This window comes from Vombatus ursinus, unplaced genomic scaffold, assembly GCF_900497805.2.
Source record: "Vombatus ursinus unplaced genomic scaffold, bare-nosed wombat genome assembly UNPS02005659.1, whole genome shotgun sequence".
Lineage (NCBI taxonomy): Eukaryota > Metazoa > Chordata > Mammalia > Diprotodontia > Vombatidae > Vombatus > Vombatus ursinus.
Genome location: NW_020945437.1, coordinates 1520811 through 1809168, shown reverse-complemented (window position 1 = coordinate 1809168; position 288358 = coordinate 1520811). Strand labels below are relative to the sequence as shown.

Genomic DNA, 288358 nt, shown 5'->3' with positions numbered 1-288358 from the left:
GTAAAATCCAAAAGACTTTAATCATCTCTCTTACCCACATAGGTATTCAAAAACGTGAAGCTGACAATTGCATCAAGATCCGGCACTTTGAAAACAGTTTTGCTGTGGAGACACGCATTTGTGCATGAACATAAAATGAAAAACACAATTCTGGTGAAAAATTTTAATACAGCAGTATAATCCCATCCTTTGTATTTTGTGCAGTGATTCTTTTTAAAAAAAATTTTTTTTCATGTAAGTAGTAAGCAGGGTTCTGTTGTCTTTTCATCTCATAATACAATTAAAGGCAGTAAATTTGAAGAATGATTCTTTCCTTTTTTTCCCCCCAGTTGTGGTTTCTTTTATATTTGACTTAGTAATTGTATAAAGTCATAGATATTAGGACATTTCATGTGACAGGCCTTAAATGTTAAGGAGAATAAAATTTCTTTGAGACATTTGTCAGGATTTTTATGTTTTTACTTTGCTCTTTTGAGGGAAGGGTTATTGAGGGGGACTGGGAAATCTAACTCTGCATACATGCAAAGTGAGCTGTAGTAGCCATTCATCATTGTTACTTACCCTGCTGCCTAGTTTGTTACAGCATTTAAACATGCATTTGAATTTTACTCCAATTACAACGTGCGGTATTTTCAGTGTCATATCTAACTCTTTAGGTTCTGATTTCCAACTTGATGTTTTAATATACTAAGCACCTGCTGTAACAGTAATTCAGAAAATGTAATGGAATTTAAGCAGTAACTTGTGTTACTAATTTGTATATAACCCATGTATGTGCAATGGAAGGAATATAAATCTTACAAAATTGTTTGTGTAAAGGACTTGTGGTTTTTTTGTCCCTCCACACTAAAAAATAATTAGGAACATTGGCTCTTTATGACAGAAGCCATCCATAGAAAGGGATAAACATAGTTTGAAAACAAAATCTGTACTTTGTGATGTACAGTGGATACGACCATAGCAAATACAAGGTGTTTCAGTATCTAAGGCAGTTTTTTCATTGCATAATTAGAAAACTACCCAGACCTTGACTTTGACCATAAAAGATGTTCTGAAATGGGAGCTTTGGCATCAACAATAAGAATTTTGAAAGGAATACTTCTTTGTTTAACCAAAGTACTGTTACTTTATTAAAATACAAAAGGTAGGTCAAAGTAATCCCTGAGAATTACTCCCTCACTGATGGAAGATTTTTAAAGATAGGACCATTATGATTCTTTAATATTTTTATGCTGCTTCCCTTCAGGACACATTTAGAGCCCATCACCTTGTAATGTGCCCATGGGTGACTTTTTGTAATTCTCCAAATCTGAAAACAATTGCTTTGGAAAGTGTTTAGAGGCCCTAAAGGATGATAGAGTATATAAATCATAGCTGCAGAATCCCTAGCTTGAACCAAATACAGCCAGAAAGGCTATTTTATCTGACTTCTGACCCTTGCTTGGCTCAGTCTGTGCAATGTAGGATTAGTATTAAGCCGGCTAATCATTTTGGTATTGGGTATTTTTTTTTTCAAGACAGACTATGCTCTCCTAACATGTAGAGCATGCTGACCCCTTCTTACTCTTGTGCCTTTCCCAACCTATCTTCTAATTCTAAAATTCTGTGATTTCACAGGCACGCTCAAAAAATGAGCAAACCCCATGCCTCAGAAGATGTTGCAATATTAATGGGAGAAAAGAGTATTGTATTAATGATCTACATTGCTACTTTAACCAGGCAAGCTACAGTTTGAGTTTGCCTTCCTTTTCAGAACTTCTCTTAGTTTACAGGGGCAGGAAGTCATGAATTCCTAATTTAAGAAACACTGTTCTAGTTCAGTGTTCCAGTCAGGCAGAATCACGTTCGCACCACTCTGTACATACCCACTCCCTGTCTGGACGGTAGGATAACCACAGCAAACTAGTAGTCATTTCTCTGAGAAGCAATTAGGTGTAATGAATACTAAGCTGGACTTGGAGTTAGGAAAACTTGGTTTTAAGTACTCCTGACACATATTGGCTGTGTGACTATGGACAGAATCATTTAACTACTCATCGTCCCCTAGGAACTTTCTAAGATTGGGTGGTGGAAGGAGTTTCCACACCAGAAATTCTCTACATTGATTGAAATTGTAGGTCTGATCCAAAAGAAAACGAAAAAACCTGTGTGCTACAAGACATGAATCAGCCTGAAATGACAACAGTTCCATGTTGTTCAGTCATGGCCTACTCTTTGTGACCCCATTTGGGGCTTTCTTGGCAAAAATACTGGAGTGGTTTGCTATTTCCTTCTGTGACTCATTTTACAGATGAGGAAACTGAGGCAAACAGGGTTAAGTGACTTGCCCAGGGTCACACAGCTAGTAAGTATCTGAAGCCAGATTTGAACTCGGAAAGACGAGCCTTACTTCAGTCCCAGCACTCTATCTACTGTACCACCTAGCTACCAATTCAACTCTCAGGAGTTAGCCTCAAAGTATTAGGATCATTCCTTACCAGTCTCAACTTCCCCTTTTAGAGAGTACATGGCTAGCTTGTTTCTATTCATCAAAATGAAACCATTGAACAAGACCACCATTTGCCATGGACCTTTAGGGAAGTAATGGTCTTAGAGAAAAGCTCATCAGCATCTCTTCATTTAATACGCTAAATTCCACAAAACAGTCATTAAATTTTTCTTTAGCTTGGATGACTTTAGCTCCTTCAGTTTTTCTCAGCAGTTCCTTTTTAGTCTCATTTATTCTTTTGTACTTTTTTAACCTGGCCCATATTCCTTTCAGGCCATCTTTGTAGTGTCCTGCATAGAGAAAGGACTTTACCGGGTTCTAGCATAACTCAAAACTTCTTTTCCTTTTTGCCACATAATGTCTCTGGCAGCCCAACCTGTCTCCTGTGAGGTGCCCCCATTCCTTTCCTGAAGCATGAAAATAAATGAGTCGGTGAAGAAGGAGCACACGATTTGTGGATGTTATTAAAGGAAAGAGCACGTCAGCCGAGTTCTCGTGGTACTTTGGTTCCATAGCATTGTGGTGGTGTTCAGGATGACACAGCAGTTTCCCTTCCACCACTGGGGAAAGAATTCCAGGGAGGTCGTCCTGTTAGTCATAGCATCATGTGAGTTAAATTAACCCCGCAATCTTCGGAGGAACCCCATCAGTTATAATTCTGTCTGTAGCTATCTTTCATCCGGACTCATTATTATATCCTCGAGATAAATACTTGGGTTACAGTGACCCTAATCTCTAAATGAATGGTTGCTTAGAGATAATAACTTAGTCATAAGATTCTTTAAGATGACAAAAGTACATTATCACATTTGAGCTTCACAACCTCCCTGTGAGCTACATGGTATTTGTTGTTTCATCATTTCAGTCGTATGGGGTTTTCTTGTCAAAGATACTGGAGTGGTTTGCTGTTTCCTTCTCCAGCTCATTTTACAGATGAGAAAACTGAGCCAAACAGGATTAAGTGACTTGCTCAGGGTCACACAGTAAGTGTCTGAGGCCGGATTTGAACTTATGAAGATTAGTTTGACTTCAGGCCCACCACTCTATGCACTGCACCAACTAGCTGCTCTAATTTTGGGAAGTCCATTGAGCTGTAAGCAAGGTGGCAAAGTAGATAGGAGCCTCAGGCCTTGAGTCAGGAAGACTCAAGTTCAAACTTAACCTCAGACACCAGCTTTGTGACACTGGACAAGTTACTTAACCCCTTTGGACTCAGTTTCTTCATCTGTAAAATGAGCTGGAAAAGGAAATGGCAAACCACTCCAGTATCTTTGACAAGAAAACTCCAAATGGGATTATTACTACCCCTTGTTTGATTGATAGATGAAGAAACTAGGCCAGAGGGCTAAGTGATTTGGTCACTCACACAGTAAGTGTAAGTGGTGGAGCCTCGGAATCCAACCATGGTGGTCTGACTCCAATCCCAGTGTTCTTTCCATTAAGCCATGAGCATTATGGGAACGTGGATACTTTATACCAAAATTACTCTGTTTGTCCTTTCACAGAGACATCTTCCCGAGGTGATCGGCTCACAGCCTGGAAGCAGGTTCTCATTGCTTTCCCCTTCCTATAATATGGGAGCCCTCAAACAAGAGGTTGCCAGAACTCTCCACCCATTCTGCAGGTGCTGAGGATCCAGATAGCATTTACATAGCGATTCTATGTGTTTCCAAAGATCTTTGCCAGGTCAGGCCTGCCTGATATTCCTTGAGGCTTTTGTAATATGAGCCACTACTTCCCCTTCTATCATTACCCTTTATAAGTTTTCACCTTTTCCTGTCCTTGTGATTCTTTTACATCACCACAAAATTATTCAGTCTACAAGCCAGTTTCCTTACTTTGCTTTGCAGCTCCTAGAATAGTGCCATGTGTGTGTAATAGGTACTCAATATAAATTTGCTCCAAATATAAACATTAATTGCATTTCATTCCAAGTACTGCACAATCATTAACTTATATAAAACCTTTTCTTTTGAGACTCAAATAATATGATTCTCAAGATATTTTGTTTGAAATGTGAAGGTTAATATTGCTAAGTTCCCTGTGGGAAATAAACAGTTCTGACATCTTCTTTTAAGATGTTGATATTATGAAGTTATGTTCAACAATGTATATGGGTTTTGAAATGCACACAACCTCTTTGGGCATCCAAATAATCCTGATTGATAGTGATTGTCTCTGTTTATTTTCCAAAGTAGGAGAGATTAACACACACAAAAAAATCTAATAGACTCCAAATTTGAACATTAAGAAAGGTTATTTCTTACCAGTCTTCTTCCCTCTTTCCCTCCCTCCCTTCTCCTTCCTTCCTCACTTCCCAATTTGCCCAGGCAGCAGTCTCTCACAAGTCCAATTTCGTTACTAATTGTCACTAGAACTTTGACCTCCATTTTTCTGACGTGGGCCAGTCAGATACCCAATTGGCTTGTTCTGCTCAAATCTCTCTAGCTCAAGCATCAGCCTTCTGACAGTAGGGTTTATAGATTTGTGGCACTGACCTCAGTCATACCAAGTTCAGCGGCTGTTTCTGTGGATAGAATTTAATGACCTGCGGTCTGATAAATGATTTTATTTTCAATATTTCCCTGAAATGACTTCTCCTGCACAGAAGTCCTTTAACTGATGGTTTTTTTAAAAAAAAATTATAAATTTAGCTATCGATAGAAGCATTCAAATAAACAGGAGTAAAAGATGGGGACTGGCACGAGGAAACTTTTTTATCAATGTAGCTCAGCACTTCCTCGCAACTTAAGAGTCTTAGAGACTTGGCCAGAGCGCTAAGAGGGTAAGTTACTTGCCTCGGGTCGGTCACACGATAAAAATGTATCTGAGAGGGGACTTGAACCTAATTTTTCCAGCCTCCAAAACTGGTACTTAAACAATTCTGCCACCTGTGAGAAACGAGTATTTCTCTCTTGTACTTAGTAACTAATTATATTAGGACCAAGGTTTTTTCCCTTTTGTATTTCCTCAGCCAGAAACCAACCAGTGTGGGAGATCTCTTAGAGATTTACCCAGGCTGAGATCTAATCAGACAGTGAAAGAAATTCTAATTTTAGGCTAATGGGTGCATTCTCTGCTCATTGTGTTTGCCCAGACTGGTCTAGGAAAATGTGGATCCTTCCTTTTGTCAGACAGGTGATACGGAAATTGATGTCTCTTTGATCAAGATTTGGGTGACACAGGACACATACCCCAAGACCCTCATTTTAATATAGCCCACCTCCTATTGTGTTAATCAATCAAAGTTGATTACCTCCCCTCAGGAATACCTACTCTTTGAAAGGGCATGTAAATTATAAGCCCACTGCCATTAGGTGTCTTTAGTCTAAGAGAGAGGGCTAAATGACTATCCTTTTATTAACAATGTGCTAGCCTTATTAATAAAATTATTAAATTACCCAGAAACTATGTCTCAGAATTTTTTAATTGTCACACACCATACAAATCACTATCAAGTCCGGACTCTTTACACCTTATTAAAAGAAAGAAGGATTGCAGTAATATTTGCCTCTTTATAACTAGATCGTGTAGATATACATAGCAGTATATAGTTCACTACTAAAATTACGTATGTTACTGCATGGTTTGCATTAGAGCTAGTTCAATGCTGTTAGCAATAAACTGAACACATTTTAATTTGGTTATTGTGATATAATTTGGCCATTGAGAATGAGTCAATAATAATGATCACATAAGGGGTGCCATATAGGAAAACCAAGAAAGTGCAATGAACAGAAAACAGCTGCTGTCATAGTTGGCTGGCAGAACAATTGAAGCTTTGCTCTTTGAACAGATTGAATATAAATCTGAGAACAGAGTAAGTGAGGCGAGAATAGGCCATAGTCATAATTAGTCCTCCATCAAATTGTCATAGGAACCTGGGATTTAGAGCTGGATGAGATTTTAGAGATCATGCACCCATCTCTCTTATTGTCATAGATAAATGTGATACAGAAGGAATTTCAAGACGTCTTTAAGTCCTTTTAACTTTGCTCAAGGAAAGCCTTTACAGTACTTAAATGGCCCAAAACACCAGTTGTCCATCTTAGTCCCTGACTACTTATTAAATGTCACACTGTGTCAAGTGCTGTAAGGATTGCAAAGACATGGATAGTATGGCCCTCCTCTAGGAACTTACTGTTCAGGGGTTCTTCCTCTGGGCCCCGTGAACTTTATTTTTCCTTTTTATATTTTGATGACTGTATTTCGATATAATTGGTTTCCTTTGAAATCCCATGTCTTTTATGCATTTAGAAACATTCTGAGGAGTCCATAGGTTTCATGAGAAAGGGGTCCATGAAACAAAAAAAGGCTAAGAACCCTAGTCTAGATAAACCATACATGCAAATAATGACACTTATACCTCCCCAAATATAACAGAGCTCCCTTAGTACTGTTTGAGCCCCCTTCCCTACCCTTTCCCCTATCAGAGCCCCCGGGAAAGAGAAAATTTCCCTCTGGAATGAGCAGGCAGCAGGAGGTGGCAGGAACAAGGGACACCTGTTTTGAGGCCAGTGTGCTTGTGAAGGCAAGATCTCCTATGATTTGAGGGTACCACTGACAACGTGCCCAGCAACCATTTTTTTCCCCGCTTTTTTGGTGAGGCAATTGGGGTTAAGTGACTTCCCAGGGTCACACACTAGTAAGTGTCAAGTGTCTGAGGTTGAATTTGAACTCAGGTCCTCCAGACTCCAAGGCCAGAGCTCTTTCTACTCCAGCAACCATTTTCTGATTGGCCAAGTATTAAAGCTTGGGTGAGCAGCCATCCATCACTCAGAGGTTAGAAGGGATTTGCATCCCTGTTGTCTGTATCAGACTTTTAATGAAAAGGTGGTTTTTATTTTTAATTATTTATTTCTAGTTTTCAACATTCACTTCCATAAGATTTTGAGTTTTAAATTTTCTCCCTCTTCCTTCTCTTCCCCTCTCCCCAAGACAGCATGCAATCTGATATAGGCTTTACTTAACACATTCATATTAAACAGTTTCACATTAGTCATGATGTAAAGAAGAATTAGTACTAATGGGAGGAACCACGAGAAAGAAGAAACAAAACAACAAAAGAAAAGGAGAGCAAATAGTATGCTTCCATCTGCATTCAGACTCCAAACTTCTTTCTCTGGATGTGGATAGTATTTTCCATCATAATCCTTTGGAGTTGTCTTAGATCCTTGCATTGCCTTGGAAGAGCTAAGTCTATCAAAGTCAGTCATCACACAACATGGCTGTTACTGTTGTATAATGTTCTCCTGGTTCTCCCTCAGCATCAGTTCATGTAAGTCTATCCAGGTTTTTTTGAAGTCTGCCTACTCATCATTTCTTATAGCACAATAGTATTCCATTACATTCATATACCACAACTTGTTCATCCATTTCCCAATTGATGGGCATCTCCTCAATTTCTAATTCTTTGCCAAACAAAGAGGTTTTGCTAGGTTGTGGTAAGGCTCTACTATAATACACTTAGTGACATAATAATGGAGGAACAATGTAAGTTGGGTCTACTTTAGACAGGGTATTTCCTGTACGGTGTAAGGCATTACAAAAATGCCAAAGGAGTGGAGGGGTAAGTACTGTAGTATAGTAGAGAGGTAGAAAAGTGAAGGAGAGGAAGTCTAGGGTGGTAAGAATACAGGAAGTGTGATCTGCTCAGTCTCCAGGAGTAGACATTTAAAATTCTGAGTAAATTGTTCAGGGTTGAAAAAAATCCTTAATACTCAGGAACTTTCTTCCTCTCTATCCTTGTCATGTCTGGTGGAAATTAATCCCATTTCTTCCCATCTTCAGCCAAGTAATATAAAACCAGATGCCTCTATAAGATTTTGCCAAGAACATATTTAACAGTTCAGTAATATTTAGGATAGGCATCCGTAACTTGCATACTTACTTCAGAAGAAATGAAGAGCACTCAGTAAGAACCCATCTTAAAAATAACCCTTAATACTATTTCATATTCTTTAGACTTCTCTTATCCAAGGGAAGTAAACCCAATTCTGTCAAACTTGCCTCATTGCTGCTATTTTGCACTTTTCACCCAACTATGCAACCAATCTATTGAACTACTTTTGGTGGTGGTGATTGTGGTAATTGTGAGGATCAAATGAGATAATAGTGGTGGTATTGGTAGTGGTAGTAGGAAATGGAATATCTTCTCCATCTATCCATTCAATAAACATTTATTTAGCACCTACTACATGAAAGGCATTCACTCTGTCCATTCACTCATCTGTCTGACTATCCATCCATCTATACATCCCATTCATCCAAGTCCAATTGTTATCCTGGACTGGAAGAAGAAGAGTGGCATCACTAAAGTAGGGTTGATAAGTGGAATCTGGCTCTTCCTATTCCAACTCACATAGCCAGATTTGTTCATTTTCCTACCATTAAGCTACAACGTTGGAAATTAATAATAATAACTAACAATTATATAGTGCTTACTTTGTGCTAGGCACTGTGCTAAATGCTTTACAATTATCTCATTTGATCCTCACAATTACCCTGGGAGGAAGGTGCTATTATTATTTTTACATAAATATTATTATATTACAGATGAATGAGACAGAGGTGACTTTCCCAGGGTCACATAGCTAGTAAGTATCTGAGGTCAGATTTGAATAAGAGTGGCATCACTAAAACAGGCATATTCATTTGTCTTATTTCCTATTCTGTTTAGTTTCCACCAGTAAGTTCCCACCTACTGAATAGGTGAGTGAAAAAATGAGTGTTGATCCAGGTTACATTTGTGTTTAAATGCTTGCATTATAATTATTTCCTTTTGCAAGTTTAGGTTTATTTACATTTTAAATCCTTGCATGTTAACTTTTTCCTTTTATAAATTTAAATTTATTTATATCTAACTTGGTATATGGAATATAAACATTGGACTCAGAATTCCAGTATGTTATAACAAATGATAGCATATCATGAGCATATCTGGTTCATCAAATACCTATATGTGTGTATATATGTGTGTCTGTATATATATATATACAGACACACATATATATGTATATGTGTGTGTCTATATATATGTGTGTGTGTATGTGTGTATGTGTATATATATATATATTATATATATACACACATATGTATTGAATAGAGGTAGCGAAGTGATGCAGTAGATAGAGCTCTGGGCCTGGACTCAGGAAGACCCGAGTTCAAATCTGACCTCAGATACTTACTAGCTATGTGACCCTGGGAAAGTCACCTCTGTCTCATTCATCTGTAATATAATAATATTTATGTAAAAATAATAATAGCACCTTCCTCCTAGGGTAATTGTGAGGATCAAATGAGATAATTGTAAAGCATTTAGCACAGTGCCTAGCACAAAGTAAGCACTATATAATTGTTAGTTATTATTATTAATTTCCAACGTTGAAGCTTAATGGTAGGAAAATGAACAAATCTGGCTACGTGAGTTGGAATAGGAAGAGCCAGATTCCACTTATCAACCCTGCTTTGAGTTTCTAAAAAACTGGTTGCTGCTACAAGATTCTGCCAAGAACACATTTGACAGTTCAAAAGTATTTTAGAATTTTTATCCATATCTGGCACACTAAACCCATCTCCTAAATGATGATCCTAATTACATTCAGATTCCAGGCCAAATCTAAACTCTTGAAGTTGGGGCAGCTGCTTATTTAAATCCCCTCCAAAATGTAGATGCAAAATGTAGATGGTACCCATTCATATCCCTATTCAATTAAGTATGGCTAATCCATTCACATCCTATTTCTGTCGTGAGCTGAATAGGGGCCCATGGAGATATCTCCTTTTTGTTCTCTTCCTCCTTCCTCTCCCTCTCCTGCTCCCTATCCCCACTTTCCCTTCTCCTTTCTTATTTAATTGACATAAGTTTACTAGAAGATAAGTCTCCACAAAATGCCTACTCAGATGCCCATCTTGCCCTGGCTGTGATCCTGGCAATAACCCTTAAAGGCTCTGTCAGGGGAGTGAAAATTCTGACAGTTTGTACCAATCTGGAAAGGCTTCAAGTATGATCCTGGTGACAGACTCGGCTATCTTGGGATCAGCCTTGTAGAATGCAAACGGGATTCTCATTAGTAGGTTGACCATCAGGTAATGACCTATTTGGCCTTGGAAACCTATGAACCAAAGAAAACTAAAAAGTCTTCCTCAGTCCTACGTGGCTGCTCTAGACTTGCATAGTAGCGGGGATGGATTGGCAGCAGAGAGTGCTAAGGATCATAACATTTTTAGATCATCTTTAAGCATTCGTTTCACTGGCAGGATTTTAAATGTGGAATCTTCATATCCTAGAGGGACTGGTCTACACGGATATTGACATTTTCACAAATCAGAAGACATAAGGAAGCTGCAGTTCAATGGAAAGATGATTTGCTGTTAATGGAGTTCGGTGCTCTAAATGTGGCGTCTTTGTCCAATGACCAATGAATTGCTGGAAGAACTGAATCACATTGACTTTGACATTCTTGCTATCAATGAAACCAGAAGAAAGAAGCAAGTTGAAGCTCAATAGAGGGGAGCAGTTCACAGATATTCCTTGGAGAAATAAAGAAAAGAGTTGACAGAAGGGATTTTCCATACCTTCAGAAGCCACAAGAAACACTGTTCATGGGACGTTTGGTCATGTATTGCAGTATTAATGATAAATATTTGCAAAAAGACCACTTCAGAAATGTTGTAGCCTATGCTCCAATATTGGTTGCTGATGACAAAGTGGAAGATGAATTCCACAAAGGATTTGATAAGGCTCTCCCAATCAAACCAACATAAATTCTGATACTTAAATGCAAAGGTGGGGAAAGGTGAGGATGAGGAGAAATATGTGGGAAAGTAGGGTTCAGGAAAAAAAAATGAGAGGTCTAAGACTCACTGATTACGCAAAAGACTTATGACTCTATATACTTTCTTTAAATAAAAAGAATTGGTAGGCACTGGTGAGCACCAAATAATACCATAAAACATGAAACAGATTTTATTTGAGTGGACTAAAAAAATGTTATTGATGTGGGAGTTATTACTGACAGCTATCTATATAAACAGACAGATCATTGACTCATCAGAGCTAATATAAAAATTTATCAAAATTGGGGCAGCTAGGTGGCACAGTGGATAGAGCACTGGTCCTGGAGTCAGGAGGACCTGAGTTCAAATCCGGTCTCAGACACTTGACACTTCCTAGCTGTGTGACCCTGGGCAAGTCACTTAACCCCATTGCTTAGGCCCCCCCCTTAAAAATTATGAATAATAATAAAATGAATAATGATATAATGAATAAATGAATAATAATAAAATGACATGGAGTATAATTAAGTTAATTATATTTAAGTATAATTAATTAAACCTTGAATTATTTAAACAAGTAATTGAAACTCTAAAAACGGAAATGGACACCAGAATTGATATCAATGTCAACTACAATAATTTCGTGCAAAAGTTTAAACAATTAAAATTAATCACTATGACCAGGAAACCAAAAGAGCCCAGAAAGTTCCTTAGTCAGCAAATCTCCAGCCTATTTGCCAAAGGGAGAGAGATGGCTGACAGAGGTAATACAAGGTTTGAACATAAACTCTTCTGTAAAATCTTATGAAGAAGGATGATTAACTATTATAAGTAGCATTACCTCATAAAGCAGAGAGGAACAGTAACTGCTAAGACTAGTTTAAAGAAAGTATAGCAAGACTTCCAACAATGTAAAATTATCCCACAGGGGTTCAGGGATGAAAAAAGAAGAATTGTAAACAAGAAAAATAGAAAATATTTACGAAAGTTATTTTGCTATTATTGTCAGTAACAATAGCTAGCATTCATATAGTGCTTTAAGGTTTGCATAGTGTTTTGCAAATATTATCTTATTTTATCCTCACAGTAACCCTAGGAAGTAGGTGCTATTATCATCCCGATTTTACATATAAGAAAACTGAGGGAGATAGAAGTTAACTTAGCCTGGATCACATAGTTAGTGAGTATCTAAGGCTGGATTTAAATCCAGGTCTTCCTGACTTCAGGTCTGGCACTTTATCCATCATGAAACTAACACATTTGAACCCCAACAAAAGTCACCGAGGTGTTCATAGAAGACGTAGAAATGACAGAAAATACGAAGAGAGAAAAGGCAGCCAAATTGGGTCAAATGTACAGAGAGGAGATCTGTGCTGGAGACAACATAATCGTGAGGGTAGTAAAGGAAAGATATACAAGGTATCTAAAGGCAGGGAAGATACCAAAAACATACAAAAAGTCTCAGGCCTTGTTAATACTGAAAAAGGTGACTACTGACACATGTCTATACACCATCTATCCATTAAGCAAAGATGGCATTGATAGTCTTTTGCAAACAAAATTCACCAATGAACCTCATCTTTACCACGTCACAATTAACTGAAAAAAGAAAATAAAATCTTATTGTTCTTGTTTGTTAATTACAAAAAAAAAAAAAAAAAAAAGATTCAGTAGAACAAAATATAGCCTTTGAGACTCTCGTTTAATAAGATGTTTTTCATTCGTTAGTTAATATCATATAAATTTCTCTACAGATGACACCACATTTTGTCCATTAAGGCTTTGAATATCAATCTTAAGTGAGGCTAACAACACTTCTAATATTGGACAGGTTTTATTTAACTTGACTAAAAAAATGCAACAGACTGAAATCCATAAATAGTCAAGCCAACTCCCCTTCCCTTGGGAAGTCCTAAAGTATACACTTACAGCACTGACCTATGTGGATAACTCCCTTCACCTTCTCCCCCAATTAAGGGAAAACATCCAGGTTACAAGATAGCCAAACAAGCAATCTACTTTGGTGGACGTCTGCTTTCCAGAGGCCCGTAAAATCACTCTAGACTTATAATTTTGGGGTTGATGACCCTCCACAAGGGAAAATAGAGGTAGCTAGTGAGTTAACCTACCTACTCCCTAAAAGGTATGGAAAATACAATATTCAACTATGTTTACTATGTGTTGATTATAAGAAAGCACTGGACTAGTCCACATTCACAGTACCAGTAAGGAACAATGTTTGAATTTGCCCCTTCCTTGTTACTGACAGCTCTGTTGTGACCTCAACATCTTCCAGTTTGAACCAGATCCTGGACTTTATCCAGGAACTCCTTTTCTATGGCCACTCCACTGCTGCCACCTCATGTTCTTACCATCTTCTACAGGAAGCCCTTCCCAATCCTTTTTTTTTTTGTTTTTGTTTTAGGCAATTGGGCTTAAGTGATTTGCCCTTAAGTGACCTTCCCAACCCTTTTAATTCTAGTGCCTTCCTTCTCTTAATTATTTCCTATTGAACCTGTCCATAGCTTGTTTTGTACATATTTGTCTGCTTGGCTCTTCCATTAGATTCTGAGCTCTTCAAGGGCAGAGTCTGTTTTCTTGCCTCTTTTTGTATCTTTAGCACAGTTCCTGTCACCTAGTAGGTGCTTAATAAATGCTTATTGACTGACTGATCTAGGAGCTTCTACCCATTCTTCTGCCTCTTCTGTCTGACACCATCGCTTGGATCATATGGTTCCTTGGTCACTGGTTGTGCAGGTTTCTCTCCACAGAACTGTGTCATTGTTTGTATTTAGCCCTTCTGACCTCCATGTCTCTCTCTATATATAAATAATAATGATGATGACAATGATATGATGATTTGGCTACCATTTGCACAATGCTTTAAATTTTGCAAAGCACTTTCCATATATTATCTTATTTGATTCTCAAAACAATCCTGTGAGGTAGGTGCCTCATTATCCCTATTGATCAGATGAGAAACTGAGGCTGAGAGACATTGAGTGACTTACCAAGGGTCACAATGATAGTTAGGATCCAAAGCAGGATGAAAACTTGGGTCTTCCTGACTCCAAATCCCATGGTAGACTCTGGAGTCTGTGTATAGCCCCTTTTTAAGGCCATAAAAAGCCCTGGCCAAGAGTGTAGTTCATGTATCGGGACTACCATAACTATATTATCAGCGTCAACAAGGTAACAAGGACTCATGACAAAGCAAGTTCATCCCTTGTCAAGAATACATCATTAGTGCCAGAAAAAGACATATTACCCGAGCAAGTATCCAGGACAAGATGAGTTCATGCTTCATCAAAGAGTTACACTTGTCCGGGAAATTTTACATCTTGCTTCTGATTTCATCGTTCAACTGAAATGGCTCTGTCCAAAATTATCAAAGATCTTATAATTTGCCAAATCAAATGACTTTTTTTCATTCCTCATCCTTCTTGATCTCTCTTCAGCCTTTGGCACTGTTGATCACCCTCATCTCCCTGATGCTCTTTTCTCTCAGGGTTTTGTTGACACTTCTCTATCCTAGAACTCCATCTGACCACTCACCCACTCTTCCTTGTTGGATCCTTATCTAAGCCATTCCCTTGTATGGTGGGTGCCTCCAGGGCTCAGTCCTGGGCTCCATCCTCTTCTCCCTACATATCGCTTCACTTGGTGATCTTATCAGCTCTTGTGAATTTAATTATCATCTCTATGCTGATAATTCTCAGATATACTTATCCAGCTTTAATCTCTCCCCTATCCTCTAGACTTATATTTACAACTGTTTAATGGACATCTCAAACTGGATGTCTCATAAACATCTTAAACTCAACATGTCCAAAATGGAACTCATTATCTTTTCCCCAAAACCCTCCCCTCTTCTGAACTTCCCTATTACTGTCAAGTTTTGCCAGTAAAACTTTTTGAGAGACAGAGTTTCTGGGTAAATTATAATCAATTTTATCAACCACAGCTAGCAAGAAGTTAACAAAAAGGGCTCATTTATCCTCTCAATGACCCAAGAGGCCTAACCTGTGTAACCTTCAATACTTATAAAGCCTTTGGAAAAAGTGTTGCACCTGAGGGTGGAAATCAACTCTGATTGGTTAACAAGTAATGAGAGAATGAACATTATAATGAGATGTGGGCTTATTCTAATGAGGGTCTGAGGGATGTGATTCTGATCATTCAGTCTTGGTCAAAGAGACTTATCTATACCCATATCACTCTGTCTAGGGTTATCTAGATCAGAGGTTCCCAAACTTATTTGGTCTACCACTCCCTTTTAAAAAAAAATTACTCAGTGCTCCCCTGGAAATCTACTTTCTTTAATCCTTTAACTTTTTAAAAAAAATTGCATCATTTTAAAAAACATAATTATTTTTTAAAAATGACACATCTTAAATTTAATATGTGGTTTTTTCCCTCCATTGAAATTTTGATGATGCAATATTGTGTCATATAACCATATAGTATCATATTGTAAGTCATTACACACACATAATTCTGCCAATGCATGCTGGACTTCCCAACAATTTGAGACACGCTTGCCTGCCAACACTTGCTTATTAAGACCTGTTGACAGAAGAAACAAAGCTATTACTCTTTGCAGATGGTATGATGGTATACTTAGAGAATCCTAGAGAATCAAGTAAAAAATTACTTGAAATAATAAATTTAGCAAAGTTGCAGGATACAAAATGAACCTACATAAATCATTGGCATTTCTATATATTACTAACAAAGCCCAACAACAAGAGATAGAAAGAGAAATTCCATTTAAAGTTACTGTAGACATTATAAAATATGTAGCCATCTACCTGCCAAAACAAATCCAGGAACTATATGAACACAGTTAAAAACATTTTTCACACATATAAAGTCAGATCTAAATAAATGGAAAAATATCAGTTGCTCATGGGTAAGCTGAGCTAATATAATGAGAATGACAATTCTACCTAAATTAAATTGCTTATTCAGTGCCACACCAATCAAACTACCAAAAATTATTTAATAGAGCTAGAAAAAACAATAACACAATTCAACTGGAAGAACAAAAGGTCCATAATATCAAGGGAATTAATGAAAAGAAATGCAAGGGAAGATGGCCTAGCTATACCAGATCTTAATTGTATTATAAAGTAGCAATCTTCAAAACTACTTGGTACTGGCTAAGAAATAGAGTGGTAGATCAGTGGAATAGGTTAGGTATGCAAGACACAATAGTTAATGATTATAGCAATCTACTATTTGATAAATCCAAAGACTCCAGCTTCTGGGATAAGAATTCACTATTTAACAAAAATTGCTAAGAAAACTGGAAAATAGTATGGTAGAAACTAGGCATAGACCAACGTTTTGCACCCTATACCAAGATAAAGTCAAAATGGGTACATGATTTAGATATAAAGGCTGATACTATAAGCAAACTAGGAGATCAAGGAATAGTTTGCCTGTCAGATCTACAGAGAAGGGAAGAATTTATGAACAAATGAGAAATAGAGAACATTATAAAATGCAAAATGGATGATTTTGATTACATTAAATTGAAAAGCTTTTGAACAAACAAAGCCAATGTAACCAAGATTAGAAGGGAAGCAGAAAACTGGGAAATAATTTTTATAGCCAGTATCTCTGATAAAAGCCTCATTTCTAAAATAAAGAGAGAATTAAGTCAAATTTATAAGAATACAAGTCATTCCCCAATTGATAAATGGTCAAAGGATATGAACAGGCAGTTCTCAGATGAAGAAATTAAAGCCATCTACAGTCATATGAAAAAATGCTCTAAATCACTATTGATTAGAGAAATGCAAATCAAAACAACTCTGAGGTACCACATCACACCTATCAGATTGGCTAACATGACAAAACAGGAAAATGATAAATGTTGGAGAAGATGTGGGAAAATTGGAACACTAATGCATTGTTGGTGGAGTTGTGAAATGATCCAACCATTTTGGAGAACAATTTGGAACTATGCCCAAAAGACTATGAAAATGCGCATTCCCTTTGACCCAGCAATAGCACTTCTAGGGCTGCATCCCAGAGAGATCATACAAATGGGAAAAGGACCCACATGTACAAAAATATTTATAGCAGTTCTTTTTTTGTGGTGGCAAAGAATTGGAAGTTGAGAGGATGGCTATCAATTGGGGAACGGCTGAACAAGTTGTGGTATATGAACGTAATGAAATATTATTGTGCTATAAGAAATGAAGAACAGGCTGACTTCAGAAAAACCTGGAAAGACTTGTATCGTCTGATGCTGAGTGAAGTGAGCAGAACCAGGAGAACATTGTACACAGTAACAGTAACATTGTGTGATGACTGACTTTGATACACTCAATTCTTCTCAGCAGTGCAAGGATCTTAAGACAACTCCAAAAGACTCACGATGGAAAATGCTATCCACATCCAGAGAAAGAATTTTGGAGTTTGAATGCAGATGGAAGCATGCAATTTGCTCTCCTTTTCTCATTATTTTTTTTGTTTCTTCTTTCTAATTAGTTCTAATTCTTCTTTACATCATGACTAATGTGAAAATATGTTTAATATGAATGACTAAGTAGAGCCTATTTGCATGCTGTCTTGGGGAGGGGGGAGGAGAGGGAGGAGGGAGAAAATTTAAAACTCAAAATCTTATGGAAGTGAATGTTGAAAACTAAAAAGAAATAAATTATTTTAAAAAATGAAAGCGAGAAAAAAGATGAAAAAAATGACACATTTTAAATTAAAAAAAAAAAAAAAGACCTGTTGGCAGACTTGACCACTGATGGGTTTTAACTTACATTTTGTGCGACTCTGTCACACAACTGATGAAACATATACAAATGGTTTTTTCAAAATTTTCTTCTTTTCTTTCCTTATGCTTCCCCTGTCCCCTTATTTTTATTCAAAGTCCCCCAATTGCACCCAAAGCTATTACCACCTCCCTGGATCATTCCAGCACCCCTCAAAGGGTGGTATCAGCCCTCTTTGGGAACCTCAGGTCTAGGATAATCAAGACAAAAGGGAGAATCCATTTTTCCCCAGACCTTTCTAAGTAAAACACAATGGACTAGAATCCATCAATTCACCTAAACTAAAATTTCTTTAACTTTTGAACAGATCTGAGTTTCCCCTCTCATAATCAGCCCTGTGCTTCAAAGGCTGCCCGAGTAACCTACAGGGGTTGATTTCTGAATGAGGAAGTAGAAAAGAGGAAAAACTTTGGTCCCAATTCAGTAATTGATTATTAATACAAGAGAGAGATAATTATTTCTCTCACAAAGGTACCACCTAGTCACCCAGGCTCAAAACTAGGTATCCTCCTCAACTCCTTACCTTCTTTCTCTCCTTCCCCATATCTATTCAGTCCTTTTGTTTCTAAACCTTTGCAAAATCTCTCATATTTACACCCTTTTCTCCTCTGGCACTAACACCATCTTGGAACAGGCCCTCATTATCTCTCTCCTGGACTACTGAGATTATCTGCTGGCTGGTCTCTCTGCCTCAAGTAGAGACTTGACTACTTCAGTCCATCCTCTACCCAGCTGTTAAATTAGTTTTCCTAAAGCCCAGGTCTGACCCTATTACACTCTCATCCCACCCCCTGCCACCCATTCAATAAACTCTAGAAGCTCCCTGTCACCTTCAGGATCAAATATAAAATCCTATGTTTGGCATTCAAAAACCTTCATAACCTGACCCCCCCTCCCACTTTTCCAGTGTTCTTTTACCTTACTCTCTCCCCCACCCCTCACTTACACTGCAGTCCAATGATACTGGCCTCCTTGCTGTTCCTCACACAGGACATTTCATCTCCTGACTCCAGACATTTTCATCAGCCCGCCCCACCTCCCCTACCTATCCCTGGAATCCTCTCCCTTCTCATCTCGACCTTCTGGCTTCCTTCAAGTACCAGCTAAAATTCCAGCTCCTACAGGAAGCCTTTCATGATCCTCCTTAATGCTAATCCCTTCCTACTGTTGATAATTTCCAATTTATCCAGTATAGATCTTGTTTGTATATAGTTATTTGTGTGTTGTCTCCTTCATTAGATTGTGAATTCCTTGAGAGCAGGGACTATCTTTTGACTTTCTTTGTATTCTCAGTTAGATGAGTGCTTGGCATCTCGTAGATGCTTAATAAATGCTTATTGAAAGTCTGAATAAAAGGAGGAGCTCCTTTTTTATTATTCCTGGGCAACATGAAGCCATATTGCCATTAAATTTGATCTTGTTAGATTTGGCCCAAATCTTATCTGTCAAGATCATAAATTTTGAACCTAGAAGGGAACTCAGAGGTAATCTAATCCAACCCTTTCATTTTACAGATGAGCAAACAGGTTCAGAGCGGTAAAGTTGTTTGCCCATGATCATACAGTTAGTATCAGAGGCATGATAGGTACTAAGATCTGTCTAATTTCAAGTCTGGCACTCTTTCTACCTTCTTCTTCTTTACCTTCTTTACCTCCTCTTTCTCCTCTTCCTCCTCCTCCTTCTTCCCATGGAGTCTTCCACATCTCTCCATTTTATTCACAAACATAACATGAGAGACCTTGTCACAAGCCTGGCCGAAAATCAAGTATGCTATGTCTTCGACAGTCTCTTTATCTCTTATTCTAGTAAATCTGTCAAAAGAAGGAAATGTAGTTATTCTGGACTGAGCTGTTTTTGGCAAGGCTATGCTGGCTTTTGGTCACTACCACTTCTCTTGAAACATCTCTTGTTTTCAACACTCCTGGTATAGGAAGGCTATCTACCAGAGTCTCTCTCCATGAGGGCTAGGCTGTTTTGTTTTTTTCTTAAAAGGAAAATATTTAATTAGTTCAGTGAATAAAGTTTCGGGTTGTTGACCTCTGCCTTGTCTCCTGAGTACAAAAAAGCCACAAGGGGCACAAAAGCTCCTCCCTGATGCTTGAGCAGGGGACCCCTATAGGCAACACAGACAAGCCTTCAGCTCAGTCAACTCAGTGTCCTTACTCAATAACCCTACTGAATATCCTTCCTCTGCTGGGGCAGAGTAAATCTCCTTTTGTTAACTTTCAGATGGTGCATGAATGTTTCATTTCCTTCCCATATCAAACCTAAGCTACCAAGGGAGTGGCCTGAATTAGGCCTTTCCTACGACTGTCCTTATAATATGGTGTTTCCTACTTGGAGACACAGAAGCTTCAGCATATAACCAGACAGTCAGGAAATAGCATTTATTGAACCTTCATTGTGTGCTGAATACTAGGAGGTACTTTCCTCAAAGAGTTTATGATACCAGTGCCTATATGCTTTAAGAGTATTAAGTGACTAAACCAAGAATATCAAATTTGTATTTCATTCAGTCTTCTCTGGAAGCCTCATCACTTCTAACGGAAGTCCAAGTGTTGATTGATCTCTGAAGTCATTCCTTTCTGTATTTGGGTAGCATAACTTCAATTAAAACCAGTCACAGTATATTCAAATTTTGATTGGAAATTTTGGGTACAGTTTGGAGCTAAGATTTGGGGAAACGTAACTTGGACCTTGCATTCCAAGTATACCTTACCTCTCAAAAATGACTGGGATGATTCTTGCTGGGTAATTTGCAAGAACAAGGTAACTCCCAGTTTCTGGTGGAATATGGTAATTAAGGCATACAGAGTAAGATTCACTATTGAGCAGTCAACTATATAAACATTGTTCACTGTATAGGTTTGGGTTTTGTCCAGTGATTTCACCAATGTAAGGAACTCTTGATATGGAAATTCCTTTTGTTGAGGCACATAAGTAACTTTTTCGGAACTTATAGTCTTAGAGAGTTGCCTGGGTACCAAGAGAACTTGAACTCAGTTCTTGAACTCTGATACTAAGGCCATCTTTCTAGCCATTATACCATATTGTCTTGGTAGATATAAGTAATGTAATTTTTTTTCTAAATCATTTGAGCTTTAATAGCCTACAACATTGATTAAAAAGATGTGTCACCTCTAGGCTTTTTCATTTTAGGTTGATTGCTACCAAGTACAAAGAGGAACACAGACAAATTGAGACTAGATTCTAAGAAGCAAGTGTACAAAAATAGTAACTGTAAAGTTGTGAGAATGGGTGCAGAGAGTCAAAGATATGAGGTCTCCTAAATGTAGGAAAAGGTTCTTGGGCCAGAGTTCTTGCCATTGCTTGGTGGTTGGTAATTCAGAGGACCAATCGTGCTTGTTGGGTTAGGAGAACCCTAAATCTCTTCTTGATAGTGATATGATGTCTTGAATACTTGTCAACTGGGGAGAATCTGACCGGGTGAGCTGAATAGGTCTGTTGTCCTGCAGGGTTTGTTTTCTTTAGGGTGCAGACCTGGTCCCCTTGCTTGTTGAGGTAATACTGTAGAAATATCCTGGTCAATTCACTTCGAGATCTGGATATGCCATGGAAAGAATTGGGCTACAACTACACTTCCACCTCCTCCTTAGCCTGGGAGACTCCTAATAACAGAATTAGAGATACAAAATAGTAACACCAAGTTAATCACTTACTATACAATTGGATGGTCTGCAAGAATAAGGTAACATTAAAGTCCTTTCTGTACTGCAAGTGTGGCATATGTAGAATTTCTGTCTAGATGTGATTTGGTTGGAAGTAGGGGTTACTTGAATAGGTCAGAGAAGAAAGCCCAGCTCCACGAATTCTTTCAGCAACATGTATGGAGAACAACAGTCAAACAAAAGCTACATCAGAAAAGAAAAAAAAAAAGGTGAGGAAGAGCTATGATCCTCCTTCTGGAAAGTAGGCCCAGTAAGAAAAAGGACTTGAAGTTACTCTAAGAGTTATATAACACCCTGCCCCAGGGTAATTTTGCATAAGTACAGGGAGATATAACTCCTGCTCCGGAGACCTCTGAGATGGTAATGTTGCATATTTGTACCTGAATGAGACTTTAGATTCAAAGGAAAGAAAATCTGTGAAATTCATGAGAGACCACGTGTGAGTTAGAACACTGAAATGTGGAATAGCTAACAGGAGGCTCCAAAGCTGCAGATGTGGGGAAAGCCAGCCCTCTCACTCCATATTCCTTGATTCTCAGCACCTACAACCCCAGAGATAACTAAGAATGGACTTCTTTGGTGAGACTCTCCTATCTTTGGTGGAGCTGAGATTTTATCTCACTCCCTAGTTGAAGAGGCCATTTACTGTATATTCCATTGTCTACTCCAATCTGTATAATTTTCCATATTTCCATTTTACTGATTGCTCAGATAAATATATTTGCTACTGATTATTTAGGTAAATAAATGTTTTGATTATCTTTTATATAACAAGCATTTGGTGAGAGAAAGCTAAAATGGCCAGATTAAGTTATTATCCTTCTATTGCCCATGAATTTAATTACCATCTCTATGCTAATGATTGTCAAATCTACCTCTCCTGCCCCAACCTCTCTGCTGAACTTGTCTCACATCTCCAACTGCTTTTCAGACATCTCAAACTGAATTTCCAGTGGACATCTTAGATTCAATATGTCTAAAAGTCTTTCCCTCTAAACTCTTCTCCCTTACAAACTTCACTGACTTGTACTCAAGCAACCTCCCAGTCCCCGAGGCTTATAGCCTAGACATTATCCTGGACTCTTCACTATCTCTTACCACTTCTCCCTTCCCCACCCCCGCCTCCATCCAATCTGTTGCCAAGGCCTGCCAATTTCACCTTTATGACATCTGTCAAATATGCCCCTTCTTTTCTCTGACACTGCCATCACCCTGGATCAGGCCCTCATCAATCTCATGCCTGGACTAATGCAAAAACCTACTAGTTGGTCTACCTATCTCTAACCTCTCATCATTCTAATCTATCCTCCATTCAGCTGCCAAAGTGATTTTCCTAAAGGACAGGTTTGACTATGTATGTCACCTCTCTACTCAATAAACTCCAGGGGCTCCCTCTCACCTCCAAGATTAAATACAAAATCTGCTGTTTGGCATTCAGGGTCCTTCATAACCTAGCCCTCCTCCCCCACCTTTTTTATCTTCTTACACCTTGTACTCCCTTAAGAGGTGTGTTATGACTTTCTCTTGAATGAAGAAAAGCCTTGAGTCCTAGACAGACTGAATGGGTGGGAGTGGGAAGTGTTTCTTATTGGAAATAGAACTGTAGCTTTGTTTATATACGGTTATATATAAAGCTGGGACATTTAGAGAACAGAACTCTCCCCTCTAATCTCAGTTCTCTATAGAAATGCATGCCCTACTTCCAGAACCTTGAACTGAATTGAAGTAGAAGGTGCCACACAATAAAATGGGGCTTGGAAGAATGGCCTTCATTTCACTCCTGGTACCTGATCAACCACAGGATTTCAAAACTCAGACATTTTTACCATTCATTGGTATTTCTGAGGAAGCAAGAGATTGTAGCAGAAGAGTGGAAAGAACACTAAATTTACAGTCAGAAGATTCAGATTCAAATTCTACTTCTGCCACTTACCTAGATAACTTTGACTAAGTCACTTAACCTCCTTGGACCTCAGTTTCCCCACCTATAAAATGAGGGGTTGGCCAAGATGACTTTTAAGGTCCTTTCCAGCTCTAAATCTAGGAACCTATGAATTTTTGTATTATCTCTGGATTTCAAGCTATCAATGTTCCTAATCACTGTGATTGAATGTTAACAAGAGCAATTGATCATAACTTTATTAATCTGTCTGCTGAACAGCAATATTTTTAAGTCATGGACCAATATTTAGAGATGCTGGCCAGACCTAAATTTAAGCACTAGTTATGTACATAATAAATTATTATTACAAATTTTATTTGTTTACAAAATTCTTTCCCTAGAGCTGAACTGACTTTTAAAATAATCTTTTCATTATTGAGAAGGGCGGATACTTGCTTAAACAGATTCCAAAGAACTTCCTCCCATTGAAAAACACTCCGCCATCAAGTTTCCTACTATTGTGAGAGCCAAGGGCCAGGAGGCACAGGCAGAAAGCCCTTTGCTGGAATCTTGCTTTTTTCTAGAATGATTTTTATTAATTTGCTATTCTATATGAAAATGTGTAAACACCTTAAATAAATGGTAACTTTTAGAAACACTACTGAATCTTTTAATCTTAAAGGAAAGATAGAACCATATTAAAATCTCTCTTTTTTTCAAGTATGCTTTTTATAGAAACAGTATAGAAGAAAGCAAACATGCAAAACCCACTAGGGAAAATTGAACTAAAATCTTGCAGGATGTTGTAATTTAGAATGCAAACAATAAAGGTCAGAAATAAATGGCAGGAAACAGTCATTTAGCATTGAGATCTTGGGACCATGTTTTGAAGACACAGATGATGTGCTTAGCATCCAGTTTCCTTCTATATCTTATAAGGATCCAACATAAATATGGTATCTCCATTTCCTACATGGTTAAATTTAATGTTGTATTCCACCCCAGTGGCTCCATGGCTGCCCTGTGACATATGTTTGGAAGATGATGATCAATTAACAGCTTTGTAATATCCTGATACTTACATTAGATGGATCATCAATAGGGGAAGAGAGACAGCTGTGTCATTTGCCTAGTTTCTAATTATATTTCTAGGCTATAATAGGGATGCTGGGAATTATAGCTGCTATTCTGTAAGCAGTACTGTTTATTAGGGCTCCTGAATGGTTGAAAATGGCTCAACAAGATTAAAAATGAGCATATTACTGTGGGCTGGGGCTTTATTATAGAACTGTCATCACATTTATCCTCTCTATGCAAAGAAGATATGACTGACCCACCATGAATGAGGCATATGTTTCCAGTAGCAATTAATATAATTTATCACCTCTCTGACTCATAGCCAGGGACATTTTATTTTTAGATGTCCTAAGACGTGTGTTGGGGAGAGGACGAGGAAGACAGAAAAATTAATTAACATTGAGCCCAATGTACACCTCTATTCATTCTAATCCCTCCAGGTTTGGGGAACCACAAAAGCAAAGGTACAGAGGCAGGACATCTGGGACATTGTTTTGGGGTACAAGTATTTGAATTTGGCAGGAGAATAAAGCATGTGAAGTTAAGTAATATGAGATAATGGTGGAAGGGGAGATTATGAAGGACTTCTAATATTGGTCTTTATTTGGGAGATGTTAGCACAATAGGGAGAGCAATGTAACTGACAGTAGGGACAGTAGGAAAGGGAGCATGATTAGCTTCTTTGACATCATTGAATGAATGAATAAGCTTTTATTAAGCATTTACCATGCGCCAAAAATTATGCTAAGTGATGGGAATACAAGTACAAAAAGAGAGACAGTTCCTGATCTCTAGGAGCCTATACTCTAAAAGGGAAAGACAACACATATAGAGGGGTTGGTGACCAGGAAAGAAACATTTGCTTAAGGGACTCACAAAGCTGGTGAATTGATCCATAGCACATTCAGTTGACATGTTTTTCCCAGAAGCAATGGTATTATTGATTTGAAACATGTGCCTAGGATGCAATAAAAGAGGGAGTGTGGGACTAGGATGAAAGTGGGAGGGGGCAGGGGAGAAGGACACATGAAGCAGCAAGCAGGCAGTTTCATAGACTGGACAAGCAGCTGGATAGATGTGAAGATGAAGCATAGTCTGGGGTCTGGGCCCAGCAAGATATACTGTAATGGACTAAGTGGGCTAGTTTGAACTCATTTAGTCACTAATCAAGATGGTTTTGCCACAGGCAAGAACAACTAAAATGGGGTGGATTAACTTCCTTTGGGACTGGGTGAATGGTTGGTTTTTAAAGGTCCTGCATGGAGATCTGATGGAGGGCGGTGACTCAGGTGGGGAGAAGCAGGGAAGTGGTGCTAATGGCAAGATAAGCCTGGTTATATGGATGAATGGGATGTTGAGAACATTAGTGATTCTACACCAACAGTGCTGCAATTAGCCAGTGCACATGAGGGGAAAAGAGCAACAAAATGCTTCTGTTACTGTCCTAAGACCACTCCCTGTTTTTCACACAGCCTGAAAAATAGAGGAATTAAAAAAGATGCAGAGTATGAGGAGGAGGAGGAGGACAAGAAGAGAAGTATGAGGATGATGAACAGGGTCAGAAGGAGGATGTGGAGGAGGAGAAGAAGGAAGAGCAGGGGGAGGATGACAAAGAGGAGAAGGAGAATGAGCAAGATAAAGAGGAGAAGGATGAAGAGAAGGAGAACAAGGAGGAAGAAGAATGAATGGTATAGAGGTAAGAGTTCTAGATGTGGGATTTGAAAAACTTTTTATATTCCAACTGCAAATTGTTAATACCTCTGTGGCCATGGACATGTCTGAGTCTCATTTTTCTTACTCTAATGTGGGAGAGATATAAATGGCATACCTCATGGTGTCATGGTGAGGAAAGCATTTTATAATCATTGACACAAAGGTTACACATAGAGGTGATATGAAGCAGAGGCAACATGGAGTAAAGCATTAAAGATGCAGCCTTGCCTCCTCTGACACTGACTAGCTGTATGATTTTGAACTAGTCTTTTGAACTCAGGTCCCCAAACAACTCTCTAAGACCATCAACTCTAGAGCACTGAGTTGGAGATCATATTTATGATGAGTTCTTCAACAGTTTCTTCATTCCACCAAAACATAACAGCAAATTCAGTTTTCTGAGGCATAATCCATCATACTATTCCTCATTCTTGCTCCATGACTGACCCAATCCCCATTTCAGATCCTATGATCACACATTTAGAGCTGGAAGGGATATTAAAAGTTAGCTAGTCTGTCCCTCCTCCCCAACCTCAGTTTTACAGATGAGAAAACTGAGGCTCAGATAGGTAAAGTGGTTTGCCAAAGGTCAGATGGGAATTAAATGGCAGACGGGATTTGAATTCAAGTCTTCTGCTCTAAAATGGGAGCCCTTTCTACTGCACTGACACCTTTTTACATGGATTGCATGCATTTACAGATATATATATATATACACACACACATATATATACACACACATATACATATGTAAAACATATAAACACATTTAACATATGCATGTGTACACACATATATATCTATACATATCTGTCTACATGCATGTATGTATGAATATATAAATGTACAAATATACAACTTGTATGGATACACAAATATATCTCCTCTACAAAAGTCTTTATTGCCTGCTTATGACTGGAGGGAAACCTGAACTGGACAGGAGGCAGCATGGTAAAGTGAAAAGAGTAGTTGATTTGGAGCAAAAACTAAAGTTGAAGAACCATCTCTCATATTCTATGCATCTGGGCAGCTAAGATGTATATGATATTGCTATCTATATGCAATATAATATACATATTTTAAGTACCTCCTATGTGCCAGGCATTGTGCTCAGCCAAGGGGATACAAATATGAAAAAAAAAAAGACAGTCCCTGCCTTCAGGGGGTTTATGGTTTAATGGAAAAGGGGAGGGGAAGCCAAGATAGTGAAGAAGAAGCAGGAATTCACCTGAACTCTCCCAAATTCCCCTCCAAACAACTTTAAAATAATCCCTCAAACCAAATTTTGGAGTAGCAGAAACAGTTTTCCAGCCCAAGATAACTTAGGAGGTCATCAGGAAAGGTCTGTCACACTGATGCCTGGAGTGCAGTGCAGGCTAAGCTACAGAAATGCCAGCAGCGGGTCTTGGAGGCAGCTGCATCAGCATCAGAAGAAGCTTTGAGATGTCTCAGCCCACAGATAGTAATGGGGTCAAACAACTGGTCAGAAAGAGATTGCAGGGAACCCTTTTTTGGCACTGGGTTCCGGACTCTGTTGCATTGCTTAGACACAGCTCCAAGTTGCATCCCATGGTGAAGAGGAGCACTAGTGCTTGTAGTCACAGGGGAAGAGGGGCCCTGGTCACAGTTCCAGCCCAGAGAAGAATGCTTGTGGTCACACACAAGGGAGTAGGAACCCTGGTCTTAGTTCCAAGGCAGAAAGGAGCACTGGCACTTTGGGTGGCAGGAGTGCAGGGGACTTGGTCACATTCCAGCACCAAGAAGAGTAGTAACAAGAAGATACAGGAAAACAAGATCCCTTCCTGGGTAAAGATCTGAGCACAGGCCTGGAGAGCAATGGCCACACCTCTTCTTAGATCATACCACCTTGGAAGAACCCAAAACTTACAGACCCCCATAACTAGCTCTGAAAATAGCATCACAAAAAACTTGAAGGTCAGGACAGTGCCCTCTCCCCAGGAGCAGAGCCCAAATTTAACATAAAGTTAAAAGTCAAGAAATAGACTGGAAAAATGAGCAAACAAAAAAAAAAATAACCTGGCCATAAAAAATTCCTATGGCAACAGGGAAGATCAAGAAACAAACTCAGAAGGCAATTATCTCAAAACAGCTACAATCAAAGCCTCAAAGGAAAATGGGAATTGGACACACATTCAACAAGATCTTAGAAGCACTCAAAAAGAATTTTAAAAATCACATAAGAGAGAAGAAAAATTGGAAAAAGAAATGAGAGTGATGTAAGAAAATTATGAAAAAAAGAGCCAACAGCTTGGTAAAGGAAACACAACAGTCCTCTGTTTCATTTGTTGTTGTTCAGTCATTTTTTCAGTCATGTCTATTAAAAACAGAATTGGCCAAATGGGAAAAGAGGCACAAAAATCCACTGAAGATAAGAACTCCTTAAAAATCAGAATTGGCCAAATGGAAAAAGAGCTATAAAAGCTCACTAAAGAAAATAATTCCTTAAACATTAGGATTGGGCAAGTGAAAACTAATGACTCTACAAGACATCAATAAACAATCAAACAAGATTTTTAAAAATGAAAAAAAAAAAAAGAAGAAAATGTGTAATATTTCTTTGGGACAACAATGACCTGCAAAATAGATTGATCAAAGATAATTTAAGAATTATTGCACTACCTGAAAGACATGATTAAAAAAAGAGCCTAGACATCATATTTCAATAAATTCTCAAGAAAAAACTGCCCTGATATCCTAGAATAAGAGAGTAAAATAGAAATTGAAAGAATCCACTGATCACCTCCTGAAAGAAATCTCCAAATGAAAAATCCTAAGAACTTTATAGCCAAGTTCCAGCACTCCCAGGACAAGGAGAAAATATTACAAGCAGACATAAAGAAACAATTCAAATATCATGAAGCCACAATCAGGATCCCATGAGATTTAGCAACTTCCAAATTAAAGGAGTTGGAGGGCTTAAAATATGATATTCCAGAAGACAAAGGAGCTAAGATTACAACCAAGAATCACCTACCCAGAAAAACTGAGTGTAATCAGGGGGGAAATGGGTATGTAATAAAATAGAATGCTGTGTCCGGAGACAGGAAAACTCATCTTTGTAAGTTCAAATCCAGCCTTAGACACTTACTAGCTGTGTGACCCTGGAAAAGACATTTAACCCTCAGTTTCTCATCTGTAAAATGAGAAGGAGAAGGAAATGGCAAACCACTCCAGTATCTTTGATGAGAAAACCCTAAATGGGGTCACAAAAATTCAGACATGAATGAAAAAATGACTGAACAACAACAAATGAAACAAAAATTGCTGATGAAAAGACCAGAGCTGAATAGAAAATTTGACTTTCAAATACGAGACTCCAGAGAAGCAGAAAAATGTAAATACGAAAGAGAAATCAAGAGATTCAGTAAGGTTAATCTGTTTACATTTCTATATGGGAAGATGATACTTACAACTCCTAAGAACTTTATCAGTTCTCAGAGTACACATAGACAAAAGGCACAGAGTTTACATAGAGAATGTGAGTTTACTATGATAGGATGATTTCAAAAAAATAAAATTAAGGGGTGAGAAAGAGAAATACACTGGGAGAGGAGGAAGGAGAGGTAGCATGGGGAAAATTATCTCACATAAAAGAAGCAAGAAAGAAAGAGCTTTTACAGTAGAGGGGAAGATTAGGGGTGGGCAGGCAATGTTAAACCTTACTCTCATTGGAATTGGTTCAAAGAAGGGATAACATAACATGCTTAGTTAGGTATAGAAATGTATCTTACCTTACAGAGAAGTAAAAGGGGAAGAGGATAAAAGAAAGGAGAAGGGGCTAATAGAAGGGAGGTCAGATTAAAGGAGGCAGTGCTCAGAAGCAAAATAGACTTTTGAGGAGGGACAGGGTAAAAAGAAAGAGGAAGAAGGATAAACACAGAATAACATGATGGAAGGAAATGTACAGTAATCATAACTGTGAGTGTGACTGGGATTAAACTCACCCATAAAACACAAGTAGCAGATAGCAAAATGGATTAAAAACCAGAATCCATTAATACGTTGCTTACAAGAAACATTTGAAACAGAGGTAGACACAGAATAAAAATAAGGGCCTGGAGCAGAATCTATTATGCATCAAACTGAGGTTTAAAAAAAAAGCAGGGATAGCAATCATGATCTCAGAGAAAGCAAAAGAGAAATTAGATCTAATTAAAAGAGATAATCAGGGTAACTACATTTTCTAAAAGGAACCACAGACAATTAAGTAATATTAACACTAAATATAACCAAATAATAATACATAACATAAACATGCACCATATATAGCTCACAAGCAAATTCTTGACTTGTTTTTCATAATTTTCTTGCATCACTCTCATTTCTCTTCCCAGTTTTTCCTCTACTTCTCTTACTTGCTTCTCAAAATCCTTTTTGAGCTCTTCCATGGCCTGGGACTGAGTCATATTTTTCTTGGAGGCTTTGGATGTAGGAGCTTTGACTTTGTTGTCTTCTTCTGGTTGTATGTTTTGATCTTCGTTACCAAAGAAAGATTCTATGGTTTGACATTTTTTGCACAGTTTGCTCATGATCCCAGTACTTGAGTTATAAACTCTTTATTAAGGTAGGGTCTGTTTCCAATGTGGAGAATGTACTGTCCTAAGCTTCAGGGGTCACGTGCAGCTGTTTTCTGAGGTACTTCCAGGGATCTGTAAATTTTCGGTTCTTCCAAGGTGGTACAATCAAGGGCAAGGTATTTACTCCTTTCCTGGCCTGTAGTCTGGTCTATGAGTGAATACAAGCACTCTTTTCTGCCTTGGAACTGTGAGGAGGATTCCCTCTCCACTGCCACTACAAGCTCCACCATGGCAGTGCTCCTCCTTGCCCCAGGACCACTAACCAGATCTGCAACCCAGACCCAAGCATGAGCAAAGCAAGAGGATCCTGCGTCAGCACCAGCAAAATGATCCCTGCAATCCCCCTCTGATCAGCCACTTGATCCCCCCACTGTCTGTGGGCTGAGAGCTCTGGAAGCAGCCACCACCCCGGGGGCTGTGTCAGGACTGGGGCTGGACTAAGCTTCTCTCTCACCATGGTCAATAGACCTTTCCTACTGACTTTCTAAGTTGTCTTTGGCTTTTGTGGGTTGAGAAGTCAGGAAACTGCCACAGCTGCCCGTGATTCAGTCCCGTGAGGCCTGCTCCAGGATTGCTGAGGCCTAATATTTCCCTGCACTGCCCATGCTGAACTGTGCTCCTCTCCCAGCCTGGCGCAAGAGATCTTTTCTGCTGACCTTCCAGGTGGTCTTGGACTGGAAATTTGTTTCGCTCTGTCTTTTTGTGGGTTCTGATGTTCTAAAATTTGTTTAGAGCCATTTTTTACAGGAATTTGGAGGGGTTTGGGGGAGAGCTCAAGCAAGTCACTGCTTTTACTCTGCCATCTTGGCTCCTCACATCCAAATTCTTAATGGAAAAGTTAAATGAGTAAAATAGACAATAAATCAAATTAACCAATGGTTTATCTATTTTATTGGCTTTTTTTTTCATAAAATCAATTCTTACATAACTAGACAGTAAAATTATACTAGCAAGAGACCTCAGCTTTCCTCTCTGAGAATGAGATAAATCTAACCACAAAATAAACAAGAACTAAGTTAAAGAGATGAATAGAATTTTAGAAAAGTTAGATATGATAGACCTCTGGAAGAGGCTAAATAGGAAAAGAAAGGAGTATACCTTTTCTCAGCTGTACATGGCACCTTCACAAAAACTGACCATAATTAGGGCATAAAAACCTAACAAACAAATGCAAAGAAGCAGGAATATTAAACGCACCTTTTTCAGACCATAATACAATGAAATTACATTGAATAAAGGGCCAAGGAAACACAGATGAAAAATTAATTGGAAATTAAATAATCTAATCTTAAAGAATGAATGGGACAAAGAACAAATCATAAAAACAATTTATGGATATATATGTGACTATTTTTTATACAAGATTGTTGGAGTTTATAGTTCAAACAAGTACTATAACATTCAAAGTGGTTATCATAGAAGACTATTCATTTACTCACTCGTTCATGCATGTAGGCATGCATTCATTCTTTTAGTCATTTAACAACCATTTTTAAGTGCTTTTGTGGCAATATCCTCGCTCCAAAGAAACTGCCATTGTTCATAACTTTAAAAAATTCTTTTTTGGAATTTCTTCAAAAGTCATTTTGTGGGATACAGATTGACCTGGTGCCCTGCTCCTTTTATCAAATGATCTGTGGTCATTTTGGGAGTCTATAGCAAATAACTAAAAAAAGGAAGTGGTAAGATTCTACTGATCATATTGTTTCCTATATTTAGTTCCGTATGCCCTGTAAAGGAATGATTTTGTGATAAATTAACCATGATAGCCAGGCAGGAATGAAACAGACCACCATGGCATAGAATCATAGAATGAATTTGTTTGAATGAGGATTATTGAAGGATACTATTTACTGCCAGCAGAGGTCTCTGGAGAACTGGAGTCAGGATAGTGTGCTCCTTAAGTCACCACTAGCCAACTGCAGGGTGCAGAGATCTATAACGTCAGGTGAGCTGTCAAGGGTAGAGAATGGCAGCTCCCCAGATGGCTAATGGGGGTAGCAATACCAAAGAGACAGTGGCGGTACTATGAATGGAGTCCTACTACCAAAAAAAAAAAGAGAGAAAGGAAGGAAGGAAGGAAGGAAGGAAGGAAGGAAGGAAGAAAGAAAAAGAAAGAAAGAAAGGAAGAAAGGAAGGAAAGAAGGAAGGAAGGAAGGAAGAAAGAAAGAAAGAAAGAAAGAGAGAGAAAAAAAGAACTTGCTAGGTTTCTCTTTTGAAAACAGAAAATGACCTGTCTATGAGGCACATTCATAATGTTTCAGCTTTCTAGTTACCAAATGTTCTAGGTTAGTGACTGGTTAGATGGGAGGACTAGCACAGTCTCAGAACTCTCTTTGGATACAGAAATCTGTTATTTATAGTCCCAGGAACTAGGGTGCTGTTAAAAAAAAAACCACCTCAAAACCCAAAACTATTTCATTTGAACTGGAATGAACACTATTTTAATTTTGGAAATAGGGAGAGATCTTCCCAACAGGTTAGGGATGTAAGATAAAATGGTGATGGAAAATAAATTGCATAGGGAAGCAGGTAAGCAAATGATTGAAAGATTCTTATGATTTTCTTTCTTTTAATTTGCTTTTTTCCATTGCCAAGGGAAATACTCAAAGGCAGAGGATGATAGAAGCTTTGCTCAAAAGAGTTTATATCTTTCCTTTGATATATTTTCTGGTAAAGTATTAATTTTTTAAAAAGGACAGCATTTACAGTTTCCTTAATAATACACATATCTTTATAAACATTATGAAAAATAGCATAGGAACTATACACCAGACGTTATAGAATACATTGTGTTTGTCAAAGTTTTGCTGACCTAACATACATACAAAGCAGTCTCATTATACATCTTTTTTTTTTTAATTTTTTTAGCAAGTGGGGTTAAGTGACTTGCCCAGGATCACACAGCTAGTAAGTGTCAAGTGTTTGGTCTGAGGTCGGATTTGAACTCAGGTCCTCCTGACTTCAGGGTTAGTGCTCTATCCACTGCGCCCCCTAGCTGCCCCAAAAGCAGTCTCATCATAGTCAAATCATTCTCTCTCTCCTCTCCTCTCCTCTCCTCTCTCTCTCTCTCTCTCTCTCCCCCTCTCCCTCTCCCTCTCCCTCTCTCTCTCTCTCTCCTAAGAATGTTTTTCTGGGATGTCCATCAACTAAAGAATGGCTGAATAAATTATGATATTTGAATGTAATAGGATATTACTGCACAGTAAAGAATGATAAATGTGATAGATTTGGAGAAATTTGAGAACATATTAAATGATGTAGAATGAAGTGAGCAGAACCCAGAGAATAATTTATAAAAGGATTACAAAACTTTAAGAAAAATAACTTCAAAAGACTTTAAAAGTTCGATCAATGCAATGACTAACTAAGATTCCAAAGGACCAATTATGAAGCATGCTATTCCCTTCTTAACAGAAAGGTGATGAACTAGGGGTGCAGAATGAGACACACTTTTGGACATAGCCAATGTATGGATTTGCTTTGACTAGGCTTCTTTGTTATAATGCAAATTTTTTTCTTTATTTGGGGATTGGAGAGATTAGGGGGAATACATTAGTTAGTAATAGCAAAGCAAAAAGGGAAAGAATGATAAGGTCATCAATGAATAACTTTTCTAAATGCATAGAAGAGATAAAGAGATTCTGAGGGAAACAGACAAAAAGGATAGCTTTGGAACTACCATGCTGAATGTATATGCTATTTAAAAAAACCAATAACCAATGAAACTCTGACTTTATATAAAGGAGATTCATGGCTTCATGTATAATATTTTTTTTTCTATTTATGTTTAAATACAGAAATGCTTATTTTTTTGGTGTTTCCCAAGTTCATAATAACAAAAATTATTTTAAAAATTAAAATGCTATTACACAGACTGATTGCTTTGCAATCTCTAGCTCTGAATGACTAATTTTTTTCCAAAAATATCAATTTTCACCTTCAAAAGGTAAAGATTTGACATAATGGATAATGTTCAAAGCAATGTAGAGAAAGATCTCTGAAGGCCATTCCAAATGAAAAGTAGCTTCAGAGTAACTGAGATGCACCATAGGTCTTTGGCCTATACATCGCCTTCAGAGCATCATAAAAGTGCTTTGGATTGTTACTATCAGAACAAAACTGAATTTCATCTGCCTTCTTACTGAGCCAAGAATCCTGCAACTCTCTAAGCTTCATTTGCACTTTACTTTTGATAGAGTTAAATTCTGTCTTAGAGATGGACAAACTATCTTGCTGGTAAACCCTGTGGAGTTCTTGTTTTTCATTTATCAGCTTCCAAATCTCCCCAACATTTTTGTCAAATAAAACTTGATGTTTGAGAGTATTCTGGTCCAGATGAGTAAATGTAATATTATACACCCAACCTCTAAAAGCTGCCCACTCCTTTTCTGCACCATCTCCACCACACCATCCATACATGGAACCAATGGTTACAGCAAATGGAGAGATTTTGAATGCTGTGGGTAAGTTCACTTAGCTTGTCAGTATATTTTCCAGGGATGCACACATAGATGATAAGGTTGATGCATGCACATGCAATCCATGCAAACACAAAGCTAGCTCAGTGTTTGGGAGGCTCAGAAGGAAAGTGTAGGAGAAAAGTATTAGACTGACTACCACAGCGAAGGTCTACAGAGCCATTGTGCTGCCCTCATTGTTGTATGCCTGTGAAACCTGGACAATCTACCAGCACCATGCCTGGAAACTGAATCACTTCCATCTGAATTGTCTTAGGAAGATTCTGAAGATCACCAGGCAGGATGAGGTCTTCTCTCAAACTGAACTGCCAAGAATTGAAATTGCTGCAGAGAGCGCAATTCTGTTGGGCTGGCCACATTGTTTGAATGCCAAGCATATGTTTGCCTAAAAGACTATTTTACAGAGACACACAAGGTAAGTGCTCACACGAAGGCCAGAAGAAGTAATACAACGACACTCTCAAGGTCACTCTGAACTTTGAAACTGATTGTGAGACATGAAAGACGCTAGCACAGGACTGCCCAGAATGACGTGCCCTCATCAAAGAAGACACTGTGCTCTATGAGCAAAGCAGAATTGCAGTAGTTTAAAAAAAAACATGAGATACAGAAATTTAGAGAATCTCCACCCCAAATGATCATATGGACTATTTGTGCCCGATCTGTAGTAGAGCCTTCCAAGCTCATATTGGTCTGGTCAGCCACAGTTGGACACACTATGCCTTGACCTTGACATAGTGATGTCATTTTGGTCCTCTTTGAACAGGAAGGACAACAACCAACCAAGTGACAATCTGTGGCCCAGCATAGCTGCTCCTTGCTTTCTCATGTTTATTCTATATATTCTGATGGAAAATGTCTTGCAAGGGAAAGCTCACTTGGTTCACCTGTGAGCTAACTGACCTCTGTCTCCCATGACTTGTCATAACAATACATGACATATATCCCAAATTTATGAACTGTGGCTCCTTTTACCACAAAACCCAGTGATACCACTGGAGACACAAACCCCCAAAAGATCAAAGACAAAGGGGAAAATTCCATATTTAGAAACATATGATCAGATGTACTTTCTGTAGTAGCAAAAGGCTAGAAATAAAGTAGATAACCATTGTTTGGAGAATGGTAGACAAATTGTGGTGTATAGAAATGTAATGGAATATTATTGTATTGTAAGAAATAAAGAATTCAGAAAAACTTGGTAAGAATTATAGGAACTGATACAAAGTGAAGTAAGCTGAACTGACAGAACAATATATACAATATCCATAGTAAAGTGAAGGGAAAAAATGTTGAGACACCAGAATTCAAATGATGGTAACTTGTGAAGACTGCTTAGGCCAGACTCATGGTATGCCAAAGGATTTTGGACAGCCTACTAAAAATGTAGAGGAAACCAGGCCACAGTTTGTGCAAGCCTGGCTTAGCCAGTGCAACAACAACAAAAAAAGGAGATTTAGAAAGAGAAGATTACTAGAGGCAGAAGGATCAGTTAGGAAGTTATTAAAATAGTCAAGGCTAGAAAAAAAAATTAGGATCTAAACCAGGATACCTGCAGATAGATTAGAAAGGAGAAATTATATAAGAGATAATGTTTAGTTAGAATGTATAGGACTTGATAATATGGGGTATAAAGGAGAAAGAAGAGTCTGATAACTCCAATCTTAGAAACCCAAGAAACCTTAGAAACAAATAAAATTTTCTTTTTTTGACAGGGTTACAAGATCACAGAAATGACACAGATATAATATACCTCAATTTTAGCCAAGTATTGTTCATCTTGGCTGAATTAAATGGTAGGAACTACACTTGTGAATAGCAGATTATAGCTTCCCTAAACTGGGGTGACCTCTAGGACCTTGAAAGAGTGAATTGTAGATTTTTGCATGGCCACCCCCTCATGTGTTTCCCTCTTTATAGCAGTAGGTGGCAGTAAAGGGCAAGGCAAACGAGCCTCCCCTTTCCCCAGCCTTAGCAACAAGACCTCTTCCCCCACTCTGCTCTCAGAAGCAAAGCTTTTCCTCTAATCACCTCAACTCCCAGAAGATGCAAAGTCGATCTTCCTCCAATCAGCTCATCAGAGAGGCAAGGCCAACTCTAAGCTCTTCTCTCAGTTTTCAGTTCAATGGCTTTTTTTTTTTAAATGAGCCACCTGCCCAGCCAGACTCAGCTGAGCTCAGCAGTCTTCAAGGGCAGGGGCAAGTCTCTTTTCTACTATTGTCTCTACTGTGCTGTTTCTACTTACTTGGCTTCTTCTGTCTTCTTTGGTTTTCTCCAGCTTCTTCTGACTCTATTCTGTATCAAAACAAGATTTTTTTACATGAAGTATCTCACCTCCATGTTAGGATAAGAAACTAAAATTCACATTTTTATCAGATCTGTCACAAACAGGCACTATGTAATTGTCTCACAGTCATCAAAATGTTCCAGTTGTCAGGATTTCCCCGATATCCACCTCAAAGTTCTTATGATAGACATACATAAATTCACCATTTGGAAATAAGACTCTTTTACTGCTTTCAGTAAGTAATTTTTCTCTGAGGACTCCTTTCTCTCAGGTCCTCCTACATAACTGCATTTCCCCCCATATATTTTTCTCTGAGTAGCTGCTTTCTCAAGGATTCTATCATAACTGTTTCTTCCCCTTTCCACAAATACAACTGCCAAATATGAAAGGGAGCACCTCACACAAACACATACATAACTCTTGAAGACTTCAAGTTACAGATATTTAGGCAATCTGTATGGATGAAGGAAATCTCCATACTGGCAGATCTCTTTACCTGTGAAATCACAGGTCCAAACCAAACATGGCCATATTACAGATGCGGAGCTATATGTATATATCTCATATGTATATGATAGAAACAGCATGGTACAGTAGATAGAGAGCTGTCACTGGGGTCAGGAAGACCTGAATTCAAGTCCTATCTTTGACAAATACTAGTTTTGTGACTATGGACAAGTGACCCAGTTGGAGCCCATATAACTCTCTAACACAAACCCAAAAAACTGCCTATTTTCATTGGTAGAGGTAATTTTCAGACCAGAGTTCCCCATATCAATGAAATCACTGGTCTGGACTAAAAATGTATACATATGTAATAACACACACATGTAAAGAGATAGGCAGCATGGTATAGTGGACAGAATGTTTGCCTTTGGGCTAGAAAGTCCTGGGTTCATTTTTGATAGACATATACTGACTACATAAGCCTGGGCAAGTTACTTAAACTCACAGTTCTCTGGGTAACTCTCTAAGAATATAAGTTGTAAAGAAGGTGCCAAGCCGCATAGATAGAGGGAGTTTCCTTGTTTGGAAGTCCATTTCCAATGCATTCATGTGTTTATATGTATTTATAAATATATACATATACATATATATTCACACGTATATGATTGTGTATGTGTAAATTGTGTCCATCCTTTTCTGCTTATTGATGAAGCAGAGTAGAGATGACTACAATTAGAGATGGCTACAACCTTGTGTGCTTTGAAAGGTCAAAAGAGCAAGCTACTAGAAGCTGAAGTCCATGTCAGGATTTTCTAGAAGACAAACAGTGAAGAGTCAAATCCAGAACTACCTCCTCAGTCAGTCCTATAACAGCGATGTAGACTTATCTATACATTAGCCATTCTTCATTTGAAAGTGGGCTTGGAGGGAAGAATGCTATATAGAAATAGCATTAAGTCTGACCTCATTTTGCTCAATGGATGACACAGAATAGGGGAAACTGTGTCCCAGGCATTGGGAAAAATACTTGAACTTCTGTTGTTATTATATCCTTACAGTCAATATCCCTTTACAAAAATTAATTGGTGTTAGTTGGTTAAATGAGACTGGGGTTCTACAAAATCCTTCTTAATTTCAGTGCCTTTCCTCATTAATTATGTCCTATTTATCCTGAATATGGCTTGTTTTGTATATATTTATTTTCACGTTGTCTTCCCCATTGAAGTCCCTCTTTGAAGGCAGAGACTGTCTTTTGCCTCTTTTTTGTATCCTGCGAACTTAGCACAGTGCTTGGCACACAGCAGGCAATTAATAAAGGTTTATTGATTGTTGGTTAACATTGGGGGTAACACACCTGAATGTGGGTTCAAGTCCATGGTAGTAAAAAAAAGAACTTTGTACTTTCTAAAGAAGGAAAGAACTGCAAATACTTATACTTCTTTTATAAGCTAGGAATGTAACTAAGCAATGCTTGAAAAGGGTAAAACTGTAATAAGGCATTGTCTGTTATTTCACTCAATTGACTGCTGCATAGGTGCAATCACAATTAGACTATAAACTCATTGAGATGAAAGATCATCATTTTTAATCTTCTGAACTTTCTATTTACCTAGCACAGTACTGGGAATACCGTAGGTAGAAAACAATAATGGTGATAGCTAGCATTTATATACTGCTTAAAGGTTTGCAAAATGTTTTAAAACATGTTATTAGCTAGGTGGCACAGTGGGTACAGCACTGGCCCTGGAGTCAGGAGGACCTGAGTTCAAGTCTAGCTTCAGACACTTACCAACTGTGTGACCCTGGGCAAGTCACTTAACCTCAATTGTCTCAAAAACCAAAATAAAACAACAACAAAGAGAAAGACCAGCTCTTTGAGGCATATAGGTGGTGCAATAGATAGAGGGCTGGGCCGGAAGTCTGGAAGACTCATCTTGAGTCCAAATCTGGCCTCAGATACTTCCTAGCTGTGTGACCCTGGACAAGTCACTTACCCCTCTTTGCCTCAGTTTCCTCACCTGTAAAATGAGCTGGAGAAGGAAATGGTAAACCACTCCAGTATCTTTGCCAAGAAAATCCCAAATGGGGTCACAAAGAGTTGAACATGACTTGAACAACAAATATAAATAAAAGCCGTTTGGGAGTGGGTGCTTAATAATTTTTTTAAAAAGTTGATCTTCACAACTGTGAGGTAGTCAATCAGTCAACAAGCATTAAAGAAGCATTTAATATCTACCTATTGACAGATACATGGTAATCTCAGGAAAGGTCTCCTGCATAAAGTCAGATTTTAGCTAAGACTCAAAGCAAGTCAGAGATATGGGTGCTATGATGATCTCCATTTTACTGATGAGGAACTCCAGGCTCAAAAAGATTAAGTGACTTGCCCAGGGTCATACAGCTCATAAGCAACTGAGGCTAGATGAGAACACAGGGCTTTCTGACCCAAAGTACAACATGGTATCCACTGTGAGAATCAGAATATTAAAACTTGAAGAGGAGGATCCAAACTAGAACTAAGGTTTCCTGATTCCTAAGCCAGTGTTCATTTCAGTATAACATAGTATACACACATTGGCTGAGCTGCGATCTACTAACTCCTATCATATAGGATAAATTTCTACTATGTAGCCTAGCTTGTGATTTCTTTTGTGTGTGGGAACTCACTTCACTGATACAGATCAGCAACTCGTCTGCAACCTATAATCTAAAGGAGTTGTTTGGGGGCATGGGAAGGCTTAGAATTTTCCCCAGAGTAATCCCTGCAGTTGCATGTAGTTGTGGTTGTGTGGTCTGGGTCCAGTGGGCAGATATAAATCAGGACAAATGAAGATGGGCCAGGATGCAGTAGGAGACCTTGGCCTTTTTAAGCTTTAGTATGTGTCAGAAGTAGGACTTGAACCTACTCAAGGAACAACAAAAAGCCAACTTGGCGAGACTTTAGAGTGTGTGTGTGTGTGTGTGTGTGTGTGTGTGTGTAGTAATGGAAGTAACATATAATAAGGTAGGAAAGATCGGTCAGTTGTGGACAGGTTGTGAACATCTCTAAATACCATTATCTATCATCCTTTATTTACTATTCAATACCAGGCCATACTATGATTAAATCCCAGGTCTGGATCTTCTCCTCCCAGGAAGCCTAGCAACTTTCATTCTTATGCCTACAGAATGGAGTGCTCAAGGAATCAAAGTTCCATAGATGATAAGGCATCTTTAGGACAGAGGATCTTGGCAAACAGCAGAAAAAAAACTGTTGCTTTCCTTAACAGAGAGGAGTTTTGCCCTCATCAAAAGGCCTTCAGTAAAGACAACATTCTTAATCCTCCAGAAACAACCAGTAAAGTGTTCCTTAGATTTAAGGTGTTCCTTAGATTTAAGGTGTTTCTGACAAAGCTGGATGCTCAGAGTATGGCTCCTACATCCCCTCAGGACTCTAGGGGTAGTTCTGAGGGATTAGAGGATTGTTTTCCCAAGTGCTATATAGTTCACAAGCCCCTAGTATTTTTTGATTGTTTCCCTGCCACAGTTGTTAGTTGATCAAAATATGTAAAGGGGCAGAACCCTCAGGGAATTATGGTAAAACACTCATGGACTCTGCTGAGATCCTAATAAATCTTGTTTAGTGTTGCCAATTACAAGTCATGAGTAAAATGAAAAGAGAACTTACCTAGAAAGTCCTAGATTACAGTCTCAGTTCTGATGCTACTTCTGTTATCATGTGGGAATTTTAACCTTAGTACCATTTATCCTCTGTGATCTTATTTCCTTATTTGTATAATAAGGAAAATACTTAGACTGTCTATCTCACAGGATAGATGTGAAATGTGATTTATAAAACTTAAAGCTATAGCTACAGGATTATCTCAATTTATGCATGTTGCACATACTCTGGAGCTAATATCCCAATTCACACTCACACTAACAAGGTTGTGTGCTCAGAACATGACTACTACATTTAGAGCTCTAAAAGGGACTGGGGGGGAAAGGTTTGTTTTCTTTTCTTTTCTTTTTTTTCCTTAGGTTTGTTTTCTTAATGCTATAGCTAACAAGCCCCTACCACAATGTTTTCAAGCCAATATTGTCCATTTATCTGAATTAATCAGCCAGACTTAATTACTTTTTAGAATGGGGTATTTTATGCAATACCCCCAGAAGACTATGACACACTCTTCCACAAGTATAAAAACAGCCAAAGTGGGCTCAAGTTTAGAGCACCTGTGATGGAATAACTCAGTCCTCCTTGAAATTCTTCCACTAGAGTCTACATAATGATACCCTTAAGTATCAGATATATTTTCTGGTGGGACTTTTAAAGAGCCACGAAACCACATCCAATCTGTCTTTGGCTCGAGATGCAGAAATTGCCATCAACTGATCCAGGAATGGTGCTAGGATGCCAATGGGAAGTCCTTTTGACATCTGGAGTTCATCAGATTCTCCTCCAGTCATGAATAAATGGGGAGAACAGAGAAGACCAAGACTAATATCTGGCTCATATTCCTTTCTTCTTTTCTACTTTCCTTCCTACTTTTTCCATCTTTGATACCAAGAGCTATTTGTTGGTGACAATTCCAATAGGATTAAGTAGAACTTTTTCTTTTATTCTGTGGTCAAATGGGACATAGCAATGGGTAGAAGAAAGGCAAGATGAAGCAGGCTTAAAAAAAAAAGTCTGACAGCTCATGCTGTTAGTTCCTGGAGGGTAGAAGGTAGAGAAACAAAGGGCAATGGTATGCCTAGATGACTCACGGACTCACTGAATTTTCAAGTGGGAAGAGATGTCAAAATTCATCTGGCCCTACCTATGCAGCAAACTGTGGTTAAATTATTTGCCAAAGGTTGCAGTTAGAATTTTGGTTTCACTCTCAATCCAGTGCTCTTTTCACTACACTACACTGCCTCTCCTAAACTGTTTAATGGTTCCCTGCTTATTCCAGGAAAAAATCCAAAGTCCTCAAGTTAGCATTTATGGACTATTTCTGCCAGGCCATGAACTATTCCTGTAAATCACATAAACACTCCCACTTCAAGCCTTTGCCCATGCTATTCTAAGGTTCATTCCAGATCTAAATCTCAGCTCCCCACAAAAGATTCCCCTTTCCCTTTCTTCTCCAATTAGCCATATCCTCCCTTTCAGAACCATCTAAAATCCTACTTCTTTCATAAGGAAACCCCTAACAACAATTCCCTTCTTTGACTTCTCAAAACAGTTATTACTTGTCCTAATTCATTCAGGTACTTAAGCACACTATAAGGAAGAGAGATTATTAAGTTGTTTAATATGTTATAAAACCATAGATTTAGGGCAGGAATGGACAGACATCAACTGATCCAACTCCCTCATTTTACCAAGAAACAAAGAAAGAGTGGGAGGGAGGTAGGAAGGAAGGAAAAAAGAAAAGAAAAAAGTAAGCTTTTATCCCAGAGTAGTTATGGCACTTGCTCTAGGACATCAACCAGTGGTTATTTTGCAAAGTCAGAATTTGTACAAACTACCAATCTTGAAAGCTCCACGTCTGAAAGTACTATCTCTTAGACCCACTTTGCATTCCTTTAAGTACTATGCATGTTCAGTTGAAATATAGTGAATGTTGTGGGCTGAAAGATAATGGCATCATGGATTCACAGACCTAGGGCTAGGAGGGATATAAGAACACCATCTAGCCCCAAACCTCTCATTTTACAGATAAGTAAACTGAACTGAGAGAGACTAACTGACTTGGTAGTAAGCATCCGAAGTGGGATTTGAACTCCAGATTTCTGAGTCCAGAGCCTGTGATCTTGCCACTGTACGACTCTATCAAATCCTAATCATACCAAATCTAATCCTAATAATGATAGCTAACATCTATATAGCCCTTACTATGTACCAGGCACTGTGCTGTGTTCTATAATTAATAAGGATAATGATAATAGTTAGTATATGTGTCGTGTCTATACATGCATATATATGTACACATATATGTATGTATAGATAGACAGAAGATACAGCATTTACCACGTGCCAGGTGGAAGGCAAGTAGGTGGCTCAATAGATAGAGTACAGGGCCTGGAGTCAGGAAGAACTGAGTTCAAATTTGGCCTCTTACACTTAATAGTTGTGTGACCCTGGGCAAGTCACTTAACCTCTATTTCTTCAGTTCTCTCATCTATAAAATGAGCCGGAGAAAGAAATGGCAAACTACTCCAGTATTTCTGCCAAGAAAACACCAAACGAAGTCACGAATAGTTGCACAAGACTGAACAACAACAAAAACGTGCCGGGTACTGTGCAAAGGGTTTACCATGAATAACGATGACAATGATAATAAACACTGACACAGTACTTGCTGTGTGCCAGGCACTGTGCTAAGAACTTTACAATTATTATCTCATCTGATCCTCACAACCACCTTGGAGGTAGGTCCGGTATTATCCCCAGTTTACAGTCGAGGAAACTGAGGCAAACAGGTGAAATGACTTGACCAGGGTCACAGTCAGTGTCTGGGGCTGGAGATGGAGGCGGGAGGGAGGGGATCCTTTATGAATTCGGTCTCCCGCGTCACCACAAGGGTCAGAAATCCCGGAAGGCACAATGGCCTTGCACGTAACCAGACGAAAGGACCACCCCGGGCCTGGTCGCGGCACGAGCCCGCGGCTGGCGGCTGGGGCTCGGGGCCGGCTGCCAGATCCGTCCTCTCCGTCCCGCCAGGTAAGCCGACCCCAGCAGGGGACGGGGCCGCACGCCCCATTTCACTAGTGGGCTCCGACAGGGACGTTTGGCCCCGGCCCCGCCCTTCTCTTTCCCGGGACCTTGTCTCTTCGGCCTCCCGGCCGGGACCTGAGGAGAACTCAACGCGCAGGAGCGGAAATGACGTTTTCCCGCGGTTGAGCGCGGAGCTTTTGGTGCCGGGCTAGGGGTAGAGAGGTGGGTGGAGACAGGGATCTCCCGGTTGTTTGGTTGTTTTCGGGGAGCGCTTAAAGTTTTCTAACGGGAGCCGAGAGAGGACGAGGAGCTGCTGGTGCGGCGCGTTCACGAGGAAAGAGCGCGTGTGCGCGTGCTCCCCTTCCCCCCTCACCTCCTACCCCCTCGTCGCTCCTGCCAGTCAGTCAGTCATGCCACCCAAAGCCCCTCGCAAACCGGCTGTTGCGACCTCAGAGCCGCCGCCGCCGCCTTCCCCTCCCCCTCGCGAGGAGGAACCGGAGCCGGACAGCGGCCCAGAGGACCTGCCGCTCGTCAGGTGAGGAAGCCGGGGCCGGAGCCTCTCGGGGGAGGGGGGCAGCCGGCGGAAGCCGCGGCGTACAGGGAGGGGCCGGCTGCTTGGCGGGGCGGCCCTGCGGGCCCGAGCCGGGAGCGGGGGGCAAGCACCCGGCGGCGGCGGAGGCGGCTGCGGCGGCTCTTCTCCACCCGCCCCCGGCCGCGCTGACAGCTGCGGACGCGGGTCACCGGGCCAGGGGACGGGGCTTCCAGGCGGCAGGCTTGGCCCCAGGTTGACAGGTGGGTGGGGCGGGCCTGGGTCCTGGGGAGAAGGAGTGACAGGTGGCTTCTTTCTCTCTCGGGTTGTTGAGGAAGACGGCTGGGGTGGGTGGGGGTAGTGACTTTGCTTGGAGGTCTCCAAGTAAAACTGGACTTAGTCGGGGAGAAAGCATTGTTTTCTCCCTAGAGATGCACCAGAGTCCTGTTCTGTTTTGTATGTTGGAGTTCGATGATTGTTTGGGTCCGAGACAATGCAACCTAATTAGATACGTTAAAAAAGAAAACAACAAAACACCCCTCCCCCCCTTGTGTGTTGAATGCCTGGGTGCGAATATCATACTCTGCCACTTCCTGAATAATAAAGCTAATAAAAAAAATATTGGTTTTACTCTCTTGCAAGATCTTACTGTCGGGGTGGTGGTGGGGACATTTGCTGTCAGAATTGAGGGCACGGTCATCTAATTGACTGCCTAGAATGAGGGTTCACACTTTTGTAGTATTACAAGACTAATGAGAGATTTAGTGAACCCTGGCCATTGTGTATTGCAATGCTTTAAGACGTTAGGTGGCAAATGTAAAGTTATTCGTAGTGATTTTGTAAGAAAGTAGCTCATTAGTAGAATTTTCTTACTCGGTACGCGTTTAAAACCCTTGCGAAACACTTTCAGTAATGTAATTTGCAGTGCAAGCACTTAAAAAATAAAGCTGGCAAGGACTGCCCTATTAATTTAGTCTTTATTTTTCTTTCTCAAATTTAGATGAAACTCATCCTTGCATGTAGGTCTGCATCAGCATGTCAAAGTTGATTTTAAATTTATGGTGGATAGGGACGTTGATGTCTTATATCTTTAGCATTGTTTTGTAGGATGTTTAGCAATGCCCAACTCACATGGAATTGTTTACTTAGTGAAATCTTTATGTGAGCAACCCTAGTGGATACAGTAGAATATTACAGGGTGATGTGTTATATGTATGTTAAAACTTCTTGATTATTTTTCTTCTTTGTAGTTATTCTTTATGTTTGATATTGAAAAGCATGCACTTAGTTTATTTATTCGCCAGTCAGTCAACCAATAAAGATTTATTAAGCACCAGGCACCGTGCTATACACTGGGAATACAAGAAAAGCAAAAGACAATCCCTGACCTCAAGGACCTCACCATCTAATTGGGGAGACAGCATGCAAACAATTAAGTACAATAAGATCTATCCAGGATGGATTGGAGGTAATGGACAGAAGAAAGGCACTAGCATTAAGGGGGATTAGAAAAAGCTTTTTCCAGAAGCTGGGATTTTAGTTGGGATTTGAAGGAAGCCAAGATTTGTTTTTACCTTGAGGTTACAGCTCTATTGAAGGGCAATGGATGCTGGTATATACAATTAAAAAGTCGACCTGATGTTATTGTTATTTCCTATCTTGGAATTGGGTGGCAGGATAGAGTGGATAGAGAGTGCTGGGCCTGAAGTCAGACTATCTTCCTGAATTCAAATGTGGCCTCTGACTTGATTTTTTTGATTAAAAAAAATTATATATACTAGCATCCATTGTCCTTCAGTAGAGCTGTAACCTCAAGGTAGAAACAAACCTTGTTTGCCTCAGTTCCCTCATCTGTAAAATCAGCTGGAGAAGGAAATGGCAAACCACTCCACGATCTTTGCCAAGAACACCCCAAGTGGAGTCACACAGAGTTGGATGCAACTAAACAGCAACAGATAGATATAATATTTGGTTTGTTGTTAATAGGCTCAAAGAAAACATTTTGAGTGTTTTAAATGTATAATTAAAATATATAAGTAGAAAGAATACAAGAAGTCAGATTTCAGATGGTGATGTAGCTGAAAATGTCTTTCTTTATTCAACTAGTCAAGCTGTTCTAGTGGTGTTCCTAACACTAATTCCTGTTTGTCATGACAGACAACATACAAAACAAAGGTATTACAGAAATTGCTGAGAAAACCAGAAAGCAATTAGTAAAAAATTGGATTTTTGTCCAACAACTTGCACCATATACCACAATAAGGTCAAGATGGACACATGACCTGAATATAAAAGGTCAGACCATAATAAAAATGAATAAAATGAGATCAGTTATCTTTCAGGAGGAGAATACTTAACCAACAAGGTACTGAGGAAATTACAAAAGATAAAATAGTGTTTGGTCTCAGACCAAACACTTGACATTTACTAGCTGTGTGACCCAGGGCAAGTCACTTAACCCCAATTGCCTTAAAAAAAAAAAAAGATAAAATAGGTGATTTCTGTTACATGAAATTGAAAAGCTTTTGCAGAAAACAAAATATCAGTGTATTTAGGAGCAGCTAGCTGGCGCAGTGGCTAGAGTACCAGCCCTGGGGTTGGGAGGACCTGAGTTCAAGTGTGGTCTCAGATCAGATACTTGACACTTACTAGCTGTGTGACTCTGGGCAAGTCACTTAACCCCAATTGCCTTGACCTCCCCCCCCTCAAAAAAACAACATCAGTGTATTTAGAGTAAGATGGGAAACTTGTCTTTTGGGAAGAACATCATTGCATCAAATATCTCAGAATAGTCTTATTTCCAAGATACACACATACACATACACACAGAGTCATTCTACAGTGGAGGATAAGTTGTGAAAGAATATGAACCAGCGATTCTCAAAAGAGGTTCACACTATTAACAACTATAGAAAATTGCTCTAAATTAATAACAATAAGAGAACCCACACAGTAAGCATTTTGATTATTATTTGTGAGGCACTGTGCTAAGTGCTAAAGATACAAAAACGAAAGTGAAACACAAATGTAATTCAAAACAACTATGACGTTTCACTTTATACACAGAAAATTGTGAAAGATGAGAATAATCAGTGTTGGATGGGATTTGGGAAGACACATTAATGCTGTGAATTGGTCCATGTATTGCAGAAAACAATTTGTAATTATGCTAAGAAAGTGACTAAGATGACCATATCCTTTGACCTTGAGATCCTGCTCCTAAGGAGGTTAGATAGAAAGGACCCATATTTATCGGAATACTCATAGAAGGTGTTTTGGTGTTTTGTTTTGTTTTTTTTGGTGGTAGCAGAGATTTGGAAACCAAAGTAGATTACCATTGATTTCATAATGGCAAAACAAAATATTGCGTGAATAGATGGCATGTTACTGCGTTATAATAAGAGACCAATAGGAAAAATTGAGAAAATTGTGGGAAAATTTATGTGAACCAGTACAAGGGTGAAGTAAGCAGAACTGGGAGACAATGTATACAATAATTACAACAATAAGTTGAAACAGAACTCTGTGTAATTATATTGAGCTGTCTACTGTCTACTGAGAAGAATGCTGCCTAAACTGTTAAACACAATTGATGTGCTGGTTGGTTTGCTAACTACTTTTTTTCCTTTTAAAAATCAATCTATCAGTTTATCAAAGCAAATATTAAACCCTTACTATGTGCTGGGCATGTGAGAAGAGAATGGCTTGCAGAGTAAGAGGAGGGGGGGAATGGAAGAATATATTGGAAATTAATATATTTAATAAAAAAAGTTTATATAATAATAAAAAAATCAGAAAAGCAGTATTTTCTGATTTCCAATTTTCTCTACAACTAAAAATTCATTGAGAATATCCCAAGGTGACCACAAGCATCCAAGATGTGATTATGAACTGGCTAAAAAGAGGGGAACTTTTTTCTCCACATCAGTTTATATTTCTTGAAGGAAGTGAGAGTGACAATAGCCTTTCTTTAAAGTCTTCCCTCATACTTTAAGCCATTCAAGATGCAGTCTATCCACTGTTATTCCTACTAATGTCATAATTGTGGATAATTAATTAAACTCTAAAGCCAGAGTTCTTAAACTGAGTGCTGTGAACTTATTTTTTAAAAAATATTTTGATAACTATTTCAATATAATTGGTTTCCCTTGTATTTTAATTTGTGAATTTAAAAACATTTTTCTGAGAAGAGATCTCTGAATTTTACCAGACTGTCAAAGGGGATTCTATGACACAAAAAAGGTTCAGAACCTCTGCTCTAAAGAATCTACCGAGCTGAGGGAGGTCTACTCTGGCCATAGTAATGGAAATTTTGCTTTGAGGCCTAATTCTGTGCCTGGACTCAGCTATACTAGATGGCAGGGTTTCATTCTTCTCCAGCAGTGTTGATTTGGTCCTTGCTACTAGAATCTTGACTCATCTGAGTTAGGTGGAAGAGAAACTACCCTTCATTGTTATCCAATCAAGTAGCATATTTTAAATGTATTTGAATCAGTCAACAACAACATTAATAATAGCTGTTGTTAAGGTTTGTATTAACACTTTCAGGTTTCCAGAGTACTTTACATGTATTATCTCATTTGGTCCTCGCAACAACAGATGAAGAAATCAAGAGTGAGAAATGTTAAGTTGTCCAGAGTTACATGGCTAATAATTATTTAAGCCAGGATTTAAACTCTTAAGTCTAGTACTTATCCACTATGCCACCTAGCTAGCAATTATAATAGTTTCTTTAAGGGAAAACACTTAAGAAATGGAAGGCAGAAGGTTGTGAGGGAAGACAGTCTCCTGCAATGATATGTAACTCTTTTTCTTCTAAAAGTAAATAAATGAAATACAAAAGACTGAGGGGAAAAGAGTGATAAACCTAGCTTTGTAATACATTTTAATTGGTCAAGTAAGAGCTGGAAAGTGTTCTAACAGAAGATAGCTCGTTTTCAAGCACATACTTGTCAATAAAATTTTTTGAATGAAATTGATTATGATTGATTATGTGTTGATAAATCACCCAATGCTTGATTATTGTAATATTATTTGTAGGCCTTTCTCATCATCACCTCTTCTTCTCAAAACAGTTAACTCACTTTTTTCTCCCACAAAACTACCTTGGAGTATATGTTGGTGAACCAAGCTAGTAGCTTTTCACCAATGTGGTATGCAGTAAAGGAAAGATCAAGGAAAGAAAATATTTAAAAAGCATATATAGATATACATAAAATAACACGTAAAATATTTTTGCAAACCATAAAGCATTATATAAATGTTGTGATATTATTATTATTATTATTATTATTATTATACAAAACACAATTTTTTTAGACAGTAGGAATGAAATTAACAATACTTGTCATTTTTTAAGTTATCAGTAGTTGTCTGAGGGAAATGTTTTACTTTATCATCTTGGTTTATTTCCATATGCCTTTTATAAACTTATTTCTGTTTGTTAGGCTTGAATTTGAAGAAGCAGAAGACCCTGATTTTACCACATTATGTCAGAAACTAAAGATACCAAATCGTGTCAGGAAAAAGGCTTGGGAGAATTGGGAAAAAGTTTCATCTATGGACGGAGTTTTGGTGAGCATATTTCCCTTAATTTTTAAAATTTTTGTTATCTCTGATCACATTTGTTGAATACATTGTATACTGAAATGATGTTAGGTATTGATTGCATATGTTCTGATTTATAGTGGAGAAAGTCCATAAAATATGTCCTGTAAAATGGCACTATTTTCTGTTCTTTTCACATGACTATAAGACCACAAAGAATTGAGTTATTTCGTGTTGTAGGTGCTTTTGAAAATACTATTTTTAGAGTAATTAAAAATAATTTGTTACTTGCTTGTACATCTCACCAATTCCTTTATAAAAAGAAAGAAACAAATCTCTAGCATTCCAAAGACCTGAACATGTATAAAAACTGAATGTTAAAAGAAAAGTGGTAGAATACAGGATGTCCCAAAAGTCGACCTGTGGGACATCCTATATATTTGTGGAAAAGAAGGAATAAAAGGAAGTTGAGGAAATGTGAGATTCTAGTATTATCAATAAAAATTTCCATTAAAATGATTATCTATATATTGCCGCATTTTGGGTACTTTTATTGGTTTGAAATTAGATGTACTAGGTTATTTTTATGTATGTAAAACTGCAAGAAATTACAACTCTTCTGAAAGTTGTAGGTATCCAGTGTTGGGGGAACTGAGGAAAGGGACTTGTGACTCAGAAATTATAGGTAGTCCCAGCTTAAAAAGTACTTGTTTGTACATTAGATTTTTGGAAGTAGGAAACAATGGTTTATAGTCACAAGATAGCTTTCAAAAGCCTATTTAAAATTTAGTGTGGTTGAACCTTTTTTTTTTCCTTTAATAGTCAACAAAAAATAAGCACAGTGGAATCTTGTGTTCTTTTGAACTGTTAGTCAGTTGTATGATTACTTTGTTACGGATTTACTCCGAACTATCTGAGTATTCCTTCTGAGTCTCACTTATAGTACCATCATCTATATCCTTTCTCTATGTGGCTCTACCCCTATGGCTCTGTCCTGGGTCCTCTTCTCTTCTCTCTTGATGCTCTCTATGAAAAAACAAAAACAAACCAAACAAACAGAAAACCACTGTCTGTGATCTCATCAATGCCCAAAGATTCAACTGCTGTACACAGATACACTTCAGATCTACTTATCTACCTCTCCTTTTCTCTGCTAAGTTCCAGTTCCATATTTCCATCTACTTGCTCTAGCATTTCAATTCAACATGTCCAAAACTGAATCATTATCTTTTTCCCCAAACCCTTTACTGTTTCTTCAAGGGTCAATCAGTAAATAAACATTTTTTAAGTGCTTACTATGTGCCAAGTACTGTTGTGAGGGTAAAAAGCATAAGGATACAAAGAAAGATAAAAGATAGTCCCTGCTTTTAAGGAGCTCATGGACTAATGGGGGAGGCAACATGCAAATAACTTATGTACAAACCAGCTACATACTGTATAAATTGGAAATAATCCACAGAGAAATGGCACTAGAATTAAAAAGGCTTAGGAAGGGCTTTCTGTAGGAGAAGGGATTTTAGTTGGGGCTTGAAGGAAGCCCAGAAGTAGAGATAAGAAGGGAGAGCATTCCAGGCATAGGGGAACATCTGGTGAGACTGCCTGAAGTCTGGAGATAGAGTGTCTTGTTTGAGGAGCAGCCAGGAGGGGGGAGGTTATGAAGGGCTTCAAATGCCAAAGGATTTTATATTTGATCATGGAGGTGATAGGAAGCCACCAGAGTTTATTGAGTAGGTGAGTAACAGATCAGAGCTGTACTTTAGGAAGATCACTTTGATAAACAGAGTTGGAGTGGACTGGAAGGAGAGAGACTTGAGGCAAGCAGACCCACAAGTAGGCTATTGCAGTTGTCCAGGCATGAAGTGACGAGAGTTTGCATTAGAGTGGTGGCAGTATCAAAAGAGAGGAGGTGTATCCAAAAGATATTACGAAGGTAAAATTAAATGGGCCTTGGCAACAGATTGGATATGGGGAATGAGATATAGTGAGGTGTCAGCGATGACACTGACGTTGTAAGCCTGGGAAGATGATGCTTCCCTTGACGGTGATAAGTAATTTTGGAATGGGGGAGGGTTGGGAGGAAAAGAGAGTGAGCTCTGTTTTGAACATGTTGACTGTGAGATGTTTGTGGGACATTCACTTTTAGATGTCCAAAAGATAGTTGGAGATGAGAGACCTGAGGTCAGCAGAGAGGTTAGGGCTGGATAAGTTGATTTGAGAATCATCAGCATAGAGATGACAATTATAGCCATGGGATTTGATGAGATCTTCAAGTGAAATAGTACAGGAGAAGAGGCCCCAGAACCAGGCCCTGGGGGATACCTACCATTATTGGGCATGACCTGGATGAAGATCTAGCAAAGGAGCCTGAGCAGTCAGATAGGTAGGAGGATAACCAGGCGAGAGTAGCGTTTTAAAAACCTAGAGAGAAGAGAGTCTCAAAGAGAAGAGGGTGATTGATACAGATTTTCTTGATCATCTTTTTTTCCCCCTGGTTCAATAACATTTTACTTTTTGTCCAGGTGTTTGGTGTCATCCTGCATTTTATATATCAAAATTGTGTTGTCTTTAGCATGGACGACTTTTGATTTTGCTTGGTCTAGTCAAGTTGTTCTTGCTGTTTTGTTTTCTTTATTGCCATTACATCATTGATTGTGATATTAGAGTCCAAATGTTGTCATTTCACTCTTTGTTGTTGTTATTCAGTCATTTCATTTGTGTCCAACTCTTTGTGATCTCATTTGGGATTTTCTTGGCAAAGATACTGGAGTAGTTTGCCATTTCCTTCTGCAATTTATTTTACAGATGAGGAACTGAGGCAGACATGGTTAAGTGAGTTGTCCTGGGTCACACGGCTGGGAAGTGTCTGAGGCCAGACTTGAACTCAGGAAGATGAATCTTCCTTACTTCAGGCTTGGCATTCTATCCATGGTGCCACCTAGCTGCTCATAATTTTGCTGTTATTGATAGAGAAAATTATTTGTTATAGAAGTTTTGACAAATATTTTTCATTTTTTATCTGTTTACTTGAATACTCTTGGGATGTCCTAGCTTAATTGGGCATGTCACCCGACTTCTATAAATTTGTTTTCCTCTGTGAAACTTCTCACTATTTTATGAGATGTTATTCGTAATCCCTCTCCTTCCTTGGTCACTTTATTTCTCTGGTGTCTCAGTTTCCTCATCTGTACAATGAAATGGTTTGATTGTATGACCAATGAGGCCCTTTGCAACTCAAAATCTATGATCCTGTGATGCTTAAGATTTTTCAGGCAGGTTTCTATCATAAGCTGATGTTGCCCTTGTATGTTATATCTTACTATTTAGCAAGATCAAATGTTTGCTGGCTAAAACTGTTTCTATGTTCATTTGATTTCCTTGAGGTGATTTGATTTATGTTGGTTAAACTTCAGCCAAGGTTTAAATTGGCTAAACTTAACTCAAAGTTAATTTAATAGTAATGGCAATTTCTTACTTATGAACACCTGATTTTTGAGGGACCCTTTCCTACAAATGGCTTCTCTACCTTTACCACTAATCGTACCTTCTGGTGGCATTAGCAGGAGCTATTGTCGTACGGGGGTCTATTGCCTTGCGTACCTCTGCTTCCTTTTAAAGCCACTGTCACTGCACATAGACTCTTCATTCCCTTATCTTCCCAGAAGCTCTGCTGAACGAAGTTTCTTACCTCATTCTAGAAAGTGGAAGGAAGGGAAACTCCTGTTCTTTTATAGGATGTGTATAATGTAGTGAGAAGTAGAAGTACCCTCTGACTAGGATCTATGACCAGATAGGCTCTTGGTATCTATAATTCCAACTGTGACTTGGAATGCTGTGACTGCATTTTTCTATAGAAACAATGTTATAAATTGTGGTTATGTTCCATGGTACTGTTGAATAGTCACATTGTCAGTCAGTCAATTAATAGTAAGGGTCTTTGTACCACATACTGTGCTAAGTGGTAAGCTAAAATTGTGAGTTAAGTAGGCATTTATGGGCTAGCCTGAGAAACTAATCACCATTTATAACATATTATGGTAAAACATATTCCTTTATGAGAGCATAATGTAGTGATGTTTTAAATATTATTTTGTTTATGTTCTTTTTTGCCTTATATGTTTTATGGTAGAAAACAATAACCTATAGAATTCCAATTATTTTTTGGTAGGATTGCATGTTTGAGAGTATAGTATGAATAAACTGAGAAATACCTCACTTTTGAAACATCTCTTGAATACATCCCCTTCTCTCCTCTGACATTGTTACCCTGCTACCATTCTGGTACAGGCCCTCATTACCGAATGCTTGGACTATTGCAGGAGTGCTGGTGGGTCTGCCTTCACGTAACTCTCCGCTCTCTAATCCATCCTCCATTTAGTCACCAATGTAATTTTCCTAATGTGAAGGTCTAAACATATCTCGCTCCACCCCTTTTGCAGTGGTTCCCTATCTCCTCTAGGATCAGTTACAAAATCCTTCCAGTCTTATACCTTATTCCCTGCCATATACTCTTCGATCTTTTGACATAGGCTATTCCACAAAAGAGACACTTCATCTCTGAGCTCTGGGTATTTTCTCTGGCTGTCCTTCATTTCTGGAATATTCTCGCTCCTCAACTCTACCTTCTGCCTTCCCTGGTTTCCTTCAAGTTCCAACTAAAATTCTACCAACTATAGGAAACCTTTCTCAACCCCTCTTAATTCCAAGGCCTTCTCTCTGTTAATTATTTCCTCATTTATCTTGTATATAGTTTTATTTATTGTTTTTATTCATCTTGTATATAGCTTGTTTGTATGTATTTTTTGCTTGTCTTCCCCATCAGATTGCGAGCTCCCTGAGGGCTTCCTGAAAGCTTTTGTATCTCCAGTGCAATGCCTAGCACATAGTAGGCACTTAATAATACTTAGTTGGCTGGTTGGTTGTTGCCCTTTGTTCTCAAAGAACACCAAAATGACATTACTTTGTTAGACTCGAGTTACAGTGTGTTGGACTGTGGCTGATCAGACCAATATGAGCTCAGAACGCTTTCCACAGGTCAGGCTCAAATAGGACATGTGAACATTTGGAGTGGATTCTCTAAATTTGTACATCTCAGTGTTTCTTTTGAGGTATTTCAGTTCTGCTTTGTTCATAGAGCAAAGCACCTTCTTTGATGAGTACATGCAGGGCAATTCTGTGCCAGGATCTCCCATGTCACACAGTCAATTCCAAAGGAGACCTTGAGAGTGTCCTTGTATCGCTTCTTCTGACCACCTTGTGAGTACTTGCCTCCATAAGATGGTCTTTTAGGCAAACATGTTTGGTATTCAGGCAATGTGGCCAGACCATTAGAGTTGATCTCTCTGCAGTAGAGTTTCAGTGCTTGGCAGTAGTTCAGCTTGAGAGACGACCTCATGTCTGGTATTTTATCCTGCCAGATGATCTTCAGAATCTTCCTAAGACAATTCAGATGGAAGTGATTCAGTTTCCTGGCATGGTGCTGGTAGATTGTCCAGGTTTCACAGGCATACAACAATGAGGGCAGCACAATGGTTCTGTGGACCTTCAGTTGGTAGTTAGTCAAATACTTCTCTCCTACACTTTCCTTCTGAGCTTCCCAAACACTGAGCTAGTTCTGGCAATGTGTATTTCAAACTCATTGTCAGTGTGTACATCCTTGGAAAGTATACTGCCAAAGTAAGTGGGCTTATCCACAGTATTCAAAACTTCTCCATCTGCTATAACCTATGGTTCTATGTGTGGATGGTGTGATACTGGCTGGTGGAGTGCCTGTGTTTTCTTGGTGTTAATTGTGTGGCCAAAATTAGCACAAGCAGCAGAGAATTGATCCATACGTTGTTTCATCTCAGCTTCAGAGGCTGCATTGAGTACACAATCATCTGTGAACAAAAAATCATGCACCAACTCTCCCTCCACTTTAGTCTTGGCTTGGAGCCTTTTCAAGTTAAATAATTTTACTGTCGGTGTGGTAGCTGACCTTGATGTCATGTTCATCCTCGTTGAAGGCATCTGACAACATTGCTGAAAACAGCTTGCCAAAAAAGTGTCGGAGCAAGCACATAGGTTTGTTTCACTTCATTGGTGACTGAGAAAGCTCAAGAGCATTGTCCATTATCCAGAACCAGGCAAGCATGCTGTTGTGAAACTGACGTACAATAGTGATGAACTTCTCTGGGTAACCAAATTTTGACATAACTTTCTAAAAGCCCTCATGACTGATAGTATCAAAGGCCTTGGTCAGATCAACGAATGGTGTGTACAGACCTCTGTTCTGCTTCTGGCAAACACCATATTGAGCATTCCTCGGCCCTTTCTGAAACCACACTGGCTCTCAGGTAGATGACCATCTTCCAGGTGAAGGATCAGCCTATTAAGGAGAACTCTGGCAAGAATCTTGCCAGCAATGACTAAGAGAGAGGACCGGTGGGCCCCCCCCCCCCCAAGGCCCCATGATTGTCACAGGACAATCTATTTCCTTTACCTTTATAGAGATGGACAATACTTATTGACTGACTATCTGTATTCTTAAGTCATATTAGTAGACAGGATTGGATTTAGAAATGCCCCTGAAAAATCTGCTATCCAAATACTATTCAGGAGATACTTCAAGAATAAACTGTAAATGATTGTTTACCATTCAATCAACAAGCAGTTATTAAGCATCTGCTATGTGCCAGGCACCAGGCTAGACCTTGGGACTATAGAGAGAAAAATAAAATAATCCTTTCTCTCAAGGAGTTTACATATAATCTAGTGAAACAATGTGTACTCCAGTAAGTAAATACAAAGAGTTATTTCTGAGAAGTCTGAATAGCTATGAAGGTCAGGGAAAAGACCTTCTATACAAGATGGCACTAGAGCTGAGCTTTGAAGAAAGTTAGGAATTCTGAGAGTCTGAGGTGAGGAGCCAGCACATCCCAAGCTTGGGGGACAGCCTGGGAAAAGGCAGAGCTATGGAAGATAGAGTGCTCTGTCTAAGGAGCAGCATGTAGGCCAGTTTTGTGGAAATATAGATTGTATAAAGGAGAGTAAGAAGCCTGGAAAGGTGGGCCAAAGCTAGAAAATAAAGGACTTTACATGCCAAATAGAAGACTTTGCATTTTATCTTAAAGGCAACAGGGAGCCTTGGGAGCTTTTTGAGCTGGATGCACTGTGTGTAATAGACCTGTGCTTGAAGTGTTTCATTTTGGCAGCTGTTTGAAGGATGGGTTGGAGAATCGAGAGACTTGAAGTATAGAAACTAATTAGAATCCCTTTGCAATAGTATATACAAGAATTGGTGGGGCTTGAACTAGGTGAGGGAACTTAAGCTATGTTGGTAGCTGCATTACTGGAGAGGAGACAGATAGCAAAGATGTTTGCAAGGTAGAATTGACTATGGACATCAGTTCTGATTTAAGAATTTTCATTGATTGCTGTTTTTACCTCTTGAGAATCAAGGAAATGATTTCTTCATGAATAATAGCATATAGCATCTTTAAGAAAATTTTTGTGATTTTTCACACATATTAAAATGTGATGTTTACATAATTACATATATGTATCTATGGTCATACACATGTGTGTGTATATATATGTAGTATATACAGAACGTCTTTCACTAAAGCAGATTGTAGCCTATGACTTCAAGGTTTAACTTGTCCAAGGTTCACATGGCTATTAAGTGTCAGAGGTAGGATTTGAACTCAGTTTTTCTTGCTTTGAACCTATCAGGGTGTGCAAAGGACAGTTCCCGACATTCTTCCTGCCCTCTCCTATACTTAGTCTTAAAGTTACAGTTTTTCTTTTTAAGCTCCATCCTTTTCAACACTTGATGGAGTCACCCTCCATCACCTGTATTTTCTGTAACTTATTTATTTTATCTTGAGGGGGAAAATTGACAAAGGAAAGCAATTTAGAGGTGAAGGCAAAATTACCCATTAACACTTAATGTTAACATTAACACCTTAATTCAGTTGAAGGGTTTTCACTCTTCTATGTAGAGGAAATATCTCGTTAAAAATTTTTTGGTAATTGAAACAATTGGTATTATTGACAAATTGTAATTTATCTGTGCCCTTATCTGTGCAAACTGGGCTACCTGTTCTTTATGTACAGCATTCATTAATTACTGTTACAGTAGTCACTATGACCTTGCACAGACAATACTCCACATCTGTTATCCCTCCTTACCTATGCTTCTTGGAACTGCCAGCCCCTTTTGAGGCTCAGTTCAAGTGAGACCTCCTTCAAGAGGCCTTTACTTTGTATTTATTTTGCATATATTTTGTATCAATATGCAACAATATAGTGCCTGGTTTATAATAAGTATTTAATAAATATTCTGTATGTTTATCTATCTATTGATCTATCCATTTGTCTGTGTATATGTGTACATTTTATATCCACACAGGAAAATATAAGTTTTTTAAGGGCAGAAACTCTCATTACTATTTTTCTTTTGTCTTTGTGTCCCTGAGGCCTAGAAGAGTCTCTAAAATTAGTAGACACTTAATAAATTGAACTGAAATGTCTAGAAAGGTAGGCTGGAACCAAACTGTAAAGGTCTTTAAATACTACGATCAGTAGAGTATATTTTATCCTAGAGGCAATAAGTGAGCCACTGGAGCTTGTTGAGCAAGAAAATGACATGGTCAGACTTTTGTTTAAGGAATATCTGTTATCCATAGCACTTTTCTCCTCTAGACTGTCATAATTTCCACAAATAATAATAACTAACATTTATATAGCACTTACTCTGTGCCAGGCACTATGTTAAGTGCTTTATAATTACATTCTCATTTGATCTTTACAACAGCCCTGGGAAGCAGGTGCTATTATTGCTCCCATTTTACAGATGAGGAAACTGAGACAAAGAGAGGTTAAATGACTTGTTCAGGGTCACATGGTTAGTAAGTGTTTGAGGCCAGATTTGAACTCAGGTCTTCTTGACTCCAGGACCAGCACTCTATCCACTACCCCCCCTAGCTATCCTGTGGGAAATATTTCAACCCTGTGGGAAAATAGCAGTTCTAATAGAGATATCTTCAAAGCTCCTGCATTTACTTTTGGCTTTGGAATTGCAAAGCAGACAAACAATAAGAGCAAAGCTAAATAGGTTTGTTTTGTTGTTTTGAGAAAAAGAAAACATTACATATTGATAATCAAGAGGATTTTATACAGTAAATTTGTTACATTTTATAGATTAGATATCTACAATACACTAATCACAGTATAATTAGAAAACACTGTGATTAGACATTATCTAGAAAACATTCAGCCATGGACATCGTGTCTGAGGACCACAGTCTTAGAGCTGGATGGGACCTTAGAAATCATTTATTCTAACTCCCTTATTTCACAGACGACAAGCTGAGATCCAGAGAGGTTAAGTGACTCCTCCAAAGTCATGCAGGTAATCAGTGATAGAGACGACATTTGTACACAAGTGCCTTTCTGACTGTACCACACTCTTTACATTCAAAGAAAGTGTCACTTTTATTTTCTAGTAACCAACTTCAAGGATAAATGAACCCTTCTCTCCACAAGGGTTTAATGCAATTAAATGGAATAAGAAATGAAAAAAGGTATTTAAAGAAGAATGTCTAGCAATGGCCTATCATCAGCAAAATTTTCATTCCAAGAATAATTAATAATTCAAACCAAGAACAGAATTCATCGATTCTTGCCAATTCATTTACTGCAACAAAGATCCGTTGCTCAGCATATATGGTAAAATGACACAGAAATCCTAATTAGTTGGTACAAAATGACCTGAAGTCAAGAGATTATAACTATAGGATTCAGAAGAAATGCTTTAAGGTCCCACTGAAACCCAACTTTGAATGATATATCATAGCTAAAAACAGCAAATCAAACCAAATGAACAATTAACTGAATGTAAACTTTTGTTCCTTATTTGCCAGGTGCTGTGGTGAGTTCAGAGAAGCATAAGGTGCAACAATCTACTAGGGAAGGAAAAAGATAAATGTACAAACAGCTAAATAACAGTATGAGATCTATTACAAGGCTGGGTGTATTAACAGCCAATAAATGCTATGAAATCAGGTGAGAGAGAGATTAGTTTGTTTAGGAGAGATCGGAGAAGACTTGCAGAGAAAGAAGGACACTTAAGCTGGACTTTGATGGAGAAATGAGGAGGGTGACGTTCCTGACAGGGAAAACGGCATGATAAATGTAGAGAGAATGAAAAAACAGAATCCCAGGGAATTTATGGGAAACAAGACAGAAAAGGTAAGTTGTTAGGCAGAAAGTAGTAAGAGCCCGAATAATAGAATGGGGGGAGGCACACACAGCAAATTTTTCAAAGGAAACATCAGTAGGACTTTAGACTGATTGGATATGAGGGCCATTTCAACAATTAAATGATCATTTATAGAATGAGGGCATGGATCTCATAAGTTCCCTTACAGCTCTGGCATTCTAAGCAAAGATTAAGTACATTTCAATTAGTCCTTTAGGTACTCACTGAATATTAACTAAGCCTCAAAGTCAACACCACCAGATTAAGAAAGCTTATCTAATTTTTTAGAAACTGTGCATTAATAAGGACCCCCATTATAGCCTTAAGTTTGCTGACCTGTTATAAACTCTTGATAGAAGAGCCAGTTATTAACAGTGTGAGAATGTGATTGCAATCAGCTCCTACAGATATACCCCACAATCAAATTCTAGTTTTGTTGCATTAACTCTTTTGGAATTACTTATCCTGCTTGCTTGCTTTTTTTTTTTTTTTTCTTTTCTCTAATGAACCTTTGCCTTTGGTATTAGAAGGAAACCATCCTCATCAATGTAACTATAAATCATAGGGATTCAACCATGGGTTCCATCCAAATGAGTCCTATCAAGTCTAACCCTTTCATTTTTGAGAAAAGGAAACTGAGACCTAGAGAAGTTAAGTGACTTGCCCAAGGTGACCTACGTAATTCCTATTCCATAGTGTTTGGTACTCTGGATCTAAGTTCTGTGTAAGACCAGCTGTTTTTCCTAACGGAGTACCTGTGAATGACAAGATTTAAGTTATACATTAATCAACAAGCGTTTACTAAATGCCTCCCCTGTACTAGACACCATCCTAGGTGCTGGGTATAGAAACACAAAGAATAAAGCAATTTCTGTTTTCATGGAGTTTTTATATTCTAATGAAAGACAACTCTATTTCTCTTTCTCTACCTTTTTATCTTGCCAGCAGCCCAAAGTTCTTGTTAAAAATGAACCACTCCAATTGGCTTTCGTCATCTGTTTTTGCTTTTTGAGAGTTTCATCCTAACAGCATTTTTGATGACCTGTTTTTGCTGGCATTTAGAAAATATGATATGAAATAAGTTTTAGACAACCACAAATTACAACGTAATCAATTTTCATTGACCTTAGAGAGAGCATACTCAAGTGTGTACTTTATAATGTGGCATGTTTATGTGGAATTTCTGAATTTATACAAACTAAAGAGAGCAATTAGGAATCTTATCAGTAAAATCAGGAAAACCTTAAAACCCTGAGCTCTTAATCTCAGATAACATAGTTCGTTGGATGCTGAACTTGGTAGTTTCTCTGTCTATAAAATTAGGAGGTTGGACTAGATAAACTCTTGAGGTCCTTTCTAGTTCTAGATCTATGATGTTATACTCCTGTGAAGTATTATTCAACCAATCACATGCTTTAAAATACCAGCTAAATTGTAGTCTTCGTCTTCCCTCTCTCCCCTCCCCCCCCAGTCTGTTGTGGTAATATTCATGGCATATTGCACAAAAAGGGGGTGTGGTAGAAAAAGGGTTAGAGGACTGACCTTGGCATTCTTGGGGTGTGCTTTTTGTCTGCTTTCAGGTTTGCTTCTGGCTTTTTCCTTGTGTACTAAATATGTGAGAAGAAAAAATGCCCTATTTCTGTCTCCTACTGCCATGCAAATAGAAGTGAAGCTGCTGGGAATGTATAAGAAATTCTCCCTTTTCCTTCTTAGATAAGGAAAAAGATCTAGGAGTCAAAGGACATTCTTGCCCCCTCTGTACCTGTGAAAACCATATTTCCTGTTAAGAAGGAATTAGATCCTCTGATTAACTTGTGGTATTGAAGGAATGCTTACAACTTAAGTCTTCTTCATCTTTCTTTTTTGTCTAGTCTTGTAATTTGATTAGTGAAGGGACTTCCATTCATAGAAACTCAGTAGTCACCCTTCATAGAAACTCTGTCTACTCTTGAAGATTAGCAACTCAACTGTAATTTATAGTAATAGAGAGTTCCTTGGGGCACTTTGAGAAGTTAAAGTGACATGAACTCAGTGTGTGTAAGAGGCAAGGTTTAAACCCAAGTTTTCCTCCATTGCCTACCTTCTATCTCCTATGCTGTAGTACCTCTCACAACAGTTTTAATGTGTCTTTATAAGATTGTGTAACTCAGATTGTGTACTCTGACATCATTACCTATTTATTTTCAAGTCGATCTAGTGACAATGGTAGTATTAAATGCATTCATTGAATTATTTCTACTAATTCATTTATGCTGTTGGCTAACTTTAAATATCATGAGTTGTTTGAAAATTTGTTTTCCTTCCTTTTCATGTAATGGGTTCCAGTTCTTTTTTCCATATTACAAAAATGACAGCTACCAATAGCATATTTTGGTAGCTTTATTTTCTGTTTTTTAACTGATGATAATTTAAGCAAATCTAATGTTTCACCAGTTGGTGGTGCTCCATGATAAATTAGTATATTGCAGAAGTAGTAGTAAGTCATCACTAATTTGGGAGATATTGTTAATGTAGGTAATATGTACATAGCTTTGAGTACAGTGCTCTCAAAGTGGTCTGATCCAGAGCAAAGTCTGATCATTTTCTCCCTGGTCTGAGCTCTGTAAGCACCTGACTTGGGTTTAAGTCTGAGCAGCCGTAGACTGCTTCTGGACTTAGCCACCATCAGCTGGTTGGAAGATTCTTTGGTTCAGAGTGACAGAATTGCAGGCTCCCCTTTAGCCTGGGATTCTTGCTCTAGCTTCCTTTGCAGGCTTCAGTTTGGGCTCGAAGTTGGAGCTGAGACTCTGCTCCATTCCTGGGGTCTGGGCCATACCACTGATATTTGCTTCTTTATTTCCTCCTTGCTGGGTACACAGGCTAGGGCCTGCAACTGTTCTTCACCATAGAATGTCACTTCTGGGTACGTCTCCTCTTCAGTCTGTCCTCGATCTGTGACCTGCAGCTGGGTGGGTGACAAAGCTGTGAGTTGGCACCTTTTCCCACACCCTGCCCAATATTGCAGGTTTCTTGTTCTAGTGCATAACTTCTCCTTGTGCTAGAGTACTCTATCCAGTGCGTCTGACCAGACCCTATCTACAGACTTCTGTGTCTCCTTATGTCTACCTGACATGGCAAAATTATTCTCTATGATTTTTTTCTCCTTAGATTGTCAGTATTCAGTTTAATGCATTTTCTAGATCTTTTTGCAGGAGTTTTGGGGGTGGATGGAATTACTATATTTCTTCATCTGCCCTCTTGGCTCCTTTCTTAAACTAAACTGCCAAGCATTCAAACTATATTCAGAGAGCACAACTCCAATGGGCTGGCCATGTTGTTCAAATGCCAAACGTACACTTGTGAAAAAGACTATTTTATGGAGAACTCACACAGGACAAGCGTTCACATGCTGGTCAGAAGAAACGATACAAGGATACTCTTAAGGTCTCTCTTAAAAACTTTGGAATTGATTGTGTGACGTGGGAGACACTGGCACAGGACTGCCCAGCATGGCACGCCCATATCAGAGAAGGTGCTGTGCTCTATGAGCAAAGCAGAATTGAAGTAGCTCAAAAGAAACGTGAGATGCGCAGATTTAGAGAATCCACCCCAAATGTTCACATGGACTATTTGTGCCTGACCCGTGGTAGAACATTCTGAGCTCATATTGGTCTGATCAGCCACTATCTGACACACTGAAACCTGACTCCAGCATAATGATGTCATGTGCTCTTTGAGAAAGAAGGACAACAACTGATGGCTACACCTTTGTCATTATAATTTCAAAGCATTCATTATTATCATTTTATTATTCTTTACATTTTTATTGTTGTAATCTTAAATATTGTTTTCCTTTCCTTGTTTTCCTTACTTTACTTTGCTTTAGTTCATATAAGTTTCATGCTTCTAATTATTTCTTAGAGTATAGTGGCATTCCATTCCTGTACTATAACTTGTTTAGCCATTGCCCAATGCCAACAAAGACATCTGCTTTGTTTCCATTTCCTTGCTACTATACAAAATGCTGCCATAAATGCTTTCGCTCATATGGGGCTTTTCTTTTTATCCTTGACTTCTGAGTATGATGGGTCAGAGAATATGGACATTTTAGTCACTTTATTTACATATCACAAATTGCTTTCCAGATGACTGGCCCAATTCATAGCCCCCCCCACAATAGTGCATTAGTGTGCCTCTTTTTCCACCACCCCTCCAACATTTAGTACTCCCATCTTTTGTAGTCTCAATTTGTTGGGTGTGAGGTAAGTCATTTCAGCAGTAAACATTTATTAAGCACTTACTCTATGGGATAAGCATTATGCTAAGCATTCTGGAGATAACTAAGAGAGACAAAAACTATGCCTACCTCCAAGCAATTCTAATTCGATTCTAATGGATAGGCAAACATGAACCTAATGATTCATGCAAGATACTTAAAGAGAAGGCAATCTCAGAAGGGAAGTGGGGGGAGAGACCAGAAGAGGCCTCCTGCATGAGATGATTTGAGCTGTCTTGAAGGAAGCCAGGAAAGCTGGAGGTGAACGTTAGATTGCAGATGCTTAAGGAGAGTGAGAAATGAAAAGTAGAGGCATCAAGTATGGATGACTTTCTCAAGGAATTTAGTAATGAAGAGGAGGAGAGATAGTAGATGGTGGGTAATGGGGATCATAGGATCAATTGAGGGTTTTTTGAAAAAAAATTTATTTATTTTGAACCTTAATACAAAAAGACAGAAAAAAAGAACATTTCCATGTCTACAGCACAAGATAAAAAGAAGATTCAATATAAAACTATGAATTTCCATTTCACACTGTTTACTTTTTTAAAAAAAAAACTCTGTAATAAATACTATGCATAATTTTCAAAGCTACCCTGCTTTTCTGTGCTTTTGTTTTGTTCTCTGCTGTGTACTTTTTTTTCTCTCTCCCTTAGCACTGTGCCCTAGAGAAGGTTACCATTAGACATAAATATAGTGTAGATACATAAAACAATACTATACATACTTCTTTTTGTACTTTATTTTTCCTCTGAATATGGATAGCATCTTCCTTCATAGGTTCTTTGTAGTTTGAGTATTTAGAATATTCAAAATGACTTAGTTGTTCTTAGAATAATATTGCTATTACTGTGTATAATGTTCTCTTGGTTCTGTTTATTTCACTCTTCATTATTTCATGCAAATCTTTCCATGTTTTTCTAAAACCAACCAGCTCATCATTTATTATGGTGCAGTAGTATTCCATTACAATCATATACCAGAACTTGTTTAGCCATTCCCCAATTGACAAGCATCCCCTCAATTTCCAGTTCTTTGCCATCACAAAGAGAGCTGCTATAAATATTTTAGAACATTTAAGTTCTTTTCCTTTTTCCCTAATCAGCTTGGGAAACAGACCTAATAGTGGTATTGCTGGGTCAAAGGGTATACACAATTTTATAACTCTTTGGGCATAATTCCAGATGGCTCTTCAAAATGATTGAATCATTTCAGAGTTCCACCCAACAGTGAATTAGCATCCCAATTTTTCTATGTCCCCTCCAACATTTGTCACTTTCTTCTATAATTTTAGCAATCTGATAAGTGTAAGATGATATCTCAAAGTTGTTTTAATTTGCATTTCTCTAATCATTAGTGATTTAGAGTATTTTTTCTTATGATCTTCATGTGACTATATATAGTTTTGATTTCTTTATTAAAAAACTGCCTGTTCATATCCATTTATCAGTTGGGGAATGACTCATTCTTAAAATTCCATATGTATTTGAGATACAATACCTTTATCTGAGAAGCTGCCTATACAGATGTTCTCCAAGTTTTCTGTTTTCCTTCTAATCTTGGCTGCATTGGTTTTATTTGTACAAAAACTTTTTAATTTAATGTAATCAAAATTACCCATTTTATACCTTGCAATATTCTTTATCTCTTGTTTATTCATAAGTTGTTCTCCTATTCATCAATCTGGTAGGTAATATGTTCCATGTTCTTCTAATTATGATATCTCCCCTTATATCTAGATCATGTATTCATTTTGATGTTATCTTGGTAAATGGTGTAAGACACTGGTCTGTGCCCAATTTCTGCCAGACTGCTTTCCAGCTATTCCCAATGATTTTTACCAAATAATGAATTCTTCTACCAAAAGCTTAAGTCTTTACATTTATCAAACACAAGATTACTATAATCATTTGCTGCTGTAGATTGTATGTCTGCTCTGTTTCACTGATCTACCTTTCTATTTCTTAGCCAGTTACAGATAGTTTTGAAAATTACTGCCTTATAGTATAGTTTAAGATCTGGTACTGTTAAACCTCTTTCCTTTACATTTTTTTCCCTTTAATTCCTTTGATATTCTTGGCTTTTTGTTCTTCCAAATGAACTTTGTTTTATTTTTTCTAGCTCAGCAAAGTAAAATTTTTGGTAATTTAATTGGGATAGCATTGAATAAATATATTAGTTTGGGTAAAATTGTCCTTTTTATTATATTGGTTCTGCCTATCTGTGAACAATTAATATTTCTCCAATTAAATCTAACTTGATTTGTATAAAAAGCGTTTTATTATTAGGTTCACATAATTCCTTTGGTAGGTATATTCTCAGGTTTTATACTGTCTGCAGTTATTTTCAATGGAGTATGTTTTACTATCTCTCCTTTCAGGGTTTTGTTGGTGATATATAGAAATGCTAATGATTTGTGTGGGTTTCTTTTATATCCTGCTACTTTGCTAGAATTATGTTTCCACTAACTTTTTAGTTGAATCTTTAGGATTTTCCAAGTATATCACCTCAAAAAGAGAGAGTTTTATTATTCCATTGCCCATTCTGATTCCTTCAATTTCTATTTCTTCTCTTATTGCTATTGCTAGCATTTCTAATGCAATATTGAATAATAGTGGTGACAATGAGTATCCTTATTTCACTTTTGATTCTATTGGGAAGGCTTTTAGCTTATCCTTATTACAAGTAATGCTTACTGATGGTTTTAGATAAGCTTCTTATCATTAAAAAATATTTATATCTATGCTTTCAAGTATTTTTAATAGGGATGAATGTTATATTTTATCAAAAGCTTTTTCTGCATCTGTTGAGATAATCATATGATTTTTGTTACTATTGTTATTGATATAATTAATTATGTTAATAGTTTTCTTTATGTTAAACCATCCCTGCATTTCTGGTATAAATCCGACTTGGTCACGATGTATAATCTTTGTAATATATTGTTGTGGTCTACTAGTTAGTATTTTATTTAGGATTTTTGCATCCATATTCATTAATGAAATTTGTCTGTAATTTTCTTTCTGTTTTTGCTCTTCCTGGTTTAGGTATCAGTACCGTATTAGTTTTGTAAAAGGAATTTGGTAGGACTCCTCCTTTGCCTATTGTTCCAAGTAATTTATTTAATATCAGAATTAGTTGATCTTTAAATGTTTGGTAGAATTCATTCTTAAATCCATCTGGTCCTGATGCTTTTTTCTTAGGAAACTCATTTATGGCCTGTTCAGTTTCTTTTTCTAAAATAGGTTTACTTAAGTATTCTGTTTCCGCTTCTGTTAATCTAGGCAGTTTATGTTTTTTATTTGTTCTTCCATTTCACTTAAATTGCTAAGTTTATTGGCATATAACTTGGCAAAATAACTCTTTATAATTGCTTGATTTTATCTTCATTAGTGTTATATTTACCCTTTTCATTTTTAATAATAGTGATTTGGTTTCTTCTCTTTCTTTTTTAAAAAATCTGATTGCCCATTCTGATTCCTTCAGTTTCCTTCAATAGCTTATCTGTTTTATTGTTTTTTTCATAAAATTTATTTATTAATTCAATGGTTTTCTTTTTTCCCCCATTTTTTATTTAGTATTTTATTTTTCCCCAGTTACGTGTAAAAACACATTTTAAAATTCATCTTTAAACCCCCCCCCCCCTTAGGCAGTTGGGGTTAAGTGACTTGCCCAGGGTCACACAGCTAGTAAGTCAAGTGAACTCAGGTCCTCCTGACTTCAGAGCCTGTGCTCTATCCACTGTGCCTTTGTGGCCCCTCGTCTTTAAAACTTTGAGTTTCAAATAATCTCCCTTCCTCTCTTCTTTCTCTTCCCTCCCCCCCCCGCATTGAGAAGATAAGCAATTTGATATAGGTTATGCATGTGTAGTCATGCAAAACATATCCATAATAGTCATGTTGTGAAAGAAAACATAGACCAAAAAAAATTCAAGAAAAATAAATTTTAAAAAAAAGTATGCTTCAATCTGTATTCAGACACCATCAGTTTTTTCACTGGGGATGGATAGCATTTTTCATCATAAGTCCTTCAAAGTTGTCTTGGATTGTTCTGTTGCTGAGAATAGGTAAGTCATTCACAGCTGATCATCTTACAATATTTTTGTTACTTTGTACACAGTACATTTCACTTTGTATCAACGTGTGCAAGTTTTCAGGTTTTTCTGAGAGCGTACTGTTCATCATTTCTTGTAGTACAGTAGTATTACAACTTGTTCAGCCATTCCCCAACTGATGGGCATACCCTCAATTTCTAATTCTTTGCCCCCAGAAAAGAGCTGCTATAAATATTTTTGTACATATACATCCTTTTCCTTTTTGTTTTTTATCTCTTTTGCTGTCATGTTTAGAGGATGAGACAGTGTAGTATAGTGCTAGGAACGTTGGATTTGAGTCAGGCTGGGTTACTTATTAGTTGTGTGATCATTTATAAAAGCACCAACTTCTCTGAGTCTCAAATTCCTTATCTTTTAATAGGAGTATAATAATGCTTGTATTGTATGCCTAACTGGATTATTGTGACTCTCAAGTGAGATAATGTTTGAATAATCACTAGCACTAACAGTACTTTAAGATTTACAGAGCTCTTTACATACTTTATCTCATTTGATCTTAAGTATTATTAACATTGGGGCAGCTAGGTGGCACAGTGGATAGAGCCCTGGACCTGGAGTTAAGAAGACCCGAGTTCAAATCCAGCCTCAGACACTTACTAGTTGTGTGACCCTGGACAAGTCACTTAACCCTGTTTGCCTCAGTTTCCTCATCTAAAAAATGAACTGGAGAAGGAAATGGCAAACCACTCTAGTATCTTTGGCAAGAAAACTCCAGATGGGGTCATGAAGACTCAGACACAACTGAAATGACTGAACAACAATAAACAACAAGAATTATTAGCATTATTTTACTGTTGAGGAAACTGAGGTTAGTGACTTGTCCAGGGAGTAATAAGCAGTAGCTTAGATTTGAAGTTGGGTCTTCTGACTTTCAATACACTATGCCACTTTATGGACTTAAGGCAATAAAAAATGTTTCTGAAATATTTTTCTTTGTAGATTTTGTAGCTATTTTTCATATTTGATTGTTTATACATACGGTGTTCAGGTTTAGATAATTTATGCTTTACTACTTCAGAGTTGACAAATTAAAATCTCATTATTGTCCAGTGTTTAAAATGAATAATTTTCTTATTTTTCCTTTGCAAAACTAGTATGTAGTTTACTATTTTAAATTTTTGTTGTTAATATGTTTGCTTTTGTATTTTTTAGTATGTTAAAGATTAAACAAAATAGAACTTTTTTCAGATTCCAAAGTATAAATTTTGGTCTAGTTCAGAAAACTGAAAATCAGATCAGAAAATGGGCTTGGTTTCAGACAAAGTGCATGAATTATGAATGTTCATATTCTGAGGTTTGCTGTGAATGACATTAGATCATTTAAATGAGACATTTACACCAAATGTGTGATCATATAATTTTCCATATTGTTATAATTTGGATCTTTCTAATAAAAAGTTAACTACTATAGCAAAAGTCAAATCCTTTCTTTTCAATACAGTGTATGTGCAAATCATTTTGAGGCATCATGAGAATATGTTTAAGACTTTATTTTGATACACTAAAAAAAACCACGTATATTTATAATTTCTATCATAGTACATTTTATTTGAGTATATTAATTGATGAATTCTTTTTTTATCTTTCATAGGAATGTTATATTCAAAAGAAAAAGGAATTATGGGGAATCTGTATATTCACTGCAGCTATAGACCTGGATGAGATGCCATTCACCTTTACTGAGCTTCAGAAAAACATAGATATAAGGTACATTTTGTGATATCAATAGAAATAGTTGTCAAAGTAAATTGCAATATATAGCTCATATTTCGCTGTATAAGCCGCTGTTGAAGTAAGAAACCATAAAATGGTAGCAAACTAGGTAGTAGTCTTTTGCTAAGAAAATTTGACTTAGAAGAAAACCCATGTGACCCTGTTTCTTAACCTCGAAAGCTCATCTTTGAAATGAGCCTTAGGTTCCCACCTTATTATAGGTCACTTTTGTTTCCAGTCATGCCTGGGACATAGGAACAATTTCATATTTTATTTGAATGTTTAGATTTACTTTTGAGTTAATCTAATTATTCACATTTTGTTAGATTGATAACGTAGCTCCATACTTGTTTTAGAATTTTATAATTGAAAGTTAGATGCTACCTTAGCATTTGTCTAGTTTGTTTTTTTTTAATCATGCATAAAGCAGAAATTGCAGACCTTTTGGTGATTTAGCCAATGCAAGAATACTTCCAGTAACCAGGTGCTAACTACTATTGCAGTTAACAGTTCTAGTTTTGCTAGGAAGTTTTTTCTTATGATCTGCCTTATTGAACCTTTCACTTGTTGGTCCTAGTTTTAAAGCCTTGTAGAGTAACACCAGATAAATCTTATTCCTCTTTTACATGACAGAATTTCAAGTATTTGAAGACAATTATCATGTCTGTTGTGTTGGCTGTGTTAAAGTGAAGCTCCAAGTTGGGCATAGAATTGATCTAACCACCTGGTTATTTGGATTGGTGTAACTTGGGACCAATCCAGATCTTCTAGAATGCTCCTGGCTGAAGATAGACCTTTGGGGTTGGATTAGAATAGGACTGGACCCTGGCCATGGGGATGAAAAGTAATGGACATTCAGCATATACCTCAAACCATCCAAACCAACCAAAGGCATTGGCTATGAATTTGTTTTTTGCAGTAGTGTTGCACTTTTACTTAGTGCCTTTGGATTTACATCTCATAGAAGTTTCATGAGTTGATACTTCTACCTTAATTATCATGTACATCTATAATTTATTTCAAGAGAACTATACCTAGATAGTTAGCCAATTTGTTCCTTTCATTTTAGTAGTTTTATTGGCATATTTGTGTTTTCTGGGTTTGTTTTTTGCAATAAATGTGCCTAGTGGAACTGCATATAGTGGTTTATAATTTTCATCACTTCATTGGATTCAGTTTCCACTCTACTCCCCACCCCCTTTTTCCATTCACAATTTACAATTCCTAGGAATGAATTTATGAGAAAACAGCTTTCTTAACCAAAGATCCAAAAAGCTTTCATCTTGGTTTCTATGTTATCAATTCCAATTTAATCAGGCAGTAGGAAGAGATAATATTAAATTTTTAAAAACTCAGACAAAAACTTGAGTCATAACTTTTTATGATTGAGAGGATTTTCCAAAGACACTAAAGATGTAGTCAAACTAGTAGATGAGGGTTAATTATTTTTTATTGAGAAAAGGAGATAAAGAATATAGTCCATCCTCAACTTTTGCAAGGGTAATAATGTTCCTAGAAAACTGTGCAAAAGCAAAAAAAAAAAATGTTGATACATTGAATTTGTGAGAAATAGGGAATTAGGTTCTTTCAGCCACTGAAACTTGTAATCTTTTATTAGTGATTGCTGAGAATACATTTTTTTTTTGGTGAGGCAATTGGGGTTAAGTGACTTGCCCACTGTCACACAGATAGTGAGTGTTATGTGTCTGAGGTCGGATTTGAACTCAGATCCTCCTGACTTCATGCTTGGTGCTTTATCCACTGTGCCACCTAGTGAAGATACACTTTTCTTCATACAGTGCTTTAAAATAAAAAATTAATTCTGATAATATGTACTTTTCTTAACCCAGTAAACATGAAATGACCCATAAAATGCAGTATACAAAATAAAATTGGTAATATGCAGAATTTTTTCTTACTAGTAATTTGCTAGAATTCTGTGACATTTTGTGTTAACATCTCAATTTTTAAAAAATATTGATTTCAGACAGTAGTCATTTTTTATAACACATGAAAAGCTACAATACCACAAATGCTGTACAGCATACGCAATTCTTAAACCTAAAATACTTTTTAATCTGAATCTTACCTTCCACTGTGTCAGATGATGATCTGAGGGGTTGAATTGTATACTATATTGCTGTAAACCTCTCTGCCTTGGCCACCCTCTGAAAATTAAGAGGGAGGTTGCTGGGACTTTAGTTGCTGTTGTTGGAAAATGCGGAGACTGGCAAGGTCTCAACATCAGCTTAGAACCCAAAGAACTTGCAGTACGCTTTGGGGACATAATTGCAAAACAAAACTTGAGTTTGAAAGGCAAACAACAAAAATATGCAACGAATGCATGGGAGAGCTCTTTACAATGGTAGGTGACACAAGACCATTGAAGCACCTAGTAGGATACCTGATGTTCCACTAACTTGAGCGCATTGTGTCTCTCATTTTTTTCTTTACTGTGCATAGCTGCTAATGTGTGTAGTTGCCAATATGAAAGTGAAAATGAGGTTACTAATAAACTCACATAAATGCTTAAAGTCACCAAAGTTAAATATGTAGATGTTGAGGATTGACTGTAAATTCCACTGTTGTAAAATACTCAGTTATGTACAGTACTTCTTGAGAGGATAGTGTTTTTGTCAAAGTTGTAGACAAAATGAATACTTTTCAGTATAAATTAGTGTAAATTTTCATGTGAAACAGTCTAGTTCTTCCACATTCTATAATGGATAGAAAATAGGAAGATCCATGGTCCTGCTTTTGACCTGTGGAGGCTGGCACTTGCCAGTGACTTCTCCTGAGAACCTTATGGAGGTGAGTAACAAATTTGAAGGAACAGCAATTTGATCATCCCATAAGACTCAAGTAGGTAGCACCCCAGGAACATAATGCCAAACAGTACCTTCTTCCTGAAACCCATAGTTTAAGGCCTCACTGGTAGCACTGAAATGAGAGAAATTGAGAGAATGTTCTGAAGGATTTTCATATTGTACTTTTCCCTATGACTTTTCTTGATCATTAAAATGTGCTTTTTTGTTAATGTTTTTTTTTCTTAAAAAATATAAAGATGTAATTTAAGGTTTGTTAAAACTCCAAGGACATTACTGTTAAATAAGAATTACAATTATATGAGATAATATAATTATGTAATCTTTAAAGAAAGGTTTTATAGAGTGGTCATAATAGGTTATGAGTTAAAGCTGGGGACAAATCTTACGGGTTTCTAGTGGCTTATCATTTGCAAGGATGAAAAGAAAACTTCTCAATAAAGTAGGTACATATAGTTAAAGATAAACATTTAAAATACATAAGTTTCTTGTTTTAGTTACAGTTAAAAGTCTGCAGTTTGGGGTAAGGTTTTTATTGTGTTATTATTAAATAATACTATAAGCATCAGCGAGTTCATTGATGTAAGTATTTCCTTTATTCATATAGATTATAATCCTTGTATATATTAGCAGTCTTGATGAATTGATATGGCCAGAAAATTGATTACCTGGTGACTTTCTGTTCATGATCCTTTCTGCACTTTACCTGGGAAACCCTCAGATGACAGATGTAGTCTTTTGCTAGGCCTATACTTGAAACTTTAGCTAGAGGACTTACCAGATATGAACTTTAATGGCACAACCTTTGAGAACTTATCTATGTACTGTGAGGTATCAGAGTAGAATTTTAGTAGAGCTTATGGAAAAAGGTCTTCAATATATTTGATTAACTTATTGAACTAAACATAATTCACCTACCAAAGATTTTATGAATAAATGTTTTAGTTTTATTAATTAAAATAACCAGCTATAATTCAGTTTCCTGATAATAGCTTCACAACTAATAGAAAAGTATAACACTATGTATATTCTGAAAGAAACAATGTGGTATGATGACCTGGGTTAAAGTCCAGGCTCTGACAGATACTGGCTGTGTGCCCGAGGAAAGGCACTTAATCTCTTAGTAATCTTGACAACTCTAAGAATTGATTTTCATTGGTAGAAGGATTTTCCCATCCAGAGAGCTTCCTATTCTGGTGAAATCATCAGTCTTGTCCCTTTCTCATGCTGTAAATGTGCGTGTGAATTATTAAAAAAAATCTGTTAAGGTTATATCAGACAACAAAAAATCACTTAGTATGAAGGGAAAAAAGTACTAAATTGAGTCCTAACTAGTGATCTAAATAGATTTGATCTATTTGTCAATCAATGAAATTGAGAAAATTTAGTTTTGAGTGGCTTTGCCTAGCCCTTCTCTATAATATCCAGCTAGTATTTGAAATAGTGGAACTACTTAGAACTTGAACCATTTATTTCTTATCATGACATGTCTTATTGATAACTCATTTCTCACTCTATTCCCTCTCCCTATCCAATATGTAAGGAAAACTATTTTATGATTTTCCCTCTAGGTCCAATTGATAGCTACTGCAAAGAAAGATAATGGATTCATTTAGTAAAATTGTAGTACTCGTTGTTTCGTGTTGAAATGCTTTTACTTAAAAATAAACTGCATTTAAGTAAAATACTTATAAAATAACTTATTTTTCTTAATCCTTTCCCATGCAGTGTACACAAATTTTATTATTTGCTAAGAGAAATTGATACCAGTACTAAAGTGGATTGTACTATATCCAGATTAATGAAGAAATATGATGTTTTATTTGCACTCTACCACAAACTGGAAAGGTAAAATGAATTTTTTATTTTTAAAATATAAATTTTGGCTTTTACTCTTGATATCTTAATAATTCCCATTTGGTTTAGTCAGCATTTGTTGAATATCTACTATAGAGGATACTTTTTTCTTTTTAGTACAAGATCTTTTGATGTCTGGTTCATTGTTGGTTTTCATATGTTACAAACAAATACTTTAGTTTCTCCTTGCCCAGCAAACTTGTATTTCTAAATGGAGGGTATCACAGAAGTAAAACTGCCTCTTAGTTGTGTGGCTAGTACTCTGAACAATCAGAACAAAAGCAGAAGTGAGGAGAGTTTCAGGGAGAAAAGTTTTATCTTTTCTCTGCTTTCCTTGTTCTTTCCCCTGTCATAAAATTGAAGGGGCATTGTTGCATTACTTCTCACATTAGGGACAGGCAAGGCAAACAATGCTATTTCCACAATTGAGACATCCCCTAATTGAGTCTTGGTTCTCTTTCACAGTCAGAGATTATGTTAGCTATATAGACACCCTTCTGACTGGATGGGGAGGGCACACGGGAAGAAGAAAGATCCTGTAGTGTTCTAGAGAGAATCGATTTGAGAATAAGACATGAAAAAACTCCCTTATCCCCAGCCCTACCACCAGAGGTTAACTCTTGTTTTCCTTTTTTTCCCACCCTCTTACCTTCTATTCCCTTAAAGCCCATCTTCATATATGACACCATCCAGAAAGGAAAGTTTTTATTTAAAGTTGGGGGGAAACAAGTGGTGAAGTTTTTCTGCAGTATTGCATATTTGATATCCCTATATTTTCTTGGTCACCAAATTAAATTATTTTTCAGATTGTTTCTTCATCATGTGATCAAAGTTGAAACTTTCTGAAGAGAAAAATATGGCAGCAATAAATATTGTACTGCCAAGATTAGAGCTAAAAATCCCTAATTACTTTGTTATTCCTGGAAATCAAGTATTTTCAGTTTTCTAAATTTTAAATTTTGGGAATAAATTGGGGCTTGATTTGTGTTTATTGCCCTCACTTTCATTTTGTCCAGGTGCTGTGGAACTTTCTACTTTCTTGTTTCAACATCTATATCTTATTTTGTTCTTCCACATTTCCTTTCCCTTATTATCTTCCCTAAGATGACTTTATAACATTCTCTTGAGGACTGTTAAGGAATATTCATATAAGGAAATGATTTAAAAAAAAAAAGCTTTTTGTACTAGGGCACATGTTTCACCATCTCTATAACCTAACAATCTTTAACACTTCATTTTCCAAGGAAGGCAATAAATAAACCACATTGGTCACCATTTTACCCGATAAAATTAGTATTGTCCTAAAAGGAATGTTGAATTGTGGGAAAGAAAAGAAACACATTAAACCAGAGAGGCGGGGAAAGGAAACCTATAGAAAATAACTAAGAGAATAGAAAGAACAAGATGTTAATATGGGAAGATCAATAAATGTTGGTTGATTGTGTATGTATTATAGCTAACTCTTGACCATGGAGAGAAGTAGTGGTACAGGTAAGCCAAAAGTAATTTACATTTAGATTTGGCATATATTACATTGGATTTTCCTACCCCTAACAGCTCAGCTTTTTAACATCCATCTATCTGTCTATCTGTCTGTCTGTCTATCTATCTATCTTTTTATCTGTATATATTTATGTATACACATACATACATTTCGTTAAAGATTATAGAATTACTTTGGATTTTCTGAGCATTTCAAAATGAAAAACATTTCAAATAATGGTTTAAAGAAGTAGGCCAGAAGTGTTCTTAATGGCATAGGGATACTGTTTGGGATTCAACATATTTAGTGAATAATCCATATATACATGATTGAGAGCAATTGAGAATTATTGCCTTGAGGGGGATTGGGTTATGAAAAGGGTTTATTTTTCTGCAAGACTGAATTATTTTTATTCCTTTAACTTAACATTTTCTGAAAAGTAACTGGGAGGAGTAACCATGATGTAAATGCCTGTTCATTTCAAAGTAATGTATGATGGAAGCTTGCAAATGATCATAGTACAAAGATAACATTATTGTGTACTAAAAATTATGGAAAATAATGTACATTGAGCTTTAAGGACCTTTCTGTAAACTTTTAAAGTACCGTTGGTGTACATCATCGTCATTATTATTATTATCATCATTTATTATTTTGGCCTGCATATGTGAGTTCATTGGTGTAGAGAACTCCTGATGTGGAAAAAATTCTCTTCTCTGCACCATAAATTTTTATCAGTGTGAAATTTCCTAAATTGAAGAAATCTTTTATAACTTTTATCTTGCTAAAAATAGTTTCTTTTAAAGAAGCCTTAAAGACTTCCACTCAAAAAATAGAAAATACTTAGCCTAAATGATATTTTTTCCCTTTCAGGACATGTGGACTTATATATATGGCTCAACCTAGTAGTCCGTAAGTGATTCAGAATGCTATTTTGATTTTTCTTTTTTCTTGTACTAATCACATATATATATATGTATATATATATGTGTGTGTGTGTATATATGTGTATATATATAATTATATATATATTGGTCCTAATTGTCTCATTGGTTTAGAGGATGGGGCTAAGGTCGTGAGTTCAGGTCTGATAAGGATCATTTACCATATCACAGAGATTTCATGGCTATGGACCCTGATAGCAACCTTTCATCTACTATATGTATATGTTAAGTAGAACGTAGCTGACAATTCAGTGCTATTCATTATCAGTTAATCAACAGATATTTATTGAATGCTTACACAAGTTTAACTGATAGCAGCAGCTACTTCATAAAATGATAACACATGCTTATCAAGAATGAACTAATGATAGTTAAATAAGTTGTTCAGTGCCTGCTACCTAATGGACGTCTGCAGTATTTAGCTTGAGAAATTGAAGATGGGAGAGTAGCTCACACAAACTTAGTTTTCACTTACATGGTAGACGATATTCCTGAGAAAGATACTATAAATCAAAATAATATGTCAAGCCTACTTTTCTCTTGGAACCAGTGTTATAATAGAGGATTAAATTACTGGCAAATGACCTGATGTCCAAATTTTTATGTAGTGACTACAAAAATTACATTTAAGAAATTTATTTTATATATCTTAATGCTGTACAGTGGAAAATTTTCTAAAGTATACATACATCAGTTAAGTAGGTCAGAACAATAACCAATTATGTAAAATCTTATATGATGTAATATCAATTTATTTATGAAAAGTATTTATCTTTACAATTTTTTTCTCATTTTTTAAGCCAAAACTTAGAAGACAAAGCTTCACCAAGGTCATAATCCTTGGAGATATTTTTGTTTTGTCTTGTTTTTTTAAAATTTCATTGATGCCTTTTGTTTTTTTATACCACAATCATTTTCATATACCACCTCACACTCAGCAAAATGACAAAAATGAAAAGTGTTGATCATGTATTGGGGCATAAAGACCTCATAAAAAGCATAGAAAAGCAGAAATATTAAACACATCATTTACTAATTACAATAAAATAAAAATTATATTTAACAAAAGACTCTTAATTAAATGAGTAATTTTTTAAGGAACAAATAACTGGAAACTAATATAATCCTAAAGACTGCTGGGTCAAAAAAAGAATTATAGAAACAATAAAAAATTGCATCAAAAAATGACAGTAATAAGACACTGTACTAAATTGGATGCAGCTAATACTGCTCTGGAGGAAAATACATATATCTTTAAATGGCGTCATCAGTAAAAGAGAGAAAGAACACATCAATGAGCTGGGTACACAAATAAAAAAAGAGGAACAACAACAAATTAAAATCTCCAGCTAAGCAACAGAGCAAATAAAATTCTGAAAATAAAAGAAGAAATTAATGCAATCAGAAATTTAAAAAAAAAAAGTTGAATTGATAAATCTAGGAGCTGTTTTTTCTTGGAGGAAAAAACCTAATTAAAAAAAACAGCTAGTCTGATTTTTTTTTTAAATAGAGGAAAACCAAATTGTACCAAAAATAAAAAGGAAAATTCACAACAGATGAAGAGGAAATTAGAAACTATTTTGTTTAATTATATCCTAACAAAATTGATAATTTAGGAAAATGGATGAATACTCCAAAAATACAAAATGCCAAGATTAACAAAAGAACCTATAGATTATTTAACACACTATTGAAAAAGAAATTGAACAAGTGATAAATGAACTTTCCAAGAAAAAAAAAACTCCTGGACCAAATGGATTTACAAATTAATTCTATCACTCAAAAAACAATTAATTCCAATATTACACAAACTATTTACAATAATAAGAAAAGAAGGCACCCTTTCAATCTTTCTGTGATGCAAATATGGTATTGATAATTAAATTGGCTATATACTCCTACTTGTTCTATGTCCCAGAGGGATAAAGAAAAGAAGAAAAAATCCTATATACACAAAAATATTAATAGCATCTCTTGTAATAGCCAAAAAATCTGGAAACTAACGAAATGCCCACCTGTTTGGAGAATGACTAAATACATTATGGTATATGACTATATTGTGCCGTCAGCAATGATGAAATGGACAATTTGGGAGGAAACTAGGGAGACCTCTCTGATCTGATGCAGAGTAGAGTGGGCAGAAATAAAACAATATTTACATACATAATGACAACGTTATAAAAAAAATTTTGAAATGTCTTAGAATTTTGATTAATGCAATGATAAATCTCCTGTTCAGAGAATTGAAAATTAATCATATCATCCACATCCGGACAAAGAGTTGATGGACTTAAATTCCAGAATTAGACATGCATTTTTGGACATGCCCAATGTGAGAGTTTGTTTTGCTGTACTACATGTGTTTGCAATGGAAAATTTTTTTAAAATATTGTTAGACTGGGGAGAGGGCAGTAAGAGAGAGAACTTTTTTTTGAAAACCCTAAAACAATAAAATATTTCTCTTCATAATTTGTTGCCTTATTTTATAATCTGAAATTTAAAAGTTGAAGCTTCATCAGGGTCATAATCTTTGGAGAGATTTTTGTTTTGTCTTGTTTTTTAAGTTTTATTGATGCCTTTTTTTTAATGCCATAGTCATTTCTTTTTGCCACATTATACTCTGCAAATTGGCAAAGATGACAAAAGACGGGAACAGGCCTTGGGGAGTCAGGCCTACTAATATCTCCTTGGCTAGGTTTTGAATTTTTATCATCTGCACCATTTTTTATCAGCAGCTCTGCTTAGTTTGTACTCCATGGAGCAGCATGCCCCTGCACTAGGTACTCTCTGATGGTACCCTGCCCCCCCCTTTCAGATTTCTTTTGTTTATTGTCTTTTTCCATTATATTGTAAGCTTTTTGAGGGCAGGGAATGTCTTTCTTTTTCTTATTTATATCCCTAGTGCTTAGCACAGTACCTGGCACATAGTAGGTGATTAATAAATGTTGATTGAATTTAATTGAATTGATCCAGCTATCTAGTTATCAGTTTGGAATTAGTCAATAAAAGTAACTAAACTGTCCATAAAATTTAACCCAGTGATCCCACTATTGGGTATGTATCTTAGGGAAGTCAAAAGCTTCCAATATGTATCAAAATATTCGTAATGCTCTTCATTGATTGGGGAATGGTTACAAAACCTGGAAAAGACTCCAGTGGATTTTATTGCTCAATAAGAAATTATAAATATGAGAATTTCAGAGAAACATGGAAAGATTTCTGTGAATCCATAAAGAATGAAATTAGCAGAACAGAAAAGAACAACATGTTGATAACAGTGACTACTATATAAATGCTCATCACCATTAGCATCAGAAAGAATTAATTAAGCACTAACTATGTACTAGATATTTTGTTTAGTGCTGAGGATACAAAAAAAGACCAAAACATGGCTTATGCCTTCAAGAATTGTTATGGGCAATATAACTTGCAAACAACTACATACAAGATTTATGTAGTATAAATGGGAGGAAATGTCAGAAGAAACATAACTGGCAGTAGGGGAAGAAAGATTGGGAAAAGCTTCTTTCCAAAAGTGGAATTTAAATTGAGTATCTAGGAAGCCAGACAGTTGAGTCAGAGGTGAGGAGGGATGCATTCCAGGCATGAAAAAATATCAAAAAGGTATGTAGTCAGGAGATGTAGTGTCATGCATGAGGAATAGGAAGGAGACCAGTATAGCTGGATCACAGAGTACCAGCAAGGGAGGAAAGTATAAGAAGACTAGAAACTAAGGAAAGGGCCAGGTTGTGAAAGGCTTTAAGAGCCTAACAGAAGATCTTCTGTTTGATCCTGGAGGTGATAGAGAGCCACCATTTATAGGTTAGGAGTATTATGGTCACACATGTACTTTATAAAGGAAGATCATTTTGATAGCTGAGTTAGAGTGTAAAGAAACTTGAGCCAGGGAGTCCACCTAGAAGGCTATTGTAACAGTCCAGGCATGACATTATGAGGGCCTGTACCAAGATGGGTAGTGTTGAAGAGGGATGAAAAGTTTGGGAGTGCCACTGTTTTAAGTAGGGTAGTGAATCACTTAGGGAGGCATAAAAGAATTGCTTTGCTACAATTAGGGTTTAATTGAGATTATGTGACATAATTTTGTAGTTAGCTTACTTTCATGATTTTCTCCAGCCGCTCGTGACTAGGAGTTAAGCAGCTCATGGTGGAAGTAAATCAAAGGCGGGGCTTGGAAAGTAAAGATTGACATAGGCTAAGGGGCCAGGCACCTAAGCATAGAGGATAGTGTAGCATTGAAGTGGTTCTTCAGGGGTTCCAGATAGCAAAGGGAGGGAAGTGTAGCAGGGATAGAGAGGATAGCCTGGGGGACAAAACAAAATAAGAAACAAAACAAAACAAAAAACCCCTGAGTGATGGAGGGATTGGAGGTCATAGTGATGATGAATAGGATTAGGGTAAGGAAGCTAAACTTTGAGTAACTGGGAAACTTATGGTTCTAGAGAAGAGATAATGAAATATACCTCCCTCTTTCAGGCCTGGAGGCAGAGAGTTACTGGTTCATATTGTTGTAGATGTTGTTAGATATCACTGTATTGGATGTTTGTGCTTGAATTTTCTTGTCCATTTGGTCTGGGGAAGAGAGAGGTTTTTTTCCCCCTAGAAATGACTGATGACAAAAGGCTTCAATAAAATTTAGTTATTTTTTAAAAATTACATAAATCCAAGGCAAAATTTGAACATTGGATCCTCTCCCCTATTCCCCTCACTCACCATAACACATGTGACTTAAGTTATCACAAAATAAGTACGTATTTGCCAATGAGGGCAGAATTTTCTGGCATTAAAAGTAAATGGTTTTTAAAAAGTAATATGCCCTATTGCATGCTTCCTACCCTTAGATTTGGCTTTATACTTTCATTAATACCTTTTATCACTATAAAATTTTCATTTTTTTTTCCCCTGTGGTCTGTTTACTAGGGTGTCTTCTGAAATAAATTCTATGTTGGTGCTAAAAGTTTCTTGGATCTTGTTTTTGTTGGCTAAAGGTAAATTTATTATATTTATCAAAGTAATGTTTAAAGTGCTTTGTAACACCTAAAGCATTATGTAAATGTGAGCTATTATTGTTTATCAAATGATTATATCTCTTATGAATCTCTGAGGCCATCTAGCCCAACCTCTACCTGAACAAGAATCCCTCCAAAAATATCCCCAGTAAATGCATTCAGCTTTTACTTAAGACCTCAAGACAGGAACCTATGACTCTCTAAGGTAATCCATTCCATCTGGTGATAGCTTCAGTCACTAAGAAGTTTCTTTCCTTGTAAAGCAAACCTAAATCCACCTCTCTGCAAATCCATCCTCTTCCTCTGTCAATTTCTTCCAAGTTATGTCTTTTAAATACTTGAAGATAGCTTCATGTTTCCTCTGAGTTTTCTCTTCTCTAAATTAAACATCCCCGATTCCTTTAGCTGCTCCTCACTTTATTGCCTTTTTTTGGATGTGCTTCAGTTTGTCAAGGTCCTCCCTAAAATGTATGCTCAAGACTTAACTCAGTGTTCTAAATGTGATCTTATTAGGCTAGAGTACAACAGATCTAACACTTCGCTTTTTCTTGGACTCTTCTTCTCTTAATACATCCCTATGTTGCATTAACTTTTTTAGCTGTCATATTTTTGACTCATATTAAGCTTGTAGTCTACTGAAACCCCTAAAACTCTTTTAGATAAACTATTGTATAGTGCCACACCTCTCCCATCTCATTCCTGTGGAGTTCATTTTTTGAAACCAAGTGTAGGACTTAAATTTGTCTCTCTTAAACTTAATCATATTAAGTCATTTATCCCATTTATTATTGTTGACATTTAAATCTTTTTGGATCTGACTCTGGCATCCAATATCTTGACTAATACTCACAGCTTTGTGTCATCTGCAAACTTGATAAGCATGCTGCCTATGTATTCATTGAAATCATTGATAAAATTGTTGGATGGCACAGGATTGACAGATGCCTGGAGTACTAACCTTGAGACCTCCCTAAAAACTGATTGACTTTGAGATTGAATTCAACCAGTTACATAGCTAACAACTGTACTGTTATCTGGCCTATATCTCTCCACCTTGTCCACTAGCATAACATGTGAGACTGTGTCAGGTGTTTTGCTGAAATCTAGGTACATTGTGTCTATAGGATTCCCCTAATCTAACAGTCTAATCACCTTCAAAAGAGGAAATGAGGTTAATGGGGCATGACTTTTCCTTATGTAGCCTTGCAGAGGCAGTATGGTAGTGTAGAAAGAGTACTTCATTTGGAGTCAGAACCTCTGAGTTTTCATTCTGGCTCTGCTACTCACTACCTTTGTGACTAAGTCCAGCTAAGTCTTGATTAGTACAAATTATGAATCCTTTGAAATGGTCACATATTTAAAATTGCACCATTCAAAGTTTTAATTATTTATAAACTATGGTAGTTGATTCTAGCCAAGTGGAAATATGTAGTGGAAAATTGAATAATGCAACCCACTTCACTGGGTTCATTATTCATGTCTCCTAAGCAGGACCTAACTGTATTTTATTTCCCCTCTCCAGGCCTCTGCTTCCCTATCTGTGATAAATGAAGGGTCTGAGTTAATTGATCTTTATGATTCATTAACTTTTAGTGAATTCTCCTTCAATTTCTAAATACTTACAAACTACTCTGTTAATAATGTTCTGTAATGTTGTAAGAAATAGCAATCAAGCTGATACTCTGTCTATATTTTACAAACTTCCTTTTCTTCTATTTGTTGTTGCTGTTTTTTGATTGGGCTTACACTTCCAAATCTCTAGGCTTGCACTATGTCTCCCATTCTCCATGATCTTTAAAAAGATGCCTGACAATGGCTCAGTAGTCTTATCTGCCAGTTCTTTCAATAACCTGAAATGTAGTTCATCAGGGCCAAGTGATATGAATTTGTGAGGACAGGTAGGTATTTTCTTACTTTCCTGCTTATCTTGAATTTTAGTTTCCAGAAAGATCATTCTTCTTGAAAGAAACAATAGAAACAAAATTTCAGTTTAGTCTTGCCTGTTCTGCATCATCAGTGTTATCATTACCCTAGTCCAGTACTATCTGGATTAGTAGTTTGTTAACATGTAAAAACTATATATTTTCTCACTATGCATTTTAGTTTCCTTTGAGCAATTTATATAGAGTTATCTAGAATGTAAGTATCTAGCTCACCTTATTGTCTGTGGTGCTATCATAAAGACCAACTAGAGGCATGACTTTGGACAAGAACTTTTTTGAGCCTCAGTTTCCTAAGTCCTAAAGTAGAAATAATAATATTGCATTCTCTGTTTCATAGAATTGTTGTATACAAAATGCATTGTAAACTTTAAAGGACTATTGTGAGTTTTTGAAATGTCGTATATTGACCAATAATGATTGATGTACATCCTTGAAAACAACTGTAGTACATCTTTTTTTTTTCCTTACTTTTTGATGAGGCAGTCGGGGTTAAATGACTTGCCCAGTGTCACACAGCTAGTAGGTATCAAGTGTCTGAGGCTGATTTGAAATCAGGTCCTCCTGACTCCAGAGCCATTGCTCTATCCACTGCGCCATCTAGCTGCCCCTGTAGTACATGTTAATAGCCAAATTTGGAGTACATAGCAGTAAATGGCACGTTTCCACACTCTACTCGCAGATTTTGAAAGCCTGCTTGAAATGTATTTCTGATACCCACTCCGAGTGGGTAAATGTATATGTATATGTGTGTATGCTGAAAATGTGTATATGTATGTATACTCTCTCTCTCTCCCTCTCTCCTTTTTTTTAAAATATGAGGCAATTGGGGTTAAAGGACTGGCCCAGAGTCACACAGCTAGTAAGTGTTATGTGTCTGAGGCCAGATTTGAACTCAGGTCCTCCTGATTCCAGGGCCGGTGCTCTATCCACTGCACCACCTAGTTGCCCCTATGTGTATGTATATATGCATAGCCCTATGCAGGTATTTGAAATATATTTTACCTTTTTGTAAAATAGTAAACATTCATCTAGTGGACGGGAGGGAAGGGAATGAACATTTATATAGCTCCTACTATGTGCCAGGAACTGTGCTACACATTTTACAAATATTATCTCATTTGATCCTGACAACAACCCTATGAGATAGGTGCTGTTATCCCCATTTTACAGTTTGGGAAATGAAGGCAAACAGAGGTTAATGACTTGCCCAAGATCACACAGCCATTTAGTGTGCGGAGAAGGATTTAAACACAGGTCTTTCTGACACCAGGCCCAGCTCTCTATCCAATGCACCACCTAGTTGCCCTTTTAGTAACAATTAGTATAATAAATTAGAACTTATTGATCTTAATCACTAAACTTAATGAAAAATGTTAACTTTTATTTCCAGAGGAAGAAAGTGTTTATGTGAAAAATTTTAGTGCATTTTTAAGCTTTAATAGGTTAAAACTGCACTAAGAGTTTTGGAATAATATGCCTACACACATATACACATACACATACATATACATATACATATACATATACATATACACATACATATACACATATGTGTGTATATATATCTCTATATACACACATATACTATTCATCTATATAATATTATATATATGTAGGTATATATAGATATATGCCAACATGTACCTCACATGGAAATATATATAATAAATGCACATACTTATAATATCTGTTATTGTTATGTTAGAATATAAGCTTTTGGAGGACAGAGGTTAGTATAGTTTTTATAGTGCTTATATTTTTATGTGTAGTTTATATATGTAAATAGACATATACCATTGGAAGCAGCATGGTACAAAGGAAAGATTACTGACTCTAGAATTAGAGGATCTTCATTCAAATCGTAATCCCGGTACTTGCTACCTACATATGTGACCTTGGACTAGTCTCTGTGAACCTCAGCATCCTCTTCTGTAAAATGAGGGGATTGGACAAGGGGGCCTCTGAGGCCTCTTCTAGCTCCAAATCTATGATGTTATAAATAGATCATTTGAAATGTACTTTCTCTTTTTGCAAAATAGTCAACATTCCTCCGGTATGGTTAATATACTGAACTTTTTACAACTTATTGATCTTAATCACTAGACAGTTTTATAAAGTCAACTCTTTTTATTTCTAGGGGAAGTATTACAGATGGAAGATGATCTGGTGATTTCATTTCAGTTAATGTTGTGTGTCCTGGACTATTTTATCAAGCTCTCACCTCCTGCAGTGCTCAAGGAGCCATATAGTAAGTATTCTGTGGTCTTATTCAGTATTACTAACTACTGAATAGATAGTTTTCTCGGTGATTATGCTCATATTATTTTGTGAAATCTGAAATTCTGACCTTAAACAAAAAACAAAAAATGTATAATTTAACATTTTATGATGTAAATAAATATATATACACATATGTATGCATATATACATATATTAAAATTAGTCTGGTGGCATAGGTACATGTATACATGTTACACGAATAATAGTTTATCTGCTTTGTTTTGTTGTATGTGACTGACCTTTCTGAGTATGGGCTCCTATTGTCGTTCACTTCAGTGAGTAATGAAATAAATATATTTAAACTAAAGTAATACTCATTCTTAAACATTAAAAAAATTTTGACCAAAGACTGGGCTTTGGTTTGTATTAGTTGAGGTTGGATGACATGAATTTGTATTGTAATATACACAGTTGTGAAACTTGATCCATCTGTGTTCAGTAGTTCATGAGTAGGAACAGAGGAGGTGGTCGGTGTGAATAATCCAAGGCTGAAGTTTGGCACGAGGTGAGTGGCAATAAGATATGGGGGCAAGGAATTCTAGAACAGTGTAGAGTTAAAATATCTGACCATTGGGTTGAGATTGGTGAGGGAGGAAAGTAAAGTCAGAGTTGAGGTAATGGTCTGAGAAGGTACGGAGGGGTGGAGAGATTGCGTGTCTTGATGAGGATGAAGTATTGGGTTTAGGAGGGCAGAAGCATAAGAAGAGGTGGAATGATAGGAAGTTATGGTCAGATAGGGAAATTTCAGACTTTTTAATTAGGAAGTGTAACATTTATGAGTAATGGTAAAATCTAATGTGTGACCATATGTGTGTCTGAGGCGAGGTAAAGAAGTAGGTCATGGAATTTAAGGAAACTGAAGAACAGGAAAGTTAGAGACTATTTCTGTGATACTCAAGTTCCTTAGTGTAAGGGCAGGAGTTGATGAGGAAAGGTTTCTGGTGAACCAGATGCTGAATTGTTTGAGAAAGAAGGGAGAATGACCTGTGTATTGCAGTCACTAATATTTGGACTGGGTGGGAAATTTTGATTTAGTGTTTTTCAGAGGTGTTTGAAAGGTTGCAGAATGATGGAGATAAAGATGAAGTCTGAAAGTGACAGAGCAAGGAGTACTCTGATTCCTCCTGTAGGACCAGTATAGGGGGATTGAGGGTTGAGCAATGAGAGGAGGTGTATGGCCAGTGCTAGAGAGGATAGGCAGGGATGCAATGTTGCCAAGGGAGCTAGGTTTCAGTAAGGGCTAGTAAAGGGAAGGAATGTGAAAGAAAGAGATCCAGGATAAAGAGGAATTTGTCATGAAATGGACATAGTGGATGGGGTGGGCAGCATGGCAGTGGGACATGGGTGAGGCAGGGTTGAGGTGATAGGGGTGAAAGAATGGGAGGAGGGGGCTAGAAATAGTTTAATCCTAAATAACTTCTTTTTGATTAGTACATTCATAGGTGGAGAAACAGGAGAATACATAGGGTTTATAATGGGTGGCAGATGGGTAGTGAAGCCCACTGTCTCCAGGGAGTGTTGCAGAGGGTGCTGGGCTGGGTCTTGGTCTAGGTTCGGCCTGACCTGTGGCTGCAGATTCTCCTGCTCTTCTACTGTAGTGGCTGGTGGAGGAAGTAGAGTGGTGGTGGTGGTGGTTCTCCTGCCCATCTCTAACCCCCAGAGGTTACCTTCTCCTTTAACTTCCATGGCCAACCTTTCTCCTCAATGCCCCATAGTGCTGGTCTGCCAGGCTGTGGTGGTTCTTTTGGCTAGGACTGGGTCCGGGGTTTGCCAGCTTGTTCTTGCTTCTGTTCATATTATAGAGTGGCTGGTAGAAGGGGCAGGGGATGGTGGGGAGGGGCAGGGTATGTGGTTGAGTTTTAGCTCCCCCATCCCCCTGGCAGAGGGTGCTGGTCACCTGGACTTGGGCCTAGGTTTGGCCCATATTTGCCAGTATATTCTTACGTATTTGATGCCTCCCCTTCTGAAAGGCAGAATTGCTTCATTTTTTGTATTTGTACATAGTACAGTGTCTGGCACATGGTAGGTACTTAATAAATTGATTAATTAATAGATGGAAGGCCTTGCTTGGTAAGACCAAGGTGGAAGGTACTTATGCTTAACACCATAAGGTCCTGGATAGGATGTTTCCTGTATTCTGAGGCAATATATTTTGTACTAAGCATGCGCATAAGACAAATCTACATTATCATATGAACTGCAAAAGTTTAATTGCTTTTAGTTTCTCTAGGATTTTATTTCTTGATTGGTTTCTCTTAACATATTCATCATAGTCTATTATATTAGTATTGTTAGCTCTGGCACTCTTTCTTTTCATGGGCTCACTTTCTCTTTCTCGTATCCTGTAGAGAGCCAGAGTTATAGAATAACATAGCACAAATATACATAAAATATAATGCTTGATATATTTATTATAATTGAATATTATATATAGATTCCTCCTTGTTCTAGCAGATAGCTATGAGGATCAGCTTATAGAATTAGCACAGCCTGTTTCTGCTTTAGCATATGAATACATATTATATTCATTAAGCCCCATTCCACTTTCCTTCTATCTTCATGGCGCTCACAGACATCACTCTTTTCTTATTCCTATCCAAATGTCTTGCTACCATCAATCTTGGAAGTCCAGCCATTGTTTTTCATTATATAGTCATTAATGTGGGCAAGTTAGCGTATTCTCGGTACTGCTTCACATCTTTATCACTTGGCAATAGCTATAATAATTCCTTATTACTATCTCTTTCTTCCTTCTTTCTTTAGTTAATTCCATTTCTGAGATAACTACTCTTCAGGCCTTACAAGGTAGCCACATCTCCAGCAAAACAGCAGTTTAGAAAGAAGTGGAAAAAGAGTCCTCTTAGCATCACTGATGCACCTGGGCCATTATCAAACTTTTGTGTCCTTAGATCTGAGCCAGTTTTTCCCAGGCCTCACTCGATCCAGACCGTAGCCAGTTAAACTCCTCAGCTTCCATAAATTGTCTTTATACAGCTGTTATAAGGATATCTCCATTTCTCACCAAGAGGTTGGCACATCATGTAGTGATTTTTGGGAGAGGGACTATTTCATTAAACTCTAGTAAGCTATGGAAGGCTTGTGCTATTGGTGGACAGAGTGCTCACACTGGTGAAATCATTTATCTTTTGAAAAATACTAAGTGTTCTTTAATTTATCTAAATTGATTTAACATATGTTGTCCTGAATTTAGGTTGAACCAGAAAATGAAATATTTTTCAGAGGAAAAAAACCTACTTATAGATGAAAGGTCTCATTCAAGCTTCTTACAATCTATATTTGGTGGTGGTAGTAGGGAAGTGTGACTCATTTTTGGAGCAATAAAGTATTTGTTTTTGTTACACATTTACAAGAAGGCTATATATGGGTAATGGATATTACCTTGAATTCAGAATCAGGAAGACTTCAATTCAAATGTAGCCTCTTAACTTAAAAACTTCATGACTCTTGGCAAGTTGATTCACCTATCTTAGCCTGTTTCCTCATCAGTAAAATGAAGATGTTGGATTTGATGGCCTTTAAGGTTCCTTGTGAGCTCCATATTTATGATCCTGTGATCTTACCTTTTAAACACTTGGCAAATTCTTATGGATCATTTTTTTATGTTCTTTAAGGTAGAAAAATGTCTATTATGTGTTCTCTGCCACACTACAAACTCACTGCCTGAATCAGTTTGTAAACCAGATTCCTCCTTTTTCTCCTTTGTCAAACTATTAATTAATACACTGTATTTGTGTAAGTGCCATTGGCTTAGTCTAAGGGCTAGATCAGGGGTGGGGAACCTATGGTCTTAGGGCCACATGTGGCCCTCTAGGTCCTTAGGTACGGCCTTTTGACAGTTTTACAGAACAAATCTTTTTATTAAGGGCTTTTGTTCTGTGAAGTTTGGATTCAGTCAAAGAGCCACACTTGAGAACCTAGAGGGCCACATGTGGCCTTGAGGCTGCAGGTTCCCTACTGATGGGCTAGATATTGGGCAAAAGCTGTTGTAAGCATCTAGTTTATATGCTTAAAATATGAAATAGCAAGTTTTATTCTTGTGAGGAAGAATGGGTTGGAGGTAGGATAATGAAACTGATAGTCTTTTTGATAAGTTCTGTTATATGTCAAATATTTCATTACAATTTATGGCCTATTTTGTTATTACAGAAACCGCAGTGAGTACATTATCTATTAATGGTTCACCCAGAACACCAAGGCGAGGTCAAAACAGGAGTGCACGGATAGCACGACAACCAGAGACTGATACAAGAGTCATTGAAGTTCTTTGTAAAGAGCATGAATGTAATATAGATGAGGTAATTTTTACATCATTTTCTTTGAAAGTAAAATTAGATCTAGGTGCAAATTTTGCTTTACCATAGGTTTTTTGTTCTGTGTATGTGATGCATATAATTATATCAAACTTTTTTAAAGAATAAGTTTTTATTGCTGTCTTTGGTTTTTATATCCAATCTAATAAACATTTATTAAATGCCTACTATGTGCTAGGCACTGTGGTAAGCACTGGAGATAGAATTAATAAAAAGAAAGACAGTCCCTCCCATAAAGGAGCTTATAATCTGAAGGGGAGACAACATACAAAAAGGAGGCAGGAAGGCTGGGGGCGGGAGGTGGCAATGGGACACCAGTGGAGACCCATCACTAGGGTGTCTTGTTCTGTGGAGTTGAGACCCAGCAGAGCTGTAGATACTAAGTAGTTTGAGCTGAGAATCCAGTTTCTGGGAGGGGTTCAATCTTCCATCCTCTAGCCCTCTAATCAGAGGGGAGAGGAGGCTGAGAGTGGTGATGTTAATTAAAACTTGATATAGCAGCTTGCTGGTGAGTTTAGAAGTGATAAACTTATGGAGGGGTGGCAGCAGCAGCAAGCTTGCTGTGCTGTATCCTTAACATCAGATGGAAAATGAAGTGAATTGAGAGTCCAGTTTCTGCCCTCTCTAAAGGAAGAAAACCACATTAAACATGATTTATATATATATTTTATATATATATTTCCTTATATTTATATAAGGAAAACCACATTAAACACGATTAAAAAAAAAAAGACTTGGTGTTAAATGTGATGTTCGCACCTGTGGATTTGCAACTCTGCAAAGGAGAGGAGGGAATTGTCTTCTCTTACTTCTTCTTGGGGCCAAGCTTAGTCATTATAATTTTGTAATATTCAGTTTTGATTGTTTTGTTGTAGTCATTGTGTGTAGTGTTTTCTTTGGTATGTCAGTAAATATATATACTTTGTTTCTAGTTCTTTTCTGATGACAAAAAATCCTCTGATAAATATTTTGCTCTATGTGGAACCTGTCTTTTTGTCATTGATATCCTTGGGATATATGCCTAGCAGTGGCATCTCTGGGTAACTCTCCTGAATGTCCTTACTTTTCACTTTTCCCTGCTAGCCTCCATACTTAATCAGGGGTACACAAACTGACTCACAGGCTTGTTGTTGGGAATTTCACAGGGATTACCTTTCTGCAGCAGATATTCTGTCTGCACACTCCACACCCCTTCTCATCTTCTATCCTATTGCAACAAACAGTAGTCATTGATGGGGAGGGGTTTGAGGAGAGGAGAGGATCAGCCAGTTTGTCCATAAACATTGATTAATATTTACTATTATGTGCCAAATCCAAAAAAAAGACATGGTCCCTGCTGCATCAAGGAGCTTAAAATCTAATGGGGGAAGACAACATCCAAAAGGAAGCTGAAAATTGGGGGAAGAAAGGGGGCATGGTGAAGTCCAAAGAAGTCCAAAAGAATGCAAAGCTATGGGAAATGAAGAGATGACTGGCCTGGGTTCCTTCATTTAAAAAAATTTTTTTATAGGGTTTTTTTCAATTATATGTAAAGGCAGTTTTTACCATTCACTTTTTTTTTAATTTTTTTTTTTTTAGGCAATTGGGGTCAGGTGACTTGCCCAGGGTCACACAGCTAGTAAGTGTCAAGTGTTTGGTCTGAGGCCGGATTTGAACTCAGGTCCTCCTGACTTCAGGGCTGGTAGTCTATCCACTGCACTGCCTAGCTGCCCCTACCATTCATTTTTTAAAAATTTTGAGTTTAAAATTTTTCTCCCTCCTTCCCTCCCCTCCCCCTAAAATGGTTAGCAATTTTATGTAGGTTATATATGTGCAATCATGTAAAACATATTTCCATATTAGTCACATTTATGGAAGATCAAATGGACCAAAAGGAGAAAAACCACGTGAAAATTAAAGTGAAAATAATATGCTTTGATCTGCATTGAGTACATCAGTTCTTTCTCTGGATGTGGATAGCATTTTCTGTCATGAGTCCTTTGTAATTGTCTGTCATCATTATTTTGCTGAGGAGAGCTAAGTCATTCATAGCTGATCATCACACAGTGTTGCTGTTACTGTGTACAATGTTTTCCTGGTTCTGCTCATTTCATTATCAATTCATACAAGGCTTTCCAGGTTTTTCTGAAATTCCCTTACTCACCATTTCTTATTGCACAGTAGTATTCCATTACATTCATATACCACAGCTTGTTTAGCCATTCCCCAATGATGGGCATCCCTTCAATTTCCAATTTTTTGCCACTAGAAAAAGAGCTGCTATAAATATTTTTATACATGTGGATCCTTTTTCCCTTTTTTGTGATCTCTTTGGTATACGGATCTATTGGTGTTATTGCTAGATCAAAGGGTATACATAGTTTGATTGCCCTTGGGGCATCGTTCCAAATTGCGCTCCAGAATGGTTGGATCAGTTCATGACTCTACCAGCAGTACATGTGTCCCAATTTTCCTACATCCTGTCCAACATTTATTATTTCACTTTTTTGTCATGTTAGCTACTCTGATAGGTATGAGGTAGTACATCAGAGTTGTTCTAATTTGCATTTCTCTAATTAAAAGTGATTTAGAGCACTTTTTCATATGATTATAGATAACTTTGATTTCTTCATCTGAAAACAGCTTGTTCATATCTTTTGATCATTTATCAATTGGGGAATGGCTTATAGTCTTATAAGTTTGACTCAGTTTGAGTCAACATTTGAGAAATGAGGCATGTAATCAGAGACACTTGTATAAAGATTGTTTCTCATCTTTCTGCTTTCCTTCTGATCTTGGTTGCATTGGTTTTGTTTGTGCAGAAACTTTAATCAAAATTATCTGTTTTCCATTTTGTAATGCTGTCTATCTCTTGTTTGGTCATAAATTCTTCCCTTCTCCATAGATCTGACAGGTAGACTATTCCTTGCCCTTCTAATTTGCTTATGGCATCACCCTTTATGTCTAATTCATATACCTATTTTCACCATATCTTGATTTACGGTGTAAGATGTTGGTGTATACCCAGTTTCTGCCATGTTGTTTTCCTGTTTTCCCAGCAGTTTTTGTCAAATAGTGAATTCTTATCCCTGAGTCCCTTCCTAAAAAGAAAAGTTTAGAGTTCCTGGCTTCACCCTTCAATCAGAGGGGCAGAGGTGAGGTGTGAATACCAAGGCTGATGGATCTTGAAAGATGAAGAGATCTCCCAAAGATGAGCATCCTTAGCTTTGAAATTAAGAGGTTTTTTGGATAGATTAACTTAAATATGCTTTGGTTAGGCTATTAAATTTATCTGTTCACTGAGTAGACATCAAATGACCAGTGAGGAAAATGACCCAGAAGCTTATTGAGGTGGCAGAGAGAAAACTAGTCTAAAAATTAAAATTTGCCTATCATAAGTCATAAGTTTGATTGTTGAGAATCAACAGTAATTGAATATTACTTATGAATGAATGAATAAAACATTTATTAAGTGCCTACTGTGTTCAAAGTGCTATGCTAAGCACTGGGGTCACAATTAGAAAAGTCAGGTAGTTCATTCTCTCAAGGAGCTCATGTTCTAATGGGAAAGACAATAGATATGGAAGTTTGTAGCTGTAAATCAGATGGAAAGGTCTCATGGTCCTCAGAGTACAGCAGTGAAGCAGATAGTAGTTCCTCTTCTTTCATGTCATTTTTACTGATAAATCATGTCAGTTTCTGATGCTGAACCATTTGCAATGCCAAGGACTTTGGTGATAAGAACTTGCATTTTTGAGTCCTTAGTAGCTGTGGTTGTAGCATCTTCAGGGAGCAGTTGCCAGGCCACGTTTCTGCAGGGGTTGCTTCCAAGTATTAGCTGTAATGTATCATTATTAGCCAAATATGTAGATAATTATCCTTTGATTCTAGTGTTTCTAAAGTTAATATAAATGATAGAATTGAAGCAAATGGAAAGTGAATAATTACATTTTAAAAATAATCTTAGTGGTAATGTTGTAACTTGATTTCCTTCAGGTAAAAAATGTATATTTCAAAAACTTTCTACCCTTCCTGAAGTCTCTTGGTATTGCAGCTTCTAATGGATTACCAGAGGTAAGCTAAAAGATTTTTTTCCCCCAAAAATTGATATATCTTGTGATTTATTATAGTTTTCTAACATTCTTGAATATATTTTGCAGTATATCATATCTTATAGCCAAGTAAAGAAATTTTATCTGGAAGAATGATTGCTATATGTTGTGCAAAAAAAGCCTTTTGCATGTAAGATATAAATAAGAATTATGCCATATTTGTAAATTTCCTAAGTATTGTCTTTATTAGTCTCCCTATAGTTTTCTTTAAAGCATCAGATTAAGACTTCTAAATTTCTAGTTTTCATTTGAAAGTGTTTAATGTTTTAAAATATTTTTGCTAAACATCTTTATATATGTTATAATTCAAAAAGTGATTATTTTACATTTCCTTTGAAGTTTTATTTCATATTTGAAGTACAAAGGCAAATACAGAGAAACGAAAAGTGTTGTATTGACTCTGGTCCTGTTTAGTTAGTTTTAGGATAATACGACCCCTTGGAACTCAGCCCAGGGCTTTTACTTTATAATTTCTACTTTTTCCTCTTTTAGTAGGTTTATGTAGAAGAGGCATTTGCCAAATGAGACCTTCCTGCTCAGAAACTCTTTGTCCAAATACATTGGGCATTTTTTTTGTTTGTTTGTTTGTTTGTTTTTGCAGTTTAACTTTATATTCTAGCTTTACGGTTTTCTATCACTTTCTTGTCTCCTGACCCCACACTCTAATTTGAATCTTGTTGATTCCTCTGTTGAGTTAGGAGGATTGAAGGATCCATTTCTGTCTCCTCCTTTATACTTTCACAGTGGGGAGATGACTGAGCAGAAGCAAGAGTGCCCTTTGGGATGGGTGGTTTGGCTGGACTTTGGGATAAAAGAAAACATCAGGCCGAGTTTTGTAAAGTGAGCAGGAAGATGGGGTTTGGAATTACTAGTCCTGGGAAGTAACTTTAGGAGGTGAAGGAAGCAAATAGTTAACCTAGAAAAGTTGTAGAGAGAAATACTGATTGATGAAATACTTAGCCTAACACCAATTGTGACTAAAGTGATAGAGAGGGGAAGAGATAAGGTGAGGGTAGTAGAGCTTGTGAGGTCCACTGAGTATTTTGTGATAATATTATTACTGCTCACTTTAGAATGACTATTGTGGGCAGAGAAGGGGAGCACAGTGGGAAGGTTCTGGCAAATCATTTTATGTATTCAAATCTAAATATTTTAGTTACTAAGACATTATTGTAATTCATAGCTATATTGAGAATCATAGCTAAAATCATTCCGATTTTGTGGAATGATGCTTTTTGACTTTGTAATTTAGATAATGGCATGTGTATTGTGTAACATGTAAAGCAAATTGGGCATTTGGAAGTTATTCTAAATTCTAGGTGAGTTGAGTTCTATTAAATATATTCTTTAAATACATTTATATATCAAATACAATGTACTAACTGCTTTGAAGAAATTTTAGTAGGTAAGTAAAGATTAAATTAAACTTTTAATTTATGAGCAGTAGAAGGCAGAGAGGAAAGGTAAAGCGGGTTATTAGAAATTATGGTATAGAATCATGGGAAAAAAGAAGAAATAAACTTATCAGATTGTAGTTGATGTGATTGAGTAATTTTTCCATGTTTAGTTTTAAATTTGTGATTAATTATTGCTATACACAAACTGCTCTACAGATGCAGCAAAGCTTCAATACAAGTAGTAGCATGTCCTCTAGGGAGGTAGGGAAAGGAGAGGAAGTGAGGGAAGAAAGCACAAGTGCCATCCCATCTGAGGTATTACAATAGTAATAATAGCTCTTTGAAGACAACAGATGGCCAAATGTGCTATACATGTTTACTGTATATTTCAAATGCTAACATTAATATGGTGATTTAAAAATAATTTGCAGTGTACAACATCATGAAATTTTTAATCTCTTGAATTTCTCTTGAAACTGATTGCATGGGATTTTGCTTGCCCCTTCAAATGCCAAGTCCTGGAAACATTTATGAATAAATGTCTGCTTAACACACCCAAAATGACCCTATAATTTTCACCTTAGTGACTTTTTTTTCTTAAGCTTAATTTAAAAAAAAATGTTACTTGAAACTTTGGTTTAATGAAACTGTTCTTTTTCATTTATGTAATTATTCAACATGCAGAAAATAGCATGGATAATGTCTTTGCTGTATTGTGGATGGGAATAAACCTGTGGGCAACTTTATAAACAGAAATGACAGCTTAAATTTTGAAATAAAAATTATTCTAAGGAGAGATTTCTGCCTTGTATATAAATGTTAAGATTTAATTTCAAATTGATATGCCATAGCACTTTTTAAAAAATTGTTTCTTTATTTTAAAATTGCCATAGAGTAGAAGAACATTACTGGGGTAATAACATGAATTGGAAAGAGAGAGAAATAGTTTCTTTTCTCTCTTTTAAAAAGTATTAGAAACTTAACTAGTGCTTAGCACAATGTCTGATACTAAGTAAGTGCTATATAAATTCTTATTCTCTTCCCCCTCCCAACTCATACCCCCTTAACAATCCCTTAACTCCTTTGGGCCTCAGTTTCCACATCTGTAACATGAGGGAAGGTTGGATTCAAAGAGCTGGAAAAATATAACAATCTTTCATCCTATGATTCTAATCTCAACTGGGCCCTCAAGGCAGTGAGGGAAACATCCTATTCCTCTCTAATGGATTCATTTTACTGTTCTCCATGGCAGCTGTTTTAAACTTTCCTAGTCCTCTTCTAGCTTCCCATGGTACAGCTTCTACTCTCTCAACTGAAGATCTTGCCCCATTAAAACTTAGACGCCATTTGCCAAGAGCTCCCTTTCTCCCTTCTTCATCTCATATTCAGACATCTTCCTCTCCCCTTTCCCACTTCACTGTTGTTTATAATGAAGAGATGGCCCTTCTCCTTACCAAAGCCAACCCTGAAACTCCTGTTCCTTCCAAAACCTTCAGCCCACCTGGCTGCATTACTCTGAACTTCATCAGGCCCTCATTCTGACTACCTTTTGTCTCTGACTCTCCTTCAGCTTCATTTTGTGTGTTGTCTTCTGCTATTGTTTCTTGAAGGCAGGGACTGTCTATGTATTTGTATCACCAGCTCTTTGCACAGTGCTTGGCACTTAGTAGGCGCTTAATAAATGTTTATTAATTGGCCACTTCTCGCCCTTCTCCTTGCCAAAGCTAACTCTTCTACATGCACACTTGGATCTCCCTCCCCCCACAATCTTTTCCAGAAAATTGAACCCACTTTTTGTCTTCACTCTCTTTCAATTTCTCCGTAACTGCTGCTTTCTTCCCAGCTTCCTAAAACATGCTCATGTCTCCCTTATTCTTAAAAATCCCTCAATTGATCCTATCCTCCCCACTATATCTCTCCTCAGCTCTTTAAGAAAATTATCTATACTAGGTGTTTCTATTTTTGCTCTATTCCTAATCTTTTTTTTTTTCTTTTATTGATCATGGCTTTCAGATAGTCCAATCATTTTTAAATTCTCTCTCCTGGATCTATTTTCCAGGTCAGTTGTTTTTTGAATGATATATTTCACATTGTCTTCTATTTTTTCATTCTTTTGGATTTGTTTTACAGTGTCTTGATTTCTCATAAAGTCACTAGCTTCCAATTTCTCCATTCTAATTTTTAAGGAAGAATTTTCTTCAGCATGCTTTTGGACTTCCTTTTCCATTTGGCCAATTTTTCTTTTTAGGGCATTCTCATTGGCTTTTTGGACCTCTTTTGTCATTTGGGTTAGGCTATTTTTTAAGGTGTTATTTTCTTCAGTATTTTTTTTGGGTCTCCTTTAGCAAGCTGTTGACTTGTTTTTCTTGATTTTCTTGCATCACTCTCATTTCTCTTCCCAGTTTTTCCTCCACTTCTCTTTCTTGATTCTCAAACACCTTTTTGAGCTCTTCCATGGCCTGGGACTGATTCACATTTTTCTTGGAGGCTTTGGATGTAGGAGCTTTGACTTTGTTGTCTTCTTCTGGTTGTATGTTTTGATCTTCTTTGTTACCAAAGAAAGATTCTATGGTCTGACTTTTTTTTTCTCCTTTGTTTATTCATGATCCTAGCCATTTACTTGAGTTTTAAACTCTTTGTTAAGGTGGGGGTCTGCTTCCAGTGTGGAGAATGTACTGTCCCAAGTTTTGGGGTTTTTGTGCAGCTGTTTTCAGAGATACTTTTATGGACCTGTAAATTTTCAGTTCTTCCAGGGTGGTATGATAAGGGGCGAAGTGTTTACTCCTTTCCTGGACTGTGCTGTGGTCTATGGCTGACCACGAGCACTCTTTTCTGCCTTGGAACTGTGAGGAGGATTTCTTCTCCATCACCACTACAAGCTCCACCACGCCAGCACTCTTCCTCGCCCCTGGACCACCACCCAGAACTGTGACCTAGATCCAATCGCGGGCAAAGTGAGAGAATCCTGCACCAGCAGAGAGATCCCTGCAATCCCCCTCTGATCAGCCACTCAATTCCCCCTCAGTCTGTGGACTGGAAGCTCCAGAAGTAGCTGCTGCCCTGCGGTTGCACCGGGGACTGGGGCTGGGACAAAGCTTCTCTCTCTCATCACAGTCACAGACTTTCCTACTGACCTTCTAAATTGTCTTTGGTGTTTGTGAGTTGAGAAGTCTGGAAACTGCCACAGCTGTCCTCAATTCAATTCCTCTAAGGCCAGCTCCAGGTTCGCTGAGGCCTGCCTTGCCTGTGCATCCACGCCAAACTGTTCTCCTCTCCCTGTCCGGCGCAATATACCTTTTTGATCAACTATCCAGGCTGTCTTGGGCTGTAAATTTGTTTCACTCTGTCTATTTGTGGGTGCTGCTGTTTTAGAATTTGTTTAGAGCCGCTTTTTATAGGTATTTGGAGGGTTTTGGGGGAGACCTCAAGCAAGTCACTGCTTTTACTCTGCCATCTTGGCTCCACCCCCCTAGTCCTAATCTTGATACCTTGGCTTCTGACCAAATCATTCAAATGAAACTGCCCTCTTCACAGTTGCCAGTGATCTCTTCATTACTAAGTCTAATGGCCTGTTCTCAATCTTCATCCTTTTTTACATGTCTGTAGCACTTAACAGTGTTGATCACCTCCTGGACACTCTTTCCTCTCTAGGTTTTTGTGACGCTGCTTTCTTCTGGTTCTCCTCATTCTGTCCTACTACTTCTTAGTTTCTATTGATTCTTCATTCATGTCACACTCACTAATCATAGATGTTCTCCTAAGATAGTCCTTTTTGCTTTGTAGTACTGACTTGGTGAGCTCATTATCTCTCATGGGTTCAATTATCCAGTGCACATGATTCTCCAGTCCTTGTGTCTAACCCTAGTCTCTCTGCTGGGCTGTAAGCACACATCTCCAACTACCTCTTGGACATTTTGAACTAGATGTCTCATAGGCATCTTCAAACAGAACTCATTATCTTTCCTCCTCAAAACTTCTCCTTTCCTAACTTCCCTATTACTATTTAAGATAGCACCATTCTCCTAATTACCCAAGCCCCCAACCTTGGTGTCATCTTCACTCCTCACTCTGACTGACTGTTGCTAAACCATGTCATTTTCCCCTTTACAACACCTGACATATGTATTTCTGTCTCTCCATATCCAAAAACACAACCCTAATTCAGGCCCTCATCACCTCTTTCCTAGTGCTTCAAGTCTCTCCTCCCTCTACTCCATCCTCTACTCAAGGGCCAAGGTGATTTTTCTAAAGCGTAAGTTTAACCATGTCACTCTAACAGCCACCTCCACTCCCTTCCATTGAGTTCTAGTGGCTCCTTCTCAACTCTGGTATCAAATTTGATCTCTGGTATCTAAAGCTCTTCATAACCTGACCCCTTCCTGCCTTTCTAGTCTTCTTATACTTAACTCCTCTCCACACATTCTGTGAGCTAGCTTACTTGCAGTTCTTTGAATACAACATTCCATCACCGATCTCCATACCTTTGCATTGGCTGCACTGATTCCAGAAATGCTCTGCCCCCTTCCCTCTGCCTTCTAGTTTCCCTGGCTTCCCTCAAGACTCAGCTCACGCCTCATCTTCCAGAGGAGGTATTTCCAGTCCTCCCCAGCTCCTAATGTCTCTATTTTCAGACTACCTTCCATCTACTTGCTGTGTGTTAGTATGTACCTAGTTATTTACATGTTTTCTCTACCGTTTGAATGTAAGCTTCTTGAGGGCAAGGCCTATTTTTTTTACTTTCTTTGTATTCCTACTGCTTAGCAGAATGCCTGGCACATAGTAAGTGCTTAATAAATGATTACTGACTGACTGAATAAACACAAACATTCCTATACATAAACAGTAACAGAGAAAGTGGTTGTATCTGATGATCAGAGTTCAGAAGAATTGCATTGATGTTATCAGAGAATTGGCCAATAGAATGTCAAATTGGGAGAGAAGTGATCTCATTTCAGATTTATTTTCAGATTATTTTAATTTTGATAGAAATAATTAGTAAGAATGTTACAAGTGATAAAAACATTATTCATTCCGCAAGCACTTTTTAATATGCACCTACTATGTTCCACTTACTGCACTAAGTGTTGGGGATGAATTTGTGTTCTTTGGGGGGAGACAACATGTAAAAAAACAAAACCTGCTAGTGGTTCCATGCCAGTTTCATTGTTTTCAGGAGCTAAATATAAGCTGTTGTTGAAAACAAGTATTACATTTTTCTTTTGAGACTTTTTGGTACTGGAGGTCTAAATGCCCCCAAGTGATTCTTTGGCTCTTAAATTCTCTGTCATAATCCTATATTCTTTAGCCTCCCTTTCAGAGAAATAGTTTCTTTACATTACAAAGAAACAGGTTTATGTGTCTGTCTGCTTTCTTTCAAGGGCTTCTGAACTTCCTTTAAGGAGTAGCAGGTGATGTTGTTTTTGTTATCCAGGTACTCTAAATTTCTTCATTTGAAGTTGTTTCCTTCATTTTTTTTAAGGGATTATAATTCAGGAATGCTTAACCTGGAGTCTCTGCAGTTGTTTCCTTCATTTTTTTAAAGGGATTATAATTCAGGAATGCTTAACCTGGAGTCTCTGTAGTTGTTAAAAAAAAAATTGTTAACTATTTCAGTATAAATGGTTTCCTTTGTAATCTATGTAATTTATTTTATGCATTTAACAACGTTATCTGAGAAAAGGTACGTAGATTTTGTTAGACCAAAGGAGTCCATGATGGAAAAAAAAGGTTAAGAAGCCCTGGATTAGATGTTTATTTCTTCATATAATTCAAAATAAAATATATTTAAATAATTAAACATTTTTCCTCCATAATACCTCTTTTAGAACATTTCTGCATTCCTCCCTATTCACAATATTCTCCCCCTACCACTAGTCTGATAAATAGCAATAGAAGTGAACCCAAAACATCTACTCAGGAAACATTGGATTTAAGTTATAATTTTAAAAATCAGGGGCAGCTAGATGGCACAGTGAATAGAGCACCAGCCCTGGAGTCAGGAGGACCTGAGCTCAAATCTGGCCTTAGACACAACGAGCTGTGTGATTCTGGACAAGACACATGACCCCAATTGCCTAAAAAAAAAGAAAAGAAAAGAAAAAATCAATTACATATTTTAGGAGAAGAAAATTAATGGCTAGAGTTAATGTAAGTAATACTATGATTGAGGCAGTTGAGAAGTATGTGTCAACATTTAGGATTTTGTAGAGTGGGTCGTATTCTGTTGAGGGTACTTGTATTGTCTGAGTACATCTCTGAGATGTTTAGCTGAAGGGAGTTACTTGAAGCCTGAGGATTATGAGAATACTATTGGGATATACACAGACTTTTTAAGGGTTTGAAAAATGACTACATATTGAAAAGATTTAAAGTGTATCATATTCATGAGAATTAGATTACTTGATTTTGGGTATTGTTTGCTGGATCTTGGCATTTTTGGGGGGATTAAAAACAAAAAACCAAATCTACTGTGATATACTTTATTGGTTGCTTTATAGGTTAATTAGCCAATGTATCAACATATATTAGCCTGAAAAACTTGAAGTTATATATTTTAAATATGTATTTTTTACAAATCATCTTTAGAGCAACCTTATTTATACTGCATGGATTTCTAATGTATAATATAAAATTCAATGCACATTTTATTATTGTTAAAATTCTTGAATTAAGACATGCTTCCATGTATTGATATATATATGTCTATAATTCATTTAAAATATTATTAACTTTCTCTTTTTTTTGAGGTTGAAAATCTCTCTAAACAATATGAAGAAATTTACCTTAAAAACAAAGATATGGATGCAAGACTCTTTCTGGATCATGATAAAACTCTTCAAGTTGATTCTATTGATAGGTATGCCATATTTTTATAATTCTGTTTGTGAAAGGCAAATTTTTATTTTAATTTGTTGATATTCTTTAGATATCTTAAAAGGATGAAACTAGCAACCCAAAAAGGTTGACAATATGCTAGTTTTACTGGCATGTATTTTAGTAGGCAATTTAGATAGAAATGTTATTTAGAGTAACTTAACAAAAAAAAATCCTTGGCCATTAACAAATGTTCCAAAGGAAGGTTATTATTATATTTGGATTTTACAACTAGAGTACTCCTTTTCACCCTTCCTTTTCTTCTTCTCATTTATAGGATTATATGGGGGTGGGGGGAAATGACTTCTATTTTTTCAAACCAAATATATCAACAACTTTCCTTTTGTATGTTTTTCAAATATCTAAGAGTTTTTTGGTTTTTTTTTTAAAGATACTATCAAAAATATTCTTCCAACTATTTCCTTACTTGGTCACTTTTTAAACTTAAAAGTCTCCTCTCAAATTCTTACATAAATAAAATCAAGTTTTTAAAAATAACTGAATTCTTGAAAATACTGTAGAATATTTTGATTTTGTGATCATATTGCACTTTAGTATCTCCTTTCATTTTCATGTGAAATTCTATCTGTGACGAGCCTCTAGCATGAAATTGTTTTATATGGGGTATTCCAAAAATCTTAGTACAGTTAAATTCAGCATATCACCTAAGTTAAAACAATACTTCCTTTCAAAATATGGTTTCTCCTGTAACTTAAGAATGACATCATGATAGAAGATGAGCTTTTATGTTTTTTGAACCTTAGTTAGTTTAATAGTACTATTAAGGAGAAAATGAATCTGACACTTAGGTTCTTAGAAGATTATTATTATATCTACATTTCAGGTACCTAGTAAAATATTTTCTTGAAATACATATATAAATAACTCTGCTAAAATCAGAGATCATAATTCTTTTTCATGCAGCTTTATTTTTGTGTTTTGTTGATTTTAAAAAATACCAGTCACTTCTCAATATGGTTCCTTCTTCATTCTCTGCTCACACACATGTAATAGAATTCTTGTAACAAAGAGAAATAGTTAAAGCAGACATGCCTGATGTTACATTCAGGCAGATTATTCATGGGGCCATATACTATCATTTATATTGCAGTTTTCTTTGTACAATTCAATTAAACAATAAATAAGAGTTGATTGATTGAAGACAGTATTGTTTTATTCTTTTAACCTGTATGGAAGAACTTGTAAGTTTCAGCAGTTCAGTTCTTTTCAGGAACAAGAACTTTGTGTGAGATAGTGACGTTTTTGTCCTTTTTTAGTTTTGAAATGGAGAGGACGCCAAGAAAAAATCATCCTGATGAAGACATGCCTTTGATTCCTCCACAGACTCCTGTTAGGTATAGGTCTTCTATTTTTTTTAACTTTTTACTATTATTCTGTATGTAGTGTTTACTATTTTATTGGTGCTTAAATACATGGAACATAGTGGGAAATCACCTGATAATTGACCTGAGAATCAAGAGAACTGGTTTCTCGGTTGGGCCTTTCTATTGAACTTAGCTGTGTGACCCTGGACAGATGACTTAATTGCTCCTGAAAAGATTGACTTTCTGATGTACCTTCCAGTTAAACATTTTCTTATCCTCTATAATTAGACATACTTTTCCTCAACTTATCTCCTATCCACAATTTTCAAATTAGTTTTAAAGCACATTTATATAGAGTGCTTTAGAGTTCTTAAAATGCTTGCCATATATATGTTATCTCAAAAAATAGAAACTATTTGAAGTAAAACCAAAGCTAGGAGGGATTTGAGGAGAATCACCTTCAAGTGAAGCTGAAATTATCTGGGACTAATGTTTATATATTTCTTTATGTATTCATTTTGAAGGTCTCAAATAAGGGGGACTCTACCACAATACTACTTTAACCAGTAGAATTGCTTTTAATACTTTATTGAAAGTTGTTCATGTTTAAATGGTACCACTTTATATCAGTTTAACTAATTTTCCCCTAAGACAAGATATCATATTTAAAAATTTGTTAAATTTCTTACTGATATAATTTTATTAATAAATGGATTATGCATGTAGAAATATATTAGTTAATATATTGAGATAGATGTCCAATTTAATTATCTTTTAAATAGTGGCTATTCATACAGTTCTTTGTGTAGTATGTGTTTTAGGAAGCTGGTGGAACACAAATTGAAATACTGAGTTTAATGATCAGGTTTAAGTTTGTCAGATAAGTAACTTCTCCTTTTACTATTTCTTTAGGACTTAGCATTTTTACTTCCTATTTTTTTTTGTCTTCAGGGCTGTCATGAATACTATCCAACAGTTGGTGATGATACTAAATTCAGCAAGTGATCAACCATCAGAAAATCTTATCTCTTATTTCAATGTAAGATTTCAGTCTGCCTTGAGTCAAAATGTTTTCTGTTTTGATGGCAATGTATGAATCAACATTTATTTAAGATATTTTATGAAGAAATCTGAATCTGGAAGTTAGAACATTAGATATCTAGGATTTTCAGGATTTATTTGTGACTGTCTTTAAATTACTATGTAGGGAGCATCTAGGTGGCATAGTGGATAGACACTGGCCCTGAAGTCAGGAGGACCTGAGTTCAAATCCGGCCTCAGACCAAACACTTGTTACTTTCTAGCTGTGTGACCCTGGGCAAATCACTTAACCCCAATTGCCTAAAAATAAATAAATAAACAAATAAATTACTATGTAGCATTAATCAAGTCATAGCTAATAATTCTTTAATTATTAAGGAATATTCCTTAGATAATTAATAATATTTCCTTAGATTTCTTGGCTATGTAGAGCATTTTGGCATTTAGTTCACTTTTTTTTTTTAAAGTGCTTCAAAAGCATATTGTAGTTCTTAGCAATATAAATGGAATGTGGATGCTTCATTTTATGCTATAAAAGAGTAAAATGGATGTTTTAAAACAAAAATTGAGTAGTAAACCCTCTTGGTCTTTTTCTTCTGTTTTGACCTTTGAGATAAATTCTATAAAAATGCAGCATAAATATTGTGACCCCTTCCCTATTTTGTGCTTCATGACAAATGGTTAGATGATTCATACATTCAACCAATGTTAAGTATCTACTTTATCAGCATTTAGAAAAGATACAGTCCTTTCCCTTCATAACCTAACTCCCTCAAAATTCATAATCCCCCTCCTTTCTAGTCTTCTTATGTATCCCCTACTTACTTATTGATCCAGCGATACCAGTTTCCTTGCTGTTTTCCAAACAAGAAGACACTTCATCTCTGGCAACAGGACATTTTCACTGGCTGTCCCTATACCTGGAATGCTGACTTTCATCTTCGCCTCCTGGCTTCTCTGGCTTCTTTCAAGTCCCACTTAAAATCTACCTTTCACAGAAGCCTTTCCTAGTCCCTCTTAATTCTAGTGCCTTCCTTTTGTTGATTATTTCCTATTCATCCTGTATAGAGCTTTTTTGTACATAGTTATTTACATGTTGTCTCCCACGTGAGCCGGAACTATCTGTTGCCTTTCTTTGTATTCCTAGCACTTATTAAATGCCTAGCACATAGTAGGAACTTAATAAATGCTTATTGACTGACTGATTTTCCCCATAGAGCTGACAAAATTCCAAATTGGGAAAAGCTACTAAGATAATTTATTTGACTTTGATTTGTATTTTGTAGATTAAAGTATAATTCAGTTAAAATATTTTAAAAGTGTACCAGATCTTTTTGGATTGATGATAGATTAATCAGATGCTACTTTCTTTGGATACTCAATCTTCTCAGTCATTAGTAGTATTTAAATTTATTCTGTGTACATACTTGGGAATATTATGTAGTTTTTTCTGAAACAACTTCATCTGCAGTAAACATGAAAAAATTGAAGATATTGTTTTGTGCTATTGTTTTTCTTTGAAGAATTGCACAGTCAATCCTAAGGAAAGTATCCTGAAAAGAGTAGAGAATATTGGACGCATCTTTAAAGAGAAATTTGCTGAGGCTGTTGGACAGGGATGTGCAGAAATTGGATCACAGGTAACAATTCCAGTTTGTCTTTTTGCTTATTACCTAGTAGAATGCCTGGTACAGTGTAGGTGTTTAGTAAATGCTTATTGATTAATTAATACTACCAAGTAAAGCTTATTAAGCTATTATTCTTTTCTCAAAAGAAGGTGTAATTTAAAGCTACTCCCAGCTATCCTCCTCTTGTGACCTCAGCTGACTAAATACCTTACTTTGGGGCAGTAATCAGAAAATGAGACAATAGGAATCCACTTAATTCATTTGTTTGTTATGATTCTTTGCAGGTATCATGGTTCAATAGATAGGTTAGGAATCAGGAAATTTGGGTTCTAGGCATGGCTTAAACATTAATTCGTTTTGTGACCTTGGGCATAACATTTATCTGTACTTAGATTCAGTTTTTTCCTTTACTAAATGAGGGTGACAGTTATGTGGGGTTGTTGTGGTGGGAGAAGACGCATGTACTCTAAAGTCTTTTGAAAAGTATGAAGTGCAGTATATATATGAGAGGCCATAACTTCTAAGGTGTGAGGTTTGATTACATTTTTCTTCCATCACTGCTTTTACAGAATAACTGTAAATCCTCTGAGGTAGAAATATGTGGTGTATGTTTACTTTTTGGAATAGTGGGATGTACTATGTGTATTTCTATCCCAAAATAAACTTGGCTACTGAACCAGTCCCTCCGGTTAAATCGTGGTAGTAATGAGGGAAAAAATCCAAAGCCAGGTTCAAACTTTGTATGTGCTGGTAAACTCTAATCTGTTTCATGGCCAAAGCCCACATCCATTAATTTAGCCAGCTTTTTTACAAATGACTACCTGGTAGATTTGGTAAGAAAACAGAAAACCATTAGTACAAATCTACAATTGCTAGTAACAGCACAATAAAATATGATCTATCAATGATGGGTTAGAAACATCATTTTTTTATATAGTGAACATTGTTATTCTTTAGTTTTTCTACTTTTAGCTTTCATGACCCATTGGCAGCCCTGTTTCTTTGAGTGGTCATTACTGTATTTCAAGATCTCCCATCCTTTCTGTGTTTTTTCTAAAACAGTGGTATCTCACACTTTTTGTGTTTGTGTGTGTTTTTTTAAAGCGATACAAACTTGGAGTGCGATTGTACTACAGAGTTATGGAATCTATGCTTAAATCAGTAAGTGAAAGCTAATATATTAGAATTGAAATCCATGCTATCTGATGATATCATTCTCTCTTAATCACTGTCTATAATCTACCAGCCTCTACTCTACTCTCCAACCTTTCTCAAAGACTTTCATATCTACCTTTTTCTCTTTATTTCTGCCATCATTCTTAGAGATTTCATTATCCATGATAATACCTCTTTTAAGACCCTACCCACATAGTTCCCTGAACTGTTTTAACTTCCATAATCTCTGTTTCTCTTCTACTTCAGACACCCAAAAGGTAGTCACAGCTTTTACCTCAGCATTTAAGACTGTTCTACTTTCAAGATTATGAACCTCTGAAGTTCCCTTCTTCGAACATTTGCCTGTCCATATCACTTACTTATTCCAAATCCATTTTTCACCCTTATTATGGTATTTGACTCTTTAATGTATCCTCCTAGCCTGCCATCACTGTTCTGCTGTCACTGACTGTTGAAGTGAAAATGTGTTGAGAAAGGGCTAATTAGGTTAAACACTTTATCTCTAGGGAAGTTACCTCTAAGAGTTATTAGTAAGAATTCAGTTAAATTCAACAAAAACAACAAAGGTTTGAAGATCTAACTTTTGGAAAGTGTGGAGAAAAGGAAAATGTTTTGTAATGAGTAGAATGCATTAGAATTATATTTTTGAAGCAGTCTAATAATGAATCAATAATAAAAGCACCAGCTTTGTCTCCTTCCTCTAAGAGAAAGTAAATGGGGCTTGAAGAACACCTCTGTACTTTCCAACTTACCAGGGAGAATATAGTGTTCCTTAACAGGCAAATGGGAAAAACAACAATAACAACACCCTCTCCCCCACCCCCCAAATAAAGAAGAGCTTCAGTGTAAAAACAAAAAGAGAAAAAGAAATCTAAAGACTCAAAGCAGGACCATGACCTCTTTTATGTTGTAAAGTAGAATGTATTTAAAAGAAAGGGAAGAGCTGCCACTTGGACCTGCTTAAAGATATGAGGCTGTTCCTGAAGAGATAGCAGCTAGATTCTCTGAGGAACAAGGTGATAAGATAATGTGCTGTCAGGTGAAGAGACCGTCTAGTAAGGGTCAGAAGAAGAATAGAAAAGTTGATGACTCTTGCTGAAGAAGTGCCAAGACAACTATTTGTCAACTTAACAATTGAAAAGTCTTCCTGCTGCCTTCCTAGGAATACACAAATCAATCACTAAGTATTTATTAAGTGCCTGCTATGTGCCAGGGCCTTAAAGTGAAAGAGAGGGAGGAGAGGGAAAAAACTGTCTGTGTATAACCATCAAGTTAGATACCAAGGGAAGTAGTTACTGTAACCCTGGTATTGGTGCTTTCCTTGCTCGTGGTTGCCTCTATAGTGGATCGATCTGCTATGACTTGCAAAGATTTGACAACACCCACTACCTGAACCAGATTGTATAATAGTTCTGAGGTTTTCTGATCTAATCCCTTTCAAAGGGATGAGGCAAAGGCTGAGATTTCTGGTTTTCTTGTCTTATATTTGGTAAATTTCAATGGCTGCCAAATACATCTGTCTAGAAATCTATCCAATAACTTAAACGTATTTCTAAAAGTAAACTCATTCCCTTCTCCCAGAAAGCTGCCTTACCCTTGGCTTCTCTGCTTCTCAAAGACTTCATTGTTGTAATTGTCCCTGAGGTTCTAAGCCTCAGGGAAATGCCTCACTATTGCTTACTAAATAGAATATAAGGATCTTATTCTGGTTTTTAAAGCACATAGCCTTTTGGATCCAATCTGAATTTTCACCCTTATTGAACCCTATTCCCTATCATCCATTCTATATTGCAACCAGATTGTACTATTCACTATCCCCCACTCTTGTCCAATTCTTTCCAATCACTATGCCTTTGTTCATAGCATACCCTACCTCTGGAATGTTCTTCTTTTTCTTTGCCCTTCTTTGCTTCCTTCCCTCCATCTCTGCCTTTTGGTATCCCTTCCATTGAGACTCAACTTAGTGTCACCTCCCTCATTTCATTCAGCTAGAAGTGATTTTTTTCCTCTTTGAAATTAATTTAGCACTTTGTGTGGACTTCTTTTTTGGCCTATCTCAATCCCTCTTGCAATAGTTATTTTTGTACTTGTTTAATTTAATTTTAAACTCAAGCCAAGCAGTATATCTTATTTCATCTTTGTATTTCCCTGTCCCTAGCATAATGCCTTACTCATAGGTGCTTAATAAATATTTGTTGAAGTGAATTCAATTTAACACTATAATGTAAAAAGTTCCAGTTTACATTGTTTTGTTTTTTATTGTAGGAAGAAGAACGTTTATCTATTCAGAACTTCAGGTGAATTTTGTTAACTTTAGTAGAAGCTTTCCTTTTTTTGTTAAACAAAAAGTAATGTTTTCATCATTTTCTTTTCAGCAAACTTCTGAATGATAACATCTTCCATACATCCCTGTTGGCTTGTGCTGTCGAGGTTGTAATGGCCACATATGGCAGTAAGTCTAATTGGAAATTAAACTGTTTTTATTAGATTCAGAATTTATAAGAGACTGTGATCTACTTTTTGTTGCTGTTTCTTATTAACAAGTTAAGATTTTAAGTCGGATCTATACTTGTGAAAATAACACCTGAACAAAAATTTACTTAAGGGACTAATATTTATTTAAGTATATGTTGGCTCCTAAGGCTTGGCATACAGAATTTATGAGATAGTACCTGTTGAACTCCTTGAAAGAGCTCTGATAATGTAAAGACTTAAAAGAAAACTAAAGTCAGGCCAGTCTGTTTGCTTTGGAAACACTATGCAGTTTCTATATGAAGGAGTAACCAATGTATCATCTTGTAAGAGTCAAAATTCTTCACTGTCATCAATAAAATTATAATTGTTTTCCAAAATATTGTTATTTCATTCATGTCATATCCAAGACTGCTTTTCATTCTTTATCTTTCTTGATCTCTTTGCAGCTTTTGATACTGTTGATAGCTCCCTCCTTTTAGATCAGGGGTTCTTAATCTTTTTTTTTTTTTGTCTTAAACCCTTTTGGCAGAATAGTGAAGCATATTCCCCTTCTCAAAATGATGTTTTTAAATGCATTAGATAAAATACATAGGATTACGAAGGAAACTGATCACACTGAAGTATGTTTATCAAAATATTTTTTTAAAAAGTTCACCAACCCCAGATTAGGAACCCCTATTCTAAACGCTCTCTTTCCTGGGTTTTCATAACACTGTTTTGTCCCAGTTCCTTTTTTTACCAGCTTGACTGTTCCTTCTCTCTCACCTTTGCGGGTTCATCTTTCATATCCCTACATCTTCCTTTTTGAGGGTATACCTTAGGACTATGCAGTAAACCCTGTTCCCTTTCCACGCTTTAGTTCTTTGTTGTATCAGCTCTCAAGAGTTCAGTTATCTCTATGCATCTGATTTCCCGATCTATATATCTTGCCCTCATTTCTCTCCTGAGCACCAGTTCTTCACTAACTGCCTGCTAGACCTCTCTACCAAAAGTCCCATAGTCATCTCAAACTCAGTCCATTTAAAACAGAACTCTTCCATACCCTTCTTCTTCCTTTTTCCCTCTCCCTTTCCCCCCACCTCCTGCAGGTCACCCTGCATCTCTCCCCCTCCAGATTCTGCTCTTTCTGATGAAAGTACTAACATTCTTCCATTTATCCAGTTTATAACTTCCGAGCCATCCTTGGTTTTGTGCTGTCGCTTACCCTTCCTCCCCTCCCCTCCTTTCTAATCAGTTGCCAAGTGTTATGATTAATTGTACTTCCACAGCATCTCTTGAGTCTGTCAACTTCTTTCCTTCTACTGACAGTACAACCAACCCAATTTAGTCTCTCTTCACCTCTTTTTCAAGGCTGTTACAATTTTCTCTTTGTTGGTTCCTCTGTATCCAGCCTCTCCCCTCTTCACTCCATCCATACAACTGTTCAGTTCATCTGCCTAAAGCACATGACCTTTTGAGTGGCCTACTTGCTTCTTTCCCTCTCCCTTCCCCAAATTACTTTTCTTTTTTTTTTCTTTTTTTTGGGGGGGGGGGGTCCAAACCTTTTATTTCATTGATGCAGAGACCTCCAAGGGATAACCTGAGATAGCCAGGTAGCACAGTGCAGAGAGAGCCAGGTAGCACAGTGCAGAGAGAGCTGGTCTTGGAGTCAGGAAGACTTGAGTTCAAATCCTGCCTTAGATACTATGACCCTGGGCAAGTTACTTCACCTCTGTTTGCCTCAGTTTCCTCATCTGTAAAATAGAGATAATAACAGCACTCATCTCCTAGAACTGTTGTAAGGACTAAGTGAGATAACATGTAAAAGTGTTGCGCACCTTAAAGGGCTCGATAAATGCTAGCTATAATAATAACTATTATTATTAACCTACTACTAATACAGATCAGTAACAGTTTTGTTACTTATAATCTTTAGAGAGTTGAATCACTTTCCTCATTTGTAAAATGAAAGTGTTGGACTAAATTACTTCTAAAATCCCTTCCAGCTCTAAATCTATGATTCTAACTTTATATTTATACTATATATATTTTGTACATACTTAGTTCTGTACATGTAATTATTCCTTTGTAAACCCCCTAAAGACAGAAACTGTGTCTTTCTGTTCCTACCACGTAGCACATAGTAGGTTTCCAATAAATGCTTATTGAATTGGTTTGACAGTTTTGCTGAATAAAGTTTTTAGTTTCATATTATTCAATCAGCCTTACCTCATTTTACTTTCCCTCATATAGTTCTAGCCAATCTGAGCTACTTTGTCATCCCTTGACCATGTTTTCCTGCATTTGTGTCTTTGTTCACATTATTCTCTGTGCCTGGAATGACCTTCTCCCATCTCTGCTTGTTTAAATCTTGTCCAGTTCAAATATGACCTATTCTTTGAAGTCTTACTTGAAATTGCCATAGCTGGAAGTGATCTCTCTCTTCTTAGAGTTCTTATAACATCTTAATGAACCTTTCTTTTGAACTTTATTCTGGTTTTCACAATAATTACTACATGTCTAATCCCCCCAATTGCTAGCATAATGTCTTATATGTAGCAGATATTTATAAAGATTCTCTGAACAAACTATTATTAATGAATGAATTGGGGCATTTAGGTAATGTTGTCAAAAATAACCTCAGGGCCTATATATAAGTTTTAGTGATTCTCAAAACTTTTTTTATCTTAATACTAACTCTGGACTCCTAAATTTCACATTTTCATTTTAATAGAAATTTGCTACCTTATTTGCTAGGGCAGTAAATAAATATTTTAATCTAGTGTAGATGAGACCTTGAGCCTAAGGTTTATTATTTTGACAATGCACACATAAATCTGGTTTCTTCTTTTACTTCTAGGGAGTACATGCCAGAGTCATGATTCCGGAACAGATTTGTCTTTTCCATGGATTCTGAATGTACTTGATTTAAAAGCATTTGATTTTTACAAAGTGATCGAAAGCTTTATCAAGGCAGAAGCTAGCTTGACAAGGGAAATGATAAAACATTTAGAACGTTGTGAACATCGGATCATGGAATCACTAGCATGGCAATCAGTAAGTACTCAGTTTAAATAGTTAAAGGTTTTTAAATGTGTGAATACATATGAATAAAACTGAATGCAACTGAGACACTTTAACACGCTTTACCATAGGAATAAATCTACAGTTGCTTGATCAGTATGAATTCTTTATATAATCTAGAATTATAATAGATCTTGGAGGAATACAGCGAATTGATTCATACTTGGACTTCTGAGGTCACCTTAATTCAAAAAAATGTTTTTATATATTTTAGCATTCAGCACAGGCATGTAGCGTGTCACACTGAGTTGAAAAAGAAAATTTTGAAGTGTTCAGGTAGGTTTGATTATTTAATAAGGCAATACTTCTGATTTGTAATAAAGGATGCTTTATTTTGAAATTTAAAAGAATTATTCTTAAATTTTCAGCAAAATGGCATAAATTTTCAGATTCAGATTCCAACTATAAAAGAGCTTTGTCTAGTACTCGGAAAGCTAGAGCAGACACTGGTAACTTTTTTATATATGGCTATGTCTTATAAGGCAGGAAGAGAAGTTGGTAGAAATTATTTTGGAAGTTGGTAGATTGCATGTTACTCTAATTTTCATTAAAAATAGTTAAAAAATCTTTGTGCTTAATTATCTTAACATAGTTAGAAAGCTTTTTAAGAGAACATACCACAAATTTCACATAGCACATTTATGTCTTTAATTATTGATGCCTGGGGAAAAGAAAGAAAAATCTTTGCAAAATGGAGGGAAGGAAAAAACCAATGGAAAAACAAAGTCACAATGGTAAAGGAGTATAGTCTTGGGATACTGTGCTCAGCCTTTACTTCAAATGACTATGAAGGTATGGTAAGTTTCTCGATTTGAAACTCTTTCTTGTGGATATTGCCTTACAAACAATGGTACTCTTTTTATTACTTCTGTATTCTCTCTACTTAATTATCCTGATAACATTCTAAAACTGGTCTTATTAAATACAAAAAAAATTACAAGTGATGCGAACTTAGGTGTAGACTTTACAGAGTGGGAAATAAGCCTGTAATTTCATTGATAAAAGGAATTCTTGGATGAGGAAACTGTACCAGTTACAGGGCAGCATCTTCTCTGAAACTTATAGTCTTAGAGAGATAGCTTGAATACTGAGATATTGTGACTAGTCTCCAGGTAACATAGTCAGTATATGTCAGAGGCAGCACTGAATCCAGGTCTTCTTGACTCTAGGCCAACTCTCTAAAGATTATATTATACCACTTCTTAACCTTTAAAGGTGGGCAGTTATCGTTATCTAGTTATGGGCACAGAGTTAACATCTGTTCAACTTAGAGCATGCATCTTACTGAATTTCCTGTCTCACACGTCCCCGTTCAGTCCCCAAGTCCAACTATATTCAGTTCAGGATCCCTTTAGTCTGATAGTGTTACTCTTTCTGAAATTAGGTTTCTCTCCTTTAGCTACATTAAACGTCTTTGCTTTTTGTGTATCATTGCATTGCTATACCTAGACAAGTTTAATTTCCACAGCTACCCAATACTGTCTTCTCTTCAGCATCTACTACCCTAAAAAAATCTTCTCTTTCTGTGTCACCTGTTTAGATGTACCAGATACCTGGGTTGCTCTTTGATTTGCTGTGTTTGTCCATTATTATTTTCTTCTGAAGAAATTAGAGAGATATCTCATGTTTGCCTATTAAAAATGAACATTTGCTCTGTGTTTTGGAGGGGAAAGATACTAGAGAGAGGGGCAAAGTATTAAATGGATTGTGTTGATTATGTGAAATTGAAGCACTTTTGCACAAATAAAAACAATCAACTGGAACAAAAATGGAAACTAGCAATTGAAAGAAAAACCTTTGCTTTTTTTATCTCTGACAAAGGACTAATATCTTAAAGATATATAGAGAACTATTAACACCAGTATGTAAGAATGTCATTCCGTGTTGGATCCATGGTCAAAAGATGTGAACAAATAGTTCTCAAAAAAAGAGTTGCAAACTATTGACAATGAATGAAAGACTGTTCCAAATCACTAATAATTAAAGAAAAACAGATTTGTTGTTGTTGTTATCCAATAATTTCAGGAAAACCCATTTGGGGTTTTCTTGGCAAAGATACTGGAATGGTTTGCCATTTCATTCTCCACCTCATTTTATAGATTAGGAAACTGAGGCAAACAGGGTTAAGTGACTTGGCCAGAATCACACACAGCTGGTAAGTGTCTGTGGCTGAATTTGAACTCAGGTCTTCCTGTTTACAGGCCTGGGATTCTATCCGCTCTACCATCTAGCTCCTCTGAAAGCAGGTTAGAAAAGCTCTGATGTTTCACACTCATACCTAGCAAATTGGCAAAGATGATAAAGTATGGAAATGGTCAGTGTTAAGAGGGAGCTGTGGAAAGATAAACACACTAATCCACCATTGGTGAGACTATGAATTGGTCTGACCATTCTGGGAATAAATTTGGAATTAAACTAAGAAAGTGACTAAGAGATTCCACTGCGAGGCTTATGCTCCAAGGAAGTAAAGAAAAGAGAAACAAAGTATTTATAGCAACATTTTTTTTGTGTAGCGAAATCCTGAAAACAAAGTGTAGCCCATTGATTGGGAAATGACTCAACAAATTATTTTACGTGAATGTAATTGAATATTAGCTCCATAGGAAACGATGAATATGAAGAATTCAGTGAAGCATTAGAAGACTTGTATGAACTGATGCTAGAGTGGAGTAAGCAGAACCAGTAACAACATCATACACATTGATTATAACAATATAAATAGAACAAAAAAAGGAGCCAAGTGCTATGTAGTTATAATTATCTACCAACCTTGTTCTCAGAGAAGAGATGACAAAATGCGCTTCTCTCCCTTCTTTTTTTTAATTGAATTTTATTTCCAGTTCTGTATTTTCTCTTTCCTCATTCCCCTTTCCCACCCATTAAGAAGGCAAGAAAAACAAAACCCATTACAAATATGTATGATCATGCAAAACAAATTTCTGCATTAGCCTTGTCCACCACTCCCCCCACCCAAAAAAAAAAAGAAAAGAAAAGTAAGAAAGAGCAGAAGATATCCTTAACTCTGCTGTCCATCAGTTTTCTGTCTAGAGGTGGATACCATGTTTCATCATCAGACCTTTCAAATTGTGGTTGGACATTGTGTTGATCAGAGTTATGAAGTTTTTCACAATTTATCATTATAGTGTTGCTGTTAGTGTATAAATTTTTCTTCTGGTTCTGATCACTTTACTTTGCATCAATTCATACAAGCATTCCCAGGTTTTTTTTTAAACTTATCTTCTTCATTATATATTTGTGTTTTGGTTTTTTTTTTTGGTTTGTTTGTTAGTTAGTTTGTTTTTTAGGCAATTGGGGTTAAGGGCCTTGCCCAGGGTCACACAGCTAGTACGTGTCAAGTGTTTGATCTGAGGCCAGATTTGAACTCAGGTCCTCCTGACTTCAGGGCCGGTGCTCTATCCACTGTGCCACCTAACTGCCCCTTTCATTATGTATTATAATTATATAATGCACAATATAGCACAATAGTATTCCATCACATTTATATACCGTAACTTATTTAGCCATTTTTCAATTGATGAGCATCTCTTCCATTTCCAATTCTTTGTCACTATAAAAAGAGCTGCTAAAACTATTTTTGTATATATGGATCCTTTTTCTCTTTCATTGATCTCTTTGTTTTTGGTTTTGGTTTTGGTTTTGTTTTGTGTTTTGGTTAGGCAGTGGGGTTAAGTGACTTGCCCAGGGTCACACAGCTAGTAAATGTTATGTGTCTGAGGCCAGATTTGAACTCAGGTCAGTGCCACCTAGCTGCCCCCACTGATCCCTTTGGAGTACAGACCGAATAGTAGTGTCACTGGGCCAAAGGGATACGCACAGTTTAATAGCTTTTTGGACATAGTTCTAAATTGCTTTCCAGAAGCATTAGACTAGTTCACAATTCTGATAAGTGTGTTAGTGTACCTATTTTCCCCACACCTTCCCCCACCCCAGCATTTCTCTTTTTTTGTTGTTGTTGTCTTAGCAAATCTTATGAGTGTAAAGAGACTTGAGAGTTGTTTTAATTTGTATTTCTCAAATTATTAGTGATTTAGAGCATTTTTTTCATATGACTATTGGTAACTAAGATTTCTTCTTCTGAAAATTGCCTGTTCATATTCTTTGACCAGTTTTCAATTGGGGAGTAACTGGAATGACCTTATACTTGTAAATTTGACTCTGTTCCATATATATTTTAGAAATGAGACCCTTGTCAGAAGAACTTGTTACATAGGTTTTTCCCCAGTTTCCTGCTTTTCTTGTAATTTTGGCTGCATTGGTTTTGTTTGAGTAAAACCTTTTTAATTTAATGTAATTACATTTAATCCATTTTACCTATGATCCATCTGTCTTTTGTTTAGTCATGAACTCTTTCTTTCTCCAGAGATCTGACAAATGATTTCTTCCATGCCCCACTACTTCACTTATTTTATTACCTTTTATGTCTAAGTCATGAACCTGTTTTGCGCTTATCTTGGTAAATAGGGTGAGATTTGGTCTGTGCCTAATTTCTACCAAAATGATGTGGTTTAGAGATTCGGGGAGGCTGAGACCCCAATATCACAACATGCGGGTCCTGCCCAAAAGAATTTGAGCCAAGTCTTCTTTCAGCCAAAGACAAGGTTTATTAGAACATCCATCATATTGGGCAGACTCTTAAGGAATCTGAACAGTGGCTAGATTATAAGAATCTGACCAGTGGCTAGGCTTGAGGAATCCCAGCCATGGCAAGATTATAAGAATCTAAGCAGTGGCTAGATTATAAGAATCTGAGCATCTTAATGGAATATGCCAAAACAAGGTGGACCTTATATCAGAAAGACTGTGGGAGGGACCTAGGAGTGGCCAGTAAACTGGGGTGAACAGAAATCCTGGGACCTGGACCTTGTGGCCAAGGGAGAATGGAGATTAAGGGTGGGAAGTGACAGGGGGCCATACATGGGGAGGTAAGACAAAGGAAGGGGAGATTGGGTGTAGCCACAATGAAAGGCCAGTGGATGGGATTGTAGCCTCAGGCAAAGGCCAGAGTTTTGGCCATGTGGAAAAGTCCAGGATTAGATCCCAACCCCATCAAGACTACTTTTCAGTTTTACCAACAGTTTTTGTCAAATGGTGAGTTCTTGCCCCTATAGCTGGGATCTTTGTTTAACAAACACTAGGTTACTATGCTCTGCTTCTGTATATTGTGTACCTAATCTATTCTGTTGATCAACCTAACCTCTCTATTTCTTACTCACTGTCAAATTGTTTTGATGATCACAACTTTGTAGAATAGTTTGTTATCTGGTACTGGGAGGTCTTCTTCTTTCTCTTTTGTTTTTCTTTGATTTCCTTGATATTCTTGATCTTTTCTTCCTCCAAGGTGAATTTTATTTTTGTTTTTGTTTTGTTTTGTTTTTTTTGCTCTGCATTTTAATTCTTTGATAGTTTGGTTGGTATGAGATTGAATAAAAAAATTAATTTTAGTAGTATTGTCACTTTTATTATATTGGTTTAGCCTTCGTGTGAGCAATTAATATTTCTTCAGTTATTTAGGTCTGCCTTTATTTATGTAAAGAGTGTTTTGTAATTGTATTCATAGTTCCTGTTTGTGTCTTAGCAGGTAGACTCCAAAGTATTTTTTTAATGTCTGTAGTTACTTTAAATTGCATTTATCTTTGTGTCTCTTCCTGCTAGATTTTATTGGTGAGATACAGAAATGCTGATGATTTGTGTGGATTTATTTTATATGTTGCAAGTTTGCTGAAAGTGTTAATTGATTGTTAGTTTTTTTAGTTGACTCTTTGAGGTTCTTTAAGTAAACCCATCATATTATCTGCAAAAAGTGATTGTTTTGTTTCCTTATTGCTTATTTCTTCTCTTTCTTTTTCTTGTCTTACTGCTCTAGCTAGCATTTGTAGTACAATATTAAATAGTAATGGTGATAATGAACATCCTTTCTCTCCTAACCATATTAGAAAGGCTTCTAGTTTATCCCCATAATAATAATGCTTTCCCTTGCTTTTCCATTGATTCTACATAACAATTTAAGGAGAGCTCCTTTTATTCCTGTGCTTTCTAGGGTATTTAACAGTAATGGTTGTTGGATTTTTTTGAAAGCTTTTTCTGTATCATTGAGATAATCATATAATTTTGGATTTTTTTGTTATCAATATGGTAAATTATGCTCATAGTTTTCTTAATATTGAACCAGACATGCTTATCTGATATAAATCCAGCCTGGTGTATGATATTTGTGATATATTTATGTTGTAATTTTCTTGCTATATTTTACTTCAGTTTTTTACATCAATATTCATTTGAGAAATTATTCTACACTTTTCCTCTTTGTTTTGGCTCCCTCTGATTTAGGTATCAAGGTATTAGGTATTATGTTTTTAAAGGAATTAAATAGAACTCTTTCCTTACCTATTTTTTTTTAAATTTGTTTAATATTAGAATGAATTGTTTTTTAAATATTTGGTAGAATTCACTTTAAATCTACCTAGTCCTGAGTTTTTTTCTTAAGGAGTTAATTTATAGCTTATTCAGTTTCTTTTTCAAATGTACAGTTATTTCAGTATTCTGTTTTCTGTTCTGTTAATTTGGTCAGTTTGTATTTTTACAAATATTCTTCCATTTCATTTAGGTTATTAGTTTTATTGGCATATAGTTGGGCAAAATAGCTCCTAATAATTCTTTTATTTTGTCTTCATTGGTTGTGAATTCACCTTTTTCATTTTTGATATTGGTAATTTGTTTTTTTCCTTTTTTTTTTTAAATCAAGTTAGCTAATGGCTTATCTATTTTATTGAGTAAAAACAAAACAGCTCCTAGTTTTATGTATTAGTTTAGTAGTGGGTCTTTTAACTTTCAGTTTATAATTTCTCTTTTGATTTTCAGGATTTCTAGATTGGAGTTTAATTAGAGTTTTAACATTTGTTTATTTTCTCATTTTTGTAGTTGAATACCCCATTTATTGATCTGCCCATTCTCTTTTATTGATATAAGCATTTAGAAATGTAAATTTTCCCCTCAGTACTCCTTTGACTACATTTTACAGGTTTTGATATGTTATCTCATCGTTGTCATTATCTTTATTGAAATGATTGTTTTTCTTTGATTCACCTATTCTTTTGGTTTAAGTTATTTAGTTTACAGTTAATTTTTATTCAGAGGCCCTTTATTGAATATAATTTTTATTGCTTTTTGGTCAGAAAAAAGAAGCATTTATTATTTCTGTTTTTCTGCATTAGTTTGTGAGACTTTTATGCCCTAATACATGGTCAGTTTTTGTGAAGATATCATGCACAGCTGAGAAATAGGCATACCCCTGTCTATTCCCATTCCTTATTCTCTAAAAGTCTATCATATATAATGTTTCTAAAATTCTATTCATTTCCTTAACTTTTTTTCTTGTTTAATTTATAGTTAAATATATCCAGGACTGAGAGGCATAAATTGAGGTCCCTCACAATTATAGTTTTACTATTTCCTCCTATAACTCATTCAATTTTTCCTTTAAGAATTTGGATACTATGCTGTTGGTGCATTAATATCTAGTGTTGATATTAATTCATTGTCCATGGTACCTTTTAGTAAAATATGATTTCCCTGTTTGTCTCTTTTAATTAGATGTTTTTTCTTGAACTGAGATCATCATTGCTACCCTTGTCTTTTTTCACTTCAGCTGAAGCATAATAGATTCTGCTCCAGCCCCATATTTTAGTTCTATGTGTATCTTTTTATTGCAAGTATATTTCTTGAAAACATGTTGCTGGATTTTAGTTTCCAGTCCGTTCTGCTATCCTCTTCTCTTTTGTGGGTGAGTTTATCTCATTTACATTCACAGCTGTGATTGTTAGCTGTGTATTTTCCCTTCATCCTACTCTCTTATACTTACCCTTTTCTTTTTTTACCCTGTCTTCTCTTTAAGAGTCTGTTTGGCTTCTGACGACTTTCCTCCCTTACATTCCTCTTCTTTTTTACCCTGTCTACTCTAGAGGAGGCTGTTTTGCCTCTGACTACTGTCTCCCTTAGTTTACTCTCCTTTTTATTCTCCACCCTAACTTTCCCTTAATCCTTTTCTCTCCTACTTTCCTGTTAGTTAAGATGAATTTCTGTACCTAGGTGTGTGTGGGTATGGGTGTGGGTATATGGGTGTGTGGGTGTTTGTATATATATTCCTCCCTCCTTGAACCAACTTAGATGAGAAAGAGGATCTATATTGCCTTCTCCTGCCTCCCCCCACACTCCACTGTATTTACTCAAAATATAAATTCTTCCTTGAGCATCCCATTTATGTAAGATAATTGTTCTCGAATTCTTTCTTTCTGGCTGCTTTCAGTATTGACTCTTTGACTTGTGAGCTCTTGATTTTGACTATAGTATTCACAGAAATTTTCATTTTGGAGTTTCTTTTAGGAGGTGACCAGTGCTTTCTTTTGATTTCTGCTTTGCCCTTCATTTCTAAGAGGTCTGGGCAGTTTTCCTTTATAATTTTTTGAAATATGATATCTAGGTTCTTTTTTTGTTTTTGTTTTTGTTTATGGCGTTCAGGTAGTACAATGATTTTTAAATTACTTCTCAAAGTATTTTGCTGGTCTGTTGTTTTTTCTATGAGATATTTCATATTTCTTTTTCTTTTGACTTGGTTTTATTATTCCTTGCTGTCTCGTGGAGTCATTAATTTTCATTTGACCAATTCTGATTTTTAAGAAGTTATTTTCTTCAGTGAAGTTTTATACCTTTTTTTGCCAAAGCTGTCAATTCTCCTTATAAATTTGTTATGTAGCTGTCATTTACTTTCCCATTTTTTCCTCTAATTCTTTTATTTTCTTTTAAAATAATTTTTTGTTCCTTTTTTTTCTTTATTACTTTCTTTAGCTCTTCTGGGAATTCTTATTGGCCTTGTGTTTAGTCTGTTTTTCTTTGAGGCTTTGCTTATACATGTTTTCATATCATTGTCTTCTTCTGTGTTTGTGTCTTAAGCTCTCCTGTCACCACAGAAACTCTTTATGATTGGTTTCTTTTTTTATTTGCTCATTCCTCTAGCTTATTCCTTGACTTTAGATTTTATGTTAGTGTTGGGCTCTTCTCAGCAGGTTTGGAGTGAATTGGAGTACCCTGGTTTTTTCATTGCAGGCTTATATGCTGTACTAAAAGTTAGAACTGAGTCACTACTCTGCTTTTATACTCAGAACCACCCTACTCAGTTTCTGGCATTTGTTTTGTGCTCAGTACTCAGCTAGGGCCCTTACACCTTCGTCTTTAGCCTCCTGGCTGTCCTGGATCTGTGACACAAAATTGAGTAATGTGCAAGCAGCGTGCCTGCTCCTAGCACTAGTTTAGGAGGAGTGCTTGGATGCTCCTATGCTCCCTTCAACTAACTACTGCCACCATGCTGTGATCCTGGCCAGCCCCAACTCCAGTGTCTGCAGATCTCTGTGTGTGCTCTAAATTGTGCTGGACTGAAAATGTGACTCACTGTGACTTTTTCTTGGCTTTCCTGATCAGAATTTGATCTGACATATTTTCTAGGTTGTTGGAGAGGAGGCATATTGGAGAAGTTAAGCAAAAAGGTTTCTCACCCTGTCTACTTCCTTCCTTTCTTTGCAGAAGTAGGGGACCTTTGCTGAGGTGTATTTGTAATATTGCCTCTATAGTTAGATTAGATTAATGTGTTGGTTAGTTTTACTGAACTGCCTGTAAAACATATTCTTTGTAACAAGGGATGGCTCCTTGAATGAGAATTAGAGGAGAAGGAATATATTCAGAAATTAAGGTAATGTAAAAACAAAAGATTATCAATAAGAAATTAAAATTTTAAAAATGAACATTAACCACCGAAGTTGTAGGTATTTTACATATGTTTATAATGTATATTACACATGTCTTTAAGCAACAACGTGATGTAGTGGTTAGAGTCCTAGACTTGAGGTCAGGAAGACCTGGGTTCACATTCTGCATTTGTGACCCTGGACAAGGCCCTTGACTTCTCAGTGCCTCAAGAAACTCCTCACAACTTACAGCTATAGATGAGATGTCATGCTAAGGAAAATCATAGATCCTTTGTGTAATCTCAAGTTCATATATGAACACAGAAGATATTAGAATAATTACCCTGAAGAGGATATTTATTTATGTATGTATACTAGAAGGGAAATTCACAAAATCCTGCTCAGATGCCCCTTATTGGCAGAGAGGTGAACTAGCATTCTCAAAAATATGAAGGAAACTAGCATTCTCAACAAATGTGAATTGTTGAAGATTCTGTTATGTTGGAAAGTCTTTGAGTACAGACCTAATTAATTCTTCTTGGAAGCTCTTATAGATAGGCTTATCACCAGATATAAAGGAAGACTGCCCAGATATCTTAAAACTGAAGAGCAAAGTAGAAATCAAAAGAATCCACTGGTCACCTCCTAAAAGAAACTCCAAAATGAAAATTCCCATGAATACTATAACCAAAATCAAGAGCTCACAGGTCGAGGAGAAAATACTGAAAGCAGGAAGAAAGAAAGTATTCAAGAACCATGGAGCCACGGTTGAGATTGGAGAGGGAAGAAACTTGAGGCAGAGAGAGACTGCTGTAATAGTACAAGTGAGAGGTAATGAAGGGCTGAACTAAAGTGGTGGCTATATAAGTGGAGAGAAAAGGATGGCTATGAGAAGTATTGTGGAGGTACAATTGACAAACTGGCTGAGGAGAGTAAGAAATCAAGAATAACTTCAAGTTTTGAAACAAGATGACTAAAAGGTTGGTAATATTCTCAAAAGAGAAAGAAAATTTCAAAAAAGGAATGGATTTTAGTAGAAAGATAATGAGTTTTATTTTGGACATGCTGAGTTTGAGATACTTACAGGACATACAGTTGGAAATAGGCAATTCGTGGAGCAAGATATAAACTTATGAGACTAGGGCTAGATTTATAAACCTGTGAATCATCTGCATAAAGATGATAATTGAACAGAGTTATGAGAAGAGAATTAACAGTTTGGTAAAAAAAAAAAAAGTACAAAACCTTACTGAAGGTTTTACTCCTTAAAAATTGAAACTGGTCAGATGGAAGCTAATGACTCCATGAAACATCATAATAAAACCAAGTCAAAACACTGAAAAAAAATGGATGAAAATGTTAAATATCTCATAGGGAAAAAAACTAATCTTGGACAGAGCCATCTAACCCACACTTCGATGGCAGGCTGTGAATAATGATTCATCAAGAGTGTGATTAGACAGATAGGAGGAGTACTAAGAGAAAGTAGTACAAGGAAAACCCAAAGAGAAGAGAGTATCCATGAGGAGAGAGAGAGAGAGATTAACAAGAACAAATGATACAAAGGTGTTGGGAAGGATAAGGACTGGGAAAAGGCCATAAGTTTTGTCAGTCAACAAGTATTTATTAAGTGTCAGACACCTAGTAAGTGCTCGGATACAACAAAAGGCATACACAGTCCTTGCTGTCGAGGAGCTTACATTTTAGTGGGAGAGACAACATCCAAATGACTGTGTATATACAAGGTATGTACAGAGTAGCTGGAAGGTAATCTCTGAGGGAAGGCACTAGCAATGGTGAGACTGTTTGACAAGAGACAGTTAAGCCACATTCTCCCAAGTGTTTCCAAGGAAAGACTGAAGATAAAAAATAGATGGAAAGTAGAAAAGTTAAGGTTACTGTAATACATTCTTTTCTCCCATCAAAGAAAACATGGCTACCACATTTGGATTCTACTGTCCAGAGTGCTACATGAGGAAGAAGAAACAGCACTATACTATTTTACAGATGAGAAAGGATTTTGGACTAATTATACTCAGAGAAATATGCTTATTCTTTAATATTCCTATCCAAAAGTTCTCATAAATGAATTTGCCAACAATTAATTCAGTTCTATATTTTCTTTCTTGTTTACATTTCTGTTGGATTTATCCATCTCTAATACATAGGCATATAAATACTTGTTATTCACTCTATGGACTCTAGTGCAGTATACAAAATTGTAATTCATATTTGTCTTCCTCTCATATGTCTCCCCAGCATGTAGCTAACTTATTTGCCTGGATCCTGCATGCTTTGACTTCAGTTTTACTGTACACTTGTATGAGAAAAGAATAGGCTAAAAGTAGTTCATAGTTTAAATCACGAGATCCATGGAACAGTTTTCCAATTATAGTAGCCAACTTAAAATTCTCTAGGTTTCTTGCTGCCTAACTTATAAACAAAAATCTGAACTTCTTCAGTGTGCTTTTGAAACATCAGACCTGACAGGAAATGAACACAAAGGGGAGAAAATCCTCTGGCTCCAAAAAGGATGTCTGGTGTGTGTTTGTGCCTTGGTGTTTCATTAACCTCACATTCTTTACACGAAAGCGTTAGTTTTTAACTTTAAAAAGATGTCAAAGCCAGTCAAGGTTTTGAGAGTAAATGACTTGAAAGACAATGACTTAGCTGTAGTTAGTGTCTTTACATTGTTAAGTACTGTGTGTCATAAAATTTAAATAATTACCAGTCTTATAAAGGAAATATTATATTGAGTTTTTTAAGCATATAAAGAATTATATGAAATAATGGTAAGTTGAGAGGAATTATCTATATATTTTTTAAAAATTTTAATGTTTTTTTCTTTTTTCTTTTTCTTTTTTGAATTCTCTCTATATTGAGAGTGAGGAGACCTTGGTTGTGGTGTCAGTTTTGCTATTAAATATCAGTGTGACCATGGCAAGATATCTCTATGGTATCTATCTCTGAATCTGAAGAAATTTTATAATTTTTATAATACTTTCCTAAAACATATTGGACTTTATCTTTCTATATCCTATGAAGTAATGAAACCTTAATATACCTAATCTTTATGGATTTCTGTTGTCATTTTGGAACTTTTACAACAAACATATACTTTATTCCTACTATATATAGAACCACATACTATTTCTTCAAAGTCCTTCTCAACCTCCACTAGGAAACCTTTCTTTATAATTTGAACCAATATTACTCTTTCCTTCTTTCTGTAGCACTTACAATCAAGTGTATGGTACTGACACCATGAAATTTAGCATTTTATCACTTACTACCTTGTATCGTCTAATATTTGCACTTAGTAAATGCTTTTTTGTTCATTTTCTAATTGTTGCGTATGTAAGTCTTGTCTCCTAACAATATTGCAATCTTTGGCATGCCCTCCAATGCTAGGCAAGAACTGGTATTAAAAACAATTTAATATACTGAATTAATTTATGATAACACTAAGATGTAAACTTAGTTCTGTCTCAGTTACCATGTATTTATCTCACAAATTATACATGTGTGTATATATGCATATGCACACACATACGTATATGAAATGTGTTTTGACCATGTTAAATAATTTTTACTCAGGACATAAGTTTCTTAAAGGAAGTGATTGTCTTTACATTTCTTTTTATATTATGTATTGAACAAAAGTCCAATAAATAATGCTTTCCTCTACCGTTTTAGAAGGCCAATTCTTTATTTGACCTCCAAAGATAATAGAATAAGATAGAAAATATGTATTTTTAATATGATGAAATTTAAGCCTAGAACTATGACATTATAACATTACCTGTTATTGAAATTATTGTCACAGCTAAACCATTAAGCTCATTCTTTGTGGTAATTAGTTATTTATTACAGTATCAGTATATGACAGTTTCAAATCATTTTGCAAAAAAAGTAGATGTAAAATTTCTTAAAAGATTTATTGAATTTTAAAATCTCCTTTTACTCACCATAGTATTTCCTGCTATCTTTTAATAATGTAATCTGAAAATTCACATTTTCTTTAACTAGTAAACATCTAACTTTAGTGTCATTGCTTCTATTCTTAAATATTTTAAGATTACAGTAATATATTAGATATATAGGAATGCAGTGATGCATATCACTTTAAAAATATTTTAATGAAAATGTGTATTTTCACTTTTTTTTATTTTCACTTTTTTTGTTTTTTTGTGGCTTTTCCCTTTTTTCTGTTTCTTCTTTCACAATATGACTAATGTGGAAATATGTTTACATGATTGCACATATATAACCTATATCAGGTTGCTTGCCATCTTGGGGAGAGGGGGTGGGAGAGAGAGAGAGGGAGAAAAAATTTGAAACTCAAAATTTTTTAAAAAATGAATGTTGTAAGCTATCTTTACATGTAATTGGAAAAATAAAATAAAATACTATTTACCCAGTCCTCCCAAAAAAGAAAAAGAAAATATGTAGTAACCCTAAAAAGTAGAAATGTAGAGTCCTTGAACTTAGAACTGAAATAGCCTAATTGATCAATCTCTTCTCTCATAATTCACCTATGTTGAGTCTTATTATACTTATTCTTTGATTAGAGTTAAGTTTGCTCAGATCTTTCTGAGACTAATTTATGCTTGATTGACATACAGTATTTTTGCATAAGAGTGTTGAAACAACTATTGCTTTTTGCCATTTGCTTATTAAAGTTGTTTCATGGCCAGTTGATCAAGTCTGAGCTAAAGGTCTCTTAAGCCTAAACTCTTGGGCATAAACAGCTTTATCCCTAAGAGCAACATGCTATTGCTACTGGGAGGCAGAGAAATGAGAGGAGATTGTTTTGAGGAAAGAGAAAACAGGAGTCTAAGTAGACTAAAGTAATCTACCACTTATTTCCTGAGTGGTAAGTATAACACAGATTGTTGGTAGGAGCCAACAGCCTGCATAAGTTCAAAAGATTTAGATCTGGAAAGTATGTTAGAAATCTAGTCTATCCTCTTCATTCTTTCAGACAAGTAAGCTAAGGACTAGGGATGTTAAATGACTTGCCCAAAGTCACAGATAGGATCAGAATCTGAATTCTGTAGCTACATTCTTTATACATTTAGCTTGTGGGAATGAGAATTTTAAAAAGTGGAAATGTCTTCAAAAATCAACATTGCTTATTTTCTCTAACAGCACAGGGTTAGATGTTTGGGTTCCCATGTGAATAGAAAAGCCCTAGGGAGTAAGGAATGACGTTTTCGCTATTTCTCCTGATAATGCAATCAGAAATAAGATGCCAGCAACAGGAGGACAACTAGTTCATCCTGAAGACCATCCCCTACCATATTCCAACAAATGATTATCCACCCCTGCTAGAAGACCTCTAATAGTGGGGAAGCCACTACTTTGAAAGCAGCTCATTCTACTTTTGGACAGCTCTTATTATTTTAAGTTTTTCTTTATCTAAAGCCTAAATATGCTTCTCTGTCAATTTCACTAATCATCCCCAGTTCTCCCTTTGGGATCCATTCAAATAAATATCTACCTTCTACATGACAGTCCTTCATATATATCATTGTGTGTGTGTGTGTGTGTGTGTGTGTGTGTGTGTGTGTGTGTTGTATGTATACATATTTGTCTGCCACTCAAGACCTATATATTTAGCCATGTGTACCCATCTCTATGTGCCAGTAGGCAAGCCTAATTATTCAAGGACTTCCTTGCCTCTTCAGTTGATATACAGAGTCTAAGAGCCAAAGTCTGCCGTGGCTTTGAACACCTAGAAGTCATAGAAGTCTAGTGGGAAAGGGGGGACATATAAGAGAGAGTGATTAAGAATAGGAGAAGTCCGCAGTAATGTCAATAGGTTTCTAGTATTGAATGGATTTATATAACACGAACTTAACAAATACAAATATACCCCCTCCCAAAAGAGTGAAAGGATAGTAACTTAAATTGTGCGTGAATATCTTTGAAATTTAAGCATAATATCAAAAATGCATGAAGTGCATAAATAGTGTCCTAACTGGCCTTCTTTCTCCTTCCAGTCTCTTCCCTCTCCAATCCATATTCCACACAGCCCCTAAAATAATCTTCCTAAAGTTTGATAGTCACTTTCCTGCTGAAAAATTTTCAGTGGCTTTTTGTTACCTCAGGAATAAAATACAAACTATTCATCCTAGGAATTAGAGTATACTACAATCTAGCTCCCACCAATTTTTGCAGACTTATTTCATGTTATTTACCTCATTGACTTAGAAGTTCCCTGACCTTGACCTTCCCTGCCCTATCTCTGTATCCTCACATAAGCTACCCCCTCCCCAGACTTGTAATGGTTTCCTTCCTCACTTCCACCTTTCAGTTCAATTCTATAAGCATTTCTTGAGCACTTACTATGTGCCAGAGAGCATACAAGATGTTAGGGCTGCAAAGATGAATTCTCATATTTCTTTTAAGTCCCAGCTCAGTTGCTACTTCCTATGTGCTGACTTTTATGATTCTTCAATTTATAAGTGCTTCTTCTGCTTTAAATTACATTCTACATGTTGTACCACTAGGAGACAGTAATCGCCTTGAGAGTAAGGGTCTATCCTTGTGTTTTTATCCCAGGGTCAAACAGGGATGTTTGAGCTGAATTGAATTGTCTTTATCTTGCAGATGTAGAAACTGAGGCTTGGAGAAGTTAAGTGATTTATCCAGAAATGTTGAGTGGCAAAGATAGATAAATAAACCTTTAGTGAAGGTTTCTGTTAACTGAAATTCTATTAATCACTACTTATGTGCACCCAAGTCATCATTATTTTTCATATACATGACGGAGAAGTGTTTTGAGCTCCTGAAATGACTTCTGAGTCATCACATTTAAATTATGTTTAGTATAATTTTCATGTTAATTGGACACTTAATTATATTATTTAATACTTAATTATGTTATTCTTTATTTTTCATTTTTGTTAATCTTATCTCCCAAGTAGATTTTTAAGTTCCTTAAAGTCAAGGACTTTGTCTTGTACTATTTCTATATTCCTTGCCATTTATGGTATAGCACCAGACTCAAAGGGATAGATTAGGGAGTAGACCTGTGATTTCATTATGGGAATTTGGGGAATTCCCAGATGAGGGAACTCCTACCGATGCTGATATAGTTGTAGAGAGTTGCCTCAAGCAGTCTTAAGTCTCCAGAGTTAGGCAAACAGTCAACAATCATTTATTAAGCTCTTACTACTTGGAAGTACTATGTTAATAAGTGCTGAGGATTCAAAGAAAGGCAGCAACAGTCCTTGCCTTCAAGGAGCTCGTATTTCTATTTGGGGGAGACAACATCTAAATAACTAAGTACATACAGGATGTATACAAAGTCTATAGAAGGAAATCTGAGAGGAGAATGTAGCTAGGGGCCCTAGAATGGGTTCTTGTAGAGCATGGGATTTGAGCTGAAATTTGAAGAGAGCCAGGAAACTAAAAGATGGAAGTAAGGAGTCAGAGCCTTCCAGGCATGGGAGGCAGGCACTGCAATGGTATGGAAATAGAAGGTAGAATATTGTGTGCAAAGAACAGCAAGTAGGCCCAGTGTCTCACACACACACACACACACACACTGTGTGTGTGCAGAGGAGTAATGTATAAGAAGACGGGAAAGATAAGAAGGATATGTTATGAAAAGCTTTAACTACCAAACAGAGGAGTTTGAATCCTGAAGGATCCTGAAGGTATCACTGAGCAGGGGAGTGACATATTCACACTTATGCTTTAGAAAAGTCATTTTGACAGCTGAGTGGAAGATGAATTAGAGTTGTAAGAGAACATTAAGAGGCTATTAAAATAGTTCAGGTGAGAGGTGATAAAGGCCTGAATTAGGGTGGTAACTGTGTGAGGGGAGAGAAGGGGGTATATATGAGAAATGTTGTGAAGGCAAACATGACATAATTTATCAACAGACTGGATATGTAGGGTGAGAGAAAGTGAGTAATTTAGGCAACTGGTGGTACAGGGGATAGAATCCTGGGCCTGCAGTCAGAAGATCTGAGTTCAAATTTTGCCTGAAACACTTAGTAACTGTGTGAGCCTGAGCAAGTCACTTATCTTCCACCTGCCTCAGTTTCCTCAATTGTAGAATGGGGATAATAATAACACTGACCTATTAGGGTTATTGTGAAGATCACATAACTTAATATTTGTAAAACACTTGGCACAGTGCTTGGCACATAGTACGAGCTATAGAAATGTTTATTTCCCACAATTGAAGATGACACTGAGATCGGTGTTACTCCAAGAGTGTGCAGCCTACTTCAAAAGGTATGTGATCAGATGTTCAAAGGGTAAGGAAGACAGGACAAAATCTTATCCTCACTGTGATAGCCAATTAGGCAGGCAGGCAAGCAGTCAGCAAGCATTTGGCTGCATGACTAGGAGGATGGTGGTACCTTGGACAGTAATAGGGAAATTTGAAAGTGGAAAAGGAGGGTAGAGGTGGGGATGGGAGTGTAGGGCATGCCATCCATAGGAGTGGGGTTAGAATGAGTTCTGTTTTAGACATACTGAGTTTGAGATGCCCATGGAACTTCCACTTTGAAATGTCCAAGGACCAGTTGGTGATGTATAATGGTAACTCAGCAGAGAAACTAGAATTGTATAAATAGATCTGGGAATCATCTGCATAGAGATGATATTAATATAAAGCAAGAGTTATTCATCTTTTTTGTGTGTTTTGGACCCCTTCCCTCTCTCTCTTTTTTATTAATTTATTTTTAATTTTCAACAATCACATCCATATGCTTTTGAGTTTAAAATTTTTCTCCCCCTCCTTCCCCACTTCCCTCCCCAAGACGGCATGCAATCTGATATAGGCTCTACATATACATTCCTATTAAACATATTTTCACATTAGTCATGTTGTAAGGAAGAATTAGAACCAATAGGAGGAACCACGAGAAAGAGGAAACAAAACAAAACAGAAGGAAAAAAAAAGAGCAAATAGTATGCTTCGATCTGCTTTCAAACTTTTGGACTCCTTCTTAAAATAATGTTTTTCAAAGCATAAAATAAAACACATAAGAGTACAAACGAAACTAATCATATAGCAATATAGTTATCGAAATTTTAAAAAATTGAGAACCCAAGTATAGAGAAGAGGACACTAGACAGAGGACTGGTTAGTGGGTGTAACATGAATGAAGATCCAGCAAAAGAGACTGAGAAGGAGTGATCAAACAGATTGGAGGAGAACCAAGGGAGAACAATGTTACAGTAATCGATAGAGGAAAGAATATTTAAGAGGAAAAGGTGATGAACGTTGTAAAGTTCTGTAGAAGAGTAAAGACAGATGAGAATTAAGAAAAGGACATTATGTTTGTCAATTTGGTGACTTTGAAGAGGATAGTTTCAGGTGAATGGTGAGATATTGCCAGATTACAGAGGATTAAGAAGCATGTGAGAGGAAAGGAAGTGGAGATGTGTCCTATAGACAACTTTCTCAAAGAATTCAACCATCAAGGGGAGGAGTGGTGTAAAATGCCAGCCAGGATGGTAGGATACCCTTCCCTTTGCTGTCGTCCTTCCAACTTCCCCACTTCAGAACTAAGTGTTAGCCTCTTAAGAAAATTATAAACGAAACCAACCACCCCTTACCGTAACTGTGCAGGTGCCATTGGGAAAATTCCACCACTGTCCCCCGCCCTCCAGATCGCCTGGTTCCTGACAGTTTCATGAGCTATCTCAGAGAGTAGAGTCTGTGACTGAAGGTAGTAAGAGCCCCCCCTCCTCCCTTTTCATTTTGAGTGGGAGAGAGTGAGTCGCACAGGAGAAGCAGTCGTGGATAGTTGTAATTTCATAGATAACATTACATTAACTTTCCTCCCAAAATTCATCCCCTCTTCCAAATTTCCCTATTACGTTGAAGGGCGCTGCTATCCTTCTAGTCAGTCAGGTTCTCACATTCTCATTGTCATCTTTGACTCCTCATTTTCCCTCACTCTATATCCACATGTTTAGTTATTTGCCAGATCTTGTTACTTCTTCCTTTGCACCTCATACAACTGACCCCTTGCCTCTACTCAAATTGCCAAATTCAGTCCCTTACCACCTCTAGCCTGCAGTACTGCAGTAGTCTCCTAACTTATTTCCCTACCTTAAGTCAACAAGCATTTATTGGTGCAAAGCACTATGCTAAGTGCCAGGGATACAAAGGAAGGCAGTGGTTGCTGCCCTCAAGAGCTCACAATCTAGTGGAGGAGACAACATGAAAACAAACTATGTACAGACAAGATATACACACATAGATACATATATATATATATATACACACACACACACACATACATACAGCATACACACATACATACATACATACACATACACACAGGATAAATTGGAGATAAATTGGAGAGGGACCAAGATAGGCTTCTTTTAGAAGAAGCCAGGAAGCAGAGATGAGGAAGAAGAGAATTCAAGGCTTAGAGGATAGACAGTGGAAATGCACAGATTTGGGAGATAGGATGTTTTGGATTGCAGAATATGTCAAGGGGATTGGAAAGGTAGGAGGGGGCCAGGTTATGAAGGGCTTTCAACACCAGAGGATTTTATGTTTCGTCCTTGAGGGAACCACTGGAGTTTATTGAATGGGAGAGGGGGAAGTGACATAGTCAGACTTTTGCTTTAGGAAAATCACTTTGATAACTGAGTTGAAGATGAATTGTAGTGGGAAAAGGCTTAAGGCAGGGAGATCAACCAGAAGGTGATTGCAGTAGCCTCAAGTCTCTCTTTTCTGTAATCCAGCTTCCACCTGCCAAAGTGATTTTCATAAAGTACAGATGTCACCCTACTCAGTAAACTCCTGTGATTTCCCATTGCCGTTAGGTCCAAATGTTATTTCATCTTTGTCTCATTCTTTTTAAATTTTAATTTTTATAATGTTTGTAATTATTAGTATAGAAACACATGCATAACATTAGTAAATATAGCTCCAATTTTTTTTCACTGTTCACAGTGTGTAATCAAATCTGCTTTGACATCACCAGCTTAAAACACCAACAGGTTATGTGACTCTAGTCAAGGCGGCCTCTGTATCCATTATGCTGTGCTGCTTCTTGTGGGTGCTTCGTGATTGTGTTTATTCATTGAATTGTGCACTGATTCTTGTAAAAATTGGTGAATATATTTTATCTCAACCATAGTACTTAGATAACCAGCATACCTATTGCCTGATCATGCCAGATAATAGTATTTGCTTTAAAACATACACACCTCTCCCTTTTCCATGTCAAGTCCTTTACTCATTCTATTTCTAATGTTTGACCCTCAAGCTATTTTTAGCGCCTTGTCCTTCAGCATGCATCTTCTTCCCCCAAATTGCAGCCCTCCATAATTCTTCAGAATATTTTGTGACACACCTTTGTAAAGTTGTCAGAATACAGTATGCTGGGTGGAGCTAACCAACCATCTACTTACTCATATTACATACTCCCACTCACATTAGACATGCACTGCTATTCTCTCACCACACACAACTCCACCCTGTCCTGTGCACCTGCCCTTTTATAAATTGGCAGAAGGGGAGTTAAGATATTCAGTGTATCAGACATTCTAGGGGATGCCTTTGAGAATAGTTCAAATATAAAACCTGAACCACACATCATTTTCATTCATGTGACATTTAAATAAATTATTCTATTTATTATTTATCATTGCTAGTATATGCATGTTTTATAAAAATATTGTATTTGGTATATGCATTGTCCTAAGCAGTCTTTTTATTTTCATGTGCTTGTCTCTTTGTTTCTCTCATTATTTTGTAACCTCCTTGAAGACAGAAATTCTAGACCTTATTTTACATGTCAGTATTTTCCCCAATTACTTAACCTAATCAATTTTTACTTTAACTTTCTATGCCAATTCATTTTGGTAGAACTTTAATTTTTTTCTTTGATTCTTTGTTGCTACTTAAAAAATGGGAAGATATCATGAGGAAAAAAAACAGCCTTTCTTAACTGTTGCTGTTTGTGAAATGTTGGTGCTCACTTTTCAATTACAGGATTTTATATTGCAGTGCTCAACAAGTCTTAACACAACCTGGAAGAAAGGAGTGTCAATTTGTCATTCAAGTGCAGACAAGAAAGAAGATGTTAGTTGCAAATTAAAACTAAGAAATATCCAGCTGTATCAATTAATGTGGTTTTTTAGTTGATCTAGCAGAACAAGGGAATATTAACGAACTTAGCAAAGCATTCTACTACCTTTTGGGGGCATAACAGTTTAAATCAATTTATCCTTAAATAAAATACAACAGGTTTTGTGTGTATCTGTCTTTTCAAAACATTTTTAGAGGAATGAATAAAGCTGAATCTTCTTTGAAACTCAACTTCAGCTAGTTCTGTTTCTTACAAGAACTACAAATATGCTCAAGTTGAATGTGTTGCTTTATTCATATAATAATTTTTTCTTACCATTTTCACATTTCTCATATCTGGCCAAATACCAAAGGGCAATTTTGTTGCTTTCCTGTTTGTGCCGATTTTAGTACAAGATAAGGAATTGTAAAATAGGAAACAGCTGTATCTCTGTTTTTCTTGGCCCTTCTAAAAGGGGTCAGGCTCTACCTTTCTATGATTTCTGATTCTATTATATACAGATTAATCAAAATCCCTAATGGCGAACCATCTTTCTGAGATTTGTACTTGGTCAGAAAGTTCTTCTAAATCTAAACCAAATGTATTATTACTTTAAGTTCATTTCTTCTGAGGAGAGAATCTTGTCATCATTATGATCTTTCCAAAACTTCAAAACAAGTTATCTAAAGTTTTTCTTATCTTTATTATTAAATAATTTTACTTCTTTCTTTATACATAGGTTTAATTTTCTAGCATTTTATTAATTTTTGTTCTCTTGACCTGTACTTCTCTCTATTACCTCTCATTTAAAATCTTTTTCATGGATATCCTTGAGGAAAAGAGATATTTACTATAATTTTCTCAGTTTATTTAGATAGAAAGTTGGAAAAGCAGAGAAATGAAAAGGCTTGTCCATTATCATTTGGTTAGTCAGTGGTTGATTGAAATGAATAGAAATGAGTGTATATCTGCATCTAATGGAAGAGATAACCTTTGAGTTATCTTATTATACTTTATGAATTTTCTTCCTAATAGAAATATTTAACATATATGAATACCATGCAGTTCAGAATCAGGGCCTAATCTGATGAAACCCACATACTTTAAACCAGGGTCTGTCCCAGAAACAAATTTTTTAAGGTTCCATTCAGAATGAAATAATTAAAGGCAAGCATAGATAAATGTGGGTAGCAAGAAAAATGTGAGAAAGATATAAGCATCAAATAATTATTTATGTGAGATTAATCTTGTTTTTTTTCTTGCAAGTAAGAAGTTATACAAATGCATTATTATTTATGTGAGCACACCTATACTTATATATGTATATATAAGTATGTGTGTGTATATATATGTATATTATATATGTATGTATTTTTTCCTTTTCAGGTTAAGTCTCTTTTGAGCAATATGCATTTGTTGTTTTTGTTCATCTATAAAAATCTTATAAGGTCACACAATAAAAATAAAAGGTTGGTTTTTTTTAATCTAGCAATTTGGTAAACAGTTATTAACTGTTGGACTTCATATGAGCCGATGTGATATAATTTTTACACAATCCTAACAATAGTATTTCAACTATTAGTAAGTATAAAATGCATCTTTATTTGCAAGTATTCTGTGTGGGCTTTGCTATTAAGGCCTTTTGTGAATTGACTTTTGGCCCTAGGCAAAATCTGTCCTTAAGTCTAAATTTTAATTGCTTTTGAAAACTTAACATTCTTTCAGCAAAAAAACCCACTAGAAAATTGTTTTTAAAATTAGTTCTAATAGAATGATTTAGAATATTCACTTTTTTATTTAAGTCTCTAAGAGATTTTTAAGTCATTGTAATTAATGAAATGAAGTAAATTATTACCTTCTGAAAGTAAAAATTACATTAAAGAAAATGAAGACTGGACAAGTAGCTTGACCAGAAAAAAGCACATAGGAGGGCCATATTGGAGGCAAAACAATTTTAAGGTCATTGAGGGATCCTTCCTCAAGTTTTTAAAAAAGAAGAGAAGAACACATATATATTATGACAACTGAAACAAGATAACTGAGATAACTACAGGCCCGTGTGCCAAATTTATTGTCTCTATAAAATTTTTGTAAGAATAATCTAAACACATATGTCAAAGACATCTTTGAAAATATTAAAAAGTGAATAAGGCTTTTCCAAATAATATTCTACAGCAGATCAGAGCTTCACAGTTACACATGAGACAGAGATAGAGAAAATATGAGACTTAAGTAAGTCACTTTGCTTACTTTTATTGACTATAGAAAAGCTTATAATTTAGTGGTATAAAATGCCACCTTAAAGGTTTTCCTACAACAAAGTATCTCCCATGCATATTTCTAAATCATACAAGATTCCTTGAAAGATGCAACAGAGATTGTTTAGCTACCTTGTGAACAATAATATCAAATGAAGCATATGCAAGGAGATAAATACTGGCCAAAAGATATTTGCTACTGTCCAATCCAGTAGAATCCAGATGGAAGAGTATTCCCTATATATGGTCAGATCATCCAGATGCTTCTGTTTGTGAATGATCATCTTTTTGTTCTGAAACATTGGAGAGCTTCCTAATTCATGATCACTCAAAAGAGTTCAGCCCAACTAACCATACAGGAAAAACCATGTAAATGAAGAGTTGCCTCTTATCCAGGCTATGATAAACAGTTGAAAGGAAAACCCATAGAGATATACATCTTGGACAGGCAGAGCAGATGTACAACTGGAGTTCAGAATTGAATAAAAGGAGAGCAGACTGAGTTGCATTTTAGTAACTGTATAATCCTTTAACTGACCCCAAGTTTCTTCCTGATACAAAAAAAAAATCCTTTTTAACACTAGTAGTCTTCTGGTTATATGCCACAAATCATAACATAATCTCCACAGAATCAAAATTGTGAGTCACTGAAAGATTATTGGAGATATCCAGTGACCCTAAATCAGCTGCAAGATATTATGAAGAACTTTGCACAGGAAGGAGCATAAAAAAATATCAGAGAGAGTAGGTTGAACGAGACAGCTTTCGAAGTCTCTTCCAGCCCTAAATCCATAATATCTAGATGCAGGACCAAAGAGGGAGGGAGGATTGGCCACTCAGTGAGTGAGAGGGCTGGTAGGTGACAACTCATGTACTCTATAACATCAAGAGAAATAGAGGAAGTTCTACAGCAATTTGGATGGACCTGTTAAGAAAGACTTACTGGATAATATGGACAGGATGAGGAGATGGGATAAGGCCTGTACCACTGGAGGGAATGTATCAGTAATATCACAGATCCAACAAAATATTGATTGCTTTGATCTGTCAAAGAATTAAAAGTAATCATATGCTAGTTTATTTTTCTACTATCAATATGACATAATACTTAATTTCTCAAAATATTCAATTAACATGCTCAACCCAAGGAATTCTTTTCTAGCTTTCATCTACAAATGATTATAACTGATACATAGCAATTGATCTTTTTTTCTCTGAACCCACAAATATCAACTCTACACTGCTAGGATATAACTAGAGAGCAATCTTCCTTGGATCAAGCCGTCAAACTTCTTGAATTCTAATTGGAACCCTTACATTGTAATATTTTTGATTAGTAAAATTTATTTTCTTATTTAGACCTTCAGATAGCTAAGTGAACCATATGTATTCACAGTAAATTAGAATTTAAGGCTGATCTTCCTTAATCTTCCATGTTTTCCATTATATTATTTTGTGTTGGAATTAAACATTTGAAAGAAAACTTAGGAACTATTTCTGTATATACTTCAAGGAGATTTGTGATCTCATCAATATGCATAGTCCTTTACCTCTCTGTCAGGAATTGGGTAGCATATTTTATCATTAGTCCTCTAGACTCGTGGTTTAGTCATTATGCTGATCATAGTCTCATAATTCAAAGTTTATTTTTACCATATTGTTGATATTGAATAAGTTGTTCAGGTTCTGTTAATTTCATTCTGCATCAATTCATACAAATCTTACCAGACTTCTCTTTAACTATCCTCTTCATCATTTCTAATAGCACAATATTATTTCATCATCTTTATGTATTGTAACTTATTTAGCCATTCTCCAATTTATGGGTACCCTTTCAGATTCCTATTCTTTGCCAGCTTAAAAAGAGCTAGAAATATTTGAACATCCTTAGTTAGAATTTGTTTTGCTTAGAACTAAGCTATCCTCTTAATTTATGCCACCCTTTAATTCTATCTTTTACCTTATTTCTTTGTTGCTTGGGGAATGTTTTGTACCTCTTGTACCAATCTACTAATTCCCTTTCCAATTCTTTCTTCCTTAGTTCTCATTTCTTTTTCATTTTTTCCCCTTTGGTGCTCTCTTTTCATTTATAAAATCACTTTTACTTTTTCTTTTTTTTAAAACTCTCACCACATGTTTGTTTGTTGGTTGGTTTTCCAGGAATTCTAGTTGAATCTGTGGCCAAGTTATGTTTTCTTTGAGGCTTTGCTTGTAGATGTTTTCTAGGTTTGTGTTCTAAGCACAAACTTCTGAGTTTGTGTCTTCTGTTACCATAATAGCTTTTTATGGTGGAATTTTGTTGTTGTTTTTGTTTATTTGCTCATTCTTCCAGCCTGCTTCCTGACTAGATGCAGTGTTAAGAGCCAGACTCAGGGCACTTCCATGGGGAAGTTCTGGGCTGCCCTGTTGTTACTTTTTCTGAGAGACAGGTCAGCCTGAGGACTTGCAAGCTTTCTTTGCTTCTAGAGTACTCTGATCCAAGGCAGTCTATTCAGTTTTCTCTCTGTCTGAGCTCTGCAGGTTTCTGACTTAGGTTTGGGTCTGATCAACAGATCTGGGCTGCTGGGCTCAACCCCTGTCAAACATCTCAGAAGTTCTGTTGATTTAGAATGACAGAACTGCATACTCTTCTTTGGGCTGGATTTCTGCCCTTGTTATTCCTCTTAAGACTCTGTCCCACCCCCCAGTCTCTAACCAGGACAGTCCTCCCTGGATGTTACTCAGAACTGGATAGTTGGCAACAAATCTGCCAGGTAGTGGCTGTTCCCCTATAGGTGCCCCAGTCTGGGTCTGAAAGTACCCTGGTACAGGTCTGGGATCTCCTTTTGCCTGAGTGCACAGCCCCTCCCTAGTGCTAAAAATTTCCATATTGTTACTGCTGGGCAAACCCTTTCTCCAATGACCATAGGCATCTGTCTCCTTATGCCAGCCTCTCGTGGAAAAATGAGTCAGTGTGACTTTTACTTAGATATCCCCGTAAGGATTCTGTCTGGTGCATTTTCTAGATCTGTTTGGAAGAGCTTGCTGTTCTACCATGCCACCATCTTCTGCTGTTTTGGCTACATCTCCCCATAAAAGCCACACTTGCCACTTGCTTCTGAACTTGCTTTTCTCTCTCTGTATACTTCCTAGAGCCTGCCATGCCACAGAACACCTCCCTGGGCCCAGGCCAGTCTTTCCTGAATCTGTGACCTTGAACTGGGTATAGTGGATGACAAAGCTGCCAGCTTTCACATGTTCATGATGCTCATTTGGTTCATGATGCTCATTTGGTCTGGAAGAGTAATTTACCCCAGGGCACTGATTCAAATGAACACCTTCCCCTTTCAAGTCCTGATAATTTATAATCCAGCAAGGGGGTGTACCAGGATTCCAAAGTGAAGTGCCAGCTTCCTCTGTACTTGCTTCTAGGTCTCCCCCCATATCTCTTTCTCTGGATATAGGGAAGCCAAGAGAAAAATTAAATCACTGAGCAAATGAAGAAGTACAGGGATCCTTTCCTCCCTTCAAGGTCGTGGTGAAGGCCTGTAATTGCTCCTGGGGGTAAAAAAATATATCTTACTCTCTCCCTCTCCTCTTCTTCCCTATTGACCCTTGGTGGGGAGGGGAGATATCCTAAGTTTCAGACAGCTTAAGTAAATACATTGTGAATAGCACTGTAGCTATTTCTCTGCCTCTCTCTGCACCCTTTTGGAACATTGCTTCCAAATACTAGGAACCCAGTACTGGAAGAAGTCTCCTAAAGAAGTACAGATGAACTTGTCCTACCTACATCTGTTCCCTGGGGATCCCAGTGGTCTTATCTTATACCCATGTGTACTCTCTCCTGCCTCTACCCCCTAGTTGCCTTTGACTCTCATACAGTTTATTAAGCACCTCATATGTACCAGGGCTGTGCTAAATTTTTTTTTCTAAATTTTCTTCTAAAAAATATCTATTTTATTGATAACCATTAAAATTCTAGGGGGAAAAATGGGGCCCAGGACAAAGATACATTGATCTTTCTGATGGCAGTGTGCAGGACAGATTCAAGTAAGGGAAAAGTGGAAGCAAGGTAGAATTAGGGGGGAATAAGGCGAAAAGGGCCTAAAACTACTATGGCAATAGTAATGGAAAAGTGATCATTGTTTATTTTATGATCTGGTAAAATTGTGATATCAAAAATTAGGATTTTATTTCATGCTATTTTGTCTCCAATTACCATATGACATTGAAAATTAATTCTATCTAGCTTTATAGTTCCTTTTAAAATTAGAAGACCAAATTTTGAAATTTTAGGTCTTGATTTTAGTCTTAAGTGAGATGAAGGATCTGATATTTCTCATATTAGCTTTCTTCCACATTGCCTTCAGTTTTGATTATGTCTCAAGAGAGTGATTAGAAATTTTGTAACTTATGTTCTAGTATTTTTCTTATGCTTTTCTCTAGACCACGGGTGGGGAGCCTGGGGCCTCAAGCCTGCAATTTCCCCACGCCTGCTCTAGACAGTGTCATCAGTTTAGCAGTATTGTATGTTATTAAATATCTGTGAACATATTTTCTTTTTTGAAAGGGAAGAGGGGCCAGACCTGTGGTATGATGGTGGAGGAATTCTTGTCAAAACAGGCTCTGCATTTCAGAGAGTTGCTTGGGGCATTGAGAGCTTGTGACCCATTCAGAATCACCTAGCTGGTTTGTGCAAACGTGAGACTTGAACCTCTGTCTTCCTGACCAAAAGAGGCCAGGCCTCTATCAATTACAACACAGAACATATTTTCTCACAGAAACATTAGAAATGATTTCCCAAAAGCCTAATTTAGTTCTTGAATGTACCTGAAGCATTAAAAACAATAGTTCATATTGCTTTATGGATTGCAAAGAAATTTCTTCATTGCTATGGGCTATTCTAATTGTAAATTTTCAGTTACTTTTTATAGTATTGTTGCTTTTGGGAGATGCATACAAAATTTCAATTCAAGCTAGTTATGGCATAACCTTGGAGGTGGGAAGACCTGGGTTCTGACACATACAGGATGTCATTTTCCCAGTGTTCTGACATTAATGTGGCTCAATGGGGGAAAGGGATTGAAATTATCAGGGCACATAACTTATAATAGTATAATTTTCTTTCAGAGTATAACATTACTAACAGTAGGTGAATTGTCATTTTATTATGTGATCTTAATATCTTTCTAATATATTATGAAAATTAAATTTACCCAATGTTTAAAGGCTCTAGACTTGAAAACTTTCTCATTATCTATTATTCAAAAAATAGGTAAGGCTTTTGACCCAATTATCTCCTTAGAGACCAAAGTTAAATAAAATTTTCTAGGTAATCACCTGTTTGAATTTTGTTTTGCTGGAGAAGAAAAGTCAGTTTCCACAATAACTTTAAAGAATACAGAAAGCACTTCTAAATCTTCAAGACAAAATATTTTGGTTAATTACAAGGAGAAACAGATACAGACCTGGTATAGTTTCACAGGGGTTTGTAAGTTGCTTTTCAAGGCAAAAGAACATGTTTCAAAGGTATATTTGTGTTTTCTGATTTTGTTTTCCTGAAACATGGCTTTCAACAATCTTGGTCACAGTATTCTAAGAGTTGATTCTAGAGTTGACCTTATTGGTCATCTAGTTCAACTTATACTTGAAAAAAGAATGCTCACTACTACACAGCTGACAAATCATATCTAGCCTTTCCTTGAAGACCTCATATGAAAGGGGAATCAACTGTTTGCCAAAGTTCATTCCACTTTAGGATAGAAACACATGTTGTAAGTGCAGTAGCACCTTATAGGTAAGACCAGATTTAGCTTCAAAAAACAAAACAAAACAAAAATGACCATAACTGCATACAGGATCATAGATTTAGCATGAAAAGAATCTTTCAAATATAAATTAGAGTCGTCTAATCCAATTCCCTTATTTTACAGATGAGGAAACTGAGCCTTAGAAAAGTTAAATATTTTATGCAATGACATGCAGATAATAGCAGAACAGAGATTTGAAGTTAGATCCTCTGACATCAAATCTAGGGTTTTTTCCATAGCGCCATGTTGTAAAGTGTTTGGGGGAAAATGCTTTTAAGTTGTTTTAATACTTTTGTTCATCCAGTTGAAGTTTTCTTCAATTCCTTATCATCATTTCCTCTTTATGAAGTAGGAGTCAGGATTTGTGCACTAAGGAAATGATTAACGTGATACCCAATATAGTATAGCCACATGAATATAGGAAAATACAATGTTTCCATCCCTCTCACTGGCCTGCTTGTCTGGCAGATGTTTGTTTTTGCTATCAAAAACACTCAGGGAAGCCAGACTAATAAGTAGTAATATCAGACGTAAATTTAAAAGTATTTGCTATGTGGTAAATTTAGATCTAATATACAGTAAAAAAAAAAAAACAACAACAAAAAGATAGGATACTTTGAAAGCTGAACCTGACAAAAAGGACATTATATTGCATGTGTCTGTCTGTAACAGCAAGCTCACATTTTTTTAGTTACCTAAAGGTAGGTGATTTGTTTGAAGTTTTGTTTTAACACACACAGAACAAGACTGGGAAGATTAACAAAGTTTTTGTAAAAACTTTTGCTACAGAGATTGGGTTTGTTTTTAAGTTACGACTAAAGTTTAGTTAAGACTAAATCCTATACTTTGTTTCTTTTATTCAGTGAAATGAAAATCTATATATCTGTTTAGTAGCGGTTAAAAAGTTGGATTTATACTGTACTTCATTAGCCTTATTTATTTCACAGTGGCCCTTGAGTTAGGTACTCAATATGCCTCCAAATCTATAAGATTTAAAATTTTCAAAAAGTCTCTTAATATTTTCAAATATTTTTTGTAAAAGAATCATAAGCAATCTTCCATGAGTCTTAGTATTTTTCTCTTGTATAAAATACTTAAAATACAAATTGTGATATTAACAAAAGCATTTTACAAGGATTTTAGTTTGCGAAGAAATTTTTTTTTATGTTTCCCTCCACCCCTATTTTGTGGTGCTTATTCACATATGTATATTTTTCCCATAAGAAAGTTTGAACCTTGAACTTATTATCAAATTGCAAAATGTGTAATTTGGCTAGAAATATTTTAAAACCACATGGCACTTTTTTGTATGTAAAACGAAGACAAAACCATACTACTTGATTTCAATTTTTAGTTTCTATAATCCTAAACAAGATTAAACCTTAATCAAATTGAGCTTATCTTCATGCTACTAGAGAATAAATTTTATGTTAAATTTTCCTGGTTAGAAATATAAAAACCTTTAAAACCATTTCACAAAAGAATCAATTATTTTGAATTGATTTGTAAAGAAAAACTAAACTGATACCTAATGGAACTGTATTTATCAGTTTTAATTCCAAACTGAAATCTAGTATCTTTATTAGTACTGCTTTTTTTGCCATTATTTTTCAGATCTCAGTCTCCTATGTTCTTATATCATTAGATCTAGTATTATGATGGAAGGTTATATGGCACTGGGCTAAGATAATTAATTCAGATGGCCAGTACTTATGATTTGTTAAATCATAAAACCCTTTTGGACTCTGATGTATCTGTTGTGTGAGCTAAAAATAACAACTTCCTAAAGAATGTTTTAACTGTAAGAGGAGGTACTGAAACCATAATAGCTTAGAAAAATAGATCATCAAATATAGAAGATACCAAGAACAGAATATACTTTTAATAATACATATTTTTCTCTTTTTTTTTTAATGCTAAGAACTTTAGCTGTTTAAAGCACTGTTCATGTTTTAAATGTCTCTATCAAATGGAGAAATAGTTTTTACAAGAAAACACTTTTCACAGTTGTGGCAGTGCCAGTCAGTTAAGTCCCAGTAGTCTACAGTTCATGTATTTTATATTGTAGATTCATTATCAAATATTTTACTTTTCAAAGTCTGCAGATTGTGCTGGATAAAATTCTCTGTTCCTTGAATTTCAGAGAATCTGTAATCACTCTTCCTGGAAGACCAGTTCTTCATTTTTATTGAATTTTGAATAGTGTCCGATGTAAAGTAGTAAATTATAGGGTCAAAACAACAGTTTGAAACTGCAATACAGAGAGTGATTGGATACATAATCCTGACTGCAGCCACCACTGAGCAGTTAACAAACGTTTGTGTTCTCATAAGAGAATATAGTATCAAGTTGATGTTGTATGGTACAAAACAGAAACAAAATATGATCAAATGAACAAAAATCATCTTCAAGACTTTAGTTTTGTTGAGTTTGCTTCTACTTAGAGTAACTGGTTTATTTAAAGTCTTTAACACCATACTGGAACAGGTTACATTTAAGATTAATGGAATAAAAAACCCCACTGTTTCGATGAAAATTACAATCCTTGAGAGATAGGTTTTCCACGTGGCTTCCGGAAAATTTTCAAAGCACGCTTCTTCAGTCGAGTTTTTGCCCTGAGAGTGGGTAGACTGAAAAAAGACTGCTGGTGCACTGCCACCTATCACAGTCAGCCACACAGAAAAACAAACGATTTTTGCATTTTTTTTGGTTCGGAGAGTCTTGGATCGAAATGGGTAGAGAATAGCCAAAAACCTGTCTACACTGATACAAGTTAAGAATAGAATGCTTCCATACATATTTGTATAAAACAGCATGACTGAAATCTTGCAAAGTACATCTCCGAAAGGCCAGTTTCGGGTAGCAAAGTAAAAAATCCGGAAAGGTAAGGTAAATACGAAAAGCAAATCCGACAGTGCCAAATTAATCATATATGTAGTCGTTTCATTTCGCATTTTGAGTGTGCATAAGAAAATGTACATGGCCACACAGTTCGAGATTAACCCCAGCACAAACACCATGCTGAACATGCACCCATACAAAGTATACTTAAAGGAGTCATCATAGGAACAGTTGGAACTGTTAGTGCTTACCATTATAAAGGTGCTTTAGATTTACAATGTAGAAATCCTAACTGTAGCAGTGTCCTTTTCCTCCTTTTCGTATTCAAATGATGATCACTTTATAACCTGTAATTTATTTGCAAATGTTTTGGGTCTTTGGATGGCTTCATAAGTATATCCTTTGCCTCAGAAATCTCCCGAAAAAACATGAAATTTGGCTGTAAAGCTGAAGTCTGGTTCCTCAAAGGGAAAGCATTCTTTTCTTCCAGGAGTCACTACAAAAAAGCGGGGATCCAAGACTGGCTCGTTGAAAGAATCCTTTTTTTAGATAGCGAGCGAAGTCATTCTTTAAGAGCATGAATTTAAAGTGAAGAGCTGTGGTTTGCCTCTGTTTGAAATCCTGTATTTCATGAATGAAACAATTCAGTGAAACAAAATTTCAAAGCTGATTTAGCAAAAGAAAAGTTAAACTTTAAAAGCTACTTACAGAAGGTTTAGAAAGTGAAGTGCTTTAAATATTCTCACTTGGTCTCATTCCTTTTAAATAAGTTTTCCTTTGCTACCCTTCAGGCGTGCTGATCTTAGAAAGGGAAAAGCAAAGCGAGTTCAGAAACAATTCCCAAAAGTTGCTTGCTCCAGATGAATTGAGAAGTATTCTCCAGTTGCTTGCAGCATTGTGTGTGCTTTCTCAGAACAGAAGAGGAAGGCTTGCTGGGCTTGTAGTATGACATCACAGGAAGAAGAGGCTGGGTTTGGACAAAGAATGGTTCCCCAACCTCCAGTGCTTGCAGTTTCTTTAATCTGATAACGTGTCTGCTAGGAATATACCTTGGAGGCTTGCTAATGATCCTGGGCTCCCTTTAGAAGGCAGTTCTTTTAAATTTTTACTCTTGGAAATGCCTTCTAGGATGCTGGCAGTGTATCCTTTGCATCTTTTTTTTTCCTTTCAAGTAATATTTTAAATTCTGAAGTAATTGCTAAAATTTAGTGAAAAACCAGTCTCCCACAATCTCATAAATTTGAGAAGTTAAGTTTAAATCCTGTAGCGGTTTTCATTAACTATGTATTTTCATATTTTCAAATTGAAATTATCAGTGAACCATTTCCTTTGTCTTCGAGTATGTTTTACCAGTTCAGAGTAAGGCATAGGATTTTTAATTTGCTCAATGACTGCAAATAAAAAGTAAAAATTTAAGTTTCAGGCATAAATAAGATTTGAGTTAGAAATTATTTGTAGTTAATACCTTCTTTGATTTCTGTTTTTCTAAATGTAGATAAAATTAACTGACTATAGCTATTGTTGAGATAAAGGTACTCTATCAATCAGTTTAATACTGGTAAAGAATATTCTCATATAGCCTTTTATCACACTTGAAATAAGGTTAATATTTAATTGTACAATGTTATGTAGGTTTGTTAATGTACTTTCATCAAATAGAACTAAATTCCTATGGAATTTTGTTTCCTTCCTACTCCCCATTTTTCAACTTATAAGTTATGTTTCTTATGAACTCCTATTTGAGAGTATAGATTTTCTTGTAATTTTGAAATAATTTGTGAATAATTTCAAGATATCTTTATAGTTGAAATAATTCCATATAAGGTCTAGAGGACAAATCCAGAAAACAGAATATTAGTAGAATGCTTTATCGTGAGATGGAATTTCCATAGATATTAATATTTTTCAAATTTCTTCTCTCAGATAGAAATTTTTTTTTGCCTATTTGGGATTGACATTTTTCAGTTGCAGCTTGGCAGAGTTTTGATTGGGGGAGAAGGGCTTGAATTTTTGGTGGATTTCAAAGGGAATCCAGTAAGATCAATATCTAATTCTTTTTATGCTAATTAATTAATCAGTTAAAACAAAGTTGTTTTGTGGGGCTGTTTATTTTTGGAATATTAATAGCCCTTCTTTTTGCCATGTGGCTGAGGTATTATTTAAAATGGCATCTTTTGGCCTCTGTTCGCTAAAATATCCTATTCCTGCAACAGTCTTTTATCTCATACCTACAGAGTGCTAGATGTTGGGGTTACTGTGACAAAAAAACAGTGCTCAGGGAGTTTATCGTAGGGATGGGAAGCAGAGTTAACGGTGAACACAGGTAAGTAAGGAGAGTGATAAGACTCGTCTCCTTTGGGAGATTGTCGTTAAGTCTAACCTTGGAGAAAGCTAAAAATGCAAGCCCAGAGTAAGGAGGGAGTGCATTCCAGACATGGGGTTTAAATCACATGTGCAGTGATATGGAGACATGAGATGAACTCTCTGAGGAACCATAGGTGGGACAGTTTGGCTGGAATGTAGAGTGCATGAAGGGAGAGAAAGGTGTGTGGAATAAATCTGGAGATATAGATTGAGTACAGATTGTGAATGACTTTAAATTTCAAACAGAGAAGTTTGCATCTTTCCTAATAGCATACTGGAAGGCTCATTAAAAAATATTGCTGCTAGCACTTTGAAGTTGCTTTATGAGTTAGATTGTACAAGTAAACAATAAAATGATGGTCTAGATATCAGTTCAAGACATTGCTAGGGATATAAAAAACAAAACAAAAAAAATCCTTGCCTTCAAGGCGCTTATATTCTACTGAAGAGATACAACATAGACAAAAATATAAAATAATTTGAAAAGGTGGAGAACATGGCCAAATATTGCTATCAGGAGGATTTCCACAGGAATGACATCTGAGATAAACCTTGAAGAAAACTAAGGATTCTGAGATGCAGAAGTCAGGAGAAAATGCATTCCAGAAATGTAGGCTGGTGCAAAGTCATGGAGACAGGATGGAATGCTAAGTTCTTAAAGCAGCAAGCAGACCATTTTGGCTGGAATGTAATTTTTTGTAAGGATAGTGATGTGAATTCAGTTAGGAAAAATATCTTGGAACCAGGTAGTCAGTAAGAGAAATCTTCAGAGGCAATAGGAGCTGTTGCAGATTTCTTGAAAGATGTTTATAACAACGATAATTTCAGTTTCTTTCATTATTGATCTGTATTATCTCTTTTGTCAGCCAAGTTACATTGATGACATATAATGCTAGAAGTCATCTCAAACCCTCGTGAAATGCTGTCTAGCTATGAGTCTCTCTCACCTTGTATTTGTGCAGTTGATTTTTGAACCTAAGTGAATGACTGTATAACGATCTTGATTAAATATCATGTATCAATTTTAAATCTTATATGACCCCTAAAATCTGTCGTATTCAGTAGAGATTAAATTATATTTTTTGAGACAATGAGTTGAGTTGTTTTGAGTATTGAAACAAAAGCTATCAATCAAGTAATAAACATTTATTAAGTGCCAATTTTGTGCCAGCATAGGGGCATCTAAGTAGTACAGTGGATAGAGTGCTGGGCCTATAGTCACAAAGACTTTTCTTCCTCAGTTCAAATCTGACCTCAGACACTAACTGTGTGACCCTGGGCAAGTTACTTAATCCTGTTTGCCTCATTTCTTCATCTGAACATGAGCTGGAGAAGAAAATGGCAAACCATTCCAGTATCTTTGCCAAGAAGACCCCAAATGAGGTCATGAAGAGTTGGCCGTGACTGAACAGCAATCATCTCAGAAATGTAAGCCCTTTAACCTTGAGTCAAACATGGCTAGAAATTGGTCCCAAGGCTTCTGGCCCTCATTGTACTAAAATAACCATTAAATTGGCATATAGACTTAGAAACATTTAAAATAAAATAAAGCCTCCTTATCCTATGATATAATACTCATGGATTATTTCTATTTAAAATTTATAATTTTACTTAATAGAAAAGGAAAAGGGCTATGGACCTTATACAAACATTATTTCTTTGAATAAAAGAAATACCAATGAAACCTTTTGAGCCTAAGAAATGAACTTTTCTAATTGGTGTAGATTAAATCAGTTTATTTCATTTAATTTTTTTTTATTATAAGAAGACAAGACTCATTGCTTCTTAAACTTTCTTGGCCTATTCTATTTGCTAAGCATAGACTGTTTCCTGGTATCATCTGAAAGTGATTGGGCTCCCTTTGTTGGTGACACAACCCTTTACTAGGCTTTACAGAGCATGAGTCATTTTCCAAAGTTCAAAGAAGGCATAAATTATACTGTATTTACTTTCATTGGGGCAGAGAGTTAAGGAGGTATGACTTGAAGAATTAGTGCTGACTATAGTAAAATGAAGTGGCTGGGAGAGATTGTAAAGAAAGGTTAGACAAAGTGGTCAAAAACAAAAAGATGTGCATGGGGGTTTTAATGTAGGTAAAAGATTTAGTACTTCAAATAACATTTGTACTTTATTTGTGCAATTTAAATCAAATCCATACTCCTAATCCTGGCATTTTAAGCTGTCTCTAATCTTTTTGCTCTCCAACCTTGTGTCCTGTTATTGAACCATAGCTTATAACTTGAATATTATCTCTGTCTCTATATTCAAAGTATCTTGTATATTCTCATGTCAGTAAACTATAGTCTGTCTGAATCTGTCATTTCACATTTCCCTAAAATTAATTTCCCATCTTGTCATTACTGTTGATTCATCATGCTTAGCCCTGCTTCTTTTAATAACATGACTTCTACTTCCGTACTCTATGTCAAAATGTGTGGAATACATTTCCACTTGGGGGAAGAGATGAGAGAGTAACATGGGAAAAGAGAAGATTTAGTGGGGACCTGTCAGCTGTCTTCAAATATTAAAAGGGCAATAATTTAGAAGAGTGGTTAGATTTCTTTTGTTTGGCCTTCAAAAACAAAACTAGAATCCATAAAAGCTACAGGTGGCTCAACTGAAGGGAAAAATTCCCAAAATGAGAGGTTTACAAAAGATGAATTGGAACGTACACTGAAATCCCTGTTACTACAGGTTTTTGAGAAGAATCTGGATATTATAGGACATTTATACTTTAAGTACAGATTGGAACAGATAAACTCTGAGCCCCTTTAAGTTGTAAGAGTCTACTGTTTTGGCATTACAAAGAAATGCTTTTTACCATGACTGTTGACTTAGAATTTTGTGTAAAATAGGGTTATTTATCAGTCCTTAGCTTTTCCTAGGCATCGGTCTTAACAGATTCTAAGCATTAGAATGGCAGAACAATGATTTGTTAAGGCAGAAATAGCAGGAAATAATAACTGATGAGGTAGGAAGTCGAACTAGAAAAGGAAACCAAAACCAAAGAAGTGCAGTTTGGGTCCATCTAATAACTGTCTTAATATTTGACCTAGATAACCATGAATTTGATTCCTATAGCACAGTACAACACAGAATCGTAGAATATATTATTGTCAGAGCTGGAAGATACTGTATATATCTAATTTAGTCTCGTTTTATAGTTCAGTAAATTGAGGTCCAGAAAATTTAAGTGACTTGCTAAAGGTCACAGTAGAAGTTAGTGACAGAATAGGACTAGAACTCTAGTTTCCTTACTTTACAGTGTTCTTTCCCTTATCTTTGAAGAGATTTCATCATCCTTTTGGTAAGACTCCCTCTCCTTCCCCTTACTTTCAAAACTACTAATTATTTTCATACTTTAAGATTTAATTTTTCATATAACTACCTTCATCTTCATTTTCATCTTATGAATCAAACTGAAGATTAAATTCTTCATCACTTTCTTTTTAAAATTGCTTTTCCTATTGACATTTTATTTCTCTAAACATTTTCAATTTTCTCCAGGCCTTTACTGATGTGAATAACAGTATCTTCTTCAAGATCACAAGCACAATTACAATTTGTTTAAGAATCTTCCCATGTTTTGCAAAGATTTAACATTTTTTTTAGGTTTTGTTAATAGTTTGTAATCACCAGGCAAACCTTGTGTTTAACATGAACACACTCATTTATGAAGACTACCATTAATTTTTTTTTTTTTGTCAGAAGCTGATATCCAACTTCTCAATTTTGAAATTGAACAGTTCTGACACTTCTAATGTCCAAGGTGAACTGCATTCACTTTCTGGAAGCTTATCTCTGAAGCTAGCTTCCCTAGGGCAATGGACAGGCTGTAACGTTAGGGTATATAACAGCATAGGGTTACTTCACCTTTCTGAAAATGAATTTTTTGGTAACTGCTCTTCTGTGTGTTTATTCTACTACTGTTTTTCTGTGTATATTATAAATTCATTGTATTTTTAACACCTTTTGGTTCAAAGCTAGTGCAGAGTATACTACAGTCAATTTAATTAAATGAATATTTATTAACTAATAACCTTTTGACCTAGTAGATACCATCTTGAAAATGGTAGCTCTAATTGATCCTAATTTGATCCTGCTTTTAAAATTACTAATGTTTGATAAGCCTTAATCTTGGCCTGTCATTTATATTTCTAATGTAAGGGCTATCTTCTGACAATAATTATTGAGCACCCACTAAACAAACATATCGAGCATATTTTCCTGGTACTATGCTAGATTCTAGAAATATGAAGACCAAACAAATACCTAACCCTTCAGGAATTTACATTCTTAGAGTTTGGAAGGGAAAAAAATGCATTAGGGAATACACATATAAATAAATACAAAATAATTTGAGGAGGCACTCTTGTAAGAGAAAATAAAAATCCTTCACTCAAAGATATCTCTTCTGAGAAAGATGAGTTAGACATGGACAGAAAAGGGTAGGGATTTATTAGTATCACTCAATTAAAAGAAATTCAGATTCCTAGACCATATCCTAATTTTTCAATATGTAGGTTTTTAGTCACAAGGAGAAAGAACAAATTTAAGAAGGAGAGAGCTTTACATGTGAAGAGTACTGTTATGTAGGATGCCTGTCATCTACTTCTTTTGGAAGTAGCACAGAGGTTAAGTAGTCACTGGTCTTAAAAGTCAGAATATCTGAATTTAAGTTCTGGTTCCACCAGATATTAGGCATTGATGCTGGGCAATGCATTTCACTCCTTTAGGTCTCTGTTTCCTCATCTTTAGACTGAGGGGATGGAACTAGATAGTCTCTGAGGCCCCATCCAGCTACAATATTTTGTAATTCTGTGTTTAACTTCTGTGTGGGAAGGTTAGGAAAGATGACATCGTAGAGGTGACACCTCAGCTGGGACTTGAGGGAGGAGGATATCAATAGGCAAAGATGATATATGGGGTATGGGTTAGTAATAGTCTGTTTCAGGCATAGATGACACAAAGCAAAGAGGCAGGAAAATGTGGAATAAGCTCTAAGAACATCATTCAATAAAATTTATTTGGAGTATAGAGTTCACAAAGGGTGTACTGTGAAATAAGACTGGAAAGGTAAATATAGGAGCTAGATTGTGAAAGGCCTTAAGTAGCAGCCTAAGGACTTTTTGTTTTATCTCATAGGTAGAAGGAAGCCTTTAAAGACTTTTTAAGTAGGAGAGTGACTATGCATCGGAACACTGACTTTGGCAGTATTTCATAGAATAGATTGGAGAGGGGAAGGAAGCAATGGGGAGACCAGTTAGGAAGCTTTTATAACAGTTCAGGGGAAAGGTGGTAAGGGCCAGGACAAGGGTGGCAGCAATTGGATAAATCAGAAAGTCTACAGTGGAAGCAAAATAGACAGGAATTGACAGATGATTGACTAAGGGAGGAGAGAAGGAAGATTTTGAACTTGAGTTACTAGAATAATGGTGCTGAAACAGAGAAGTTGAGAGTAGAGGCAGGTTTTGAAGGAGTCTGATGAGTTCAATTTTGGACAGATGGAGTTTGAAATGCTGGTGGGATACTTCAGGGTGCAACAAGCTGTTGAGATTATAGGACTAGATCTCAGGGCAGAAGTTGGGGATGGACATAGATGTGGGAATCATCTACAGAGAATTGATGATGGTGAAGCTGGGGAGATTGTGGAGGGTAAGATTAGCAAGGCAGAAATATGAATATATCCACTTGATATTCACAGAAACTGATTTTACAAATATAAATAGGAGAGGGATCCCACCAGGTTACCCACTTTGTTTGCTGTGTCAGATTGCAGAAAGTGTCAGGGTAGCTAAATGACTCTCATTTTGGAGGTGGCATGTATAATAGAAAGAATAGGCAAGAACTGTAGTCAGAGGCTGAAAGTTTGAATCTTAGCGCTACTAGTTACTAACTATTTGACCATGGGCAAGTCACTTAACCTCCCCGGGCTTCAATTTTTTCATTTGTAAAATGGAGGAGTTGGAATAGATGACCTGAGACCTCTTTCAACTCTTAAGTCTTTGATCTGTAACCTATATGTAGACAACTACCACAGAAGCAAATTGTAATTTTTCACAGAGGTGTATTCTATTTTGACTAATGTAGTGAAACAGTATTGTTTTTTGAACTAATCTATTAAAAGAAGTTGTATTTTATACAGGTAAATCTTGCTTCGTGCAGCAGATGTGTCCTCAGTGTGTTTCACTGTCTATGCTATTCTGCTTATACATATTCTACTGGCACAAGTTTGAGCTTCTCTGGAAAGCCTTTCCCATCTTCTCAGGCCATAGTGATCTATTCCACATCTAAATTCCTCTAACACTTATCTGTATTAGCTGATTTGGGAATGTAATTGTAATCGTATACTGTCTTATTTTGTCTTTTAACCATTTCGCGTATCTTAATTCCCACATAATTATGAACACCTTTCAAGGCACAGGCAGAAATTTTTCCTTTTTTTTCTTTCTTTTGAGGGAATGGGATTTAACATAATGTTTTTCCTATAAATGCACAATAAATTGAATTTCCAAAAAGTTAGATATAATTTTATCTTCAGACTAAAGACATATAAACATATGTAATACACAATATGGTAGGTGATTGAGAGAGGTATAAAAATATCAGATGTAGACTAGCAATTTTTTTCTTTGATATTGCAGCTTTTCTTATACTAGACCTTTAAGGGCTATACTTCTGGGTTGCCATTTTTTGCCTACAAAATAAGAGTTCAAATGGCCCACCTTTATTGTTTGGTTGTGTCTGTCTTTTTGTTTCTTACATTTTGCAGATATAACAACATACACTTAGAAAATACAAACTTGATAATTGGGTTTGAAACCTTAGAGGTAAAGTTCAACATCTTGTCTAGGTAATTAAAAAAAAAAGAAACTTTTAATACAAAAGAACTGTTTTAGAGAGAAGGCCAAACCAATGGTGTAGCTATTCCTAGTTCTGCAGTAACTCTGTGATTTTGGACAAATTATTTAGCCTAATCCAAATGAGCTCATCTGTAAGATTACAGAAGTGCACTATATAGGCTTTACAATCCATGCCAATTGTAGAAGAAATTTTTTTTTTAAATTACAATCAAGTATTGAAATATGATGAGGAATAATGTTTTTTTACTTGAAACCTCATGTTTCTTGCAAGTGCAGAGTACCCGGCTCTGGTGCTTTAGGTTGTTAGAGGCCCTTTCATCCCAGCCTGTGGCCCCTACATTGCTGCTGAACAGCAGAACTTCTACCCCATCAGCAGGAGCCACTTCACACCAAAACATTCTCATTAGAACCTCAGGGCCATTTTAATCAACAAACTTCTTTCTGCATGGTTCTTCATCAGTGTTGGGACTAACAAATACCTCCTTCTTCTTTCCTAATCCCTGTAATTCAGAGACATTACATGTTCTCTCATTCACATCCTTCCATGAGGATTTATTTTCTTCTGCATCTCACTTCCACTCTACCTTCTGGAATCCCTTAGCCATTGCAATCTTTTCCTCTTATGTTTCTTCCTGGTTTCTGACACTCATAGAAACTCAGGTCTCCTCAAAATACCTTTCTAATGGTAATCAGTCTCCTCATGCTCCATGGTCTACTGGGCCAGGAAGGAAGGAAAGAAGGAAACAAACATTGATTAAGCACCTACTATGTGGCAAGCATTTTACTGTACTAAGCATTTTACAAATATTATCTTGTTTGATCTTCACAATAGCTCTGGGAGATAGGTGCTGTTATTATCCCCATTTTTTAATAGAGGAAACTGAGGCAGACAGATGTTAAACTGCTTTCCCAGGATCATACAGCTAATGAGTCTGAGGCTGGATTTGAAATTAGGTTTTCCTGCAGCTCTCTCGATGCATCAGGAGAAAGTCAGAATACTCCTTGCTTCATGTGGCCTCTTCGAGACCCTCCTTCTGTCACCATCATTTAGCAATCTGTTCTCTGTAGAGTTACTCCATTTACTTACAACTCTCTGCCTGGTTCCTTGTTGCTGTTGTTTGCTGACCTCTTTTCTCTCTTTTTTCCCTCAGTCATTTCAATACTTGATTTACAATCTTCTCTACTTTGCCCCCTGCCCTTATCCTAAGTCTTTCCGTTATCATGTTGAGATCCCTTCAGATACCCTGATATCTCAGGTTTTCAACCATTTCAACTCAAATGACGTCTGTCTCCATCTTTTCTCTGTCTTAGCTAAGGGTGGTCATACCTTAGACCTCACCACACCAAAACTAGTTTTTTGTCCATGATCTTGAACTCTGAAATTCTTTTTTTGATTACAATCTCTTGACCTCTAACCTTTCCACTACTTCATTCCTTTTAATAAACTCCTGGTCCTCACTTCAACTTCTACTTCCTCTGTCCCTTCCCATTGTTAAAAACCATCACCTTTGGTTCTGACCCATACTTTTTAAACTTTACTCTAAGACTGAAGCATCCCAAGGTTCTTTTTAAATGAGCCTTATATTATTTAATATTAGGTGTTAAGTTAATAAATTTAGAGGATTTAACTGCAAGGTTCTGTTAAAGTTTTGTTTTTTCAATTGGAAGGGTTCTGTCACAGCAAACATTTTGAGAACTGCTATTCTGCCCTCATCTGAGTCAATAAACATTTATTAAGCACCTACTATGTGCCAGGCATTGTACAAGCACTGGAGATATAAAGAAAGACAAAAGGCAGTTTGTTCTTAAGGAGCTCCGATAAGGGAAACAAAATGCAAAAACAGACTATTTACATGATAAATTGGAGATAATTAATGGAGGGAAGTCACTAACACGAAGGGGAGAATGAATAAAGGCTTCCAATAGAAGAAAGAATTTTTCAAGTAGGTACTTAAAGGAAACTTGAAAGTTGAAGGTACTTGAAGGTTGACTGGAGGTAGAAATGAGGAAGTAGAGCATCTAAGGAATGAGGAACAGACATTGAAAATGTCTGAAATCTGAAATTGGAATGTGTGTACTAGAGATAACTAGGAGGTGAGTGTCACTAGATCACAGAAAACATAGTTGGAAGTAAGATGTAAGAAGACTGGAAAGGTAGGAGGATACTAGGTTGTGTAGGGCTTTGAGAGCTAAACAGAAGATTTTATATTTTATCCTGGAGGTTGTAGGGAGTCACTGGAGTTTATTGAATTGAGAGTTGGGATATGTGTGACATAGTCAGATCTATGCTTTAGGAATCTTTAGGAAGATTAATTTGACAGCTGAGTGGGGGATGGACTGGACTGGGAGAAACTTGACGCAAGGAAATCAACCAGAAATCTATTGCATTAATCCAGGCAGAAGATGATAAGGAATTGCGTGACAGGGGTGGTAATATAAGAGTGGAGAAGGGTATGTATAGAAGAAATGTTAAGGTAAAAGTAACAGGACTTGTCAGCAGATTAGATATGAGGGGTGAAAGAGGTTGATGAGTCAGGATAACACTTAGGTTGTGAGCCTGGATTGCTAGGAGGATGGAGGTGCCCATAGTTAAGAAGCTAACTTTATGGAGAAAATGACTTAAGAAGTCTGGAATTTCTGAGCTAGAGAACTCGGGGGCTCTTCTGTGGTTAAAAGGAACATTCAGAAGAGGAGAGAGATTGGGGGAGAAGAGATTGCATTCAGTTTTGGACGTGTTAAGTTTAAGATTTCTCTGATGGTTAGTTCTAGATATCCAAGGAGAAGCATCAGAAGGAAAAAAAAAAACAACTAAGAGTCAGAAAATCTAGTTTTGGTCCTGCCACTAATTACCTTCGTGACCTTAGGCAAATCTTTGCACTTTTCTGGGCTTTATTTTCCTTATCTTTAAGATGAGAAGATTGGATCAGATTATCTCTGAGATTCTTTTGAGATCTGAAAATTTGTGATTCTAATGAAGAAGGGAATCTTCATCATAAACTGTTTTTTTCACCGTTGCTTTGTCATCTAAGTCTGGAAATAACTAGTCATCTTGTTCCAGGTGCTGACAAATGACACAGTATATTATCCTGTAATTAAATAGGTGGGTGTGACGAGTATGCATTTTGTCTATTGCAGTTTAAATTCCTTTGAATATAGTTATGATAATGTCTTAAATAGAGGATGATGACTAAGTTAATTAATGGCCATATCCTCTGTTTACCCAAATTCTAAAACTGCTAACACCCATCCTTGTACTGAAAGGAGAACTTTTTGTGTCTTTTAAGTAAAGTTCTTTAAAAACCTAACTTACCTTAAATGCTATATAAAATACCAACTTATGTTACAAACATGAAATAAATCATGTAGGTTTGCTTCAATGATTAATCATAGATTTAGAACTGGAAGGTACCTTAGAGGTGATCTAGTTCAAATCTCTCATTTTACATATAGTGAAACTGAGGCCCAGAGAAGCTAAATGACTGCTTACTTACTACACAAGTAGTAACAAAGATTGCAAATTGGGTCCTCTGACTTGATATCTAGCACTCTTTCCATTGTACCTTGTAGCCACCAACACCATGAAAACTATTGGTGTTTTTGCAGAGGGGAAAACTTACTCTAACATCTTCTATTTCCTCCTCCTATCAGATCAGAATGAGTTTTGCCCATTGGCTTCAGAAGTGAAAGTCAGTTAGCTAAGAAACAAGAAAATAAGCTCTAACTATGTGAAACTAATAAATCAACCTTTTTGAATAAATATACAGTCACTTTAGTCAAACAATTGATTAGTAGAGTCACATGTTTGATTTTTTTTTTCCCCACTAGGTTTAATTGTTTCTTTTAGTGCTGTATAGGAACAGCCTGTTTTTTTGTTTGTTTATTTTGTTTTGTTTTGTTTTGTTTTAAAGAGAGGCAGACAGTGTAGTCCAGTGGAAAAGTAGGCTAGATTTGGAGTTAGAAGACCTAGGTTAAAATACTACTAATGTGACCTTGGGCAAGTCACTTGACTTTTCTTCCTCATCTCTTTCAGCTCTAAATATGACCATATGATCAGAAGAACATTTTCTAATTCAAATTTAAGATTCACATATTAATCTCAACTCCAGCTGGTACATTTAATTTTAACTATTTTAAATTAATGTTTTATTGATTTTACTTTCTTTTTTCATCATAATAATTTGTGGGTATAGCACTCCTGCTAGCAACCTCTCTCCTTCACCCCTAGGAGCCTTCCTTTGAAACAAAGGAAAACTGTATTATGTGCCTGTAGTCCTTCACCTTTCTAAGAGATAAAGGGAAGTTCATTTTTGCATCTTTTCTCCAGGTACATGATTGGTCCTTATAATTACATACAGTATTTGACTTGGTCTTTGTATGTATTGTTTTCCATTTTTGTTTGTTTGTTTGATTTTTACTTTGCATTAGTTCATGTAAGTCTTCCCTTGTTTTTCTGAATTATTTTTCATGATTGTTTGTGAAGCAGTAATAATTCCAATACATTCATATACCGTAATTGGTTCACTTATTCCCCAAGCACTGAGATACCTACTTTTAAAGATGTGACTTTGGCCTATTTTTTGTATCACTTATATGTTCACAGTAAGGGACCCAATATTAACACAATAAAAAGCACTTGCAAATAATTTGTTTCTATGATATGACTATACTGTATTTAACTTAAAGTCTGACAAATGGTGACCTTGAAGCATCCTCTTGGCAGTAGTCAGGGAGACCACATCTTTTCCAAGTGTGCTATTAAGAGCTTCTCTAATCCTGCACTCTGTATTGCTTTGAGGGCAATGGGAAATTTCTCCCCCAGAGAGCTGGTTTTTGGTCTCCAATGTGTATGTGGAGTGAGGGAAGAAGGGTAGTCATATCCCATACAACCGTGGTACTGTGGGAGACCTGCATTTGATTCTAGGTTGGAGGATTTCCACTGATACCCATCCAACTGAGACTTAAGAAGCTAACTTTATGGAGAAAATGACTTGAGAAGTCTGGAATTTCTGAACTGGAGAAGACGGGGGCTCTTCTGTGGTTAAGAACAGGGGCGGGCATGCCATATTGTCTGTGGAACCTTGCCACTTAGTTGTTCTGCCAGCACCTCAAACTTAAAAAGTTCAAAACCAAACATATCCTCCCCTACCTCTAGTAAATCTTTTCTTCCTTCTGACCTTACTATTTCTCTCTATGGCACCACGGTTCAGTTCACCTGTCCTCATACAACCTAGGTATCATATTTGGTTAGTAATTTTCCTTATGTCTCATATTTAGTCAGTTACAAGAATTTGTCAATTCCAATTCTGCCACATTTCTGTAATCTGTACATTATTATCAAGATACTGCCACCAGCCCAGTATAGGCTCTCATCACCACCTGCTTGAACTATAGCAGTTAAGCCTTTTTATAGGTATTCCAGCCTCCACTCCTCCTATTGTTACCAGACAGACATCTAGTCATATTGCTCTCAAAAGTCTTCAGGGATTCCTTGCTATCTTCCAAGTAGGGTTGTCTATTTGGCATTCAAAAGTTTTCACAATTCAGTGCCAGCCAACCTTCATAGCCTTATTTCATATGACTTTCATGCTTAAAATCTGTCTCCAGTCAAACTGGACTATGCTTTGCCTTCTGAACTTGCATTGTGTTCTCATGCCTGTGTACCTTTGCTAACAGTGTTCCCTATGTCTAATTCCTTTCTCCTCCATGTTTGTTTATTGAATTTCTACTTGTCTATTAAAGGATAGTTCACATGTCAGCTGCTCTTCTTTCCCAGATGGTAATGACTTTTTATTTAATATTTCACATTCCACTTTATTTTATAACTCCCTAATACACTTGTCATGTAATTGTGTAGATAAGCTATTTGTATTGCTGTCTTACTCCCCTGCTAGATAGCCAGACAATCAATTAGAATTTTTAAAAGCTTACCATGTACCAAGCATTGTGAATTTAAACACAAGTAGAAAGATAGTCCCTCCCTTCAAGGAGTTTACATTCTAATGGGAAACTCAAAAATTAAGTTTTACATATTAAGATTACAAAATAAGTACCTTAGGAATGGGGAACGTATTTTATCTAAATTTTGTATCTGTCACAACAGGCATTTATTATTTGTTTTATTGTATATTGTATTGTTCAAAGTTCTTCCAATGGGAACTATACCCTGTTGCCTAAAGAACCTTCTCGAAGTGTATTATCACTTGTTGGTATTGTAAATATCCAGTGTCAAAGGTACTATTTTTTTTTAATAAACATTATATGCTTCTCTACAATTATATGAGTAACCTTTCATTTGCAAATGTAATTGTAGCCCTTTTGAAAGATAAAAGTTAACTTATGACATCAATAAGTAAATACTTTAAAAGGTTAATTTATAAAAAAAAAAAACATATTAACTGTCAGGAAAAAAGAATAGGAAGGAAAACATGTTGGGACGAGAGGACAGTGAGCATGAACCAAACTAAGTGACTGGAAGAGTTTGGAGGCAGGGAAAATAAAGGAAAAGAATTTATAGAAAGAGGTAAAAAGGATTAACTTAAATTTAGCTTAGATTTAAAGGCATAGGGAAAGAGATTGCTTCAAGAGACTTTAGGTGACAGAACGTGGAATAAGACAGCTAGCTCCAGTGACAGTTTCTGTGGTTGTACTAAGTACCCAATTAGTAAGGACCTCCTTCTCTCTCCCTAGCTGTCAGGGTAGTAGCCAGTGGCCTGGGAATAAAATAGGTTGGACCTGAGAAACTAGAGTTCTGTTAAGCTAGATTTTGTAATGATATTATGTGCCTCTAAATTGATTATGTATATCATTTGTACCCCAAGATTCCTCACTCTGTAATAAAATGATCTTGTATTCTTAATGGCTGACTGAGTATGCAAACTACTGTAGAGAGAGATGTCCAGGAGAAGACATGAAGAAAAAAATACAGTTTCAAGGTTGAAGTATTCAAGAAAAATGTATCCTTTGGATGTAAACCAATAATAAACATAAGGAACATTCTCAGTAAGGATACCTCTAGTGGTTTTATCACATTAGCCTAGAGGCCTACAACATGTCTTGGAAAAGTGTAGTTCTGTATCTTTTGTTTTATTATTAAATATATGAAAATTCAAGTATGTGTTACCCAAGGAGCAAAAGAAAAAAAATAGGTGTCAAATTTGTAAATATAGTACAATTAACCTATGTAATATTTGCCTTTCCTGTTTCTTTATAGCCATGAGATTTGTCGATGTAAAAATTATCCCCTCCTTTTCTGCCCCAAATATGTTCTTGTGCTCCTTTAATGCAGTCTTTCTTTTTTTAAGTTGCTTAGCTCATCATATAAGGAAGATCATTGTGACAACTTCTCTTCGTCTGTTCATGATAAGACAATCCCAGTCCAACCCCCTATACATACTCCATGATTACCTCTTCTTCTGTTGAAAGGATGTCTCCATTTTTGGATGATTCTTTGGTTCAGAGAATATTTTGAGCAAATCTAACTTCTTAATATAATGATGGAAAGTTGCAAAAGAAAAGTATTTATGTTTCTTTTATGTTGAAAACTATTAAAAAGGGGGGAAAAACTTTCTCATGCTTTTAGTAGATTTCTACATTAACATGTATGATAATAGAAACATGTGGGTGTGTTTTGAGTGTTGGTGATATAGGCTATGCAATGGGGGGAAAAGATGTTTATATCTCCTCGAGCTTCTGTTTTGTACAGCAAATATGTACTTACAATAATATTGCTGCTCTGGTACATATTTAGTATTTTAGGCTTCCTGTGACCAAAGTCCGAGAAAACAATGGCAATTCCTGCTTTTGTCGTAACCCATTGGTTAATTTACCTTCCTTTCTATTATTAACTTTCAAATAGAACTAGAGATCTGTTTTGTATTGAGATAATCAAGAATAAACATTCATTACCTACTAAGTTCAATGTATTTAGTTATGTGCAGGGAGATACACATACCTATATATACACACAACACATACACACATACAATCTCCATATATATTTTATATGTTATCTGTGATAGGAGTTTAACTCAAGACCAACTTCTTAGCTTTCTTTATAGAAATTTTCATTTATTTCATCTATTTAATAGAATTCATACTGATCTTGCTGAAAGTAAAGGCTCTGGTTTCCTTCATAAGATTAAGTAGTAAAAGAGTGAATTGTTTTGCTGAGAGAGATTATGCTGACAGTTAATTGGAATAGATAAGTACTGACGTGAAACAGCTTGCCTAGCTAAGGCATAGAAGTATTGCCAAGGAAGCCATGTTAAAAAAAAAAAAGCTATAAAAATGACCCAAGCTTTGCTTTCAAAAGTAAGATGTTTAGTCACATTTCTTTATAGTTTCTTCCATTATATATTACTTAATATATAAATTCTTTCATATCTAATGCTTTGTGCAAGAAAGCAATTTACATGTGAAAATCCAGCTCAAAAGTTTTTCTCTTCCTGTATTTAAATTGTAAAAACAAACAAAAAATGCCTCAATATATGGTATAATGAGGCCTTTCAGATTACATTATAATCCCAGGACTTCAGCCTTAGATTTACTTTTGGAATGGATATCCTAGAAACTCTTGTCTCCCTTTAACTTTCTATCATAACTTTCATACATAACTGTCATAACCATATCACATACTTTACCAATTCTCAAACTTTGATAATCACCATTAACCATTTTCTTTGTTCTTGCTCCCTGACTGCCAAGTGTCATAAGAGATGTCACAAAAAATCTTAATTTTTTTTCTTGTTGTTAAGTCGTTTCAGTCGTGTCCGACTCATCATGACCCCATTTGGGATCTTCTTGACAAAGATACTCGAGTGATTTGTCCTTTCCTTCTCCAGCTCCTTTTACAGATGAGGAAACTGAGGCAAACAGGATTAAGTGACTTGCCTAAGGTCACAGACCTATTAAGCCAGATTTGAACTCAGGAATATTAGACTTCCTGACTCCAGGCCTGGTCCTTTCTCCACTGCACCACCTAGCTGCCCATTTTTAAACCTTTTTTTGTGGTGGTGTTCAGTCATTCAGTTGCCTGGAGTCAGGAAGACTCATTTTCCTGATTAACGAGGTCAGTGGGACTGGGGGTTATATAGGAGATTTAAGGAAAGAAGATGAGGTTTGCAACAGCTTGCTGTGGGGGGTGTGATAGTCAATTAGGGAAGAGCAAGGATTGCTTTCCTGCAGTGATGGCCCAGTTGGTCCTAGTGGAACAAAAAGAGTGGGTTGTGTGACTTCTCCTATTGTTTTTTTGTAGCATGTGAGTAGGAACAGAGGATGTGAATGGTGGGTGTAAGTCAGGTTAGAATTTGGCAACATATAAGCCAAGCATGAGGTAGATCAAGGAGGCAAGGGATTTAAGAGTAGAGGGTAGTGTTTATTTAAACTACTTAATTATAAGATTGGATTGGAAAGGAAGGAAAGTTAAGTCAGAGCAAGAGTGGTCCAGAAGGTAAAACTATCTTTTTTAAGGTCACAAAATTACAAAGTATTCCTTTCACTTGTCTCCCAGAGATGACCACTCCTATCCTCAAGGAGTTTACATTCCATCAGAGGAGACAATATGTACATAAAAAGGTATATGCAAAAGAAATACAAGCTTTTTGGTGGGAAGGAACTAGCAGCTGGGAAGAATTAGGAAAGACTTCCTGTAGGAAGTGCCCCCTGAGCATCTGATCTAGGAATTCTCAGAGGCAGAGGTGAGGAGGCAGAGAAAGCACAGAGGACAACCTTTACGAAGGCATGAAAATGAAGAATCTTGTGTAAAGAACTCAAGAATTCCTGTTTGGTTGGGCCAGAAAGAAAAGGAAGGGGTGTAATGTTAATATAATTGAATAGGTAGGTGGAGACAGGTTATAAAGAACTTAAATGCCAAACAGTGAGTTTACTTTTGATCTTAAAGGTGATAGGGAGTCACTGGAGTTAATTGATGAGATTAGTGACATAGTCAGAACTGTGTGTAAGAGCATCACTTTGGCAGCTATGTGAAAGATTGAGTGAGAACCAGAGAGACTTGAGGCAGAAAAGCCAAATGAAAGGCTATAATAGACCAGGGTAGAGGTAGTGAAGGCCTGAACTAAGGTTTTAGATGTGCAGATGAAGAGAAGGTGACAAATTCAAACGATGTTGTAGAGGTGAAAATAAATAAGATTTGCTAACTGATTTGGTAGTGTGAAGTGAGGAAGAGTGAGGAGTTGAGGATGACTCCAAAGTTGTGAACTTAGGTAACTGGTAGGATGGTGGTGCCCTTAACAGAAGTAGGGAATTTCATTAAATTTCATTAAAAGGATATAGGGGGAAAGATGATTTTTTTTAGCTATGTTGAGTTTGATATGTCTATGGAGCATCTAAATGGAAGAGACCAGTAGGCAGTTAGAGATACCTGCCATCGGGAGAGAGAATACGTCTAGATGTGATTCCTAAGTTCATGGGAACTGGTCGTTGAAATAGTGTGTAGAAAGTGAAACGAAAAGAGCCCAGGACAGAATCATTGGGTTCAGCCACAGTTAAGGTGTGAGATGTGGTTGATGATCTAGCAAAGGATGTAGAGAAGGAGCTGTCAGATACGAAAACTAAGAGAAAACAGTGTCCTAAAAACCTAAAAAAGACAAAGAACCTTCACATTGGCCAACTAAAAGTTCATTGATAATTTTGGAGAAAATAGTCTCGTTTGAGTGATTAGGTCAGAAGCTAGAACTTAGCCACAAATCTGAAAATTCAGCTTCTAGATCTCATCTAGACTAAATTATGGAATGTACCCAATAATGTGTAATGTACAATCAGGTGATTAATCGCAGAAGAGTATGTATAAAATAAGCTATGTTCATTTCTATTTTTAGTATCTTTTTTTGTTTTAAATCTGTATGTTTTCTGTACTAATGGCCATTGGGGAAAAATAGGACATTAGAATTGAAAATAAGCACAAATATAATAATCTCAATGAGAAACGATGCACAAGATTTAGTTTAGAATTTTTTTCTAAAATTTTCCACTGGTTGGGGTCATAAGGAGCCAGATATATGTTAAGTTTATGAAACAGTCCCTGGGGCAGTTAGGTGATACAGTGGATAGAATGCTGGGCTCTGAATCAGGAAGACCTGAGTTCAAATACAGTGTCAGACACTTACTAGCTTTGTGACCTTGGGCAAGTCATTTGACCCCTATTTTCCTCAGTTTCCTCATCTGTAAAATGGGGATAATAATGGCACCTACCTCTTAGGGTTGTTGAGAAGATCAAATGAGAAAATAATTGTAAAAGCACTTAGCTCAATGTCTGGGACATAAATGTTAGCTATTATTATTATTAAGTCAGAGTTAATTTTTAAAAATATTTTAAAAGCCTACACCAAGTAATTAATCAAGCACTTTTGTGGGAGGAAGAAATTGAAAACAGGAGGTACTCATTTCCTACTATTTGCAAGGTACTATTCTGGGCACTAAGGATCTATAGGAAAACAAAAACCAAAACAATTCTGGCCTCAAGAACCTTATATTTAACATTAGTATTGCTTTTCAAAGCAATTGCTTTGGAAAGCTAAATACTATTTCTAGTAATGCTGCCATGGCTAAAAATATTTTTGGAATTGCCATCATGGATAGAATGAATTGGAGAAGGATATGCGTCTCTTAAACCACACCTCATTTAATAGACAATATTCATCCCCCATCTTATTCATTAGTCTTGGGTCTCACATGACTTTTAGTCAGTCAAATCTGCTTTCCAAAATGAAGATTTGCCATAGTTATATGGGTAGAACACTGGCCCTGGAGTCAGAGGACCTGGATTTACATCTCACTCTTGACACTATCATCACTTAATTTTTGTGGGCCATTTTTCTCCTCTGTAAAACATGGAGACTAGATTAGGCAGCCTCTGAGATCCCTTCTGGCTCTGGGTATGGAAACTATGCCCAAAAGGCATTTTCAGAAAAGCATTTCCCGAGTGTTTTGAGCAGTGGTAGCAGTATTAGAATAGATGAATATCTTCCTAATGTTCACTTTGAAGGAAACAAATCTTTTCTGGATACATAAATTCTGGCATTCTTGTTTTATTTTTAAAACACTCTCTTTTTATGTTTAAATCTGTACTTGCTGATTGAAATTAAGCAATTCATCTGAAGTGATGTTTAGAAATCATGCCACAGTGTGTTACTTGAACTCAAATATATGTGAAAATCCCTTTGGTCCCTCTATATGTTCAAATCTTTATCTTCATTTCTGCCTAAACCTGTTTTTAGTGTACCAGGTCTAAGAATAGTCAAATAGAACTACAGGTTAGCTCAGGTGTAGCAGTAAGCATAATATGTTCTATATTAATATTTCAGTTCACTTAAATATTTGAAACATCATCTGGCTATTTGGACTTTGCATTATTATATCAAATCTGGCTTCTAAAACCACTGGGACTAAAACTAGTTGAGAGGGTAGTTTTCCACCACTATTGCACACTCTACCCAAACTTGATGGCAACAAATCAACCCCAAACCAAATCAGTTCAACAAAACCATGGTTGTCCTACAGTAATTCTGAATGAGATTTCTACTTTATGTCATCTATTTTGGACAGTTTACTAATATCAAATGCTGAGTGATTTGTGGCCAAGAACATTGGTACTAAGAATGACTAATAGTGGCAACTTTACTTAAAATAATGAAATAAATTTTCTTTTATAAAGGTCACTGGAGTCAATTCTCAGAAGACAAACATCAGGAGATGAAATCTAATTCTTGAGTACAATATTCCCTTATTAGGACGTTATTTGGGGGAAAATTAGTTATATTTTACTCATTTAAGAAAGGGATGTAGTTTTTTTCAGGTCCTTGGGCAAATATATGATCATGAATATTATCAACAGATATATATCCACAGGGTTTATTTCTTGCCTTATCAAATAAATGTTCTTTCTGATCCCTCCATACACCTTCTTACCTATGACCTCCAAATCTTAATCTCATTTTCCCACTTCTCTCTATCTGGTTTAGTCACAGAATGACAGAATTTTAAAAATGAAAGGGACTTTAACAGCCATCTACCAACTCATACCAAAAGAGAAATCCCCATAACAACAAACCTTATGAGTGACTGTGTATTTTCTGCTTGAAGATGGACCTCTAAGGAAGGGCAACCTCCTCCCTCTCAAGGCGTCATACTTGGAATGTCTCTAATTGTTAGGAAGTTTTTCCTGACATCAAACCTAAATTTTTCTCTTTGCAATTTCCATCCGCTCCTCTGGATTCTGCCCTCTGGGACCAAAAAACAAACAAACAAAAAAAAAACCCCAGTCCCCTTTTCACATAACTCTTTTAATTCTTGAAGGCTGTTATGATGTTCCTCTTAAGTCTCCTTTTCTCCAGGCTAAACATCCCCACTTTCTTCAGTTGATCTTAATATGGCACAGATTCAAAGTTCTTCACCATTTTGATTGCCCATTTCTGGATACTCTTCAGCTTATGAATGTCCTTCTTAAAATGTTTGACTAGGGCAGAAGATAGTGAAACTATCACTCCCTTATTCTTGGAAGCCTCTTAGTGCAATCCAGGATCACATTACCTTTAGGCATTGACATTTCACTTGTTGATTCATATTGATCTTACAGATCACTAAACCAACCTAGATCTTTTTTATAAAAAAAATGTCTATCTGTGCTTTCTCCATCTTTCTTCCTTCAACATATACTTGTGTGTATACACATGCACACACAACAAGCATCATAACATTTAATAAATGTTTGTCGATTTGAATTTAATTTAACCCAGCAAAAATCTACCACCATCCCTGCCATCTCTAGTCTCTAACTTCCCCTTAGATACTTTCGTCCAGTCATTTCCTCATATAATGTTTGTTTTTCATGGTATTAGTTCCTCTTGTAGTATTTAGTTCCTCCTTACAGTATTAGTCTGCACTGATTTTACATCTATGCATTCTCATGTCTCTTTCTATGTGTTGTTTCATCTATTCAGTTTAAAATTATATTCTATTTCACTTGTACTTTCCTATAGTATTTCACATGATGCTCTTTAAATAGTTCATGACCATGACTAATGTGGAAATATGTTTAACATGATTGTCTCTATGTATAACCTATATCAGATTGCTTGCTGTCTTCGATTGGGGGAGGAAGGGAGAAAAATTTGGAACTCAGAATTTTACAAAAATGAATGTTGAAAATTATCTTTACATGTAATTGGAAAAAAATACTATTAAGTGAAAAAAATAGTTCATGGCCAGCATAGTTTGTGGATCAACACAGATACATGAATACAGAAGTTAAAGAAAAAACAAATTTCCACATAATGAAAGGAAATGAGGTTGTGAGGAATTTAGGAAAGCCCTCCCTGCCTTTACCCCCACCAGAATGAAGGTGTTAGCAGAATGAACAGAATTAAGTTAAGAAAAGGTTGACACATTATTAGCCAGTATTAGTTTAGGCCTCTGTGGTCTTATTTTCCATCTGATGGAGTAAAGGCAGTCTTGTCCTTTGAAGCTTCCATCATGCTGACTTATATTTTCCTCTTTTCCTGCTTGAGGTCTAAAAGTTACCAGTGGCATGGTGAAAGGTCCCTTATAGTATATAAAAGGAAATTGTTTTTTATGTAGCATCTCAGGTTATAAGCTTCAAGAGGGCAAGAGGTAGTTCTGCTTATTTTTTGTTGTACAGTACCTACAACAATCTCCTGTTCAATGAGATAGTATTTTGACTCAACCATTTTAAATTAAATCTCTCAAATAAGTATGATTTACATATTTTCTAGTAGGAGACAAAAGAATAATTCTGAAACATATCAGATTTTCCTAATATTGTGTGCTAAGTTTGTGACAAATTATTTGATTAATCTTGATAAAAATATTTTATGTACTTTTGCAGCTGATGATACTTTATACTGTATAGTTGATAAGTATTTAGTATTGATATTAACCTATGCTACATCAGGTTAATGTGTTTTTCTTCTCTCAAATAGTTTCTTCTAGATTAAGTAAAAAATGAAACTTCATTTAATTTTTTAGGTTAAAAGTTAAAATCAAATCTATGAATTTTCTAAAAATTAAGAAGAGAAGAGAAATAGTTAATTGGGAAAAGAAAATCTTTGTAGCAAGTTTCTCTGATTATGGTCTTATTCCTAAGATCAGGAACTAATTCCAATTTATAAAAATAACAACCATTCTCTAATGATAATTGGTCAAAGGATATAAACAGACGGTTCTCAAAGGAAGAAATCCAAGCTCTCAATTGCCATATGAAAAAATACTCCAAAACATTAATAAGTAGAGAAATGCAAATTAAAACAATTCTGAGATTCTACCTCACACCTATCAGATTCATACAGTTTACAAAAAGGAAAATGACAAATTTTGGAAGGATTGCAGGAAAACACGCACATTGATAAACTATTAGTAGAGTTGTGAGTTGGTACAGCCATTTCAGAAGGCAATTTGAAGCTGTGACCAAAAAGTTACTGAACTTACATAGCCTTTGATTGAGCAATAGCACTACTAGGACTGTGTCCCAAAAAGGTCAAAGAAAGAGGAAAAGGTCCTACGTGTACAAAAATGTTTGTAGCAGCTCTTTTTGCAGTGGCAGAGAACTGGAAACTAAGAAAGTGTTCATCAGCTGGGGAATGGCTAAATAAATTATGGTATAGAAATGTATTGGAATACTATTTCATAAGAAATATAATAGTGAAATCTTGGAAGACTTGTATGAACTGATGCATAATGAGATGAATAGAACCAAGAGAACAATTTATACTATAGCAACAACATTGTAAAAAGAATCAACTTTGAAAGACTTAAGAACTTTGATTAATACAATGACCAGCCATGATTCCAGAGGACTAAAGATGAAAAATGCTATAAACCACCTGACATAGAGGTGATGGACTGTACATGCAGAATGAGACATTCATTTTTAGACATGTCCAGTGTTGGAATTTGTTTTGCTTAACTGCATATTTGTTACAAGAAATTTGTTTTTCTTTGTCCTCATCATAGGGGAGAATAAGAAGGACAGAAAATATAAGTTTTTAATTGAAAAAAAGTGATTAAGGGTGGTATTCCTAGATAGGGTGGCCCTTGGTGGTATACAGAAAAGGAAGTTCAGAAATAAGCAGTAACATTTTGACTCAGACTCAGGGAATGAAGCAGGATCGAAGTTCCAGAATCTAGCCCAGTCTGCAGAGGATTAACAAGGGCAGGAATCCCAGATGAAAGGGAAGCCTGCATTTATGTCACTCTGAACCAGCAGAAGTTCCTAGCTTGCTGAGAGAGACCGAGTCCAGCAGTTGGACTATTGTGCAGACCCAAACCCAGGTCAGGAACTTGTAGAGCTCAAACCAGGTAGAAAATGATCAGACTTTGCCCTAGATAGGCCACTTTGGGAGCACTGAAAGCTTACAGGTCCCCACCTGTCCCTAATATACTAGAATAACACAACACTCAGTACCCCTAAGAAAGCAGCAATAGGACCAGCCCAGACCTTCCCTCCAGAATTGTGGCATAAACTAGCCTTTACATCAAATCCACAGTCAGGAAGTAGGCTTGGTTTTTCTGGATATAGGACATATCTCTTGAAGTACCTATCCCTCTGCTCAAATTTCCTTATATTTTAGCTTCCTAACTAGAGGCAGAGATCCAGAAGATTAAATAGAGAAACATACCAGGCAGCAGCTAAAGATGGAAAGCAAATCTTTACCGTCACTTATAGTCACTTGATTGTGTTTCTATATTCTATATTTACTTTTCTTACAGTTTTGTGTGTGTCTTTTCTTTCCAACAAAACTGCAGACTTCCTAAGGGCAGGTACTCTGTTGTATGCTTCTCTTTTTGTTATCCATAGCATTTAACAAATTCCTAAATACAGAATAGTTACTCATTGAATACCTGTACAAATAGGACTAACAGTGGAAACTCAGGGTTGATTTGGCAAGAGATGTATATGTCAACTGTTGTCACCACTATAATAAAGGTTATTTGGTCCATATTCCTTTTTCTAGGGCAGGTTGAAATGCTGTTGCTTTTGACCAGAGGCCATTACCAAATCTTTCTCTAAATGAACCTAAACGTATGTGATCTCAGGCACCCAGGTTTCTAACCCACTAAATACATCCGTGGAAAAAAGTTTTACGTATGAAGAATTCAGAGGAATTTGGGAAAACCTGCATGAAAGAATATAGTATGAAGAAAGCAAAAACAGGAGAACAATATACACAGTGATCGTGGCCATTTTAAGTAAAACAACAATAGAATACCTTAGAAATTAGTTCATCCCAGAGGACTGATTATAAAATGTACCTCTGTCCTCTCAGGAGAAAGCCAGTGAACTGGCTTGGCGTCACATGGCTATAATCTCTGTTTCTGAGGGAAGTGTGGCTAAAGATGATTGAGTGTTCACACCAAACGCAATTTTGTGTTCTCACCAATGTAGTGAGCATCTTGGAGGGGAGGGCCACCAAACTACCTAAGAGGGTCAGAAAAACAAAGTAGGTTAAAGCTCTTGTGTCCATCAATATTGGGACCATTGTACTTGTAGTCTAGGTGAGATACAGAGACCCAGTGTGGAGGAAGGAAGGAGGAACAGAGGTAAAGGAGAGAGAGGGAGAGAACTACAGATATGGAATGAGGACTGTGCTGTCAGAAACAATCTATGCTGCTTTCTTTCACTTACATGTATTTTGTGGAGAATTAGCAAGAAAGAAGTTAGTGTACAGGGAACAGACATGAGGAAGTAGGGTACTAGGCAGTAATTAACAGGCATTTACATTCATTCAGTGGTGCAGAGGTTCCACTGAACTCAAAGTATCCATGACTACATTTTGTCCTTTCCTGTGGTTTCCTTTCCTTGGTGGTTTGCACTGTCCCTTTGTTGCTCTGAACTTTCCCCTTTTTAGTGCACACACAGGAAACTGGCTCCTAAGTACAGTCTGTAATGATTAGCATGTATAGTATTCATCCATGTGGGTACAGTGTTAGGTAAATGTTGTACAGAAACTAGGTACTTTTAGAAAATGAGATCATGAAGTTTAGGATTAACACTAATTTTGCAGGAGGTCCTGGCTTTTGATGAGGAGGTTCTTTAGTACTCTAGGACTTGATGCTGTTAACATCAGGTGCTCTCAACATCACCTGCAAATAGAAGTATCCAAAAGAAGTCACTTTCTATAGCATGAATAATAGAGTAAGCTAGGTGGCTCCGTGGATTCAGCATTTCAAGATATGCATTCAATTCTGGCCATTTGCACTCCTAGGTATGTGACCCTGGGCAAATTACTTAATCTTCATCTACCTTTGGTAATTGTTACTACAGGTGATGCTTTATGTTCTGTTTGGAGGAACTGCTGGATATTTGAAAGAGACTTGGTGCTCAGTTCATTTGGTAGTCCAAGTTGATGCAGACAGTTCTGACTAGAGTTATGAGTCCTCAACCTACAAATAAAGTGTAGTTTTGGTGCTCAAGAAGGTAATCACTTCTGTTGATACGTGTTGATGTAATGTCATTTTTTTCATACAGGATTCACCTTTATTTGATCTCATTAAACAATCAAAGGAACGAGAAGGACCAGTTGATCACCTCCTTGAACCTACTTCTACTCTCAATCTGCCTCTCCAGCATAATCACACTGCTGCAGATCTGTAAGTATATCATTAGTCTGCTGCATGGCATGCCCACCTTCTTTTCCAGTCATGTTTTTCCTGGGTCATGTCTTTTACGCATTTACTTACACGCAGTCATCATTGGGAACATACTGAAGCCTACTCGTACCTACCATGTAAAATGAGGGATTGGGCTAAATGGCACCTGAGGTTCCTTCTCGTTCTAGATCTGTGCTCCTGTTTGCTTCTTTACTGACCTGTGAGTCACCCCCATTTCTGATTCTTTGGATAATGTAGTGTCATGCTATGCAGCAGCATCACCGCTGTTTATCTTAATCAGAAGAACATTGGTGTTGAAAAGGGATTAACTTTGGTATCAGGGAGGAGCTTAGGATTGTTGAAAGTACACCTTCTCGAACGCAGTCTAGCTTCTTCTCCTCCTGCTACAAAATGTTGGGCATGGCTCATTACATCTGTATGAAGGTCATAATAGATTAATGTGAGGATTTGCCATTCCAGCTGTATGCTATAAGGTAAACAATAGACATTTACCATTCATTTGGTTTTGATGTGTATTATTAGGCTGATATCTTTTGAGTGGTCCTGGCTTTTGATAAGGAGGTTCTTTAGTACTCTAGGACTTGATGCTGTTAATATCAGGTGCTCTCAACATCACCTGCAAATAGAAGTATCCAAAAGAAGTCACTTTCTATAGCATGAACAATAGAGTAAGCTAGGTGGCTCCATGGATCCAGCATTTCAAGATATGCATTCAGTTCTGGCCATATGCACTCCTAGGTGTGTGACCCTGGGCAAATTACTTAATCTCCATCTACCTCAGTTTACTTTAAAATGGGGATAGAGCCCAGTATTGCCTGTGCCTTAATATCCCTTACCTCCAAGGGTTATTTGTAAGGTCAAATGAGATAATGTTTGTATTGGCATAGTGCCTGGCATATAATAGGTGCTTAATAAATAATAGTTATGTTTTTACTTCCTTCTTGACTTGGGATCTTCCCCAAGGGATTTATGATCAGACACAGTTGGATACACTGTACCTTGACCAAGACATAGTGATATCATTTTGGTCCTCTTCAAGCACAGAGGACCATGAGTAGATTATAGGAGGTCCATGAGTGGGTAAAAATACATATTTATTTTCTATCTGAAATGTAACATTTCTTTCAATTAGGAATTTTAAAAAAAAACTTTATTCTGAAAAAGGGGTCCATAGACTTCACAAGATCACCAAAAGGGTCCTTAACACAAAAGAAGTTAAATACTTTTGATATGTAAGGAATTCCCCTTGCATTTGGACTCTGCAAGGCATAGTATATGACAAAAATGACTTTGACAAATGAGATTTTAAATCTCATTTGATGTTGATAGAGGGTCATAGACAAATATATCTCTATGTTTGTACATATAATGAATCTTGGATAATAGTAACATAAGCACAAGAGACAACTTGTTGGAGGAGAGTTTTTAAAGTTGAATTTTGCTCTACCCATTCCTCTCCACTCATTTATGGAGGTGGAAGGTCCACAGGTATTACACATTGCATGTTTTTGGACTTTCTTGATATAACACTCAGTTGTGCTGATTTTATTTTTTTCTCTCTAAAAATACTATTTTGTTATATGGGATGGTTCTGGGGGACAGGAAGGGGAAGGGAGGGAGATAACTTGGTATAACTATAAGGATGTAAGAAACAGAAGACATCAATAAAAGTTTAGGTTAAAAAAAAGAATTTTACTATGCCAATTCAAATGCCTTTTTATAATCAACCAATGCGTTTCATATTTATGCTTTTTAGTCAGTTGTGTGACTAAAGATGTGTTTTATATAGGAAATAAATTGTGATAGCTCACCTTTTCCCTTTTAATATTTTTATCAGATATATACCAAATGTATATTCAGATATTTTGAGAACCAATCTTTCTAAAATTCCTTTGTCTTTAGAACAATTCTCCTGTGTGACCTTGGTCTATTCTTCCTGACCTCATTTTCTTTCTTTTTTAAAAATTTAATTAATTAATTAATAGTTTTCAACCTTAACTTCCGTAAGAGTTCCAAATTTTCTCCCCCTCTTTCCCCTTCCCACACCCCAAGATGGCGTGCAATTTGATATAGGCTTTACATATACATTCATATTAAAATATTTTCACATTAGTCATGTTGTAAAGAAGAATTAGAACCAATGGAAGGAATCACAAGACAGAAGAAACCAAAAAAAGAAAAAAGAGAGAGAGAGAGACATTGAGAGAGAGAGAGAGAGAGAGAGCGCGCAAATAGTATGCTTCAATCTGCATTCAGACTTCATAGTTCTTTTTCTTGATGTGGATAGCATTTTCCATCATGAGTCTTTTGGAGTTGTCTTAGATCATTGCATTACTAAGAGGTAAGTCTATCAAAGTTAGTCACCACACAATGTTGTTGTTGCACGTACAATGTTTTTCTGGTTCTGCTCACTTCACTCAGCATCAATTCATGTAAGTTTTTCCAGGTTTTTCTGAAGTCCACCTGCTCATCATTTCTTATGAAACAATAGTATTCCGTTACATTCATATACCGCAACTTGTTCAGTCATTTCCCTATTGATGGCTATCCCCTCAATTTCCAGTTCTTTGCTACCACAAAAAGAGCTGTAAATATTTTTGTACATGTGGGTCCTTTTCCCATTTTTATGATCTCTTTGGGATACATACCTAGAAGTCGTATTGCTGGGTCAAAGGGCATGCACATTTTTATAGTCCTTTGGTCATAGTTCCAAATTGCTCTCCAGAATGGTTGGATCAGTTCACGTTCCAGTTTTCCCACATCTTCTCCAACATTTGTCATTTTCCTGTTTTGTCATGTTAGACAATCTGATAGGTGTGATAGGTACTTCAGAATTGTTTTGATCTGCATTTCTCTATTCAGTAGTGATTTAGAGTATTTTTTCATATGACTCTGGATAGCTTTAATTTCTTTATCTGAAAACTGCCTGTTCATATCCTTTGACCATTTATCAATTGGGGAATAACTTGTATTCTTATAAATTTGACTAGTTCTCTATGTATTTTAGAAATGGGGCCTTTATCAGAAACACTGGTTGTAAAAATTGTTTCCCAACTTTCTGCTTCCCTTCTGCTCTTGCTTGCGTTGGCTTTGTTTGTGTAAAAACTTTTCAATTTAATGTAATCAAAATGATCCATTTTGCATTTCATAATGTCCTCTATCTCTTGTTTGGTCATAAATTCTTCCATTCTCCATAAACCTGACAGGTAAACTATTCCTTGCTCTTCTAGTTTGCTTATAGTATCAGCCTTTATATCTAAATTGTGTACCCATTTTGATTTTATCTTGGTATGGGGTGTAAGATGTTTGTCTATGCCTAGTTTCTGCCATATTGTTTTTCAGTTTTCCCAGCAGTTTTTGATAAATAGTGAGTTCTTATCTCAGAAGCTGGAGTCTTTGGGTTTATCAAATAGTAGATTACTAAGGGACAGTTAGGTGGCACAGTGGATAGAGCTGCAGCCTTGGAGTCAGGAGGACCTGAGTTCAAACCCAGCCTCAGACACTTGACACTTACTAGTTGTGTGACCTTGGGCAAGTCATTTAACCCCAATTGCCTCACCAAAAAGAAAAAACAAAAAAAAAATAGTGGACTACTGTAGTAGATTATATTACTATTGACTACTGTCTGACCTCATTTTCTTAAGTGCCATTTCTATTTATTGTATAAAATGTGGGGGTTTCACTTTCCTAGATGATAAAAATAATAATAATATCTAGCATTTATATAGTACTTTAAAGTTTGCAATTCCCTTTACATATGTAATCTCATTTGATCATTATCTCTCTTAGAATGCTTTCAGAATTGTTCATTTTTTTCAACTGTGTGCTATTCTCTTAATTTCATATAGAAATGCTTTTTGGGATGATCTGGCTTAATTGGGTCTCAAACTAAGCTTTCTTGAGAAATTGTTTTTCTTCTACTGCTTTCTCTTCCCTGCTTGATGCAGAAATTCTACTCACAATTTTTCATCATTCTCTTCTTTAATATTTTGCAGATGAGTTTTTTTCCTAAATCATTTTTGCCCTTGGATGCCACAAGGACATCTCTCAACAAAGATATAACATTTCCTGGCTGAGACAATTTTTAGCCTATTTTGAACATTTCATTGTTGTGATTGCTTTACATCAGTTAAACTCTGTGGGAAAGGAGATAATTAGAGATGATATCTTTTCTTTTATACATTTTCAGTATTAATAGTTTGTTTGAATAGGTCAGACTAGGGCTATTGGAATTACATACCGTGTCGTTTTTCATTCTTTCTCCTCTCTTCCAATTTAGGGTCAATTTTGTCAAATATCTCATGAAATTGTTTCTTATCTTTAAGGAGGAAACCATCCTTCAATTTAATTACAACTTTCTTGTCTTGCTAGTTATAGTAAGCATGTTGTATTGATGTGGTTAAATTCTTCCAGTACCATCTTGACTTCTTGATTTCTTCTAATTTTAGCTGCATTGGTTTTGTTAATGCAAAAACTTTTAAATTTTACGTAATCAAAATTTTCCATGTTACTTTTTCTGAACTGCTCTATCTTTTGTTTGCTCTGTGACTCTTCCCCTATCCATATGTCTGGTAAGTAATTTCTTCTATGGTCTACTAATATATGCTGAAGATATCACCCTTTATGTCTAAATTATGTACCCATTTTGTACTTATCTTGGTTGAGATGTTGATCTCTGCCTAGTTTCTGACAGACTGCTTTCCCATTTTCCCAGCATGTGTCTTGGCAGGTAGACTCCCAAATATTTCATGCGCTGTGTAGTTATTTCAAATGAAATTTCTTGTGTCTTTTCCTGCTGTGTTTTGTTGGTAGTATACAGAAATGGTGATGATTTGTGTGCGTTTATTTTATATCCTGAAACTTTACTACACTTGTTAATTGTTTCAGTTAGTTTTTTTAGTTGACTTTTAGGGTTCTTCAAGTAAACCATCATATCATCTAAAAATGATAGTTTTGTTTTCTCATTGCCTATTTTTATTCCTTCAATTTCTTTTTCTTGTCTTATTGCTATGGCTAGCATTTATAGTAAAGTATTGAATGATAATGATTTTAATGAACATTCTTTCTTCACCCCTGATCTTATTGGGAAGGCTTCTAATTTGTCTTCGTTACAGATAATGCTTGCTCTTGGTATTAGATAGATATTACTTATCATTTTAAGAAAAGGCCTGTTTATTCCTATGCTTTCTAAGTGTTTTTAATAGGAATGGGTGTTATGTTTTGTCTAAAGCTTTTTCTTCATCTGTTAAAACAATCATATGATTTTTGTTGTTTTTTGTTCATGTGATCAATTATGCTTATAGTTTTCCTAATATTGAAGCAGTCGTGTATTCCCGATATTAATCCAGTCTAATCATAGTGTATGATCATTTTTATATATTGCTGTAATCTCCTTGCTAATATTTAATTTACCTTTCTTGAATCAATACTCATTAGGGAAAGTGCTCTATAATTTTTTTCTCTATTTTGACCCTCCCTGCTTTTGGTATCACAACTATATTTGTGCCATAGAAGGAAGTTGGTAGGACTCCTTTGCCTATTTTTTTCAGACAGTTTACGTAAATTGGAATTGCTCTTTAAATGTTTAGTAGAATTCACTTATAAATCCCTCTGGTCCTGTGTTTTTTTTTTTTTTTTCCCCCTTAGGGAGTTCTTTTATGGCTATTCAAATTCTTTTTCTAAGATAGGGTTATTTAAATATTCTGTTTCCTGTTCTGTTAATCTGGGCAATTTATATTTTTGTAAATAGTCATCCATTTCATTTAAAATGTCAATTTTATTGGCATATAGTTAGGCAAAAAAAAATAGCTACTAATAATTGCTTTTATTTTTTCTTCATTGATTGTAAATTCACTGTTTTCATTTTTGATACTGGTAATTTGGTTTTCTTTTTTTTTTTTTTTTTCTTTTCTTTTCTTTTTTTAGTGAGGCAATTGGGGTTAAGTGACTGGCCCAGAGTCACACAGCTAGGAAGTATTATGTGTCTGCGGCCACATTTGAACTCAGATCATCCAGACTCCAGGGCCAGTGCTCTATCCACTGCGCCACCCAGCTGCCCCTCTTTTTTTTTTTAATCAAATTAATCAGCAGCTTATCTATTTTATTGGGTTCCCACACCCAAAAAAGCTTCTAGTTTTATATATTAGTTAAGTGATTTTTTTCTTTCTTTTTCAAATCTCTTTGGTTTTCAGGATTTTTATATTGATATATAATTGATAAGTTTTTAATTTGTTGATTTTCTAGTTTTTTTCAATTGTATGACCAAATTGTTAATCTGCTTTTTCTGTCTTATGGGTATAAGCATTTAGAGATATACATTTTCCTCTTAAGTACTGCTTTGGCTGCATCCCAAAAGTTTTTGTATGTTATCTTATTATTTTCATTACCTTTAATGAAATTATTGATTTTTCTCTGATTTGTTCTTTGAAAAACCCATTCTTTAGGATTAAGTTACTTAGTTTCCAATTAATTTTTTAGTCTGTGCTTCAAAGATCCCTTATTGAATACAATTTTTGTTGTATAATGGTCAGAAAAAGAAGAATTTAATTTTTCTGTGTATGTTTGTAAGATTTTTATGCCCTGATACATGATCAGTTTTTGTGAAGGTGCCATTCACAGCTGAGAAATAGGTATGATCCTTTCTCTTCCTATTCAGTATTCTCCTGGTGTGTATCATATCTAATTTTTCTAAAATCCTATTCATTTCCTTAATTTCTTTATCTTTTATTTTATGATTAGACTTATCTAGGTTGAGAAGGGTAAATTAAGGACCCTAATTATTATAATTTTACTGTTTCCTCCTATAGTTCATTTTACTTTTCCTTTAAGAATTTAGATGTTGTGCCATTTAGTGCATATGTGTTCAGTGTTGTTATTAATTGTTACCTTTTAGTAAAATTTAGTTTCACAGTTTCTCTCTTTTAAGTAGGTCTGTTTTTGCTTTTGCTTTGTTTGAGATCATTGATTGCTACCCCTGTGTTTTTTACTTCTGCTGAAGCAGCATAGATCCTGCTTCAGCTTCCCCCCTTGCCTTTTTTTAACTCTATGTATATCTTTCTGTTTCTTTTTTTTTAATTAATTTATTTTTAGCCTTCAACATTCACTTCCACAAGATTTTGAGTTCCAAATTTTTCTCCCCATCGCTCCCCTTCTCCCACCCCAAGATGGCGCACATTCTAGGGCACACATTCTAAATACCTCTTCCCCCAATCTGCCCTCCTTTCTATCACCAACCCCCTTTCTCTTATCCCCTTCACCTTCTATTTTCCCGTAGGGCAAGATAAATTTCTATACCCCTTTGCCTGAATATCTTATTTCCTAGTTGCATGTAAAAACAATTTTTAACATTCATTTTGAAAACTTTGATTCCAAATTCTCTCCCTTATTCCCTCCCCATCCACCCTCATTGAGAAGGCAAGCAATTTGATATAGGTTATACATGTGTAGTCATGCACAATACTTCCATAATAGTCATGTTGTGAAAGACTAATTATATTTCCCTCCGTCCTGTCCCATCCCGTTTATTCTATTCTCTCCTTTGACGCTGTCCCTCCTCAAAAGTGTTTGCTTCTGATTACCCCTTGCCCAATCTGCCCTCCCTTCTGTCATCCCCCCCTCTCTTATCCCTTTTCCCCCTATTTTCCTGTAAGGTAAAATAGATTTCCATACCCAATTGAGTGTGTATGTTATTCCCTCCTTAAGCCAAATCTGATGAGAATAAGATTCACTCATTTCCTCTCACTTCCCCCCTCTTCTCCACTGTAAAAGTTTTTTCTTGCCTCCTTTATGTGAGATAATTTAACCCATTCTACCTCTCCCTTTTTCCTGCCAGTATAATCCTCTCTCACCCCTTAATTTTATTTTTTAGATATCATCCCTTCATATTCAACTCACCCTGTGCCGTGTGTGTGTGTGTGTATTCCCTCCAACTACCCTAGAACTGAGAAAGGTCTCATGAGTTACAAATATCATCTTTCCATGTAGGAAGATAAACAGTTCAACTTTAAAAGTCCCTTATGATTTCTCTTTCCTGTTTACCTTTTCATGCTTCTCTTGAGTGTTGTATTTGAAAGTCAGATTTTCTGTTCAGCTCAGGTCTTTTCATCAAGAATGCTTGAAAGTCCTCTATTTCATTGAATATCCATGTTTCCCCCAGAGGATTATCCTCAGTTTTGCTGCATAGGTGATTCTTGGTTTTAATCCTAGCTCCTTTGACCTCCAGAATATCATATTCCAAGCCCTCCACTTCCTTAATGTAGAAGATGCTAAATCTTGTGTTATCCTGATTGTGTTTCCACAATACTTGAATTGTTTCTTTCTGACTGCTTGCGATATTTTCTCCTTGACCTGGGAACTCTGGAATTTCGCTATAGTATTCCTAAGAGTTTTCCTTTTGGGATCTCTTTCAGGAAGTGATCAGTGGATTCTTTCCATTTCTATTTTACCCTCTGGTTGTAGAAAATCAGGGCAGTTTTCCTTGATAATTTCTTGAAAGATGATGTCTAGGCTCTTTTTTTTTTTATCGTGGCTTTCAGATAGTTTAATAATTTTTTAATTATCTCTCCTGGATCTATTTTCCAAGTCAGTTGTTTTTCCAATAAGATATTTCACATTGTCTTCTATTTTTTTCATTCTTTTGGTTTTGTTTTATAATTTCTTGATTTCTCATAGTGTTATTAGCTTCCATTTGCTCCATTCTAATTTTTAAGGAATTATTTTCTTCAGTGACCTTTTGGACCTCCTTTTCCATTTGGCCAATTCTGCTTTTTAAGGCATCCTTCTCCTCATTGACTTTTTGGACCTCTTTTGCCATTTGGATTAGTCTATTTTTTAAGATGTAATTTTCTTCAGCATTTTTTGGGGTCTCCTTTAGTAAGCTATTGACTCATTTTTCATGATTTTCTTGCATCTCTCATTTCTCTTCCCAGTTTTTCCTCTACTTCTCTTACTTGATGTTCAAAATCCTTTTTGAGCTCTTCCGTAGTCTGAGACCAAGTCATATTTTTCTTGGAGGCTTTGGATATAGGAGCTTTGGCTTTGTTGTCTTCTGGTTGTATGTTTTGATCTTCTTTTTCACCAAAGTAAGATTCTATAGTCTTGAGTTTTGGACCTCTGTTTGCTTATGTTCCCAGCCAATTACTTAACTTTTTAACTCTTTGTTAAGGTAGGGCTCTGCTTCCAGTGTGGTGGGTGTACTGTTCCAAACTTCAGGGGTTTTGTGCAACTGTTTTCAGAGATACTTCTATGGACCTGTAAATTTTCAGTTCTTCCAAGATGGTATGATCAAAGGAGAGTTGTTTGCTCCTTTCCTGGCTTGTGCACTAGTCTGTGAGTGACCATAGGCTCTCTTTTCTGCCTTGGAACTGTGGGGCAGATTCCCTCCACCACCGCCACAAGCTCTACCATGCCCATTCCTTACCCCAGGACTGCCACCTAGGACTGCAACCCAGATACAAGCACGGGCAAAGCAAGAGAATCCTGCCTCACAGCCAGCAAAGAGATCCCTGCAATCCCCCTCTGATCAGCCACTCGATCCCCCCACTGTCTGTGGGCTGAGAGCTCTGGAAGCAACCGCTGCCACTGTGTCTACCACCCTGGGGATCTGCTAAGGCCAGGACTGGACCATGCTCCTCTCACCCAGGCCTGACAGACCTTTCCCACTGACCTTCTAAGTTGTCTTTGACATTTGTGGGTTGAGAAGTTTGGAAACCACCACAGCTTCTCGTGATTCTGTCCCGTGAGGCCTGTTCCAGGTTTCCTCTGGCCCAGTCTTTGACTGCATGGCCTACACTGAGCTGTGCTCCTCTCTCAGCCCAGCTTAACAGACCTTTCCTATCAACCATTCAGGTTGTCTTGGGTCGGAAATTTGTTTCACTCTGTCTTTTTGTGGGTTCTGCTGCTCTAGTATTTGTTTAGTCATTTTTTACTGGTATTTGGAGGGTTTTGGGGGAGGGCTCAAGCAAGTTGCTGCTTTTACTCCACTATCTTGGCTCCACCCCTCATATCTTTCTGTTTCAAGTGTGTTTTTTGTAAACATATTATTGGATTCTGGTTTCTAATCTATTCTGCTATCCTCTTCTGTTTCATGGGTGCATTCATCCCATTCGTATTAACAGTTATGATTGGTAGCTATGTATTTCTCTCCATTCTATTCTCTTATATTTGCCCTTCCCTTTTTTACCCGTCACCTCTTTAAGAGTTGTGTTTTCCTTCTGACTATTGCCTTCCTTAATCTGCCCTTTCTTTTATACTCCCCCCTCTCCTTTTCCTTAACCCCTTTCCCTTTTGTTTCACTTTTGTGTAAGATTAATTTCTATACTCGGTTGTGTATGTTTATTCTTTCCTCCTTGAACTAGTTCAGATGAGAGTGAGGTTCAAGTATTGTTCACTTCCCCCTGCTGCCTCTTCTATTGTATAAACTCTTCCTTACATGCTCTGTTTATGTGAGATCAATTTTCCCCTTTTTCATCTCCTTTACCCTTCCATTCTTCTTTTGAGACCATCTAAACTTAATAGAATCACACCTTGGCCCTCTGTCTAATTAAACTCATTCTAAAACCCCTGGTCATTATAAAGTTCTGCAGGGTTATATGCATCATCTCCCCATATAAGAATATAAACAGTGTAACCTTTTTTTAGTCCTTTATAATTTCTCACTCATGTTAACATTTTCATGTTACTTTTGTATTCTGGTTTGAATGTCAGATTTTTTATTCAGCTCTGGTTTTTTCATCAGGGATGCTGGAAAGTTCTCTTTTTCATTAAATATCCATTTTTCTCCTGTATAATTATACTCAGTTTTACTGGGTAGGTTATTCTTGGTTGTAATCCTAGGTCCTTTGCCTTCTGGAAAATCATATTCCAAGCTCTCATTTCTTTAGAGTGGTAGCTACTAAATATTATGTGATCTTGACCATGGCTCCACAGTTCTTGAATTCTTTCTGTTTGGAAGGTTCTATTTTCTCCTTGAACTGGAGCTCTCGATTTTGGCTATAATATTCCTAGGAGTTTTCATTTTGGGGTTTCTTTAAGGAGATGACCAGTAGATTCTTTCCATTTCTACTTTGCCCTCCAGATTTGGGGGCAGTTTTCCTTTATAATTTCTTGAATTATAATATATCTAGTCCTTTCCCCCTGTGGCTTTCAAGTAGTGCACTAATTCTTAAATCATCTCTCCCTGATCAGGTTTTTTCCAGGTCAGTTGTTTTTATTATATCTCACATTTTCTTCAGTTTTTTTTTAATCTTTTGACTTGGTTTTATTTTTTCTTGCTGTCTCATGGAGTCATTAGCTTCCATTTGGCCAATTCTAATTGTTAAGGAATTATTTTCTTCAGTAAGTTTTTGTACCTCTTTTACCAAGCTTTAAATTCTCTTCATAACTTTGCTGTTTAGCTCCCATTTCTTTTCCCATTTTTTCCTCTACCATTCTTATTTGTTTTTTTTAATAATCTTTTTGCTCTTTTAAAAAAAAGTCTGTCTTTAGTTCTTCTGGAAATTCTTTTTGGGCTTGTATCCAGTCTGAATTTTTCTTTGAGACCTTGCTCATAGATCTTCTCAAGTCATTGTCTTTACTGTTTGTGTCTTCTAGACTTGTGTCTTCAAGAAAAAGATTCAATGGAGTAGTATAGGTAGGAATTGAAATTGAAAAGAAAAACCAGTTAACATAGTGAAAGTAATTAGCTTCTATGGAGCTTGTAATTTGGGCCCTATTAGCATTTCCTCCTAACCGGTTGAACTACACACGTCTGAGCAAAAGAAACTATCAACTTGGTAAGTTTAGAACTATTTTGTGGAGATAGGTAATCTGTGGGAAACCTCAGAATCTATTTAGTACCATTACTGTATCCAGGTATTAATACCAGAATATATTAGTCACATAAATCTTCTGTAACACAGAGCAAAGAAAATTGCTTGAAACATTGGTCCCACAGTGTTTAATGAATTTCTGCTTGGATGGACTAAATAATAGAGAGTTAATAAAGTGTCTTGGAAAGGTTAGTTTAAGCATTATTAGAGCTAAGAGAATCTGGTTCCATGAGAAATTCTGCTTTCATTGTTTTATTTGTGTATATGTATGTCAAGATTGGTTTATGATAGAATGCAACCATAGCATAACTACTACCCAAATTAACCCCCTAAAGTATTTGGCAGTTCATGAAGAAAAGAGACTGTAGGTTAGTTGGAGCAACTTAGTAATTATAAACAGGACAAGGCTGAGGGGAAAGGAAAGAAGGCCTCTATAAAATCACTGTAGTAATGATTCCTTTTTATCCTTTTTACTAATTTACTTCCTTTTCTGAGCTGTTAATTATGGTACAGAAGTTCACATAAAAGTGCAGTACGTGCTTCTACTTTAGAATTCTTTTTACACAGCTGATACCCAGATTCAGGAATCAGGAATGGCTCTTCATTGCCCAATTTAAAGAGAATGCAACAGAGAGCACTGGACTAACCAAAGTTTATGAAGAGAGAATATTGATATTCTGATATGTAACTGCCATATTTACTAAGTATGCCTAGGTCTAATGAAATATTCCCTAGAGAATGTTAACATTATAATAAATAAAATAAATAAATTAGAATATTAATATTATAATTATACTTAATATTAATTACTTACATCCCTAATTTTGTCTCCTTAGAATTCCCTCTACTATGCAATTAAGCTGGCTGTGTATGCTTATATACATTCATTCCTTTTATCTTATTTATGAACTATAGCATAATCATTTAAAGTTTTGTGGTTTTTATACAATTTTTTTAAAAAAGAAGACACTTTATTATCCAAGAAATTGGACAGCACTTTATTTTGGTACCAGTAATTGATTTTTCTTTTAAGCTCACACTACTTCCTGAGTCCTCACTCACTGATAATTAATAGAAGTTGAATATAATATGTGTGTAGCCCTTTTTCCATAAGAAGTTGATATCCAAAATTTACCATATACCATGATAAAAAATGTAGCATTGGAACATGATTGGATTATTATTCATTTTATTGTCTTTTTGAGCTTATATTTAAATGGGCTATTCGGTTGAGCTGCTATCAAATGATAGAGTGAATGGAGGCTATGTTCATATGTGTACCACTGTTCAAATGTTCTTAACAGTTTCTCTTTTACGTGCATCTAGGTATCTTTCTCCTGTAAGATCCCCCAAGAAAAAAGGATCAACAGCTCGAATAAATTCCACTTCAAATGCAGAACCACAGACAACATCAACCTCTCAAACTCAGAAGCCACCGAAATCTACCTCCCTTTCACTCTTTTACAAAAAAGGTTCATAGCTGTCCCATTATCATCATAATTTCAAATATATTGTATATCCACCTGATGTTTGACAATATAGTGACTTATGATAGGTTACTTATATGCATGCTTTAAGCTCTTTGGGGGAAAAGTGGGAACCCCAAATAGGTTTTCTGCTTTAAAAAAATTAAAGTTAAAAAAAAATGAGATAAACTAATCAATCGATAAATGTATATTAAGCACGTACTATGTGCCAGGCACTGTGCTGAGTACTGGGGATACAAAAAAAAAAAGGCAAAAAACAGCCCCTCAGAAAAGTGCAATAGAAATTTAATCTTTAAATAAGACCCAAAGTATTGTGTGTTTGTCTTAGTATTAGAAAATTTCATATATATTATGTGTCTTCTTCCAAAAGAGTAATTTAGATTCTAGGTATTTTACTATATTTATCTTTGAAGATTAGTCATCAAAACTTAAGGCCCCTTAGGGAGGACCTCAACAATAATAAGGAAGATGATTATTTTTTTAAAATGTACTTCTTTACTCTTGCCCCTGATTAGAGGTCCCTTCTCTACTTATATTTCTCTGTTAGAGATATACTAAATAAATTTATTCTCATAGTCATGTTAATGAAAGAGACAGCTTAGTATAGAGCTGGACTTAGGGCTAGGAAGGCCTAGGGTAAAGTCCTGCCCGTGACACTTAGTAGCTCTGTGACTCTGTCAAGTCACTTAACCTGGTGCCTCAGATAACTCCTAGCATGGATTGAAGTAGCCTTCCCCCCTTCTATCCCCTCTGCTATTTGATTTTTTTTTTAAGACATGTTTTGACACTGGCCTCCTTATTGCTCCTCATGTAAGATGCTACTTCTCTCAATTTCAGGCATTTTCACTGACTGTTCCCCTTGTCTGGAATGCCCTGCCTCCTCATCTTTACTTTCTAGCTTTCTTCATGTGCTAGCTAAGATCCCTTCTACAGAAAGCGTTTCTTGATCTCCTTTAATTCTAGTTCCTTCCTTCTGTTGATTATCTCCAATTTATTCTGTCTGTATCTTGTTTGCATATAGTTATTAACGTGTAGTGTCTTCCATTAGACTGAGAAGAGTTAATGTCTTTTTCCTTTCTTTTTATCCCTTGCACTTAGTACGGTGCCTGTCCCAGAGTAGGCACGTAATAAATGTTTACTGACTTAGTATAGATGTTAGTAAATGTAAAGCAGTCCTTTTATTTTTGACCACTAATATTCTTTTTTTTGCAAGCAAACTCAATCTGTTCATCTTTATTAGGAATTAACTTTCCTGTGATATCAATTACTAGCCTTTTTGGAGTTGTCACATCTAATTTTTTATTTCTTTAATTTCGCAATATCCTTTAGCCCTCCTTATACTCTCACTCATGACTTCCCCTATCCCAACCCCTCCCCATGATAAATGGCATATATTTGTTTTTGAAATTTAAACCAATTAATGTCTATGTGCTAAGCTGTTGCTTAGCATGTCTATGCTAAGCATGTCTATGTGTATGTGCTAAGCTGTTGTACTAAGGATGGGAAAATACGTTTACAAGAAAGGTAACAGTAGAGAAGGAGCTGTTATTAAAACCTGTTAGACAGCATTATGGTTTTTAAAATTTATTATAAGGAAGAAAATCTAATAAGTCAAAATTAATAAATAGTTTAAAATGACTAATTCCCTTCCCATTCCTCCAACCACCAGTGTACCGGTTGGCATATCTCCGGCTGAATACTCTGTGTTCACGACTTCTGTCAGATCACCCAGAGCTGGAGCACATCATTTGGACCCTTTTCCAACACACACTGCAAAACGAGTATGAACTCATGAGGGACAGGCATTTGGACCAGGTAAAGAAATCACTAACTTTCCTTTCTTCTAGTAAAGATTTATTTTTCAAATACTAAACATAGACTTTAGTTTCAAAGGAAAGATAAGGTTAATGTAGTAAACCAAACTGTGTTCAGTTGTATACTTATTACTTTTATTTTGCCTTAACTAATAAAGATCAACTGTATAGTTCAAAAATTAACCTATAATTATTGAAACAGTTATTTCTTATTTTAAAATGTCAATGATAGGAGAACCTCTTTGTAATGCAGCTGTTGGGGGTGCTTATGTTATAGTAGAGTATACACTAAACTCTATACGCAGGGGCCTTAATATGAGGCACACTGTTTGTGGTGTAGCATATAGATTTATGATGGAGTTTTACTTTATTTTTATTTGTGTGGGTAGTTACCACTCAATGTAAAACCATTATTCCATCCTCAGTATGGAATGTACATGAATTATACATTTAAACTGAAGAAACTCAGTCACTTTATTCAATCTTTGAAAATATAATTAACTCTTCAGGATGTACTTTGTCATAAAATAAAATTAGTTGCTGTGGTAAACGAAAATTGTTGATTCTTTAGAATATTTGTAGGTGAAGAGCAAAGTAAATTTAAAGACTTTATAAAAATCACTGTCCACAGAGTAAAATAAGTAGGCTTTTGCTATTAAGGATAAAAAGGGATACAGAAAATGAAAATATATTAAAATACAATGAAATGAAACCAAAACATACAGGTGTGGCTACAAATTAGTTTTTAACCAAACATTCCAAAATGTTTTACATTTTGAACATCTAAAATGTCCAATTAATGTTAGCATGCTTGGGAGGTTGTATATTTATTTCAGTCATGCTGTCATTGCTTAAAACAGTTTAGAATTCCTTTTAGATTAATTATCTTGGCTAGAGTGAAAGGCATAAGCAAGATTATTGCAGGAAATATGGGCACTTAGGTGGGAGAAAGATTCATAATTATAGAACCCTGAAGCCCATAATTAAGAAACCATGGGTAATTTAAATAACAACTCTTGAGCTTTATTTTACCCAGTAGTTTCAACCACTTCCCCACCTGACTTTTTTTTTAACCAGAGCTTTCAACTAGTAGAAAAATTGACTAAAATAAATGTAACCACTTCTTTGGTAAATATGCTAAGGGGAACCAAAGGCTACGTGAATTTTACAGATCTGATAATTAGTCCTTAAATAATTGAGTTGACTGTACCTATGTTTTTATTGTGAAAGAGTCTGGAATAAAAGTTTTCTGAATATAGACTTTGAGATGAAGCCAACGATAGTGATGTTTTGAACTCTTTGTATTTATATTCTGTTTACTAAACTTGATTATACTGCAAGGATGTAGATTGCTCCAGCTTTTTGAGCCAGGTAGGAAGGATGTTGGGTACTTTTTAGACACGGAAGTACAATTCTGATTGTTTTTACTTTTCTGTAATTAATAGATTATGATGTGTTCCATGTATGGCATATGCAAAGTGAAGAATATAGATCTTAAATTCAAAATCATTGTTACCGCATATAAGGACCTTACCCATGCCATCCAGGAGGTATGTAAATTATTTCAGTGTGAATCTTGAATCCAAATAATTTTAATCATTTATTAGATAATTTTGTTACATGAAACCAAAACATACAGATTTGACTGTAAATTGATTTTTAACCAGACATTCCCAACTTTCTTATAATTTGGTCGTCTAAAATGTCTGTTTAGGGCATTTTTACAAATCTACAAAATGCCACTTAATTTTATATTATTAGGTAATTAAACTTAACTAAAGCTGGATCTGGAAAAAAACTGTGACATTTAAAAATCTAAATTCAGATTTAAAAGTTACAAGAGATTATTATAATACCTTAAGGAGAGAGGTATTAAATTTTATTTTATTTTATTTTATTTATTTTTGGGGGGGGGTGAGGCAGTCGGGGTTAAGTGACTTGCCCAAGGTCACACAGCTAGTACGCGTCAAGTGTTTGGTCTGAGGCCAGATTTGAACTCGGGCCTTCTTGACTTCAGGGCCAGTGCTCTATCCACTGCGCCACCTAGCTGCCCCTAAATTTTTTTTTTAATTTTTTTAAATTTTTTTTTAATTTTTAGGCAATTGGGGTTAAGTGACTTGCCCAGGGTCACACAGCTAGTAAGTGTCAAGCGTTTGGTCGAGGGCAGATTTGAACTCAGGTCCTCCTGACTTCGGGCCAGTGCTTTATCCACTGCGCCACCTAGCTGCCCCCTAAATTTTACTTAACAGAATAAAATTCGCTTTAAAAAGTAAGAGGTATGGTTCAGTTATTTTTCTTCCTGGATGAAATTTTTTAAAAATCTTTATAAATGAAATATTGTCAGTAAATACCAAAAACTTATTTTTGAAGCATATCTTGTTATAAAAATCCCACTCCTTTTTAAAAGCACCCTATAATCAAATAAACTTTATATCAATATAATTATATAATTTTCCTAGGTACATTAGACTAGAGTACTTAAAAGATGAAAATGGTTTTGATATTGGTAGTATTTGTTTTTTAAATTAAATACACAAACTTTTTTGTTTTGATTTTTCTTAATTCAGACTGATATAATCATGCATATCAAAAATATCCTATGGAAACAAATTCATCGAATTGGTTTATAGAATTCACTGAAGTTTTTTTTTAAGTTTTTAATTTTGAAAATAAAAAAACTATCTAAAATGGAAACCCTTTTTAATACTTTAGAGTAAAATATTTACCTTGTCAAGTACTTGTCTTTCTCTACTTGGTCAATACTTTTATTTACAATTGGAGTTGAGAGAGTGAAGTTTAAGTATGGACTAGATATGATGACTTTTGCATAACTCTGACCTCTCCATATCCATACTTAGGTTCTACCTTTTGGTCTGTGAACTTTTCTTCCTCCAGGCTGCACATCTGCTACCACCCTGGCTGACTGACTGACTCTTTTTCTGGCTTGCTGCCCAATCTGTGTGCCATAGCACTTCACTTTTACCACTACAACCATAGTTTATCCCCAGGAGAATTTGAGAATTAGGATGTGTTAGCCTTTTCTTAGACCATATCTTCCTTTACCTTTCTCCATTTATTGATTGATCTCTTGATCTTTCTTGTTAATCTTTCACCTTTCATGTCAAGGGTTATCTTTCTACCTATCTTTTTTTTTTTTATTTTAAACTTAAATACAAAATGAGAAAAGAAAAAAAAAACATTGCCCTGTACACAGCAGATCATAAGAGAGGATTCAATATGAAACAATAAATTTCCATTTCAAGAAAACCTATATAATAAATACTACACATTGTTTTCAAAGCTGCCCAGCTTCTCTTTGCTTCCTTGGTTTTCTTTTGTTCTCTGCTGTGCATTTTTTATTTTTTTCCCCTCCCTCCTATCACCACCCTAAAAAAGGCTACAATTCAGCATGGATATATATATACATGTACATAGATATCTACTAACATACACTCATACATGTATATGTAAGACCGTACTATGCTTATTTCCTCCTGTCATCTGTTTCTCTAAAAGTGGATAGCATCTTCCTTCATAAGTTCAAGTCTTTTCATGTTTTTCTAAATCAACCAACTTATAATTTCCTACACTCCAGCAATATTCCAGCCCAGTCACATCCTATCTGAGAGATTGTCTATGAAAGTTTTTTCCCCCAATTTTCTGCATTCCTTCTATTCTTAGCCACGTAGGTTTTATTTATACAAGAAAACTTTAATTTAAAATAATCTCTCACCTTATAGTTTAAAGTGTGATATTGCTGAATCTACATCCTTTTTGTCTTTTTTCCCCTGGTTTCTTTGAAGTTCCTGACCTTATGTTCTTCCAAATGAACTTTGGGTTTTTTTTTTTTCTAACTCAGTAAAATAATTTTTTAATAATTTAATTGGGATGACATTGAATAAACAGATGAGTTAGGTAAAATTGTTGCTTTAAAAATTATATTGGCTTTAACCTACCCATGAACAATAAATATTACTTCAGTTCCTTCTACCTATCTTGACTGTCCCTTCTTGGTCTCCTTTACTTATTTATTTTCCTTTTCCCATTCCATAGCACTCCATCCTTAGTTCTTTTCTCAGTATATACTTTCTTCGTTGGCAATTTTATCAGTTATCCCTTCTATTCAGGTGACTCACAAATTTATATATCCAGTCCTAATCTTCTCCCTGAAGCTGAGTTAATTTTATTTCATTCAATTCAATTAAACAAGCATTTTTATTACTGTTATTATTGATTGCTTGGTGCAAGATACTAAGTTCTGGTGATACAATAAGAAATTGAAATAGTTCATGCCATCAAGGAGCTTACATTACACTATACCATGTATATACAAAGTAAATATATGATCATTTGAGAAGAGAGAATGCTTTAAAAGCAATGGACATAAAAAGGCACTGTTGTCACAAGAACCTTGTGAAGTGGTTAATACAGGAAATTTACAGTGAGGAAACTGAGACCATGAAAAGTTAGATAATTTGATCAGGGCCCCACAGCTAGTATATGACAGAATAAAGGCTTAAACTAAGTTCTTCCTGACTTCAATGCAAGTACTTTATGAACCCCAGCCTATCCTGCTTCTAACAATTAACAACAGAAATATACAAGGAAATGGGAGAAACCATGTGACACCACTACAGGTTGTAACTAACATTTTAGCACCTACTGAATACTTAAAAAGACCTTACTTACTGACTATAATTTTACATTAGAAACTCCAAATATTTAATCAGCTAACAAATGATGGGTCCCCATACTACAAATACAGACCCCAAAATATTCTTGAGAATTCAACAAATAAACTGCACTGGAACTAGAGCATTGTCAAAGACAAAATAGTTGCCCACAATTGCTCAGATGTAACATTAATCAAAATAAATTTTAAAATGACTTTTTAATAAGTTTTAACTTCCTAAATGTCCATAATCTCCAAACCCCATGGAATGGAAAACTTTTGAAATATACAGATGTAGGGGCAGCTAGGTGGCACAGTGGATAGAGCTGCAGCCTTGCATTCAGGAGAACCTAAGTTCAAAGTCCATTCTCAGACACATAACATTTAACTAGCTGTGTGACTCTGGGCACGTCACTTCACTTAACCTCAATTGCCTCATATTTAAAAAAAAAAAAGAGAGAGAGAGTATACATACATACATACACATTTACAGCCTATACACATATACATATACTTTCCCTGACTTCCTTCAAGACTCAGCTCAAATTCAACCTTGCTCTCAAGAAGCTCTGGTTCTGATAAAGAGAGGTGGCACAGATAGGAGATTTTAGCTTGAGGTCAGATGGAAAGGCACCAGGGTACTTAAGGTACAGCAGTAAAGATGATAAAGTTTTTTCTGTAATGTTATTTCCCTTGATAAGGAGATATTCTTTTCTGATATTAAACCATTTCACAGGGTGAAGGACTTTGGTAACAAGAAATTTTTTTCTGGGTCTTTCATTACTATGACTGATGAGTTGGCAAGGGCTACAGCAGCTGCAAAAACAGTTGCCAGGTCACATCTCCATCAGAGTTGATTCCCTGGAAGATGGCTGCAGGGGCTGGACTATAAACAGGGCCAGTTGGGTGGGGGTGGTGTGTGGAGGGGATAGGGCTCTGTTATAACCAGGGCTCTTGGTCCAGGATCCTGATTGCCTTGCTTCTTTGGCAACTTTTGGCAGTTGATGGGGATGTCTGGCCCATTCTTCATAAGGGTTGCTTTCTGGATGATGTCTGGGAGGCTGGGCTGAAAGCAGAGCTAGGAGTCTGGAGATGTGTTGCTATTCCCAGGCTTCTTGGGCTTACTTGCCCGTCAGTGGCAGTTAGTAAATGGCGGAAATATTGGTAATAATGTTAAGTCTGTTCTCCATATGGTGACTCTCTTTGATGATGACTGTAGGGCCCAGGGTAGAAGCAGGCTGCTATTCTTGGGAACACTGCAATTTCCAGAGCTTTTGAGCTCATAGACTTGAGCCACCTCCATTAGGATCTGAGGGGAAGTAATTATCAAAGTGGTGGTGGTGGTTTGACTCACCTGGCATATGCCACCACTCTTATCTGTCTCAGAGCTGCTGGTCCAGCATTCTGTCCACAAAGGCACGCTGTCTCATCTACTTAATCCTCTCCCATGACTCTTTTTTAACTTCTGGGTAAACAGTGCTCAAATTTATATATCTAACCATTTTTTCCAAGTCCTGGTCCCATATCTTGACCTGACTTCTAGACATATCCAGCTGGATGTTCTGTTGGCATCTCAGATTCAGCATGTCCAAAACTGAAATCATTTCAACTCTCTCTGTCTCTAAGTCCTGTATTTCTGTTGCCTATGTTTGAAACTATGGAGTCATCTTGTCTCCTCTCTAATCTTCACCTGCTAAGTAAGGGCAATGGATAGGTCAAATCCTGCTTCCATTTTTACTACCTGTGTGAGCTGATCACTTACCCTACCTGGGTTTCAGTTTCCTCATCTGTAAAATAGGTGGGTTGGACTGCATGGCCTCTGAAGTCTCCTCAGACCCCCTATCTGCCATCCTGTGATCTTTTGAGGTTGTTTCCATAATACCTTTTATGGCTGTAGTACTTCTGACCAAACTATTTTACAAAGTCTCTTTACTGGCCTCCTTGTCTGTAACCTCTCCTCTCTTTGATCTGTCCTTAACACATCTGCTAACATGGTCTTCTTAGGTACAGATCTAACCATGTCACTCCCCTGCTCAAAAAACCTTTACCTATAGCATAAAATGCAGGTTCCTTTAAAGCTTCCCATATTATGTCATCAGTCCACCTTTCCATTCTTATTTCATATTATTGCCCTTTATGTGCTCTGTATTTTAGACAAGCTAGATTGCTTGCTATTTCTTTATCTTAGCCTTTATTCCTCATGCATGGAAATGCTCCCTTCCTCTCTCTCTCTCTCTCTCTCTCTCTGTGCCTATTGAAAGCCTTCTCTTCTCTCAAGTCCCAGCTATCTCACAAGGACTGATTTCTTCATGAAACACTCTCCCAATGCACACATCAGATCATAATCTCACCTCACAATTTTATGGATTTTTGTCTGGACCTTTCCTTTGCCTTTACCACATTTTGCCTTGTATCATATTTATTTGTGTATGTTTTATTTCCATCTCCACTCTGAAACCCAGATTAAAACTCTTGATTAAATCAAGACTAAAACTCTTAATAGTAGGGATTGGGTCATTTTTATCTTTGCATCTCCACAAGGAATTCTTTGAACATAGTAAGGCCTTCTTAAATATTTGTTGGATTGAATTCTTTAATTTGTTGGAGAGTACATTACAACATAACTATTTAAATAAAAGTATGAGTTAAGAAAAAAGAAAATATTGAGGTGAATGTATATGTTCATTTAGCGTAATTTTTTCTCCACAGACTTTCAAACGTGTTTTGATCAGAGAAGGGCAGTATGATTCCATTATAGTCTTCTACAATTTGGTCTTCATGCAGAAACTAAAAACAAATATTCTACAATATGCTTCCACCAGGGTATGTTGAGAATATATTATGTGTTTGTATTAGAATTTCCAATTAAAAAATGTTAAAAAACATTTCTTTACTTTTGCTGTCATAGCCCCCAACCTTATCACCGATACCTCACATTCCTCGGAGTCCTTACAAGTTTTCTAGTTCTCCTTTACGTGTTCCTGGAGGGAATATTTATATATCACCCTTGAAGAGTCCATACAAATTTTCAGAAGGCCTGCCAACTCCCACAAAAATGACTCCAAGATCAAGGTTAGTGCTACTTTTCTCTTTGAACTAGTGGCAAAGAACAATAAATTGAAATACTTTTGATCCAAGATTAAAAAGTCCTTGTTAAAAAGCCAGAACCTCTCATCTAAACTTTACCATCCACTTAAGTGATATCTTTGGGCTTATGAATAAAAAAGATCAATATGTTAAAGGAAAAACCTGAAAATATCACTATTCCTATTCATTCCTGCTTTCTTTTAGACAGAGAACTGAGGCTCTCAGTTTGGTTGTAAGCCTTTGAAACACTTATTTTTACTGGAACTCATCTGTTGAATGAAGTAGATTTTTTCTTTCATTTATTAACCATTCTGCATTTCATCAAATGTCTTATGAACACTTTTTGTGGGCCTTGACCACTCTTCCATAGTAGAAAAGCAATATCCCATTAAGGATGAGAGTACAAACTTGTTAGAACAGATGATTTCAAATTGAGACTTGAAACTGTTATTTCTGGTTTTCCCATGGTCTCCTTGTATTGCCTTGGGCAGGTCTCTACTTCAAAAGGTTGTTGTGCATCAGTGAGCTCGTGTTTTTGAAGCTCTTTTATATGCTCAGATGAAAGGTGCGGTGCAACATTGAATTATTATACTATCATCTACATCAACCACAAATGCTTCCTAGCTTTGATGTGCTCCATTTGCCTTATTACATGGTATCATGGGCTATTTGAAACTTGTTTTGCTTGTGTACAAAGTACAAAGAAGATTAACCCAGGAGAGTTATAATATACTACAAGGCTAAAAATGACTGGCCAATCAGATTGTACTTAATGGATAAGAAAACAACCAAGGAGGAAGAAATCTGTTAATACCTTATTTTGTTTTTTTATTTTCTGGTACCAAGCACAAAGTATTGTGTATGCTTTAAGGACTAAGCCCTCATTAGCCAGTAACCATATTACACATAGAAAAAGTAATTGCAGTGCAAATACATTATCTTTGATTAGGTAGAAATACAGGCAAATCTTTAAGTATTTACCAGAAGGTGTAGGAGAAGGCTCCCCAAATGAGGAGTCAGAAGACATAAGTTTGAATCATAGTTCTACTTTCTATTGGCTTTGTGACTTTGAGCGGGTAATTTACTCCCCTGTTCTTCAGTTTCCCCATCTCTAGACTGAGAGGGTTGGATTAAATGACTTGGTCCCTTTTACACCCAAGTTTTCTAAATATCCTATGCATTTGTTTAACTATAAACAAGTCATTCAACCTTTAATTATTTCATCTGTGAAAGGTCATATTTAATATACAAGTGTATTTCCAGAAGGCAGCGAGAGAAAACGATGATAAATATTCATCAAAAAAGGGATTTATAGTTTATGTTGAACACTTAGGGCAATATTAATGTGATAGCATTACTCTTTTCTTCTGTCCATACTAATATTTTTATATACAACGTATCCTGTATTTATTTAGTTTTTATTTGGCTAGCTGCCATATAAGTAGCATTGATTCCCTTATGTTGTGAGTTCATAAAATCATAGGATATTAGAGCTAGAAAGTACCTTCAAGATTACTGGGTCTAGCCACTGAAGCCAGAAAAATGTCTTGTCTAACATCACCAAACTAATTAACATAAAACCTAGAACTTAAAACCCAGATCCTCCTGATATCTGGTACAGTACCCTTTTTACTCCATCAAACTGCCTTCCTAAAGGGCAGGAACTGTGTTTCATTAATTAGCTTATTAGAACCGTATGCAAATTAGTCCTAATTAAATGATGTTAGTGAGTCATACTACACTGTTAATGGTTAATTTTGTTTTCCTTGGTAAAATCAGGTGTTTATTTAAAGGATTTTTTTGGTGCAGAGCGGGGGAGTTATTCCCTCCCTCTCCCCCAACACTCCTTCAGTGAGCTTTCCCTGGTAAGAAAGATTTAAAGAAAAAATTTTTTTCATTAAAATCAAACACATTGACCCTACCCAACACCATATGCAATATTCTATTGGGTTACCAATTTTCAAAAAATTAAAATACAATAAAATACATTAAATTCTAAACCTATATGGAACATAATGCAGCCCTTCTTTAACAGTTTACATCATGAGAACGTAGTGCCTTAAGTTTGTCATTCTTATCTTAAACCATTTTACTAGTGAAACTGGAAAGTAGTGTTTGAGAAAGATATGATAAAGAACCAGATACCTTTTACCATGTGTCAGTTTTTATTACAGTTACAATACCTGCTAGAAAGGTCAAAGCATGTCTCCTAAGGCAAAAAGCTACAGTTAGGTTTGACTTGATTTTTTTATATGATAGAGATGTAGGTGATTTATTAGAAAAAATTCTCTTTGTTCATTTGACTCTTTGATCATATAAAATTTAGTATTCTTTTCTTCTATCATGAGATATTTATTTGTAGAGATAGCTTAGGATTTCATAATGAGTCATCTAGTTAGTGTAGTGGATAGAGTGTTGGCCTTGGACTCAGGAAAATACCTGAGTAAAAATTTTGCCTCAGAATCTTACTAGCCATGTGACCATGGGCAAGTCTTTTAGTTCCTGAGTCTGTTTCCTTATCTCTAAAATTAGATAAATAGGCTGTGAGGATCAAATGAAAATTTATATATATAACTTTAAAGCACTGTCTATTAGCTATTATTATTATTTATTGATAATTACAATAATAATAATAGTAGCTCAGAGTAAGTAGCATTAAAAATCTAAGGCATCATCATAATATAGGAGAACATTAGGCACCTCTATTGCTTTTATTCATCATGAGAATAGCTTTTCAGTAGGAGATAAAGAAATCTTCATTTTAATAAATATAACCTTTAGAATAAAATGTTCATATTAAACTGTCATTTTGTATATGTTCTCAAGCTAATTAATCTGTTTCATTTTATCTTAACAGAATCTTGGTTTCAATTGGTGAATCATTTGGTGTAAGTATTTTATTTGCATAAAATTGTAGTTTTCTTTAAAAATGATAATTTTAAATTCCTCAATTGGGCATGTTACATAGAATTTGAAAGTTTCCTATAGCCTCAGCTAACAAAATTTGGAAAAGTTTGATGTACTGTTTTGAATCTAAAAATAATTTATAGTGATCTTACATTTGTGGTCCAAGTTACCAGAGACTTTGATGTCTCAGATTGCACTAATATAACAAAATATCCAGTCCACATAGCACCACCTTTATTTTAATTTATTTCCAATTAGCAAAATTTTTCTATTTTCTATTGTCCCTCCAATAAACAAAAACAGAACTCCTCCCTCCTTTTTTTTTTAAACAAATATATATAGTTGAGCAAAATAAATGCTCACATTGACCATATCCATGAAACATATATCTTGATCTGCACCATAAGTCCACCATATCTCTTTCAAGAGATGGGTAACATTTCTGGAATCATGTTGATCAGAGTTCTTGACTTTCGGAGTTTTTTGTCTCTTAACAATGTTGTTTTTAATGTCTAAATTACTCTCCTGTTTCTGTTCACCTCACTATGCACTAGTTTATAAAAGTTCTCCTAGGTTTCTTGGAAACTGTCTCCTTCATCATTTCTTACAGTACAGCAGTATTCCATTATATTCATAGACCATTATTTGTTCAGCTATTCTCCAACTGGTACCATGCTTTTAACTACCTTTACATTTCTCTCCCATGCTATTTAAGCTTCTGGGAAGTCTTTTCAGTGTCATCTAATATATTCTAGTCCTTACCAAGTTCTCAAATCTTATTTTCTGAACTTGTTATTCTCCAGCTTTCTCTGTCCCTTCTAGAACATTTAGTTGATAAAAGAATAAGAAAACTGAAAAATTAGAAGGGGTTTTAAAGGTAAACTAGTTACAGCCTTTACCCAAAGTATGAATCTAGTCTAGACCATCCCAGACTAATGATCTTCTAGACCTCTAGTGAGAGAAACCCCTACAATCCTCATAGTAGCTTATTCCATTTTTGGATAATTCTAATTGGTAATAAGTTTTATTTCTGTTTCCCTCTAACTGCCACCCACTGATCCTTGCCCTGCTTTCTGGAGCCTAGTAAAATAAGTTCAATTATCCTTCTATATGACATCCCTTCAGTAGCTGAAAATAGTATTGTGTCTGCCCTAAAAATATCAATAGTTCCTCAAACCGATTCTTCTTAATCTCAAACTTGTCAGTGTCCTTTTTGAAATATGATGTACAGAACTGGATACAATACTCCAGATGTGGTCTGACTAGGCCAGAATACGGTGAGATTATCAACTCCTTTGTTCTGGACAAATGCTTCTGCTGATGTGACCTAAGTTCATGTTGTCGTTTTTGTCTACTATATCACTGTGGACATATTTAATTCACAATTATTAGAACTAGACCTTTTTCACATGAAATGACTTCTGACCCTCTAGTCTCTCTAATCTAATCCAGCAATCAGTAGTAAGCATTTATTAAGTGTATACTGTATGCTGGAGATACAAAGACAAAAATTAAACATTTCCTGCCATCGCAGAGTTTACATTCTATCAGAGGAAAAAAAAATGTGTTTTGTATAATTATGTACAAAAGATATACAAAATAAGTGAAAAATAATCTTGACAAAGAGATACTAGCAGCTGGGGGAACCAGGAGAGGTCTTCTGTAGGAGATAGTGTTTGAACTGAGCTTTGAAGGAAACTAAAGATTTTAAGAAGCAGAGGTAAAGAGAGAATGTAGACCAGGATGAGGAGCTATCCTGTGCAAAGGCACGGTAACAGGTGTTACAATGTCCCCGGGAAGAACAACAAGGAGGGATAGTTTGGCTGGAAGGGAAGTCATATATAATAAGCTTGAAAAAGTAGGTTAGAACCATTGTGAAGGGCTCTAGATGCCAGGGCAGCTAGGTGGCACAGTGGATAGAAACCCAGGCCTAGAGTGAGGGAGACCCATCTTCCTGAGTTCAAATGTGGTCTCAGATACTTATTAGCTGGGTGACCCTGGGCAAGTCAGTTAATCTTGTTTGCCTCAGTTTCCTCATCTGTAAAATGAGCTGGAGAAGGAAATGGCAAGCCATTCTAATATCTTTGCCAAAAAACAGAACAGCAACAACCAAAAAAAACAAATGGGGTCACAAAAAGTCAGACACAACTGAACAACAACAACAGCAACTAGATTCCAGACATGAGTTTGTATTTGAGTCTAGAGGTTAATAGAAGGACATTAAATTTATTGAGCGGAGGAGTGATACGGTGAGGCTTGTGCTTCAGAAATATCACTTTAAAATGCTTAAAAGGCAGTTGGTGATGTGAGACTTGAGCTTGAGAGAGTCTGGGGGTACCTAGTCTGTAGCCATGAAGAAAGCCAAGAATTCTAAGAGATGAAAGGGAGGGGAGAAATATTCCTAGGAGGAAGAGCAAATGCTGAGTTCAGGGGAAAGCGTGCAGGTCAATTCAACTGGAAAGTGTAGTGTATAGAGCAGAATGATGTGAAAGGGGTCTGGAAAGGGAGGCTGCAGCAAGTCTGTCAACAGCTTTAAATGCCAAACGTTTTTAAAAATCTAATTTAATTTTATCCTAGAGGCAAGAGGAAACCACTAAAGATTCTGAAGCAAGGGAGTGAGATGATTAGAGTTGTGCTATCCTATACATGTACATTTGGGTTTGTGTTGGTTTTTTTTTTTTTCAAACCAAGTATAACGCTATAAATTTTATGTATTATTATTGTATTTGTTAAATTTTGTCTTTAGCTTCAGCTTATTATTTTAGCCTTTTTAGATCTTTGGGGATCCCAGTTCTGTCATATATCATATTAGTTATCTCTCCCTGATTCATGTCATCCCCACTTTGTATTCATTTATCACGTTTGACCCATTCTCCATCCACATGTCTCACATCTATCCCTTTATTTCATTGACAAAGCCACTGTACTACTTCAGACTCTCATCACTTCTTGCTTGGATTTTGCAACAGCCTTCTAATGGGTTTTCAGTTGGTTAGGGGCAGCGAATAGAGTGCTGAACCTGGAGTCAGGGAGAACTGAGTTCATATCCAGCCTCAGACATTTCATGGTTGTGTAACCTTGAACAAATCATTGAACCTCTCTCTGCCTCAGTTTTCTTCCTCACCTCCAAGAGTTGTTATGAGGATCAAATGAGATAACAAAGCACTTTGCAAACCTTAAAACCTTGTATAAATGCTGGCTATTATTGTTGTTTTGTTATTGTTCCATGCTTCTAATCTTTCCCTGCTCACAGATCCTCAGGGATTCTTTGTGCCCTCTAGTATTAAATTAAAAAACCTCAGAATGGCATTGAAAGCCTTCTAAGCTGGCTCCAATCTAACTTAATAATCTTATTTCATGTTACTCTCTTTCTTGTACTATTATAGTCAAACTGCCCTACTAACCACATTCTGTATCACATTCCATCTCCATCTTCCGTACCTTTGCCCAGGCTGTCCTACCCACCTTAGGTACTGTGTCTTTTACAGGGCCTTTCCTGATCACCCAAGTTGTTAGTTCTCTTTAAAGCATTTTGTATTGCTTTGTATATATTTTGTATTTACTTATCTCTTTACATATTATGTCTCCTCTGTAGATGGTGAGTTTCTGAAGGGCAGGAACTATTCTGTTTTTATCTTTATTTCCCTAGTATCTAGTACAGAGCATTGCATATAGTAGGTACTTGATAGATGTTTATTGAATTGAATTGTTGAATCCATAAATCTATTCAGCATTCTGTGTGTGGTTCTACCCAAATCATTATTTAAAATGTTGAAAAGAAAAGGACCAAGGACAGATCTCTGCAACACTACTACAGAATTCCCTCCAGGTTGACATGGATTCATTAATCAGCATTCTTTGCTTCAAACTGGTCAACCAGTTCCAAAACTACCTAAGTATATATCTGTCCATCTTGTTCACAGTGATATTGGAGAGACTTTATTAAATGCCTTCCTAAAGTGCATCCATCACATTCCTTTAATATAATAGTCAAGTAATCCTGTCAAAAAAGTAAAGTAGGTTATTTAAGCATGATTATTCTTAGTAAACCTGTTCTGGCTCCTAGTGATAATTTCTTTTTAATTACTCACAAATTGTTGCTTTAATATGATCTATTCTACAATGTATTCTTACCAGGAATTGAAATCAGACTTATCAGTCTGTATTCTAAAAGTATTGATTTTCTTTGCCTTTTAAAAAATTAGGATAGTGTTCAGCTACTTCCAGTATTGTAACACCACATTTCTTTCTTTCACCATGTTTTTTTTAAAAAATATCAAGGTGGTTCAACAATTATATCTACTTATAATATCCTAGAATATAGTTCATATGAGTCTGTTGAGTTTCTTGAAAGTTCCTGGGTGCATTTTACTATCTCCCCATTGATATTGGTTTTTCAGTTCTCTGTTAATCACTTTTTTTTTTTCTATTTTTCCCATCATGAATATCATTCTCCAAAGTAGAGAAAACAGAAGCAAAAAAAGAGTTGAGTAGTTCTGCTTTTTCTTAGTTATCTGTTCCCATCTTTCCATCTATGCCAAGCAGGAATTCTTTCCTTTCCTTTCCATAAAGAAACATACTTTAGGGGCAGCCAGGTGGCGCAGTGGATAGAGAACCAGCCCTGAAGTCAGGAGTACCTGAGTTCAAATCGGGCCTCAGATCAAACACTTGACATTTAACTAGCTGTGTGACCCTCGGCAAGTCACTTAACCCTAATTGCCTAAAAAAAAAAAAAAAAGAAAGAAAGAAAGAAACATACTTTAAAAGATTCCAGCATAAGTTAAAGGGCCTTTTTTGTTGTCGTTAGCATTTATCACAAACCTTAGCTCACATTGGTCTTTAAGTCTTCCTGATACTATTGTTAGAGGATCTTGCCACTCTTATATTAATATTATGTATTCATTATAGCTCATGTTATTAATTATTAATAAAAATGTTAGAATAGAACAGAACCACATTTCACTACAGAACATTGTCCAGGGTGACACGGATTCATTAATCAACTTTCTTTGATTCATCAGTTTCCTCTTCATTTTCACATCTTGTGTCAATCCTTTTAAAATTTAAGTTCATCACTGAGCTCCTGGTTTAATAATATCAGTCTCTGTAGTCCTATCTTCTCTTTTTCTCATTCATCAAATGATTATTAAGACCCTACTATGTAAAATGTGTTGGGTCAGGTTCTGGTGATAGACAATATAAATAGTCCTGGACCTCAAAGAGTTTGTAATTTAATAGAGAAAAGAAGCCATGTTTATACATGTAATATAAGGTAGAATATGAGTGTAAAGGAAAAATAGAGACAGAGGACTATGAAAATTTGAGGAGGGGAGGGCTTTGTGAAGGAGAAAACATCTGAGTTAGTTCTTGAAGGAAGAGAAAGTTTTAAGTAGATAAAAACTTGTCATGAATGCCTATCAGGAGGAGGAAATAGGATGAGGTCAATGGCTAGGATATAGCGTGTGGGAAGGAAAGTCTCTCTACTAAGGGATCAGTGGGGATTGTCCCCAGAATTTTGTTCTTGAGAGACCTCTAGGCCTCTTAAGTTGATTTCCTTTTTAGAGTCTCATGCTATGGCATACTATCTGTTCTGTCTCTGAACTCTTTGAAATCTGCACTTCTAAGGCACAGGATACTAATCAGACTATTCCTGGCATATATGTTAATATTTGCTATAAACTTAAAGAAGCCTGGTCATTTCCTAACAGGGTTCTTGAGTTTTCACTTCACCAAGCAGTTCTCCATTGTTGATCAGAATCAGGTTCAGAATAAAATTCCCCATTGTAGCTTTCTCTACTTTTTGAAGAAATAAATTACTCTTGAGGCAAGTTAAGAGTTTATCAGATAGTCTGCATTTAGTTTTAATAGATATCTAAATAGCTGAAATAGATAGGGCAAAGCAGGGAAAAGAGATAAAAGGAACTACTGCTATCACTGTAGTGATAGGGAGGTAGCTGAGCTATCTTTGTTGTTGTTTCAGTCTTGTCAGACTCTTTGTGACCCCATTTGGACATTTTCTTGGCAAAAGTTTGCCATTTCCTTCTCCAGCTCATTTTACAGATGAGGAACTGAGGCAAGCAGGATTAAGTGACTTGCCCAGGGTCACACAGCTAGTTTCATCTGAGGCCAGATTTGAAGTCAGGAAGATGAGTCTTCAGAGACATAGAAATTTCACTTAAAAGAAATGCAGACAGCATAAAATAATTAGTAGTCTTCCTGCCAAGGACAAACCCAGAAACTGTTTGAACACAGTTACAAAACACTTTTCACACAAATAAAGATGGATCTAAACAATTAGAGAAATATTCATTGCTCAAGAGTAGGCTGAGCCAACATAATAAAAATGACAATTCTACCTAAGTTAATTTACTTATTCAGTACCATACCAATCAGACTAGCAAAAAATTACTTTATAGAGCTAGAAAAAATAACAGTCACCTGGAAGAACAAAAGGTCAAAAATATGAAAAGAATCAGTGAGAAAAAAAATAGGTGAAGGAAGGTGGCTTAGCAATACCAGATTTCAAACTATAAGTGGTAATCATCAAAACAATCTGATACTTGTCAAAAAATTGAGTGCTGGATCAGTGGAATAAATTAGCTACACAATACATAGTAGTAAATGACTATAGTAATCTAGTGTTTGATAAGTGCAAAGATCTGAGCTTTGGAGGCAAGAACTCCCCATCTGACAAAAATTACTGGAAAAAACTGGGAAACAACGTGACAGAAACTAGGCATAGACCAACCCTTCACACCGTATATCAAGATAAGGGTGATATAAAAGGTGATATCCTAAGCAAATTAACAGAAGCATGGAAAATTTTACCTGTCAGTTCTATGGATAAGGAGTTTATGATCAAACAAGATAGGCTGATGGGAAGTAAAGTGAATAATTTTGATTACAAAAAATTAATTAGTTTTTGCACAAACAAAATCAGTGCAGCCAAAATGAGAAGAAAAACAAGAAATGGGAAAATTTATAGCAAGTTTCTCGGAGAAAGGCCTCAGAGAGGTCAACAAGGATGAGAATTGTGAAGAGGCCATTAGATCGAGCAGTTTATATTTTTATATTCCCAACTCCTTAGCACAGAACCTGGCACATAGTAGGAGCTTAATAAATGTGATCGAGTGATTGATCAGATAACTATATAATGACAATAAAGTCTGTGATCTATACTTAAGACTAGACAGTTAGTTATAGCTTCTTAAGCTTAAGTCCATACTGCACACCATCAGGTTAGGGGCACATCTTGTTTTTCAGGACAACCATGAGGAAAGATTCCAAGAAAGTATGGAGCCGGAGAATCTCGGGAAATGTTTAAAACTGGTGAAGCTAAAGCAAAGCAGGAACTTCATGGGGAATGATAGTGTAGAGATGAGAAATAAAAGTAAGAGTGATGAGCTGCAGTTGCATATAATATATGCCCTAACTTTGACAAGCTTTTCACATTGATCAGTTGGCAAGATAATAGTAAATTAAAATATTTAGATACTTTCTGATTATTTTTTCAAGGTGAACAGTTGAATTTGTTTCATGCTTTGCTGCAGGTATAACTTTGCTGCCTTGAGAAGTGCTAAAAAAAAAAGTCAGGATTCCTTTGGTTTTAAATGAATAAACCATTTAGTAATTTTGTAATTTCTAGACTTCAGAGAAGTTTCAGAAAATAAACCAGATGGTATGTAGCAGTGACCGTTTGCTCAAGAGAAGTGCTGAAGGAAGCAACCCTCCAAAACCACTTAAAAAACTACGCTTTGATATTGAAGGATCGGATGAAGCAGATGGAAGGTATGTACTTTTCTATTAGATTTACCCTGCTGCATTCTAAATGTCTGCTACAGAGGCTGAGAATCAGGGGAGCCTGCATTCTAGGCAGTGCTATTGACTAATTTTAGTTTAAAGGCCCTTACCTTTTCTGTGCCTCAGTTTCCTCTTCTATCTAATGAGAAAATAGCCCTACTGTTATTTCATAGGATTGTTGTAGGATTAAATGGGATTACAGATGAAAGAGCTTTGAAATGTTGAAATATTACAAATAGTGTCATCACTTTTTACCACATTTTATTGGAGAAACAGGATATTTAATAATAGCTATTATAATGCTACTCTAATTTTACAGCAGTTCATTATCATTAAACAATAAAGCCCTTTAATTTTGAGAAAGCTGAATTAGTATTTTAATGAAAATTGCTAGAAAAAATTATGTAGCACCATAATTTGGGAAACATGTATATTTGTTTCACTTCCATAAGCTTATAAAATTAATCAGTACACTAAAGTAATAGCATCAAATAAATGGTTAAAACTATAGATAATGGAGTGTGATAGTACTGGGGTAAGAATAAGAAGTCTAGAAATTTGAGACCTTGTCTGCCCTTGGCTTTCTCTGTGATCTTGGGCATATCACCCTATCTCCCAACACCATAGGGTTATTGTAAGGATCAAATGAGATGATGTTTTTAAACTACTTTCTATAATTAGAAAGCACTATATAAATGTGATCTATTATAAATGTGCACACATATATACACAATAATAGTATATTACTCAGGCAACATATTTTGCTTCTTTTCCCTATAGTAAACATCTCCCTGGGGAATCCAAATTTCAACAAAAACTTGCAGAAATGAGTAAGTATATGTAATTTCTTTGTGGATGCTTAAGAGATACAACCGTATAGTAATTTTAGCAATTGAGATGCAAATAGAAATTAGAAAAGCTGACTTGTGGAAATTCACACATTTAAAAAGAAAAATTAAAGGGTGCTTCAGCAGACATCTATTAAGCACCTACTGTGCTAGGTTCAGGAGATAAAGAGATTTGGAAAAAATGACACTTGTCCTCAAGGAGTTTACAGTCTACTGTGATCAAGGAATATTTGACACATACTTATGATAGTGGCAAAGGAGAGTTCCAGGCAACCCAAGTTGTAAAAGGACCCTCCCCCTTTTTTTTTTGCTTTTTGCTAGGCAATCGGGGTTAAGTGACTTGCCCAGGGTCACACAACTAGTAAGTGTCATGTATTGTGTGTGTGAGACTGGATTTGAACTCAGGTCCTCCTGACTCCAAGGCCACAGCTCTATCCACTGTGCCACCTAGCTGCCCTTGACCCTTCTCTTTATGAAAATGTTCATTATGAAATTGCTCATACAAGGGAATTCATCCTACTATACTTAAAATCATATCCAACTTATAAAAATTTTATTTTGACACAGTTTTGCTGAATTGTATCTATTGTGAACAGTGAGGTATACTACTTGTAGGAGAAAAGTGATCATTATTCTATGCACTTTCTTTTTTTCTTTAATTCAATTTTTTCTAATCAGTGAAAATCCTCCCCCCCTCCCCCCCATCTCCTCTCTACTCCCATTTCAGTGGAGAAAAGCAAAACTCTAGTTACAAATATGTACAGTCAAACAAAACAAATTAATTCGTTGTATATGTGCAAAAAACTGTGTCTCAAGTTGCATTCTGAATCCCTCACCTTTCTGTCAGGATGTGGGTACCATGTTTCATCATGAGTCCTCTGAAATTTTTATTGGTTATAGCATTGACCAGAGTTCCTAAATCTTTCAGAGTAGTTTGTCTTTATATTGTTATTGTATAAATTGTTCTCCTGGTTTTGCTCAGTTTACACTGTATCATTTCCCAGAAGTCATCCTTCATTTTTCTGAAATTGTCCCCTTTTATACATTTTCTAAGTTTTTTATCTCTTTTGGTATTTTGCATTGACTCACACTTTAAGAATTTTAACTCTCAAATGTTGTTGTTCAGTTGTTTTTCAGAAATATCTGACTCTTCGTGACCCCATTTGAGGTTTTCTTGGCAAAGATAGAATGGTTTGGCATTTCTTACTCCAGCTTATATTTACTCATGAGGAAACTGAGGCAAACCAGGTTAAATAACTTGCCAAGTGTCACACAGCTAGTAAGTGTCTGAGGCTAGATTTGAATTCAGAAAGATGAGTCTTCCTGACTTCAGGCCTGGCACTCTATCCACTGTACCTACTAGCTGCCCTCAAATAGTTCCTGTTTTTAAAAAAAATAATAAAGATAGATCTGAGGCCATTTAATAAATATACAATTTACCAACATGTGATGAATTTTGGAGGTTACACACTTATAGTTAAAAACAAAAAGTTCTCTGGGAAAGTCTGTATGTGTTTTGCAAGTAGAACTAAGTTGCTATAGTGAATTCATTTCCTGGTGGCCCATTTAGAAATGTGTACCAAGCTTCTCTCTTTAGGACAGTGTCCAAAGCCTTTGTGCTGACTAACTAAGCAGCTGAATAATTCTACCCAAGAGGCAGGCTTAACCCCTGAGGCTCAGAAACTCCTGTGATTATGTGTGATTCTTCAGACTCCTCAAACCCTGTGAATCCCAAAAAAGGTGATCACACGATGCTGAGGCCCCAGAGAGAAAAAGACCTCCACTAAACTGTGACCAATCCACTTTACTTACTTTTCCAGAAGAACCAAAACTAAGTAATCAAGCAATTAAGAAGAATTTTTAACTAACTGTTGATATTTTCAGCTGTTTTCTTTTACTGTTTCAATTACTGGATTGAAATAACCCTTTGTGAGGTAACAGCCACCTTTGCTATCCTGGGAAAGTAGTTTCATCTCCAAAGAACAGCCAACCATAACTTTGTAGAATTGATTCCGATGTTAGGAGGGCAGAGATAGTCAGGACCAGCCCGAGGAGCTCACCCTGCTCAGGGTGATCTCAGGTCAAACCTGGTGGTTCTAAGAAGCCAGGAGCTGTGGTTTAGGACGTGAGGCTTGGAGGGCCAGTTAGTATGTGGTTCTCTAACAGAGGAGAGTCTCTGACATAGACATACACAGACACACACACACACACACACACACACACAGTAATTTGGTCTGAGTTTTAGCATTCTCTATTATTTTATTACACTGCATACTTTAAATACAGTGTAACAATTTAAGACAGTAGTATATTTTTACTTCTAGTGCTGCCTCACTGTGTGATAAATACATAGTGGTTATTTTTAAAGTCTATTTACTCCTGTATTTGTTTCCTTAGAAACAAATAGAAACAGCTGTGGTATAGTGGTTAGAGTTCAGTAAGTAAGGCTCAGAGTCAGGAAGAACTTGGGTTTGAAACCCACTTCTAACTCTTAGGAGCTATGTGACCTTGGACAGGTGATTTAACTTGTATGGGTCTCAAGCAACTTTCTAGGATTCATCTAAGAGACATAGATGAGCTAGGGAGTTCTGAAATTTGTATAACAAGATATTTGTATAACAAAATCTTTAGGCTTTTGTACTTTGTTGGGTTAGGTCCAATATGAATCCATATTATATTGCTCTAATCCCTATCGAACAGACTGACTGTTAACATTCTTAATGGGTTTTGTTGTATTTTTCTTTAGCATCTACTCGTACAAGAATGCAAAAGCAGAAAATGAACGATAGCATGGATACCTCAAGCAAGGAGGAAAAGTGAAAATCTTCTCAGGACCTTGCTCAGCACTGTATACACCTCTTGTCTTCGTTCATTGCCTTTCCTTTACCGAACAGCACACACTGTGTCCGGTTTCTATTTACTACCATATGTAGTATAAATATAGCTTTCAGATTGAGGCGGGGATCTTTTAGGGGCATGCATTTGTGTGAGACCCCTGAGTTATTTACAGTGTTGTCATAATATGTACAGTGCTTTTGTACAAGATGTAGTGTCTTATGCAAATATTGCCACTTTAAAGTTGAGGCAGATTGTTTTCAATTTCTAACATATAAAGAAAATGTTGTGCTTTGCAGATTGAGCATAAAGACAATGCAGACACACCCATCATTATCCTTCTGAATACTATGCCTTATGATGTAGCATGTGTGTGATGTATGCCACTTCTGTTAATTTATGTATTTTTTAATTTAATGTGAGCACACTTGGGAAGATTTTCCCACCTTCCAAATGCAAGTTGGTTGATTGCCCATACATTTTTTGTTATCCTGAACTCTTCAGCTGAAATAGATATTGAAAATTGGAAAAAAAAATACTGATTTTTCTATACATTTTATTTTACTCTTGGAATTTGATACACTCACCGTTTGTTTATTTTGCAGATCCTGTAATATAAGTACAAGCAGAAAGCAAAGTATAAACTCCTGATGCTGCTGTACTACTGATTTAGGTTCCATACCTCAGCTCCAGGGAAACATTTTTTCTTGCTTCTCTCCTCCATTGTACTTAAGTTTGAAATCTGGGCATGTGACATTATTGGTTTTTATACCAACCAAATTACTGAATATATAAAGTACCAGTCTGAGTACCTTAAAAGGGCCTTGTGTCGTACTATGCCCCCAATAGAGTCCATGTGCACTTTTAATCTTATCCTGGATCCTAAAGAATCACGACAGAAATGAAATGTACTACAGATGCTGATGACACTGCTAGCCACAGGAAGCTCCAGCTTTATGTTTCTGAGAGGTCTGACTAAACAAAGGGTCATGTGATAATTGTTCTTCCATCCAGTTTCAAATGAGGAAGGTTTAAGTATTCTCTAGAAACTTCATCCATGCTTTAGATTTTCATCTTTTAAGACAGCTATTCTTTTTGTAAACCAGCATAGCCTAACACATCCTTGCATTTTACAAAACATGCTTTCATCCTAAAATTACAGCTAAAAAGATGATCTTGGGGGATAGCCTTTTGAGGGTTAGACATTCATGTATGGTGAACTTTATGCAGCTGCTCCAATTCGAAGCATCTACAATTTGTGAGAAAAGTGCTTTTTGGGGCACCCAAAGGTGTATTTAAAATATGTTGTGTGAGTAACTTATTTAGAAAGAAGAGAATTAAAAATAGGTCATATTTAAGGTTAGCTTCATTTAGCTTTTGACAGAAATCACTTTTAGTCAGTGTGTGTGTGTGTGTGTGAGTGTGTGTGTATATACATATATATATATATATGTATACACACACATATATACACATACACTCTGAGCCTTTTTTTTTTTAATTCACTTACCCTGATTTGGAGCTATTTGTTAGGAAATGAAATTTTATTTCATGGTCGATTAAATTTTAAATTTTCATGTTATATTTGACCATTTTCCTGATATACTTACAAAAGCATTAGTATATACTCAGTTGCCTCATTTTTACATGGATTTCATGAAGACCATTTTATCTTGTAAGTCAAAGACTTACCATATACTTTTGCTATATTTACATTGGGATTAATGCTAAGGATATAGGAACTTAAAAGGTGTACAATTCCTAAATGGGCCACCAGTTATGTCTTATTGATGGCTTGATACGTTTTTGTTCATATGGATGAAAGAGTGTACATTTAAAAGTGTATGTTGCTATTTTCTATAATTACTAGCTCCTTTAAAAATAAAATAGCTATTGAGACTTCATAGTGTTCTCTTTAGTGTTCTATAAATGTGTGTATGGGTATATATATAATATCCAGATAAAGTGATAAAAGTATTTTTTATTATATGAAATGAAAGAAAATTTCTAATTCTCAGAATTAGAATTTTTAATTTCTAAACTTTTTCCTGGAGTTATTAACCCAGCTTTTGCCATCATTTGAGAACATGAAAGCACCTTAATTTTAATAGACCCTAATCGTAAAATTTGAATTGAAGATTTTTTATCTTGGCCCATTTCTTAGTTTGTTGTTATCTTGAACTTATGCAAGTAGAGATGTCTGATTGTATAATGTAAATGGTATTGTCTTTCCTTAAAAAAAAAAAAGATCATTTGTCTCTGAAATTAAGACATAAGAGCAGATAAATGAGTAAAGAAGAGAAACTTTTATAGGCTTGAAGTCTGATACACTTGTGGCAGAGGCAAGCTAGGTTATATACTTGATAGAGCCCTGGACCTGGAGTCAGGAAAACCTGAGTTTAAATCCTGCCTCAGACACTAGCAATTATATGATCCTGGACAAGTCACTCAACCTCTGTTTTAGTTCCCTCAACTGTAAAATGGGGATGATAATAATAGCACCTACTTCCCAGAGTCGATGTGAAGATAAAATGAGATATTTGTAAAGCATTTTGTAAACTTTAAAATACTATATAAATGCTAACTACTATTATCATTTTCATTTCATTATTTTTGATGGAACAACTTTTAATTGTGATCAAGATCAACCTTAACATCACAATACTATTTTTTAGTTTTACACTGAAGCATTAATTTTGACAGAATGACAACGGAAAGGAGATGAATGGTAAGGTGAAGGTTTTAACCTTAAGCCTGCTTGGGCTGGTCTTTTATGCTACAAGAAAGCAAAATGGTCTTCCTGCCTTCTTAAAAGTCTGTCCCAACCTGTATAAAATACAAGTTGATCCCATTATATCCTACCCCTTGGTATTAAAGTCCCTAAAATAATCCTAAATCAACCCTAGCATAAGCAGGAGGAATTTAACACAGATTTAAGAACATAGAACAATACACAAAAGTCTTTTTAAAAAAGACAGTTGAGGAGTAAAGTCAGGAGCAGTTTATAAAAGTCTTCTGGGCTTAAAAAAAAAGTCATGATGGCCAGGAGCAAAACCATCGGGTCCACTGAATAAAATAACAGATCTGTTGTCACTGGTCCTTGTCATAGGTCTGGAACATCTGAATTAAAATGGGTAAAAGGTCACAAACCTACTGAATGCAACCCATCCCAGGACTAAACTGATAACCCAGATTAACTTTGTGTTGCCACCATTCGGTATTCTTTGGCACATCAGCCAGACTCTCCCCCTCTCATCAAAAGAATACCAAAGTTTGGCCCTTTCAGAGGTGTCTTCTGAGAGACTACCTCACTTTGGGGATGGGGAGGGAGTGCTGTTGAAGACTTCCTTTCTCTTTTATCCAAGTGCCCAAGATTATGGCTAGGTAATAGGGACAGTCTCATTGCTTAGTACAATGCTTTTTTTCATTCATTCAGATAAACTTAAGGGACCTCTTTATCAAAATAAACTCTCTTTCATTGTTGTTGTAAAAAGACAGTTTCATCTCCCCAACATAATTGAAAAATGAAGTCCCTCATAACAATTCCACCCTTTGGTCCCCCAAATTCTTTCTGGGAAGGAGCTGTCCGAACTGTTCTAGGAGGAAAGAAACTTGTGACCTTGAACTGTTTCCCCTGGCTGGAGAGAACCCTCTGAGAGGGTGGGAACCTTGAGGCCCGGGTAACCCTGCACAAAGGATAGAGAGAAGAAGATCTGGTAAGGAGCAACTGGGACTATATCCATCAGTAATCTGTTTGGATTAAGAGAGTCCTCCCAATAGTTGGATCCAAAACACTGTTGGGACTGAAGTGCTGATTTATCACATAAAGGATCCTAGGAAATGGGAACCCCCTCCCAGATACTCAGGGCTGTGATAGCAAAGCTGTTGTTTTTGAAGTCTATTCCAATGGTCCGTGATACCAGCTGTATGAGGATGACATAAAATATGGACAAAAACAAAAAGCAACCTACCCGATTCCAACCATTCTTCAAAGTAAAATGGGTGTCTTGATTAGAGGTGATTGTACAAGGAGAACCCTAGGAAAGAAGGATGTATTCTGTAAGGGCCTGAACAAATAGTTTGTTTTTCAGTAGCAGACTTAATTGGCATCCCATACCTTGAATAGGAATTACCTGCAGTGAGGGCAAATCTCTTGCCTTATGATAGAGAACAAGGGTCGGTATAATCAATTGGTCAATCAACAGAGGTAGATCAAACACTACATGGAATGACATCATACTGACCAACAGATTTGGAGTCAGGGGCCCTGGGCTCAAATTCTGGCACTGCCACTTAGTACCAGTATGACTTTGAACAAGTGACTTCATATCCCTAGGGCTCAGTTTCCTCATATGTAAAATGATGGGGTTAGTTAGGTCTGATGACCTCTAAGGTCTCTTCTAAATCTATGATTCTATGATCCTTCTAAGGAGGATACTTGAGATTAGTGTACAGAGCAGGTTTCTTAATTTGGGTCCACAGACCACCCACCCCCTCCAAGGGATCCTTGGATAGATTTCAGGGGCTGTGTAAAATTAGTTATGAAAAGATTTACATCTTAGTTTTCATTAACCTCTTATTGAAATTTAGCTTTTACTTAAATTATGAATGTAGACAACAGACATTATTCTGAGAGAAAGGGAGGTCATTACCAGACTGGCAAAGGGGTCCATGACACACACAAAAAAGATACATGATACTTCTTATAGACCCTAATATGAGTGAAGGAGAAAAGGAAAAAGTATCAGGTACTTACTATGTGCACAATACCATATGCTAATAGCTGGGGATGACATACAGAAAAGTCCCGACAGTCCCTGCCCTCAAGGAGTTCTGGCTGGGGAGACAACACATATGGAAGACTTCAGCTGCAGGTCAGATGTAAAAGTCCAGTGGACCTTATAGTGCTACAGCAAAGCAGATGGTAATTCCTCTTCCACTGACAAAATCAACAAAGGTGGTGTTGAGCATTCTGATGGTGCCAAGGGTTTTAGTGCTAACACCTTTCTTCTCTGGGCCATTAGTAGCCATGGCTGCCAAGGAAGCTGGGCTCCTACACCTGCAGAAGCAATAGCCAGGCCAACTAGGATTCTTGGGCTTCCCTGCCCACTGGTGGCAGCTAGCAAAGAAGGTGGGCCTCTTCTCCACCATGTCCCCTTAATAATGGCTGCCCAGGCTAAAAACAGAGCCTGCAGTGAGCGGGGAGGGGAGGAAGGGCGAATTGCTATTCCCAAAGCTTTTAAGATTGGGCTCTTAGGCAATCTCCACTGGTATCTGAGGAGTAGAGATGGTCAAGCTAAATGTGGTGATTGGAATGGCCTGGCACACGCTCCCTCCTTTCTCTCCCTCTGGTTGTCTTGCTGTTCAGCTAGGCTGGCTTGTCTGCCTTCTGGGTGTCAGTAGGTAGGAGTGGCTGGCCTCTTCTCCGCAGGAGTTGCTTTCTTAAGTAATAACTGTGGGACCGGTCTGGAAGAAGGACCAGGAGTCTGAGGAACACTGATATGCCCTAGGTCCATTGAGAGCAAAGAGCAAGGTAGATCCCTTCCCCATTATTATAGCTGTGGGGCCACAGCTGGAAGCCTTACAATCATATATGGTGGGAGGCAACAAAAAATTCTATCAGTTCTGACCTTTAATTATGGAATTCTGTTCCCTCCAGGTCCCAGACTACTCAACCAAATCTATAGCCATTGCCCAGGAATCAGTATAAATAAAAATGTTGTCTGCTCTTCCCTCAAGTCATGCAACTTGGCCCACTGGAAGGTCTTGCCAGGACCCCAACCATTAAGGTGTCCCTGGTTACCAGACTAATAGCTGCTGGGGTCCAATTATATAGACCTTTCTCATGGCTTGCAGTGAAACAAGCAGAACAACACTCCTCAACAGGTAGATCCTCATAGGCAGTGGCACATTTGGCTGGAAGAAGAGGTCAGACATTTGGTCGGGGACTGGGAAGGATGAAGAGGTAAACAGGAAAAAGAAATCATAAGAGACTTATTAAGGTTGAACTGTTTACATTCCTGCATGGAAAGATGATATTTGTAATTCATGAGACCTTTGTCAGTATTAGGGTAGTTGGAGGGAAAAAATTATATGTATGTATATAGATAGATAGATGGATAGATAGATAGATAGATAGAGGGCACAGGGTGAGTTGATCTGGAGAATAAAATTAAGGGATGAGAGGATTATACTAGGAGAAGGAGAAAGGGAGAGGTAGAATGGGGTAAATTATCTTACAAAAAAAACAGAAAAGAAAAGACTTACAGTAAAGGGGAAACAGGGGAAGGTGAGAGGGAATGAGTGAATCTTATTCTCATAGGATTTGACTTAAGGAGGGAATAACATACACACTCAATTGGGTATGGAAACCTGTCTTACCCTACAGGAAAATGGGGGGGGGAAGGGGATAAGAGAGTAGGGGGATGATAGGAGAAAAGATTGGGAAAGGGAGTAATCAGAAACAAATACTTCTGAGGAAGGACAGGGTCAAAAGAAAGAATAGAATAAATGGGGGGGGGGCAGGATAGGATTAAGGGAAATAGAGTTAGTTTTTCACAGCATGTCTCCTATGGAAGTGTTTTGCAGAACTGCACATGTATAGCCTATATTGAGTTGCTTGCCTTTTCAATGAGGGTGGGTGGGGAGGGAGGAAGAGAGAAAATTTGGAACCCAAAGTTTTAAAAACACATGTTTAGCAAAAAAGTTTTCACATGCAACTGGGAAATAAGAAACACAGGAAATGGGGTACAGAAGTCTATCCTGCCCTACAGGAAAATAGAAGGGGAATGGGATAAGAGAAGGGGGGTAGAGATAGAAGGGAAGGCAGACTAGGGGGAGACGTATTCAGAACACATGCCATCTTGGGGTGGGGGGAGGGGTGAGATGGGGTGAAAATTTGGAACTCAAAATCTTGTGGAAGTAAATGTTGAAAACTAAAAATAAATAAATTTATTTTTAAAAAATGAGCTGTCTTAGAAAAAAAATAGTTAAAGTATACTGAACTCCTTCTCAAGTAAAAGCAAATTGTTTCTGAATGGTGTCAGCTACATAAATGGTACTAGGAAGCACAATAAGCCCACACCACAGACATAGCACTTTGGCTACCTGGTCTACCAAGCTAACAAGGTCAGGAATGGCTATATAACAAAATACTCCAGCTGCCTTCATCTCCCCCACTAAGCAGGAAATCTTTTGTCCCACTCTGGGACCTTACTTTAACATTTACTACACAGAATAGTTCTAGCATCTCCAAGAACTTCCGTTTAGCCCTCCCTACCCAGGCAAAGAGACTACTGCAAGTGTCAATGCAGTACTGACTCCCAAGGACTTAGGATGTCTATGGCCATAATAGATTCCTCTTAGTTGATCACCACAAGTGAGACTCAGGTCTTCCACTCACCTCCACCTGAGCCAACGGTGTTCCTCCCCTTAGTGGTTTGCCCCTTAAACACCCCAATAGACATTGGGGTGTCCCTATGAAGCCACTGAGTTACAACTGGTATACTAGTAACCTGGCTGACAATATTTAGCAACCTTGTATGTTTGCCCCACCCTGCCCTACCCCTTTCCAAGCTACAGGGACTCAGGCAAATAGCCTCTTTTTTCCCTGTCTCCCTGACCCACTAAACCCTTGCCTCCATGGTCCTAATGAAAAAACAGCCTGAGCCTCAGAGGAACCTTGGCTTTTACCCTAGGGGTACACATTCCAAAAGTCCCTCAACCTGAACACAAAGACTTCGAGGCTTCTTTACAGCCAGTAAATGAGTAATGAGCCAGTAGCAATGAGCATCTACACAGTGCCACACACGATAGGCACTTAATGTTTATTGACAAACTGACATGTAAGGAAGAGGCTTTCAGGGATACCCTTAGTGTTGTCAGAGAATGACCCTTACTACCCTGGCCCCAGATGTCCTAATACAATACAGGTTGATCATCAACTGTAATTATCCACACTTTTTAAAAGCCATACCCAAAGTTGTTTACATGAGAAAGTAACATCACACTCCCATCACCTAATATGGGAGGAAGAGGGGGGAGGGGGGTTTGAGAAGAGGGAATATGCATCTTTATGGATCAGAATAGGGAGAACTCCCCATTTTCTCTACCTGAAAAGTGACAAAGAAAATTCCTATCAGAGGCCTCATTAATTCAACTGATTTTGCAAAACAGAATCATCTTTAACCTCTCCCAGTAGATGGAATTCTGCAATTTATATTGTCACCCCCATCAAACCATGCCTTCATGAGGCATTATTGTAGGGATCCATCAGCTTGCTGTTTGCCTTCCTCTTGCTACTCCATAAGCTCCTTAAATTTGAAAGCCCTGCCGCTCTCTGACTTCCCATTACTGGAAATCACTCTCCTCCCCAGAAAGTAGTATGGGGGATGGGGAGAGTAATAGTGTAGGCCTGAGGAATTTTTCAACCACCTGCTCTAATGCCCATTAATGATTTTATAGCCTTAATTTCTACAGAGCTCGAGGCACTGTCCATAGCAAGGTGTGGGTCAGAAAGCATGCTTTCCACCTGTAGAATTTTAGTGCCTGTATCCATTAGCATTTAACCCCATTCAAAAAATCTGTTAAAAGGTCCTCTGTGATCAAAGCACATTGTTTAAAGATTAAAATCTCATTTATCTCTTCCTCTAGTTGCCTAAAGAAAAAGGATAATTAACTTTTATTTTCCTTATCTTGGCAACCCAACCTTTCAAGTACAGTTAACAGGAGTCAGGGAATAATTTTTGGTTTCCAGTTGTTCAAAAAGGTATTACACCAACCCACAGGATCAATGGGTACTTTCTCTTTATTCCAAAAAAAGGGTTTGTTTCCCTATATATCTTAAATAATGCTTCTGTCACTGGGAAATAAAATTTGGTTTTTAACTTTACCCAGGGATCTGTCATAAGTAACCAGGTGGTGCAGTGAATAGAGTACCAGGCAGGGGATCAGGAAAACCTGAGTTCAAATGTGACCTCATACACTAGCTGTGTGATCCTGGGTAAGTCACTCAACCTGTCTGCCTCAGTTTCCTTAACTGTAAAATAATGATGATAATAATAAGAATAATAAGAATAATAGCACCTACCTCCCAGGTTTTTGTGAGGATTGAATGAGATAATATTTGTAAAGCAGAAATGCCTGGCACATAGTAGTTGCTTAATGTTTGTTTCCTTTCTTTTCTTCCAAGATATCTTGCCCCACTGAAAAAATGAATTTAACCATGAAACAGTTGTGAGTTTAAAAAGAAAAAAAGAAAGTGGAGGTTCTAATCCCAAAATGGCCTCCCTATCCTCCACCCTCCTTTTTTGATCTGCTTTTTCTTCTTTTTAATGTTTTAAATGTCAATTTAATCAACTCCTCCCTAAAAAAGAAAGAATTATTTCCATATACAAAATAAAACAGACATATGCAAAACCAGGAAATCTCTATTGCCTACAACTTGCTCCCCCCCGCTTCCCTGGCCTCTTAAAGGACCAGCCCAACCGAAAAATTGACGTTTCTGTGTGGAAAGAAACACTTAGAGGTAGAAAAATCCAAGGGAAAAGAGGGCAGAAAGATCCGTTGATTTTCTCCAGAAGCCTCAACTCATCAATCTGAATCTTTCCTTTTCCATAGTTGTTAAAAGTTACATGGTTTCTTAAAATTGGGTGGTGTAGACTGGAAGAGACTTTTAAGGTCATCTAGTTCTCATGATCAACAGGATTTATGTCTATTAAAAAACTTAAAGGAAACTCTTGCTTTCCAGCCCTGGCTATCCATCAGTCAGTAAATATGTATTAAGCACCTATTCTCTTTCACACAAAGTAATAGTGTTGCAAGCTAGCACCACAAACCACACTGAGATAAGTAGTATTTTAAAATATTCCAGTAAAGACCTGCCCAACCTTCTCCCTCCCCTCACCCCTACAATTAGCTTTTAAGAGGAATACTGACAAAGAGCAAATCAAAGTTGGCTTCTCTTTGTTCTCCTTCGAATGTCCTTATTTTGACTTGAAATGGTCAATAAGAGAAAGCACTGATTATCTTCTACCAGATCGGCCAAGGGGCACAGTGGATAGAGTTTTGGGTCTAGAGTCAGGAAGACTCATCCTCGTGAGTTCAAATCCGGCCTTAGACATTGACTAGCTGTGTGACCCTGGGCAAGTCACTTCACTCTGTTTCCTCCTCTGTAAAATGAGCTGGAGAAGGAAATGGCAAACCACTCTAGTATCTTTGCCAAGAAAAACCCCAAAGGGGTCATGAAGAGTCAGACACAACTGAAATGACTGAACAACAAATCTTCTAGCAATGTGGCACCGATAACTAGGATGAAACAAAGGTTAGAAGAAGAGATTTGGAGCCCTTCTAATTGGCTTCATCTTCTTTGGACCTAAGTGGCACAGGAAAGTGAGACGTAATGTGGAAGCTATAGTAAATGGCTACGAGACCTATCTACCTGCTACTTTATATAAAAAAGGCAATTCCCATAGATCCGAATGTTTCTTTGGTGAATGACCTATAAATCACTTATAAAAACCAGGTAAATTGATACATCAATAATGTAACAAACAAAATGAGAGAATGAGATCTATCCGTGTACGTGTATTTGTGTATGTATAAAGGCCATCCCAAAAGTCTTGAGTGTAGTTTAAGATTTTAATACTTAAAAACTGTTACTAATACACACCCATGGGTGTAGAATATATATATATATGTATATATATATATGTATATATTTGTATATACATATATTATATATTAATATATATTATACATGTGTGTTATATATAACTATATATATAATATAAATAAATATAATACACACATAACATACATACACACACATACATGGTTGGTTGCTGTCCTTCACTCTCATGGAAACTTTTTTTTGTTTTGTTTTTTTGGTGAGGCAGTTGGGGTTAAGTGATTTGCCCAAGGTCGCACAGCCAGTGAGTATTATATGTCTGAGGCTGGATTTGAACTCAGGTCCTCCTGACTCCAGGGCCGGTGCTCTATCCACTGTACCACCTAGCTGCCCCCTTCATTCTCAAAAAGGACCAAAATGACATCACCACAATCAGACCAATATGAGCTCAGAAGGCTCTATAACAGGTCAGGCACAAATAGTCTATATAAACATTTGGAGTGGAGAAACTCTAAATTTGCACATCTCATGTTTCACATATTTATACTGGGTATGTATGTATACCTATATTGTGCTTAAAAGCAGAAATCAAGACATCAAAATTGATGGTGAGGGATCATTAATACTAAAATGAATGGTGCTTATAGTCTTTTTGTTACGCCATGTACGTTGTAGCACGCAGCTTCTCTGAAACTCTCTGCTACTGGAGTAATTGTTTTAAAAAAGAAAACACAAATATCATACACCAGATGGATTTATTTGAATGTAAGAGGCAAGGGACTGCTAGTATTTTTCATTTTTCTCTTCTTGGGCAAAAAACACTTATTCTACTGTAGTGTAGAGAAGCACTTCCTTATTCAATATTAGATCAGTAGAAGATGCAATTTCTAACTCTAAAATGTTCCCCTTTACATAATATGATGTTGAGATCCATTCGGGTTTCAATTCTGCAATTAGATAACTTAATTTGAATTGGAATCTGAAAATCTATCTCGTCAGTCATCTCTATAAAAAATGAGTACTGGGTCCTTTTTAGCCATTAAAATTAAAAGTCTGATTTTTGGTTCCAGTATGACTGACCTGTTTCAAAGTAACACAAAAGCCTTAAGGAATATACATGACAAAAATCATCATTGTGCAGGGAAGAACATCTCTGTCAACCCAAAGAGAAACAAAAGATCCTTTTGTCATATGTAAGGCAGATGAGCTCAGAATAACATTCATTCAGAATCAAGGCTTCATATTTAATATCCCCTTCTGAGGAATTCATGATCCAGTTTAAAAAAAAAATCAAACAACAACATAGTCAAGTTAGCCCTTGGGCCTTTGATTCTTTCAATGACAAGGCCTTTATGAAGGCTAATGAATGTTAGAGAATTAGTCATTGTCTCTAAAAGACTGTACCAGAGGAACTTGACTCTTGACCGTAACTGTTCAAACACAGACCATGTTTTCTAATTGTTATGTATTGTTTTTTCCTTCATCATGGAGACCCAGAAGTAGCTGTCTTCAGAACCCAAACTCTGGGCCTCAAGTGAATGGATCTCTGTCCCTGTTAAGCCATCAGAACGATGTTGACCTATAGAATAAAGGAAACATCTTGCACAAAATCTTATGACCTGAGGCTGTCGTTGCCAAAAACCAATATAAAGGTGTTCTGTCTGAAGTGATCTGAAAAGGAGAGCGGAAAAGCTCATAAAGGGTCTGTAACATATGGAGTGCTTGGACTGGGGTGGAAATGACGGCATTTGCTCGTTTTCAACTTTCTATGTAAACGCTGGACTCGGGCAGATAACTGATGGAGAATAGTCGACTCCCACTGCACATCCGTCCTCCGAAGATGCGTACTCTGCTAGGGATAACTGATCAAGCCATTAAGTAAGTGAAAGCTGTTCTTCTCAAGCTTTTGCATGGGAATTGGAAAGGACTAGAGTCCCTTTCTTGGCCGCAGCTATTGATCAATTTTTAAAGGCTCCAACTCGGCTTGCCTTACTGATGAAGCTCTTCAGAAGGTCATGGTCCATTTCTGCAAAGCCTGAAGTTTGTGTAACTACAGTCAAATGATTGATGCAAAATCGGAAGCAGAATTCCTCTAGGTCCTAGAGGAGAAAAATAGGATTTCATATCAGTCATTTGCAATACAATGAAATTCAACATTATTATTCCTAAAAAGAAGGGCAAGTAGAAACAGAAGCATGATATAGTCATGATATGGCATTAAATATTCAATTCAATTCAACCAACATTTACTAACTGCTAGGTTAATAATGCAGCTAGGGGTGCAATGGATGAAATGCTAGGCTTAGAATCAAAAAGACCCAAGTTCAAATCCAGCCTCAGAAACGTCCTAGATTGTGACCTTGGCCAAGTCGTTTAACCTCTGTCTGCCAGTGGAGAAGGAAATGCCATACCACTGCAGTATCTCTGCAAGAAAACCCCATGGACAGAGGTCCACGGGGCCGTGAAGAGTTGGACACAAGTGAGCAACAACAATGATGCACATGGCACTATACTGCCTTTTTCACACTGAGAAGTTGCTCTTGGAGCTTCTATGTTGGAGACAGGCCTAGGTCAGTCAACTTTCATTTCCCTCCTGGATGTGCTTTAGACTTTCTAGACTTCAACACCTGTCCCTGCTACCATTTTACTCTGTACCTTCCCTCAGCACTGGGGGCCTCCTCACCCTGGAACGTGCATCTGCTATGCCAGCTCCCTTCTCTCATTAGTGAGTTCCAGCTGGTGCCTTTACTTTGGAGAGGGACCCATGCTGGTCAGTCTTCCTTTTCCTCCCTCCTGTGCATATGACATTCTGAACTTCAATACCGTACCGCTATTCAGCCATGTTCATCCCCATCTCCATTCTCTCCCCCTCCTCTCCAACTTTTCAGCTCCCTTTTATTTGCTGTGTTCCCATGTAAGAACAAGAGCTCCTCGAGGGCAGAGACTCTTTTCATTTGTAGTTGTCTCCCCAGAACTTAGCACGGTGCCTAGTACGTAGCAAGTGCTTAATAAACACCCATTCCCTCGTCTGGGGATGCAAAGAGCTATCTTAACTTTTGCTGAAGTCAGCCCTCAACTAAAAGCAGAACAACTGACAAACTCCTGACTTACTTTAATGATCAATTTCATTCTTCAAAAGATGGAGGATGTAACAAGGGTTAACTACTAATCTAGACAGGACTAACAAGGAAGACCCAATTGTTGACATTTAAATGATAGACATCTTGGGAGGAAATGACCATTCCATCTTAAAAAACTGCAATGGAGACAGAGAAGTAGGAAACTAGGACAAAATTCTAGGGCTTATACCACAAGGAGGCCATTGATAAGAAAGTCCCACATACACAGAAATATTTACAGCAAAGGCCAGAAGTGGATGGAAGTTGGATTTCTGCATGAGAACTTCTCACAGAGAACAGCAATTGCTATTTATGTAAGAGAACTGAAAGAACAAATAAGCGTTTACTATGTGCCAAATGTTAGTGATACAAATAAAAAACTAAGATAGTCCTTGCTCCTGAGCACCATACATTGCAGTGGGGGAGCCTGCACACAGGAGGTTTCAGCTGCAAGTCAGAAATCTACTCGCTGAAGATTAAACACACTGGAGTAGTAGCCGCAGCACACCCTGTGAAAAGGTCCAAATGATTCAACAGTGTGACATGGGAGGTAAAACAGTGAATGCAATCTCTGGCTATGTTAAAAAGAAAAAGTGTCCAAAGGGAGGGCAGTTATAGCTCTGCTATACTATACTATACTATACTATACAGTATTTGGCTTTATTCACATCCCAACTAGAATCCTCTGTTCCAGGGGTGGGGAACCTTTGACCATGAGGCTGTATGTGACTTCAAGATTGGAGGTTATGTAAAATTTGGATTCAGTCAAAAGGCCCCACTTAAGGATGTAGAAGGCCATATGTGGCCTCAAGGCTGAAGGTTCCTCACCCCTGTAGTCTGTTCAGCTCTATATGACCCATTTTAGGAAAAATATTTGGAATCCACCCAAAGGAAGGCAATCAGGACAGTGTGGGGACTGGAAACCCTTTGATTCAAGGAGCAGTTGAAAGAACTGCAGATGATTAGCCTGGAAAACAGAACACTGGATTGGCAGGGGGAGGAGGGAACCTTTTGAGAATGTAAAGGGCTGCCCTGTGGAAGACAGACTGGACTTGTTCTTTATGGAGACAGAGGGCAGGGTCCAGAGCTACGGATGGAAACTACAGAGACAGATTTTGGCGGAACTAAGAAAAAAACTCCCTGACAATAGACGCTGTCCCAAAGAGGAAGTGGAGGCGAGGATATTGTAGACGGAGTCGTGCAAGCAGACCTTTGCCGTCCTTTCCGATCTCAAGAGCCTGTGAAAGCAGGAAGCATGTTTTGCTACAAGTGGGGCATTCCCCTGTTCCATTTCCTTCAGTGCTTTAAAATATCTCTGGCTGTAAGTGGCTTCTGAGAGTAGCAGAGGGACAAAAGAAAAAGAAAAAAAAGAGGAGACTGAGAGACATGCCTCTCATCTAGATTCCTTCTTACCAGCTTACAGAAACTGACTTTTTTTTTACTTCAAAGGGGAAAAAGAGCGAATGTAACCTTTGGAAAGGATTAGGTAGAGAACATTCTGCCTCATATAATCAATCACCAACTGAGATTGGATCAAATGAAATAAGGTAGGTGAAGTGCTTTGTAAACCTGAAAATGCAATGTGAATGTCAATTATTATTGTCGTTAGAAAATGCTCTTAGAACTCACTGCATTTCTAATTCTCTTGCATTACAAGTGCCACCCACATTTTAATGTGTTTATAAAAAGCAAAAAGTACATGAATTCTTCTGTTAGACTGATACTTATCAGGAAGTGGTTATATGTCAGTATTTCCCAAGCTATATTCTAAGAAACCCTCGGATACCAACAAATAGTTCAATGGGTTTCAGGAAGAAAAATGTTATGATGGGTGAACAAACATACCCACAAACCTGTCCACTTTGCTGCCAGGTTGTATATGGGATGTATATTCAACAAATATGGAAAATCACAGAATCAGTCAAAATTGATCATGTGACTAAAAAGTTGGCTTCTTACTGGGCTAGAATCAATGGATGAACTTGTCTAGTCACATATGTAACACAATGCGTCTGTGTTAGAAAAGTGTGCATAAAATAACTGAAATCAGAGGCTGAACTTTTAATAGCAAAAATGGAGGGAAATGAGGGGAAAGAAGATGGCATAGCTCAACTCAATGAACAAACATTCAAAAAGTCCGCTGATTCCAGGAATCCAAACATCAGATCTGAGTTAGAAGATCAAGCTATGGGGATAGACTAGATCAGTGGTGTCACACTCCAGGAGAAATGGATCCCTGTGGGTTGTATACTGACTCAGAATTTGACACCTCTGGACTAAATGACCTGTAAGGTTCCTTCCAACTCTAGCAATCTCTGAATCTCTGAGCAGCAGATTGGTCTAATGAAGCTTCCAAAGACGCTACGCTGATTGCTGAAGATTTCAAAAATTTATTTTTCACTTCTCTTATCATACATTTACTATGTAATATTAAATATGTATTGGTATCTTCAAAAATAAATAACATAACTGCCATTCATATGTATTCTTAGTATTTTTTGGTTTATTTTTACTGTTTTTTCCACTTTACCATTCACCATTTATGGATTATTAGGCAAAATCTAGAAGTTTAAAGAGATAGAAAGTCATTTGTTAAGGACCAAAACTAATGAATAAACAATTATCTAAAAATCTAGGCTAAGTGCCAAATCCCAAATAGAATAAACACAGATATCTCCATTTAATGTTTACTTGTAGTGTTCCTGATACATGCTATGCTGTGGGTACTCTGGAAATCCTTACACACCTATGTCTGCCCATCTTATGTGACTCTTGTCCCTATCCTCCCATAATCTGCTACAAGCAGTCCACCCAATATACTACCAATACACTAAGTGCCTTTTTCTTACTATCCACTGCATGGATGCCATTGGTTCTTTATCTCTTACTTTTGCTTTGTGACTGGCCCATTCTTTTTTCCAATCATATGTTTCTCTGAGGGATTCTTCAAAGATTGTGCTATTCCATGAACTAGGGGGATGCAACATCACCAGAAGAATACTGATATTAAGAAAATGGACATGTTTCAGCAAGAAGCTTGTTCATTAAAAGAACTGTGAAACTTCCCAAAGTAATCTACTTTAATCTCCTCCTGCTGCTCAATTTTGGGACTAGCTCACTGTCCATTTGCTGTGGCTGTCCGAGATACATGTACTGATAGACTAGTTCTATGGGTTATCTATCCAAATGTATGTCATAGGCTAACGAACAGGCTTTATTCACTTGGTTTTTCCTATGTGGATAGTTAGGCTGAATTCTTTTAAGTGATTGTGCATCTCATAAGGACAGCTAGATGGCACAGAGCATAGTGCTTGGATCTGGAGTCAGGAAGACCTAAATTTGAATCTGGCCACAGCTGTGTGACCCTAGGCCAGTCATTTAACCTGTTTGCCTCAGTTTCCTCATCTGTAAAAAGGGGATAATAAAAGCATCTACTTCACAGGTTGTTGTGAGGACCAAATGAGTTTAATTTGTAAAAACACTTAATATAGTGCCTGACACATACTAGACCCTTAATGAATGCTTATTCCCTTCCCCCCACCCCTTTTCCCTGAGGAGGCCCTACAATGTTCTGGCACTTCATGCAATTAGTACGATGTCATCTACAAACAGAAGCACCTGAAGGATCTCAACAGCAATAGATTACGGTTTTTTTTTGGCCCCTGCAATAGTCATCTTCCATTGCAGCAGGAAATACCTCTGGCAAGCCTACATCTCCATTTTATGCCTTGTTTGATACAAACAATCAGAGAGTAGTCTAACAGGTATCTCTATTCTTGTATATTTCAAGAAATCTTACATGATTTTGACATATGCATCTAATAATTGGGAGACAGCCTTTAAGGCAGCATTTTGTTTTACTAAATCAAATGCTTTTTATAATTAACAAATAAGTGCTAAACAAACTGGTATTCTCTCGGTCTTTCAGGCAACTGCATAACTGAAAAATGTGGTCTGCTACAGAATATTAATTATGGAAGATTTCACGTTCCCCTTGCGTTCCTTCATCAAAGGCCACCTCAATGTGTGTGTGTGTGGATTATTCTCATAAAAAATATTTCAGAGATGGAAAAGTCAGCATATGAGTTGATAATTATAGATATTCTCACGTTTGTTTGTTTTTTTATAATAATGAGATCCAATATTTTTTCCTATGACTTTGGTATCCTCTTTTCTTTTAGAAAACCTGAGGCTCTATCCCTCAAAATTATGCCACCACCAGGATGGACCTTCTCTATGTATACTGGGTCGAGATAAGCGGCTCTTCCCATCTTTGTTTTCTACAGTGCCACGGCCATATCTTCATGTTGTCCATTTGGGCCTGGAGTGTTTGGAGTCCAAATGTGATGTCTCCATTGTCCTTGATGGTGAAAAGATTTTATTATATAAATCTTCATAGAGTTTTTCTACTTTTACTATTTTGTCCTCCCTTCCAGTTTCTCTGACCTACTCAATATTCATGGATGTCATTATCAAGTCTCCATTGAAATATGCACATTTTGCTTGCATAGTCTGTATTAATTACTATTTTTATTATATTACAGTTTGTCAACCTCCTTCCAGTTTCATCTTTAAATATCCTCCAGATGTCTTTGCTTAAATGGTTCTTTTGTCAAACTTTCTTTAAACTTGTTTTCCCTCCACTGCTTCTCACTATTTTATTAACCAATAAGATCCATCATCTTCTACCATCCTCCTCTATAAGATTTTTAAAATGAATTTATATCTAAACTGGTTATTTGTCTTTGGCTGTTGTATTTTTTCATTGGGCAAGAGGATAAAGTCTTACTGGCTGAGGGGGTTTCTAGGCTCTTTTGTTCTCCTCATTATGGAAAGTGATTTACATTGGGTAAGCTTATTTAGGGAATGGCTATAATCTGTGTGCACATACATTTCACTATCCATTCCCTATTTTTGAGGGTCAACAGCTTGTTTAAATTGGTTCAATTAGAATTGTTTTAACAGGATGCTAGATTTATTTTCTCATTTTTAATCTTCTAGTTTGGGTGGTCTGATTGTACACAGTTAGGCAATTCCAGAATGAGTCCAGTATCAGGAATGAATAATTTCTGGTTAAATAATAATCAACTTTAATTTTTGTTTTATGATTTGGTTCTTGCCATGTCCACAACCTCTACATTCTTTTTTCCAAGAAAGTGTTCATGCCATATATAAGTGAGTCTTCTGGGTGGTATACAAAATTTTGGACTTTCTTGGTCCTTATTTCTTAGCCACATTTTCCAACCTATTTTTCCCTGTCTTCCTCATGCTCACTTTTGCACTGCAATTACTGAGTGTTTGGATTTAATAAGGAAGGTTTTCAAGAATTCTTTATAGAATTTTCCTTTCCTTCTCATTTTTTACTACAGATACTAGTACATAGAGGTGAAAGTCTTTTTCTAGTCATATTTTTGCAAGTGCTTATGATGAGCACTGCAATATGAGACGACTAAATGTTCCATGAAATGATGCTTTTTGTTGCTTCTAAATTCATGATAAAACCAAGTCCATCAAACCCTTCCCATCCAAGGGGAACCTGTGAGCCATCCTTCCATTAAGCTGCAAAGAACTTTTGTTTTCTAGTTTAGTAAGAATTTTGAGATAAATACTAAACACAGCAAATGTATAAACAAAATTCTCAAAACTTTTAGTAAAAAAAAAAAAAAATTTTTAAAAGTGAGGAACTGGCCTTGCTAGTTGATGTTACACTTTTGCCCCTGACTTCATCTACTCTTGCCTCCTTTGATACCTTCCACTGACTGCTCCATCTTTCTCATCTTCAATTTCTTCCTGAAGAGAACGAGGATTTGCTTAACTGGATTAAATATATTTGTTAACAGGGTTTTGTGGACGTTTTTCCCCAGTGAGGGGAAAGGTGAGAGGGAAAAAAATAAATGCTTAATTGAAAAAAAAATGAACAAACCATCTCTTCTTCTCTTACTAGTTCCTTCCCCTCCACACAGAAACATGCTCAGCTCTCTCCAACCTAAAAAAAAACCACTTTTTATTCTTACCCCTAAAGTTATTGTCTCTTATCTCTTCCTTGTCACTCTTAAAGCTCTAGAAAAAGTAGTAGATATGTTTCTACTTCCTCACCTCCCATGCTATCCCCAACCCCTTGTAATCTGTCTCCACCACTCAAATTGTCCTGTCCAAGGTCAACAGTGACTTCTTAATTGTCAAGTCCAAGAATTTTTTCTGTCTTCAACCCCCCTGATCTTCCACAGAATTTGACAACCTTTGCCCACTACCTCCTTCATTATATCCCTCTTCTCTTGATCCCATACCGTCCACTCCCAGTTCCTCTACCCGACTAATCTTTTGCAATTAGATTCCCTGATCCATTTGATTCTTCTCATTTCCTACGTGTGCATGCGCGCACAGGTGGTGTATTCTCAGCCCTCTTCTCTTTTCTCTTAAAACTCTTTCTCTCAATGGAATCATTCACTCCTATGGCTAAAATTCACTACTGGGCAGATGATTCTCAAATCTGGATATCCCACTCTGATGACCCCACCTGGATGCCCTGTAAGCACCTCAAACTCACCATTCCCAAAATGAGTTCCCACATTCAACCAGTTCTATATTAATAATATGTTCTATCTTGAAAGTGATTACCTGGATGCAAAGTTTATGAAAACTCGAACCTGTTGAAAAAGGTGGATGAGATTTATGATGGACTGCTCTAAACAGAACAGAATTTTCTGAAGAAAAAGGTATTGCATGCTTTGTGGTACCTGATCACATAATTAAAGAGGTGGTCAGCACTGAAATCATCTTTGTGTTGTGGGATCCTGCATTGCCAATTCTACCTCTAGGATAGCAGTCACATGTTTCCTCTCCTCTCTAACACTTAGTTACCTCCTCCTAATTCAGGCCCTCCCTAGGCATGGACTATTCTATAATAGCTTTCCAATATTCTCCTTGTCTCCAGTTTCTCCCCTGACAAATCCATCCTTCATACAACTCCCAAAATAATCTACCTAATAATATCACTTCTCCAGTCAAAATTTTCATTACCTGTAAAATAAAATGCAAAGTCCTTAGCTTAGTACTTAAGGTCTTCCATAAACTGTTTCCAACCTATCTTTACAGGCTCATTTTATATCCGCTCCCCCAATTTCTTTCCCAACTCTAGTTCTACAAAGTCATCAAATCATTACTACCATTCCTGGACAGGACACATTCAGTTAATTTCCTTATGATCCCAATCACCATTGCCTCTGACTTTCCTAGGAGTCTGAAACTCTTCTGTCTATAGGCTACTGTCCCTATAGATGTTGTCTTCCCCTATTAGAATGAAAGCTCCCCAAAGGCAAGCAATGTCTTTCTTTTTGCTTATGTTTGTTATCCTCGGTACTTAGCATGATGCCTGGCATGTGGTAAGCACTTAATAAATTCTTATTCATTCATTAATACTCTTTGTGTTCCAGTCAAAATGGACTAGTTGCCCCCTAAACAAAAAAGGCCATCATGCACCTCTGTGTACTTATAGAGGCCAATTTCCTGGAATGCACCCCTCTGCATTTTCCTTTTCTGCAATCCTTTTCTTTCTTCAAGGAATAGCTTAGGCCAACTTCTCCATGAAACATTTGTAGTTATTCCCCAAATTATGATGATCTCTCCCTCCTCAAATTTTCTTAAAGAATTTTGGAACTTTCTTTTGCCCTTATCATATTCTACTTTGCATCAGGCTTATTTTTGTGTGTGTTGTATACCCCTCATAGACTGTTCTCAGTCCTTCCACTTACTCCCTCTGTGACATCAGAAAAATGGCAATCTCTCTGGGTCTCATCAGCTATAAAATGAGGGGGTTAGACCTCATGACCTTTAAGGTCCTTTTCAGCTTTAAATCTATGATCCTATGACTGTAAGCTCTTTGAAGGCTGAGATTTAATCTTTTTACTCCAGCACCTAGCAGACTACACTTGGTATATGCTTTGTAAGTGTTTGCCAAATTCAAATAAACCAAATTAAACACAGGTTTATGTAAGGCAAGGGGAAAATGTACACTTTAAAGCATCTTCTAAGTTAAAACACTGCTTCCAATAGTGCTCCCAAATTTAAAACAAACATTGATAACAAGCAATCACTCTTACACACACCTCACTAAAAAAGTTGTTTTTTTTTTTCAAATGTTATTAGATTTGGAATAAATATTGATTTAAAAATGAGGTTTTTTTCCCTCTTTGAAAATCAATCTCATGTCATTTGACATCAATAGCAACAGGTTTTTAAAAAATACTTGTAAAAGATTTTAATGTAAGAGTTTTGTCAAAATTTTGTTTAAAAGAAAGGTTCTGCCACTTTTAAATAGCTTGAGAACCACCATATGGGATTATCTGATACAGAATTTGTTAAAACAAGATCATCAAAGAATCTTGACACAGAATCAAATCAGTTGCAATGAGATTCTGTAGAACAGTGGAGCCCAAGACACACTGTACCAGAGTAATACAGGCGATGGCCAATGACCAGCCAAAGACCAAACAAGATACAACTATCCATGTGGAGACCCACTACCAGTGAATAAATCAGTTAAAATTCAGATTATTTAGCAATACTACCATGAAGGGAAATAGGTCACTAAATTGTACAGGCCAGTGCCTTTATTATAGGGGAAGACAATGATCAGTTTTCCAAGTTTAAGACTTTTCAATTTAAGCAATTTGTGGAAATTCAAATACATCACCCTGCACTTTTGGGCAGTTCTAATAATCACAGAGGTAAAAGAATTTATTTTAAATAAAAAAATGCTTAGCGACGACAACAGAAATTGTAAAGAAGATCACAAGTAAATATGAAAGCTTCATGTTCTTCACTTTTAAGCATAGGATAGCCTATGTGGTTAGACCACAATGCTGAAACATGGGCACATTCTGCCTCTCTGTAGCTGACATTGAGCATAAGTTTGAAGCAACTATCCAAACTCTACATGTAGCTAGGGTTTTTGGAAAAATCTCCCCTGGAAAGTTCCTCACATTTATTTTATATGTGTGTATATACATATATACATGTATAGTGTGTGTGTGTATGTGTGTGTGTGTATATATATATATGAAACATATATTTTGTATAGACACATACATACACATATACACACATATGTTTTCTATATACAGTTTTTTTAATCTTGTTTTCCACAATACAACACAAAATCATTTCATTTTTGTCTTTGTATCTACAGTGCCCAGCACAGTGCCTTACATTGAGAAAGCATTTAATAAGTGCTTATCAATTGATTAACTGGTCACTGTTCCAAGTACAGCTCACATTCATATAAACCTCTGTGGTTACAAAGCACTTCACACACACTGTCTCAGGTGACCAGCTCAGAGCAGCCTCAGGAAGTAAAAGACCAGGCAGCGACTCCATAAAAGCGTGACTGCCCCCTCAAATACCTTTCCCCCAATCTCTCTTCTCACCTGGGCTTCATATTTCACAGCGGCTGAAAGCAGAGCGATGGCGTTGTCCTCACAGATCCCTTGTTTGATAGTTTGCTGACAGAGCTTTTTCAATCGGTTATCTCTGTAAAATGTCGCCAGATCAAGCAGTCCTGGTGAAGGTGAGAGTATTTATCAGGAAGGATTAATTTCAAACATCAATGCACTACAACTACCCTTGCTAGGGTGTTGTTGTTGTTGTTGTTTTTTAAAGGGGGGTGTGTGTGTGTGTGTGTGTGTGTGTAGTTGTGTCAATTTGCAAAGGATTTCCTATTAGCTGTGTCACGTCTCTTTTAGAATGCAAATGTCTTATGTGTGGTCCGTATGGCAACTGTCTGTTATGGTGGTACATGTCTGAAATGGTCACAAAGAACACCATTAATAACAGCAGTAATAATGATTTGGGATTTCAACTTATTTCCACTGCCTTGTTCACATAAAGCAGAAGAAAGAGAAAGAGGTGAGAGGAATAAAGTCCAAGTCACTGGACATCCCCAGGGATTCTCTTTCCACACTCTTACCATAGAGATGAACATCTTACAATGTCATTGGTACAATATGACTCTCGCGATTATTACCTATTGCATCCTCTGGAGACAGATTGATACAGTCTGTGTACAGGTATTCCAGAAAGGCTCGGTAAACAGGATATGAAAATTCATCCATTTCTACTATGTCATCCTCATTGCCATTCAATACAGATCGAAAATGTTCACACCTGAAAAAGGAAGCCCCAGGCATCAGTCTTTGTGGTAGAAATCAATCCATCAACAAGTAAAGGTTTGTAGCCACTGTGCTAGGTGCTGGGGAAATAAGAACCAAAAAAAGATAGCACCTGCCCTCAAGGAGTTTACATTCTGTTAGGGGAGAAATGGAAACCAAATGGGTGAGCTGCTCAAGTGCAGCCCTCTGACTGAATCCAAACTTCACAGGACAAATCCCCTAAATAAAATGATTGGTTCTGTAAAACTTGGACTCAGTCAAAAGGCTGGACCCAAAGACCTAGAAGGCCACATGCAGCCTCGAGGCCACAGGTTCTCCACCCCTGGGTAAGCATCAATTGGGGAATGACTGAAAAAATTCTGGTATACAATGATAAAAAATAACAGCCAGCATTTATATAGCATCTTAAGGTTTGTAAATTGCTAAACACATAAAATATTAAAAGTATCTAAATATTATTACATGTATCTCATTTGATACAATAATCATGGGAGGTACGTATTGTATTACCTCTAGTTTACAGATGAGGAAACTAAGGCAAACTGAGGTTAAGTGAATTGCCCAGATAGTGTCTGAGGCTGGATCTGAACTTAGGTCAGTATAATATCCTTGTGCAGTAAGTAATGATGAATGTGAAGAATTCAGAAAAATGAGATTGGCATGAACTGATGAAGAATGAAATAAACAAGATAACGAGAACAATATATACAATAATAATAACCAACATACTGTAGATAGCTTTTGAAGTTTACAGAAGCACTTTAAATATATCTCATTTAATTATTACAATGTAAAGATCACATAGTTCAGTCTACAGTTCAGAAAACATTTACTACCTCCACCTACTCCCTTTTCTCAATGATTAATCAATCAACAAGCATTTATTAAACTCTTACTATGTGCCAGGCATTCAAGTGGCAATGGGGAAACAAATACAAGAAATGACGCAATCCCTACTACAAGCAAGCTTACATTTGGTCACTTAAACCTATACTGCCTTGCATTGTTCCTTTCATGTTTTACATGTATACATCTTGACGTCCACCCTATACTGCAGGTTCCCTGCTAACAGGGACTGCATTTTAGGGGATACAGAGTATCCCCAAAACTTACAACTACACTAAGACTTTTGGGATACCTTGTACTTCTTAGAGTTCCCTGCAGCACCTAGTACAGTGTCTTGCTCATAATTGGTGTCCCCAAATTAATGAATGAACCAACTCCACCCAGGCAGAAGAATAAATTTATTCCTTACCGAATTTTGAGAAGGACCTTATGCACGTAAATATATTTTCCATCTACCAGAAATTTCAAGTCCGCAGTTTCAGGGTTATCAAACTCTTTCTTCAGTGACTGAGCTACTGTGAGGTGGTCATCCGGCTCTAGGGCAACAAGACATGCTTCAGATTTTAGCAACAAATGTGACCAGACTGCCAATCAATGATAAACAGATTCCCCCTAGGATTTCTCTGCATGTGCTGTAGACAAGACCTTCCTCACCTGTTCCCCAAGGCCATCACACACTCCTGCTCCAGCTCCTGAACAGAAAACAACTCCAACAAGCTTTTTATGCTGAAGTTTCAAATGTACAAGATAAAAATGAAGAGATGGCGGCACAAAGTAAAGATGAGAGCATCTGGGCTTAGAGGCAGAAGGCCAGAGTTTCACTCCAGGCTCCAATACCTGGAAAGCTGCAAGTCACTCTCTGTGCCTCAGTTTCCTCATAGGGATATTTTTTATATTACCTACTTCAGTGGATTGTTTCAAAGAAAGTACTTTACAGATCTTAAGGTAATCATAATAGATGGCATTTATATAACGCTTTAAGGTTTACAAAGTACTTTATATATGTTATCTCATTTGATCAACCCTGGGTAGTAGGTGTTGTTATTATCCCTATTTTACAATTGAGGAAACTGAGGCTGACGGCGATTAAGTGACTTGCTCAGGATCACACAGATATTAAGTGTTTGAGGTCACATTTGCACTCAGGTCTTCCAGACCCCAGGCCTAGGGCTCCATTCACTGAGTCACCTAGTAATATATAAATAATAGTTTAATAATAATAATTCCCTAAATCATTTGCAAACCTTAAAACACTATGCAAATGCTAGTTATCACTATTATTAAATTTTTCATCATAGGGAGAGGAGGCCCTTAGATTTTAGAAGGTTCCATCAGAGGAGTATAAACTCTGGTAGGGTCTATCAAGCTGGAAAGGCTTGAGCCCAATGACAAACTAACTGTATATTTGTCATTAGAGAATCTCTGCACCAGGTTAATTGCAAAGTGATAGATTATTTGGTCACAGCAAGTGTCAAAGACCATCATCTAAGGTGAAGAGGGGTTGATATCTATATCAATGGTGGGAGTACTCATACATGAATAATAATTAAATTATTCAACATTAATATTTTATTGTTAATACACATCATTTGATTAATATATAATGTATATGAGATGTAATATGTAAACATGTTAATATTTTGTTATATATATTAATAATGTATCAATAATAAAAGGATGTTCTTTTAGTCTGAGTTTGGACTGTTAATTTCAAAATACTTTAATAGAATTTGTCAGTAAAATTAGATCCCTTTCATAGATACTAAATGCTTCCAAAACATATTTCACATAGGATTATCCCAACCAACACTGTTTTGCAATAATATCTTTGATGTGTAACAAACCAATTATTTCTTTGCCTTTTGGCTACAATCAAGCCTTTTGGACAATTATCCAAGGTGCAAAATAGGTGAGCAATGACAGTTCAGGAAACTACTATGGCCCCAGTGCTATTAACTCCCCTTACCATCAATTTGTTGACTATCCCACTGTTCCTATGGAACTGCCCTGGTAACATTGTTTCACCTAATGCCAAGTTTTTGCAGAATCAATTAATGATGTTAGGTGGGGTATGCCTAAATCATTTTGGGGACCCATTAGACCATCTAACTCCTCTAGCTCCAAGGAAGATCCAAAGCAGGGCTCTTGAACTATTACACTGAACTAGTTACCCGAATAGTTTAAAAAACAAAAACAAAAACAAAAACATGTTCATGAATCTCTTAAGAATTTCTGGTCTGAAGGAAGGAGGCTTTTTAGTTCACAGACTCATAGCTCAGCCAGCCCAACCAGTCACATTCTCTCCCTTAGGCATAAAATATGTTTTTCCTGCTCTGAATAATCACAGGAAAATAAATCATTCACCATTTCATGGCTGCCCTTCACTCAAACCACATACCACAGAAGTGAAGTCAACATCACTGTCCCCCATGTGTCCTCAGACGCCACCCCAAATCAGATGCCATCGAACTCACCAACAGAGAGGAGGCGCCATGATACAGCCGGTGTCGCAAAGCAAGCGAACACATCGTCTGTGCAGGAGAAGTGGGTGAGGTGTGGAAGAGTCACAGACTGGCCCCGACACTGACCCCACATGTAAATGTGGCCACTCTGGGTCTTGGCTGCAGAAGTGTGGGCAGAGTGACAGGCTGCAATCTCGATCACTCTAAGTTCATGATCAAACATAAGGATGCCACGTTAGCCAAGGGGTGGAGGAGGAGGCCATCTTGTACCACACATTTCATTCAAAGACCTGTGCATACTGTATCTTTATTTAAGGTACCCCCAGAAGCTGAACACATACCCTATTGGCTTCTGCAACAATGAAACACCTACTTTATCTCCTCGAGGTTCAATATGACTTCGACAATATCCTATCAATGGCTATTAGTCAGCCCTCCCTGCCGGTGTACCCATATACAACATCTTTTTTTTCTTTTTTTTTTCATATACAACATCTTACTGTGAATTCCACTTTCCAATTAAACTGAAACAACTCAAGAAACTCAAGAAATAAAACAAGGTATTTTTAAACTTTTCTTAAAACTTCACTTGTTCAATTCAATTCAATGTATATTAAATGTCCACAACATCCAGAGCACTGTGCTAGGCACAAAAGTGAAACTGTTCAGCCCTCAAGGAGCTTACGTGTTTTTTATTAGGGGGGGTATACTGTGTACACCGGGAAGAAAACAGAAAATATATACAAAGTAATACATGTAATTTCAAAGAACATAAGGCACTAGCAACTGGGGGAGTCAGGGGAGGTCTTGTGTGGGAGGTGGACCATGAGCAGGGCTTTGAAGGCAGCCAGAGATTCTAAGATGCAGAGGTGAGAAGGCAGAGCATTCCAGACATGGGGTGGGGGGATGGGAGGGACTTGTGCAAAGGCAGTAATGTGGGAATCTGTTTTGCTTGACTGTACATATTTGTTACAAGGGTTTCATTTTTCTTTTTCTCCCCCCTCCTCCAACAGAGGGGAGAGGTTCTGGGGAAGAAATAAAATAAATGTATATTAATTGAAAATTTTTTAAATAAAAAATTAAATATTTGAAAAAGATGCTCCACAAACTCTCATTTTAAAAATGTTCTATTAAAAAACAACCTCTTTGTTGCTTCATTTCTAGGGGAAAATGAAGAGTTTTGTGTGTGGAACCATCAATATGCTGAAAATCCCTGACTCTCCCTTCTTGGGTGCTATTGGTTTCTTGTGTAGAGGAGTGAAGCCTTCTGAGGTCATTAAGCAAAAGACTCAAGTGAAGTAACTCTGGAATTGGCCATTAAGTGATTCCCAGAACAACCTCATGGATAACATGGTGCTTTGATAGTTTAGTTAGAGTAATCTATCTTTAATAATCCACCATTGCAGCAGAAGAGAAAACTCCTCATCTTCCCACTCAAGCCTTTTTTTTTGTCTTTCTTTGTATCCCTAGCACTTACAGTGCCTGACTAAAACCAGCTCAGCAACCCTCTTGGCATCTTACTTTCAGTTACTGGCCACCATTCTTTTAGTCACCTTGGCTCTAAACTCAAGGCTTATTATTTCTGGTTATTTTCCCTCACTCCATAATCTAGTTACCATATTCTACCAAGACTTCCTTTGCAGTCTTCAGGCTACAACCCTAGTTCAGTTTTTTATCACTTTACACCTGAACTATGGGAGGCAGTCTTCTGACTGCTTTCATGACCACCAATCTGTCACCCTTCCAATCCATCCCATCCAATGCTGCCATGTTAATCTTCTTAAACCCCTGCATTAATAATTCGATTCAACAATCATTTATTAATTGCCTTCTATATTCAAGACACTGTGCTAGGTACGAGGGATCCAAAGAAACTGTAATGGTCTCTGCCTTTAAGGAGATAACATATGTGGGGTCAGAGGGCTGGGGTTTAGAAAGCTATAGTGTATACACCAATGCTTAGGTTGGATGACCCCTAGCCAAGTATGTCATGAGATTCCTTTTCAAATATGGGTTGGAATAGATAGCCATAGAGGTCCTTGTCAAGTCTAAAATTCTGTGTTCTATGAACAAGGCCTTTTAAATTTTCTTGAGTATTTATCAAGTGATCAAGGTGGGCCAAAATGTTTTGCAAACAGCATAATCATGGGATCATAAATTTAGAGTTGGAAGTTGGTCATTCAGAGTCATCTTATCCAACCCGCTTACTTTATAGATAAGAAAACTGAGACCCTGAGAGATAAAGTGGCAGTGCCATTATTTGAACTGAGGTACTGGTACCAAATAGCATGCCACTGTAAAAGTTCTATCCTATATCATGTAGAGTTCTTGGGCTCTTGCAGGCTATCCCAGCAGAAGTCATGTTCTTGAAGGTCCTACCAAAGTAGAAAGGCCTTAAGAAAAGTTCCAGGGACAAATATATCTCTCATTCAAGAACCAATCTAGTTGAGCTTGGAGAGCTGAGGATACTAGGAAAGGTCTCTTGTTGAAGGTGGCATTTGAGCTGAGTCTTGAAGGGATCTATGGAAGCCAAGAGATGGAGGTGAGAAGGGAAAGCATTCCAGGAATGAGGGACAGCCAATACAAAGGCAGAGAGATGGGAGATGGAGTGTCATCTTAGGAGAATAGTAAGTAATACAGTACAGATGGAATACAGAAAGCAGTAAAATATGAGAAGACTAGAAAGGTCAGGTTGAGTCAAGTTGGAAAGGACATTAAATACCAGACAAAGGAGTTCATATTTGATCCTTAAAGTAATAGGGAACCACTGGAATTTATTGAGTAGGGGAGTGATATGGCCAGAATTTTACCTTAGGAAAATCATTTTGGCAGCTGAGTGGAGGATGGACTCAAGTGGGGAGAGACGTGAGGTAGGGGAACTAGTTGGAAGGCAGTTGCAATGTTCAGGCAAAGGGTGACTAGGGCCTAGACATAAGAGGAGAGAAGAGGCTGTATGAAGATAGAAATTATAGAGATGGGGCCCATCCTATGAAAGGAGGTAGACTGTGTAAAAGGGACTAAACCACCTCTTCCCCCGCCCAAGCAACACTGATTAGTCTTAATTTGGTCTTCCTTGCTCCACACAGGAAATCATTTTTGAGACTTGAGCTTTACTAACAGGGGTGGTTGTTATGAGAATAAATTGGAGAGAATTATGAGAGAACTTCTGTGCCTCAGTGTGATTAGGTGCCGTGGCCGAACGCCACTGATGTAACAAAGAGGCAAATTCTGAAGGAAGGATTTTTCCAGGCTTTTATCAGTAAAGCTAACAGCTAACTTAGGATACTTCCTATGTGTAACAAGCCTAACAAAATGTTTAACTAACTGCTTCTCAGAGTAAGTACGGTGTATTGAAAAGAACAACAGAGCATAAGTCAGTCAAATACCATTTATTAAGTGGCTACAATGCCAGGCACTGTGCTAAGTGCCAGGGATACAAAAAAAGGCAAAAACCAGAATTCGTGCTCTCAAGGAGGTCACCCTCTAACAGGAGGAGAGGGCGGAGGGGGACAAAGACAGCTGAACAAAATGCAAACAACTATATAAATAGGAAATATCCACAGGACAACTTGGAGGTAATTTTAGAGAGAAGGCATTAAGATGAAGAAGGACTAGGAAAGGGTTCTTGAAAAATGTAGGACTTTAGTTGAGACTTGAAGTAAGAGAAACTAGGTAAGCCAGAGAAACTAGGAGGCAGAAATAAGGAGATAAAGTGTTCTAGGTATGGAGGTTAGCCATGAACCCTATGAAAATACTCAGTCAAAAGATGGATTGAGTTTGAAGGATTGCAAGGAGGCCAATGTCACTGGATTGTAGAGAATGTGGAGGAGAATAAAGTGTAAGAACACTGGAAAGGTTTGAAGGAGCCAGGTGATAAAGGGCTTTAAAAGCCAGAGGATTTTATATTTGATCTTTGAGGTAACAGGGAGTCAATGGAGGTCACTGAGTGGGAGGGTGATGTGGTCAGTCCTGAATTTTAGGAAGATCACTTTGACAGCAGAACAGACGATGGACTAGAGTGGGGAGAGACTTGGGACAAGGAGACCGACCAACTGAATACTGCATAGTCCAGGCATGAGGACATAATGGCCCACCCCAGACCAATGAAGCTGGACTTGTATCTACAAAAAATATTTATGACAGTTCTTTTTTTGTGGTGGCAAGGAACTGGAAACTAAGGGGTATCCGATGATTAGGGAATGGCCGAACAAATTACGGCACATAAATGTAAAGAAATACTATTTGGGGCTGTAAGAAATGATAAAGGGGGCAGTTTCTGAGAAACCTGGTAAGACTTATATGAACTGATGTAGAGCAAAGTGAGCAGAACCAGAACAATTTATACAATAAAATAACATTGTAAAGACCAATGACTCTGAAACACTTAAGAACTATAATCAACACAGTGACTGATCATGATTCTAGAGGACTCCTTGGGATACATGCTACTTATTTCCTGACAGAAAAGTAAAGACCCAGGGTGTAAATTGAGATACATGCTTTTTGAACGTGGCTAATGCAGGAATTAGTTTTGACTGTGCATACTTGTTACAAAAGTTTTTTTTTTCTTTTTTCTGATGGAAAGGGAAGAGTTGGGAGGGAAGAGAAAAACAGTTTCTTGTTCATTGAAAAGATATGTTAAAAAAAAAAAGAATGAAGTTCTAATCTCAGCTCTGCCTCTTACCAGATATATATCTTGTCCATATCAAGATACATGACCTTTATTAAGAATGCAAGCTGCATGATCAGATCAAAGACTTTGTTTTAGCTAAACTCTGAATCTTCCCTGGTGCCTTCAATGGCTGAATTAAATTGCTTTCCTACAAAGTGTTTGCTAATGGTCACTGTTCCTCAAAACAAATTGTATGTTTTCACCATCAATCTTAATTGCCATCCATAGGAAACTGTCACAATAGGAAATTGCTAAATGCTTACATAACACATCCAAAAATGAACTTACTATCTTTTCTTTAAAACCTATCCTTTTCTGAACTTTTCAATTTCCCTTGAGGGTACCACCATCACTTCAGTAGCCCAGGTTCCTGGGATTTAATCTCAACTCCTCACTCTTACTCACCTCATATATCCAATCAGTTTCCAAATCTTGTGGTTTCTACCTCCACAATATATCTTATATACAAACCTCTGTTCTCTACTCATACAGACACCACACTAATTCAGGCTTTTATTACCTCTTGACTGGACAATAGTCTTCTAAGATGGTTGCTTCCCCCAGCTCTCTCCTCGCTTCAAATTATGCTCCACACAGTTGTCAAAGTGATTTTCCTGAAGTGCAGGTCTCAACATGTCAACTCCCTAACCCCATTCCCTACCCCCCCCCACTCCCACACCACAACAATTCTCTGACTCAACAAATTCCAGCAATTCCCTATTATCTCAAGGATAAAATATAAACTCCTTTGTTTGGTACAAACCACTCTCATTCTACCTTTGCAAAACTCCATGTACTCCACCATCCAATCATACTGGTCTTGATGTTCTTCACCCATAACCCTTCAACTCCTGTCTCCATACTTTTATACTGGCTGCCTCCATGTCCAAAGGCAATTAGTCTCTCAGTGCTCTAAGACCATAAGTTAAAGATGAACTACAGATCTACATCAGTAAAGGGAGTTTTCATGCTGGGAGTTCCTTATATTGACAGTCACAAATCCAGAGTTCATTACCCACTCAAACCCCCCAAAAGGCATGAATATAATAATAAAAAAGATAAATTCCTCGTACTTCTCTGCCACATCCACTCCTTACTCACGGAAGCTGCATTTATTTCTTGAAAATGCAAGTATTACCTGTCCTTTTCCACAGAGACTGGAGTAGGGTATGACTGGTTACTTTTATTGCCAGTACCCAACTGGCCATAAGAGTTGGCTCCCCATGCATACAGGTGACCTTCATCTGTTAATACTAATGTATGTGCATAGCCACAGACAATCTGCAAAGAGAGAAACAAATCCATTCATGCCTGTAAATTGACAGAAATAAACATACCATCTTGGGGTGAATTAAAAATCAAAAATAAAAAAAGAAAGTGGTAACACACCCAGGCAGTTAAACATAACTTTCTAGGGCCCAACCCTCCAGTGTCAATTCCAAAGTCAAAGGAAAAAGCAATAAGGTCATTTAAATTCTTTAGCTATTTAATTTGCATCTGTTAAGATTGAAATCAAGGAAAACAGAGGCACAAAGTTCCAAGCACTATCAATTTATTGACAAAGTGTCAATTAGCCAATAAACAGGGTCTCAGCCACCTCAGAAAGGCAAGAACCCCAACTGAGGGCAAAAGCTCTCTTTTATAGACAAAAGGAGTAGCCTCCAGAATAAAAGGAAGCATCACAGATGGGGAAAGCAGTATGATTGGTTACACAGTCTGAAGCATCCCAGGTATGAAGAACAATATGACTGGCTGGAAATTAGGAATGAGGGGCTAGCAACAACCTCTCCTTCCATCCAGTTGCTAAAAAATGTTCATCATTTGAGTCTACTTGCAAGGTCATTTTAGCAACAGTGGACTTTGGACACCAGACCAGACTCCCTGGCATCCACCTGCATCCCTGAAGGATAACAGATTTCCTTGAGGCAAGAATAGAACAGTGATCAGCAAGAGAACTGAACTTCTAAACTTAACTCAGAGACAATAAGTAATTTACAGGAAAGCTGACTTTCCAAAAATAACTCTAAGCCAAATGAAACATGACTTAGGCAGTTATAAAAATATCGGCAGTGATACAGAATGAAATCAATAATAAAATAGAATCAATTTGATTTTCCCAATTTTCCCATCTTACTCATTTATAAAAAGATAATTTTTGTGTTCCTATACATGTAGAGAGATTCCCAATATGCAATTCAGTTCAACCAACACTTACTAATTAAGTGTCTACTCTGTACAAGACTGATAGGTAATGTTGTATATGGAAAAGATGACTTGACTGGTCAAAACCTTTTGGAACCACTGCAAAAAAACTACTTGGGGAGGACACTGGCTCTATGGGAAACACTGGGATAACCTCTTAGGGAGAGCAGCCTGGCAGGTATTTGAAAATTAACTCATTCCTTCTCATGCACAAGGGAAGAAGAGAACTGTCTTGTCCAACCCTGTAGCTTACAAAGGCAATGGCAGAAATCTTTTTGAAAAGAATGGTGCCCAATCAGTGGACTAGATTAGGTACACATTACCTAATTGTAAATGACTATAGTAATCCAGCGTTTGACACACCCCTCGAAGATGTGGGGACAAGAAATCATTATTTGACAAAAACTGCTAGGAAAACTGGAAAGCAGTTTGGAAGAAACTAGGTAGAAATCAATATCTCACACTATATTCCAAGATAAGGTCAAAGTAGATATGTAATTTAGTCACAAAGGGTGATATCATAAGCAAATTAGGGGAGCATGGAATATTCTGCCAGTCAGATTTATGGATAAGAAAATAATTTATGACCAAACAAGAGATAGAGAGCACTACAGGATATAAAATGGATAATTTTGAGTACATCAAGTTAAAAAGCTTTTGCACAAACAAAACCAGTACAACCAAAATTATATAGAAAGCAGAAAAGTGGGGGTAAATTTTTATAGCAAGTTTCTCTGATAGAGGACTCATTTCTCAAATATACTGAGAAATGAATCAAATTATAAGAATACAAGTCACTCCCCAATTTACAAATGGTCAAAAAGGCAGTTTTCAGAAGAAGAAATCAAAGCTATCTATAGTCATGTGAAAAAATTACTCTAAATAACTATTAATCAGAGAAATAAAAATTAAAACAACTTTGAGGTACCTCCTCAAACACATCAGATTAACTCACATGACAAAAAAAGAAAATAACAAATATTTGAGGGGATGTGGGAAAATTGGGACACTAATGTTCTGTTGGTAGAGCTGTGAATTGATCCAACCATTATGGAGAGCAATTTGGAACTATGCTCAAAGGATTATAAAACTGTGCATATCCTTTGTAATACCACTACCAAGTCTGCATCTCAAAGACATTAAAGAAAAAGGAAAAGGGCCTACAGGTACAAAAATATTTATTGCAGCTCTTTTTGTGGTGACAAAGAATTGGAAATTGAAGAGATGCCCATCAATTAGGGAATGGCTAAACAAGTTGCAGTATACGATTGTGGTGGAATACTGTTGTACCATGAGAAATGATGAGCAGGATGGTTTCAGAAAAATGTGGGAAGACTAATATGAACTGATACAAAATGAAGTGAGCAGAACCGGGAGAACACTGTACACAGTAACTGCAATATTGCACAATGATCAACTGTAAATGACTTAGCTATTTTCAGCAATACAATGAACCAAGACAATTCTGAAGGACTTATGATGAAAAATGCTATCCACCTCCAGAGAAAGATATGATGGAGTCTGAATGCAGATTGAAGCATACTTTTTTTAACTTTCATTATTATTGTTTTTTGGTCTGTGTTTTCTTTTGCAGCGTGACTAAAATGGAATTGTTTTGCATGACTACACATGTATAATCTACATCAAAGTGGTTGCCTTCTCAAGGATGGGGGAAGGGAGAAAGGGGAAGAGAAGAATATACAACTCAAAATTTTTAAAAATGTTAAAAAAAATTTTGCTTACATGTAATTGAGAAAAAATAAAATAAAAATAAATGTCAAAAAATTTTTAAAGAAAGAAAGAAAAAAAGAATGCTGCCCCAATTTTACATCTAGCTAACATGGATGCGAGTCTAGTTAAGAGATATTATGAAGCAAGAAACTGCTAAAATTAATGGAAAACACATTAAATAGCAGGTCAGCCCTATAGCCAGTAAGACTTAGGTTCAAGTCCTGCTTCTGATATTCAGCTAGCTGTGTGATCATGGCAAACCACTTAAACTCTCAATATCCCCAATGACTCTCTAAGACTAAGTTTGTAACTCTCTAAGTTACAAATCAGTTGTCCATTTGCACCTGTGGAGGAAGTTTCCCAGTTAGCTCACCACACTGATGAAATCACAAGTCTGAACTGAAAAAAAAAAATATGCAAATTAATATGCTAGTTGCCATGGATATAAAGAAAAACCAAGATGGTACCTAAGCTCAAAGAGCTTACATTCTACTGGGATTCACATACATAGATAAAAGATAATTTGATAGAGTAGAAAATATTACCAAATTAGGGGGGCAAGAGGTACAGGGTAGGGATTAAGGAAGGACTTCATGGAGGAGGTGGTACCTGAGCTGATGCTTAAAGGAAGTTAGGGATTCTCAAAAGCAGTGGTATAAAGGAAACACATTCCAGGTATAAGGAACTGCCTGTGCAAAGGCACAGAGATGGAAGATGAAGAGCGGAGTTACCCCTGGGATAGCTGATATTCCAATCTGGCTGGAACACTGTGTAAATTACTATGTAAAGAAGAAATGTAAAATCAGTCTAGAAAAGTAGAAGGAAGGCAACCTAGAGAGTGTTTTCAAATGTTAGGCTGGTGAGTTTGTATTTTGGGCTAAAGGTAATAGGAAGCCACTGGAGTTTTTGAGCAGACGACTGATGGTCCAAGCTGTGCATTAGAAATACTCACTGGACAGCTCTATGAGGGAGACAAGAAATAGCAAATAGAGAGACCAGTTAGAAGGCTACTGTGCTGATCCTGTTAAGAGATGATAAGGCCTGAACTAGAAGAGCAGTCACATGAGTGGAAAGAGGATGTGGTAAATGTTGAGGTAGAATTGTGCAGATTAGGCAGCTGATTAGGTATGTGGGTGAAAGGAGAATGAGGGGGTTGGGGGGAAGGAAAGAAAATAAGCATTCATTAAGTGCCTACTATGTGGCAGGAATGGTGCTAACAATTTCTTTACACTATAGAGGGAGGAGGGGAGGGAAAGAGGATAGGAATATGGAACTTTACATAGGCTATCTCAAGGATACAAATATCGTATTAAGGATCACTCCGATGTTTACACTTCGGTGACTGGAAGGATGGTAATGTCCTGAACAGCTAAGAGACTAGAGAATCTGGCAAGAGAAGAAGACTCAGCAGGGGTTCAAACAAACAGCTTTGTTAGAGGTGCATACAGAAACAGACAGCAGAAGCAGTCATTTAGCAAGAAGGCTCCAGCCAGTGGTTCCTGACTGAATGAATTAAGCTCACTGGAAGAAAGCTTCTGTTCCAGCTCCTGCTGTTCAATGCTCCTAAGGGGAAGGAGGAAGGGGAAAGGGGATTCAGTAGGGGGAGGGGAAAAGGAAAGAGCGCAGGAAGAATAAAAGGACTGTTGTGCAGCAGTAAGGACCCAATTAAGAACAGAAAACAAATTTGTCCTAGACTTCAGAGTTGTATGATCTTCCCAGCAAAGGAGGAGAGGTAAATGAAAATCTGAAGTCGGAGTCTGGCAAAATGTGAGTGGCAACAGGACAAGAGAGAAAAGAGATTCAAGGTAGAGGACAGGGGAGAGATGAACTACTCACGATAAAACTGTGAAAGCAGGAAATATCAGCAGTGATGAACTGGGAGGGCAGGGTGTGCCAGAAGGCCTCAGGGTCACCATAAGGACAAAGAATAGGACTGGAGGAGCAGGGCAGAGGAAGAATGGATGGAGAGGAGGTCATGATTAAAGACAGGACGTTCAGAGCTCAACAGCCCAGGGATGCTGAGAGGAAGGTTACTGTGGTAATTCCTGTGTGTGGTTAAGGTGGGGTGAAGAAAGAGATCTTTTTTTTTTTTTGGTAAGGCAATTGGGGTTGAGTCACTTGCCCAGAGTCGCACAGCTGGTGAGTGTTATGTGTCTGAGGTCGGATTTGAACTCGGGGTCCTCCTGACTCCAAGGCTGGTGCTCTATCCATTGCTTCACCTAGCTGCCCCAAAGATAGAGATCTTTGGAGCTGAAGTGGCTGTTGGCCTGGCAAGTCAGACTCCATACTGAATGAAGTCCTTAAACATGAGGGCAGGGGTTGAGATGAACAGAAATACAGAGAACAAGGTACTGAACTCCCTGGATACAAAAGTATACATTTGCTGAAGGATAGCTAGACTTAACGGAGAGGACAGTGTTTGGGGAAAAAGGAGAGGGATGGAATGGTGAAAGGGCATATTTATTTTTCATTGAGATGACCTCTGACACTCAATCACAATCATGCTATTAAAACCGTACTGGCTACATATTGTTTCTTCATTGTGCAGAAGACTGAAGAATATGAGCCAGTGAACATACCTTGTGCACCCGAATGCCTTGTAAAGCCGCTATTCTACAGGGCGTTGGCTGATTGCCACTGCTGCCCAGTCCAAGCTGCCCATTTCCATTGTATCCCCAGACATAAACCTTGAAAGAGACCAAAAAAAGTCAATAAGCATTTATTAAGTGCCTACTATAGGCAAGGTACTGTACTAAGTACTGGGGATACAAATACAAGCAAAAATGGTCTCTGCCCTTAAGAAGCTAACAATCTAAAGGAGGAGATAACAGGCAAACAACTATGTACAAACATAATATATACACAATAAACTGGAGATATTCTCAGAGCGAAAGCACTAGCATTAACATTAAAAGGGGCCCAGAAAAGGCTTTTTGTACAAGGTGGGATTTTAGCTGAGACTTGAATGAAGTCAAGGAAACCAGGAGGCAGCGATGGGGAGGTAGAGAATTCCGGCATGGGAGAGAGCCAGAGATAATGCCCAGAATCAAGGGATGAGAGTGACTTGTGTGAAGAACAGCGCAGAGGCCAATGTTACTGGAGCACAGAGTGTATTCAGCATGGGAGGGAGAGTAAAGGGTAAAAAGACAAAAGGGCCAGGTGACGAAGGGCTGGAGGATTTAGATGCAAATTTCTATAGGAAACAACAACCACAGCCCCAGATGATAAGAACCATATTGTTTGCTGGAGGCACTGATGCAGGACATGAGAATTTGCCTTGTAAAAACAAGTCTCAAACTACCACAATGTCCAACATTCCTAGTGGAAGCCTTCTACTTACCTCGCCGCTCTCCACCACGGCCATTGAGCAAAACTGGCCACAAGCTATGTTTGTAACGATTTTGTTCTGTAAGCAGCCAGTCACTTTTCGAGGAATGGGTTGGTTGGCTGTGGAGCCAGACCCAACCTGTCCAGAGTTATTGTAACCCCAGGCAAATACCTGTTAGAGAAGAAAGCAGGAATCTCTTAATCCACATTAACTCAAGAATCATCTCGATTGAACAATGAAACCCCTGCTATTAACAGTAATGACACACTTTTATAGTCCTCTTAGGATCACAGCAACTCCATGAGGTAGATCTTTTACAGATGAGGAAACTGAGGCAAGGACAGGATAAATGACTGACAAGGGTCACAAACAAGAAAGCCATTGAAGTGGCCTGTGGGGTCTCACCATTCTTTGGTGCTGATATCTGATGGCAAGTGTTTTTAAATTAACATACACACGGTGCCACAATGCCTGCTTCTCACATGTGTGTCTGTGTGTATATGTGTGATTATTTTAAAAACATTGGATAAATATTTTCCACTTAAGAAAATATTTTTTGTAAAATATAAGAGAATGCCACATTTGGCCAAAACCTTTTTTCTTATATTTCAGTAAAAGACACTCACCCCTGGTGGTTTTTGTACTTCACTGTCACAATATAAAAACAATGTCAGAGAAGTCTCAAAATGTTATAGGTAGTATCATATATAGTATATAGGTACCTTATTGATAAAGGTAGAATTCAAGCCTGAGGAATATTAATAAATAAATAAGGAGGAGGAGAAGATCAAGTCACAATGGGGGAGGGGGGTGTAAGCAAGTTTAGGAGACTTAAGTGTCAACTTTTAGATCCCCAAATAGTTACTCCAACCATCTGACCCATTTTTTGGGGGGATGGTCATAAGAATCTCTCTAATCTTCTTCCTACAGAGAGAGAACAGAATATATATTTATGTCGAGCACTCTTACCTCACCATCAGATGTCAGCACCAAAGAATGGTGAGATCCACAGGCCACTTCAATGACTTTCCTGTTTCCTAAATTGGTAGAGATGTGGGTAGGTACTAAACCATGATTAGTTGTCCCATTGCCCAACTGGTTATAAGCATTATGGCCCCAGGTATACACTTCTCCTTCTGAAAATAAAAAAGAGCAAGATAAAGAATTTCTATGAGAATTATCTTCATTATAAGCAACTATGTATCATAATGATTTAATAAATGAAGCTGAATTGGAATATTAATCAACTTTCCCAGCTTCAACCACCAAACCCATCCTGCAAAGAAAGTATTTGAAAAGTCAAAACTTTAGTTTCCATGCCTGGACAACAAGATTACTCTTCCAAGCACAAAGCTGATAGGAAGCCCTAAAAACTGGAGGACTGATTTCTAATAAATAGTGATTTTATTCTGTCGTTGTTGTAAGGAGGGAGGAGGTTCAGACCTATGATTTCATCAGAGTGGGGAACTCTCAATACAACACTTCTATGTTATATAGTCTTAGAAAGTTGCCTAGGGCACTGAGAAGTTAAATGATCTCACAGTTTGGATATGTCAGAGGCAATACCTGAATCCAGATCTTCTTGACTCAAATGCCAGCCTTCTAGTGCCACACTGCCTCTAAGTAAGGAGCAATATGTTATGCTAAACTCCAAACTATACCAATGTCAATACTGGGCAAGTATTATCAGAAAAAATAATAATAATATCACATTGAACTAATACTTTATAGTTTATAAATCATTTTCCTTATAACAGCACTCTGAAGAAGATAACACGTGTTGTACATAAGGAAACTGAGGATCAATTTCTTTGCATATTTATTCAGTGTTGAAGTAATCCCTACCATCTGACAGAAAGCATGAGGTAACATCAAACCAGCTTTCCTGAGATTATTTTGTTCAAAGCCTTTTACAACTGGGATGGGCCTCAGAGAGTAATTAATGTGGTCCACGCGTTTTGTGATCAGGAAACCAAAGCCCAGACAGATTAAATGAACTGTTTAGTGTCAGACAGGAAGTGAGACTAGAACCTTGGTCTTCTGAGTCTGGTGCTATTTTCAGTATACCACACTCCCTTTATAGAAATCTATCTTGTGAAGAATGTAAAGAAGGGGGCTTGATAGGCAGAGGGAGGCTTTATTCACATTCTTAGAGTGCTAATAATTCCTGGTTTTTAATGGTATTGCCGTAGTACTTAGAATGCTGATTTATTTTCCCAAGACAGGTCTTACATGGATAATACGAAGATTATCTGGCTAATTCTGACATTGTTCAGAGTTTGGACTTTAGTTTGAAAATTAAATGGTTTAAGGGTATGTTAAAAAGTTCTTTTCTTTTTTAAAAACCAAGGTGTTTACTAGACTACATGACTCACTTAAAAATATTCCTCAGGGAAGAGGCAAAGGATTATTTCCTACTGTAAACCATATTCTTGGAGTTAAATAGAAGCCCTGTTAACTCTAAAGACCAATTTTTACACTGACACTATTTTGTCTCCCTTTCTCACTTCTTGACGGGGCTTCAACCAAAGGAGAGGCAGCATGGAGGTAATGGCACTGACCCTGGTGAGTTCTAGACCTGGCTCAGTAACTCCCACTCTCTGGGCCTCCATTACCTTAGCTGTAAAATGTTGGGGTCCTTTTCAGTTCTATGAGATGACTGTCAACTTTATTCTTAATAATATTCAGAGAATGAAACTTCAGAGCCTAATTTGATAATACTTTGAATAACCCTTATATTCATGACGCTGTATATATGAGTAATTTCAATTGCCTTCCCTCCCACTCGCCACCGCAAATTAAGCCTGGTCTTTCTTGAGTTATACTTAATGGAAACGGAAAACACAACTAATCGTTTAGAATCATATTCAAAATTTAATATCTATTGCTTTCCCACTGGCCCCAATTCTTCTAGCTTAAATAACTCTTACACTCAATTCAATTCAATTCAGCAAACATTTATTAGGCATTTAAAACATACAAGGCAACATGCTAAGTGCTGGGGATAACAAAGACAAAAGTTAAACTATCCCTGCCCTGAAGGAGCTTACAGTCTATATTCCTTCATCTCTCTCCTATATGGTTTTCTCATTTTTAATCATGTTCATTGCTTTACTTTGCATCCCTTCTAAGTTCTTGTAATGACCCATCCTGCCCCCAGAGAAGAGATAAAGAAATACTTCCCTCTTTTCAGGAGAGAAATGAGGGATTATGGGTGCAGACTATTGCATAAACTCTTAGACATACTTTGTTTGTTGGTTTTGCTTAACTATTTTTCTTTGTTACAAGGAACACCTCATTGCAGGTGGCTTGGGAGACATAAATATCTAAAAATGACTGTGCTGTTAAAAAGAAAAGGCATCTATAAAACTTATTTTAAAAAACAATATGCCACATTACTAGTAATAATATTTGTTGTCATAAGTGCATTTTTTATGGCAACTACATTTTGAAAAAAAAGAACTGGTTAAAACTCTAAAACATCTGATCTGGGTCAATTTTGTCATGCCTGCCACATATGATGCAATCCTCTTAAAGGGCTGACTTACGTAATCTGACTGTTCTTTCGCAAATTTAGGGAAATAAAACAGAGATTTTGTCAGTCCTTCTAAGACTCTGAGGCTAGCAGCCCATTTGTGTAAGATTGTATAAAGAGTTCTAGAGCTTCTCCAATAAAGTCAGAGTTAATTAATGCCATTTGAAAAAGGAATGAACTGTATTTTAAGAGGCCTCTACTCAGCAAAACAGAAATTATCTTTGCAAACCAAACTGCCCCAATGCACTCTCAAAGCTCAACTACATTCACATGAGCCCCTCTGTCATCACAGGAGCTCCACAGCTCAATGGAGGCAGGGCCAACATCTGCATGAGACTGCAAATGTTCTGTTCAACACCTACTGCACAGTTTCTGGTCAAGCAATATATTCAGAATTATAGCGGGCACATCACAGGGTCTCGACAATGACATGGTGCTCACTCACCAGAGGGGCGGAATCTAAGCTTGTGTTAATGAACAAGGAATGGAGCCAGGATTCAAGGGTGGTATTTGTATTCCTACATTACCGTCCGTTGCAATGACGACATGAGGACCACTTCCATAGCTCAGGCAGGCTATTTTTTTGCCGCATAAGTGATCAACTCGACGGGGTTCAATGGAATGCAGGATATCACCCGTTCCCAAGCAGCCACTGCAATTGGTGCCAAGCACAAAAACCTGTGGGAAAGTAAACTCTCAGCTTCATGGAGTCACTTGGTGAAAGATGCATAAATTAAGTAACACGGAGAAGCAAAATGTAGCTAGAATCAGAGCATCAGGGGTCCAACTCTACGCTCTGTCAATTGCTGCCTGTGTAACCTTGTTCAAGTCACTGGGCCTTGGTTTTCTCATCTGAAAAATGGGGTTGGACTAGATGACTTCCAAATTCCAATCCACTTCTAAATCTAAGCTGCTATAACGATCCTATGTCAAAGCATGAGCAAGACCTCACAAAGGAAGATAAAGACTGTATTACATTTGTTGTTGTTTAGCCATTTTTTCAGTTGTGTCCAACTCTTCATGACCCTGGTTTGGGCAAAGACATTGAAGTGGCTTGCCATTTTCTTCTCCAGCTCATTTTACAGGTGAGGAAACTGAGGCAAACAGGGTTAAATGACTTGTCCAGGATCATATGGCTACTAGGTATCAGAGGCCAGATTTGAACTCAGAAAGATAAGTCTTCCTGACTCCAGGCCCAGCACTCTACCCATAATCTTCCCCTGCCCTCCCACTCACCCTTGCTCATTTTACCTTAATTCCTTATCTCTCAAGGGTCTGGAGATCACCGAAAAAAGATACATCAGTCAATTAATTACAATATAAAGACTAATGACTGAAAACATGGATAGCGGCGGGTTTGTTCTGCAGATTACCTCATCGTTTTCTGTAGAATACAAAACTTCATTGCCAGCACTGCCAAAGACACAGGCCTGACGAATTAACTTCAGTTCATCTGGTGAGCAAAGGGCAAAAATGGGCCACTTTCCCACATCTAGCATCTTCAGTGCAGATAAAAACCCATCCTCTGCTACCTGAGAGGAAAAAGCAAGAAAATATGAAGAGTATTTATGGGGAAGCTGGTTTTCTCTGCCCTTTCAACTTTATAACACTGTTTAAGTGACTTCACAGTGGCTCCTGTAGCAGTGAAGATAATACTGCTTTTAAGGAGGAACAACCTTTTTAATGATTTTAATGAACCGGGGTGATTTTAATTTCTCACATAGAAGGAATGATCCCTAAAAACAAAACTACTCCAACTGCCTGTAAAGTAACAAAGCTTCAAGTCTTTTAGATAGAATTAAACTTGTAAGTCTCCTAACTTTTGTAGAGACATATGTAGATCATTTGAGGCCGGGTATTAAGGAGCAAAATATTTAGCCATGAGTTTAAATGTTGAAAAGGCTTTAAACATAGCTCTGCTCACCAGGCTGGCTCTGAATACAAACAAAGCAGAAGAATTCCGCTGTCCTGGCTACTGCCTGCATATGAGCTGGTGCCTTATAGTAAAACCAAAGAGAAGGGGAAAGGTCATAACCAAAATAAGAGCTGGGAAAAAGGCGGGCCTGAAGACAATTCCAGGAAAGTCATTCAAAGCTCCAACCTAGCAACAAGTTTTGTGTGACCTTCTATTAGAAAGCTCAGAGCTTTTGTTTTCTTCTGGTTAATGGATGAACAGAAAGGGACACTGAGATCTGGTGTAATCAGGTTACAAGCATCAGCATCCAAAGGGAGTCAAGTCAGTGAGCATTTATTAAGCACCTACTACGTGCTGAGAATACAAAAAAAGGCAAAAACAGTCCCTGCCCTCAAGAAGTTCACAATCTAATGGGGGAAACAATAAGCAAAAAAAACCTGATATACACAAGATGCCAGGTATCATATTCTAAGTGCTTTACAAATATCATCTCATTTGATCTTTACAACAACTCCGGGAGGTAGGTACTATTATTATCCCAACTTTACAGCTGAGGAAACTGAAGCAAGCAGAGGTTAAATGACTTGCCCAGGGTCACACAGCTAATAAATGTATGAGGTCAAATTTGAATTCAGGACTTGCTAAGTCCAAGCCCTGCCCCCAAGAAGCTTACATTTTATTGCGGGAAATAACACGTACACATGTTAAGTAGTTATAAAATATGTACAAAATAAATACCAAGGTAATTTTAGAGGAAAGGCGGAAGGCAGCAGTTCTTGTGAGGTGTCGGGAAAGCAAGCAAGACCTCATATGGGTTGCACATTTATTAAGTAACGGAACCAGAGATCAAAAAAAAAGGGAAAAGCTGCTTCCATGGAAGATACAAGCATTAAGAAGGATGTAAAAAGGCTTCTTACAGAAGGCAGAATTTTAGCTAAGATTTCAAGGAAGCCAACAAAGTCAGAAGGCGGGAAATTAGGAGGGAGAAAATTTCAGGCATTAGATACAAGTAAAAATACCCAGAGCTTGAATATGAATATTACCAATTTGTTTCTGGAATGTGCCTGTTAGGAGGAGGATTACATTGAAAATGATCCCATTTAAATAACATTTATTTATTAAATGCCTACTATATGCATGGCATTGCACGCTCACACAAGTAGCCATTATTGGTGCTATAGCTATAGTAACATACCCATTCATCTGCCATTATCAGACTTCTTAGAAACTCTACCTTGAAGCATACAACCTTGAACTCAGAAGGAAATGAAAACTAAACAAACAAAAAACAAAAAAATCTTTGAGAGTCAAATAGCCATCACAAAGACCATGAATTATATGTGACGGCCAAAGTATCCACTGGCCAACAGCCAAACAACAGTTTACAAAAATAGGGAGTAAATTAGAAGCAACAATTGGCAGCAAAGGGAGAAGATAAAGGAACTATAAAAAGCAGGAAGGAAAATCCCAGCACTCTTAAGACATTTAGGGTGGGAGCTAAAATACCTAAACATATCAGTGACTCTTAAAGTTATCATTATATTACAGCACAGCACAATAACAGACATTCATAACAAATCATCAAGAAAAGGTTAAATTATATTTTGTATGTTTTGTTTAAGAAGACAGAAATCCATAACATATTATTATTATTAACTAAAATTTATGAATGTTTTATAGCTACAAAGACACACACACCATATAAGCTTATTTTAAGCTTCAGTAGCTTAAAACTACACCAAGACTTTTGGAATTCTGTGTGCGTGTGTGTGTGTGTGCGCGCGCACACACATGCACATGTATGGACACAGGCTGGTTTTATAATTCCATTTTAGAGATGAAAAATACAAAGTTCTGAGAAATCCAATGACTTCCCCAAAGTTACAGTGAATAGCTGACACATTTTGGGCCTTCTGTTTTCAAGCTGATTATTCTTTCCAACCCCACCCCCTAAAAAGGAGTGTTTAAAGGGTTATTCAGTTGTCTAGAAAATCAATTCACAGCATCCTCCCGCCCCCCCAATAATGTTTCTCCTAAAGGTTCCCTGATCAAAAGCATATTTGCAAACCCTCTAATTAGTTATCTACCCTGACACCTCTATAAACCACTCTGCTCTCAACCTAATGGGTTGCTTATATGATGGATAGTTGGTGTGTCAGCTAAGGGACATTCATGCATCAAAGGAGTATTTCTTGAATCTGGCAACATGGTGATGTTTGTTGGACATTAGCTGGTTGCTCAGGTTTGGCCACGAGAGGCCCAGTGGGGCAACATGGGGGTACTGGCCCTCCAAATAGCCTAAGCCTGTGCAGTACTATTGCTTCCTAAGAATGCCACTAAATTCAGAGATCATTTAAGTTTGGAATTCTTTGGATTGAGCTTCTGCTAAGCAAGGAACATGTGATCTTCTAGCCAGTTAGTCTCAAGGAATTTCATCTGCTTGGTTCACAGAGGAAAACACATTCTTACTACTGTCAGCAGTCAGGAACCAACATGTAAAATGACATATTTATTTGTCCACTAATCACTGCAGAGCTTCTTGAATAGAATACAGGATCTCTGAAGGAGAAGGATTACAGCCCAAACATACCAATCTGTCCTGCCTCAACAAGGAGAGCCCAAACATACCAATCTGTCCAACTGTGTGACCGAAAAAGAATAAGGCACAGGAGAAAGCTCTTTTTATTTTTAAAGGCAATTGGGGTTAAGTGACTCGCCCAGGGTCACACAGCTAGTGTCAAGTGTTTGGTCTGAGGCTGGATTTGAACTCAGGTCCTCCTGACTTCAGGGCCAGTGCTCTATCTACTGTGTCACCTAGCTGCCCCAGAAGAAAGCTCTTCTAAAAAGCTCCAAGAAATATGGCCTACGTCAGAGAGCATCCAGTTTAATACCTTTTAAGCATAGAAATAAATATTGCCATGCCTATGTAAAAACAGTTCATCGTAGTAGTAGGTAGAGGTAGCTCTCAATTTTCACTGTGTAGATTACCATGGCCAACTGCCCTAAGGCCCCACTGCTAAGGCTGACTTCAGCTTAGCACTCCTGGCACATCTGGGCTACCTCCAGTATCCTCAGCTGGCACACGCTCAGCAAATGTGAATGTCAATAATTTTAATAACAGCCTGAGCAAACCACAATCCATTAGATTGTGAACTCCCTGGGGACAGGGACTATCTTCTGCCTCCTTTTGTATCCCCAGTGCTTAGCACAGTGCTCGGCACATAGTAGGTGGTTAATAAATGTATATTGATTGCTTAATCAAGGTAATTCTTATTAAATTTAAGTTAATTTTTATTAAATTATTTTATTAAATATAATTGCTCTATTTGAAAATAATAGAGGGGACAGCTAGGCGGTGCAGTGGATAGAGCACTGGCCCTAAAGTCAGGAGGACCTGAGTTCAAATTCGGCCTCAGACCAAACACTTGACACTTACTAGTTAGGTGACCCTGGGCAAGTCACTTAACCCCAATTGCCTAAAGAGAAAAAAAAAAATCACAGAGAAAAATACTTTTTGTTTTTTATCCTCAGTTTTATATTATCTAAACCTCTGTAAATCCAGTGAAAAGGTTCTGGAGAGGAGACTGACTCTACCAATTCACATAGGTAAGCGTTCCCCAGCTTTGCCTACGGCACTAAAATTGAAGTGACTTGCCCATAGTCACAAAGATAAAATGGAACTTGAACCCATGCCTTACTGATACTGAGGCTAGCCCTAATTGATATCTTTATCTCATTTCTCTCCTTTTCTCCACATAACTACAAATGTGATATTCATAAAGCACAGCTCTGACTATAAAACTGCCCTCACTCAAGAAACTGACGTGGCTCCCAAACACCTGTGGAATGAAATACATATTCCTTTGTTTGGCATTTAAATCCCCTCACAATCCGACTCCAGCCTTCTTTTCCAAGTTTATTAAATATTAGTCACCTACATGAACTCTATAGTCTATCCAGACAAACTGGCCTCCTTCCTGTTCTCTGTCCGTGTCATTCCATCTCCTATGCCTTCGTATAGGTTGCCTCATTTTGTCCCCTGGCTGAAGTGCCACATCCTAGGTGAGGTCTACCCCAAACTCTCCCTTTGTTAGAACCCTCTTCTCCAAACCACCAGAAATTACTGTGTATCCAATTTGCATCCATTATTTTGTATTTGTATTTTTAGAGTGCTATACGTACTGTTCAGAGAACCAGTCTGCCTCGTACCCAGGCAGACCTGGGCTTAAGTCCCACCTGACACCCCTCAGTTTCAGTGACCCTTGGCAAGTCTAAGTTGCCTCAGGCAACTCTGTAAGACTCTTAAGTTACAGGTCAGGTGCGGAAATGAAAACAAAATCACAAGTCCGGACAAAAAAAAATCTGAATATTTTGTATATACTTCTCTTTGCTCATACTGTTCCCTACGCTCCTGATAGAAGCTAAGCTTCTTAAGGACAAGGACTGTTTCAGTTTTGTCAGTGTCCCCAAGACGTAGCACAATGCGTGGCACAAAGTAAGCCCTTATTAAATGCTTGCTGACTTCATCTGACACAGCAGTCACTCAATAAATATATGTCAAATGGGAATGCACGAATGCATGAATGAACGGACGATGTATTGGAATATGCAGCATTAGAGGAAATACACACATCACTGGCAGCACAGAACTATATGAGTATTTGAATAATGTGGAAATGATGCGACAAAAGTTTTAAGGATTTTTATTACAAAAGCAAGCTAAAGAATGATATAACAAGTGAGAGAAAAATAATGATAATCAATGGAAGACTGTAGAATTCAGTATCAAGTTAGTTCCTGATAACATCAAAATGGCAAAATTAAATGAAATTATGCAGTAGTACACCTTCTCAAACATGGCTCATGGTGGAAAAAATTGGTAAAAATCCAAGTGGGATGGCTAGGTATGTTCTATCAGACTTTTTCCATTTTTACTTGTTATGTTTCAGGAGATATGATTTGACCTGTAACACAGTCAGACAGTAATAATGAAGCCATGTTATAACAGAGTTGTAAAGGAAGAATGTATGGATCCATTTATGTTAATTTGTAACTATCACATGAAAATGGTAAGAACACTGAGCTTCACTGAAAGAAATCAAACAACATAGCAAATATGTCTCAAGGAAGCAGAATGTTCTGCTCTAACCTGGGCACGTGCTCCAGAAGAACGAGAATGCGAACGCTTGGCTTCCATGTGGCCTTGTTTCTGTGCAATCCCTGGAGGAAAAATGTATAGTAAAAATCAGCACTCTTCATGGTTCATGGAACCTGTCAGACCAAAACCATGCCATTCTTAACTAAAATAGCAGAGCAGTCAAACTCAGCTCTAAAGTGGAGAGAAGAGGAAGGAGCTAGGAGAAAAATCTCATATTTGAGCATGGGAATTCATAGCTCTTCAAGATTGAAATTTAGGGATTACAACTATTCTGAAACCACTCTTTGTTCCTCCAATAAATTCTCATTATATACTCTAAGAAAGTTAGCACTTCCAATCTTAACTCCAGGGAGTGTGCTTCTTGTCTCCGAGAGGAGACATGGTAGACTACAGGTGCAAATAGACCTATTTTCAAATCCAGGGAATGTGCTGATTTGTTTTGCTTGACTGCATTTATTTGTTACAAAAGAGGATTATGGTGGGGTGGGTGGGTTGGAGTCATAAAGTGACAGTGTGTTGTTTTGTTTTGTTTTAAAGAAAAAGTATATCAGTAAAATATTTTAAAAGAAAAATTTTTTAAAAGACAGCATTTGAGATAAAGGAAGTTTTTCAGTCTTACCAAAAAACTGGAACAAAGACTTTTCATTTCAGAATTTTCTTTCTATGGACAAGGAAAATAAATTTCTCACTTTGATGAACTATCATTGTCATTATTGTTATGTTCCTTACAACTGCAAAGTCTAAATGAGTTCTCGGTTTTATTAAGACATAGATTTTACAAGTTAGAAAATAAAGATGTAATGAATGAAAAGGATGAATAAGCAGCAATGGCTGTAATGGATAGTGTGACCTGAAACAGCATCCTGTCTTATCTCCAAAATGCCTACTCCTCATCTTGTGGGCAATATCAGAATGGGTTCTATTGGAAAATACTCACAATTTACATAATAAGGAACAAATATAGCAGCAGACCACAAGAAATTTTAAATGGAATTCTGAGATTATACAATTAAGTGTCTGGTCCCATATTTATAGATTAATTAAATGAAATACTACTTATTTCTCTCTAAAAGGCAAGGTTATGCCAACTTACCAATGTTGGTTTCCTGGTATACTAAGTTGGATCCAATTAACTTGATTATAGCCCAAACTTTAAATACCAAAGCCAGAAAACTCAATATGATAAATCCCACCACAATTAGTACTCCATTTACAATACAATACATAAGAACAAAACCCCACTAATTTAAAGAAACATACATTATGGCAGTATCTCTGCTAATTATGTGTGACCTTTGAGACATTATTTGACAGTACTTGGTTTCTTCAGCTGAAAAAAGAAAACTTAGAATTTAAGATACAATTGCATGTGAAGTGTCATGACTGCTATTACTGAGCTAAACGGAAAGTATTGATGTGGTGTCCACAGGTCACGAAAAGGCAGACATGACTGAACAGCAACAATTACAAAACAAAAGTTAGACCTTCAGGCAAGTTTCTCCAACATGTAGGTAAAGGGTGAAGTTACAAGGGTAAGGAATTTAGACTCACACAGAGTGAGAAAGTATTAAACTTATGCCAGTCTTAAAAAGAGAATTAAAATCAATTTACAATTTTACAGTCTTCATGAGCTAGTGTACCCAAAAAAATAAACAAACATAAAAAAAATAAAGATAATCCCTTGGCCACCATTCTGGGGATGAATTCTGTCTCTAGTGGGATCGACTTTCAAATAACAGATAAAAATGGTCCATCACTAGGTCCATACAAGAAGGCTTTTCAAGTTGGTAGGCCAGAATTTCTGCTCCTCTGTCAGAGATTTTGAGAATCCAGGGTCACCTCCACACCACAGGTAACACTGGAAGGAGGGTTCAATGGAAACATAAAACTTATGCTGAAAATATTCCCCTGCTAACAAGTAAATCTTTGTCTAGATTTAATTCCCATTCTATATCCATATCTGTGAAATGTGTTGGTACTCAAGTTTACCCTGAGTTCTAACAGTTCCTGTTACTTTGATTGGGCTAGATCTCCTCTACAGGTACGTGGTCTTGTCCAGCTGCTCTTCCTGTCTTTGCACTTTTCAGATGTACTCATACTTCTTCATGTGGCACAATAAACATGGCAGCTTCAATGTCATTGATAGGGAAATACTTTGTTATAGAAATTGTGACAGATATTTTCCATTTTTCATTTTTTGGTCGTTTTCCTTGCAGTTTCATTCTTGATAATTTTAGGGACTGCCTGGCTTAATTTGTTTTCTCTCCATGATTTTTGAAAACTTGCTTTTTTCCTTCCCTGCTTTGCTTCTTGCTCTTTTGTGAGATGATAGCATTCATCACCTTTCAACATCTTCCTTGGTAAGATTTTGCAAACATGTTTAAATTCTAAAGTGGTGTTTACATTGGTTGCCATATGTCTTCACTTGGCAAAGAGATCAAACATATGCTGACAAAGGCAGTTTTTTGGCACTTTTGCTCTCTTAGTGATAACACTGATTTAGATGAATACTAACAGCTAACATTTATATAGCACCTACTACGTGCCTGGCACTGTACTACGTGCTTTACAATCATGATTTCATTTGATCCTCACAGCAACTCTGGGAGGTAGGTGCTGTTATTATCCTCACTTTACAGATGAGGAAACTGAGGCAAACATAGGATAAGTGACCTGCCCAGAATCATACAGCTAGTAAGTGTTTAAGGCTAAATTTGAGCTCAGATCTTCCTGATTCCAGGCCCAACATTCTATCCACTGCGCCACCTAGCTGCCCCAAGAGTCATTAAACTTCCTTAGGACATGGTGATAGCCTGTTATTCTTTCAATTTCTCATTTTTCAGCATCAACAACTGTCTTAAAAATTAAGTTGGAGATTTCTCAATTTCATGCCATTTCTTTTTCTCATTTTATACTATTGATTTTGATCTTTGCTCAAACAAGTCAATGGTCTGATTGTAGACAGACAACAGATTTAGGAATGTTAGCATATAATCAATTTCATTTTGTGATGTTACTTGATGCTTACCATGTCCACAGCCTCCCACCTCTAGTCTAGAAAAACTTTTTCAAGATATATAAGCATAAGACTTCTATATGGTAATATAAGACTTTTGTCTTCTGCTGTATCATACTCCTGATATATATTTTCCAAAATATTTTTCATCATCCTCTCCTAGGCACAGAAGTTATCAAGTCTTAAAGTGTAAATTGATTTAATTCAGAGGTTCTGATCAAGTTCGTCATAGAATTTCTCTAAACTTCTCATCTTCTGCAAGAGATGTTGGAACATAAATTCCAAGTGAATCTTCTTACTTCACACCTTTGATCCTATCACTCCCCGTCTCAAGGCTTCCCACTGCTCACCAAAGGAAATACAAATTTGTTAACCTGATATTCTAGAACTTGCAAGAACTGGTCCAACCAGCCACTCCAGCTTTACTTCCCACTTCTCCCCAACAAGCACACTACTCTCAATTAACTGTTAGTCTCTGAATATGCTTTGAGTTTTTCAACCTTAAGGGCAGCTAGGTGGTGCAGTGGATAAAGCACCAGGTCTGGAGTCAGGAAGACTAATCTTCCTGAATTCAAATCTGGCCTTAGACACTTACTGTGTGACCCTGAGCAAGTCACTTAATGCTGCCTCAGTTTCTTCATCTGTAAAATGAGCTAGAGAAGGAAATGGCAAACCATTCCAGTATCTTTGGCAAGAAAACCCCAAATGAGGTCACAAAGAGTCAGACACAACTGCAAACAATTGGACAACAACATTTCAGCCTTGACAACTTTGCTTATACTGTTCTCTCTACTTAGAATGAACACCTATGTCAATCTCCGAATCACAGGGTTACAGGATGTTAACACCAAAAGCACCATAGAAATAATCAAGTTCAATCTACTAATTTTATACAGGAGGAAACGAAGGCCTAGTCAAGTGAAATGGCTTTAAAGTGACACAACTAGTAGCTGGCAGAGCCATGCTCTAGAGTCCAGGTACCATGACCCCATAGCCTGTGTTTTACTATGCTAACAACCACAGTGCATTGAAAAACATGACTCTAAGAAGGAATCCTTCACAGATTTCACCAGACAGCCAACGGGGTCCATGACACAAAAAAGGTTAAGAACCCTTTCCCTTAACGGTCTCAAACCATCATAAACACAAGCTTTTAAGAAACTGGTGTGTTATGCCATCTTGAAGAGGGGGAGAAAATCTAAAACTTAAAATATTATGGAAGTGAATGTTGAAAACTAATACTAAATTATAAAAAAAGAAATTGATGTGATGAACATTTGTGCTATTAAAAAAAAACTCATTAAAGTAGGAACATTCTAGTGCATTTTTAAAGATAGATTCCAAATAAGCTATTTAATACTGAATGAGCATTTCATTCTGAAAACCAAGTACATACCTGAATGTTTTTAAAGCCTGAGGGCCTACTGTCCATCCATTCCTGATCTTGTTCTTTCTCTGCCCTTGTGAAGTTGTCTTCCTGATCAAAATTAATGTGGTTGAAAATACTGTTAGGGTAGAAAAGAACAGTATTACCTCACAATTTCAACAAAGCATTATGAATCTGCGAAAGCTATAGTTACAAGGTCAAACTGCAGATCCATTTACTAAAATAACAGCATTAGCCAGGATTCCCAACTACTATAGGATAAAAAAATGCAAAAAATTTAAATTTAAAAATCCCACAAAAGACAAATACCTTATAACAATTACATCACTTTAACACAAGTTTTAGGGAAGGCCTCAGAATATCTGAGCATCAAAAATATAAATTACCCTGTAGTGTAATATACACTTCAAGATGTCCCTTGAAGAAAGTTGGGTATTTTAATACCGAAAATCCAAGTTTTGCTTACAAGTTTATTCAATGTATTTTGAGTTTCTGGGTTAGCTTCCACTAAATCCAACTCTGAGACCTCTATGGGATGTCAGTTCTCAAAGGCTATGCCAAGGTCTGGCAGGTCCAATCAAGCTGGAAAGGCAAACATCAATCAACTTCTTTCTGTTGTCTGGGGTTCAGTGTAGTTAACTTTGGAGTTATTACATCTGAATTCTGGCCACAGGGTGATGAAATTTTCTCGGCTACAATCCCGAATAAAACATGGAAAGGTTATCACTTACCTTGATGGAGGGCATATCCCCCAATAATGGAATCATAGATCCTTAAAGTATTTAAGTATGGCTGTTAAACCATCCTGGGGTTTTCAAAGTGTTTATTATAACCAGAGTGTCTTGATTACTTTTCATTTCATTAGATATAGTTTTGAAGGTTACTGTATTTGCAAATAAAAAAGCTATGCTCCAAGTCATTTTAAAGTTTCTACGGAGGAAATGGCATGTATTATGAGTAGGGAACTATAGGTATATATGGTAATACATATCATCAGACTTTCAAAAGTGTTACTTAGTTTTGCTGAACCATTGTTTATTTTTCCTTCTTTGTTGTAAAAGACTGTTACCTGGAAGGGGAGGAGGAAGAGATACATTGGGAAATGTAGGTGACGTAAAACTAAAAGGTATCAATAAAAAGTTGTGTGGGTTTTTCTTTTTAATTATGCAGAAAGAGGCAACATGCCCCAGTAGAGAGGAGTCTTAGAGTCAGGAAGACGTGGATGACCTGCCTTAGTACATCTTAACTGTATGACCCTGGGAAGATCCTTTGACCTGTTGTGAACCTGGCAACTTTCTGATACTTAGATGGTGCAGAGAAGCTGCTGATCTGCTGTAGATAAAGTTTCTCACCAAGCACTCACTACACTAGTGAAATAATAATTATAAAAATTATGCTACCTACCTCAGAGTTTTTATGATAAAATGCTTCACATTTCACTTACACTATTAAATGATGATATTATTAAAACATGATACAAATATGAGATGTATGCAAGGCCTCAATTTCCTCTCATGCAAAATAGCTCACATTATCTATTATGGTTTTTTGTTTTGGTTTGGTTTTGGTTTTTGGTGAGGCAATTGAGGTTAAGTGATTTGCCCAGAGTCACACAGCTATCCAGCTTTATGCTTCTGAGGCCGGCCTTGAACTCAGGTCCTCCTGACTCCAGGGCTGGTGCTCTATCCACTGTACCGCCTAACTGCCCCCACATTATCTATTATGGTAAGTTCCATACAAATCCCTATACTTTTAACCAAAACTCACCTCGAGAACCACTGAACTAAACCACTGAATCCTTCCAACTTGCAATCTATGGATCCCTGGGTTCTCTGATTCCTTCCCTCCCAAAAATTTGATGACGCTATGATTCTATACGTAGAGTATTTCCACCAGAAAAAATAAAAAGTTTTTTTCAATTACTCCAAATATTTCCTAAATTAAACATTTTGGAACTGGATGCTAGTTTTATACACCAAAAATTGTTTTAAATGGCAATTTATGCTAACTTGCTGGTAGAAGTTAAGCAAAGAAAGTGTGTGTGTGTGTGTGTGTGTGTGTGTGTGTGTGTGTGTGTGAGAGAGAGAGAGACAGAGAGAGACAGAGAGAGAGAAAGAGAGAGAGAGAAAGAGAGGGAGAGAGAAAGAGATGCCAGTTTTGAACTCAGAACTTTTTGACTCTAGGTCCACTGTACCGCCTAGCTGTTAGATGATTTCTAAGGTCCAATCCATCTCTGAATATATGATTCTATGATTCTGATTTGACAGATGATATGAAATAAAATTTCCCCTTTTCCTGATTCATTTTAAGAAAAAATGCTTCAGAAATACTACAGTTTATAGACAGCTTGCATAACCACTGCTTTTAAATAGTGCAATGGAAACTTTTCTACACAGGAAGGAAGAGAAGAATGGCATTTTAATTGACAAGATAAGAAGGACTACCCCCAACCCCACCAAATCTAGTACCTCTAGCCTCTAACCCCTAGTAATACTTACCATATCCCCTTTATAATGCTCATGCCATAGGACAAGCTCTCCGACAAGATAGCCTACACATAATCTATAACTGTTAAAGAAAACCATTCATTTACGAAACACCATGCCATGTCATTCAATATACACATATTGCAGCCTAACATCTAAACATCACATCAGGAGTTTACTCCAAAGAGTGATTTTGTTCTGGAAGACATATTTGACCCATAGCCCATACTGGCAGACTCTGTTCTGCTTTGTAAAGCATTTTCACACCTGCTTTCTCATTTGATCCAAATCTATATAATAACATACTAGTTATGACAGAATTCTGTAGGCCTGACACACGCATTGCAACACACAGCCTACCCAAGAGAAATGATGGCCTAAGCATATCTATTCTTTGGGCAAGGCCTCCAGTGCGCATGGAAAGAAAAAGGCATCTGATCCTTGGTTCCAGCAACCCCACTCGAAAGATCCAACGACTATTTGGATTTCCAAGAAAGCCTTAGGATTCCACAAACACCCAATTAGAGCAATCCTTTAAATGATAATTACTACTTTGGTTGTCTTCCTGAACCTTGCACTGCTGTGCTTCAATAACGTAACACCCTATTTATCCCTGCTTGGAGGGACAGAACCCCTCCCCAATTTCACGGAATGCCTTTTCTTTACACATTTCTCACAGGTACACTCCTGTCCCACTGTTATGTGAGTGGGATGGGCAAGTCGAATCACAGCCCTAAATAAAACAGGCTGCTCTTTAAGTCAGACAGTCCATAGAGCCAGGCCACTGGGGCCCACAATAGGGCAGCTGCCAAATACTCTCTCCTTTTTCTTTTTGGCCAGAACTGGGGTTTCACTGGTTTCAAAAAACTGGCTCCTGCTCTGCAATTAGTCTGAAGGGAGTTGCCCAGGACACGGAGACATGCCCAGGGTCTCAGAGCCTGTTCCTGCAGGTGGAGGAGGAGGCTCTTAAAGCCAGGTCTTCCTGAATCTGAGGCCTTCTATCTAATCTTTCCTTTTTAAAGTAAATAATGCATTGAATAAACAGCAGGTCAGATTCTTTGATAATCCTTCTGGCCGGGTTGAACTGGCTGTGGGTAGCTAAGGCTATGTCTCAATGTGGGAAAAAGGAGATCCATTAGAATTATGGAACAGGTCATCAAACAACAAGACAGAAAAGTAGACTTTTTTCTCTGTTCCTTACAACCTCTTAAAACTCTCCAAAATATTAATTACGTGCAAGACGTAAAGCAATTGCAGCTGACTTCACAACATAAGACATCAAGAACCCTGAACATAATGAATTAGCAGCAATGAAGGCTAATAATCCCTACCCCTAACATACTCCCTCGGGCCTTCTCCCTCACCAACCCATAGTTATAGTACGGCTGCATAAGATGACCCACAGGCTTGTGGTCTGGGATACACTCAACAATTGTTGTTGTTCAGTCATTTGGGTTGTGTCCAACTCTTAATGACCCACTTTGGGGTTTTCTTGGCAAAGATACTACAGTGGCTTGCCATTTCCTTCTCCAGCTCATTTTACAGATGATGAACTGAGGCAAACAGGGTTAAGTGATTTGCCCAGGTTCACACAGCTAGTAAGTGTCTGAGGCCGGATTTGAACTTGGGAAAATGAGTTTTCCTGACTCTAGGGGGGCATTCTATCTACTGTACACCTAGCTTCTCACTCAGCAATTCCCTTGCAGCAATTCTCAGTCTCTGCCCTCACCCCATCATTCTGTGGTAATAGGCAACAGAATTCAACTTTGATGTTCAAATTCCCTCTTATCTCCTTCCCCCTCCCAGTACCAGGAGGTGGAGGTAGAGGAAAGTGGAAGCTTCCTTTTGCCTACAGCAGCAGTACTCAGTCAGAGAACTAAAGACAGGAATCTGGGGTACAGCATCAGCATATGTATAGGGGGGGCATGGAGAATAGGGAAAGTAAGCCTGAAGGAAAGGTGACTGGCATCTATTAAAGGCCAGTTCTATTCCCCCAGAGGTCACTTGGAGCAGGGACTGAGGCTGGTCAAAAACTGAACTCCCCTGCAAGAGAAGAAGCTGAGACAGCTCTAAAGTCCAGCCATCGGGGATCTGCCACCAAAAGGAAAGAGTCAGAATGTAATAGGGAAATTAGAAGGAAAAAAGACTGAAATTACCAAAGTTTCCAGGAAGAAGAAAACTCGGCCAAAAACCTTGAGCGCAAGCAGATAAGCCAAGAGGAAAGACATTAATAACCTAAAGGAAGATGATATCCAGGACACCTAAACAAGTCCAAACATCTCTGAATAAATACTGCAAGACAAAGGAAAATGAATCAACTCTTGATGAGGGAGAAAACTTTGTGGATTTCTAAGAGAACATGAAACAACAGCAAGATGTTCCCGAATGGTCCAAGAGAGAAATAAAAATCATGAAAGCACAATTTGTGGCCTGCACAGCAGAAATAATTGTCAGAACAGAAAAATTTCAATCCAAGGTGGTCAGTCTTTCTAAAGAAACAAAAGAGAAAACAACACAAACACACCGAAGAACAAATAAAGAAGAGAAACAAAAAGCAATAATATTAAAAGAAAATATGACCTCTTTACAAGCAAAACATATCACAAAGACTGAATGGGTAAAGACAACTTAAGGATCATGGATCTCCCAGAAGAACATGACAAGTCACAAACCCATAATGCAAGAAATAAGCTGCTAATCAAAAGAATTCACAGATCACCTCTCAAAAAAAAAACAAAAATGTATGCTGCACACTCTAAGACATGTAGTGGTTAAACTTAACAATCCCAATGACAAATAACAAATTCTATAACCAACCAGTAGAAAGACCTTCAAATATAAAGGAAAGGAATGCAAATAACACAAGACTGTTCTGCACCCTCTAGAAGCTAAAGAAGGCAATGGAATAATGTGTTCTGAGAGCAAAAGGAGCTTAAGATGTAATCTAAAGTGACACACCCCGGGGGCAGGTAGGTGGCCCAATGGATAGAGCACCACTCTGAACTCAGGAGGACCTGAGTTCAAATTTGGCCTCAGACCAAACACTTGACACTAGCTATGTGACCCTGGGCAAGCCATTTAACCCCAAATGCCTAAAAATAAATAAATAAATAAATAAAGTGATACACCCAACAAACACACACCTAATCATCAACAAGAAAGAAGACATTCAATGAGAGACATTTGAAGTATATCTACCAAAAACAAACAAGCACTATATATCATCAGATTATTTCCTTTGCACACACTGAAGAACGATGGCACAAGGATTATTTTAGCCCAATGTTCCTTACGTGGATTTAGAACTAATGGTACCATATGCATTGGCTACAAGAATCAAAATATTTCTCTACTTTCCGCTGAATCAGATGCTTTACAGTCAACTAGGAACTTCAATACTCTAATGATTCTGCTATAGAACACACAGGATCATACCACCACACTGTCAAATACCAGAAGGAAACTTAGAGATCATCTAATCAATCCCCCTTTCCTCTCCCAACAACCCTGTCCAGAAAGAATAAAAGTATTATTAGTCCTGTTTGACAGAAGGAAACTAAGGAAACACAAGAGATTTGTGTCTGGTCACAAAGCTAATACGCTGAAGCTGAGATTCAAACCCTGGTCTTCATAACTAAATCCAGGGCTTATTCTGCTATGCTATACTGCAAAGTCATAGAGAGAGGAGAAAGCAGAACAAAAATAGGGGAGAACAAAGAGCCCTATTCAGCTGGAATCTAGAATATATAAAGCACAGAATGCATAGTATGAGATTAAAGTGACAAAAATAGGTTGGAATTAGGTGGTGCAAGACCTTGGATGCTGTGTCTTGCATAAAAAGATGACTACTCTCCTTGGCAAGGTAAATACCTTCACGTGCACTCTTGATATCATCCCCTACCATCTTCTCTATCTCTCTTTTTCTCTCCCTTTATCCCTCTCCCTCTCTTTTCCTTCTCCTCTTTCCCTCTCTATCTCCTTCCCTCCTTCTCTCTCCCTCCCCCTCTCCATTTTCCTCTCCCTTACCCCCTTCTCCTCTCCCTCCCCACCTCTCACACATATTTAATTTTTCCCTACCAACTGGATCCTTCTCAGCTGCCTACCAACATGCCTATGCTCCCTCATCCTAAAAAAACATGAAAACAACAACAACAAAAAAAAAACACCCCTCACTTGATTGGCCAACCCCACTATCATTATATATCTCTTCAGATCTAAAATCCCTTGAGAAGACCTTCTACAATAGGTGCTTCCACTTACTATCCTATATCTGCCTCTAAATCCTTTGCAATTTCTTCCAATCTCTTCATTCCATTGAAACTTCTCTCTCCCAAGTAACTGGTGATCTCATAATTGCCAAATCTAATGGCCTTTTCTTGATCTTCATCCTTCTTGACTTCTCTGCTGCCTTTCTCACTGTCAATCACCTTGTCCTCCTAGATACTCTCTCTTCTTTAGGTTTTCTTGATTCTACTCTTTCCTGGTTCTCCTCTTACCAGTCTGGCAACTCCTTCTCAATCTCCTTTGAATAATCTGCAAGATTATTCACTTCTAGATTACCTCTCTTGGTGATCTCATTGGCTCCCTTGGGTTCAACTATCACTGTTATGCAAATGATTCCCAGATCTACATAACTAGCCTTGATCTCTCTTCCTGAGCTCCACTCCCATATCACTAATGTCCTCTTGGAGATTTCAAACTGGATGTCTCTTAAGCATTTCAAACTCAACATATCCAAAACAGAATTCATGATCTTTCCCCTAAAACTCTCCTCCTTCCCAATTTTCCCATTACTATTGATGGCACCACCATCCTTCCAGTCACCCAGGGCCACAACCTCAGTATCATCCTCAACTCTCCACTTGCACTCAACCCAAATATTCAATCTATTGTCAATTCCTGTCAGTTTTACCTCTCTCACACAGCCATCACCTGGTTACAGGCCCTTATTACCTCTCACCTAGACTACTGCAATAGCCTTCTGATTGTTCTCACTGACTCAAGTCTCTCCACACACTAATCCATTACTGATTCAGGTATCAGTGATTTCCTAAAACACAGGTCTAACCATGTCACCTTCCCCTACCTCCCACACACAATACATTTGAGAGGCACCTCATTACCTCTAGGATCAAATATAAAAAAATCTTTTGTTTGGTGCTTAAAGCCCTTCACAACCTGGTTCCTTCCTGCCTTTGTAGTCTTACGTTTTACTCCCCTCCAAATATTCTATGATTGACATGTAAGTAGACAGATAGACAGACAGGTAGATAGATCATCCATTAAATGCTTACTACATGCTAGGCACTGCGGTTAAGATATACAAGCAAGATAATCCTTTGCCCTTAAGAAGTTTACATTTTAATAGGGGGAGGGGAGGGCAGAGCAGTCACACATAAAGTAGAAAAGGGGGGGAGGGGTTGTGAAGTAGCATAACTATGGAATGAGCAGGGATGTGGAATGCAGGCCTAGGTCCCTAAAGGATAAGGCAAAAGCTGGCCTATCAGAGCAGAGGGACCCAGGGAGGTAAGGAGTCCAGTCACCACTTAGGAGGACGTAGAGGCAATGATCCAAGCAGTAGAAGCTGCATGGTTGGAGCCAGAGAGACCTGGAGGTCTCCATGCTGCTCTTTATCACAGCTGACATTCCATCTCCTGACTCACACATTTGCCCTTATGCCTGTCCCTCCTTACCTATGACTCCTGGCTTCCCTGGCTTCCTTCAAGGTCAACTCCCACCATATGCAGGATTCCCCATTCTCTGCCACTGCTAGTCCTTTGTAAGATTATCTTCCATACATACCATATATATCTTATATGTACATGGTGGCATGTTGCCTCTCGGTTATAAGGTAAGGTCCCTGAAACCATGTTTCTACTCTCCTTTGTATCTCTGGTACTTAGCTTAGTGCATAGCACTAAAAGGTTAAATGATTTGCCAAGGTTCTCCCACCCACTATAGGTCAGTGGTGAGACTTGAACCAAGGTCTTCCTGGCCTTAAAATCAGCTTCACTAGGGCAAATTGTGTTTCAAGTGTGGGAAGAGATGCTATTATTATGCCCACTTTGCAGATAAGGGAGCTAAGGCTCAGAGAATTAAGTGACTTACTCGGGGGCACCCTGTTAGCAATGAGTGGATTGAGTCAGGTTTTGAACCCAGGTTTTCCTCACTACAAATCCAGCACTCTATCTATCATACCAAAGGTGTCAACCACAGCCAGTTGGCTGCCCACAACCCTCCTGAGCAAGGGCCAAACCAGATTAAAATGTAATTGGGAAATATTTAATAAAGTAAATAAAAATACAATAAACATAATGTTAAATTTTAAAACTAAGTCAATATGCGGCCTGCAGAGATGCTTACATATGGTTTAATGGCCCCTGTTTCTACTTGAGTTTGACACAAATGTATTACACTACACTGCCTTCAATTTATACAGTATGAATGAGACTACTAGTTAATTATATGGTCTTTTCTGATATAGACATAAAGCCATCAGCAACACCATCCTCAAATTCAAAAAGTAAAATAAAATAGGTGTTGTAGTGGAGAGAGTGATACTTGAAGACACAAAGATCTAGGCTCAGGTCCTGCCTCTGACTATGTGACCCTGGGCAAATCACTGACCATCTCAGTGCTTTATAGTCTGCAAGACTATAAAGTGGCACAGAAGGTGCCCACTCATCGATTAAGGGAATTTCTTCATCTTCAAGTTCTCTATGCCAATGAAATCACAGATCTAGTCCGTCTCTAAAAGAAAATGAGATGATATGCAACCAAACGTTAAAACTTTCAACCAGCCTAAAAGAACCTAGAATGTGGGTTCTCCTTTGAAATCTCCCAAGTCCTTTCAGAAAGTATAGAACTTGGAGAGGAGTTCTACATATAAGGAGAGCAGAGATATTGTACGACCCGGGGAAAAAATGCAACAATGGCTTATTATTAAGAGGTAAGACTCCCTCCAGAAAGAAGGGCAATCTATGACAGGGCACTCTGTTCAAGAGAAAAATATTGAATACGGTGAGACAAGCAGACTTAATAACCTTTGGCAGCCTCCAGTGGGATGAGAAAGTCAAAGGTGGCCGTGAGACATAAGCTATTACACAGCAAGATTTCCAGAACAGCTCAAGATAGTGATAAGCGAGGAGGAAAGCCACTAGTAGCCTTGAGCAAGTCTCAAACTCCTTTCTCTCCACACCCAGTGAGCTCCTGGGGAGAGCCTATCCTCTGGAAACTGAGATAAGCAAATGAGGGCTGAGGAAAGTGTTACCAACCAACAACAGGAAGAGTCATCCTTTACTTGACTGAGGGAACACTGCCAAAACGTCCAATGGGGTTTGGAATCTCCTGATTGTCCTGAAGCCAGATGGGCAGTATGATTCTCTCTCCCTGAGAATGCATCCCATTAGCCACAAACAATAAACAGCCAGAAATAAGTTAACACCAGCTCACCTCTACCTCATTGTAATCTTAAAGAGAGAAATAACTGAGACACCAAGGTTGAGAGGGGTTCTCATACCTTTCTGAGACAGCAGGGGCTCCTATGGGATAACTCAGATACCAGGGCTCAGACATGCCAAAGGGCAGCAGCACAATGATTTATTCCCTGGGGAAGGCTGGCATAGTTGGCTTCTAGCCTGCCAGTCACAGTAGAACAAGGGCTTCATGTAATCTCAGTACCTCTCCAGGGTGCTGGGATTGTTTAGTCCACAATACAACCTGTCTGACCCTGCTCAGATTGTGATTTCCCCAACAGGGACCATGTGCCCCCAGGTCTGGAGGGCTTTCCTTTTTTAAATCTCCTTTGTGTTTAGGGAATATTGACCACTGGGCAGAAGTCTACCACCTAACTTCAGCCAGGGCAGCATTAAAATTTACAATATTAATAAGGTAAAGCTCCCAAATGATACAGATCTTTGCATAATAATTCACATATTCATTCATTTACTAAATATTGACTGAGCACCTACCATATGCATGGTAGCCATTGATCACATTTATTAGATTATTGAAATATACAATATATGTATTTCAGTATGATATACATATGTGTATACATGTGTACAATGTTATAATATAATCATAACCCAGCCTTCTTTCTCAAACACTAAGCACTAGTACTTTTTACCATCAAATATCTTCCACAAGATTTTCTCCTCAGATGACCCTTCATGTCAGAACAGTAAGATTAAAGACATGTTAGAGATACATTCCAACACTGAATTAACATGGAAAAATAGTATTATACCCTCAATCTCCTGGACACAAATTTTCACATTAATGGCATAGGCTTAGCCGTGTGAACTAGACACCTGCTCTTTCTGACTAATGAATGCTAACAGGATCATGGCAGTCTTACAGTGAAGGAAACTGAATCTCTGTTGCAGAAATGGCAAGATAACTACTCTTCTGAAGGCAGTCTCATATGGCAGTCTATTTTCAGCCTCTAAAACTAACCCTTGATGTCAGCAACTTTGCTAACTCCCTTCCTGGTGTCAAATCTCCCCCTTCCTGGATCATTTTATGATCTGTAGTCATAAAACTCCAGTAAAACCTGGTGTTTTTTTTTTAAACAATATCTCTGGGGCCATTTTAATTTACTTTTACACAGGAGATAAAACAAAAAGACCATGATCTCCTGAAGGATGCAAACAAAAAGGTCCATGTCTTCTAACCTGATTACTATAGACTAATAGCTTTTTGACACTTGAGAAACCTGATATGATGAAAACAATTTATTGCCAAAATTTTTCATTCCATTAAAACCTTTCAATCTAAGCATCCTTAATTAAGGATTTAATGAGACTTGGTACATAGCTTCTCTGGTTCTATCTACAGATGAGACTTAGGGAGCTCATTAAATGAAATTTTAATAAAACATCCATATCAAACCAACTAATGATAGTTCTTTCTCTACTGAATTTCAAATCAAGTAAAGCTTTTTTCCCTCTTATATACAAACCTCACCAATCATCTAAGACTTTGGAATATCCAAAATATACGTTTAAAAGAAACCTAAGAGAAGGAAATAATTTCTACCATTATTCAAGTTGGTACTTAAAGTGCAGCAATTTGTTTCCAATTGTTTATTCTGAGAACTTATACAGGATTGCAGATTTAGAACCAGAAGAGACTTCAGAGATAATCCAATCTAACCCACTCTTTTTTTCAAATGAGGAAACTGAGTCTACGGGAGGTTAAATGACTTTCAAAGGTCATACAGGTCTTAAGTGATAAAGCCTGGGACCTGAACCCAGGTCCATTGGACTCCAGATCCAGTACGCTCTTTTTTCTTTTCAAATATGCCACGGGTGTTCTGTAGTTACCTATTAGTTAACTAGTTATCTAGTCCTTTCCAATTAACTGTATGAACCACAGCTGAATTATTAAACCCTTAACTGGCATGAGCTCCAGTACCTGAAAATCCATGCTATTGGATGGCAGTGACGACAGCTATGACAGCGGCCACAGTAGGCATGGTAAGCCCTTCTCCGAGCTTCCATCCCCCTCCAGGAAAAAATTATTGAAGCATGAGGGCATTTTCCATGAATTACAGAGCAGGGCATTTAGTTTTAAAAACCATTTCCCATGATGCTCAGGTAACTTCAGTCTATATCTTCCTCCTAATGTGCAATTTTTTTCTTTTTTTCCTTGGATGTTGAGCCTAAACTATTATTTTAGATGTTTTCACTTCAAATGTTTCATAAAACATTTTTACTTCAAATGTTTTCTCAAATGTTTGGAGGGGGCTTGCATTGCCACCTTCAAAACCATGAGAACTGACATCACATAGCAGAAACTCAAGACTTTAGAACTAGAGATACATGTGTGTAACTTTCATTCCTTCTCAAGAAGCTTAATTTCTGTATTAGAATATTACACTACATTGTAGTATATATAGTGGAACTGAACTACACCATTCTACCATACACCATTCTATACCATTCTCTACTCCATTCAGAATAAAGTAAAGAAATAGCTCTAGATTGCAAAAGGTACTCCATGGTACCACTGTCCTAATATGAGAGGTATTCTATACAACAAATTAAATTATGACTCACATGTATCATTCTGCTTCGACAAAGGATAGCTCAATTACAAAGACAGTAGAATAATTAAGACATGTAATAAGCGTGTAATATACCTTTTATAATATTACATGTAAAATTATATGTAATAAATTGTAATAATGTAATAAAATTGAAGTTTTAAGGGAAAAAAAGACTTCTCTATTACTAGTTAACTAGCTTTGCATCACAATGTGATTCCAAAACAATTCCACTCCAACTGGAATAGCACTCTAACTTTTAATGAAATTTTGCAAACAACAAAAGCCACAGTTCAATCATTTACTGAACCCATCCCCAAAACTGGCCAGCAAGCAAGGTACAAGCCATTGGAAAGTTTGCAGCTTTGAAGTTCAACACTTTCAGGGCTGTGTAGAATATCAGAAAACGTTTTACAACCTTTTTCCCTCTGAAAAAAAAAATTAGGTTTTATCCCCGTATGGTTCCAAATCAGCTTTTCGTAGCTTGCTTATACTATTCCCCTAATGTCACTGGATGCCAGGATCAAAGGAAGAACTATTTAGAAAGCAGAGCAAAAAGCAAACATGGCACGAGGGTACAGGTTCTTAGCAGACGACGTGTAAACAAGGAGGGGATGCGGGGAGGGGAGGTGTGTGGAGGAGAAATGTTGCGGGGGGTGGGGGTGTAACGAAGGCACTGACCTGAACTTGAACAGAGCTCGAGGTTGGCGAAAGGAAAACATAGGGACATGCCGGGAGGTAGGAAGCAGGCGGGGGAGGGGCGGAATCCCACGTCAATCTCCCTCTTCTTAGACGTTAAGAAAGCCCGTAATCCAATCCCGTCCCAGACCAACTCAGACCCCGCCCCTCTGGGGGTAGTGGTGGAAGATCAAGGAGATTCCCGGCGTCCGCACCCACGTCCCGCCCCGCCCCGCCCCCATCCCGGTCCCTGGAGCTTCAGGGCGAGTGGCACCGCAGTGACGCGCGTGCGCGCGCGCCCCCCAGCCAAGAGCGGGTTCGCGCACGCCGGCGGCGACAATTCCCTGCCTGCCTGCCCGCCTTTAGTGTGGAGCAGGCGGGGAGCACGGGGCCGGGGCGGTCGTGGCGGGGCGTCCCATCATTCTGTGCGATGCCGCCGCCGCTGCTCCTCAGGTCGGCGGGAGCCGGGCCCGGGGCCCACGTGCCCGAGGAAAGGGTAGAGGGTAGGGGCAGCACCCCTCCCCCCGCCCCAGTAAAGGAGCCCCGATACGCCTCCACGCCGGCCCGCCCCACCCCCGTCCCTACCCCGCGCCTCTCCTACCTTCCCCGGGTGCCCGGGACGCGTCCTGTTCTGCCCGGAGTTGGCGCCTCCCCTTGAACTTGCCCCGGCTCTCGGCGAACGGGAGGGTGCCTCAGATTCCGACGAGGGGAGGGGGACGGGCCTCCTGCCGCGATGGCCGAGGAGCCTCCCCACCCCCGCCTCTCCTCTCCCCCTCCCGTTGCCCCTCCCCCTCGGCTACTTCTCAGTCGAGCACCACTGGGAAAGGGGCCTGGCGGGCGGGGAGCGCGCCCCGAGGCCCCCACCCCACCTTTAGGAAGCTGGGGGCGTGAGCTCCTGCGCCGGGTCCTGGGAGATGTGACCCAACATCTGGCGTCCCAGCGCGGGGAGGGCGGGCCAGGGCGCAGTGGAAGTGGAGGACTTCTCCCCCGATGCCTTCCCGCCTCTTCTCCCGCCCTCCTCCCCGACAGCACACGCACCTTCCCCAGGCCTGGATCGGTGGCGCCCTCTTCTTCCCAGAGCTGAGGTCATTCCCGCCGGGGGCCTCCTGCTCTTTGCGAACTGCTACGGGGTCGGAGCGCCGGCCAGCCCGTGGCCGGAGTACGGGGCCTAGGGAAAAGACGCGCGGGAGCGGGGCCAGCGCGCGGCCCTGGGGAGCTCCCAGCCCGAGCTGCGTGGGCCGGGGCAGCAGCTGGCAGTGATTTGCTTCGACTTTATTCGTGTTACGATGACTTCTTTAGTTGTCCCCGTGCTCTCAGCCCCTGGACGTAATAAGAATTTTGTAAAGTGATTTTTATGATTTGTTCTGTGAGGCTTGTTGCTGGCTTTTTTTAGGCAGGTTAAGGACTATAGCCCAAGGTCAGAAGACAAGCCAGAGAATTGAGATTGCAGTCCAATAGGTCCGGAGTCAGGAAGACTTCTCTTATGTGTGACCCTGGGCAAGTCACTTAACCCTGCTTGCCTCAGTTCCTCATCTGTAAAATGAGCTGGAGAAGGAAATGGCAAACCTTTCCAGTGTCTTTGCCAAGAAAACCCCCCCATAACAGTCCATTTATGAGTACATATATTGTTACCATGGGGGAGAGGAGGAAATGCATTTTATGTGTTACCACAGCACAGTGCACTCCCAAAAAAGTAGAGGCCCACTTAAACTTTGAGCATTGTTTTGGAAGTTGTAGGCATAACTGTTAATTGCCTAGTAAGGAGAGGTACATCCAAAGTACCTGAATCAATTGGGAAATTGGAAGGAATAGAAAAAGCTCAAAAACTTTGGTATTATATCCCCAACAGTGGCTAAGAAGAAGGGTAATGCAGACTGATAGTAGCCTAGTTTGGGCAGATTTAAACCTTTAAATAGTAATTATTTAGGAGTTTTAGTTGTTTATACTTGTTATCTTGTGTGCTTGATTTCACTGCTGGCTCCCTCCACTGAAGTGTACCACAATTCACTCCCATCCCCTATGTCTAAATTAGGAAGGATTTTTTAACCAGCTGTGATTTCACTGGTATAGGTTATTCCTTCCAAAAGAACAGAGTTGTGAAGATACAGTACAAAGGTTTCTAGGCTTTCCTTTTTTCAAACTTTTCCTATTTCCTCCAATCCCCCAATTGTTTCAGGTACTTTAGATGTACCTCTACTTACACACCTAACAGGAGGCCTGCAGCCACTTTAAAACTTACACTAAAAGTGTAAGTGAGCCTCTCCTTTTAAAAAAGAGACACTGTGCTGTGGTAATACATAAAATACATTACCCCCTTTCATGTGCCTTGTAGTAGCTACATGCACATATATTTGATTTCAGAGCACCTGCTCTGAAACTTAGTTTACTGGGGCACAAAAAGGTAAAGTGACTCCTCAGGGTCACAGGGCTAGAGAAAGGACATGAACCCAGGTCTGTCTGATTGCAAGTCTAACTCCACCATCCCACACAGAAGTCATTACGGTTAATTATTTGGCTTTGTCAAATCTGGCTCCTGTGAATTTGGATTATAAACCACTTGACCCAAGACTTAATTACTTGGGTAAATATAATTGGCAAGGACTTTAGAAGTCATCTAGTCTAGCCCCCTGTTTTTAAATATAAGCAAGCTGAGACCCAGAGAAGTCTGACTTCCACAAGATTTCTTGGAAGTAAGTAACTGGTTGGAATTCAAACCCAGGTCCTTTGATTCCAAGTCCACTTCCCTTTTCATTGCATTTATACCTCCCATATGTCAATCCCAGGATTGGCCATCTTTCCTCAAACTAGTTTCAGTCACCTGTATTCTCTCTCATAGAGGTCTTATCCATATATATCCAACTTATCCAACATAAAGTCTTAACCCAGCTTTTCTTCCAGACCATCTGTGCTAAGAGAATTGATGTTCCTAAATGTTTCTTCATTAAACACTGCTTCCTCTTTCAGAATTTAGTTCAAACTCCCTAAATGTTTTTTCATTAAACACTGCTTCCTCTTGCAAAATTTAGTTCAAACTCCTTTGCCTGGTATTCAAGACCCTTCACATTTTGACCTCCTTACCCTTTCAGTTTTTATCTCAAAATATCCCCCTCTGCAAACTCTGAACCACTAGACTACTTGGTTCCTGGAAAATGTTTGCCTGTTTCTTATCACCATGCTTTTGTATTGTTCCTTATGCCTGGAAAGGAAGTGTGGCATGTTGGAACACTGGTTTGGGGTCAGAACCTACATTTTAATTCTAGCTGAGCTGCTTACTGGCAAGTCATTTCCCCTTTCTGGTTCTTAAGTTTCCTTATCTGTAAAATGATGGGATTGGACTAAATGAGGTCCCTTCTGGTTCTAAATCCTAAAGTCTGTAAATATCCTGCCCTCTTCCCTTTTCATATATTGAATTCCTATACATCCTTCAAAGTCCAGCTCAAATGTTAGCTCTTGTATGAATACGTCTCATACTTTTATCCTTTAAAAATTTGTCTTACCATCTTCAGTCCTGAACTCTTATTCTGGTCATCCTTCCTCACTTATCCCTCTTAGAATTTCTTGTTTTCTTCATAACTCTACTCAAGTGCCATCTTGTGCATAAGGCTTCCTCATTCCCACAGCTGCCCAGGCCTTTCTTTCCAAAAATGTATCTTGTATTTGCATTTGTAAGTATGCATGTATATGTGTACACATACTTATGCCTTCTCCCAATAGACTAAGCTCCTGGAGGGCAGAAACTTTTGTTTTTGTATTTTCAGTGCTTAGCACAGGTCCTTGAACAATGGTATTTAATAAATTCCTGTTGATTGTCTAAACTGTGTATTCTGAAATGCCTAAGAGTCTTTTGTATCCAGAAGGCACTTGATGGTTGCTGAATGAATGCACACACTACGTAGTACCACAAAGGAGGAATGATGATACTTTGCCAACTGAAAAACAGCTGACCAGGGTAGGGTTCTAAAAACAAAGTCTTTAGCCTTCCTGGGGTTTTTCAATATAAATAAATAAAAGTGTTTTATAATTTAAAGCTTTTTTTCTAGCCTTTCATATTCAGGACCTTGTTAGACTTTCCTGTGTTCTCCTTACACAATAAACACAAACTACATAGGGAACTTAGTATGTGTATGTAGAACTGTTGGTAGCAGCAATGACCTGGAGGACAGGCACATTTTGACCATGGTAATGAAATGCTTTCTAGCAGGGTAAATGTCTCATGTAACAAAAGGATCCCTTAGAGCAAATGACCCTCATTCTCATTCCATACTCAGGCATATGATTAATGCCAAACACATTAAATTTAACTAGCCATCTGCATTTTTATAATGTAAACAAATACAGTTTATTTTACTTACATAATGCAAATAAAAGTAATGGATCATTGTCATTTTGTTCTGCTTGAAAATAATGGCTCAAGTATAATAATGCGCAGAGAGCACTTTTCATACTTTAAAGTATAAGCTATTTACATTTTTAAAATCTCCATTAAAATGAGGCATTTGGCAAATTTTGGTAAGATGCTGTTTTTATTTCCATTACTTGCTGCTCTTTGTAATAGAGTAGGAAGGGATTTACAAATCATCTAATCTAACTCCTTCAATTTACAGATGAGGAAACTGAGGTTCAGAGAGGTTAATTGATTTGTGTAGGTCAATCACCTAATCAGGTTTCTTGACTCCTACTCCAGTGCTGTTTCCATGGGGACAGCTAAAGTGGTACCAAGTATATAGTAATGGAGTCAAAAAGACCTGAATCCATATCCTGCCTAGACATTAGCTTCTTGACTCCGGGCAAGTCATTTAATCCCTGTGTACCTCAGTTCCCTTATCTGTAAAATGGGGGTAACAATAGCACCTACTTCCCAGGATTGTTGTGAGAAGAAACTGCTTTGCAAATCTTAAAGTAATATGTAAAATAAGTAAAAGTAGTATGTAAAATGTTAATTAGTAATTGTAGTAGTATTGTACCTTACCATTATAAGATATTAGAAGAGATGTCACAAGGCAGTACTTACCTGACATAGGTATTTCTATCATACTACCACATTCTTAAAATCCACTTTTTCTTACTTATCCTCTCTTAAAGTTTACTCATAACACAGTGTTCCAAAAGTGTTAGCAATTTTAAAACGCTACCGCTTATAACTGAGCTAAAACTTTTGGGACACCCACTATTACAGGTGGAGGATTCTAGATAATTCAGAAACTTTTGGCCTCATATATTCTTTCATCCTGAGCTATCCATAATGGGTTTATTTGTTTTTTTCTTTTTTTTTTTACCTCTGTGCTTGCCTTCACAATGAAGTTTTTAATCAGTTTTCTCTACTTGATGCTCTGCAATGGATATTGGTACTACATAAGCTCCAATTTTCTTCCTGATCATTTGTTTTGCTTCTCTTTCTGATCACATTAAGGCAAGATAACCCAATGAAAGGCCCAATGAAATCATGTTTCTTGTTACCATTGTATGATGAAACCAGTTCCTATCAGCTGTTTGATTGTCCTCTCCCTTTGAAAGACTTTAATAAGTTGCAGCAAAATGGAACCCATGAGTTATTCCATTTTGTTGTAACTTGTTGGCTTTTGGTTTCACATAGCAAAGATGTCAATATAGATGTAATTCAGTGGTGGTAACTCAGTGTTCATTGGACAAAATTCATATATTAAGAGTATCAGTATTAAATTATAATAACAATGATAGCATTTATGTAGGACTTTAAGGTTTTCAAAGAGTCTTAACATGTTAATCTCATTTGTAGAAAGTCTAAAAATTGATTCCTAGCTGCAGCCTCTCTTTTACCACTGCTACTGTTGAAATAGAAAGGAGCTCCACAGATCCAAGTACAATTTTATATTTATTTATGCCTTATCTTGTGTCCTGTAAATCTCACAGATGAGGATGGAGAAGGTGCTCAGCATGTTGGAAGCCTTAATATTAGTCTCTTGACATTATGTGGTTAACACAGTGGAATGCACAGAAGCTGTCTATTCGTTGTTTTCACTACATAATCAGTGCACCTCCTTTTCCAGTTATGATGAGGTGCTTGAATGTGTGTGCTTGTTCTTGGACCCCAGTTTCTCCCTAGTCTCAGAAACACTGTCTCTGGCAATCACTCCCTAGCCCAAGGACACTGTGCCTAGCAGTTATTCATGCATGGGCCCCAACATGACCCTTATCTCTCTCCCTGGTGCAGCTACACCAGGGTGAGAGAGTGCTGGGCTGCTCAGGCCCCAACCCTCAGATCACGTCTCTGGAAGCCTCCCAATTCCTTAATAAGTTCCTGTCTTGTGAGAAAGCTTTCCCTTATTGCAGAGCATTCTCTGAGGGAGCGGGGTGCCTTGCCCAGCCCAAGGAGTTTTGTCCTTGGCTGGCCCAAGGACTCTTCCTCCTGCCAGACTCCAAAGATCCTTAACTTTGTCATCTCCCTCCCTGTCTGGTATGCTCCCTGTACCTTGTCATCCATAGTTCCCAAAGACACCTGCACCTTTGGATTACCTCATCAGTGTCCCTGGCATTCCTTTCCCATGCCCTTTTCCATATAAACCCTAGCTCCATTCTCAGTCTCTTGCAGGTTCCTTAAGAATCCTTGCCTGCTGAAAAGCATAACAATAAATCTTTGCCACCTTGACTTAAAGAACGCTTGAGTCTGTGAATTCATTCCAGGCAACCCCATCCAGTACTCCAGTCTTTGAGGCATCTCAACCTCTCAGACCGCAACAGTTATATATCTTTTTGCATATCTTTTATGCTGAATCTCCTGCAATTCTTTCTTGATAATGTGTTACCTACTTCTCAGGTCTATTGTGTATTTCTCCATTACCTTCTGGGTAATTCATAACTTTTCCACTTTGAGAACTCCAGTGGCTGTACATTATCACCAAAAGAAAATTGATGTTAAAAAGATGGGCTTTTGGAGCAGCTAGGTGGCACAGTGGATAGAGCACCCGCCCTGAAGTCAGGAGGACCTCTTCAAATACGGCCTCAGTCCAAAACACTTATCACTTACTAGTTGTGTGACTCTGGACAAGTCACTTGACCCCAACTGCCTAAAAAACAAACAAACAAACAAAGATGGGCTTTTAGTTTGAGGACTCAGCTCACTGTCCATCCCTCATTGTCCAAAAATGACATATACACTAATGGATTGTCCAATTGCATAGAAAATTTTGGACAATAGAAATTCTTTACTTTTTTTTCCATGGTAGAGAGTTAAGCTAAAGTTTACTAAGTAATCATGGATCTCATTTAGTAGGCTCCAGAATGTTCTAGGGCTTGATGCAATTAGCACAATGCCATCTACAAGTAGGGGCAGTTGAAGTTCTTAACCTTGAGTCAAACTTTTTTAAAAAAAATTTTTAAGTATTTCAATATAATTGGTTTCCTTTGTAATCTTACATATTTTAAAACATTGAGAAGGGTTCTGTGACAAAAAAAAAACTGTTAAGAACATCTGATATATAAGAAATTCTTCTTCCATCTTGTTTCCACACTGAACATGTTTTATAATAGCAGCAAAGACCTTTGGCAAGTTGTTTCCATTTTGTTCCTTGCTCCTTAATCAAAAGGTCTTTAAAGTGATCACTTGTTATACTTTTCAAAGAGTATTATATGAATTTGATATATGCATGGGAAACACCTTGTTGGAGAAAAGTTTATAAAGTAGCATTATATTTTAGCAAATCAATTTTTAATGGTCAACAAATAATAGTCACAGTGATGTATTCATTACAACTTTCAGCTAATTTTGTGTTCAATAGTGCCTTTTATTATATGTATAGGTGAAACTTACTTTTAAAATGGGAAAGTAGACACATGGGTCAGGAATTGATGACAATATCTTGATATTTTTAGTGGTCCGGTTTTGTTTTTTTTTATTTGGGGAGGGTATAATAATTAGATCAGCCTTTTCCCCAGTATTTGGTATCCTCCTACTTTCAGGTAGCTTAAGGAACACTCTCTCAGTGCCCTTAAATTTGTCACCTCCAGCACAGGTCTTTTAAAAAATTTTATCTAGCTTACTTGTTCTCTTCATCTTGTTTTCTTTTTTCTGTTTTTATTTCCTCATCCCCTTTGAG

General features: G+C 37.1%; 4 protein-coding genes, 2 long non-coding RNA genes and 1 pseudogene across 12 annotated transcripts in view; 3 read left to right on the top strand and 4 right to left on the bottom strand.

Annotated features, from left to right (window-relative positions):
- The window catches only part of ITM2B (integral membrane protein 2B), a 33649-nt gene extending 32842 nt beyond the window's left edge, over positions 1 to 807 (top strand). For both annotated transcript variants that reach the window (XM_027848254.1, XM_027848253.1), the window contains exon 6: positions 43 to 807. In XM_027848254.1, coding sequence (XP_027704055.1) covers positions 43 to 128 — 86 coding nt within the window. In that variant the 3' untranslated portion in view covers positions 129 to 807. The remainder of the gene's footprint in view (positions 1 to 42) is intronic.
- A 20598-nt stretch (positions 808 to 21405) lies between these two features.
- Positions 21406 to 26541, bottom strand: LOC114032688 (annotated as a pseudogene).
- An 18601-nt stretch (positions 26542 to 45142) lies between these two features.
- RB1 (RB transcriptional corepressor 1) lies at positions 45143 to 213464 on the top strand. Its single transcript, XM_027848122.1, has 27 exons — positions 45143 to 45454; positions 50896 to 51022; positions 71196 to 71311; positions 75871 to 75990; positions 78356 to 78394; positions 83365 to 83432; positions 87534 to 87644; positions 91844 to 91992; positions 95983 to 96060; positions 104242 to 104351; positions 105646 to 105723; positions 106645 to 106732; positions 108258 to 108374; positions 109467 to 109523; positions 111804 to 111835; positions 111914 to 111990; positions 114853 to 115049; positions 175511 to 175632; positions 188787 to 188932; positions 190617 to 190762; positions 192207 to 192311; positions 198143 to 198256; positions 198342 to 198505; positions 201378 to 201408; positions 209073 to 209215; positions 210008 to 210057; positions 212822 to 213464. Exons 1-27 carry the CDS (start codon positions 45330 to 45332, stop codon positions 212893 to 212895), a joined length of 2784 nt encoding a protein of 927 aa, XP_027703923.1. The 5' UTR covers positions 45143 to 45329; the 3' UTR covers positions 212896 to 213464.
- On the bottom strand, positions 146000 to 148719 carry LPAR6 (lysophosphatidic acid receptor 6). The gene is made up of 2 exons (XM_027848130.1): positions 148493 to 148719; positions 146000 to 148405 (listed from the first exon to the last, which is right to left on the bottom strand). The coding sequence occupies exon 2, from the start codon at positions 148036 to 148038 to the stop codon at positions 147001 to 147003; it is 1038 nt and encodes a 345-aa protein (XP_027703931.1). The 5' UTR covers positions 148039 to 148405; positions 148493 to 148719; the 3' UTR covers positions 146000 to 147000.
- Positions 213465 to 215531: 2067 nt separating the features above from the next.
- LOC114032734 lies at positions 215532 to 218005 on the bottom strand. Its single transcript, XR_003567864.1, has 3 exons — positions 217667 to 218005; positions 216882 to 216947; positions 215532 to 216030 (listed from the first exon to the last, which is right to left on the bottom strand). It is a non-coding gene; the product is annotated as an uncharacterized LOC114032734 (long non-coding RNA).
- A 6268-nt stretch (positions 218006 to 224273) lies between these two features.
- Positions 224274 to 281411, bottom strand: RCBTB2 (RCC1 and BTB domain containing protein 2). Of its 6 annotated transcripts, XM_027848126.1 has the most exons (15): positions 280888 to 280973; positions 267084 to 267192; positions 263291 to 263332; positions 262663 to 262733; positions 256972 to 257130; positions 256126 to 256276; positions 253033 to 253199; positions 252076 to 252234; positions 251315 to 251422; positions 245941 to 246083; positions 240143 to 240333; positions 238078 to 238204; positions 236678 to 236817; positions 236082 to 236212; positions 224274 to 225636 (listed from the first exon to the last, which is right to left on the bottom strand). In XM_027848126.1, exons 4-15 carry the CDS (start codon positions 262708 to 262710, stop codon positions 225496 to 225498), a joined length of 1665 nt encoding a protein of 554 aa, XP_027703927.1. In that variant the 5' UTR covers positions 262711 to 262733; positions 263291 to 263332; positions 267084 to 267192; positions 280888 to 280973; the 3' UTR covers positions 224274 to 225495. The 6 variants fall into 6 exon arrangements, with proteins under 6 accessions (XP_027703927.1, XP_027703926.1, XP_027703930.1 ...); XM_027848125.1 differs by lacking the exons at positions 263291 to 263332; positions 280888 to 280973 and adding an exon at positions 281325 to 281411; XM_027848129.1 differs by lacking the exons at positions 263291 to 263332; positions 280888 to 280973 and adding an exon at positions 281325 to 281397 and having other exon boundaries at positions 267084 to 267164.
- LOC114032735 lies at positions 227173 to 231391 on the top strand. Its single transcript, XR_003567865.1, has 2 exons — positions 227173 to 228203; positions 230838 to 231391. It is a non-coding gene; the product is annotated as an uncharacterized LOC114032735 (long non-coding RNA).
- Positions 281412 to 288358: the final 6947 nt, after the last annotated feature.

Excerpts from the sequence above, each read along its gene's own strand:
- LPAR6 (XM_027848130.1), bottom strand. The coding sequence starts at position 148,038 with ATGGTAAGCACTAACAGTTCCAACTGTTCCTATGATGACTCCTTTAAG.
- RB1 (XM_027848122.1), top strand. The coding sequence starts at position 45,330 with ATGCCACCCAAAGCCCCTCGCAAACCGGCTGTTGCGACCTCAGAGCCG. Across the intron at positions 115,050-175,510 it reads AATCACTAGCATGGCAATCA|GATTCACCTTTATTTGATCT; the intron begins GTAAGTACTCAG and ends TTTTTCATACAG. Across the intron at positions 198,506-201,377 it reads AAAATGACTCCAAGATCAAG|AATCTTGGTTTCAATTGGTG; the intron begins GTTAGTGCTACT and ends TTATCTTAACAG.
- RCBTB2 (XM_027848125.1), bottom strand. The coding sequence starts at position 262,710 with ATGGAAGCCAAGCGTTCGCATTCTCGTTCTTCTGGAGCACGTGCCCAG. Across the intron at positions 246,084-251,314 it reads AAGGCATTCGGGTGCACAAG|ATTGTCTGTGGCTATGCACA; the intron begins GTATGTTCACTG and ends CTCTCTTTGCAG. Across the intron at positions 240,334-245,940 it reads GTCTCTGTGGAAAAGGACAG|AGTGATCGAGATTGCAGCCT; the intron begins GTAATACTTGCA and ends TCATGAACTTAG.